At 35.6% G+C, this 237,204-nt stretch overlaps 14 protein-coding genes and 1 long non-coding RNA gene across 17 annotated transcripts; 3 read left to right on the forward strand and 12 right to left on the reverse strand.

The window, feature by feature from the left end:
* Nucleotides 1–5,913: 5,913 nt before the first annotated feature.
* On the reverse strand, nt 5,914–6,669 carry LOC102810241 (uncharacterized). Its single transcript, XM_006825619.2, has one exon. It carries the CDS (start codon nt 6,667–6,669, stop codon nt 5,914–5,916), a length of 756 nt encoding a protein of 251 aa, XP_006825682.1.
* Nucleotides 6,670–7,528: 859 nt separating this feature from the next.
* On the forward strand, nt 7,529–9,849 carry LOC102810126 (GTPase IMAP family member 9-like). Its single transcript, XM_006825618.3, has 2 exons — nt 7,529–7,718; nt 7,874–9,849. The coding sequence occupies exon 2, from the start codon at nt 7,879–7,881 to the stop codon at nt 8,518–8,520; it is 642 nt and encodes a 213-aa protein (XP_006825681.3). The 5' UTR covers nt 7,529–7,718; nt 7,874–7,878; the 3' UTR covers nt 8,521–9,849.
* Nucleotides 9,850–12,688: 2,839 nt separating this feature from the next.
* LOC146747602 (uncharacterized) lies at nt 12,689–13,513 on the reverse strand. The gene is made up of 2 exons (XM_085497394.1): nt 13,459–13,513; nt 12,689–13,284 (listed from the first exon to the last, which is right to left on the reverse strand). Exons 1-2 carry the CDS (start codon nt 13,511–13,513, stop codon nt 12,689–12,691), a joined length of 651 nt encoding a protein of 216 aa, XP_085353520.1.
* Nucleotides 13,514–23,605: 10,092 nt separating this feature from the next.
* LOC100377403 (deoxyhypusine hydroxylase-like) lies at nt 23,606–27,952 on the forward strand. Of its 2 annotated transcripts, none has more exons than XM_085496961.1 (4): nt 23,606–23,935; nt 24,122–24,198; nt 24,854–25,091; nt 27,299–27,952. In XM_085496961.1, exons 1-4 carry the CDS (start codon nt 23,662–23,664, stop codon nt 27,307–27,309), a joined length of 600 nt encoding a protein of 199 aa, XP_085353087.1. In that variant the 5' UTR covers nt 23,606–23,661; the 3' UTR covers nt 27,310–27,952. The 2 variants fall into 2 exon arrangements, with proteins under 2 accessions (XP_085353087.1, XP_002742110.1); XM_002742064.3 differs by lacking the exon at nt 27,299–27,952 and adding an exon at nt 25,371–26,420.
* LOC102809796 (uncharacterized) lies at nt 27,465–35,080 on the reverse strand. Its single transcript, XM_006825616.3, has 5 exons — nt 34,939–35,080; nt 32,775–32,919; nt 32,349–32,474; nt 31,052–31,172; nt 27,465–29,153 (listed from the first exon to the last, which is right to left on the reverse strand). The coding sequence occupies exons 1-4, from the start codon at nt 34,988–34,990 to the stop codon at nt 31,088–31,090; spliced, it is 408 nt and encodes a 135-aa protein (XP_006825679.1). The 5' UTR covers nt 34,991–35,080; the 3' UTR covers nt 27,465–29,153; nt 31,052–31,087.
* Nucleotides 35,081–46,213: 11,133 nt separating this feature from the next.
* LOC102809676 (uncharacterized) lies at nt 46,214–94,421 on the reverse strand. Its single transcript, XM_085496962.1, has 4 exons — nt 94,314–94,421; nt 61,646–61,823; nt 52,147–52,283; nt 46,214–46,473 (listed from the first exon to the last, which is right to left on the reverse strand). Exons 1-4 carry the CDS (start codon nt 94,363–94,365, stop codon nt 46,283–46,285), a joined length of 558 nt encoding a protein of 185 aa, XP_085353088.1. The 5' UTR covers nt 94,366–94,421; the 3' UTR covers nt 46,214–46,282.
* Nucleotides 94,422–99,578: 5,157 nt separating this feature from the next.
* LOC100369601 (N-acetylglucosamine-6-sulfatase-like) lies at nt 99,579–122,856 on the forward strand. Of its 2 annotated transcripts, none has more exons than XM_085496963.1 (12): nt 99,579–99,729; nt 100,058–100,117; nt 102,797–103,000; nt 109,050–109,115; nt 109,755–109,853; nt 112,441–112,611; nt 113,325–113,407; nt 113,550–113,668; nt 113,856–114,058; nt 115,542–115,661; nt 117,542–117,655; nt 118,210–122,856. In XM_085496963.1, exons 1-12 carry the CDS (start codon nt 99,586–99,588, stop codon nt 118,396–118,398), a joined length of 1,572 nt encoding a protein of 523 aa, XP_085353089.1. In that variant the 5' UTR covers nt 99,579–99,585; the 3' UTR covers nt 118,399–122,856. The 2 variants fall into 2 exon arrangements, with proteins under 2 accessions (XP_085353089.1, XP_002731690.3); XM_002731644.4 differs by lacking the exon at nt 115,542–115,661 and adding an exon at nt 116,520–116,633.
* LOC100369452 (uncharacterized) lies at nt 122,466–130,370 on the reverse strand. The gene is made up of 4 exons (XM_002731643.4): nt 130,279–130,370; nt 128,025–128,223; nt 126,275–126,396; nt 122,466–124,903 (listed from the first exon to the last, which is right to left on the reverse strand). Exons 1-4 carry the CDS (start codon nt 130,334–130,336, stop codon nt 124,485–124,487), a joined length of 798 nt encoding a protein of 265 aa, XP_002731689.1. The 5' UTR covers nt 130,337–130,370; the 3' UTR covers nt 122,466–124,484.
* A 4,410-nt stretch (nt 130,371–134,780) lies between these two features.
* On the reverse strand, nt 134,781–143,464 carry LOC100369305 (uncharacterized). The gene is made up of 2 exons (XM_085496535.1): nt 143,409–143,464; nt 134,781–136,152 (listed from the first exon to the last, which is right to left on the reverse strand). Exon 2 carries the CDS (start codon nt 136,145–136,147, stop codon nt 135,302–135,304), a length of 846 nt encoding a protein of 281 aa, XP_085352661.1. The 5' UTR covers nt 136,148–136,152; nt 143,409–143,464; the 3' UTR covers nt 134,781–135,301.
* Nucleotides 143,465–144,548: 1,084 nt separating this feature from the next.
* Nucleotides 144,549–148,201, reverse strand: LOC144341876 (GTPase IMAP family member 7-like). The gene is made up of 2 exons (XM_085496536.1): nt 148,111–148,201; nt 144,549–146,586 (listed from the first exon to the last, which is right to left on the reverse strand). Exon 2 carries the CDS (start codon nt 146,579–146,581, stop codon nt 145,736–145,738), a length of 846 nt encoding a protein of 281 aa, XP_085352662.1. The 5' UTR covers nt 146,582–146,586; nt 148,111–148,201; the 3' UTR covers nt 144,549–145,735.
* A 9,437-nt stretch (nt 148,202–157,638) lies between these two features.
* LOC146747603 (uncharacterized) lies at nt 157,639–158,472 on the reverse strand. Its single transcript, XM_085497396.1, has one exon. It carries the CDS (start codon nt 158,470–158,472, stop codon nt 157,639–157,641), a length of 834 nt encoding a protein of 277 aa, XP_085353522.1.
* Nucleotides 158,473–169,883: 11,411 nt separating this feature from the next.
* Nucleotides 169,884–173,326, reverse strand: LOC100369015 (uncharacterized). The gene is made up of 2 exons (XM_006812560.2): nt 173,212–173,326; nt 169,884–171,798 (listed from the first exon to the last, which is right to left on the reverse strand). The coding sequence occupies exon 2, from the start codon at nt 171,791–171,793 to the stop codon at nt 170,948–170,950; it is 846 nt and encodes a 281-aa protein (XP_006812623.1). The 5' UTR covers nt 171,794–171,798; nt 173,212–173,326; the 3' UTR covers nt 169,884–170,947.
* Nucleotides 173,327–182,267: 8,941 nt separating this feature from the next.
* Nucleotides 182,268–183,113, reverse strand: LOC146747604 (uncharacterized). The gene has a single exon (XM_085497397.1). The coding sequence runs from the start codon at nt 183,111–183,113 to the stop codon at nt 182,268–182,270; it is 846 nt and encodes a 281-aa protein (XP_085353523.1).
* Nucleotides 183,114–195,406: 12,293 nt separating this feature from the next.
* Nucleotides 195,407–208,585, reverse strand: LOC146747605 (uncharacterized). Its single transcript, XM_085497398.1, has 23 exons — nt 208,524–208,585; nt 207,846–208,078; nt 207,587–207,700; nt 207,384–207,456; nt 207,133–207,215; nt 206,892–207,006; nt 206,230–206,417; nt 205,619–205,840; nt 205,230–205,418; nt 204,914–205,032; nt 204,404–204,575; nt 203,947–204,093; nt 203,723–203,833; nt 203,099–203,310; nt 202,607–202,714; nt 201,826–201,978; nt 200,806–200,944; nt 199,787–199,969; nt 199,465–199,667; nt 199,288–199,330; nt 198,462–198,804; nt 197,837–197,904; nt 195,407–195,601 (listed from the first exon to the last, which is right to left on the reverse strand). The coding sequence occupies exons 1-23, from the start codon at nt 208,583–208,585 to the stop codon at nt 195,585–195,587; spliced, it is 3,297 nt and encodes a 1,098-aa protein (XP_085353524.1). The 3' UTR covers nt 195,407–195,584.
* A 233-nt stretch (nt 208,586–208,818) lies between these two features.
* Nucleotides 208,819–209,643, reverse strand: LOC100368870 (uncharacterized). The gene is made up of 3 exons (XR_013418666.2): nt 209,614–209,643; nt 209,293–209,340; nt 208,819–208,922 (listed from the first exon to the last, which is right to left on the reverse strand). It is a non-coding gene; the product is annotated as an uncharacterized LOC100368870 (long non-coding RNA).
* Between the last annotated feature and the right edge of the window lie 27,561 nt (nt 209,644–237,204).

The following is a 237,204-nucleotide window of genomic DNA, read 5'->3' on the forward strand; positions in this document are numbered from 1 at the left end:
ACACCTATTCACAAGCGACTCAGCTTTAGAGCGTTTCGGTTAGCATTAGCGTCGAACGCCTAGAAATGCTCACAGCATAGAACGCGCCGCAACGACCCCTGCTGCGACGTTTCAGTAGCGGCTTTGCTGTACAGTTTTGCTTCATATAAAAATACCCTCAACATCAAAACAAAGTATCTTACCTAATATCCATTCTGGCGCGTTCACTGTCTATTTCGAATGGCTAAATTTCCTTCAAAACCGTAAAAGCATCCGCGAAAACAACAGCGGCCGGGGTAGCACCAGTGCAGCGAACGACAATTTGTTATGCGCAGTTATCGTTGCGCAGTAGTTTCAGTGACGTCATATCTACTTGGCGGGCAATTAGCCTAACGCGAGGAAGCCTAATTTACATGGAACATTTCACATCATCTTTGAATGGAATTATAGAGGGCGCTGTTAACTATGACGTTGGGTGTCTTCATCGTTAAATTTGTTCCTGTAATCTCGTATTTACGTCCAGGGAATTTGCTTGAAATCTGGCATTATCACTGGGAACCAGGTAAGTTTAGCCCTTCGAATTTTCTAAAGAATCTGTGGAGCGGTTTCAATTTTATTAATGATTCTCTGTTCGATCGAGGGTTTCGTTATCGCCACGCTAAACATTGCCACAATTGCAAGTTCAGAATTGTTACACCAAAAAACATAACTATACAAAGAAGTTGTATGATAGCGCATCGAACGGCGTTATTTTTACTGTGGCTCAACAAAGACATTTTTATATTCCTCCGGTTCATTGGGGTGACGTTTTTCAGTTCCAAGATGGCTACGCAGACCTAGTGTGGTTTCGCTGCCCAGGTTTACGCGACATTTTCTAAATGGCGAGTATAAAACACGACCGAAGCTAATAAAGTGTGTTTGATATTAACGTTCAAGGGCGAGTTATTGTGACATAAACAAATTCCGTACGTCATATATAATGAAATAACGCATCTTGTAAAATGTGCGTGTCATTTTAACATGAAATGAATTTCACTCAGCGCTAGTCCTCTTTCATTTTCTTGCGATTTTAGTGTAAATTGTAATCATTTGATCCAGTATATTAAATACAATTATCCGTATTGTCATATTAATTAAATACTGGTTACATATTGAGACTGTTGATTAAATATAATTGTAAACTTTTGTTTTTTCACAGGTGTGTGCTTTCTGGGTGACTGGCTGTTATCGTTACTAAAACATTCTCGTTATACACAATTGGTTCGCGTCTCTCTTTCCGAAACTTCGTATTCCCTGAACTGTTATTTTCTATTATTAAACCTGTACATATACCTTTTAGCTGCAATGAGTTTTCTTGTCATGGATTTATCCAGGGTCAGGTATTCCTGTTCTTTGAACATGAAAAGTTACATGTAAAACCCAAACAAGTTTTTATTCTACTAAATGCATATATCGGGAGTCGTTCTTAGCTAAACATGGATAATCTGCATAGTGCAGTTACCAGAGATGCAGATCTATTTCACATTAGTGGAAATGATCCTATCAGATGTTATTTATTGCGAGTGGACGAGACATTTTTTTGCTGGACACGGCAAGGCATTTATTGAACATGTGGCATACATGTATTCCCTACTTGAATTTTGTTTCCCGAAAGCTGCCAAGACTCTAGAAATGAGTTGATTGTTTTCCCCACACAGTTTAGATTACTGGATAAGCACATAAACAGGAGATAAGCATAGACGTTTACTGTCTCTGTACAATAAACGATCGATCGACAGTTGTTGTTGTTAAATCACAGTCAAATTAGAATACGAAGCTCCGCCCTTGCCCTTGCCCGTGGGCAAGAAAACTCGGTTTTCTTTTATTATGCTTCATTTATTTTTGGTACTAAAGAAACGCCAGGTATCATTGTCGACATTGACACAGATTTTGGTTTGATGACATTCTACTGGCTCATTGGTATCACAACAAACATAATGTAGAATGTTCAAATGTCACATACTCAGACGATTTACTCAAAACCATTAAAAACGGTACATTATGCATGTATCATGATCAGGTTGAGCTTCATAAAAATTGTTTTAAATCATCAGAAACACAATGAAATAAGATTGCGTATTTTAGAGTATTGACAAAGAAGATGAAGACTAAAAAATAACTGACGAAGATTGAATTGTGATGTTCCTTTGTTTGTTCATTTCCGATGATTGCTGTTTAAACTGAATCCTTTTTTATTCGATTGAATGATGCAGATTTTTTGGGGGAGTTATTGGCATGATAGTTTGGGTCGAATAAACCATGGAGTTGGACGGTGGCAGCAATTATATTTTTTACCGCCCGAATTTCACAGATATAGCAGGGCAACGTAGATCGAATAAATTAGTAGTTTCACGGTAACTGAAATTACATATTTTACCGACTGATTTTTACAGACAATGGCACGGCTATCGAATAGATCACGTACTTTTCGTTCGTGGGTAATTTAGCAATTCATTTGAACTAAGAAGCATTTTACCAATCAAATATGCACTGGGAAGCGGCAATATTGAAAATGATGGCATATAAATATGAGAAGGTTATGCAGGATATATTCACAACATAACGCGACACTAAAGGCTATATCGTACTAAAAAAGTTACGATGATAGGTTTGTATTTTATATTTGTTCTTTTTCTTGCAAGAATATTGAAGTCAAATGATTGCTACAAAAAAAACTTATTAATATAGTATGTTTTTTGTATAATTTTGAAATGGCGAAATAAATTTAATACATAGTAAGGGGATAGCTGATACAGGTTACAAAAAAAAAGACATTTTTCGTGTTTACGAGAAATAATGAAAGTTCCATGTACAATAAAAATGGGTTTTTACACTTTACAGATAAAGCAAATTCCTAATTTCATTTTCACAATATATTTAATAATTTTGGAAATTGCATGAGAACTAAGTCATTTAATTTGGAAAATGCTTTATACGCTTATGAAAAATAAGATCTTTGTACAAATTACGGACGAATACAATAGCTGATTACATTTTACACCTTGCCCATGTCTACGAATTTACGTTTTTTATTTAATAAATTACATTATTACGAAAATAAAATCAATTGATTACAGCTTAGGAAAATACCACTTGCCGACCCTCATAGTAATTTAATACTTTTATATCCTTGCCACAGAGTCCAGGTATGGAAAATCCTACGGTGTTCATGGGCTTGGCAGCCCGAGGTCCGTGTCATATTTATTATGAAAGTCAATCATGATATGATTTTGAATGACTTGGCTGGAATAAGGGTACATATACAGCCGATACACAAATTCGAAACCCCGGTTCAAACCATAGACCTACCTGGGTTCCCACTCTTTGTGCCCGTCAGGGTATTGACGGGAACGAGGGGGGCGTGGACACACGAAGTTCAACATTGCCACATTTGCAAGTTCAGAGTCTTAAAATTGTGTACACTAACTCGGGAGTTATGGTGGAGTGTGTGGTGAAAATAGCAACTTGGCTCATTATCTGTGACCTGTGATATTCTACTGATAATGTGAATAAAACGTGTCCTTGATGTCAGTAAACATAAAATAGAAGATCGTCAAATTACCGTTTTTAAAAAAGCCTTCATTAACAAATGGAATTTTTGTACAAAACTGCAATGTATGGTTACTAATCTCACGAAAAACCAAAGTAGTTCGAACCCTCGCGTCAGACTGGGCAATATGCCATGTAATATCCATTTTTATTCAATGTCATGTGACCGAGTCTCAACCAATCACAGCATGCGTAACATCAGTGAGGTGTGACAATTATGGTATACGCAAAATATATGTGTCAGAAGCTATTTCCAATAGCCGAACATCGCCAGGCAGTTCCGTGATTTGGTTGTAATTGAGTCTTCATAAAGTTACTGAAATGTACACAAGATTCTCCGACGAAGTTAGATGAGGAGCATTTTTCAATACAATTAAACTGAAATGAAGACATTAGTTCTCGACATTAAGTCTCCGCGTTTCGAATTTATAGGACGATTAATAACTCCCGTTTTACTTAGCATATTTTAGTCGATAAACAGCGTATTACGTCATTTGTTCGATTAGTGCAGCTCACGAATGCCGTAATATACAACACAAATCTAACTACGTTATTTTGCTCATTTTCTGATTGATTGCTGATTTTGAATTTCCCCAAGAACCACTCATCGAATCCCGATGAAACTTGGTACATAGGTGGGCTATGATCATGTGCAAAACATAATAATTACATGTACGGAACTTGGTGCAAATACTTGGTGCTCTCTGATTGTTTTCACATCTCAAGACATATTATATAGCCACCAAATTTTTGTATCTAACTATTTCAATTTAAAATATTTTCCATTTCTGTTTCGTATGCCTCTCATACCTTCAGCATACGTTGGTACTTTTGAACCTTTTTAAGTTGAATAACGTTAGTCCTACAGTACCGACAACTTCGCTGTGCCTCAGGGTATTTTATTATTTGGAGATTATCTGTCCTGTGTACATTGCCTGTGGCTTTCATAGCACCAAGATTTTCGTCATTTTATGGCTTTTTGTGCGAAATTTTGTTTTCACGAATTAAAAAGTCTCACATTTTGCAGCGATTGTCGAAGACACTAATTTCGAAAATATAGCTATGAACATTGGCATGTATAATAAGTTTTATGACAATCTAAGTTCGCGTTACAAGTATTGTGGGTTTTGGTTTGCAGTGAGCCTGCAATTTTAGCTTTCAGTATTAAAACCGGATAATATTTGTCTTCTGTAAAGCTCTGTTCATATAAACCTCAGTAATAGATATTTATTGGTGAAAAAGTGCACACAATCGACGCCAAAAATGAACTCATCTATTTTACAACTGTGTATCCCGGGCCGTGGTTGCATTTTAACTGATGCGGTCGTGGCCGCTCAACATCAATTTCCAGGAAGAATGCCTTCCCCTCCCAACAATATGAGTTGAAAGATGATTTGGCAGAATAAAACAATTGGACCCCGCAAAAAATGACAGATTTGCCGCTACCAATAGTTGAACGCTGAAGTACATGGTAATGCGTATATGCTGATTGGTTCAAGTTTATCTCATATGCACTAATTCAGCATGATACCGAAACCTTGTAAGGGTTTATTATATAGATGTTAATTATCACTGCTTTACCGAATATGTGTTAAATGATCATGAGATATGTAATAATATCTTAAAATTCGTACCAGGTTTAAAATCTATCGACTGGAACGAGATTGTAATACCATTGCATGTACATTTTGTAAACATCTACACAATCGCTGACAGAGGGCGCTACTTACAGTGATGTATGGTTTTGCCACCAATCATACACAATATTTTCACACTAACAACACAATAATAACGTATCTCCGCCCTTCATTGTATTCCTATAAAATAAGGGTGTTTTGATTTTTTCAAAAGTCCGCATTTTATCAAAAGAAATTTAATTGCTATTCAATAATCCGTGGAAAGAAGTTGCTTCTGACATTGCAGAACACACCCGAGGGAACACGCATACACAGACATATTGTGAAATTTAACTCAGCCCTGAAAAAATAAACTAAATCGTGTATTATTTTATCTATTACAAAAATTAAACATAACAACTTCTAGTAAACATGATTTGAACTAACAAACGACAATCCGCACGAAACATATTTAAAACCAATATTTTACTAGCTGGAGATTTGACTAAATCTTGAATAAGTTGGTTAATATATAAGGTGTAACTTTTATATGTCTTGATAATTGGACATGATAATATCACAGCAGTGGCACGGGTTTGGTGTTTAGGTAAACATATACTGAATTTACATTCATGTGAAGCAAATATCGAAATATCATTGGTAAGCAAAACAAAATATTTGAACTGAAATGCAGTAGTAGTATTCCAAGCAATCTCGAAGTGTTTTGTAATCATATAATAACACACTGTTGGCAACACGCAAAGCAGCCAGGGCTCAACTCATTCCGGCTACTGTACATCGCAACAACGTTCTTCCTTATATCAGTGTCGTATGGTTTATTGTTATTTTTCTTCTTCATCACGTGAATCATACTCATCAACGAACTTATCTGAGTTTGTCGAGTGTTTTTATCTTTTGTCTTGTTATCAAACGCTAATACTCTGTTACCGCACTTATAAAGCAAATTTCTTAAAAATTCAGGAGTGTCTAGCAGAAAATCTGTCAAAGAAACACCGTCGTCCGATAACTGATCTTCCCTTGTAAATAGAACGATCAAATATCGATGAATGTCCGGTCCAAAAATTAGTTCCAGATCCCTCAGACATTTCTGATGTTCTGGCGTGAGCCTATCATTGATGTTGAACGTCAGAATAATGGCATCCAGTCCACCACCTTCCATGTTGGCGATTTCGGTACACTTGCTGATTTCTAGAGCCACAGACTTCGGAGTTGGACCACCCTTCCCTCTATTAGTGCTGCCATCGCGTAGAAGTATAGGCGGGGTGTCGATGACGATCAAGTTATTTTCACCGATGTTTGTTCCCCAATCTGTTTCTTGCGTGATAGACACCAATGAACGCCGACTTCGGAATCTTTCCACGCCGAGTATGTTGTTGCCAGTTGAACTTTTACCGCTTCCTATCATACCGACCAACACCATAGATACGGTGTCTTTCCTCAATGGACTTCTGCTATCGATACTCATGGCTATTATGTAAACCCAGTGGAATTTTTCTAATAGTATACAAAGTCCTAATCAGGCAATGTGTTTACTTGCGACGAGCGTTGGTGAGTTTAAAGGATAATACGTCGTGTACGCAACAACATTATCACGATACTGTCAGTTATACCTCGTGACCACGACTATACGCAAGCGCATTGGCCTATGCCATATCAAACAGCAAAAAGCAAATTATTAACCTTTAAGCGTAACATGCAAGTCGTATCCAACAACTCCAATTTATTGGCAGGACACTGTCATTTAATAGTAAGTTCAAAGACGTTGATGGCACTATAGAATGTTGGTGTGTATATGATTACCTAAAACATTTACTTATGATTATACTCGATTGCTGGCGAAACCGAAAATAAGGCATCTGCTCTTTACTCAACTAAAATTCTAGTTTATTCATGACGCACATCTACGGAGAACTAATTAACATGTGAACGCTAGCAGACAATCTCGTACCACGCATGACATCATCCTTTATTCAGAATCTAGTACTTAGTCTTTGTTTATTTCAAAACATGTTTCAATATACGCAGGACAGATTGACCTTTCGCCTATACTATAAATCGACTTCCTGTCAGTTTACCCAGGCTAGGTACGTGAAAACAACCCGAAGTTGGAGCAAAGTAACTTAAACACACGATCATCGAATTAGATTAAATATTAACAACTATATTGGTTATGAATTATGGAAGAATTTGTGTTTGGCACAGGTATATTAAATTGCGAAGAGTAAGGCGAAGGTCGTATCTAAAACAGTCAATCCACGACACGGTGTCTGTGGGCCAAGGGCGCCAAAACAGTCAATACATGACATGATGTTTGTAAGTCACTGGCGCCAAAACACTCGTAATTAAATTCTACCAACTTCCTGTAAATATAACCTAAACGCGTGTGTGTCGTTTTGTCCACCTAGTCTGGGTAACTTATAACACACATTATTCGCTGAGGGCGATAAGCGGCTACGTCTTGCCATACTCATGCAAACCGTCTCTGTGATGTACAACTTGTGTTTTACACTATAGGTAAGTTACAAATCGGTTTGTAAGTGTCAGTAACGACATAAATGGTTGGATAAGTGGCGTTTTATTTTTTGTATTACGCTCCATAATTTTCGAGTCCCAGATAAAAAAACTAATGTCAGTTAGCTATGATACTAATACATTCTATATATTTTTAGAAAACATGGCTAGCAAAGATGGTGGGTGTGAAACCGTTATTCTGGTTATAGTTGGTCCAACAGGTGCTGGTAAGAGTTCCACTGGTAACACCATCTTAGGAAGACGTGAGTTTGAGTCGACATTGTCATCTGTGTCAAAGACAAGATATATTAAATGGGGTAAACGTGCTATTGGAGATCGAGACGTTGTGGTGATCGACACCCCCGGCTTGTTCGATACTCACGAGGAAATGACTCCAGAAATGCTAGCCACTGAAATATCGAAATGTATCGGTATTGCTATGAGTCAAGGTGTCGGCCTTGATGCAATTATTTTAACAATGAGTGCTGATCAGCGCATGACAAAGGAACACATGCATACAATTTTGTATCTCCGAAAACTGTTTGGTGAAGAGATGATGAAATACGTAGTGTTACTTTTTACCAGAAAAGATCGACTTGACGAGGATGATACGTCATTGGATGAGTATTTGTCCGACGTCCCACAGTTTCTTGCTGATCTATTGGACGAGTGTGATTGTCGTGCCATAGCGTTCAACAACAAGACTAAAGATGTTGAAGTCAAAGAGCGTCAAACTGCTGAACTGTTGCAAATTATTGAGAAGCTGAAAACGGTAAACGGTGATAAGCCTTCACTAGCAACTTAACAGATCGCGTGAAGCGAGTAATCGAGGAAGACCGGAAAAAGAATTACAGCGGACCAGGCGGTAGTAACAAACAAAGTGAAGAAATTGCAAATGGGTTAAACGCTACAGTCATTGAAAGTATCACTTCCATCTTCATAGAATTTGGAAAGAAAGCGTTCGTATTTGTTAAAATGATATTTGAGAAATAGTTCTAACATTGTTGATAAAACTATTTTGCATAAGATTTTTTAAATGTCTGATTTAAATGTTCTGATTTTTAAGTTGTTCGTTTTTACTTTCAGATAGCTACAGCATTTATTAGAATTCAACAAAAATCGGAGACTATGTATATACCACATCGAATGATTGCCCTCTGAGTAGTGAATGTTTTGATTGACCATTTTGATGTCGATAACGGAATAATGATGTTGTTGCATTGGTTATTTAAATGGTCATGAAACCTTCAATGACCAATGCTTTGGTATCCATTAAAATGTAGATGCCCGTTACGTATCTTAAGCTTTAAAATTATTTTATACTTGACAGTGTGATTGATTAATTATTATACATTTCTAAGAATGTACAAAACTGGTTATCATAACAATATGGTTTGTCAATGTTGACCCCCTTAAGTACGCTTCATTTCTCGTTCAGAATAATTAGATATAGCTATGTGTTCTATAGAATACGTAACGTACGCTTTGATCAATATGTACAAAAACTCTACTACAACGTTTAATGATGTTGAGATTGATAGGAAGAATCAAACGTTCAAACTATTACTATAAATAGAATAATACAGTTGGTACCTGGATAAAACAGTCATTAAAACAAAATTAGTATTTATTATTTCATCCATACATCCATATTTTCAGTTTGCTCAAACTACGTTTGTATGTATTGAAAATATTCATTGCTTACATTACAATACAAAAATCTATCCAGTTAATTTTCATTAATAATATATTGTTTTAGTATTCAAGAATGAACAGCTTTTCCAGTTACACACTTTGTACGGAAGTATCTAAGAAAAGCAGTGTTTTTGCATTTTAAATCTGTCATTGATTTGAAATTCTTATAGTGTTTAATAATAAAACAGTAACTACTTTTCCAGTATTCCTGCATTGCATGGTGTACCGTACGTCATTAAGTGTTCTGCTTAATCGCAATGTTGATGTATCATAGTGTACGCGCGTGCATCAGACGTCTTAGATATGCTTAATACCAAAGTATAATTTTCAACAAAACATGTAGGAACGTCGATTTGTAATGGGATTCTATGCTATTTGACTAGCTGACATTTGTGTCGCACAAAAACAGAAAAATAAACATATATACTAATATATTTTACTATGTCGCCGTCTCGCGAGGATTTGTCTCAACACCTGTCATTTTATATGATCAACTCGATCAAACATGACTTCGCCAATTTCGATTAACACGTTACACATCACAAACATTGCATTGGAAATAATTTCTTCGCAATTTGAATCATTCCAAACAAAAAAATGAATGCAGTATATTAAAATCAAAAAAAATATATTGGTGATATTCATTTTGTCATGCTGAGTACTGATTATATTAAATTATGGCTCAGCTTATGGTTCAGACTCATAGCCACAGGTAGTATAATGGAACATCACTATTCTACGTGTACACATTAATTATATATAATGACACTTTCAATGACAAAGTGCGTTTTATTCTGACGGTATCATGTTGTCCTTATATAGTAACAGCTATTTGAATCACACAAACATAATTTGAATAATTTTACTTGACAGCAACAAATAAGCAAATTTTCTATATACATTTTTTGTTACCCGTCATTATCAACTTTGCGTTTCTCTTTCCCAGTTGTCATGTAAATATGTACACTCTTAAATTGAATAGTTATTTTTACATTATAAAACATAATAATCGTCTGTCTTACTGGTGGACAGGCTGACCTCAAGCACTTACGGTTTGGGTGTGTTTTGGTATATGTGTAGATTTCCTAATAACTACAAAGAGACGATTTCTTCGAAGCTACACAATGGAGCGTTTAGTTTTAGTTTCGACTGTTTTTCTTCCATCAGACACATTCCTCGTAAATCTACTATGTACAATCATACATGAGACTTGATTGAATGCATCAGATAGTTATAATAAGTTATGTCTTTGCTGCATGCTGATGGTCGGTGAGAATCGCTTCCACTATGTCAACTACACATATTTCTATGGCAAACCACGACACAGGTCTATTATTTACGTTGTCCACTGTTTTGTTTGGAAATTAACATGGTAACGACTGCAAAGCGATGAAAACACCTTTCTTCCTATTTGTTACTTATATTCGGAGGTGAATGCACCTCATTTAAAGCACGTTTCGGTATTTACATGTACGGGATATTCAACACGAGCATGCTTCTTTCAAACAGGCGACCCAACACTCGAAATAGTGAGACAATGTTCTGTACGATATGATATTAACTATTTGTCATGGTCATTAGTGTTCTTAAAATGATCATGCCATATCACAGCCATTTAGTTAATTGCTGCCATGACAATTACAAGTGTTATTCTCTTGTTACAAATATCATTGAGGTCAACCCATGGTTTATCAAAAGTGACAGAATATTTCCCCAAATATTGAGAATTAAAGATACCGTCACTGATAGCAGTTGTATAAAAATGAGATTTAAATTCAACTTAATAAGCTAATATTATTTCGAATTGTTGGATACTGAATCATTATTATTTGTCTATCAAATACTGTTTATTTAAAACCATTAACGTAAATCATTCGTCTGTGAGAACACATTTGTACTGCTGGACAAGTTGACCTTGCACGTAAGCTCTCTTTCTTAGTAACTAAGAATGAATGAATTCTCCGAAGGTGAACTATTGAATGTTTATTTTTTGTTTTGTCAGCTGTTCATTCTGTCGCATGCTTTGGAGTTCTGTTCATGACATGTAATCATGCGTGTACACAAATATTAATCATTCTGACAGAGCAATCGTTGTGCAGCACATATATTGTCATTCTTAGTAATTATAAATGAATTCTTCGAAGCTATAGAATGGGTAATTGCAACTTTGTCAGCTATTCATTGTGGTTCATCGTGGTACTGAATCTTATCTATGTTGACGAGCATTGTGAGAAATAGCTTTAAAATATTCATCCAATGGTCGTGCGGAATAGATTCATCCAGCACTTATAGCCGCACTGTAGTGTTTGTAGATTTTTGTCATAGCCACACAATGCAATACATTTGCGCTTAGCCTAGTAAAAATGTTGTCGTACCACTGTTTTATTATCGTTTAACATGATGTGAATCAGTTCTCTGATTTGATATTGGACTGGATTTTACAACATTCAAAAGGAAATCACCAAGGCTGATTGAAATAAATATATCATATTCCTATGCATGTCAAGTATCTATGGAATGTAGCTTGCACAGAAAGACGATATAAACTTGTTCTAAAATGGAGAGTCCTTAAGAAGAAAAAAACAGATAGTCAAATATGGCGATGAAGTATAGTTTAAAAACAGATTATACAAAGAATATATAATATAATTTTACTGTGGTACACATCAAACTATGGATGTGAATTGAAGTTATGAATTCAAGTTTTTGTTGTACATTACGCACTGGATTGCTGCTAGTGATGAAATTTGGCATTAAATACAGAACGGTTACTGAGCGTTATGAATGCTTGTTACAACAATATTTTTTTTCTAGAAAATTTGCCATTTGAATCTTAACTGGGTAATTGCAATGCATATATCTCTAGTCACATGAATTGAATTTGTAATTGCGTGGACAGAACATTTGTATGTATTACAAATATACTGATATATAAGTACATATCTATGTATATAGGTAGTTGACATCGGTAATTGCAAACTAATTTTATGACGGAAGTATTTTGCACTATACCTCAACAGTTAATGTGTTTTTATTTTTGCTATGTCGGCAGATATGTGCCTAATTTTTCATTCCTGGGTTTCAAATTAGATTATTACCGTTACTGAGAAGGTAAGTGTGCACAAAACATTACAGAACTTGGTAAATGTTAAAGATATAGCACTAAAAATTAATATGGTGTTTTATGAATTCATTCTACCTAAGACAGCTTTTACTTCGGTGGAATTAAACTTTGTAATGTAAAAAAGTGAGCGGGCGATATAACGAGAACACATAGGTTATGCCAAGTACTTTTTTTTTAGCCAACTGTACAGACCAAAAGTTATTATGTCTAAAATCATCTCAGCAATCACGCCTATTAGAGAAGATATTCCCTTTGCAATACTGTCACATTGCATGTCAGCTGCCACACCCGGAAGTAGTCCTTTGTAATTCTTTTCTCTATCTCTTTCAACTGCTTCGGTGATTACTCCAGTGACTTCATCGCTGAATGGCTCGACGTTCTTTTGCATCATCATCATCAATTTTTGAATCAATTCATCACGTTGAGAATCCTTTTCATTTTCATCTTTTGTTTTGTTGTTGATCCCAACCACACGATTATCACACTGCTGTAGCAGATGTTGGAGTTTACTCGGACAGTCCTTAAGAAAATCAGTGAGCGTTTGGTCTTCATCGAGTTGGTCTTTTCTTGTAAAAACTATGGTAACATACTTCAGAAACCTTTCTTTAAATATTTCTTTGAATATTTCCACAGACTCAACAAGTTCGTCCGTGAATCGATCTTCGATGCTGAGAACCAATACAAATGCATCGATGCCTGGACCATGAGTTAGTGCTATGGTTGTACACTTGGCTATTTCCCTAGCAATTACTGTGTTAGAGACTCCATCACGTGTGTCAAAAACGCCAGGAGAATCAACTACGACGATTTCTCTTCATTTATATGAGCATTTCCCCCAGGCGGCTTCCGTGGTGGTTGACGACAAACTACGCTTAGATATAAAAAGATTAAGCCCAAGAATGGTGTTCCCAGTTGCGCTCTTACCAGACCCCGTTCTTCCAAGCAACAGCAAATTTATTTTCCCGTTGCCTGTTGCCATAATGACAATATCTGTAAGAAAAGCATTTAGTTCACGTTATCGATTTTGACCTCACATATGCAAGTCCAACCATTACATTCTGTGAAAACAGATACGGAAAAAGCTTAAAAAATTGGACAAACTACCAGTCTAAAATCTCTGAACAATCTGAACAAGACAATAGTGTGTTGTAAATGTCTGTCGCGATCTGCGTCATTTTAACCATTTGTTGTATGCCCAACTGGGTATGGGGCATTAGTGAGTACGAGCAATGAAGAGGAAATTATGTTTTATGTGGGAATGCATGGACATAACAGCTAGAGATGAACAAATTGCACGGAATTTTGCAATCACCACATTGATATTCTACTGACGCGCACACACTTACCGTGAGATGTCAGTTGTTCAGCCTGTACTGCAAAGATTTGAGTGGCTACATACCATAGTAGATTAAGGTACTAGGTACCCCTGAACCAATAGCTGTTATTTGTGGCCTTTTTCCCGAAATAGTTTTCTCAGAATGTCCGCCTCAGAGATGTTCAAGTATCATGTTTGCCAAGATGCACTGCACTATAAAACCATACCCCAGACCATTCGTCCCGGTGTTATCGCCACACGAGACTCCAGCTTGTCTCCTATACAATTTTCCTTCCGCCCACTTAATTTTAATATTCATATGACCTTTGCACTGACATCGATAGCCAATCGCATTCGACCGCGGACGTCACTCTAAATAAGCAACTGAATAAATTAATATACCATATTTGGAAGATAGCGGGTAAATTCAACGTTGTTGGTGTGTTCCTTCGGGTTCCGAAGTCGCATGAAACGAGTTCATGTTCCGTTATCTTTCGCAAGTAAAACAGGTCGATATGTATTAAACATGGCATTTGTTTTCTTGTTTTAACCCCCTTATTACGCAAGCTTCCGTCGAAGTGGTGTTTTTTTTCGACGATTTGTGGCATGTTGCAAAACGAACGAAACATTGCGGCATTCTTAGCGGTGGATAAGGGATCGATTATGTCGTCACATTTATGTCTCGTTTGAAAGAGAATAAACAACCGCTCAGAAAAATATGTTGCTAATATTTAAGTGCGGTGCCTTGAAATCGCCTGCCCGACGTCCAAATTTCAAAAGGATGTTCGATTTGCAATGACGACCGTTCATATGTACTAGGCGACGTTACTAATTACTACTAGGGTCGGTGTTTGCATTAAGAATTATAGAACAAAAGATCAGCAAAGCGGTGCTTTTGTCGGCGATTTTGTCAAAGGGAATATTGATAAAATGTTGCAAAACAGAATCGCGAATTGGGTGAAAAATTGCGCCGGCGGCATTCTCAGCGATGGCGACACCCGAGAAACACCGTGTCACGGTGCATTCGTGCATCAGTACACCGAAGAAATACATACATATTGTTGCGGACGACTATTGTAGACTGTGTTCGTGTAGTCTTCGAGTTTGTGGACAGTTAAAGTCGTGTGTGAATTTATTCAAGCCAGGAAAAGCAGGAGGGATAACTTATGGAAATCGTCTTTCCAATTTGATCCAGTGCGACGTTGTGAAAGGAGCGACTCTGTCGTCTCATCTATGTCTAGTTTGTAAGAGAAAGATTGATAGCGCAGAAAAATCTGCCAATAATGTAAAACAGTGGCGTGAAATTGTCAGTCATTCTAATATCTCCCAACCTGTGAACGAAAGGGTTAAGCGTGCTGCCTTGAAATCGCCTGCCCGACCACGTTCAAGTTCAAAACGACGTTCCATAACTTTCTCACATTCAATTTGCAATGATGACCGCAGTTCAAATGTACTTAGCGACAATTTCCTTAGAAATCATTTTGATTTGATTTATGGATGGCGAGCACCGACACTCTGATCCGATGAACTAATCAAAACTAAAATGGCGCGTGTCACGTGACTTTGTTTACTAAAGATAGCGTGGACGTTTGATTGACACTCAACTCATTAGTATTCCACCAATCACAGCTACATCTACTTTCTGGATGTGCGCAGTCAAATTGTATAGAGACAAGCTGGAGTCTCGTGTGGCGATAGCGATAACACCGGGACGAATGGTCTGGGGTATATAAAACCACTACATATATGTAAACTAGAACAACCGGAAAAGTGGCCCAACACTGTCTTCAATGAAACAGAATAACCCATGTCAGTAAATGTCATTCATCGAGTCGAGGGTTCGAGTAAAGCATTCAATGCTTTGATAATTAAACTCTTCCGTGACATTGACAGTTTCACAATAGATAGACAACATTAGCATTTAGTTTTACTAGCAAGAAACTTTTTCGAAATCATCGTGTTTCATGTTTCTGTGTTCATATATGTAATTTCGATTATTTACACGTAGGTGTTTTCACTGCATGGTGGACATAAATGTTCACAAGAAAATTTCTAATAACTCGTGCTGATCATTATTTGTGAGTGGATTATATTTTACATGTTGTTTGTGATGTCGCAGTTTCGAATTGCGCATGTCCAAATAGTCTGCTTACAATGGCGAAATGCGTTTGCCGCGAGCTCGAATCTCGGGTTTCACGTTTATGTTCGTATAAGTGACATCAATCTCTATTATTTCACTCCGGCGGGTATATTGGTACCCAAGGATCTTCGTAGGCCGTTCTGACCATCGAGTTGAATTTATTTCAGGGGTTTGGGACTTGAAATTCCCATGTAATTGTAAAAAGTATATTCACTATGCCCTATATTAAGTTCCATTTTTAGTGCAATGCAATGTGGCGTAACGTGTCTGCTTTGAGTGGCTATGTGAGGTTCTTAGTGAGATCGTGTCAAGCATCAGAAAGCAAATTATTAACTTTTAAGCGTAACATGCAAGTCGTATACAACAACTCTAATTTATTGGCAAGGGTGCATGCAGGACATTGACATTAAATAGTAAGTTCAAATTCGATCTCGAGTTTATCCATGACGAACATCTATAGAGAACTAATTTACATATGAACGCTATGGTTTCAAACGACAGCACCAGACGTAATCTCGTACCACGCATGACATCATCCTTTATTCAGAATCTAGTACTTAGTCCTTGTTTATTTCAAAACATGTTTCAATATATGCAGGACAGATTGACCTTTCGCCTATACTATAAATAGACTTCAGTTTACCCAGGCTAGGTACGTGAAATCAACTAGTAGTTAGAGCAAAGTAACTTAAACACACGATCATCGAATTAAATTAAATATTAACAACTATATTTGTTTAGCTCAGCTATATTATATTGTGAGAAGTAAAGCGAATCGAAGGTCTGTAGGTCAATTGCGCCAAAATAGTCAATACATGAAATTGTGTATGTAGATCACTTGCGCGAAAACACTCGTAATAAATTTCATCCAACGTTACGCAAATATAACTTAAAAACGCGTGTGTGTCGTTTGTCGCGTGTGTCTGGGTAACTTGTAACACACATTGTTCACCAAGGGCATACTTATACAAAATAAACAAATAAATAATTTTCTCATCGTTGATGATGAAACATTCAGCTGGTAGCAGAGTCGTCTAAATTAATCACCATTGCAATTATTTCAACAATTCTGCGACTGAATTGATTTGCAGACGAGGTGTCCTAATTTTAATATGATGAAGGTCTTGAAATAATACACCAAAATGACTAATTTGCACTGCGGGACAAGTTGGCTTAGCACTTAAATCTGTTTCTTAGCAACTAAGAATAGATGAATTCTCCGAAGGTGGACTATTGAAGGTTTACTTTTGGTTTGTTAAGCTATTCATTCTGTCACACGCCCTTGAGTACTTTTTATAATATTGAATGTTCATGACATGCAGTCATGCATGGACAGGTTGTTGTTATTAACACATATATTAATCACTCGTCTTTGACAGGGCAATCGTTGTGCAGCACTTAATTTTGCTTGTCATGCTTAGTAAATAGAGATGGATTTTACGTAGCTACACAATAGGAAATTGTAACTTTGGGTTTGTCAGGAATTCATACTGGGTCATCGTGGTCACTTTTTTTTCAAATATTAAACTTCATTAAAATATATAACTAATCTGTCTGTATATACATTTTTTACTCGTGGTCGACGTTTTACATAATGAGAACTAGGTCTCTGATTTGACCTCGGATAGGATTTTACAACATTTAAAAAAAATTGTAGAAATCCCTAAAAGACTAAATGTGATACATATACGCTATCAGTATATTTATCAAGTATCCAAGCATTCTTACTTTTACAGAAAGATGAGATGAGAATATTATAAAATGAATAGGTCTAAGACTTTGGAAACATAGTATGAAATATAACCTGACAACTTTTGTGATGCATTGAGAACTGTTTCTCCAGGGTAATTCAAACAAATGAACATCAACAATAAATAACATTGTAAATAACTCAAATGACACATTAATTGTACTGATTATAAACAAAGAATTATTGTAGTGGTGTGAATTGAGATTATGATTTCTAATCTTGGTAATTATGGCAATATATAATAGATTGTCGACAAAATGGTGTTATTGTGTAATGTAATTATTTTAATAAGTGTAATTTAATTGAAGGATATTTATTAATATCATTTTTTCTCGCTGATAGATTATTCTCTCGCCAACTAAGTGCGATAAGATTTGTTTTCATTAACAGCAGTGATAATAGATTTACAAAATAACATCTTTCACGTATACTGCTCACATTCCCAGACTGTGGTGAAAATCCCAAACTACGACTGAATGTTAAAGGTTAAAGATTAGGGTTAAAGGTTATGCGTGGATTTATTGAGGGTACTTGAAGAAAAAAAAATTGACTTAAATTCCAATTTCTATCAGTCATCGTATATTTGCGCTTAATATCTTACTCCACTATTGCGTCGAACTTCGTGAAATTTATTTGCATATTATGACTATAGTTTCAAACAACGGAGCACATTCTGTAATAAAAATCACGTACTGAGGCAGAGAATTCGTTTTGATATTTTATACATGCATTGTTTATGAACAAACACAGTGTAGCAGACGTGAAACGCTGTGACACCTACATGTTAGGGGGGACGAAATTGTTTAATTAATTATTTTTATGGGTAATCTCCGTCTGTGCGTCTGGAGCCATTTCTCAAACACTCATTGCCTTGTCACATACAAACTTAACACACAGACTATATATGGTGACTTAGATATAGACATATGTTCATTTCTGTTTCCGACGACCATACATATTAAGTTGCAGGTGCACGTCATGTTTTTCTAGAGATTTAAACAAAAATGGTCGACTGGTGGTCACACGTATTTAGAGTAATTGTTCTTGACAGCAACGAATATGCAAATTTTCTGTTGGCATGTTGTGTCAACCTTTACCCTTTTTGAGTTACTCGTTCACAGTTGTATACAGGCTGACGTCAAGCACCTACGGGTGGTGTGGTATATACGTGGAATGACTACAATCGACATTTTTTTTTTTATTTCGACTGATTTCTATTCATCAGATAAATTCCTCGTTAATATAATATGTACATGAGACTCGACTGAATGCATGAGATAATTATAGAAAGATTTATTTTTCACTCAATGACTATTAAATGCAACAATCTACACCAACTAACTATAACTAAACGAAATTATTAACTATAAAAAATGTTTAAAAAGAACTGAAAATAGGGGAGGGGGTCACATCACTTTTTGTCTTTGTCCGGGGGGGGGGGGGTAACTATAATTTTCATTGTTGATTTTGTTTCTTCATTTACAAAAAATTGCCGGCCCAGCCCCGGCCATAAAAACTGATCGGTCCCTAAGTATCTATTATTATTATAATTAAATATATATTAGAGCGCTCCAATTGTCCATTATTCGTATGTGACAAGTTTTTCTGGGGAACAGGACAATCCAGCAAGTACCGACTAGACGCGGTGGGATATGTGTATATGATATGAAGCTTATAACACAAAATATAGCGAGTAATGTGTTACTCAACGCCACTTACCGTGAGATGTTAGTGGACCAGACGATATGCGTGTGATAGACGTGTGTGTAAATGCCACAAGTGTATGCGTACGGGTGAACTCAATGTAATATATTCTACTTTGGTCAAAGTTTACAAGCCACAGCTATGAGACCTAATTTATGTTGACGTTGGTGTACTTCCCAAGATGCATTGCATTATATAACCTTTCCAAACGTCAGCATTCGTGACCGGTGGCTGAACCCATGAATAGATGATGCAGCGTACAGTCCAGGGTGTACTTGTGTTTTTACAAGAACCATTGTCGGCGGGCACTGCCCTATGAAAGCGGCATCATTCAAGACGTGGGTGTTATATACTGATAATATATGTGTCTGGCGTCTGTGAACAATGACTGTGTGGTTTGGCAAGTGCGAGCGTTGACGGGTGCTTATACAACAGTTTGCCACACAAAAACAAATGAATATGCCGTGTGTTTCGCCTACCCAACTAGGTTGAGCATGATCTTGTTGTCATAGTGACATTGACTACCTGACGCATACCTAGAATACATTCCATTTAACACCGCACAAGCTGGAATACGAGTCTGTAACACCCGCTCTCCTCTGATGTATATTTATAAACACCATTATCTCTGAAAATGTATGATGATACCTAATTTGCTTTCTATTTTGGAACAACCATATACTTTTGATTGATTGGTGGGTTTCTGTCTTAGCGAAACAACATGCATTTAATTGGTTATTGGCAAATAATGCAAATTTATGCAACTATCGAATAATCAAATTATGAGTTTTACGTCAACTCCCCGTATACCCGCCAAACAATGGGAGTGTGTTCTATGCTACTCAATTCAAAATATAGATTATATTACATTACATTGCTCAAATTTAATGACTATAACGTTTGTTAAGATTTATTAAACACAGTTCATGACTATAGTTGTTAATGAACATACATTCTAATTGCAACCATAATATATCATACTTGACTGTGATGTGATCGCATAACAATTACATATTATACAGTGTATATTTCATATGCCCAGCTCTGGCGTTATTTTATTTCATTTTGATTTATTAATGCCGTACAACTTGTACAATGTAAGTACAATTCTTTACAGTGAGTTCTTACAAATGCTGCACGGTGAAACTGACTACGAATGACACAGCTGTTTAAAAGTAATAATAGTATATAGTTAGAAAGTCTTTCTCGGTCACCATGGTTCAACAAAACACTCATTCACACTCTGTACCCTATTCCCCTTGACGAGGAAACGCATATATGAGGCGATTTCAGAAATTGATAATAATTTGCAAAGAAAAATTATGGAACACAAATTATGCAGAGATAATTATGCAAGAATAAACTATATTCAGATATTGTGAAGAAAATTTACAGCAAATTCATCAAGCAAACGAAATGTAGCATGTAGCAAAAAACTAAGTGAATAAAATAAATATTATGCACAGATTTGTTTGTCATTGCCCAAACCCAGATGTTCTAATCATCTACGCCTAATTGTATTTTAACAAATCTTCTAGCGACCATATCTAGTATAGTCTAACACATAGTGATACAATCGATACAGCCCTGAGCTTAAATATTGGACAAGACCGCTGCTAGGCTCATTCACACTCCGGCGACATCGTCTTTCCATTTGTAACACGTTTTCCTCATTTCCTCCCATGTACAAGAGAGGGTCTATATTTTCTTTTCTCATTCTATTAACCATAAATAAGAGCTCTGAAACTTGGGTTTGTCTGACATCGTTGTCACGAGAATTGTTAGCGAACGCTACCACGCGGTTGTCTATTCTCTTCAGTAACCCACGTACAGAGGGTGGCGTCTCCAATAAGAAATCTTTGACTGATAGGTTGTCTTCGTCCAACTGATCTTTTCTAGTGACTAATACGATACCGTATTTCGACAAATTGTCATCGCCGAAGTAATGGCGAAGCCACTCAACACTGGCATCATGTTCTTTTGTAAGTCGGTCGTTGGCGTTGAGTGTAAAAATAATGGCATCAATGCCGCGACTCTCGGCATTCGCGATGGATTTTCCTTTTCCGATCTCTTGTAATACGTGTTCAGCTGTCATCTCATCACTGGGATCGAGAATAGGAGGTGTGTCAATGACCACGATTTCTCGCTCAACACCGCATGTTCCATACTCTGTAACTTTGGTTGTGCAGATATAAGATCAGCCACATCGAAATTTGTGTTCACCCGGGATGCTGTTACCAGTTGCGCTTTTACCGCTCTTGGTAAGGCCAAGTAGAAGAAGTACCTGTTTCTGTCGACGATTCGACAACTCCATTTTCTCTGCAAACAGATTTAGGATAATTAGTAACAGGTTTTGCTTCACATTGCAACGTGTAATGTTTATACGTCATAATAATTCGATGCTAAGGTGGATTTATAGTAAATGATTGGGTAACACAAAACAATGCCACAAAAAAACACATACATTAGCTCGGTAGTTAGCTTAACGAGATGAATGATTATAAACAGCTTCAAACGTATTTCACGGTAACACAGCGAAACCTGCAACAAAAGATGACTTAGTGTGGGTGTACAGTCGTGTCTGTAAATGGTGGCGCTGTGCTGAATAAACTAGTATGTGACGGATGACAGATAGATAGTCTTGCTGGAAGCCGGAGTAGAGAGTAGTAAAATCCATCTTCCAAAGATTAGAATCCACCGATTCATTTGTCAATATTACGTTGGTGGCGCTGTTTGTTAGATCGCAGCGTTGGCTCAAAATAATACTCTCGGAAAGACGCAACAAATGCTTTGTAGCAAGGCGTTTTCGGACAATGTCCGGCAGCTGACTATTTATAAAATTCACGACTGGAAGATCAATAAATAAATTGCGTCTACGAAGATATTAATAATTTTGTAAAAAGAAGTTGTCCGGTATAAAAGCTCTTGATACAAAGAGACCATATGCTAAACTTGAACCTTTAGATTACACCATGATCTGTTTATAATATTCCGCATATTTGGCTAAAAAAAATCTGAGGTGATTCACCGGCATAAGAAAATGTCTGCTACAAACAGCGTCCGTGTGTTATTCATTCAAATCATTGGCATTGTGTATAATAAGTGAATCACTTATACAGCGTTGATTGGTGTCCTACTCGTGTTTCCGAGGCGAGTCGTGACAATGCACTTTTACACCAACCGTAAGACGAAGAGTGTCGATTATTATGTCGTGTTATGTGAATTGTATGTCGTGTTATGTTGATTAATATGTCGTGTTATGACAATATGTCGTGTTATGACAATTAATGTGTCGTGTTATGACAATCAATATGTCGTGTTATGACAATTATTATGTCGTGTTATGTCGCTGTTATGTGAATTACTATGTCGTGTTATATTAAGGATTATTATGTCGTATTATGCCTAATATTATGTCGTGTTGTATGCATTACTATGTCTTGTTATGTCGATTATTATGTCGTGTTATGTTGCTTGTTATGTCGTATCACATCGATTATTCTGTCGTGTTATGTTGCTTGTTATGTTGTATTATGCCTATTATTATGTCGTGTTGTGTGAATTACTATGTCGTGTTATGTAGATTATTATGTCGTGTTATGTTGCTTGTTATGTCGTATTATGTTGATTATTATGTCATGGTATGCCGATTATTATGTCGTGTGATGTGAATTACTATTTCGAGTGGTGTCGATTATGTCGTGTTGAGGTTATTACGAGGATACCTCAAAGTATGCGCAGCGGAGTTCGATGCGAGCGCGTTCTGTTTGGGTGCAAATTTTTGAGGTTTTTTCGTAATAACCTTGTTATTATACATCTTTTTCATCCAAGCATACATCATGGGCATGCCAAAAGTCAAAAAGCCATCATGTTTGTTTTTATTATTAGAGGACGATTATGGGCGTAATCATTCCATATTTGGAATTCACATTTCCTAATATGGTAGGACGAAAATATCCCTCATAATAAGTCTTGTTATGTCGACTATTATATGTCATGTTATGTTAATTATTATGGTCGATTATTATATTTCTTTTTGCCCACAGTCTCTTAACAATAAAATGTATTTCATTCAACACATAACAATCTCTCGATTACCGTCGAATAAAGCCGTACCAGTATTGGATCCCACGCATTCTATATATACATCAATGATACACAAACGTCTCAATACAAACTACCCCCATGTAATGTGTTATTCACAATACTGACTCCACGATGACTGATAATATCTCTGTCGAAAATATGCAACAGATGCTTTGCAACAAGGAGCTGTCTATGACAGAGCGTTTTCGGGGAATGTTCACCCTGCGTGATCTAGGCGGCAAGAAAGCTGTAGACAGTTTGCTCATCTGCCTAGACGACCCATCAGCACTGCTAAAACACGAGGCAGTATTTTGTATTGGACAGATACAAGACCCATACGCCATACCATATCTTATCAAAATATTGGAAGACACAAGTCATGAACCAATAGTGCGACATGAAGCAGGTAAGAATTATTACTAATCGCTCCCGTTTCTGACCTTCTTTTAAACAATACAAGACTTCAAAGTAAAATTATGATAATTTATTTTTCAATGATATAATAACTATTAGTGCTCAATAACAATGCTTATTTTAAACTAAATCTATTTTATATCAACTTACAAATAAAATATATTTTTGTTTACTACAGCTGAAGCACTTGGTGCTATTGGTTCGAACGCAGTGCTTAATATACTTGAAAAGTATAGATTTGATCCAGTGATAGAGGCGAGTTTTCCGTAATATGTATATGGTTCGTCACAGGGTTGGAAAAAAAATGGCCGTCATGATATTATGTTAAGTCGGCTCAGATTGGCATTGCTGTAGTAGTACCAGTAATTGTACAGTATTTGAATGTATAATGTATATCTCATTTGAACAATTCTGCTACCCCTGACAATGTGGCTAGTATAGTGTGGTTTTTGATAAGGAGATTTTTTTTACATCCCTTGCACATACAACTTCTAGGGTAGTTTGATTATCTGTCTGAAAAAACTGTAAAATATTGACCTGGCCATTAATTTCCGAGACTTGACAAGTAGAATTTCATGGGGTTTGACATTTTTTGAATAATGTTCAAAATAATACTAAAAGACAGAAGAAAAACTAAAGATATCCTAGTGTAACCTAAAAGCTTGAATGTGCGGCAGTCAGACGCATATTAAAATATATTATTTGTTAATTAAATAAGTAAGCCGAATAAATGTTTGAAGCGAATCAACTGATTGAACATACAGACTCAATTAGAAAAAAATAACGAAATAACAGCTACTAATATTCTATTGCGGGAAGCACATGTTAATTCGTCTACAATCTACTTTGATCACAGTCTCACACGTTTGCCACTAAAATCGTTTACGCATAACATTTTACTGAATCTTAGATTGCTGAGACCTGTCAATTGGCACTGGCAAGAATCAACTGGTTGAATAGTAATAAACATATTCAAGTCGAGAATCCATACAAAAGTGTTGATCCTGCTCCAGCATCAGATGACGACAATGTTGAGTCATTGAAAAGCACATTGCTGGATGAGTCGTTACCATTGTTTGATCGATATAGAGCTATGTTTGCATTAAGGAATAAGACAAGCGAAGAATCAGTCCTTGCACTTGCCGAAGGTACGTATTTGTTTTTATAGATATTATTTGTAATGCACCACAGCACAACAACCTTTTCTGGATTTTGTATTGTTACACAAATAAAACAGTTATTTGTCAGTATATATTTAAGAGACTAGTTACTATGGAAATGCTGACAACGAACGAGACTGATTTTGTACTCGGACACGCATATCTCGTGAAAATAAAAATGGTCTACTTTTATATTATATAACAGTACGTTTACTGTACAAAAACCCAAACAATATTGATAGCCCGTTTATCATATCTATCCGCTAGGCATGAAAGCCAGTAGCATACTGCTGCGACACGAATTGGCATTTATACTTGGGCAAATGAGAAACAAGGCTGGCAACGCACTTGGAAAAAATGCTGATAACACGATAGTTACAGTGTTGACTGACGCGTTGAAAAATTCTAACGAGAGTCCAATCGTTCGCCACGAATGTGCGACTGCTCTGGGAGCAATGGATAAAAAGGATTGTATGCAGGTCTTGAAAGAATATTTGCATGACGAAGAGGCTGTTGTCAGTGAAAGCTGTCAGCTTTCATTAGATGTGTATGCTCACTCATTACTTAGCAAGTGATAGAAATGAATCCAATGCAACATATATAATTAAGAACCACTAAACATCCCCATGCATAGGAAAACTCACACTCGCCCTTATAGATAAGATAGATAGTCAACTGGATTATTTTTGTTTCAGTCCATATAATGGATAACATGGTTTATTGATCGTTAGTTATTAACGCTTACCTAATAATTAACACACATAGTATAATTGATAAGGTAAATGAAATTGGGTATAATGGTTGAACAGTCTTATTCAATTGTGAAGAAGTGAACAGTTGAATTAACCGAAAGTTAGTATGTATACAGTATTGCAAGGTATAGTTTTCTGTCAATTTCAAAAACAATGGTGTTTCTTATATATTTTTGTAGATCATAATATCTAATTGTTGTTCATTGAGTTTTGCATATAACATTGAATAGCTCTCATCATCAATAATATTTTGCACACAGTTTGAATCTAACTTTAGTTTTTAGCATAACAAATTCCAGGTTCCCATTACAATGTACATGTTTCAAATTGTAAAATAGAAGTAGTAGTGTTTTTTCTCAACACATAAAGTATTTTCTGTTTCTTCCATTATTAGTATACTTTTAAATCAGTGGTTTTGAAAGGCAGGCTATTATGTAAAATCCTGAACTGACATTCAAGAAGTTTATTTATGATTGTTATTTTTGAAAAGCAGGGAATGAACGGATAACCAACAGTCAATATATGTAATTAATAAAGTTGTGAATAAAGTTTCTAAATTCGGGAATTGAAGTAGTCATTATTTATGGACATTTGGGATGTTGCAAATTATTAAGTATAATTGTAGCAACATGTATTTGCTGTAAATGCACTTCAAAATCATCCGTAACATCTTTTTTTTTATTCTGTCGTACGCGTGTTTTTCTTTCGCCTGTGTCAATTTACCAATAATAAATTAGTTTGCATTGTGTTCCAATATATATATATATATATATATATATATATATATATATATATATATATATATATATATATATATATATATATATATATATATATATATATATATATATATATATATATATATATATATATATATATATATATATATATTTGACAAAGAGTGTGTGAGTTTCAGGAATAAGATCAAAATGCCCAAATTGTTTATAAGAGTCACTTGATAAGCCCGATGTGCTGTAAAATAGAAACTCTTCAAGAAGCGCTCTCTAAGTTTCATCCTCTCTTCTCCTTAAACATTTTGGCTTATTATTCGTCCAGTTTAGGGATGCCAATGGAAATGGTTTCACTTTTTCATGGCATGCCTCGAAATTTGAATATCCCTAGACAGTTTAAATGTTCATATACGAATATGATTCTTATATTTCTTTGTTAATTTGTTCAGTATGACATCTGTGTCATTCATTATTTTTATTGAGCTAATGTTTTCTATTGGTCTTTTCTTATTGCAATTTTCACAATAGTCAAATTATTAACATTTTTATCGTATATTCATAGTTTTCATTAAATGAACAATATAATGGCTCTCCAATCACTCAACTTGTATTTTGAGAACTGATTAGTATTTTAGACAGCATGATGCTATATTTGCATTTTGTAATCAATCACCGGTCATACAATAGTCTAATTAACCTTTTATAATTTCAGGTATTTTTTAGAAAAATTACTGATTTCCTAAAATCCAAAGTCTTCATGAATGATTTGAACATTACATTATATGATTCTCCAAACTCTGTCGTGTTGTTCTGGCATAATTGAGAGTGGGACTTGACTTTAAGCTGAATGGTGGATAGAAGTGGTCTAAGACATGGGATAATTACAATTGCATTTTATTTCAAAACATATTACATCGATATCATCTGTGATCATTTCTGTGATATTGAGAAAATTGACAAAACATATAAGAACATGCATGATATACATGCTAGTAATTCGATACTAGGGCACATGTCTTGCATAACGATACAATAAAACATTAAAACTAAATAATCTGGTTACTTGTTATTAAATTTATATTGCCTCTCGTACACAGGTATATCTTACTTTTTGTACTTTACAGTTACAATATTCGCAAGTATCACAGCAATTACAAAAAATCATTTGTATTTCTCAGGCATCATAGTGCATAGTTAATATGGGAGTGTATAAACGGTGAAAGCCGAGTTGCCACGAAATAAACAAGGTAATTTATATCGCGGAAACCCGGCTTTTGCGATTTACATACTTCCATTATATTTTATTTCTGAATCATTCAAGAAACAATAAACAAGATAATGTATGCAAGTCTAACAGAGACCAACATTATTGTCTGTTCGTCAATGTTTATACACGGTGTATGCAAGTAATGATGCATGTCGGAGGCGGACAAGTAGGCAAACATACAATGAAATACAGTGACGTTTGAACATATATGCATGTATCACATACCGGTATTTTCTATAATTTTATTGAGTGTATAATACGACGATCTGGCCTGCCAGTTTAGTTCTTGTATGGCGACTTTATTGTTGCTAGACTACCATGGATTAGACTAGACTGTCTCACATCATATCCTATTCTAATAACTAGATTGCCTCAGAGTATCCAGTGGTATTATGGTAGCTAGGCTGATCCACGACCAAAATAGTATGACAGCCAGACAGTATGCCCCAGACCATGGTATTGTAATAGGCAGACTGCCCCAGGCCATCTTATTAGACTAGCTTCACTGTCCCAGACCATCGTATTTCAGTCGCTGTATGTAGGCCAATACTCGCATACGTCTTGCATAATCATTGGTTGACAGGCAATAATTTTGGCCCCTATGTTTGCTACGTCTCCCCCATAAACAACCGATGTAGAATGCTATTTATTGCAAAAAATACAGAATGTAAATAATGTAAAAATGACCAATGAGTTCACAGACGAACACGTGAATGTTGAGACGTGAATGCAGAATGCCTTAGAACAACAGTTCTAACAACCGGGGTCGTTGGACAAAATTGTTTGTTGCAGGATAATAGTGGATACCATAATAGAAGAGAATGAAGCACTTTTTCAGTCTATTAACTGTTTGTGGGTTTCGTGGGTCAACTAATCAAGGGTAATGATTTTAGCCAAACTTACATTGTCCTGAATTGTAAGATAGGAGATTGATGTGTAAGAATTCCACGCGGTGGGTTTATGGGTGTTCAAAAATGCCAGACCACAGAAAATGAGTGGTAAAATTATCCAGAAGCTGACACGGAAACTTGAGAAAAGCGTAACTATTGCAATCCTGATGTCAAGGTTACATAACACCAGTGTGCAGACAATACATTCTTACAAATAAAAAAATACAGATAAATGGTATCAATATCATAATATGTGTTAGTATTTTGGTTTCTAACCGCCCTTTACATATGGTGGAGGGTCAGTAGTAACTCTAGGTATATAAACAACTCATTGGGTAACTAGCGGCAGCATACTATGGTTGAGTGCCATATTGTTGCATAGCATTAAGGTATGACGTCAGCTGCAGATCCTACAATGAAATATACAACCACATTTACTCACTGCTCATTAATTGAGTAATGATTAAAACACTCTCCCTATAAAGGTGTTGTTTTACATGCCAAGAAAGAATAGTCCCGTCGTTGACAAATGCATGATGGCTAGATTAACAAGCCATGCATGGCACAGTCCACGTTAGTTATCAAATTTAAGATATATAGTTTTGTTTATAGTAATATAGCTGGAATATAACCATGTCAGAAATATGATTAAGATTGTTTAACATTAAAATGACATTTGTATCTGATCGTCAAACAAGTACTTGCCCATATTAGGAGATATCGCTCTGGAACAGCATTAATTAAAACAAAATCAGCCATTTTGAATACATGTATATATCTATAACATGATGTATAACGAATATATAAAATTTGAACATAATCAGGCAAAGCATGTCAGAGATATGGCTCTAGAAGCCAATTCATTAAAACAAAATGGCCGCCAATCAGCCATTTTGAATCCGATCTGAAAAATAAAATGACGTGCATCAGAAACCCGTAATGTCTAATGTATGTACCAAGTTTGAACGACATTCGTCCAGAAATGCTTGATATTGGATGATTTTTTAGCACAAAAATGGCCACCATTCGGCCATTTTGAATAGGATTGTCAAAGCAATATATCTGTCTATCTATGACATTATGTATAATGAATATTAACAATTTGAACATAATCAGTCAAAGCAAGTCAGAGATATGGGTCTAGAAGCCCATTCATTAAAACAAAATGGCCGCCAGTCAGCCATTTTGAATCCGATCTGAAAAATAAAATTGTTCGCATTAAGGTCCCATAATGTCTAATGTATATACCACGTTTGAACAAAATCCATCTGTAAACAGCCGAGAAATGCTTGATTATGATGATTTTTTAGCACAAAAATGGCCGCCATTCGGCCATATTGATTCAGATCGTGAAACAAATTGACGTGCATGTGTATAATATCATGTATGATGTATGTATGAAGTTTGATTATGATTCGTCCAGGCAGTTCTAAGATACAGGTCCGGACGCACGCACAAGGGTCAAAACATAAGTCCCCGTTTTCGGACTGCGTCCGAACGGGGACTAATAAACGCAATTGTATTCACATCAGACCCGATTTAATGAATTCAGGATAAATGTACCATAATACGTTTGTTTTAAAGTATCTGCTGATTTTTAAATAAAATATTAAATTATAGCAGCTGACCCTTCACCCATTCTTGTTTATTTCAATTTGTGTGCCAGTATTTGTTTATTTGCTTCCTATTTTTGGCAATTATTCCTGTTATAGTCAGAAAGCGAGGAAATTTACTTAAACTCGTCTGAATGTATGTGTGAATGTATGTAAGTGTGTGGTAAATGCAATTGCAATGTGTTGCATGCGCAACGTGGAACACAAATAACTTTATATTACATTACAATAACCGAATGGCGGACAATTTAGTGCTGACAATTCACCAACACCAAGATATTTTGTAATTCCGGATTTCGTTGACTGTCTTGGCCGAAATGCAGTCGGAAAGTACATTGGCCAATTGCGAATTCAATGCATGTCCTTTTGTTTTGCATATCGGATTCAAAATAGCTGACTGGTGGCCATTAATGAATTCGAAGCCATATCTCTGACATGCCTTGACCTATCATGCTAAAATTTCACCCATGCTCCATATATTGCATGTGGACGTGTATTTATTTCACGTGGTGATTTGTATGTCTGCTTTCTACATATTTCATCAAAACGCTATTAGCTTTGACATCGAACAGCACCAGGGGCTCACTTTGACAAGTGAAAAAATTTTGGAATACAATCTGTATTTGGTCTATTGTGAATTCTCATATACATATATTCATAATTATTGCATGTTATTTGCAAGCAAGCACACTTACCAAAGCTAGGATGCTGGACATATTTTGTGCCAGTGATCACTGCATGTACAGCAGCAGCACAAACACGAGACAATACATAGTCCAAGTATACCATCCACGCCAATAATAATCCGCTGCACCACTGCAAATAAACATATATAACATATTTACATTCATATCCTTAAATATACAGGGCACTAGTACATGTAAGTGTAACTATGCACGATTGATTGAAATATTATTAAATATTTATTAAATTAATTGATGTCCAGGACCTTCAATTAATATTACATGAAGTGTATTAACCTCAGGGTCCCCAAACAATATAATGACAGACGTTTATGTCTACTAGACAAAATGACAGAAGAAATACTGTGCAGGAAAAAGATGTATATTGAGCAAATATATACAATTAGTTGGCTCAGATAAGTACGGTGATGGTTGCCGAGAATGACACTTTCTGGCACATTTAAATAATGAGTATACACAGATTTCAGTTTTATATAGCAGTGGGAGAGTATATGATTGATATCAATGCAGTTAATGGTGGCAAAAATTATAACGAATTATAAATATGGTGAACAAAATATGGTTGCAAAAGTCGCAACCTTGTGGAAAAGACGTTTTAAGTCAAACTTTGAATGTCTTATTATGTTGATGTTTCATTCCAATTTGGCCAAAGAACATCACGAGAAGACGATTTAGTCCTTATGTACCCGTAAAAGTATTAAGCACTTCCAGTTTTATGTAAATCTATTTTTTGTAAAATCAAAATGACGACCAGACCCCGTGACTGATCAACATTACTGATCATGATACACATGAAACTGTGACCACGAAAACTGCATACAAGAAAAGTTTGCATTTTGGGTCCGTTGTGCCGAAAATTCAAGAAGGCGATGTGACCAAATAAAATTATTCATGAGAAACAAATGCCCAAAACTGATTTTTTCCACTGTCCGAATAAGTTCAGTGGAGAAATGCGGCGAGACAAATTTCAAATCATAGAAAAAATGTAGCATTAGTATAAAACAATTGTTTAAAAGAAATCCAAGATGGCAGCCAAAGAAATAATGGAGCAGAACAAACTTTATAATAATGAGTTTTAAAGAACATATCGACCAATATAACAATATAAACACACGAATCGTCCCATACTAGACACGTTCATGATATTGAGGTATATAGTGACAATATATAGTAATAATTAATTTCGAAAAATGGTCGAATAATACTTGAGTATAACAACGAGAACGGACATTTCCCCCCTCATAAATCTTTTTCATCTAATTTATATGATGGCCAATGTAATACGTACGAATTATAGCAGCAATACTTGTCTATTAAGGTACCACAGCACCTGTCTCCACCATCAAGTAAACCGTTGCATTCAAAACTGTCATGCCAGTTACCACTCGAATCAAGGTAAGCGGCACAGGTGTCACTATTGTAACAAGATATAAAGGTGAACTGTATGACCTTGCTTTACTAGCGATATTAATACATACGTAAATACTAAACATGCCAATCTATAAGAGTATACAATATAGTATGTAATATACACGAGAACATGTAATTGTTAATATATTATGTTATTGGTCATTTTCACTGTACGAATATTGTTGTGTGTGTTGTAAATGCAATATTTCATTTTACTACAATCTAACAACATATATTATTATACACAATTATTTAAAATTGTATATTTTCGTCTGTATTGTATCTTTAAATTTGTACTACGAACCTCGCATAGCAGCAATACTTGTCTATTAAGGTACCACAACACGTGTCTCCACCATCAAGTATACCATTGCAATCAAAACTGCCATGCCAATTACCACTCGAATCAAAGTAAGCCACACAGGTGTCATCACAGGTTATTAAAGAAGCTGTGAAATGAAATTTGCGTGAAAATATGTAAAATAATCTCCAGCGTTATGTGAATGGAACCACCAGCATTAGTATAGCCTAACATGTAGGCGTACGTGGCGCCCTCACCGGCCGAACGACATCAGACTACACTAACGCCTGACAGAATAGTGTACGTCTCGTTGGCGAGATAAATACTAGTACTACGAATTCGTCGCCTACAATGAGTTAAAATAAATAATCATTTTGGTGTTCATGGTAACACAGTCAATCACAGCAGTGTTTGCATTGTCGGCAAAAATCACAGACTGTTTTCAACAAGATGATAAACATTGGGCGGAAATTTGCTATCACTTATCACACATTATGTAAACAAACAATTAACCTCTGCCGTGAATGGTTACTCTTTGATGGCTGTCAGTATCTGACGTTCCTGCAATTTGATTGGTACCGACAAAAAATCGTCGGGGCAAGTGAAAAACTACATCCTTCTGTCATGCGTGTGCTGGATTTGGAACACCACGGAGGGCGTAACTTACACGACCTTGTCAGGCGAGCATGAGCATTATGTATCACACAAGCAGTCTGTAGAATCTGCACAATACCTCGCAGCTGATACATGTTTAAATGTACCTACAATTAGGTAAATAAAATAACCAGCGCCAGGCATTGTAATAAATAAGGCCCGTAAAGCCTGGTCAATGAACTTTCGCGCCTTAGCCTTATACTCTAATATGTATTATATATTTCTAAACTCATTTCCGTTTCATAATTCTGTGAGTCCAATTTACCGTTCGGCGCACATTGATCTTTTTGGCAACAACCCTATAATCATATCACGTGACTTATAAGTCGTAGATTTTTCGAAAATGTTTCAATAATATGTCACAGAGTGTATGACACACTTATTCAAGGAATTGAAGAGAAGTCACAGTTCCCCTGAAAAAGACGGTCATAGATGGGTTTAGAACGAACACGTACAACCTGTGAAAGTGCAAATAGATTGTCGTTTGGATACTCAGACAGTACAGTAGCCGACTATACTAAATACGCTTGAATAGTCAAGTAACGGATGTCGATAAAGCAAGAATCATATTGATATCCAGAGAACAATTTTACTATTTGAACTATCGCCAGTCGGCTGTGATAGCTCCGCTGTTAGCAATGCACATTTCAATTAACTGCAGATATCATCAGAAAATGAACAATATGTATAGTATCAAAGCAATCAGACTTGCTGTTTTCAACAAGAATGTGAAAATATCACTTTTTACCAAAAATGACAAAAATATTCATCAAAATTAGATAATTGAAGATATCATCACGAAATGAACAAATCTGAGAGGTCTGCCTGTAGTACCTATGTATGTAATATCAAAGCAATCGGACTTTTTCAATCGCAGTTTTCAACAATAAGTTGAAAATATCACTTTTTACCAAAAATAACAAACATGTTCACCAAAATCAAAGAATTCAGGCTTGTAGTTTTCAAGAAGAAGTCGAAAAAGTAAAAAGTTGACACGTACGACGACGAACGCCGTACGACGACGGACGCCGACGGACAATCACCCAAGTGATAAGCTCCGCTCAACAAAGTCGACAACGGAGCTAAAAAGCATCAAATTTTTGGCGGGAAAATGATAACGCTGAAATGGTTAAATAATCCACAAGTTATAAATCTCAAAAACTGGTCTCAGAATACGTATCACAGTAGATTTAACACTAACTGCTAGTACCAGATTCTTTGAAAACATGACGCACTGTTGTATTGTAATAAGGATGACCTTCGTACACCTATATTGCTTTATATAGAGTGTATGACACATATGTTCAAGGAATTGCAGGGTAGTGGGAGTTCTACCGAAAAAGACGGTCATAGGCAGGGGTAAAACAAACACATACAACCTGTAAAGTGAAAATAGTTAACAAGATCGTCGTTTGGGTACCCAGACAGTACAGTAGTCACCAATACGCTGTCCAATACCAAACACTTTTGAACAGTTGATATCAGACTCATATTTTTGGTAATTATATATTACCTGAAGCAAATAAAACTGCCACAAAAACTCCGACTGAATGTAGAGCTGCCATGTTGCGTCGTCTTGGTAAAAGAGCAACAGTATGACGTCATTGGTGCGGAGTTCGTCAAGCTACACAAACCAGTATTGTTCGCAATTACTTTTGGAGGCGTGGCTGCCATGGCCACTGGAGGGCTGGCTATTGTGTAACTGTAGAGGCTGCTGTTTCTTATGTTAACGGATTTGTACACGCAACATTTTGAAGAGATACTATAAATAACAAATAACAACCATTTGTCATTGCGATGTTTTTGGCAGTCAGTGTAATTCTGAATAAGTATCAAGAGATGCGTTAATCCAAATTCAAACTAAGTTGATACGATATGCAAAAATGAAATCACAGCTACATTTCGATTCTGTTTGTAACCTAAGTTCCTTCAGATTATAAAAAGCAATGTTATTTCAAAATAGTAAATTAAAATTCTCCTTTCATTCTTATTCCAGTATATGCTGGTATATTATTCTATACGTATCGTGGAAAAAATCTTTTGAAACATATTTCCATCCTGTACTAAAATACGATTTTTGTATCCATCGCCTACAGTTATTATTATATCAACAAACCTGTGTTGCCAAGAGGGTGGAAAATTCACATTTTTAAAATCAGCGGTAAGACTAGAGCATCTACATTTTCCAGATAATTTATAGTATGGTGCAACGCCACTGTATGTGCACACGGACTCCAAATTAAAGATGATCTCCTTGTATGACTTTTGTTAACAGGGTTATCTATGGTTGATTATGTTATTTCCACTTTTTCATGATTTATGCCTTTTGTATAAATTAAAATGCATACCTAGCTGGCTGGCTAAACACATCAACTGGTAAGCTGCTTGCTGAAAGTGGTTCAACTCGCCCTTGAAACCTTCTGTAATAAATCAAGGAAAAAGCCGTAATAGTAAGTGTGACAATACCACAACTACCACTCACCTCAACATGGAGGGGTCATAAAGGACTGGACAGAAAGTACAGGAGGGGTTACAGGTTGGTGTTTTTGGGGGTCACTGATTTTCGTGCAAGTGTTGAGGGGAGGGTTACAGTAATCTGTACAGGCATAAAGATGGGGGTCACATTTTTGTGTGCAACGCAAGCCTCATGACACCACATTAAAAGTAGCCGAGATGTTATGCAGTCTGATTGACTGTGTTGCCTAAGCAAACACCTATTCTTATTATTCATTCAGCAGTTATATTTACATTGAATCACATGTAAAAAAAAAAAAAAACTGTTCTAATAATGAATCATCAGACAGTGGAAATGAAAGATTCCAGCCGGTACTATACACCGGTTGCACACCTATATTCCGACATCCCTATATTCCGACATTCCTATGTTCCGACATCCCTATATCCCGACACCCCTATATTCCGACACCCCTATGTTCCGCATCTCCTATGTTCCGACATCCCTATATTCCGACATCCCTATATTCCGACATTCCTATGTTCCGACATTCCTATATTCCGACATTCCTATGTTCCGACATCCCTATATTCCGATATTTCTATGTTCCGACATCCCTATATTCCGACATCCCTATGTTCCGACATCCCTATGTTCCGACATTCCTATAATCCGACATTCCTATGTTCCGACATCCCTATATTCCGACATTCCTATGTTCCGACATCCCTATATCCCGACACCCCTATATTCCGACACCCCTATGTTCCGACACTCCTATGTTCCAACATTCCTATATTCCGACATTCCTATGTTCCGACATCCCTATATTCCGACATTCCTATGTTTCGACATCCCTATGTTCTGACATTCCTATATTCCGACATTTCTATGTTCCGACATCCCTATATTCCGACATCCCTATGTTCCGACATCCCTATATTCCGACATTCCTATGTTCCGACATTCCTATGTTCCGACATTCCTATGTTCCGACATCCCTATATTCCGACATTCCTATGTTCCAACATCCTTATGTTCCGAAATTCCTATTTTCCGACATCCCTATATTCCGACATCCCTATATTCCGACATTCCTATGTTCCGACATCCCTATATTCCGATATTCCTATGTTCCGACATCCCTATGGTCCGACATTCCTATATTCCGACATTCCTATGGTCCGACATCCCTATATTCCGACATTCCTATGTTCCGACATCCCTATGTTCCGACATTTCTATGTTCCGACATCCCTATGTTCCGACATCCCTATATTCCGACATTCCTATGTTTCGACATACCTATGTTCCGACATTCCTATATTCTGACATTCCTATGTTCCGACATTCCTATATTCCGACATTCCTATGTTCCGACATCCCTATATTCCGACATTTCTATGTTCCGACATCCCTATATTCCGACATCCCTATGTTCCGACATCCCTATGTTCCGACATTCCTATAATCCGACATTCCTATGTTCCGACATCCCTATATTCCGACATTCCTATGTTCCGACATCCCTATATTCCGACATTTCTATGTTCCGACATCCCTATATTCCGACATCCCTATGTTCCCACATTCCTATGTTCCGACATTCCTATGTTCCGACATCCCTATATTCCGACATTCCTATGTTCCAACATCCTTATGTTCCGAAATTCCTATTTTCCGACATCCCTATATTCCGACATCCCTATATTCCGACATTCCTATGTTCCGACATCCCTATATTCCGATATTCCTATGTTCCGACATCCCTATGTTCCGACATTCCTATATTCCGACATTCCTATGGTCCGACATCCCTATATTCCGACATTCCTATGTTCCGACATCCCTATGTTCCGACATTCCTATGTTCCGACATCCCTATGTTCCGACATCCCTATATTCCGACATTCCTATGTTTCGACATCCCTATGTTCCGACATTCCTATATTCTGACATTCCTATGTTCCGACATCCCTATATTCCGACATTCCTATGTTCCGACATCCCTATATTCCGACATTCCTATGTTCCGACATCCCTATGTTCCGACATCCCTATATTCCGACATTTCTATGTTCCGACATCACTATATTCCGACATCCCTATGTTCCGACATCTCTATATTCCGACATTCCTATGTTCCGACATCCCTATGTTTCGACATTCCTATGTTCCGACATCCCTATGTTCCGACATCCCTGTATTCCGACATTCCTATGTTCCGACATCCCTATATTCCGACACCCCTATGTTCCGACATTCCTATGTTCCGACACCCCTATGTTCCGACATTCCTATGTTCCGACCCCTATGTTCCGACATCCCTATATTCCGACACCCCTATGTTCCGACATCCCTATATTCCGACACCCTTATGTTCCGACACCCCTATATTCCGACACCCCTATGTTCCGACATCCCTATATTCCGACAGCCCTATGTTCCGACATCCCTATATTCCGACAGCTCTATGTTACGACATCTCTATGTTCTGACAACCCTATGTTTAGATTATAATAGGTTCTGACACCTACAAAATTTTAGAAACGTTTTTAACATTTCACTGCATTTTTATCTCTTTACTGTAAGAAAAAATCATTATTCTCTTCAAATATTATCCTACGCTCACCTTTTGTAAAACAATGTTACATTTCTTTACACTTAAAAAACATAGTTGAATTCTGGTGACCTTGCCCTTTATATAATATTTCTCTTTATGATAGTTTGTTTTAATATGAGTATGGATTGTCATAATTAATTTTGAATACAAACAAGTTTTGGGGTTGAAACAACAGTTGGAAAGCAGTCTACTGAATGTCATTGATAGATGTAAATATCATACAAAAACATTGGTGCCTAATTTGTTATATTATTTTAAGGGACATCATTTTCAGCTTTATTCAAAGTCAATTCAGATACTTTAGTATAAAAACAAATGTCTCATCTCATGTCAGAAAAAAGTGCTGCATTTAGACGTGAATAGATTCATAAAACATGCAAGATAACAGAAAATCTTAGTTGGCTTATGCCCAAGTATTTTGTACAGGTGTCTGTCAAAAATTAATGATTCACCGAGACAAATATGAACTGCCTCATTGTGCGACTACTGTATTATATGAAAAGTAAAAAATAGGGAGGGAGAAGTCAACAGTACTGTTGCCTCCTAAGAATCTACATCTTCAAACACTGCAATCTTTGTTTTTGAATTAGTATTATAAAAGCTCTATCATTCGGCTCTAGTAGCTGAAACAGAATGAACTGTTTGGCAAATACAGAATACATATTTTTTAATACAATTTTCTCTCCAAAATGTGAATGCAACATTTTGCTTTTCATGTATTTTTACCTTGCCAGAATCATAAATGAGAATGGTAAGGTATAGGAGGGGGAAGTTTTTGTCCGCGGCATCTGTCATCGGTTGATAACCGTGGCTTGTGCAATAAGTCAAAAAATATTTATTCAACTGTTCTCAATTTACTATATATTCTGCTTTAATATAAATACTTGGCCAAGTTCAAAGTTTGTGTGTCTAGCTCAAATATTGTTTGAGATATTCATAAAAAGGTAGTTCTGCATTGGTTATACAAGGAATCTGGCAGACCTGAGTTCAAAGCCAGGACTCTGCTTCATTTTTCCCCTCATTATTTCTGTTTTCCACTGTTTGTATTCAATTATTTTGCACAAGCAACTGCATGGTAGCTTGCCAACCTAGGAGAATATTTGAATTTTTTTCAACTATTTTTTTAATTATACTATATGTAGATTTCTAAAAAAATGTTTGGCCAAGTTCAAAGTTGCTGTGTCAATGTTCTAAATATTTGGAGACATCTGTGGAAATGCCTAAATGTAGCTTAACATGTACATGTCTACATTACTTTAACATAGGAACAAGCTGGCAGCTTTTCAACTCTCTCCATCAACTCTTTGCTCTACAATTTTCCTAGATTTATTTTCATTTTAATGCTTTGCATAAATCAAGGTCAAAAAGTCATTTCAGTGAGTAAGTTCAGTAGGTAAGTCAAGGTTAAAACTTAACTCTAGATCCTAAAAATAAATTGGGTCTCGGTGAAACATCTATGTAACTCCTCTGTGCCTAGCAAAGTTTCAAAATAGTGAGAAATGTTTTCCAGTTTTCATTTTCTGCTTGTATTCAATTCTGCTGGTTTTTTAAAACAAATGTTTAATATGACTGCAGGGCCATGTTCAAAGCAGTGCTTGAATGACTAGACATGTGATCGAAAATATAATGTTGGTTAAATGGTGGGGGTATTTATACTCATTAGAAAGACAGACTTGTCTTAGTTTTATTATTATTGAACTTATTAGTATTAGTAAAAAAATTACCACATTACATTTTTCTTTATTATTTCATTATTATTATTATTATACTTGGTTATACTTTTATTGCTACTGTACTGATAGAAATGCAATAAATATTATCATTATTATTTATTTATTAACACATACTCACTCCCCGGAGGGAATAGTTACATATAATAGTAAAAGTATGCAGTATTAATACACTAAAAAAGAAGGAATAAAAATAAACTAGAGTTTAGTATAGTACTCCATAACTGGACAGTACAGGCATTTCGCACTGAATTTAGTACCCAAACATGCATCTACTGTATGCATGACCAGAAAAAGTACCATATGCGAGTACCAAGTGCGAATAGCACTTCCCGTGATCACGGTTCTATGCAAACTATTGAATAAACTGTTTGATATACCCACTTAAATAAATAATAAAAAAGCCTTCCTAACGCACACCATTTTTTTACCATAGAAATATTTTATTTTACGTCAGTGAAAGCATGGAGGTAATAAGAATTCTCATTACCTCCATGGTGAAACTATGTGATGACGCTTTAAAAAGGAATTCCTGTGTCACGCGCCGCCGATTACGCGAAAACAATAGAACTTAGAAGGCTTCAAAAGTTGTCACACCTCACAGAGGTGTTGAATTTGCCACAATGGACACGAAAACTACAATGGTTGTTACTGATGTAGTTCGGTAACAGAGTTATTTAGCACACATTTCCGATAGAAACCATAAACACGAATTCATAGAATATGTGGAGAAATAAAGTACATGTTTTGTCACAAGTTCCTCTATCCCTGTCGTGGACAAGAAGTTTGTTTAACCGCAACCCAGATTGAAAAAAAAAAACTGTCTGGCGTTGGCGTTGCTTGACCGGGATAGAGGGGCTGTGTATTGGGTCTGAGGTTTAGGGGTAAATAGAAGTACGAGCCCGAGCACTTCAACATAACCATTTTAGCTTGTATATTTAAAATTAGAGATGGACACGAAATATAAACCAGTAGTAATATGTTTCGTTAAAATGAGAATGGGCATATCAGCGTTGAAATAATCACAGAAGTGTAGTTATCATCGGTAAAAACACGTTGACTCGCTTAACAGGAACTCGTGCGACCCAACGTTCAACAAACGTAATCTCGTTCCTTGCTCATTGGCGCCAAGAACTAGATACAGCTAATAGTCCAGGAGCTGAGACCACTTTATTTATGTTTTGGAGTGCATTTGTCTACTGTGGGTTTTTAGGGGTAAAAATACCCAGGGAATCCAAATCTGGTTGTCTTACTCGTCACAAATGGTGCGTTTTTGAGAGATATGGCTGTTTTTAATAGTTCTTAACCCCAAAAATTTCAAACTGAATTATGGGGGAGATGTAACTTAAAATACAGTGCCTTGGTGAATATTTGTCACAAAGAAGTAAATTACCACCTCAAAATAATTATGGTCAAATACACATTCCCTCGAGTCAGTTTTTATTCATATTCGAATAATAAATAGGTCGCCGGAGGTCAAAGTTCACATAAATCGAGGATCACTGAAAATCCTATATCATTCTAGAACAAATCTGTCAAAAATAGGCAGTTTCTATTTTCACACATTGAACATCTTTATCTATCGGAGAAGACACCCATAAACGTATTTAAATGTATGAAACATATTGGAATACAGTTTTATATAAAAAATATTAACACAATTGTAAGCAGTTTGTCTTCACTATTGGTATATGAATAAACATTTTGAAAGTTTAAATTTTCAATAGTCTTCTGTCTGTCATACCTGTCACATTCCTTTGATGGTTATTTAACATTCTGTATTGTAGGCCTACATACAATATTTAAAACACATTCTTTAGTCTTTAGTTGGTCCCAAACTTGCTTTCTTAATAATCAAACGGAATCTAGATATGGAATCTCACCCTGGACTTCTACATCCAGACATGTTACCTGGTTGCCAGAACGCCGCCTTTTTGGGGCACCGCCAACCAATGGTAGCTGCGGTTTCACGCATCTCTGTTGATACTTAGTACTAACGCAAATCGCGGAACTTTTCTCTAAATTATGACGTACTCCCACTCACCCATGGAGCTAAACATTTTTTTTTAGCTCCATGACTCGCCCCAACCTAGCATTGACAAATAAAGAAACACTTGCAACTCAAATACGATCGTTATCGATGGACACAGTTCATTGTTACTACCCGTTAACTGGCTAATTGGGTGAATTTTGCGCCTGTTTTTCTGGATGATATCGGGTTTGTTAACGATTACGTCAATTGCTACAAACAATTAACACAGTTACTAAATATTCCCAGCTTCATATTTCAGAATACACTAAATCATAATACAGTCTTGTATGTCGTCAAACTATTCTCCAGATGAGATATTCATGTTGTTGTCACGTTTTCTTTTCTCTTTTTTTAGCGTTTTAATTTTCTCGTACGCTAACAAATCTATCAACAATTTTTCCGTTCCTAAATTCATGGTGAAAAGAGTAGAATACAATTTCTGATGTCAGATGGTTGTCCAATCAGACTGCGCGAATTGACGGTCTCTAAAGCTGGTCTCAGACACGGTCTCATTTCCGGTCTGCGGGGCATCCGCGAGTCTCTAAAGCTGGTCTCAGACACGGTCTCATTCCCGGTCTATGTGGCATCCGAGAGTCTCTAAATCGGTCTCAAACACGGTCTCAGATGGCATCTTCCTCTGTGGGAGAGTCTCAAAACTGGTCTCAAATGCCTTCTAGAGTGTACCGTACATACCTCTGATTTGATAACTTTGGACTCAATAGATTTTCTATTAGCTTCAGATCTTGATCAAATGTTGGCACCCAATTCATGGGAATGTTTATATTGATTTTCTTACATCTTGTTACCAAACGCTTCAGCGTGGTATTAAGAGTTTGTTTTCAGGGGTGGGTGATACCAAGGTGGGAAATAGATGCACATAAGGGGTTAATTCCTTGAATTGCAATATAGAGGGTTCAGGCCGAAATACAATATATAGTGTTTTCATGTTTCGTCTGATATTTCTGTGGTATTCTGCTGCTGTAAGTAATGCACGATTTGTTCCGAAATTCAGTATTTTGTGTGCATTCCAGGGTTATTCGTTTTTTGCTGAAAACACCCATATTTTTTAATGGCAGAGTCGAATAGTTTCACTCCCACTGGGAAATCTGCATTGTTGCTTGAATGAGAGCTAATTAAACACATTTCCCAGACCGGCGAAAGAGTATGCAACAGCCAATCTAACAGCCTGTCACATGATTTTAGTCTGAATGTCAACAGGAAAAGAGGCTAGTCCATTATACGCAGGAGTAATTGGGAGTAGAATATGTGAGGGATAGTATTAACAGAGATGTGTATACTGGAAAGTAATAACTGTCATACTTTTGCACTCTGAGCATTCCTGTTTTAGTATATTGGTTTGAAAATGTTGAACTTGCATGATTTGCAATGTGTTTTTTTTACTGAAACTCCCCTATTGATCGAATTCCGGGTTTGAACGAGAACGACACACCACGTGATTCATTTGAATACAATGCTGAAGGCACGCATGCCGTACTACTGTGGTACTCCACTGACGGGATGACTTACTAGTACTGCATGCTACAACTTCGCTTCTGATGTTGCTTGCTAGCCGTGGATTGAATGAATCTTGATTACCGGTTAAAATGTTGCTCATTTAGCGTTGGTAATCTTTATTTGGAACTGGGTAACGCCGCAACGTCGCCAACAGAAACCTCCTGGTACTTCGTACTATGATAAAACTCAGTCAACATACACCAGTGATCTCTTACCATAGTTGGAGGCGTGGCCTGTTCAGCATTTGTCAACAACCAATCACAAGACTGGTTACGAACCACATCGAGGTCACGACTCGGTTAGCCTTGCTCAACTGGTTCGTAACCAGTCTTGTGATTGGTTGTTGACAAATGCTGAACAGGCCACGCCTCCAACGGTGTCGTGCGTTCGGACTAACCGTTAGGAATTCCTAAATGGAGTAAATTTGTGTAGTTTTCTTGATTTATTCTGCAGATATCGGTAAAATGTAGGTAAGGCTTTGGCGAAATTCAAAGGAGCAACTAATATTATAAGTAACATAATATTGGGAAAAAAATATTCATACATATAGCAAACCATGACTAATATCATGTTCCATTATATCCCAACAATGCCTGTATCCAAGTATCATAGTATACCTAGATCAATGAGTGCAATTTTAGGGGCATAAACTAGATTATGTGGTATGTTCTGTCACTCTCAATGAGATCTCAGCAGACTTCACATTACACTATGTAGAGACACATATCAGTCATTGAAGTGAGCCTTCCAACATTGTGTTTTAAACGTAAAACACCAAAATGGTGAAAATTAGTTAAAAAGTGTAATGCACTCTGGTTGTTATACATGTTTGTTTGGGCTCTTCATTAATACTGAGACTATTAAAAGTGACATGAATATAATGCACAAGTTTACAATCACAGGATATTATGTCTTAGTCAAACACATAACTGCAAGCTGCCTAACAAACTATTTGCAGTGCCTGCATGCATTTAACTGCTATGAGTTTCATAATAATAATAAAAATATTACCTAAATAACAGTAGTCATAACAAAGCTTTTACAATGCATTTGCTATAGGTCAAAACAAATACTGTATGTACCATATTTGCTCTTTTAGCTATAAATGATAGGTGTCAATTTTAATGATCCCGTAACAATACATACAACTGTTGGTTAGAACGTGGGGGCAAATATGGTATAGTGTATTGTACACACCTTATAACAACAGATTTACTTTTTGTATATTTGAATTGTACTTCCTTCTACTTCCCCCCATGAGTTCATCTACCGGTAGTTTAGATACAACTACAGAACCTATATATTCCGCTTTAGTCAAACTAGCACAAGTGGAAATATTTTATGAACAAAACAATAAAAACAAGAACATGAATTAATTAAGATAGATTGCATAGATTTTATTATCTTGTAATCTCATAACCACTTTCAAATTACAATTATTGTACATGGCATATATGATTGATTTCTATGTCGCATATATTATTAATTGCCCCATATTGGTTTTATATGATTTGAGATACCAGATACGCAATTATTAGTAGATATGGTAAATGCATGTATAGAGAAATTAAAATGTTATAAGCATATTATTTCAAAAAAAAAAAAAAAAAAGAGTCACCCTATGCATTATTTAGTTGCTTCATGAACTGTTCTTGATTTCTCTAATTTGTTCCTGACCATTAATTTGCTGCTTCTCAAACTGTTCCTGATTTTGCAAACTGTTTTTGATTTTAATTTGGTTTTTTTGCAAACTTCTCCTGACTATTAATTTGTTGCTTTTAAAATTTCACGATTATCAATTTGTTGCTTTTCAAACTGTTCCTGATTATTAATTTATCACTTCTAATACTGTTTCTGATTCTTAATTTGCAGGTGTATGAAATAAAACTTTAACTTACAGTACATGAGTAATAAATAGTATTCGCAAGACATCAGTGATAGATTGAAAATCTTTCATGGAGAGTTTTCAAATTCATCTTTGTAATTTTGGATGGGGTTAATTATTCACTGGGTTTTAATTTTGCTTATTTCGCTGACTGGAAAATGCGCTAAATTAAAACCCAGTGAATATGTAAAATTTATCATAGAACACATTATCTAAATGATATAATCATGAATTTAAAACCCACTGAATATGCCTGAAATGGTAAATCAGCGAAATTTAAACCCAGTGAAAATTAGTCATTTTACAGTATTCAATTCTAGTATGAATTTGAAAATCCAAACATGCATTGTTTTTATTGACAGAATACCGGCTCAAACTCTTAAATGTCATTGTCCTGACGAGAAATACTAAAATTGTTGAGTAACAAAAACTAACTATATTTGTCAAAATCTAGCATTGCTAAGTTGTGAACAATGTAAGCATTCAATATGGTTTTGGTGTAAGTTAGATATCTTGTATGTAAAAGACAGCATCAACAAAAAGCAAAATTAAAACAATACAACATTCTTGCCCATATATATTAAACAATTTATATGGCATCCACATTGTATCAGGTTTCAGTACTTTGGATCTACCATGCCTCCTTGTGCATATGGTGGTGGGTATTCAGCCATGGGGTTTGAAGCAGCTGTAGGTGTATAACCAAATCCAGGGGTTACTGATGGTGCCATCTGTATACCAGAAGCATGATATGGTTCAGCAACAGACTGTTGTTGTGAACTCTGAGACACAACCACAGTGGGAGATCCTAACAAAAAATAATCAAATGTATTACTGCATAAATATAAATGTAATCAGTATGTATTATTTGCTAATTTAACAAGTGTATATATTTTTCTGATTTCTTAAGGTAGCGAGACTATTATTTGTGTTGAAAATTATGATTTTCACATTTATTTATTAATTGATGAAATGCACCATAAACTTTCATCTGATAAAGTCAATATAACATAGAATGTCATGTAAGTTGGTTAAAATATAGATTTTCTGAAGGGAAGCAAGGCAGCCTCAGTAGTGTTTTCCAAAATCAACAACACAGGTTTAATCTGTGTGCCTATAAGTTTCAAAGATAAACTCAAGACAAAGCAATGTTAGGATGTGTTATCAGTAGCTATCTGACACACAATGAGTGTTTCCAAACATTTGAGTGGTTTGTCTCCGCCCCTGTTTGTTTCACAGATTAGTCATTTGCATATGAATGTGTCAGACACAAGGTCACACAGCCACTGAAAAAAAATCATTGATTTTGGTGTTTTCATATGCCGAATTTATCCAATTATAGCTATCCCATTCCTTTATTTTTTTGGTTTCCAATAGCCTTACACATTTGGATGTCCCTACACATGGTAAAACAGACCTTGATGGGAAAACAAATTGATTGTGCCGATAAACAAGCTTGAAAATCTTTGCTGTTACTTCATGGACGTTTTCTAGGAGTTTATGTTTTTCAAAATACAAGGTCTTTAACAAAAAATAACGTATACTTATTGTCGTCGGATTAACACCAAATTTTCACAGCTTTAAGGTGACAATGAGAGGAACTTGAATGTGTCCAGACAAACTATTTCATCGATTATTTACCAACGAGTTGTGGTTTGAGTTGGGGACAATGCGACTAAAACAGTAATTGAAATTCAAGACACTATTTTTTAAAACGCGTTGCTTGAATAAAACTAACCAGACACATTCAATTTACCAGACTATTGAACAACTAGGAAAAGTGAAAAAAATACTTCTTATCGCCAGCATAAATGCGTAATTATTTTTTTTACAGAAAAAGTAATTTTTCTCCTTTGATTGAGTAACGCGTCGTAGATTGCAGATACGGGCATGCAACATACACTTGTGAAAAGCTTGAAGTCTGGCGATTCTAAAAATATATACTTTCCCGGGTCTATTTGTAGTCATATAGTCACAATTAGAAGATGAAAACAAGTATGCAAATAATAGTCCCGCTACCTTAAATGCATAATAGTCAGGCAGTATATAGTATACCTTTTGTTTTGTTCTTATTATTATAGGGTTTCTGACATTCTGCAATTAGTCTTTTGTTTCATTATTATTATTATTATTATTATTATTATTATTATTATTGGGAGTTTCTGTTCATTCCACAATGATTTTTTTGTTTCATTCTTATTATTAGATGTTTCTGGTCATTCCACAATAAGTCTTTTGTTTAATTCTTATTATTAGGAGTTTCTGGTCATTCCACAATAAATCTTTTGTTTAATTCTTATTATTAGGAGTTTCTGGTCATTCCACAATAAGTCTTTTGTTTAATTCTTATTATTAGGAGTTTCTGGTCATTCCACAATATGTCTTTTGTTTCATTCTTATTATTAGGAGTTTATGGTCATTCCACAATAAGTCTTTTGTTTAATTCTTATTATTAGGAGTTTCTGGTCATTCCACAATAAGTCTTTTGTTTAATTCTTATTATTAGGAGTTTCTGGTCATTCCACAATATGTCTTTTGTTTAATTCTTATTATTAGGAGTTTCTGGTCATTCCACAATATGTCTTTTGTTTAATTCTTATTATTAGGAGTTTCTGGTCATTCCACAATAAGTCTTTTGTTTAATTCTTATTATTAGGAGTTTCTGGTCATTCCACAATATGTCTTTTGTTTAATTCTTATTATTAGGAGTTTCTGGTCATTCCACAATATGTCTTTTGTTTAATTCTTATTATTAGGAGTTTCTGGTCATTTCACAATAAGTCTTTTGTTTAATTCTTATTATTAGGAGTTTCTGGTCATTCCACAATAAGTCTTTTGTTTCATTCTTATTATTAGGAGTTTCTGGTCATTCCACAATAAGTCTTTTGTTTAATTCTTATTATTAGGAGTTTCTGGTCATTCCACAATAAATCTTTTGTTTAATTCTTATTATTAGGAGTTTCTGGTCATTCTACAATAAGTCTTTTGTTTAATTCTTATTATTAGGAGTTTCTGGTCATTCCACAATAAATCTTTTGTTTAATTCTTATTATTAGGAGTTTCTGGTCATTCCACAATAAGTTTTTTGTTTAATTCTTATTATTAGGAGTTTCTGGTCATTCCACAATAAGTCTTTTGTTTCATTATTATTATTAGGAGTTTCTGGTCATTCCACAATAAATCTTTTGTTTAATTCTTATTATTAGGAGTTTCTGGTCATTCCACAATAAGTCTTTTGTTTAATTCTTATTATTAGGAGTTTCTGGTCATTCCACAATAAATCTTTTGTTTAATTCTTATTATTAGGAGTTTCTGGTCATTCCACAATAAGTCTTTTGTTTAATTCTTATTATTAGGAGTTTCTGGTCATTCCACAATAAGTCTTTTGTTTAATTCTTATTATTAGGAGCTTCTGGTCATTCCACAATAATTCTTTTGTTTAATTCTTATTATTAGGAGTTTCTGGTCATTCCACAATATGTCTTTTGTTTAATTCTTATTATTAGGAGTTTCTGGTCATTCCACAATAAGTCTTTTGTTTAATTCTTATTATTAGGAGTTTCTGGTCATTCCACAATATGTCTTTTGTTTAATTCTTATTATTAGGAGTTTCTGGTCATTCCACAATATGTCTTTTGTTTAATTCTTATTATTAGGAGTTTCTGGTCATTCCACAATAAGTTTTTTGTTTAATTCTTATTATTAGGAGTTTCTGGTCATTCTACAATAAATCTTTTGTTTAATTCTTATTATTAGGAGTTTCTGGTCATTCTACAACAAGTCTTTTTTTAATTCTTATTATTAGGAGTTTCTGGTCATTCCACAATAAATCTTTTGTTTAATTCATATTATTAGGAGTTTCTGGTCATTCCACAATAAATCTTTTGTTTAATTCTTATTATTAGGAGTTTCTGGTCATTCCACAATAAGTCTTTTGTTTAATTCTTATTATTAGGAGTTTCTGGTCATTCCACAATAAGTCTTTTGTTTAATTCTTATTATTAGGAGTTTCTGGTCATTCCACAATAAGTCTTTTGTTTAATTCTTATTATTAGGAGTTTCTGGTCATTCCACAATAAGTCTTTTGTTTAATTCTTATTATTAGGAGTTTCTGGTCATTCCACAATAAATCTTTTGTTTAATTCTTATTATTAGGAGTTTCTGGTCATTCCACAATAAGTCTTTTGTTTAATTCTTATTATTAGGAGTTTCTGGTCATTCCACAATAAATCTTTTGTTTAATTCTTATTATTAGGAGTTTCTGGTCATTCCACAATAAGTCTTTTGTTTAATTCTTATTATTAGGAGTTTCTGGTCATTCCACAATAAGTCTTTTGTTTAATTCTTATTATTAGGAGTTTCTGGTCATTCCACAATAAATCTTTTGTTTAATTCTTATTATTAGGAGTTTCTGGTCATTCCACAATAAGTCTTTTGTTTAATTCTTATTATTAGGAGTTTCTGGTCATTCCACAATAAGTCTTTTGTTTAATTCTTATTATTAGGAGCTTCTGGTCATTCCACAATAATTCTTTTGTTTAATTCTTATTATTAGGAGTTTCTGGTCATTCCACAATATGTCTTTTGTTTAATTCTTATTATTAGGAGTTTCTGGTCATTCCACAATAAGTCTTTTGTTTAATTCTTATTATTAGGAGTTTCTGGTCATTCCACAATATGTCTTTTGTTTAATTCTTATTATTAGGAGTTTCTGGTCATTCCACAATATGTCTTTTGTTTAATTCTTATTATTAGGAGTTTCTGGTCATTCCACAATAAGTTTTTTGTTTAATTCTTATTATTAGGAGTTTCTGGTCATTCCACAATAAATCTTTTGTTTAATTCTTATTATTAGGAGTTTCTGGCCATTCCACAATATGTCTTTTGTTTAATTCTTATTATTAGGAGTTTCTGGTCATTCCACAATAAGTCTTTTGTTTAATTCTTATTATTAGGAGTTTCTGGTCATTCCACAATACATCTTTTGTGTCATTCTTATTATTAGGAGTTTCTGGTCATTCCACAATAAATCTTTTGTTTAATTCTTATTATTAGGAGTTTCTGGTCATTCCACAATAAGTCTTTTGTTTAATTCTTATTATTAGGAGTTTCTGGTCATTCCACAATAAGTCTTTTGTTTAATTCTTATTATTAGGAGTTTCTGGTCATTCCACAATAAATCTTTTGTTTCATTCTTATTATTAGGAGTTTCTGGTCATTACACAATAAGTCTTTTGTTTAATTCTTATTATTAGAAGTTTCTGGTCATTACACAATAAATCTTTTGTTTAATTCTTATTATTAGGAGTTTCTGGTCATTCCACAATAAGTCTTTTGTTTAATTCTTATTATTAGGAGTTTCTGGTCATTCCACAATAAGTCTTTTGTTTAATTCTTATTATTAGGAGTTTCTGGTCATTCCACAATAAATCTTTTGTTTAATTCTTATTATTAGGAGTTTCTGGTCATTCCACAATAAGTCTTTTGTTTAATTCTTATTATTAGGAGTTTCTGGTCATTCCACAATAAGTCTTTTGTTTAATTCTTATTATTAGGAATTTCTGGTCATTCCACAATAAATCTTTTGTTTAATTCTTATTATTAGGAGTTTCTGGTCATTCCACAATAAGTCTTTTGTGTCATTCTCATTATTAGGGGTTAATTTCTGTTCATTTGGCAATTATTAAATATTTTGTTTTATTCAAATTATTAGGGGTTTCTGGCCATTTCTCAATATGTTTTTTTTCCATTTTTCTTTAGGGGTTTCTGTTCATTTCGCATTAAGAAATTTTTTTCATTCTTATTGCTAGGAGATTCTAGTCATTCCGCTATAAGCACTTTGCTTGGTCTTGTTGTTGGGGTTCTTGGCCATTCTGAAGTAAGCACTTTGAGTTGAATCAATTGTTATTTTAATATGGTCTTATTAAATATGCAGGAACCTTAAATATCACTTAGGAATTTGGGAAAGACTTTACATTTATGCACAACAATCAAAATCATTCAAAAACTATGATAATTAAGAAGATTCTGACTTCCATACACACTCAAATAAATATTACATAAAAAATTCTGATGGTACATAAATAATATTGCAATAAAATGTTCGTGATATTTTTTTCGTGGTTAATAGTGAAAGTATTGTAGAAATCAATGACAAGCTAGATGCTAAAACGACCAAATATGATGTTAGAAAATAGGCTTTACACTCTGTGCATATTTATACCTACTTTTAATATATTTTATGATAAATAGCGAATATTCAGTTTCCTCTTTTCATCACAAATAGTCCCATCCATTGTCTGCACTTTCCTTCAAAAGTGTGGGACAAAAATATTCATATTGTTGAGCAAAAAACCGAAAATGTATTTAAATTTTGTCTTGGCTCCAAAATTAGGATTCATGTTCATAAATATTGAAAAATATCAGAAAAAAAGTGTGCTGGTGAAAAGGTTAAGCATGTAAGATCATATTGTTCACTTACCACTAGTTTGCTGGACACAATGTGTTGTAGTTGTGGTAGAACGACATGCATTGCAACAACACACACATACTGCAATACATACTCCAATTACAACAACCACCACTGACCCAACAACCAACAGTGCAATGATCCCAGCACTGAAAAATAATTTAGTTACTCATTTTTAATCATTTCTGCACCAGTCAAAATTGTAAAATTCTGTACAGGGTCCTTCAAATGTCAGCAACTTCCATGAAATTGTGTCTTCAGAATTGCCATAAAATCTTTAAATCACAAAAATTAGTAGTAGTAAAAATTACAGTATTCAAATACATAAAGGAATTATACATAATAAACAAACAGCATCTAGATACTGGATGGAGAGTTGATTAAATGCAATGGATTTTAATGTGATACACTGACACACACAATCATGAACAAATGTTGATACCTGCTTATTAATTTTAGTTAATTTAAAAGAATCTATTTAGTAATTAATTCCACTTGTCATGAATTGACATTTTTCATGTGAGCATACATACATTGATGTATTTCACTTTTTGTGTGGGAATACATGAATAGACATGCTTCATGAAAGCACACACAGAATGACATGTTTCATGTGAACATACATGAATAAACACATGTCATGTATGCTTACATTGAATGATAAATTCATGGCAAACATGAATTGACATTTTTCATGTGAGATTACACAGAATGACATGTGTCATGCAAGCATACATGAATAAACACATGTCATGCAAGCTTACATTGAATGATAAATTCATGGAAACAAACATGAATTGACATTTTTCATGTAAGATTACACAGAATGACATTAATCATGCAAGAATGCATGAATTGACATGTTTCATGTGAACAGACATGAATATACATGTGTCATGCATACATTGATGTATTTCACTTGGGCATGTTTTGTGTGGGAATACATGAATAGACATGCTTCATGAAAGCACACACAGAATGACATGTTGATGTGAACATACATGAATAAACACATGTCATGCAAGCTTACATTGAATGATAAATTCATGGAACCAAACATGAATTGATATTTTTCATGTGAGATTACACAGAATGACATGTTCATGTGAACAGACATGAATAGACATGTATGTCATGCAAGCATATATGAATAGACATGTGTCATGAAAGCATACATGAATAGACATGTGTCATGAAAGCACACACAGAATGACATGTTCATGTGAACAGACATGAATAAACATGTATGTCATGCAAGCATACATGAATAGACATGTGTCATGGAAGCATACATGAATAGACATGCTTCATGACAGCACACACAGAATGACATGTCCATGTGAACAGACATGAATAGACACATGTCATGCAAGCTTACATTGAATGATAAATTCATGGCAAACATGAATTGACATTTTTCATGTGAGATTACACAGAATGACATTATTCATGCAAAAATGCATGAATTGACATGTTTCATGTGAACAGACATGAATAGACATGTATGTCATGCAAGCATACATGAATAGATATGTGTCATGCAAGCATACATGAATAGACATGCTTCATGAAAGCACACACAGAATGACATTATTCATGCAAGAATGCATGAATTGACATGTTTCATGTGAACAGACATGAATATACATGTGTCATGCAAGCATAAATAAATAGACATGTGTCATGCAAGCATACATGTGATAAGTTCATGTAAACAAACATGAATTGACATATTTTATGTGTGATTACATGGATAGACAATTGTTTCATGTGAGAATACATGAGTTCTTGTGTGGTGGCCATGTGGGAACACATAGACTGCCCATAAACACAAGCAAGCACACATAAAAAAAACATGTTTCATGTGTGAATACATGAAATGTTTTATGTGAGCTAACATACACGAATTGCATGTATGTAAATGTTTCGAAATGGGCGTAGTGTGAGTGGTTAGTGCTAGTAGCACTAATCCGAAAAAGTACTAGATCTAGTGCTAAAATGGCACTAGATCTAGCGCTAAAATGGCACTAGATCTAGTGCTAAAATGGCACTAGATCTAGTGCTAAAATGTTCACAGTGCGAGTGGCATTGTTATCGCATTGTCAACGACGTTAAATAATAGGAGGGGCATCAACAACCACTTTCATATGCAAACTACAAACAGTATAAAACATTGACAATATACGCGAGATGTCCATAATAATACTTTCTTTATATTCTGTCGTAAATTAGCCATCCGAATATCGCCCTGGGGATTTCACGGCTGGTGGGCACTTATTTTGGGCTCAGAATTTCAAAAAATAATCATCAAATATTTTTTGGGGACTTCCATTTTCATCATTGAAGTATCTAACTACACAGACTTTCAACACCGTCAGTTGAGCCACGTACCCAAGACGAAAGAAACTATCGCAGAATTAACAATAATAATTAATAATTCTTATTGAATTAAAAAGTAGAGCGCCTGCAATTTCATTACAATATCGCCCAGTGTCATTTTTCAAATACACATTTGTTTTTATTTTATTGGTAACGAAAGTATATTCTCAACGAAGTTTCAAATAAAAACGAACACAACTGCATTGCGTAGTAGCAAATGATTATGGTTGTGCAATCCGGTCATGCTGCGTTTCACAATTGTTGAATATTATTCAGAGGTGATTATAATAATGCACAAAAAATAAATTTGTTGAATTGTTATGAAATTCAAATAAAATTCAACCTAGTTTCATCGTAAGCAAATGATTCCGATCGCATATAAACGCTCGATGCTGTAGGGTATCCGCCATGTTTCTTTTGCATGAGTTGAGCTAATAGGTCAAATCGCTAATTAACCAATCAAAATGCTGAAGGATGTCCATGTGTTCAAATCACCATAGCTCATTTAAATAGGTTGAACGCAACGCGGAAGAGATTTGCCGATGTTGTAGTATGATATTTTGGCTTTGATTTTGATGGGGAAATGGCATGATTTTTTTTTTCAAGTCAAAAAATAGTTGTTTCAAAAGATGAACTGAGCATTAGAAGAATAATTTAATATTGTTTACAGTGGTAGCAGCTCTTTGTCCAAACGAAGCTTACCCATTCACGCTTGTAACAATAAACACGCTCTTGAATAAAAATTAAATCACCGTCCGTGTTGAGGGACGGTGCTTAAATAGACTATTTTAGGCGTCCGGAAAGATTGAAATGTCTAAAAACTTACGCCAAAATATTTAAAAAAAAAAAAAAACTTTAAAAACTGTCGAAAAATCGCCGCATTACAAAACTACGGTTATCACGTATGCGCACTGGGTTTGTTTAGCTGTTAAAATACGCATTTCACAAGCGGAAATTCAACAGACTAACTTGTAACTTCACAGATTTCACATGTTTTAATTATTAGCAACTGTAATAAGAACAAAATTTCGAGAGTCTAGAACAAATAATAGGACTCCTAAAAATACTATTGCTGAGAAAGTGTCTAGACATATATGGTCATGTTAAAAAATCGGCGAGGTTATATCATATTCTGCTAACTGGTTACTAGTGTATGCAATCGCAAACTATCATTGGCATCAAAGATGAGCTAGACAGTGTCCTTATCAGGATTAACTTGGGTTGAAACAAAAGCAATTAAGCCAGTTAAGAGGCCTAAATGGCCACTTGAGAGGCGTTGTCGCTTCTTCCATGGAAGGTACTAACGTTAGTACCTTCCATGCTCCTTCCTAGTACCTCCTTGCATAGACATTCTAAGGTCTATGCTCCTTGGTACAATGTAACAACAGGATTGCGTGAATCCACTTTTATCATTGGTTGATTATGTCCGCAAAGGTCAATGTCATGACAACCAGACAACGGTTCATTTTCTGTCTGGTTCCCAGTGGTACTGAGCAACATGCCCATTCACAGGTCGTCGTACAAACAAAATCCACCGAGCTTTACAGGAACCCGGGACTTAGACTACGAGTATACAAATTTTTTATTTAGTTCATAAATGGCATCATAATTTCATTGAAGATCTATTTTCATTAAATGTGGCGCCGACTAGAAATAAAACGGCACGTCAGCGATTTAAAAAAATCAACGCTGAATCCCACCATTTACATACAAGTTACAAGTTTATATTCACCGAAGCTGAAAACACAAACTTCCACACAATACGATTTCATACAGTGTATCTATTCACAATTTGTAAAAATTGCGATGTTTGAACTGCAGTTTCACTGTCCGTGAAGCTAGTTTCCCGGCCGATCGCGTTGTTTCAAAGGTCTCTTTTAGTAACCGTGATTACGACAAACATGGACAATGACATTCATGTACATCCTCAATTTTCCCACTGCAGCACATTTCCAATGAATGAAAGACACAACAATTTACATAAATATTAATTAATTTTCGGACAATTACGGGATGTCTCGACGTCGTTGACATTGCGATATCAATGCCACTCGCACTAAGTACATTTTAGCACTAGATCTATAGTGCCATTTTAGCACTAGATCTAGTGCCATTTTAGCACTAGATCTAATACTATTTCGGATTAGTGCTACTAGCACTAACCACTCGCACTACGCCCATTTCGACACATTTACATACCTCTGAATTGACATGTTCATGTGAGCATACACAGAATGATGTGTTGCATGTGGGAATAAATGAATTAACATATTTTCCCTTACAAAAGTTTCTTATAGGATTTTCAAAATCTTTTAGGATTTTAAAAAATCCTATATGACTTTTCATGAAATCCTATTGGACATGTATAGTTCTATAGGATTTTATGTAAATTCCTATAGGAATCAACAAGTCCTATAAGACTTTACACTGCCAGTCCTATAGGACGGGTGCATGAGATCATAAGTCCTATAGGACTATACAATTCCTATAGGACTTCACACTGCCAGTCCTATAGGACTGGTGTGTGAGATCATAAGTCCTATAGGACTATACAATTCCTATAGGACTTTACACTGCCAGTCCTATAGGATAGGCGTGTGAGATCATAAGTCCTATAGGACAATACAATTCCTATAGGACTTTACACTGCCAGTCCTATAGGACTGGATATTTCTACATGTAGAGTAAGTTACCTAGATTCATATCACTCCCCTACAAAAATATTACATACTATCATAAGATGTCAACATTTTTTCAAATTGAACTTTAGTCAATCTCATTACAATCAGTTGTATTGTGCGGCATGTTTTTTATTGTATTTATATTTGTTTTCATCCATCTTGCATCTTCGAAAAACTCCCAGTAAATGATTAATATATTAAGATAAAATTTTACTTAAAAAAAAAAATTAGTAAAAAAATCAGATTGATATACGTTATTTCTATAGACTTTTAAAAGTCAGGACATTTTGAAAAAAATATAAACAAATACTGATGAAAAATCATTCGTAAAAATTTAAAATATCCATGTTTAGTTTAATTTTTCTTTCAACTTTCCAAATGTCTATATTTTTATCACACAAAAACAGAAAGTCTCTAGTTTTTACTGAATTGTTAAAACTTCATACAAAGATTTGAGTAATTTTAGAACAAATAACCATGATTTTGATATTCTTGGGATCAGCTTTATTTTAATTCATAATTGGCAGATTAGAAGAAAAACATAACTAAAGCGTTTTGAGAAATTTTATAACTTTTAAATTATTGGGAGATAAGTTACTGAACACGGGGCCTGAACTTCCTGTGACCACAGATGGTGTACTTCCATCAGCCTCCTTCTGAGTGTTTTACCCATCATGCACTACAAGTCACACATTGTTTGTGCCAGGGACTGTGGACCATGCTGTCACAATGACCTTGTAATATGGTGAAACTGATGTCATTTTACCTAATTTTTGGACCAAGAAGACCATAAACTTGTAGAGAACATGTGAGTAACATAATTATGGTATACCTTGCTATTTTTAATGTGTTTTTAGCTTCAGAAAACACAAACACAAAAAGGTACTGTGACTGTGTACTTAAGGATAAGTGACACTGAATTAATTAACTAGCTGACTACCATTTACCGTAGTATACCATTTATCCTTTAAATTTAAAGACAGGTGTGATATTGATGGGGATGTACATAACCATTTGCACTTACAAATATATAAAGATTGCTGATCATTTTTCATAATTTAACTTTTGTTGTTTCAAAATAGTTATCTATGTGTGCATGTGGTGATGGGGGGGGGGGGTGTATTTGCATATATAATTATATGCATGGCTTTTTCTGGGGGGAAATTCACTCATAACAGCAGTGAATTTCAATAGTATATCCTAATATTTACCCTGTTGAACCAATTTTGATTTCTCTAACAACTTTTAATTTTAGGAAATTATAATTAAATGCTAATTTAATTCAAGTAATTTTACATTTAGAAAGTAACACTGTTTTCATATTACTAGTAATTTTTTTCATTCAATTCGTGAAAGCCAAATTTAGAGGAATGCATTTAATAAAATCAATGAAGTTCATGTAGTATTTAAAAACATTACACACATATGTACCTTCAAATTTTACTGTTTTAGCATATTTGCTCCATTAAGTAATGAATTTGCTTATAAAATATACAGAGTTTTTTTCTATGGCAAAAAAAAAGTAAATTTTAATATACAGCCAATGCAATGTTGGGTTTATATGCACTTCTATTGGGAATAAGCATCTAATAGTGCATATGCAGTAAATGGTAGTTTTTTATCTACTGTAAAATACTTTATTTTAGCTGAAATTAATTTTAGCTGAAAGGGCTTTTTGGGTATTTTGTGAGGAAATTATTTTCACTGATTTTTGATGAGTGAGTTTGAAATATAGAAAACAAGTCATTGTCAATGACACATCCCCGTTCCGTTCATATTTGAGTGACATATACATCCAAAGCAGATCATGACCGAAATGCACCTGCATATGTACAACACATTGTACTAAATCTGGACAAAATCCATCCATGCATGACTGAGATCTGGTTCCGGAATTGTGAAAATATGTGATTTTAATGCATTTTCGGTCTTAAAATGGCCATCATTCAGCTATTGTTAAGCGGATCATGAAACAAATGCACATATCTATTTGTGACATGATGCACCATGTGTGTGTGAAGTTTGAACTTGATCAATCCAGACATGTCTTGGATACGGATCCAGAACTGAATTCTTTAAGAAAATGGCCGCCAGTCGGCCATTTCGAACTTGATCCGAAAAAAAAAAAAAGGACGTGCATCAAGGTCCTATTATGTTTAATGTAAGTACCGAATTTGAACAAAATCCGTCCATGCATAACTGAGATCCGGGTTCGGAATGGTGAAAATGTGCGATTTCAATGCATTTTCGGCCTTAAAGCGGCCGCCATTTGGCTATCGTTAATGGGATCATGAAACAAATGCACATACATATTTGTGACATGATGTACCTTGTGTGTGTGAAGTTTGAACTTGATCAATCCAGACATGTCTCAGATACGGATCCAGAACTGAATTCTTTAAGAAAATGGCCGCCAGTCGGCCATTTCGAACTTGATCTGAAAAAAAAAATGACGTGCATCAAGGTCCTATTATGTTTAATGTATGTACCAAATTTGAATGAAATCTGTCCATGCATAACTGAGATCTGGGTTCGGAATGGTGAAAATATGCGATTTCAATGCATTTTCGGCCTTAAAGCGGCCGCCATTTGGCTATCGTTAATGGGATCATGAAACAAATGCACATACATATTTGTGACATGATGTACCTTGTGTGTGTGTGAAGTTTGAACTTGATCAATCCAGACATGTCTCAGATACGGATCCAGAACTGAATTCTTTAAAACAAAATGGCCGCCAGTCGGCCATTTCGAACTTGATCCGAAAAAAAAAATGACGTGCATCAAGGTCCTATTATGTTTAATGTATGTACCAAATTTGAACGAAATCCGTCCATGCATAACTGAGATCCGGGTCCGGAATGGTGAAAATGTGCCATTTTGATGCATTTTCGGCCTTAAAATGGCCGCTATTCGGCTATCGTTAATCGGATCATGAAAAAAATGCATGTGCATATGTCCCATATAATGTGTGATGTATGAGTGAAGTTTGAACATAATCGGTCCATGCATATTCGAGATACAGGTGATCACGGACGCACGGACGGACGGACGCACACAGGGCAAAACATAAGTCCCCGTTTTCGGACTCCGTCCGAACGGGGACTAAAAAGTTATATTCGCTAGACTTTTTTTTCACTGAGTTATCCCTTCAGCGAAAATAGCAAAAAATAATTGCAAGTGAAAATAAAATATTTTACAGTATTTGGAATATTTTAATTAATATTTTAATGAAACATTTGAAACAAATTCTTTTTTGTATTACAGGTCCAATACTCAAATCCTATGAATGACATATCTCACAGAAGACTGCATTGACAATATTTTATTTTGTATTTCTTTATCACAAATTGAACCTTCTGACCCAAAATGGGGACTCTCTCTCATACTAGTACTGTAAAATCTGTATTAGAAGCCGCATCCCTAATAGAAGTCGCACCCATTTTTTTTGAATAATTGAGAACCAAAAATTCATCATTTCTCATATGTGTAGATGCTCTATTAGAAGCCGCATCCCCTCTGTTGCATTGTACCATTTTAATAGAAGCCGCGGTTTCTAATACAGATTTTACAGTATTAGAAATCAATGAATTTGAATTGAGGGTTCTATGCTTTTTTTTAGAAACACAATATGCATACCAGTATTTTTGTAATTGTACTTTTTATACGTTTATTTTTTAAATTGTCTGGATACTGTGTATCACACAATGTACATCATTTTATTCCAAGGCAGTAAACTTTTATTTTATTTCAGTGTACATTTCTTGATTGACTGAAAAGTTTGTAATTGCTGGTTGAGATTGTTTACTGTTTTGTATTTTAGAATTACTCGGTAATATAAAATAATTTTTATGAAAAAAATCTAGTACTTAGAAACAATGACAGAGTGGAGGGAATTACATTTATTATTCAATTTGTCATCAATTTTATATTTTCATTGCATTTCAAGAAATGTTGTGCAATATATTTATGGTAATAGTTTTATCTTTTATTTTTCTTACAATTGTATTAAATTTATGTCTGGTACATGTTAAGCAATAAAATACTCTTGTTTAACTAATTTTAGTTTATGATGTTATTTATGTGAGTTATTGATGGGCTCTTTCCCCAAAAGTGCTGGGACCTCCAGGAAAAATATCCAGGATTCCTAGAGGACAAATTCATGTAGGATTCCTGTAATATTTTGACACGGATTCCTATAGGACAAATTCTAATAGGATTCCTATAATATTTTGACACAAAATCCTATAGGATTCCTATAATATTTTGACACAAAATCCTATAGGATTCCTATAGGAAAACACGTGTCAAAATATTATAGGAATCCTACAAGAATTTGTTCAATAGGATTCTTATAGGAATCCTACAGGAAACTTTTGTAAGGGTTATGTGAGCATACATGAATTAACACCTACCAAAGGATGTAAATATACTGGTAACACATTACAAACCTCATAGCGTCATCCTCATCAACATCAACTATCACATCTTCATAGCAACAATACTTATCAAATAAAGTACCACAGCAAGTGTCTCCATTGTCAAATATCCCCTCACAATCAAAACTGCTATGATAAGTTCCATCCGAATCAATGTAGCCTAAACAGTGTTCACAAGCTATAAAGGAAACTGCAAAATAGAAGAAATCACAGAAAAGGTTTAGTAAGAGTTTGATGACAGCAAGTATTTTCAAACTCCATACTAACTGGGCCTACATGCAAAATTTGTACTATATAATAGTAATTTGCATCTACAATCTAATGGACAGGATGGGATGGAATTGAATGGGATGGGGTGAATGAATGAATCCTTTATTATTATCTCCCATCAAATATGCTAATTTTCCCCAGAGAGGTCTTACATCCACTACCCAATACTGAGCACTTGACGTTTATAACCTCTAAATATTTCATTTTCCCAGGCTCACAAAATTTGAAAATAATTATGCATACTATTGAGGTCACATGATCATATACATTCATCTGATACATTGGTCATATCTATTGTCTGATGTCTTCATTATAGCACTGATTACATGTCACTATCTGCAGCAGTGAATACAGTTATGTATATTAACATCTCACTTATAGCACTGGTTACATGTCACTATCTGCAGCAGTGAATACAGTTACATGTATATTAACGTCTCACTTATAGCACTGGTTACATATCGCTATCTGCAGCAGTGAATACAGTTATGTATATTAACGTCTCACTTATAGCACTGGTTACATGTCACTATCTGCAGCAGTGAATACAGTTATGTATATTAACATCTCACTTATAGCACTGGTTACATGTCACTATCTGCAGCAGTGAATACAGTTATGTATATTAACATCTCACTTATAGCACTGGTTATATGTCACTATCTGCAGCAGTGAATACAGTTATGTATATTAACATCTCACTTATAGCACTGGTTACATGTCACTATCTGCAGCAGTGAATACAGTTATGTATATTAACATCTCACTTATAGCACTGGTTACATGTCACTATCTGCAGCAGTGAATACAGTTATGTATATTAACATCTCACTTATAGCACTGGTTACATGTCACTATCTGCAGCAGTGAATACAGTTATGTATATTAACATCTCACTTATAGCACTGGTTACATGTCACTATCTGCAGCAGTGAATACAGTTATGTATATTAACATCTCACTTATAGCACTGGTTACATGTCACTATCTGCAGCAGTGAATACAGTTATGTATATTAACGTCTCACTTATAGCACTGGTTACATGTCACTATCTGCAGCAGTGAATACAGTTATGTATATTAACATCTCACTTATAGCACTGGTTACATGACACTATCTGCAGCAGTGAATACAGTTATGTATATTAACATCTCACTTATAGCACTGGTTACATTTCACTATCTGCAGCAGTCAATACAGTTATGTATATTAACATCTCACTTATAGCACTGGTTACATTTCACTATCTGCAGCAGTCAATACAGTTATGTATATTAACGTCTCACTAATAGCACTGGTTACATGTCACTATCTGCAGATGTGAATACAGTTATGTATATTAACATCTCACTTATAGCACTGGTTACATGTCATTATCTGCAGCAGTGAATACAGTTATGTATATTAACATCTCACTTATAGCACTGGTTACATGTCACTATCTGCAGCAGTGAATACAGTTATGTATATTAACATCTCACTTATAGCACTGGTTACATGTCATTATCTGCAGCAGTGAATACAGTTATGTATATTAACATCTCACTTATAGCACTGGTTACATGTCACTATCTGCAGCAGTGAATACAGTTATGTATATTAACATCTCACTTATAGCACTGGTTACATGTCACTATCTGCAGCAGTGAATACAGTGATGTATATTAACATCTCACTTATAGCACTGGTTACATGTCACTATCTGCAGCAGTGAATACAGTTATGTATATTAACATCTCACTTATAGCACTGGTTACATGTCACTATCTGCAGCAGTGAATACAGTGATGTATATTAACATCTCACTTATAGCACTGGTTACATGTCACTATCTGCGGCAGTGAATACAGTTATGTATATTAACATCTCACTTATAGCACTGGTTACATGTCACTATCTGCAGCAGTGAATACAGTGATGTATATTAACATCTCACTTATAGCACTGGTTACATGTCACTATCTGCAGCAGTGAATACAGTTATGTATATTAACGTCTCACTTATAGCACTGGTTACATGTCACTATCTGCAGCAGTGAATACAGTTATGTATATTAACATCTCACTTATAGCACTGGTTACATGTCACTATCTGCAGCAGTGAATACAGTTATGTATATTAACATCTCACTTATAGCACTGGTTACATGTCACTATCTGCAGCAGTGAATACAGTTATGTATATTAACATCTCACTTATAGCACTGGTTACATGTCACTATCTGCAGCAGTGAATACAGTTATGTATATTAACATCTCACTTATAGCACTGGTTACATGTCACTATCTGCAGCAGTGAATACAGTTATGTATATTAACATCTCACTTATAGCACTGGTTACATGTCACTATCTGCAGCAGTGAATACAGTTATGTATATTAACATCTCACTTATAGCACTGGTTACATGTCACTATCTGCAGCAGTGACTACAGTTACATGTATATTAACGTCTCACTTATAGCACTGGTTACATGTCACTATCTGCAGCAGTGAATACAGTTATGTATATTAACGTCTCACTTATAGCACTGGTTACATGTCACTACCTGCAGCAGTGAATACAGTTATGTATATTAACGTCTCACTTATAGCACTGGTTACATGTCACTATCTGCAGCAGTGAATACAGTTATGTATATTAACATCTCACTTATAGCACTGGTTACATGTCACTATCTGCAGCAGTGAATACAGTTATGTATATTAACATCTCACTTATAGCACTGGTTACATGTCACTATCTGCAGCAGTGAATACAGTTACATGTATATTAACATCTCACTTATAGCACTGGTTACACGTCACTATCTGCAGCAGTGAATACAGTTATGTATATTAACATCTCACTTATAGCACTGGTTACATGTCACTATCTGCAGCAGTGAATACAGTTATGTATATTAACATCTCACTTATAGCACTGGTTACATGTCACTATCTGCAGCAGTGAATACAGTTACATGTATATTAACATCTCACTTATAGCACTGGTTACATGTCACTATCTGCAGCAGTTAATACAGTTATGTATATTAACATCTCACTTATAGCACTGGTTACATGTCACTATCTGCAGCAGTGAATACAGTTACATGTATATTAACATCTCACTTATAGCACTGGTTACATGTCACTATCTGCAGCAGTGAATACAGTTATGTATATTAACGTCTCACTTATAGCACTGGTTACATGTCACTATCTGCAGCAGTGAATACAGTTATGTATATTAACATCTCACTTATAGCACTGGTTACATGTCACTATCTGCAGCAGTGAATACAGTTATGTATATTAACATCTCACTTATAGCACTGGTTACATGTCACTATCTGCAGCAGTGAATACAGTTATGTATATTAACATCTCACTTATAGCACTGGTTACATGTCACTATCTGCAGCAGTGAATACAGTTATGTATATTAACATTTCACTTATAGCACTGGTTACATGTCACTATCTGCAGCAGTGAATACAGTTATGTATATTAACATCTCCCTTATAGCACTGGTTACATGTCACTATCTGCAGAAGTGAATACAGTTATGTATATTAACATCTCACTTACATGTATAGCACTGGTTACATGTCACTATCCGCAGCAGTGAATATAGTTATGTATATTAACATCTCACTTATAGCACTGGTTACATGTCACTATCTGCAGCAGTGAATACAGTTATGTATATTAACATCTCACTTATAGCACTGGTTACATGTCACTATCTGCAGCAGTGAATACAGTTATGTATATTAACATCTCACTTATAGCACTGATTACATGTCACTATCTGCAGCAGTGAATACAGTTATGTATATTAACATCTCACTTATAGCACTGGTTACATGTCACTATCTGCAGCAGTGAATACAGTTACATGTATATTAACGTCTCACTTATAGCACTGGTTACATATCGCTATCTGCAGCAGTGAATACAGTTATGTATATTAACGTCTCACTTATAGCACTGGTTACATGTCACTATCTGCAGCAGTGAATACAGTTATGTATATTAACATCTCACTTATAGCACTGGTTACATGTCACTATCTGCAGCAGTGAATACAGTTATGTATATTAACATCTCACTTATAGCACTGGTTATATGTCACTATCTGCAGCAGTGAATACAGTTATGTATATTAACATCTCACTTATAGCACTGGTTACATGTCACTATCTGCAGCAGTGAATACAGTTATGTATATTAACATCTCACTTATAGCACTGGTTACATGTCACTATCTGCAGCAGTGAATACAGTTATGTATATTAACATCTCACTTATAGCACTGGTTACATGTCACTATCTGCAGCAGTGAATACAGTTATGTATATTAACATCTCACTTATAGCACTGGTTACATGTCACTATCTGCAGCAGTGAATACAGTTATGTATATTAACATCTCACTTATAGCACTGGTTACATGTCACTATCTGCAGCAGTGAATACAGTTATGTATATTAACATCTCACTTATAGCACTGGTTACATGTCACTATCTGCAGCAGTGAATACAGTTATGTATATTAACATCTCACTTATAGCACTGGTTACATGACACTATCTGCAGCAGTGAATACAGTTATGTATATTAACATCTCACTTATAGCACTGGTTACATTTCACTATCTGCAGCAGTCAATACAGTTATGTATATTAACATCTCACTTATAGCACTGGTTACATGTCACTATCTGCAGCAGTGAATACAGTTATGTATATTAACATCTCACTTATAGCACTGGTTGCATGTCACTATCTGCAGCAGTGAATACAGTTATGTATATTAACATCTCACTTATAGCACTGGTTACATGTCACTATCTGCAGCAGTGAATACAGTTATGTATATTAACATCTCACTTATAGCACTGGTTACATGTCACTATCTGCAGCAGTGAATACAGTTATGTATATTAACATCTCACTTATAGCACTGGTTACATGTCACTATCTGCAGCAGTGAATACAGTTATGTATATTAACATCTCACTTATAGCACTGGTTACATGTCACTATCTGCAGCAGTGAATACAGTTACATGTATATTAACGTCTCACTTATAGCACTGGTTACATGTCACTATCTGCAGCAGTGAATACAGTTATGTATATTAACATCTCACTTATAGCACTGGTTACATGTCACTATCTGCAGCAGTGAATACAGTTATGTATATTAACGTTTCACTTATAGCACTGGTTACATGTCACTATCTGCAGCAGTGAATACAGTTATGTATATTAACATCTCACTTATAGCACTGGTTACATGTCACTATCTGCAGCAGTGAATACAGTTATGTATATTAACGTCTCACTTATAGCACTGGTTACATGTCACTATCTGCAGCAGTGAATACAGTTATGTATATTAACATCTCACTTATAGCACTGGTTACATGTCACTATCTGCAGCAGTGAATACAGTTATGTATATTAACATCTCACTTATAGCACTGGTTACATGTCACTATCTGCAGCAGTGAATACAGTTATGTATATTAACATCTCACTTATAGCACTGGTTACATGTCATTATCTGCAGCAGTGAATACAGTTACATGTATATTAACATCTCACTTATAGCACTGGTTACATGTCACTATCTGCAGCAGTGAATACAGTTATGTATATTAACATCTCACTTATAGCACTGGTTACATGTCACTATCTGCAGCAGTGAATACAGTTATGTATATTAACATCTCACTTATAGCACTGGTTACATGTCACTATCTGCAGCAGTGAATACAGTGATGTATATTAACATCTCACTTATAGCACTGGTCACATGTCACTATCTGCAGCAGTGAATACAGTTATGTATATTAACATCTCACTTATAGCACTGGTTACATGTCACTATCTGCAGCAGTGAATACAGTTATGTATATTAACATCTCACTTATAGCACTGGTTACATGTCACTATCTGCAGCAGTGAATACAGTTATGTATATTAACATCTCACTTATAGCACTGGTTACATGTCACTATCTGCAGCAGTGAATACAGTTACATGTATATTAACGTCTCACTTATAGCACTGGTTACATGTCGCTATCTGCAGCAGTGAATACAGTTATGTATATTAACATCTCACTTATAGCACTGGTTACATGTCACTATCTGCAGCAGTGAATACAGTTATGTATATTAACATCTCACTTATAGCACTGGTTACATGTCACTATCTGCAGCAGTGAATACAGTTATGTATATTAACATCTCACTTATAGCACTGGTTACATGTCACTATCTGCAGCAGTGAATACAGTTATGTATATTAACATCTCACTTATAGCACTGGTTACATGTCACTATCTGCAGCAGTGAATACAGTTATGTATATTAACATCTCACTTATAGCACTGGTTACATGTCACTATCTGCAGCAGTGAATACAGTTACATGTATATTAACATCTCACTTATAGCACTGGTTACATGTTGCTATCTGCAGCAGTGAATACAGTTATGTATATTAACGTCTCACTTATAGCACTGGTTACATGTCACTATCTGCAGCAGTGAATACAGTTATGTATATTAACATCTCACTTATAGCACTGGTTACATGTCACTATCTGCAGCAGTGAATACAGTTATGTATATTAACATCTCACTTATAGCACTGGTTACATGTCACTATCTGCAGCAGTGAATACAGTGATGTATATTAACATCTCACTTATAGCACTGGTCACATGTCACTATCTGCAGCAGTGAATACAGTCATGTATATTAACATCTCACTTATAGCACTGGTTACATGTCACTATCTGCAGCAGTGAATACAGTTATCTATATTAACATCTCACTTATAGCACTGGTTACATGTCACTATCTGCAGCAGTGAATACAGTTATGTATATTAACATCTCACTTATAGCACTGGTTGCATGTCACTATCTGCAGCAGTGAATACAGTTATGTATATTAACATCTCACTTATAGCACTGGTTACATGTCACTATCTGCAGCAGTGAATACAGTTATGTATATTAACATCTCACTTATAGCACTGGTTACATGTCACTATCTGCAGCAGTGAATACAGTTATGTATATTAACATCTCACTTATAGCACTGGTTACATGTCACTATCTGCAGCAGTGAATACAGTTATGTATATTAACATCTCACTTATAGCACTGGTTACATGTCACTATCTGCAGCAGTGAATACAGTTACATGTATATTAACGTCTCACTTATAGCACTGGTTACATGTCACTATCTGCAGCAGTGAATACAGTTATGTATATTAACATCTCACTTATAGCACTGGTTACATGTCACTATCTGCAGCAGTGAATACAGTTACATGTATATTAACGTCTCACTTATAGCACTGGTTACATATCGCTATCTGCAGCAGTGAATACAGTTATGTATATTAACATCTCACTTATAGCACTGGTTACATGTCACTATCTGCAGCAGTGAATACAGTTATGTATATTAACATCTCACTTATAGCACTGGTTATATGTCACTATCTGCAGCAGTGAATACAGTTATGTATATTAACATCTCACTTATAGCACTGGTTACATGTCACTATCTGCAGCAGTGAATACAGTTATGTATATTAACATCTCACTTATAGCACTGGTTACATGTCACTATCTGCAGCAGTGAATACAGTTATGTATATTAACATCTCACTTATAGCACTGGTTACATGTCACTATCTGCAGCAGTGAATACAGTTATGTATATTAACATCTCACTTATAGCACTGGTTACATGTCACTATCTGCAGCAGTGAATACAGTTATGTATATTAACATCTCACTTATAGCACTGGTTACATGTCACTATCTGCAGCAGTGAATACAGTTATGTATATTAACATCTCACTTATAGCACTGGTTACATGTCACTATCTGCAGCAGTGAATACAGTTATGTATATTAACATCTCACTTATAGCACTGGTTACATGACACTATCTGCAGCAGTGAATACAGTTATGTATATTAACATCTCACTTATAGCACTGGTTACATTTCACTATCTGCAGCAGTCAATACAGTTATGTATATTAACGTCTCACTAATAGCACTGGTTACATGTCACTATCTGCAGATGTGAATACAGTTATGTATATTAACGTCTCACTTATAGCACTGGTTACATGTCACTATCTGCAGCAGTGAATACAGTTACATGTATATTAACGTCTCACTTATAGCACTGGTTACATGTCACTATCTGCAGCAGTGAATACAGTTATGTATATTAACGTCTCACTTATAGCACTGGTTACATGTCACTACATGTATCTGCAGCAGTGAATACAGTTAAGTATATTAACGTCTCACTTATAGCACTGGTTGCATGTCACTATCTGCAGCAGTGAATACAGTTATGTATATTAACATCTCACTTATAGCACTGGTTACATGTCACTATCTGCAGCAGTGAATACAGTTATGTACATGTATATTAACGTCTCACTTATAGCACTAGTTACATGTCACTATCTGCAGCAGTGAATACAGTTATGTATATTAACGTTTCACTTATAGCACTGGTTACATGTCACTATCTGCAGCAGTGAATACAGTTATGTATATTAACATCTCACTTATAGCACTGGTTACATGTCACTATCTGCAGCAGTGAATACAGTTATGTATATTAACGTCTCACTTATAGCACTGGTTACATGTCACTATCTGCAGCAGTGAATACAGTTATGTATATTAACATCTCACTTATAGCACTGGTTACATGTCACTATCTGCAGCAGTGAATACAGTTATGTATATTAACATCTCACTTATAGCACTGGTTACATGTCACTATCTGCAGCAGTGAATACAGTTATGTATATTAACATCTCACTTATAGCACTGGTTACATGTCATTATCTGCAGCAGTGAATACAGTTACATGTATATTAACATCTCACTTATAGCACTGGTTACATGTCACTATCTGCAGCAGTGAATACAGTTATGTATATTAACATCTCACTTATAGCACTGGTTACATGTCACTATCTGCAGCAGTGAATACAGTTATGTATATTAACATCTCACTTATAGCACTGGTTACATGTCACTATCTGCAGCAGTGAATACAGTGATGTATATTAACATCTCACTTATAGCACTGGTCACATGTCACTATCTGCAGCAGTGAATACAGTTATGTATATTAACATCTCACTTATAGCACTGGTTACATGTCACTATCTGCAGCAGTGAATACAGTTATGTATATTAACATCTCACTTATAGCACTGGTTACATGTCACTATCTGCAGCAGTGAATACAGTGATGTATATTAACGTCTCACTTATAGCACTGGTTACATGTCACTATCTGCAGCAGTGAATACAGTTATGTATATTAACATCTCACTTATAGCACTGGTTACATGTCACTATCTGCAGCAGTGAATACAGTTACATGTATATTAACGTCTCACTTATAGCACTGGTTACATGTCGCTATCTGCAGCAGTGAATACAGTTATGTATATTAACATCTCACTTATAGCACTGGTTACATGTCACTATCTGCAGCAGTGAATACAGTTATGTATATTAACATCTCACTTATAGCACTGGTTACATGTCATTATCTGCAGCAGTGAATACAGTTATGTATATTAACATCTCACTTATAGCACTGGTTACATGTCACTATCTGCAGCAGTGAATACAGTTATGTATATTAACATCTCACTTATAGCACTGGTTACATGTCACTATCTGCAGCAGTGAATACAGTTATGTATATTAACATCTCACTTATAGCACTGGTTACATGTCACTATCTGCAGCAGTGAATACAGTTACATGTATATTAACATCTCACTTATAGCACTGGTTACATGTTGCTATCTGCAGCAGTGAATACAGTTATGTATATTAACGTCTCACTTATAGCACTGGTTACATGTCACTATCTGCAGCAGTGAATACAGTTATGTATATTAACATCTCACTTATAGCACTGGTTACATGTCACTATCTGCAGCAGTGAATACAGTTATGTATATTAACATCTCACTTATAGCACTGGTTACATGTCACTATCTGCAGCAGTGAATACAGTGATGTATATTAACATCTCACTTATAGCACTGGTCACATGTCACTATCTGCAGCAGTGAATACAGTCATGTATATTAACATCTCACTTATAGCACTGGTTACATGTCACTATCTGCAGCAGTGAATACAGTTATCTATATTAACATCTCACTTATAGCACTGGTTACATGTCACTATCTGCAGCAGTGAATACAGTTATGTATATTAACATCTCACTTATAGCACTGGTTGCATGTCACTATCTGCAGCAGTGAATACAGTTATGTATATTAACATCTCACTTATAGCACTGGTTACATGTCACTATCTGCAGCAGTGAATACAGTTATGTATATTAACATCTCACTTATAGCACTGGTTACATGTCACTATCTGCAGCAGTGAATACAGTTATGTATATTAACATCTCACTTATAGCACTGGTTACATGTCACTATCTGCAGCAGTGAATACAGTTATGTATATTAACATCTCACTTATAGCACTGGTTACATGTCACTATCTGCAGCAGTGAATACAGTTACATGTATATTAACGTCTCACTTATAGCACTGGTTACATGTCACTATCTGCAGCAGTGAATACAGTTATGTATATTAACGTCTCACTTATAGCACTGGTTACATGTCACTACCTGCAGCAGTGAATACAGTTATGTATATTAACATCTCACTTATAGCACTGGTTACATGTCACTATCTGCAGCAGTGAATACAGTTATGTATATTAACATCTCACTTATAGCACTGGTTACATGTCACTATCTGCAGCAGTGAATACAGTTATGTATATTAACATCTCACTTATAGCACTGGTTACATGACACTATCTGCAGCAGTGAATACAGTTATGTATATTAACATCTCACTTATAGCACTGGTTACATTTCACTATCTGCAGCAGTCAATACAGTTATGTATATTAACGTCTCACTAATAGCACTGGTTACATGTCACTATCTGCAGATGTGAATACAGTTATGTATATTAACGTCTCACTTATAGCACTGGTTACATGTCACTATCTGCAGCAGTGAATACAGTTACATGTATATTAACGTCTCACTTATAGCACTGGTTACATGTCACTATCTGCAGCAGTGAATACAGTTATGTATATTAACGTCTCACTTATAGCACTGGTTACATGTCACTACATGTATCTGCAGCAGTGAATACAGTTATGTATATTAACGTCTCACTTATAGCACTGGTTGCATGTCACTATCTGCAGCAGTGAATACAGTTATGTATATTAACATCTCACTTATAGCACTGGTTACATGTCACTATCTGCAGCAGTGAATACAGTTATGTATATTAACATCTCACTTATAGCACTGGTTACATGTCACTATCTGCAGCAGTGAATACAGTGATGTATATTAACATCTCACTTATAGCACTGGTCACATGTCACTATCTGCAGCAGTGAATACAGTTATGTATATTAACATCTCACTTATAGCACTGGTTACATGTCACTATCTGCAGCAGTGAATACAGTTATGTATATTAACATCTCACTTATAGCACTGGTTACATGTCACTATCTGCAGCAGTGAATACAGTGATGTATATTAACGTCTCACTTATAGCACTGGTTACATGTCACTATCTGCAGCAGTGAATACAGTTATGTATATTAACATCTCACTTATAGCACTGGTTACATGTCACTATCTGCAGCAGTGAATACAGTTACATGTATATTAACGTCTCACTTATAGCACTGGTTACATGTCGCTATCTGCAGCAGTGAATACAGTTATGTATATTAACATCTCACTTATAGCACTGGTTACATGTCACTATCTGCAGCAGTGAATACAGTTATGTATATTAACATCTCACTTATAGCACTGGTTACATGTCACTATCTGCAGCAGTGAATACAGTTATGTATATTAACATCTCACTTATAGCACTGGTTACATGTCACTATCTGCAGCAGTGAATACAGTTATGTATATTAACATCTCACTTATAGCACTGGTTACATGTCACTATCTGCAGCAGTGAATACAGTTATGTATATTAACATCTCACTTATAGCACTGGTTACATGTCACTATCTGCAGCAGTGAATACAGTTACATGTATATTAACATCTCACTTATAGCACTGGTTACATGTTGCTATCTGCAGCAGTGAATACAGTTATGTATATTAACGTCTCACTTATAGCACTGGTTACATGTCACTATCTGCAGCAGTGAATACAGTTATGTATATTAACATCTCACTTATAGCACTGGTTACATGTCACTATCTACAGCAGTGAATACAGTTATGTATATTAACATCTCACTTATAGCACTGGTTACATGTCACTATCTGCAGCAGTGAATACAGTGATGTATATTAACATCTCACTTATAGCACTGGTCACATGTCACTATCTGCAGCAGTGAATACAGTCATGTATATTAACATCTCACTTATAGCACTGGTTACATGTCACTATCTGCAGCAGTGAATACAGTTATCTATATTAACATCTCACTTATAGCACTGGTTACATGTCACTATCTGCAGCAGTGAATACAGTTATGTATATTAACATCTCACTTATAGCACTGGTTGCATGTCACTATCTGCAGCAGTGAATACAGTTATGTATATTAACATCTCACTTATAGCACTGGTTACATGTCACTATCTGCAGCAGTGAATACAGTTATGTATATTAACATCTCACTTATAGCACTGGTTACATGTCACTATCTGCAGCAGTGAATACAGTTATGTATATTAACATCTCACTTATAGCACTGGTTACATGTCACTATCTGCAGCAGTGAATACAGTTATGTATATTAACATCTCACTTATAGCACTGGTTACATGTCACTATCTGCAGCAGTGAATACAGTTACATGTATATTAACGTCTCACTTATAGCACTGGTTACATGTCACTATCTGCAGCAGTGAATACAGTTATGTATATTAACGTCTCACTTATAGCACTGGTTACATGTCACTACCTGCAGCAGTGAATACAGTTATGTATATTAACATCTCACTTATAGCACTGGTTACATGTCACTATCTGCAGCAGTGAATACAGTTATGTATATTAACATCTCACTTATAGCACTGGTTACATGTCACTATCTGCAGCAGTGAATACAGTTATGTATATTAACATCTCACTTATAGCACTGGTTACATGACACTATCTGCAGCAGTGAATACAGTTATGTATATTAACATCTCACTTATAGCACTGGTTACATTTCACTATCTGCAGCAGTCAATACAGTTATGTATATTAACGTCTCACTAATAGCACTGGTTACATGTCACTATCTGCAGATGTGAATACAGTTATGTATATTAACGTCTCACTTATAGCACTGGTTACATGTCACTATCTGCAGCAGTGAATACAGTTACATGTATATTAACGTCTCACTTATAGCACTGGTTACATGTCACTATCTGCAGCAGTGAATACAGTTATGTATATTAACGTCTCACTTATAGCACTGGTTACATGTCACTACATGTATCTGCAGCAGTGAATACAGTTATGTATATTAACGTCTCACTTATAGCACTGGTTGCATGTCACTATCTGCAGCAGTGAATACAGTTATGTATATTAACATCTCACTTATAGCACTGGTTACATGTCACTATCTGCAGCAGTGAATACAGTTATGTACATGTATATTAACGTCTCACTTATAGCACTAGTTACATGTCACTATCTGCAGCAGTGAATACAGTTATGTATATTAACGTTTCACTTATAGCACTGGTTACATGTCACTATCTGCAGCAGTGAATACAGTTATGTATATTAACATCTCACTTATAGCACTGGTTACATGTCACTATCTGCAGCAGTGAATACAGTTATGTATATTAACGTCTCACTTATAGCACTGGTTACATGTCACTATCTGCAGCAGTGAATACAGTTATGTATATTAACATCTCACTTATAGCACTGGTTACATGTCACTATCTGCAGCAGTGAATACAGTTATGTATATTAACATCTCACTTATAGCACTGGTTACATGTCACTATCTGCAGCAGTGAATACAGTTATGTATATTAACATCTCACTTATAGCACTGGTTACATGTCATTATCTGCAGCAGTGAATACAGTTACATGTATATTAACATCTCACTTATAGCACTGGTTACATGTCACTATCTGCAGCAGTGAATACAGTTATGTATATTAACATCTCACTTATAGCACTGGTTACATGTCACTATCTGCAGCAGTGAATACAGTTATGTATATTAACATCTCACTTATAGCACTGGTTACATGTCACTATCTGCAGCAGTGAATACAGTGATGTATATTAACATCTCACTTATAGCACTGGTCACATGTCACTATCTGCAGCAGTGAATACAGTTATGTATATTAACATCTCACTTATAGCACTGGTTACATGTCACTATCTGCAGCAGTGAATACAGTTATGTATATTAACATCTCACTTATAGCACTGGTTACATGTCACTATCTGCAGTAGTGAATACAGTGATGTATATTAACGTCTCACTTATAGCACTGGTTACATGTCACTATCTGCAGCAGTGAATACAGTTATGTATATTAACATCTCACTTATAGCACTGGTTACATGTCACTATCTGCAGCAGTGAATACAGTTACATGTATATTAACGTCTCACTTATAGCACTGGTTACATGTCGCTATCTGCAGCAGTGAATACAGTTATGTATATTAACATCTCACTTATAGCACTGGTTACATGTCACTATCTGCAGCAGTGAATACAGTTATGTATATTAACATCTCACTTATAGCACTGGTTACATGTCACTATCTGCAGCAGTGAATACAGTTATGTATATTAACATCTCACTTATAGCACTGGTTACATGTCACTATCTGCAGCAGTGAATACAGTTATGTATATTAACATCTCACTTATAGCACTGGTTACATGTCACTATCTGCAGCAGTGAATACAGTTATGTATATTAACATCTCACTTATAGCACTGGTTACATGTCACTATCTGCAGCAGTGAATACAGTTACATGTATATTAACATCTCACTTATAGCACTGGTTACATGTTGCTATCTGCAGCAGTGAATACAGTTATGTATATTAACGTCTCACTTATAGCACTGGTTACATGTCACTATCTGCAGCAGTGAATACAGTTATGTATATTAACATCTCACTTATAGCACTGGTTACATGTCACTATCTGCAGCAGTGAATACAGTTATGTATATTAACATCTCACTTATAGCACTGGTTACATGTCACTATCTGCAGCAGTGAATACAGTGATGTATATTAACATCTCACTTATAGCACTGGTCACATGTCACTATCTGCAGCAGTGAATACAGTCATGTATATTAACATCTCACTTATAGCACTGGTTACATGTCACTATCTGCAGCAGTGAATACAGTTATCTATATTAACATCTCACTTATAGCACTGGTTACATGTCACTATCTGCAGCAGTGAATACAGTTATGTATATTAACATCTCACTTATAGCACTGGTTGCATGTCACTATCTGCAGCAGTGAATACAGTTATGTATATTAACATCTCACTTATAGCACTGGTTACATGTCACTATCTGCAGCAGTGAATACAGTTATGTATATTAACATCTCACTTATAGCACTGGTTACATGTCACTATCTGCAGCAGTGAATACAGTTATGTATATTAACATCTCACTTATAGCACTGGTTACATGTCACTATCTGCAGCAGTGAATACAGTTATGTATATTAACATCTCACTTATAGCACTGGTTACATGTCACTATCTGCAGCAGTGAATACAGTTACATGTATATTAACGTCTCACTTATAGCACTGGTTACATGTCACTATCTGCAGCAGTGAATACAGTTATGTATATTAACGTCTCACTTATAGCACTGGTTACATGTCACTACCTGCAGCAGTGAATACAGTTATGTATATTAACGTCTCACTTATAGCACTGGTTACATGTCACTATCTGCAGCAGTGAATACAGTTACATGTATATTAACGTCTCACTTATAGCACTGGTTACATGTCACTATCTGCAGCAGTGAATACAGTTATGTATATTAACATCTCACTTATAGCACTGGTTACATGTCACTATCTGCAGCAGTGAATACAGTTATGTATATTAACATCTCACTTATAGCACTGGTTACATGTCACTATCTGCAGCAGTGAATACAGTTACATGTATATTAACATCTCACTTATAGCACTGGTTACATGTCACTATCTGCAGCAGTGAATACAGTTATGTATATTAACGTCTCACTTATAGCACTGGTTACATGTCACTATCTGCAGCAGTGAATACAGTTATGTATATTAACATCTCACTTATAGCACTGGTTACATGTCACTATCTGCAGCAGTGAATACAGTTATGTATATTAACATCTCATTTATAGCACTGGTTACATGTCACTATCTGCAGCAGTGAATACAGTTATGTATATTAACATCTCACTTATAGCACTGGTTACATGTTGCTATCTGCAGCAGTGAATACAGTTATGTATATTAACGTCTCACTTATAGCACTGGTTACATGTCACTATCTGCAGCAGTGAATACAGTTATGTATATTAACATCTCACTTATAGCACTGGTTACATGTCACTATCTGCAGCAGTGAATACAGTTATGTATATTAACATCTCACTTATAGCACTGGTTACATGTCACTATCTGCAGCAGTGAATACAGTGATGTATATTAACATCTCACTTATAGCACTGGTCACATGTCACTATCTGCAGCAGTGAATACAGTCATGTATATTAACATCTCACTTATAGCACTGGTTACATGTCACTATCTGCAGCAGTGAATACAGTTATCTATATTAACATCTCACTTATAGCACTGGTTACATGTCACTATCTGCAGCAGTGAATACAGTTATGTATATTAACATCTCACTTATAGCACTGGTTGCATGTCACTATCTGCAGCAGTGAATACAGTTATGTATATTAACATCTCACTTATAGCACTGGTTACATGTCACTATCTGCAGCAGTGAATACAGTTATGTATATTAACATCTCACTTATAGCACTGGTTACATGTCACTATCTGCAGCAGTGAATACAGTTATGTATATTAACATCTCACTTATAGCACTGGTTACATGTCACTATCTGCAGCAGTGAATACAGTTATGTATATTAACATCTCACTTATAGCACTGGTTACATGTCACTATCTGCAGCAGTGAATACAGTTACATGTATATTAACGTCTCACTTATAGCACTGGTTACATGTCACTATCTGCAGCAGTGAATACAGTTATGTATATTAACGTCTCACTTATAGCACTGGTTACATGTCACTACCTGCAGCAGTGAATACAGTTATGTATATTAACGTCTCACTTATAGCACTGGTTACATGTCACTATCTGCAGCAGTGAATACAGTTACATGTATATTAACGTCTCACTTATAGCACTGGTTACATGTCACTATCTGCAGCAGTGAATACAGTTATGTATATTAACATCTCACTTATAGCACTGGTTACATGTCACTATCTGCAGCAGTGAATACAGTTATGTATATTAACATCTCACTTATAGCACTGGTTACATGTCACTATCTGCAGCAGTGAATACAGTTACATGTATATTAACGTCTCACTTATAGCACTGGTTACATGTCACTATCTGCAGCAGTGAATACAGTTATGTATATTAACGTCTCACTTATAGCACTGGTTACATGTCACTATCTGCAGCAGTGAATACAGTTATGTATATTAACATCTCACTTATAGCACTGGTTACATGTCACTATCTGCAGCAGTGAATACAGTTATGTATATTAACATCTCATTTATAGCACTGGTTACATGTCACTATCTGCAGCAGTGAATACAGTTATGTATATTAACATCTCACTTATAGCACTGGTTGCATGTCACTATCTGCAGCAGTGAATACAGTTATGTATATTAACGTCTCACTTATAGCACTGGTTGCATGTCACTATCTGCAGCAGTGAATACAGTTATGTATATTAACATCTCACTTATAGCACTGGTTACATGTCACTATCTGCAGCAGTGAATACAGTTATGTATATTAACATCTCACTTATAGCACTGGTTGCATGTCACTATCTGCAGCAGTGAATACAGTTATGTATATTAACGTCTCACTTATAGCACTGGTTACATGTCACTATCTGCAGCAGTGAATACAGTTATGTATATTAACGTCTCACTTATAGCACTGGTTACATGTCACTATCTGCAGCAGTGAATACAGTTATGTATATTAACATCTCACATATAGCACTGGTTACATGTCACTATCTGCAGCAGTGAATACAGTTATGTATATTAACATCTCACTTATAGCACTGGTTACATGTCACTATCTGCAGCAGTGAATACAGTTATGTATATTAACATCTCACTTATAGCACTGGTTACATGTCACTATCTGCAGCAGTGAATACAGTTATGTATATTAACATCTCACTTATAGCACTGGTTACATGTCACTATCTGCAGCAGTGAATACAGTTATCTATATTAACATCTCACTTATAGCACTGGTTACATGTCACTACCTGCAGCAGTGAATACAGTTATGTATATTAACGTCTCACTTATAGTACTGGTTACATGTCACTATCTGCAGCAGTGAATAAAGTTATGTATATTAACATCTCACTTATAGCACTGGTTACATGTCACTATCTGCAGCAGTGAATACAGTTACATGTATATTAACGTCTCACTTATAGCACTGGTTACATGTCACTATCTGCAGCAGTGAATACAGTTATGTATATTAACGTCTCACTTATAGCACTGGTTACATGTCACTACCTGCAGCAGTGAATACAGTTATGTATATTAACGTCTCACTTATAGCACTGGTTACATGTCACTATCTGCAGCAGTGAATACAGTTACATGTATATTAACGTCTCACTTATAGCACTGGTTACATGTCACTATCTGCAGCAGTGAATACAGTTATGTATATTAACGTCTCACTTATAGCACTGGTTACATGTCACTATCTGCAGCAGTGAATACAGTTATGTATATTAACGTCTCACTTATAGCACTGGTTACATGTCACTATCTGCAGCAGTGAATACAGTTATGTATATTAACATCTCACTTATAGCACTGGTTACATGTCACTATCTGCAGCAGTGAATACAGTTATGTATATTAACATCTCATTTATAGCACTGGTTACATGTCACTATCTGCAGCAGTGAATACAGTTATGTATATTAACATCTCACTTATAGCACTGGTTGCATGTCACTATCTGCAGCAGTGAATACAGTTATGTATATTAACGTCTCACTTATAGCACTGGTTGCATGTCACTATCTGCAGCAGTGAATACAGTTATGTATATTAACATCTCACTTATAGCACTGGTTACATGTCACTATCTGCAGCAGTGAATACAGTTATGTATATTAACATCTCACTTATAGCACTGGTTGCATGTCACTATCTGCAGCAGTGAATACAGTTATGTATATTAACGTCTCACTTATAGCACTGGTTACATGTCACTATCTGCAGCAGTGAATACAGTTATGTATATTAACATCTCACTTTTAGCACTGGTTGCATGTCACTATCTGCAGCAGTGAATACAGTTATGTATATTAACATCTCACTTATAGCACTGGTTACATGTCACTATCTGCAGCAGTGAATACAGTTATGTATATTAACATCTCACTTATAGCACTGGTTACATGTCACTATCTGCGGCAGTGAATACAGTTATGTATATTAACATCTCACTTATAGCACTGGTTACATGTCACTATCTGCAGCAGTGAATACAGTTATGTATATTAACATCTCACTTATAGCACTGGTTACATGTCACTATCTGCAGCAGTGAATACAGTTATGTATATTAACGTCTCACTTACGGCACTGGTTACATGTCACTATCTGCAGCAGTGAATACAGTTATGTATATTAACATCTCACTTATAGCACTGGTTACATGTCACTATCTGCAGCAGTGAATACAGTGATGTATATTAACATCTCACTTATAGCACTGGTCACATGTCACTATCTGCAGCAGTGAATACAGTTATGTATATTAACATCTCACTTATAGCACTGGTTACATGTCACTATCTGCAGCAGTGAATACAGTTATGTATATTAACATCTCACTTATAGCACTGGTTACATGTCACTATCTGCAGCAGTGAATACAGTTATGTATATTAACATCTCACTTATAGCACTGGTTACATGTCACTATCTGCAGCAGTGAATACAGTTACATGTATATTAACGTCTCACTTATAGCACTGGTTACATGTCACTATCTGCAGCAGTGAATACAGTTATGTATATTAACGTCTCACTTATAGCACTGGTTACATGTCACTACCTGCAGCAGTGAATACAGTTATGTATATTAACGTCTCACTTATAGCACTGGTTACATGTCACTATCTGCAGCAGTGAATACAGTTACATGTATATTAACGTCTCACTTATAGCACTGGTTACATGTCACTATCTGCAGCAGTGAATACAGTTATGTATATTAACGTCTCACTTAAAGCACTGGTTACATGTCACTACCTGCAGCAGTGAATACAGTTATGTATATTAACGTCTCACTTATAGCACTGGTTACATGTCACTATCTGCAGCAGTGAATACAGTTATGTATATTAACATCTCACTTATAGCACTGGTTACATGTCACTATCTGCAGCAGTGAATACAGTTATGTATATTAACATCTCACTTATAGCACTGGTTACATGTAACTATCTGCAGCAGTGAATACAGTTATGTATATTAACATCTCACTTATAGCACTGGTTGCATGTCACTATCTGCAGCAGTGAATACAGTTATGTATATTAACATCTCACTTATAGCACTGGTTACATGTCACTATCTGCAGCAGTGAATACAGTTATGTATATTAACATCTCACTTATAGCACTGGTTACATGTCACTATCTGCAGCAGTGAATACAGTTATGTATATTAACATCTCACTTATAGCACTGGTTACATGTCACTATCTGCAGCAGTGAATACAGTTATGTATATTAACATCTCACTTATAGCACTGGTTACATGTCACTATCTGCAGCAGTGACTACAGTTACATGTATATTAACGTCTCACTTATAGCACTGGTTACATGTCACTATCTGCAGCAGTGAATACAGTTATGTATATTAACGTCTCACTTATAGCACTGGTTACATGTCACTACCTGCAGCAGTGAATACAGTTATGTATATTAACGTCTCACTTATAGCACTGGTTACATGTCACTATCTGCAGCAGTGAATACAGTTACATGTATATTAACGTCTCACTTATAGCACTGGTTACATGTCACTATCTGCAGCAGTGAATACAGTTATGTATATTAACATCTCACTTATAGCACTGGTTACATGTCACTATCTGCAGCAGTGAATACAGTTACATGTATATTAACGTCTCACTTATAGCACTGGTTACATGTCACTATCTGCAGCAGTGAATACAGTTATGTATATTAACGTCTCACTTATAGCACTGGTTACATGTCACTATCTGCAGCAGTGAATACAGTTATGTATATTAACATCTCACATATAGCACTGGTTACATGTCACTATCTGCAGCAGTGAATACAGTTATGTATATTAACATCTCACTTATAGCACTGGTTACATGTCACTATCTGCAGCAGTGAATACAGTTATGTATATTAACATCTCACTTATAGCACTGGTTACATGTCACTATCTGCAGCAGTGAATACAGTTACATGTATATTAACATCTCACTTATAGCACTGGTTACATGTCACTATCTGCAGCAGTGAATACAGTTATGTATATTAACATCTCACTTATAGCACTGGTTACATGTCACTATCTGCAGCAGTGAATACAGTTACATGTATATTAACAGCTCACTTATAGCACTGGTTACATGTCACTATCTGCAGCAGTGAATACAGTTACATGTATATTAACGTCTCACTTATAGCACTGGTTACATGTCACTATCTGCAGCAGTGAATACAGTTATGTATATTAACGTCTCACTTATAGCACTGGTTACATGTCACTATCTGCAGCAGTGAATACAGTTATGTATATTAACATCTCACTTATAGCACTGGTTACATGTCACTATCTGCAGCAGTGAATACAGTTATGTATATTAACATCTCACTTATAGCACTGGTTACATGTCACTATCTGCAGCAGTGAATACAGTTACATGTATATTAACGTCTCACTTATAGCACTGGTTACATGTCACTATCTGCAGCAGTGAATACAGTTATGTATATTAACGTCTCACTTATAGCACTGGTTACATGTCACTATCTGCAGCAGTGAATACAGTTATGTATAATAACATCTCACTTATAGCACTGGTTACATGTCACTATCTGCAGCAGTGAATACAGTTATGTATATTAACATCTCACTTATAGCACTGGTTACATGTCACTATCTGCAGCAGTGAATACAGTTATGTATATTAACATCTCACTTATAGCACTGGTTACATGTCACTATCTGCAGCAGTGACTACAGTTACATGTATATTAACGTCTCACTTATAGCACTGGTTACATGTCACTATCTGCAGCAGTGAATACAGTTATGTATATTAACGTCTCACTTATAGCACTGGTTACATGTCACTACCTGCAGCAGTGAATACAGTTATGTATATTAACGTCTCACTTATAGCACTGGTTACATGTCACTATCTGCAGCAGTGAATACAGTTATGTATATTAACATCTCACTTATAGCACTGGTTACATGTCACTATCTGCAGCAGTGAATACAGTTATGTATATTAACAGCTCACTTATAGCACTGGTTACATGTCACTATCTGCAGCAGTGAATACAGTTACATGTATATTAACGTCTCACTTATAGCACTGGTTACATGTCACTATCTGCAGCAGTGAATACAGTTATGTATATTAACATCTCACTTATAGCACTGGTTACATGTCACTATCTGCAGCAGTGAATACAGTTATGTATATTAACATCTCACTTATAGCACTGGTTACATGTCACTATCTGCAGCAGTGAATACAGTTATGTATATTAACATCTCACTTATAGCACTGGTTACATGTCACTATCTGCAGCAGTGACTACAGTTACATGTATATTAACGTCTCACTTATAGCACTGGTTACATGTCACTATCTGCAGCAGTGACTACAGTTACATGTATATTAACGTCTCACTTATAGCACTGGTTACATGTCACTATCTGCAGCAGTGACTACAGTTACATGTATATTAACATCTCACTTATAGCACTGGTTACATGTCACTATCTGCAGCAGTGACTACAGTTACATGTATATTAACGTCTCACTTATAGCACTGGTTACATGTCACTATCTGCAGCAGTGAATACAGTTATGTATATTAACGTCTCACTTATAGCACTGGTTACATGTCACTACCTGCAGCAGTGAATACAGTTATGTATATTAACGTCTCACTTATAGCACTGGTTACATGTCACTATCTGCAGCAGTGAATTCAGTTATGTATATTAACATCTCACTTATAGCACTGGTTACATGTCACTATCTGCAGCAGTGAATACAGTTACATGTATATTAACGTCTCACTTATAGCACTGGTTACATGTCACTATCTGCAGCAGTGAATACAGTTATGTATATTAACATCTCACTTATAGCACTGGTTACATGTCACTATCTGCAGCAGTGAATACAGTTATGTATATTAACGTCTCACTTATAGCACTGGTTACATGTCACTATCTGCAGCAGTGAATACAGTTATGTATATTAACATCTCACTTATAGCACTGGTTACATGTCACTATCTGCAACAGTGAATACAGTTATGTATATTAACATCTCACTTATAGCACTGGTTACATGTCACTATCTGCAGCAGTGAATACAGTTATGTATATTAACGTCTCACTTATAGCACTAGTTACATGTCACTATCTGCAGCAGTGAATACAGTTATGTATATTAACATCTCACTTATAGCACTGGTTACATGTCATTATCTGCAGCAGTGAATACAGTTATGTATATTAACATCTCACTTATAGCACTGGTTACATGTCACTATCTGCAGCAGTGAATACAGTTACATGTATATTAACGTCTCACTTATAGCACTGGTTACATGTCACTATCTGCAGCAGTGAATACAGTTATGTATATTAACATCTCACTTATAGCACTGGTTACATGTCACTATCTGCAGCAGTGAATACAGTTATCTATATTAACATCTCACTTATAGCACTGGTTACATGTCACTATCTGCAGCAGTGAATACAGTTATGTATATTAACATCTCACTTATAGCACTGGTTACATGTCACTATCTGCAGCAGTGAATACAGTTATGTATATTAACGTCTCACTTACGGCACTGGTTACATGTCACTATCTGCAGCAGTAAATACAGTTATGTACATGTATATTAACGTCTCACTTATAGCACTGGTTACATGTCACTATCTGCAGCAGTGAATACAGTTATGTATATTAACATCTCACTTATAGCACTGGTTACATGTCACTATCTGTAGCAGTGAATACAGTTATGTATATTAACATCTCACTTATAGCACTGGTTACATGTCACTATCTGCAGCAGTGAATACAGTTACATGTATATTAACGTCTCACTTATAGCACTGGTTACATGTTGCTATCTGCAGCAGTGAATACAGTTATGTATATTAACGTCTCACTTATAGCACTGGTTACATGTCACTATCTGCAGCAGTGAATACAGTTATGTATATTAACATCTCACTTATAGCACTGGTTACATGTCACTATCTGCAGCAGTGAATACAGTTATGTATATTAACATCTCACTTATAGCATTGGTTACATGTCACTATCTGCAGCAGTGAATACAGTGATGTATATTAACATCTCACTTATAGCACTGGTCACATGTCACTATCTGCAGCAGTGAATACAGTTATGTATATTAACATCTCACTTATAGCACTGGTTACATGTCACTATCTGCAGCAGTGAATACAGTTATGTATATTAACATCTCACTTATAGCACTGGTTACATGTCACTATCTGCAGCAGTGAATACAGTTATGTATATTAACATCTCACTTATAGCACTGGTTGCATGTCACTATCTGCAGCAGTGAATACAGTTATGTATATTAACATCTCACTTATAGCACTGGTTACATGTCACTATCTGCAGCAGGGAATACAGTTATGTATATTAACATCTCACTTATAGCACTGGTTACATGTCACTATCTGCAGCAGTGAATACAGTTATGTATATTAACATCTCACTTATAGTACTGGTTACATGTCACTATCTGCAGCAGTGAATAAAGTTATGTATATTAACGTCTCACTTATAGCACTGGTTACATGTCACTATCTGCAGCAGTGAATACAGTTATGTATATTAACGTCTCACTTATAGCACTGGTTACATGTCACTACCTGCAGCAGTGAATACAGTTATGTATATTAACGTCTCACTTATAGCACTGGTTACATGTCACTATCTGCAGCAGTGAATACAGTTACATGTATATTAACGTCTCACTTATAGCACTGGTTACATGTCACTATCTGCAGCAGTGAATACAGTTATGTATATTAACATCTCACTTATAGCACTGGTTACATGTCACTATCTGCAGCAGTGAATACAGTTATGTATATTAACGTCTCACTTATAGCACTGGTTACATGTCACTATCTGCAGCAGTGAATACAGTTATGTATATTAACGTCTCACTTATAGCACTGGTTACATGTCACTATCTGCAGCAGTGAATACAGTTATGTATATTAACATCTCACTTATAGCACTGGTTACATGTCACTATCTGCAGCAGTTAATACAGTTATGTATATTAACGTCTCACTTATAGCACTGGTTACATGTCACTATCTGCAGCAGTGAATACAGTTATGTATATTAACGTCTCACTTATAGCACTGGTTACATGTCACTATCTGCAGCAGTGAATACAGTTATGTATATTAACATCTCACTTATAGCACTGGTTACATGTCACTACATGTATCTGCAGCAGTGAATACAGTTATGTATATTAACGTCTCACTTATAGCACTGGTTGCATGTCACTATCTGCAGCAGTGAATACAGTTATGTATATTAACATCTCACTTATAGCACTGGTTACATGTCACTATCTGCAGCAGTGAATACAGTTATGTATATTAACATCTCACTTATAGCACTGGTTACATGTAACTATCTGCAGCAGTGAATACAGTTATGTATATTAACGTCTCACTTATAGCACTGGTTACATGTCACTATCTGCAGCAGTGAATACAGTTATGTATATTAACATCTCACTTATAGCACTGGTTACATGTCACTATCTGCAGCAGTGAATACAGTTATGTATATTAACATCTCACTTATAGCACTGGTTACATGTAACTATCTGCAGCAGTGAATACAGTTATGTATATTAACATCTCACTTATAGCACTGGTTGCATGTCACTATCTGCAGCAGTGAATACAGTTATGTATATTAACATCTCACTTATAGCACTGGTTACATGTCACTATCTGCAGCAGTGAATACAGTTATGTATATTAACATCTCACTTATAGCACTGGTTACATGTCACTATCTGCAGCAGTGAATACAGTTATGTATATTAACATCTCACTTATAGCACTGGTTACATGTCACTATCTGCAGCAGTGAATACAGTTATGTATATTAACGTCTCACTTATAGCACTGGTTACATGTCACTATCTGCAGCAGTGAATACAGTTACATGTATATTAACGTCTCACTTATAGCACTGGTTACATGTCACTATCTGCAGCAGTGAATACAGTTATGTATATTAACATCTCACTTATAGCACTGGTTACATGTCACTATCTGCAGCAGTGAATACAGTTATGTATATTAACGTCTCACTTATAGCACTGGTTACATGTCACTATCTGCAGCAGTGAATACAGTTATGTATATTAACGTCTCACTTATAGCACTGGTTACATGTCACTATCTGCAGCAGTGAATACAGTTATGTATATTAACATCTCACTTATAGCACTGGTTACATGTCACTATCTGCAGCAGTTAATACAGTTATGTATATTAACGTCTCACTTATAGCACTGGTTACATGTCACTATCTGCAGCAGTGAATACAGTTATGTATATTAACGTCTCACTTATAGCACTGGTTACATGTCACTATCTGCAGCAGTGAATACAGTTATGTATATTAACATCTCACTTATAGCACTGGTTACATGTCACTACATGTATCTGCAGCAGTGAATACAGTTATGTATATTAACGTCTCACTTATAGCACTGGTTGCATGTCACTATCTGCAGCAGTGAATACAGTTATGTATATTAACATCTCACTTATAGCACTGGTTACATGTAACTATCTGCAGCAGTGAATACAGTTATGTATATTAACGTCTCACTTATAGCACTGGTTACATGTCACTATCTGCAGCAGTGAATACAGTTATGTATATTAACATCTCACTTATAGCACTGGTTACATGTCACTATCTGCAGCAGTGAATACAGTTATGTATATTAACATCTCACTTATAGCACTGGTTACATGTAACTATCTGCAGCAGTGAATACAGTTATGTATATTAACATCTCACTTATAGCACTGGTTGCATGTCACTATCTGCAGCAGTGAATACAGTTATGTATATTAACATCTCACTTATAGCACTGGTTACATGTCACTATCTGCAGCAGTGAATACAGTTATGTATATTAACATCTCACTTATAGCACTGGTTACATGTCACTATCTGCAGCAGTGAATACAGTTATGTATATTAACATCTCACTTATAGCACTGGTTACATGTCACTATCTGCAGCAGTGAATACAGTTATGTATATTAACATCTCACTTATAGCACTGGTTACATGTCACTATCTGCAGCAGTGACTACAGTTACATGTATATTAACGTCTCACTTATAGCACTGGTTACATGTCACTATCTGCAGCAGTGAATACAGTTATGTATATTAACGTCTCACTTATAGCACTGGTTACATGTCACTACCTGCAGCAGTGAATACAGTTATGTATATTAACGTCTCACTTATAGCACTGGTTACATGTCACTATCTGCAGCAGTGAATACAGTTACATGTATATTAACGTCTCACTTATAGCACTGGTTACATGTCACTATCTGCAGCAGTGAATACAGTTATGTATATTAACATCTCACTTATAGCACTGGTTACATGTCACTATCTGCAGCAGTGAATACAGTTATGTATATTAACATCACACTTATAGCACTGGTTACATGTCACTATCTGCAGCAGTGAATACAGTTATGTATATTAACATCTCACTTATAGCACTGGTTACATGTCACTATCTGCAGCAGTGAATACAGTTATGTATATTAACGTCTCACTTATAGCACTGGTTACATGTCACTATCTGCAGCAGTGAATACAGTTATGTATATTAACGTCTCACTTATAGCACTGGTTACATGTAACTATCTGCAGCAGTGAATACAGTTATGTATATTAACGTCTCACTTATAGCACTGGTTACATGTCACTATCTGCAGCAGTGAATACAGTTATGTATATTAACATCTCACTTATAGCACTGGTTACATGTCACTATCTGCAGCAGTGAATACAGTGATGTATATTAACATCTCACTTATAGCACTGGTTACATGTCACTATCTGCAGCAGTGAATACAGTTATGTATATTAACATCTCACTTATAGCACTGGTTACATGTCACTATCTGCAGCAGTGAATACAGTTATGTATATTAACATCTCACTTATAGCACTGGTTGCATGTCACTATCTGCAGCAGTGAATACAGTTATGTATATTAACATCTCACTTATAGCACTGGTTACATGTCACTATCTGCAGCAGTGAATACAGTTATGTATATTAACATCTCACTTATAGCACTGGTTGCATGTCACTATCTGCAGCAGTGAATACAGTTATGTATATTAACGTCTCACTTATAGCACTGGTTACATGTCACTATCTGCAGCAGTGAATACAGTGATGTATATTAACATCTCACTTATAGCACTGGTTGCATGTCACTATCTGCAGCAGTGAATACAGTTATGTATATTAACGTCTCACTTATAGCACTGGTTACATGTCACTATCTGCAGCAGTAAATACAGTTATGTATATTAACATCTCACTTATAGCACTGGTTACATGTCACTATCTGCAGCAGTGAATACAGTTATGTATATTAACGTCTCACTTATAGCACTGGTTACATGTCACTATCTGCAGCAGTGAATACAGTTGTGTATATTAACGTCTCATTTATAGCACTAGTTGCATTTATTGTCTGCAGCAGTGCTTGCGATATTACACTTATGCATAATTAATGAGGTCACATGAACCCATTTATATAAGGTAAGTAATCAATAAACATGGATTTCAACCCTGAAGTAATCAGATCTGTGATTATCTTCAAAAGTACATATGTGCCAAATTTCATTGAAATTTGATGAGATGTTATACTCCAGATATCTGTGGAACACATATAAACTGGTTAATTTATGCAAACCCAAAAGTAATGAGGTCTGCACATTATCCCGGAGCATGCATTATTTCATTGAAATCTGTTGAATGGTTTTTTAGAAACAAATGAAAATTCCTAAAATTGGTTACTACTGATAAGACTTGATCAGAGCAAAACAACCACTCGTCATGTCACCAATTGTTAATTAATATGCAAATTAGGCAATTAATATGCACAGATTGTAATAAGAAACTAATCAGGTCTGCACATCCCTGAGCAAAACAACCATGCATAATTACCAATGACAGTTACATTGAGTCTAATGTTTGCAATGCTTACAGCAGAGCACCAATGTTTCTGTTCATATGACAAACTTGTGTTTCAACTCAACCATTATTGGTGCCCCATTATCTGCAGCTGTGCAAACCAAAACCCAATCATGGATTTGTGGGTGTATTAGTTTGAGAGAGAATATCATTCTGTGAAGACATGTCAGTGCAAACCTTGCTTCTCTTATTATTAACTAAATACAGGTATGCGAGGCACTATACTTTCGGTGAAAATCACAGTTCAGGTGATCAAATTCAATCACCTCCTGAAACAAATACATGTAGAACAAAGCTACAACAACACATACTTATACATATATTATAGTTCATTGTATACTGTGGAATACTTTATTTTCGCTGGATTTAATTTTTGCTGAAAAGGATTTTTGGGCGTTTTGCTTGGAAATTATTTTCACTGATTTTTGATGAGTTTAATATGAAATATAGGAAAAAAAGTATATTCGCTGGATTTTATTTTCACGGAATCATCCCTTCAGAGAAAATAGTGAAAATAAATTCCAAGCAAAAATAAAGTATTCTACAGTATATAATTTGACACGTAGAATAATTAGAGCTTGCTGAATTTCAACCACATTTGAAAATCTTGGGGTTATACAAACATGCACTTAGTTTATTTTTGGTGTTCTTATTTGGCAAACTAATTAGCTAAAGTACCCGCAAATTAGAAAACTACTTATTGCATTTCAAACAGTTGTGGGTGCCATGAAGTTGTTGGGGCTAGTTATATGCTCTGTAATTTAATTTCTGTTGGATTGTGACTATAACTTTTAATTGTGAAAACTTAGTAAAATTTAGTAACTCGAATTTTAACTAACTGTTAACATAAAACGTAAAAGAAAATAACAAATCTATGTTGCTCGTAACTCAACATTCGGTTGACTGTTTAAAGTTTGAGTAACTAAACATTCGGTTGACTGTTTAAAGTTTGAGTAACTAAACATTCGGTTGACTGTTTAAAGTTTGAGTAACTAAACATTTGGTTGACTGTTTAAAGTTTGAGTAACTAAACATTCGGTTGACTGTTTAAAGTTTGAGTAACTAAACATTCGGTTGACTGTTTAAAGTTTGAGTAACTAAACATTCGGTTGACTGTTTAAAGTTTGAGTAACTAAACATGTACTGTATATTCAATGAAAACAAAAATGCATTTCACTCGTAAATCAAAATTCGTCTTGGTAATTTTTGTAACTCGATGCTATCGTAACTCAATGTCCGTAACAATTCAGCATATCAGAAAATAGATTATTTGTATAAACAAAATTCGCACATGCACAACGCGACCGCCACAGACCTCCAGAGGGGGTACTCCAAGTCAGACCTGGTACCCATGCTGAAGTATAGCTTTTCAGAGAAGCCTCTAAACACATACTTATTTTTGTGAAATTATACTCCTTAAAATAGATACCCTATATACATACTAAAATCATAACGTTTCCAAGTTGAGGAAACATGAATTCATGAGATTCCCTTTTTCACACTTTATTACTATATTCTAAGTTACATCTGGTACATTCAAGTATATATTTTTAAATATTCAACCCTAAACACAGTATATGCGTCAAATAACTAAATAACACCCCTTTTACATGTTTTCTTTACTTTAGCTTGTGTATCATATTTTATTCAGAGAACCCCCCCCCCCCCCCCATGTGCTCCCTGGGCAGACCATGCCAAGTTATTGGAAGGAAATAAAATTGTTTCGTTGAGGGCGCACTATTACAAAAAATTAGATTGAAGCGCTAGTTCCCATGCTATTCCAACAATAGAGGCCGCACCCGGGGGCGCTAATGATGAATTGGGGTCACCAAGCGGCTAAAACAAACATTATTTTAAATTTGGTTAAATCTTCTTCTGTTGACCTTCTGTCTTGGCTGCCTTTCAGGCAAAATGATCGGGTAACATGATACAGAATTGAGAACAGGAAGGTAGAAAGTTCTACTTCCGGGCTCCTCCCACGTTCTAATGAATTTTCGTAACTAGAATTAGTAGTTTTCAGGAAAATAATGTAGTGTTTATTTTCAACTACATTATTTACAGTAAATAAGCTTTTTATGACAATGGGACATACCTAAAACAAACCTAAACAAATGAAACGATTGAGTATCGACCTTTTTTTTTAAGTCATCAAACTACTAGTGGTCGGTCGGTCCGTCTTGTCTCGTCTCGGTCCGGTTTCCCATTCTGTCCCTAGGCACTGGGCCTTCACTGCGCAACAAGTAGTGTCTGCTGTATCATATCTAATCCTCCAAAGTCAAAATTGTGTCGTGGCTCTGTGAGAACTTGGACACGTTGACGTTGAACAAATGTGACTGATAAATTATATAATTACCTGTTGCAATCACAACTACCATGAATAGTGCAAGTGAGCGAGAAGCTGCCATTTTGTTTTGTAGTGAATCGTCGTTCGTGGTGAAAATTATACCAGTGACGTCACTGCTGTAGAGCTCGTTACGCGTCAGCAATTCCTAGAAAGTGACAACATTAGACCAGGAGGACAATGGGGTGTATCGTCTGGTGTGAACATTTCGAATACTGATTACGAAAATATATTATATACAGGCGTTTATAGTGCCTGTGAAGTTTTGGAGGGGCGACACCCCCGCACATTTTCCCGAGGGGGCGCCCCCCCCCCCCCCCCACACACACACACACTGTCACACTGTAAAATCTTAGTCTCAAAACTCAATCTTAGTCGGGTCCCCTGTCCCAATTCCAACGCTGTAGGCGGTTAAAAACTGTTGCAAACTTGGCTGAAGAGCTGAAATCATTGGCCATCATTATTAAAGTCTAAAAATCACATTATAGTTATAATCACACTAGTATTCTTGTTGTTTTAACATATGGTACCTTATTATTATCATTATAATAAAATACACTATACAATTATCCCAGCATGAAATTGGAGCAGGGGACCATACTAACTCAATCTGCGCCAATTTTATTTTTATGTATTTTAAAACGAGGCTTTCATTTGCATACCCAAATACCCCTTGTGGCGTATAATAAAGGGGAACTTGCTGGTCAGTGTCCATTGCCGATAATGAGGGTCGGCAAGGGGTATTTTCGTAAGCTGTAATCTGTTCAATTGTTTTTATTTTCGTAATAAAGTAATTTAAATGAATAAAAAACTTAAATTCGAAGACATAGGCAATGTGTAAAATGCAATCAGCTTTTATTCGTTCGTAATTTGTACAATTTACTACAAAGATCTTATTTTTTGTAAGCGTATAAAGCATTTTCCACATTAAATGTCGTAATTTGCACGCAATTTCCAATTTTGATTCTCAAACACAAATTGTGCGCATGGGCACGCGACTGGAGTCGGTTGTTCGTAGAAACCCGGAATAGAGAACTCGAGAAGACAAGTTTGCCGTACGATACAATAACTCAACTGTTTATTCGCTTCACTCGATTATAATTAAACAACAAACAAACTACTAACATTAACACCGGGATGTGATTGGTTGAAAGAACTGTGGGTGTGGCAACAACAGTGGGCGTCTAATTAGGTCAGACTAACAGTCTCCACACAATTATCACATATGTTATAAAAATGTAATTAGAAATTTGCTTTATCTATAAAGTGGAGAAAAAAACCAATTGTTTACTGTAAATGTAACTTTCATATTATTTCCTGTTAAAACGTAAAATGTCTTTCATTTCCTGTAACCTATACCAGGAAATTCACCCCCCCCCCCCGATAATGTACAGGGCTACATTCTGAATTTAATATTCTCACAAATGAATTTAATAGTCTCACAAATGAATTTAATATTCTCGCAAATGAATTTAATATTCTCACAAATGCTAAAATACCAAAGCAGAAAATTAAATTCAAAATGTAGCCTTTTGGTTCAATGTGCATTCAAGTCAGAAAGCAAACTAAATGGCAACACATCGACAACATTTGTGTACAAATTACAAGAAATATCAAATGTACATGATAATGCAGAATTCAATAGTATACAAACAAAAATGAAATTACAGAAAACCTATATTGATAACAAGTGGTTGCCAGCCTTCCAAAAAATAGAAAATAATAAATTACGCATTTACAAGACATTTAAATCAAAATATGAATTTGAGCCATATCTAGAACTTGTAGAACTTGTAGAACAAGTATAACCACATTTAGAATCTCTGCTCATACACTGCCAATTGAAAGGCTAACTTACAAAGGCATGCCCCCAGAGGAAAGAATTTGTTATTTGTGTGAAGACAAGGCTATTGGTGATGAAATACATGCATTATTGGTTTGTAAGAACCAAAGGTTAATAACTAGTCGTACACAATTGTTTAATACTTTGTCATTGTATAATGATAGTCTACTAACATTATCAGAACAAAACATTTTCAAACAAATTTTAAGTTCAAATGATGGTTTGATTACCAACAGCCTGGAAAAATTCGTCAATGATATTTTAACAGAAAACAAAAATTAAACTTCTAATATTTAACATTTTTTCTAATATTTATTTTATATTTTTACAGTGTTTGTTTATTTGTTATTTGTTTGTTCGTTTATAAAGTAATGTATATTGGCCATAGATGATGTATTTTCCATGCACTATTTTGTGTCAAATAAAATATACTATACTATACTATATTATAAGGCACATTCTTATTCAATTTTTTCGCCTTTGACTAAATTGCCACTCATGTACTTGTTTCTCGAGGAAGACTGCACCACAAAGATACGAAATACATCCCTTCTTGTGTAGCTGGTCGCCACGATCATCTATGTACTGCAAATCAGAGTCGTTTGTATTGTGGTCGATGAAGTCGGTTGAAGTGCCGACATCCATTGCCACGGAATTCTACGCGATCTCAATGTCTATTTCGAGGTTTGTCAAAGTCGAGTTTGACACCTGGTTTGTAGTATTTGTCAGGTCACTGCGTATGTTCATACTGACGTATTTCATCGATCGTCTGAGTGAAAAAAAAAAACAGATTCAAAATTAAAATAAAAACATTGAAGTATAGCGATCAATGAAATAGAGAAATAATAACAAATTATATAATGAGTCGATGACAGAGGCGGCGACACGAAATGTTGAATTGAAGGGGTGAAATCTGCTCACCATCCTTACTACTCGGGCATGCTCCCCCGGAGTAATTTTGAAACGCCATGTCCTGCATTTGAGGGGCAAATTTTGCTGACATACATAGCGGCGGTTAAAGTTAAAAATCATACACAAATGCTTTCAGCTTGGTTTGGGAGGGGCGACGCCCCAACGGGCGGGCGGGAATCGTAAATCACAGATAACCGCGTGCAAGTGAATTGACTTCCTAGGCTGTTGAAATAGATGAACATGTCGGATCACGGCAGGGAAAAGTGCGTGAATGGCGGCGTTTGATTGGATAATAAAACTAATTGAGAGCGAAAAGCTGTAACTCCTCTTGCAAAACGATCTCGTTTTCGCTTCTTCACTTTTCTCCTGTTTTCTTTTCTTAACCAAGTCAGTGTTTTATCAAGATCTGCCATGAACTCAGTAGATTGACTGCAGTTCACTCACCATGCTGTCATTGTAAGCCGTCTGTTCAATAGCCCACTGTTTTAGGCGTCTTCCATAACTGGTAAATAAGTCAGAGTAACTTTCCCCAACCAGTGACAAACAGTGAGAGGCCGTACCACTTCTTAAGCGTGCATGAGACCCCATGTGTGAATAGTAATAGTGAAAGAAGACAGCCAGATGATTGGCAGCCGCGTTTCAACATCACGCAGAATTTCAAAAATGGGCTTTTATCTTTGGAGAATACTGAGAACATCAAAGAATTTTCCTCTAAGTATGCAGTGGAAGAGCAATATGTCATAGACTATTTACAACACCTTACCACACTAAAGCAAATGAAAACCATTAGGGGAAAAGGTAGAAAGAAACAACAACAAAAGAAGCAGGAAAAAAGTCATAGTGATTATGACTGGATTTCTTTGGTGTTGAATGGGACACTAAAAACATTGACAGTAGCTGAGTTGGATAAGTACCTGGACCATAATAAGCTACCAAAAAAAGGGAACAAACAAGACAAAATAAAAGCAATTACCAGTGATGTAATCAGAAAATCATATACAGATCAAGCAAAAACACATAAAATCACTGAACATTTACAAACTGTAAACACCAGAATGTACAACACTGACGAAACTGACTCAGAGGACTCTGATGGTGATGATCTCGTTGACAGTGCAGAGGAAATAGAGACTGATGACTTAATAGTTCCTTAAACTGTAGTGACGAGGTCAGGCAGAAGAGCTGGAACCTGGAAGCATGCAACGATTCATTAATGTAAATCTTTATTGTTTAAAAAAAAATCATGGGGGGGGGGGGCTATCATATTTTGTCTTTTTCTAAGGGGGGACAGCCCAATTTTTAATATACACCTAGGGGGACTTGTGATTATTTAACAATAACATGTGAAATTCACCGGCACCCCCTCGGTCAAATTAACTGGTGATTCCCTTAGAACCTTTAGTCAGTTTAAAGGGCTCTTTGGTGTGGAAAAATACGTCCCTGTTGCTACAATAAAACTACATAGAACTCCTTTTAACTCAATTGAGAATCGGTGCACACAATCTTAACAGATACAGGCTGATAAATTGGTCAGAAGTTGGAAATCAGAAAATCAAATCGAGAATGAATGCTATTTCCTGTTAAATTGTAGTCTCAACAATGATAATCATAGTCTAATGAGTCTCAGTAAATATATATTCAAGTGCTAAACTTTAAGAAGTTAAAAAAACTTACCAGCTGCCTAAATTTTCTGCTTCAATTTTTAAATTACCCTTTTTATGTACGACTTTATTGTATTTTTATCTTTGTGCAAATGAGGATATGACGACAACGGCCGTGACAATGGGTTATCCATGGGCACTCTAATCCTGGGTTATGATCAATTTAGGGTATTCTCGGGGGCGGACATCCGGGCAATTTCTACCGCCTGGCAACCCTCGCGGTGAAAACCAAGACCAAAAACTCGCAGAAAACGGTACTTTGGGGTGTTTGTTGAGACTCCCCTGAACAGTATAACAAGATTAGCCCTACGTGTGTATCATATATAAATCTGGTTGTTCAGGATTACTTCAAAGTTGAGTTTGAATGTGAGTGAAAGCTGATATATATATACATAATTTGTTATGAGTACATTTGTAAACTAAGGAACGGGTTTCTGTCCTTCACTGTATACAACACCCCAGAACCAACAAATACATTGCAATTTATAGCAATAGTTCAAGCGAACAATTTAAATTTGGCAGTCAAGAAAGTAATTGTTTAAGTTTTTGCTCAGACCACTGAGGTTTTTGTATTGATCGATTTAACATTATTTGCATACAATTGAATTTTGCGCACACATTGACATATGCTACTACCGGTAGTAGTAATAGTTTGTTTACAACATTTCGCGTTCACTCGAAATTCGAACGAGCACTGCAGACGACATTTTTTCACAATTCCATGTATTTTCGGTAAATTCATAAAATATAACATTCCAAAAATTGAAAATAATTTGGGGAATTTCAGCTTCAATGAAAACTGACCCCCGTACAGTTCATGACCTGGGTTGGTGATGTCACATGACTGATGTTGTCACATGACACAGCAATGGTAGACACATCAGGCATCATGAACATGTCGAGGCTCCTCGCTGTGTTGTTCCTATTATATTGTAGTTGTTGTGCAACACCAAAAAAGCCTAACATTGTATTTATTCTCACCGATGACCAAGATGTTGTACTCGGTGGCATGGTAGGTGAAAATTTGCGTCTGCCCGTCTTATAATGTCGACCTTCTGTCTGAGTGACTCGATCAGGGTTAAGTATGAATGGAAGTTATTAGTGAACTTTCTGTTGCTATACACTGGTGTTTTTTTTTAAATCTGTATATGATCTACACCTATCTAATCCACAGGTTGTGTACATTAATGCTTTTTTTCCCAGGAAATCTTTGAAGTCGTCATTTAATATGATACTCTTCGTCGATCGTTCCACCGGGATCACGTAGTCAAGGGGAAGGGGGGGGGGCGTATCTGTAGTGCAAGTTTTAATTAAATTTCTATTGCTTTTTAATTTCACAGACTCCAATGACAAAAGTAAAGAAGTTAATTGGTAGTGCAGGGATAACTTTCACCAACATGGTAAGTATAATACAGAAAATACAGTTAATATCTTGAAACGTTGGCATGGTCGTACAAAATGTAGTTCCTACTATGCTAGCAGCCACTGTTTTATACTTATTTCTCAGTCACCTTCAAGCCTGTATCAAGTGCGAAATGTATTCATCACACTATCAAAAGAAAATAGGTTGAAATTCCTTGCAGCTTTATTTATTTATGTGCCACAGATGGACATACTTTCTGATTTTTGTGCTTTCTAGTAATGACAGTTACATGGACCGAAGACGAGTGCTTTCAAATATTTGCAAATGTGAGCGTTTGCTTCTCATGAGATCTTCATCATGTATAACCACGGTTACTAGAAGTAATATCTAGTAACCGTGATATAACAGTATATGGTTATGAAAGCTAATGGTACATACCCTTATTCCTATAAATCTGTGATATTAGTAAACACTTTGTGTTATGATGATTCATAGTGTGGCTGACTTGTGTACCATAAGTGACAATGTATCCTTGGATAAACACAATAACATGTAGTGACAGCTGTGACTCAAAAATTGATGCATTATTTGTTATGTGCTCAGATTCTGTCCAGGGGTGAATAAATCAGTATAGACCTTGGTTTGTCCTTACTGTAAACCGTTTAATATTTAATGCTTGGAATTTCTGCAATTTGATGTTTTTATGGCAATGCATGAAGATTTCATAATGAAAAATTTCCCTATTCTTTGAGCACTCCGTCACATACATTAGTGAGGCGTTTGTATGATTGCAGATGCTTATGAGCTGGTCAAAATAGATTATTTTAATGTCACAAACAATAGATTTACACACAGGTGGTAGTGAGTACCTGTGTTCCAGTCAATGCTTGACTATGACTTGCATGCACACTAATAAACTAATTAGAGTTGTCAAGCAGTCATGAAGGTGTTGTACGGTAAATAGACTTGAAAAATTATATTTTCAACTTCTTATTGAAAACTACCTGCATACATGTAATTCATTTAATATTTTATTTGTAGGTACATGTACATTTGGCAGAATTTTGTACATTGTACACAACTTGGGCATCCATATGATCCCATTATTATGAATGATTCTAGACAAACGGTTTGGTAATTGAATTAAGGTGGGAGTGTCAACGAGTCAACGCTGACCGCAATGTCTTTATGTTGTTTGAAGAATGTTATGACTAGTGGCGAAGTCAGTGACTCCTGGCTTATTTATATTTAGTTTCAAATCAGGTTATACCAAATTTACTGGATCAAAGTGTTAGAAGGTCATGTTTTCAGTTTCACAATCTTTAAGTTGATCACAACAATTGTGCATCTAATATGGCATTGATAGATATCAGATATCTTGAATTGTTATGCAATAGAAAGTTGACACAGATAATAACTGACTTGATTGTAGTGTAAAACATTAAGATCCATTGATTTACATTACCTGATAGTTCTCTCCCCAATGTTTACCAGAATGTATGATGAACGCTGTTTCTTGGGGCATGCTATTTATTTTAGGGGATGACAGGGACCTTACTAGATTTTTTTGTATCACATTTTCTACCTCTCTTACGTAAAATACATTCTACGTATATGTAGGAATCATAAAAAAAATTTGTTTGCGTGTCTGCTCTCCTCATTTCGTCTGTTTCAGAATCCTGCACCCCTTCATAAAAATTAATTTGTACCAGACACTATCACCACTGTACTGTTATTGCAAGACACGGCTACAGTCCTTAGCATAACAAACAGAATGTTTTATTCCAAAGCTTAAGTGTTGCGCTGATGTTTGTCTAACATACATGTCTGCGCATGTACAGATCTTACAAGATTACGTCATGCTCATAAGTATACAAGGTTAAAGGTCACGACACTACAACGACTGTCAAAATCTTACCACAAAAATTATTAATATTGAATTCAAAAGATCAGCCAAATCTACTGTGCTACATTTGGTGATGGATTTGACATTGAGGAGTGCCAACTTCAATTTTATTCAACTTTATTAGTTTGTACATAGATCGATGGTAGTGAAGTACTTGTTGTCTCTGTGCTGAGTTTAAATAATAGTTGTCTGAGGCTTAATTCATATACTTGAGATCACCCAAAGCTTAGTTTTTGAAGTGCTTGGTTGATGGTATATCACTGTTAACCACTTTGAGTTAGAGAGAAACAAACTTTCACAAATTTTGTAAGTGAAAATTGGACACATTGAAATTTGTCTGGAGTCTTACAATATGGAAAGTCAGTGACTTTTTCAAATTGTTATCTTCTTATGAATGCCAGCAAATTCCTTGAAAATTAAGCGTTTACAATATACAACATGTGTTGCATGTGTTTATACTAGCCAGAAATCTTTGAGTCACAGTTTTACAAAATTGAATGCCGCGAGTGTGGTTCATGTTATCTAGTGCATTTTTAAACTAACATATAAGTAGACGGCATGAAGCCCAGTCACTGAGTCTCAAATGTAGAATACAGTTTCAAAAGTTGAAATTTCATGGTGAATGTTCATATTACAGTAACTACCATTTCATATTCTCTATTTTCGATGTTGTTGTGTAACTAAATAATTACACCAGTGGTGATGAGCTCATTGTTTTATTTATACACAGTGGTTTTCGTGTTCGGCTTGTAACAAGTTGTGAATTGAAGCTCTAAATCTGAACTACGATTTGTTTCCACTTTGTTTCAGTTCACCACCAATCCATTATGCTGTCCAAGCCGATCCAGTATACTTACTGGTAACTATGTACACAACCATGGAGCTCTCAATAACTCCATATCTGGTAACTGCAGCAGTCCACTCTGGCAAAATGGTGCGGAGAAAAGTGCGTTCATCACTTATGTAAAACAAATGGGCTATAACACCTTTTTTGCTGGTAAATATTTGAATCAGGTAAGAAAAGAAATATAAAAAAAATATTCCCAAGAATCTTATCAGTATTTTAATCATATTCTCAATATGCATTTGTAAAGTGAATTTCATGAATGCTTTTTTTTGAAGAAATTTATAAATATTTAACCTTGAAAAACGCTTCATTCAAATCCATAAAATTCATTGGCTATAGAATCCATTTTGCAATGCCTATTTATCTGTGAGTCTTTGCAGGCTTCCTTATTCATTGACTGATTTACCCTGCATCTGTTAATGCATTGTGATTGGTTGTTTTCAACTGCATTAGAAATTTATATCTAAACTTTTTTGTATTAAAATCATACATGATTTTATGAAATTTTATTTTATCATTAGAAAAAATTAATTACAGAAAACAAAATATTCTGTTGATTGTGATGGACATGAAACTTGTAGATTTGGTGGTGTCAAGTTTATCTCCTTTAAACTTTGCTTTTATAAATAGGTATATTTAATGTAGTTTTGTTTTGTTTTCAAATAAGAAGAAAAATTGAAGTATAGATGGTCTCAACAAATCACTAACCACTAATAAAACTAATTTATTCAATGTTCCTATAGGTGGTCATTTTGACCAACTGATCATTGGGTTATCAAGCTTAGATTTTAAAACTATTAGATAAATCTGAATTGATTTTGGAATCGATAAATAATAAGTTCACTCTGCTACAGCTGGTTATCTCTTTTTGAAAGCTTGATAACATTTAAGGTAGCAGGATAGTTTTTTTGCATGAAAAATGTAAACACCTATAATCGGAATAAATTTTACAAGAAACCATACAATCTATATATGTTTAGAAAGCTCTTGACTTGTATTTTCCTACTATTAATATTTTGTGAACATTTTGTTTGTTTTAGCGTCACGTGATTCTGAAAATCAGCGGGGCTGATAATTTAACTAACGTGAATAAAATTTTAATTGTCATCTCTACAGTCATTCATGCGATCAAAAACTTTACACTGTTTTGAAGCAAAGGTCATGAAGTTTAAATCCGTATTTCTATTTTTTGCATTAAGTTTTTTTTTCTTTCTGAAAATCACAAATTTCAAGCACGTTTTTTGGTGTTAAAGGGGAACTAAATAGAGCCTATTTTGGTGTTTGTATTTATCAAGTTATGTATATTGATAATAAATTTTAAAAAAAAATTTAAAAAAATGATTATCTTCAGAGTTATGATGATTTAAATATGAGAAATCATAAACCTGCGAAGGACTTCCGTTTGCGCCATCTTGCCATAAAAAAACGCCCTCATGAGGAATAAACAGGTAAGGTAACAAAGCATGATGACGAAATAGTATCTGATTAAATATAAGCAACTTAGGGAGCCATAGCTGGCTGGACTGGTGAATTGACTTCTAGTTTAGGTTGTTTCGACTTTTACGTTAATGTTATTTACAAGCGTATCAACATACAAACATTATGGATGTGCCATTGATCGAGACAGGCATTTTGTTTTGTTTTTTGTCTATCTAATAAATGCTGTTTCCAGTACTGCACTGTGCGGCGTGCAAATTATTCAAAGTCTGGATGCTGGAGTTTGCTATCTTGAGTTCGTAGGGTGGTGGTGGAAACATTTTCGTCCATGTATTCACGGGGCTGCACTGGCAAATCATGGGACAAGTGTCACAGGAACACCAAGCAGATTGTTCACAGACTTCCGTGTAATTTGAAATAAAACTTTCATCCGAACAAGGGGCATCGTCGACGATATACTCTCATCACTCACACTGGACTGATCTGAATCGTCACAGTATACCGTACTTCCCTGATCATAAGCCCGGAGGCATGAACACGTAAAGGAAAAGTAAGGGATGAGCTTGTACTCGAAGACCAACTCAGAAAAAATGATTTTCTTTTTGGGGTTAAACACTGTAACCATCTTGCAAACAACGAAAAATTATCCAAAAAAAATATTCGTTCACCACGCCGGGCTCGGGAAAATAATACTTATTTTTGAAAAAAAATGCGTCATTGATTTGAACGATACTTACAATGAAGAAACAAACATGTTCATAAAAAACACACACATTTTATTACAATATGATTTACATACCGTCTGAATTTACGGTGAAATAATGGGTGGGTCTGTGAGGAAACGGTGGACGAAGGCGTTTATCATTATCTTCGTTTTGGTATGTTTTCGATCGTACGCAAACTCTCAACGCAAAACAATTTTCCACCATGAGGTTTTTCAGCACGATTTGACCTGGAACAACTTCCTTTGACATAACAGGTCATGTCTTTCATTAACCAATCAAAATGATGTGTCGTAATGATGAAATTTTCCGATTATTGACGATGATTTTTTTAGCGCAATGCGGAAGTGAATTACCGCAATGTTAAAATGCGATCTGTAGCACTGATTGCAACGAAAAAACGATGATTTTTTTCCCTAAAAACTGGCAATTCGCAATTTCCGAAATATAAACGACGGTTAATAGTAACCGTGGGTAAACTGAGTGTGGAGGAAGAATTTAAACACCTTTCTCGGTCGCCAACATGTCTCATCGTTCAAACCCTAGGCCTTTCATGATAGTCTCAAAGTAAACCATGCCCAATATCCAGGTACACGCCTTGACGATCACATTTTTGGCTTTTCGAAGGCTACTACTCAAAGAAATATGGATTACTCCAGAATTGCAACATTGATGTTCATCCTGAGTAAATGACAGAATAGAAACGATGCGAATCACGTTGTGTATGTTCGCCATGCACTCTGAACTTGAAATTAATGCGAGTTTTCTCATAAAACTAAAAGCATGAACCAAACTAACATGCCAATCACAATTATTATGAAATGAAACACACCTTTTACACGCATATTTTAAAGAATATCGTCGACGCCCAGTAAAAACACTCTGGGCTTATAATCGTGAATGCCCTCAACTCGATAAATACCAAGTAAAAACATAGGGATGAGCTTCATACTCGGGAGGGGCTTACGATCGGGGAAGTACGGTACTTTAACGCAATTGGGCTTTCACTCTCAGAATACTGTGGTTCAAACGCATAAGGCTCTAACCCAAGTTTTAAAAAGCACATTGTGCATATAAAAGTTGAGTTTATACTAATAGTACACAATGCTTGGCAGCGTGAACGGCTATGTACAATGGCGTATACGAATGCGATCAGATACTAAAACGTCATAGCTTTGAAAAGTACCCGGATGTTAAATATGTTCGTTCGTTAATTATTCCCCTCCATGAATGGCCTCCATGGCAAGCACTTCAAATGCTTATCCAAGCTACAGTTATAATTAAAACAAAATTAAACCACTGCAATATTATTTCGAATACAGTTTAGAATATACACAACTATAAATTAAGGCCGCATTTAGGTTCGCTTTAAAGTTAGAGTATACCGGTGGTTTGCACGAGGTTTATGAAAAAACGTAATAGAATTTTGCAAATATGCAAATACGGATATGAAGCCAACATATCCAAGAGTAAGAAAAATTAAACGGCGACATCGTAGTGCTATTCACTGAAACGCCATTTAAAATTAGGTCAACGGTAATTGCCAAAAACCGAACACCGAGAAATCTGCACTTTTATGATTTCAAACTTCAATCAACGTTAACTCCCGTTTTAGGGGCAAAATTTACATGGACTAATTGTAAATGAAATTCTTTGAAAGTTGTTTTCGGGAAAAATCATGAACCGACATTTATATCTGTGAAAAACTTTGTTTTTTGGCCGTTTTCTTTCACGCTATGGACGTCATTCATTAAAGCTTGGATTATGCAAAGTGGACGGTTCTGTTTGCGAGTAACAAACAATACAGACACTACACTTGGCAGTTGAAGTGTTTGCAAATACAGTGTATTTATTTTTGGGCCGTTGTGTTTGTAAACTTATTAGTTCAAGCATGATGCCACGAGTTTCGAAGTCTCCTGGAGGCAGCTTGTACATACTGGCGAAAGGGTGTACCCGTTACTGGTTGAGGTAACCCCTAATAGCTTGACAGTTTCACCAGAGCACGCCGTCCCTTTCCAGTCGCTCGCATTCCAATGGCAGCCTTTCTATTTATTTCGAAAACTGACCCCTTCTTTCGGGATGACGGGAAGCTTGGCTGGCTCAGTTGCGATCGAATACAATCTCCTTGCGTGCAAAGAAATTCAAACTGACTGCCTAGACCGTGACGCCTGCGCTCCACTATTGAGATATTGCCTACTTTGCAAAATTGACAAATCTCTTTTTCTAGGGCGCCATTCAACAGTGACATGTCAACGAGTCGAATCTCGCCGTCTTCAAACGATCGGCCGTGACATTCACTCTCACTTTCTTCTTCTACGTCGGAAGGTAACAATATTTTCCTGCGAGATACAGACATCTCTCGAACGTTTTGAACAGGACTCTCAGTGTCACGGTAAAACTTTCTTCGCCCACTTCATGGCTGACACTGGTTTCGACGGGGAAATCCGTTCTGTACGAACCCAGCATCGTCTCTTTCAACATATTTTTTGACAGGAGTGATCATTCTTTTGACGTTTTTCTTCTTTCTTCCTTGCTTTCTTTTTCTTGGAAATTTTCGCGTGCTTACTATCTCGTCCATAATTAGTGAATGACAACTAAACTAAAGAATTACTGACAACCCTCTCCTTCTTTGCATATTTTGCACATTAATGAAGGAAGCTGCCCTGTTTTTTAATTGGTGTGAATAGAATAATTGTAAAATGTGACCCAGTGATGTATGCCGGCATGTAGCATTTCCTGTGCTATTAAAAATCAAATCCCGCAAAACAGAGTTTTACCGTCGCAGTAACCTCCGGTCTTATACTTGTAGATGAATATCTTCAAACTTTAATAAAAAAACTACCTAGATTTTAGATGATACTTTTATTTTTTACCGAAGTCGTACGAAAAAGTCAACCCTTGCCTTGCGTGAAACACTGGCCCACTATCCGATGTCAAGACTCGGGGGGGGGGGGGGGGGGGGGGGGGGGGGTCACGCTACTATTTCGTTGCCGTGCATTTTGTTCGCATGAGCACATTAGATAAAACAACCAAGTATTTATCAGACAGATTTATTACATGTAACATAATTTACGAATTTAGAAAAACCTAAGCATGCAAGTATGCCTACTTGGTGAAAACTCCTCTGAAAAATGGATTATATAAACCAGGTCCAAGCATATTCTTATCATTGATCAACCTTTACATGTAGTTTGTGGCCTGTTACCAGAATTTTCATGCAATGCATAGCCACCACAGATGACCGTATTTTATTGTTTGCAACCATATTTTGTAAAAGGGAGCCCCCTCCTCCAATGTAACTGCATTACTTCTGGACTAGGAAAGTATCCCCGTGGTTATACACCTTTCAATGACAAAGCCAAGAAAAAATATTACAGAAATTTATTGCAAGTTTTTATTCTGTTAACATATAATTACATTGAAGTGGTACATTCATGTACTTTTTTGTTTATTCAAAATTTGTTGTTCAAAAGCGATTGTTTTGTCTTTGCTGTACTTCCTGTCTAGAAAGGCAGCAGTGATCACATCTAATCAGCTGTGTGTAAACTACAAACATATATCTTATCAGTTGTTTGTAAATAGCAAATAAAGAAAGTGGCTCAACTTAAAACTATTTACCCTCAGTTCAGTTATGTTTGTAAACCATGCATATTAATGAGATGCACTAGTTGGGTGTACACTGGATAAACAAAAACTTGGCCATTTGTTTGCACACAAGAAAAAAATCAGTTTACTTGTACAAGATATTTTTTTTTCAATAAAATAAAACCACCAATGTATGTAGCATGCCTTAGGGAGCTATTCGTGTGATTTTCAAAAAAAAATGTGAAAAGTGCCCAAAAAACTATTCTGCTACCTTAATTCAATTCATTGTTTCACCTTAAAAAATAAGGCTTCATCACGAACTTATGGTGACATGATGAATAGTCATTATGGAATGAATTGATTTTGATTTATTAAAGATTTATAGTTGTCAATATCTCTCATACTTTTTGTTAATCATAATTTAATGGATTATTCAGAATGACAGAGCATGTTTCATTTTGTATATTTTCAGTATGGTGATAAAGATGCTGGTGGTGTTGAGCATATACCTCCCGGCTGGGATTGGTGGAATGGATTAGTAAGTTGCAATTTTAAAATATATTTTTTTGGTTTTGCTTACCTGATGTCCTAAATGTCTCTCTACTTTATACAATGTAAAAGGAGAAATATTCGTCATGTTTAAATTTGGATTTGATTTTACAGCAAGTGTAAAAAGAATCAACGGAAAGTTAGCAAACTCTTGAAAAAAGTTCCTCTGATCATTGCAGTATAGCAATGGACTTTATTAGTCCCTGTTTGTACGAAGTTGTATGATTACCTTACATATTGGGTTACAGTGCAACCCATATTTCTTTTGGAGATACTTGAACAAAAATACCCGACTGACTGTGTTTTTCTTTAATGCTATTTCCTCTGAAAGATATAGTCCAATTCAGTTTAAAGTTTCCACGTAGGTAGAATACTGACAGTAACACAATCTATAATCTGTGTTAGTGTTAAAAAAACATTGACCTTTCATTTCTACACGTTACTTGTACTGAACATTTACATCGACCACAGCTAATACTAAACAGGGACTATGCATTATCAATGCTTGTTACTATTACATTATTATTGCTATCAAATGATCTGATGTTATTAAAATAATTTGCTACAGGTTACAGAGCTACAACAGTGTATGCATATATTATAATAATAATAATGTTACTTTCTTTAGGTGCATAACTCTGTGTATTATAATTACAAGTTATCAGTAAATGGTACAGCTGAAACACATGGCCATGACTACAAAAAAGACTATTTAACAGACTTAATAGTGAGTATACAAAGTACAGAATGAGATGAAAGAGAGAGGTATATGAACAGGAACTGTCTGTCCCAATTACTGTAAAATGACTAATTTTCACTGGGTTTAAATTTCACTGATTTACCATTTCAGGCACATTCAATGGGTTTTAAAATTCACGGTTTCGTCATTTAGATAATGTGTTCTATTCTACATTTTACATATTCACTGGGTTTTATTAATTTAGCGCATTTTCCAGTCAGCGAAATGAGCTAAATTAAAACCCAGTGAATAATTACCCCCTTTACAGTATTGTTGTGACTGTCTACATCATAATTTTCCCTGAAGTTACACTCAAAACAATTCCTATCTGATAATGATATAGTTACTTCTCCTCTGCCAACATGGCATTTGAGCATGGTTCGTTTGGCTATTAACTGTTGATGAGTCATGGCAATTCAGATTATTATTAATTTCAAATTGTGCAACATTTGCATACATGCTATACAATGTAAAGTATGATAATTATTTAAGTCATTTAAATTGAAATATTATCTTGTCATGTACTAAAAAATTAAATATTAAGTATATAGGTGGTTTCATTTGGAAATAAGGCAGACCTTAATAGGCTTACCCAAATTATAGGCTTGACTAAATTTTGTGTGTAAATACAAACATAAATATTCAGGCCAGCCTTAGATTCATGAGTTTTGTTGCATAGTTTCAAGAGCTCTTCACAAGAGGAAAAAATGACAAACACCACCAGACTTTCTCACTCAAATTTTATGTGCAATTTTTTTTTTCTTACAGTCTTCAATATATTTTTGGAAATGAATCCTAATTTTGGAACCAACAAAATTTGAGTCAATTTTCAGTTGTTACTCAAAAAATTTGGCTATTTTTGTCCTAATCTTTGAAAGGAATGTGCAGACTATAAACAGGACTATTTTGTGAATTTGTGATGAAAAGAGGGAACTGGTGGTGAAAAGGTTATATATAATATATAATATATAATATATATAATAAAGAATTCCCAATGGTACTTCCAAAGACAGCATTACACACAAAAAGATTGCAATCCAGGGAATATTTAAAAGGAGAGAATGACAGCACAAGTAAAAGGAAAGTTGAAACAACTGTTACAATAATAGTGTCAGAAAGAAAGTCTTGCAATTTTTTTTTCATGTCCCCAAAACTATTTGTGTCCACAAAATGTCTTGTTACTGTGGCCAGGTATTGTTCAACATGACAAAAGTTTAAAACAATCCAAATTCAAATTGAACCAATCATTTGTGTCCCTTTTGCCGCCATTCGCGATTCAAATTAGTTGGGAGAACTAAAAAACGACTTAAGACATTGCTATTGTGATGATGGAAACTACTACAAACAACACTTTGAGGTTTGCCATGTTGGACACTGATATAACAAATCTGCATTCCAAAGAGACAGGTAACAAACAATTAAATAGTGGCTTGCCTTAGGCATGCTAAATGTGAAACAGGCTTAAGATCTCCTTTTCTCCTTCATATTGTTTAATAATAGTTTTAAACAAATTAAAAAAAAAAATTAGTTTATAATAGTTTCAAATGTTAACTTCATAAACCTATGACCCCATTTTTAGCTCCGCTGTCGACTTTGTCGAGCGGAGCTTATCATATGAGTGATTGTCCGTCGTCGTCCGGCGTCCGTGTCAATGTTTTACTTTTTCGACTTCTTCTTGAAAAGTGTAAGCCTGAATGCTTTGATACTTGGTGTATATGTACCTTGGGTAGACTTCTCTTAGATTTGTTCATTTCATGATGATATCTTTAATTCTCTAATTTTGGTGAATATTTTTGTCATTTTTGGTAAAAAGTGATATTTTCGACTTCTTGTTGAAAACCGCAAGTCCAATTGCTTTGATATTACATATAGAGGTATTACATGTGGTCCTCTATCAGATTTGTTCATTTCATGATGATATCTTTAATTCTCTAATTTTAGTGAATGATTTTTAAATTTTTGGTAAAAAGTGATATTTTTGAATTCTTGTTGAAAACAGCAAGTCCTGTGGCTTTGATAATATACATATTGTTCATTTTCTAATGATATCTTCTGTTCTTTAATTGAAATGTGCATTGCTAACAGTGGAGCTGTCTCAGCCGACAGGCTGCTTGTTTTGATGTCCCCAAAACTATTTGTGTCTACCAAATGCCTTGTTCTAGTATCCAGGTTTTGCTACATTTAAAACAATCCAAATTCAAATTGAACGAATCATTTGTGCCCCTTTTCCCACCATTCCCAATTCAAATTAGTTAGGAGATTTAAGACACTAATATTACAATGAGGTGACATATGGTAAAAATAAAAAGATATATTAATGTCTTACACGTATTAAAATATTGCCAATATTTTGAATCGATTATTACTGTTTTCTCAAGAAACAGATTGACAGTAATTTTCATGTTTCATTATTTTTGTAAAGATGTATTTGCTGACTTAATATAATGTTTTACAAATGTGCAATATTAGGTTACGGTAGTTATATTTCTACAACCTTAACTATAACTATATCATTGTGACTCAACAAAACACCATGCATTTACCGATATAATACGAAAAATTTGTCTTTTCCTAGAACAACAGGGCACAGGATTTTCTGACAATACAGCATGAGAATTCCAAGCCATTCTTCATGATGTTATCCACCCCTGCCTGCCATGCACCTTTTGACTCGGCCCCTCAGTTCATGAAGAACTACACTAATAAACGAGCACCAAGGACTGCAAGTTACAACAAACACGGCAGTGTAAGTCTTCTGTTTAATGATTTTATTCATACAGTGTAATGACTCATTTTTCAAATTATGTTTTTAGTTTTATTTCCCCGGGCCAATTACTCACCATGCATGCACATATACACATGCAGCTGTGTCATAATCCAATTCAATGTGGCCAAATGTTGACCATTATTTGACTTGGTTTGTCCAATGAACAATATAGGTTCGTGCATGATGCACATCAAACTCTGTTCCAAGGCAATTTTTCGGAAATGCCTTGACTAATGACATTCTATACAAATAAACTGGCTCCATGCAGTTTGTATCATACAAGTGTCAGTCATAATATATAATAAGACATGAATGTCTAGTACATGTATTTGATATTATACCATATACCAACAAGAAACGTACATCATTTACCTGATGTAATCTACCATTATACATGTACTTATCACACAAACATCAATTGATACATTTAAATAGGTTATTGCTGTCATAAGCAAATACACAGAGTTGTTAACTTTCACACATTTTTCACACACCCTTCGAAATGTCTTTAGCTCATAAAGTAATCACTTCGAAAAAATACCAGCAGGGAGTGTCATACTATATGCTTCACGTGTAACATGTCTATTGTTTCCAGTGACACGTCTATTGTTACCAGTGACACGTCTATTGTTACCAGTGACACGTCTATTGTTACCTGTGATATGGCTAACAGTTACGTTTTACTTTTGTAGGATAAACATTGGTTGGTAAGACATCAAGTTACACCCATGAAAAATGACTCTGTAGAAAACACTGATGACATATTCAGAAAACGGTATGTATAATTTTAACAACTACTACATCTTGTATATGTTATTGTATTTCTGTGTATGGATCAGATTATGTATATTTTCTTATCATGTTCATTTGTGGATGACATCACCTTTATTTGATAATAATGTGTGTATGTTTTCCAGGTGGAGAACACTGTTGTCCGTAGATGACATGGTGGAGAATGTGATCAACACGCTGTCCAAAAAGAAATTATTGAACAACACATACATAATATACTCGTCTGACAATGGATACCATTTAGGTGAGAAACTGCCTATACACAAAACAAACATGACATACTAATTACACACTTATATGTACCACATCTCATATTTTTCGTAACTTGGTTATATACATTGATTGATAATAAATAATTTCATAACGATTTTGAAAATGTTGAATAAGTTTTGTGTACACCTAACCAGTTTTTCTGTTATCTCCTTAACCAGGTCAGTTTTCCATGCCACGTGACAAAAGGCATCTATACGAGTTTGATATCCGGGTTCCATTGCTAATAAGAGGTCCAGGAATACCAGCAGGCAAAGTCATCGATGAACCAGTATTAAATATTGACCTGGCTCCAACGTTTATCGAACTTTCTGGTCATGAAGTACCCTCTGATGTTGATGGTATGTCTTTGATTACATTGTTGGTGAGTCTGATTTAAATATAATTTATATACTCAGATTTTATTAGTAATTTAACCTTTTCAGCACCAAATCCCTCTTTTCATCGCAAATTCACAAAATAGTCTAGTTTATAGTCTGCACTTTCCTTCAGAAGATTGAGACATGAATGGCCAAATTTTTACGGTGATGGTATTTCTTCACCCATTGTTTCTCACAGTTTTGTTCAGCGTATACAAAATACTTGATATTCATAGAATCCTAATGTTTCAATTGATTACCGGTATATTGGGAACCTCAGTTATCACATTTTAGTGAAAATTTTAGATATCTTTGATGTACTTCTATCTAATTTGTGCATTTTTTGGCAAACCTCGATGGTTCAGTATGATTCATAAACAGTGGACTATATCAGCCCACAGGCTACTTGTTCTTTTTTGCCAGCCTTGTAGAACACTAAACAATTGCAATGAATGCCTTGAGTGAGGGAATGCCACATATCAGTGAATCCAGTCATATAGGGACTATTGTAACTGTTCCTCATGAAGTCACTGCAGTATAAATAAATTGTGATAATGAAAATTATATTTATATAAATATAAAATGATTTTGCACTATTATATAATACCGGTATATATAATTTAATAAGAAGTCAAAGCAGCTCTGGTGGTAGCTAATGTGAATGCTAATGTGTCAGCCTGAATATATAGAATTGAAAGAACATTTTGAAAAAAATAACCATTGATCCTGAATTTATATTGCTATACTACCTTTAAAAAACATTGTACATTGTGGTACTCCCATGATGCATCTCACTTTATTGACATTAAAGGGTTGTGTCTCATTCCAACATGGGAGTACCATCATTTCAGTTCTTATTTTATTTCTTATATATTCAGAATGCAATGCCATGCACACAATAAGCTTACACAATGTTGACTTTCACTTTAAAATTAAATAAATATCTGCACAATAGCATGACTGTTTAAATGTAACATGGCACCAATCTGCAACTATACCACTCTCTATCCCACTACTATATGCAAGCTATAAGTTGATTATTATTATTTAACTTGTTATTTCGTAGTTTACTCTATAAACTGAATTTTCAAACAAAATGATCCATTGCACTATTCCACACATATGTGGCATTTATTAACAGTTTCGCTGAAGTCCACGTTTCTCATTTTTTTAAAACCCAACATTTTTTTTTCAGATTTTAATCAAACATTTAAAATTTATATTCATTAAAATAAAAATGCATAAAAATGTGCACAATAATGTATCAAAATTCTCGTGCGAAAAGTTAATATTTTCAAATGGTTAAAATTGCCAGCCATACTCTGTGACACTGCTCTACAATTAGCAGAAGATATCTTAAGACAAATTTGAAAGAGTCTCAAACAAGCCGACACCAACCTTTACCTGGAAATGTCACAGTGGTAATAACCAAATGATAGCTTGCATATTGTTGATCCCAGACCTCATTTGCATTTCATTTCTTGTTAGCATTCTTCTAATATGGGTATAAAAAGTTCTAGATGGAGGCAAGATTTCCTTGTTGAACACACCGGTGAGCATGAGGCACAAGGTTTCTTTCCTAGCTGCAAAAACACACAAGATCTTGGCGTGAGTTTGTTTGTTTTACTTTACTGCGTTTGTGAACTTGACTGCCAGGCACTGTATTTTAATCCGTTGAATGGCATAAATAGTCCAGTCAAAATTCTGCATTTTACAAATTTTGTTTTTGTTTTTTTCTCTGAAAAAGATGTGATTTCCAAAAGTGTTGACAAGGGAAACTTTTGTCAATATGGGTTACAGATCCTGATCAGTCAATTTTGCAAACTTTACGGTGCAGGCAATACACAACGGTCAACTTTCCACTATGTGCAATAATACACTATGGTGGGTCATTGTTCATTCGGTTGTAATGTTTCAGTTTGGCATACATAATGACTAGCGGTTTTTATTTTGTGGCACATCTGAACCTTGTATATTTACCATCTTTTTACAGTCAAAAACACTGAGATTTTGTTATTGAGATTGCCCTGGATTGAACTTATTACCTACGCTGTTTTCCAAATATTTTAAAATACTGCAGACTTTTGACTAAAGTCTAGACGTATTTTATTATTTCCATGTGTAATATATTGGTAGACAAAGTCTGCTGGTACTCAACAATATTTTGGAACAAAGTAGGTATCAGTTGTAATCTTATAACATCCAGAGCAATCTTGATGAATAAATCTTGGTTGTTTTTACTTGTAAACATATCATCTGAGTTTGGTGTTACTTCAGTAATTTGTATCTGGTATTAATTCACAATCTGATACCAAAATATGAGCAAAAGAAATTATATTATTAATGTCACTACTGTATAACAGTACATATGTGAAAAGATTGATCATTGGTTGTATAAAGCCTGCAGCATTGCTGTGATATCAGCTACTTATATTGTATTGTATCCATATACATGTATGTGTGCAGCATAGCAACTTACCTGCTAGCAGTCGATGGAGACAAGACTTTCTAGTTGAACATAATGGAGAACATGCCCCTGATGGCAAATACCCGCCTTGTAAAAACACAGGTGGTCTGCAAGTGAGTTGATTACCTTCTCAATAAGAAACTCACTGACATTTCTGTAATCGCGTCTTTGAGGGGAGGTGGGTTTTGAAAATATTTTTTTTTATTTTATTGTTGCTTCTGTAAGTTAGCTGTCACTCATAAAAAGGAGATTATGTGAAATTTATAGATTTGAGAATCCAGTTGTAGAAGATAAAGAGCTGTACTGCCAGGTCAGGCTCTATGAGAGGAAAAAATAAAACATGACCCTTTCAAGTATTAAGAACATTGTCATTTTTTGGAAACTCTGGTTAATAGTGAGACTTGTAAAGAATGTTATCTACAAATTAACCTTTTTAAAATGGTATTCAAGTTATAATAGTTTGCGTCACACTAATTATGTATATTAAAACCCTCTTTCGCGCGGTCACTTGGAAGAGTTCTTGAAGTAGCAACTGTAACAACCTTACTTTAATATGACAAGTATATTCAAACAATTTTCTGAAAAAAAACGTAGTTACTTCTAATTGACTTTGTGCCCACCTTTGTACGAGCTTATATTTGAACTAGCAGGGATTGTGCACAGATCATGAAAAGAAAACTGTATTGAACATACTTAAATTTCTATTATTCACCCTGGATCTGTTTTAGACATTTACCCTTCTTTCCCAGATAATACAAAATTAGGGTAAAACTGTATTGGCAATGTGGAGATGTGTTGGCTTCTAGATCTAGTATTGATTGAATATGATTGATTGATTGAAATATATTGATTGGTTGATTTATATTGGTAGACTTATATTGATTGATTGAGATTGAATGAATGATTGATGTAAATTGATTGGTTGATTTATATTAGTAGACTTGTATTGATTGATTGGGATTGATATTGATTGATTGATTGATTATATATTAATTTAGGAATCATATGTATCTTAATCTAGGCATGTTCTCCCATAGACTGTTCATGTGAAGATGCTATAAACAACACATACATATGTCGTCGAACACTGAATGATACTGTAAATATGATGTATTGTGAGTTTAGTGACAGTGAGGTGAGTATATAGTCAAAGATGTATAACACCACTTATGACTACTTCATTTCTTTTTATTATCTTATGTGCATCACATCTTTTGAATATTGGGATTTAGTTATAATAAGTAGTATGAATAAATTATAGTTTGTAAAGTTAGTTTGATGTACTCTCAGCACAACAAACCTGTTTCCTTCATCTTTATAAATATTTATAAATTTTTATAGCAGTTGAATCCAACCAGCCAATCCAATCAACGAGAGCAGTGCACAACAACATCAGTTTAAAACGTTCCAGTGTAATTCAATCAGCCAATTGATTGCAAAGAGTACTTTTCGCTGTTGATAATTTTGCAAGAGACAATTGCAAAAGAAAAATCATTTTATGAAACTCTGCAATCAGCATCATTTTTATGGTAATAAAAAGCTAAATTGATTACTAAGATTGGCAGTTTTTGACTTTATATTATTATTGTGGATTTATTAAACGAATGTAGTGTTATGGCGAAGGGCACAATGTGTTCTTCAATGCAGTTTGTACATATGAACAATGTATTACTACATTTTGTTTTTCAGAGTTTTGTTGAAATGTACAATATATCCAAGGATCCTGACCAGCTTGTCAATATCATCCATCAAGTGGATCCCCATATCATCGAAGAACAAAACGAGCGATTGGAAATGCTGATGATCTGCCAGGGAGCATCGTGTCGGGAAGTTGGACCCATTCCTAACTTCCAACCACTGCACTCAGATGTAGAGTGAGCTAGGACTTATAACAACAAAATTTTGTTATCTAAATGTACAAACAAAATTAGTATGATTTACATTCATTTCTTAATTGATACTAATAACATGCAGTCATGGGATTGAGGTGAAAATAAGCAATTTGTTCAATCTGAATTAAATGTGGGGTTAATAACTACTTGCCTGAGGAGCCTCAGCCTCATGCATTTGGCAGACCCCCTAGGACTGCCTACATTCTAAAAAAAAACTATTGTCAGATCATAGTTCTGGTGAATAGTTCACCACTTTCAATATTTACAAACTAGAAGGATGTGCAGGTTGGATGACTTTAAAGTTTCATATTTTCATTCATTAGTTTGAAAAACTAGGGATGTTTTTTATTCTATGATTATTTCATCCTATCCCATGATATTGCTGTGTGATAATAATTTTGTAATATATTATGGAGGATACTTAACAGCTATACTGTATTTGTTCTATTAGTAGCGCATGAACTTAATAAATTACATGCGTTATCCATGGTCAAAATAATTAATGATCCTTCATACAATAAATGCAAGTTTTCGTTTATGCATGCTTTTTTTGAAGATACATTTCTAATAGAGCAAATACAGTAATTGTTGGAATCCTTGAATATACAGCAATTAACACCTGTTGCTATATCATCTATATATATCTCATTATAAGCATTGTATTCAAATTCATATCAAGTACTGTAGAATACTTTATTTTCACTTGGAGTTAATTTTTGCTATGTTTGCTGAAGGAATGATTCAGTGAAAATAAAATCCAGCGAATATACCCTTGTTGCTATATTTTACATTCAACTTGTCAAAAATCAGTGAAAATAAATTCCATACAAAACACCCAATAAGTCTTTTCAGTGAAAATTAATTCCATCTAAAATAAAGTATTTTACAGTATACAGCAATTAGCAGCTGTTGCTATATCACCTATATATATATCTCATTATAAGCATTGTATTCAAATTTATATCAAGTATTTACATCTGTTATATTTGTTACACACTGATGAATAGATGAACAGCAAAACAAAAATTCAAATTGTCTGATTTTTGTGTGTAATACTATGTTTTTGGACTGTATTATGTGCCATACTTGATGCATAAAGACAGGAAAAGCCACTGGTGGCGCTGTATACAATCAAAACCTATTTAGGCTTTCCAACGCTCGCACCAGGTACAGTATAAATAACACAGAGACTTGATAGAGTGTACAGTCTAACCACAATAGACTGTTCCTGTCTCTATACGTCAAGTTTACAGTCCAGAAAATAATTTTACACAAAATATGCAGTTATACAATTTTGGTTTCCCAATAACTCTGGATGATACGAGCGTGTGCAAATTGAAGGACTATATTTCCTAAATTTTCAGCATAACTGAATGTTTCAGCTCCCAACCAATATTTTGTTTTTCAATTTCATAGTAGTAACATTGCTGCTTTTATTGTCTTGTGGCATATCAATGGAAGAATGTACAGATGAATGTATTTGTTCAATCAAGTTGGACATTTGTGTTTCTCCATCATTGAAGTGGTCATTTCTTATTATTATGCCAATCTCCCTCATTTTAAAATCAAGACCCGAACTGAAGAGCTGCATATGTAAAATGCAGTTACTTTAGACTGCAATGAACATTTAATTTAATACAATGAAACATATTGTTTGCAAATTTTGATTGTGCTTGCCAAACATTTTTGTAACAGGCTATCAACATACAAAATCTGGGGGGGGGGGGGGGGATAGCATTCAGCAGAATGCGAGTTGCAGGAAATTTGAATGGAAAATTACAGGACTGTAGAAGTGTTAAATGTGAATACCAGTACAATAACTTTGTTAATTATGTTTTTGTTAACAACATATAAGGTGTTGAATTATATATTAGTTTTCTACCAAATAATCTGTTATGTGTTTGAATGGTTGTTAGGTAGTTATTTATTGTATTAAACAGCAAAATAAAATTCATACGAACTTAAGGATGCAAATGTAATTGGGTGGGGGTGAGACTTGTAACCAATAGAAAAATTATGATCTGTTTGATTCTAGGATAGCAAGAATAATGTATTGAAAGTTCTGTAAAAATGTGCAAAATATTACATAATTTTTGTTATGGTGTTTAAAGGTTTAATAATGATTTAATGTGGTCATGCTTGCAGGTATTGTTGTATTTTTTCTTATTTTAGCATCCATATTTTTAATCATGGTGTAGCAATGATATACTGTGATTTATTGCTATACAATTATTTTTCATTCAGAATTTATTAATTTACACTTTTTGTTCATTTTTGTAGTTCATTTTTAAGCAATCAAATATAATACAAGAATTCATTTCTGCTTAAATTTGACTATTACCGGTAGGCCATTAAAAATAAAATTCATGTTTTTGTTCACTGTGAATCAGTTGAAAATGTCAGATTTTTGAAAAAAAACATAAATAAAAATGCAGTTTTCATAAATAGGACAATTTCACAATAAAACAAAAACAAATTGATCAGAAACATTTTTGTAAAAGTCTTGTTTATTGATTGTTTTGAAGTACAGAAATCATTGCATTTTCACTCATTTCTGCTGATTCACGCCCTAAATGTTTTTTAGATATTTTTACTTTTGTATATACTTGTATGAACAGAAGTGTATATTTATGGTGCAAAATTATACCCAATCAAATCCAGTCTGGATATTAACTTATTGAATATCGTGTTGCAGCAAGGATGTGCCGACATTCTGAAGTGCGCCCTCAAGTATTTTTACTGTCCATGTATACTTAATGCTCTCTTTATTATAGAGAGTTTGTGTGGGTATCATGTGTTTGTATCAATTGAAATAATTGTAAACCAAACATCACATTTTCCCATGTTACTGTGATCCAAAATGTATATTCTATATCACATCCCCTGTTTTTGACTGGTGCACAGTCCCTAAGGAACTGTGACTGGTGGAATTTTGAAATGAATAGAGTTTTGTTGCAATGCACATGTCACTCCATGTGGGCTTATTTGGTATCAGAAAGATCATAATGGCTCAGTTACATTGATTAAAGAACATGCAGCTTTAATATGATCTTTTAAACTAATCCAAAATTTCAATCTAAGGGATATTGTTAAGGTGTATATTTTTATCAATTTCAATAATAAATGGAATGTCTACTTATTACAGTGGGTAGATGTATGTTCATAAATCAGACGCGTGTTAAAATAATGAATGCAATAATTTTCTTTACACAGTTTAATGCTTTATAGTTCCATAAAAGCATTCTCTGAACAATTGCATTGAAATAGATTGCAGTTAGGTTAACAGTCTGTGGTACATACAAGGCAGAATTTGATATTTTAGAAACAAACTGCTCTCTGATTGATCTGACCGTTAGCCAATCGGTCACAATCTTATAAGTAGTTTCGCATATTGACTCGTAGTTTACGCTACACCAGTGTAATATCTAAGTATTGCCCAGCTGTGTCTACTGGTAAATACAAAGTCCTGACCGGAGGACCCTCTAAACCTACATGAAGCGTTGATGACAAAACTAGTTGTGCCAATTCACTGTGGCGTCATTGATGTAATAAAAAAACAAGATTTCATTTTGACTGTAAATTCCTAAAAACTCAGTCATTATATAAAACACACTGGTCCTAACATTGTCAATGCTATCAAGTCAGTCGTGTAATCTTTATAGATAATGGCAAGTTTAAAACTTGTACTATACTTTATGTTATGCCTCTTAACTCGGCATTCCAATATTTTTGTCCTTTGATTTACCAGAAATATTACTGGTAGTACTCGCATCTTGTTACAAGTATATAAAGGCTCCATGTTTAACACATCTGTTGATGCCATATACCATTCATATCAGCTATCTGAATACTTTCAGTATATGTGCAACCAAAAATTTGAAATTCACGACACAATTTAGCAGATTGGCAAGTTTAATAAGCCACACAATGTACACTTCTGACATTGAACTTCACTCAAGCCGCTCTTGGGTTCAAATACAATTACTGTAATACGTACACAGCCCCTTCTTGCCTCCGCAGTCCGATTTACACACGGAGCCAAACTTAATGACATACGAGGGAAAAAAAACATTTATTACTCAGTAAAAATGAATGTACATATTATACAAGTACTACAAAATTGAGAGTATAAATATAAAGTGTTTTTGCAATAATGTCCACTATTCAGTTTTGTCAATCTTCAACATATGGATCGTCCATTTTAAGAATCATGGTGCCAAATAGACAATTTCAAAGTTTGTCTTCGTAAGAGGGTTGATTTTCGCTGCATACATTTTGAATAGCTCTTCAGAACACCAGGAACCCACAAATAGATTGTGCAAATAAGATATCTACCCCCCCCCCCCCACACACACACACACAACTAACGGGGCTACATGTACAACTCATATCTTCCACAATACATAGCAATTTGAATATTCTAAAGATTACAATAAAGTAAAAATTTCTGAAAAAAAAACACACGAACGTAAATGCATATATTATGAAATGTTATTTCCAAATACAAATGAAATATTGAAGTAATTGCTTAGATATATTTAGTAAAAATCTTGCCAAAGTGCTAAGAGAAGTCCACAATTGTACATTATGGAATTGCCTATCATCTCTTAATTCCATAATTGCTCTCACAATCCAAAATCTTAACTTGCATTAAAACTTTTATGAATATGCATTTTGATAGTTTACAAATTGTTTTATAGCACAACTTTTACTTATGAAATATGTTAGGGTTGCAGAACAATTAATATGGTACAGTGTTGCTTTGCATCAACATTTTGCTTGAATTGTTTTCTTTTAAATTGTTACGTTTTCAATTCCCTCAACACTAGTGATAACAATTATTACTGTGGTAACCACACATCTGTATATTAGTGTAAAAGTTACACGTACAAATGTATTAGAACAGTATTGGCATATGCATCTTACAATTCCCGCACATGTGTGACTTGGATTCTTTTTGTAAATGATACATTGTCAAGAAAATGCAAGTTTTTGTAAATAAATAAAGGTAATTATAACTACATAAAATGAAAAGCAGAGTCATCAATGATAAAATTGTCATTTGCATTACATTAATACACAACATACAGGGATAATGAGAACAAGTTTTGGATACTTTGGCAACTATGTGCACATGTTGTTCTTGTACCAAATATGTTGATTTTGTTTTCAAGTTTCCTTTGAAAATACTCATTAAATACAAAAAAAAACATTTTGATTTATTTATAAAGAAGCTTATTGTAAAAGTGATCATTGGGTAATTCTTCACCACTGGTATTTTTTCCCCAAGAGGAACTGAATGACAATTTGACCACTCCTTGAATGGTTAAAGCGAGAGGGTCATCACCTGCGCACACACTGGAGAGTTGAGTCCCAAGCGATGATAACAACACATGCTAAAAACGCAAAGGCTCATGGGTAGATGCTTGTTTGTAAACAATGACACCCTATGGCCACCTGAAGCATGCGTAGGTGACGACTCCCCCACTTTAAAGTTACTTTATATAGAGCATGACTGATGGTTCTGTTTTCACTAAAACTAATAAAACTAAGTAGAACATCACAGCAACATCAAAATAATCTACAAATAACACATCAACTCAAAATAACGTCACCTTGCAAGGTTCTACACGTTTTTGTATTGGGAGTTTTTGACGAGACAGCCAACAACCTTTGACTGGTTGATAAATTGACTGCATGTTCATATGTAATCTATGGATACAAGTGTTTCTATAGGCATGGCTGAAATGTTATGTACAGAAGTGCATTCATTAATAACTAATTAATAATAAGGAAATTGACCCCATTTTGAATCGAGATAAGAAAAAAATGTTTTCAACAAATCAGCCTAAGCTAAGCTTAAAGATAAAAAAATGGCAGGCAGTCAGCATATCTGATTGGATGTCAAAACCTGTAGGCCTCGTAAGTGGGACAATAATACTGCATGAAATGAAGTTAGTATCTACAATTTCAGGGCCTGATAACAGGGCAGCCTCTATAGTCACATGCAAAACTTTTCAGCCTTGTCTATTTAATAATTTACTGCAAGTCAAGCATAGGATAAAAAAAATACTAGTATTTTGTTGGGTATGGAGGAGCATTCGATGTTGGCGCATATGGTGGGGCATCCGATGGAGGAGGGTAGGAAGGGACATCCGACGGGGGAGGGTAGGGAGGAGCATCTGATGGGGGAGGATAGGGAGGGGCATCTGATGGAGGAGGGTAGGAAGGGGCTGGTGGGTAACCTGGTGCAGTACTTGGGGGGTATGCAGGGTAATTTGATGGATCATAATTCGGTGCAGCTGGGTACGGTGCAGCTCCAGCAGTAGCTGATGGATAGGATGGTGGAGGGGCTGAGTATGGCTGAGCTGGATAGGGTTGTGCTGGATATGGCTGACATTGGGGCTGTGCTGGATAAGGTTGTGGTCCCATCGGATAGTTGGTATTTGTGACAGTGGTCATCTGAGTTGCTGGCCGGGTCACGGTTGTTGCTGAAGAGAAAAAAAAATATTCAAAGTTTAAACATGAATAATATGATTTATATTTTACTATTTGACATTACTTTAACTAGGAGCATCAGATTACAGTGAGAGCTTTGCTTATGATCATTCAATTACAATCTATCGGTATCATATATGGTTTTCGTATTTACCATCATATAAAAATATTCAACTTCACACAAAGCATGGGTAAATGTACATTTCTAGTACAGTGTTGTTAGACAGTGCAAAACATGTAAATTTTGAAAACTTTGTAAAATACCAGTTTAGGGTTATGAACAAGAAGCTGATACATTGGTTACAATATCTATACATGAGAATAATAAGAACACTACATAGTCTGACATGATAAATGATTTAGCTCCTGGAAAATATTTCTAAAAACACAATGGTTGCCAGTAAGTTGGTGATATAAAAATGCTCCATGATTTTCTACAAAAAAATTTATGTACCATAAAAAATACATCCATGTATAAACAGGATCTGGTTAGAAATACTTCATTTTTTCAACTAAAATGGGCACCTGTCGGCCATCCTTAACCAAATCATGAAACATACAACACCATATTTTATAAAAGATTTTAAACTCTTTGCTGCTATGTCTAAATATTATGTTTTACCATTTAGGACAGCAACTGACACAAAATCAAGAGAATTTCAATTTAAGTTACTACATAAAATCTTGTTCACTAATTATGATCTTTTTAAAATGAAATCATCAAAAGTCAGTAGTCCCAATTGTTCGTTCTGTCATCAGGAAACGGAAACTACTTACCATCTTTTTTCTTATTGTAAATATACAAAGAAATTTTGGTTTGCCCTTAGTGATGTATTTAAAAATATCTTTGGTCTAGATGCTCTTTCCCTCAGACAGATAATTTCAGGCTGTATTGACTTTTCAGTGTTGGCGAATTATTTGGTACTTTTAGGGAAGCAATACATTTATAATTTTAAAATGAGTAAGAGTATACCGAGTGATGTATATTTTCGTAAGGTGGTAACTGAAGCATGCGAGATTGAAAAGCATATAGCTATATCTAAAAACAAATTGGAATTACATTTACGGAAGTGGTCTATTATTTCTGATAGTGTGTAAACTTTTTTCATTTCAGTGCATTAGCAATTACCCTTTTTTGTTTTGTTTTATTTCTGTTACTTTTGTTTGCTTGTCTTTGTCGCTTTGTATCATGTAATTAATGTTTACTGCAATAAATGTAATGAAATAAAATTTTGTAAAGAGTGAAAAAAAAAAAATACAGGTGCATACCATATATGAATATAAAGTGGTAATAGTATTAAGCAAGTATGACCACAGTACTGCAAGGCACAACTGTTGAATAAACATTGAATACTGGTACTTACTTGTACGAGTGGCTCTTCGCTGCTGGTTTAAGATACAACAGCTACACATAAAGCAGCTCACAACAATAATTACTATAATGACGAATATGACTGACACCACTACACCTACAATCACACTCCACCTACAGCAACAACACATGAGAAGCAACATTTTAGTTATAAGTAACTACTGTAAAATACGCTTGGAATTAATTTTCGCTATTTTCGCTGAAGGAATGATTCAGTGAAAATAAAATCTAGCGAATATACTTTTTTTCCTATATTTTACATTAAACTCGTCAAAAATCAGTGAAAATAAAATCCACACAAAACACCCAAAAAAGTCTTTTCAGCGAAAATTAATTCCAGCTAAAATAAAGTATTTCACAGTATTTATTTCCATTCTCTGTAGACAAAGATTATTTAGATATACATGAATGCTATATGAATGGCACTATTTTAGTCATAGTAAACTAAAAAGTAGTGAAGCGGTCAAAAAATGTGCTATGATGATTTGTTACAAGATGCATGAGTGGAGATTGTATGTACATGTATTTTCCAAACCAGCAGCATTTGATTATAAACAGATCACATGAAACATCAATCATTTATAATCAGCCAGTAGTTGACAGGCAAAAATTGTTTTCGAATATAAACTGTATTTGGGGAAAAGACGCCCCTGAGAATGAAGTAAAGGACGACGTCAAAAGATCGATGTCGGATAAAAAAATTAATTCCTTTAGTTTTTTTCCACCCCCCCCCCCCACTGAAACTTAATTCAAATATTGGTCATGGTGTCAGACTACATTCACCATTAAATACAAATTGATAATCGGACAGTAGTATTGCGTAGCAGTTGGCTGTTGGGTGGGTGTAAAAAGACTTTACAAATGCACCTCATTTGGTGCACATATTTACACTCGAACTAAACCATTTTCTCGTCTTGGATGTTTTTCTTTTTCTTTTTGGTTATTTCTGTCCATGATTGGATAGAAAAAAAAAATGATCTACAATTACTCCAAGATTTTTTTGACTTCATTAAAAAGTAAAATCGTTTTTGTAGGATGGAAAGTTTTTTGATATCAACCCCACCACCCGCAAACTAAAGCAAATAAGTTTTTTATCCGACATCCCACTTTTGACGTCGTCCCTAAATGCATGCATGTGGTATCAAAGAAAAACTGGGAAATGGTCATTGAATACAACCTGAACTGCTAAACTTATCAATAACCAATGAATGTGTTTTCAATACTGAAAGCATACGAGCAATACAATGTAATGATTATGATACAATTTTGTTTCTCCCATCAAACCCCACCAAAGCATAACATAACTTTGGAAGAAATCCCCATGGAAAGAAGGATTACATTGTCTGTAATACAAGGTCAAACTAAGATCAACTGCTGAAATATTGTTAAAATTGCTGACGTTGTTACCAAAGATCACATGTATATTGCTGCCATATGATGAAGTCAACATTAGAGATACATGTGCCCAGTAGGTTACTGGCTGACCAATCAAAACTACAATAATCAATTACACTGATTATTATCAAACAAGTTCACAAGATAGCAAGTCCAACAAGTCTTGATTATAAACTTGGCAATGAGTTCAACACAATAAACTCAATTGCTACAAATTGTTATTAGAAAGTTATACAAGTTGTTTCGATCTATTAGTCCACCTCTAAGCATGCCCATTTTAAAATATGGCTGGTGATGTAGCTTTAATCAAATAGTAATAAAAATAAAAATATTCACGCTACACTTACGCAGTATGAAAGCTACCGCTGACGTCATCCCAGTCATCGTCATCGTCAAACCCAAATATATCATCACAGCAGTACTTGTAAGTTGACGATCCACAACAATACCTGTCATCAGAGTCATCAAACCAGCTCTTGGGACAGTCAAAACCACTTTGCCAGTCATTAAATGAATCATAGTACCCAACACAGTAATCGGCAGTCACTGAGTAATACATGGAATCAAAGATTCATAAAATGAGAGTATACTAGAGGTGTGATATGATCTCATGTGAATTGAACAAGTCATGCAAATTGAAAGATGTTGATAAAATCACAAGAGAAATGTACATTAGTACTAGAAATCTTATATCACTCATAATAATTTATTTAACACTAAGATAAGTAGCCCCTTGGCTGAGATAGCTCTATAATTAAGAATTGAAGATATCATCACACAATGAACAATGAGAGAGAGGTTCACCTAAGCAGAGTTCTCCCCCGCATTCTCCCCAGGACATTATAGAGTATAGGTTCCTAACAATTTACTTTTGGATAAACAATAGACCCAATTTAGTATAACAATGAATACAATAGAGGTGATTAAAATATTATACTGTTAGGTAAAGGTACCTATATGTATAATACCAAAGCAATCAAACTTGCAGTTTTCAACATGAAGTCAAAAATATCACTTCTCACCATTTTCATTTAAAATAGACAATTGAAGACATCAATCGTTACGAAATGAACAAATCTAAGAGAGGTCTGCCCAAGGTATAAAAACACAAAGTATCAAAACAATCAGACTTGTAGTTTTCAAGAAGAAGTCAAACCAGTTGGCTGAGATAGCTCCGCTGCTGCAATGCACATTTCAATTAAAGAACAGAAGATATCATTAGAAAATGAACAATATGTATAGTATCATTGAAAGCAATGAGACTTGTTGTTTTCAACAAGAATTCAAAAATATCACTTTTCACCAAAAATGACAAAAACAATCATCAAAATTAGATAACTGAAGATATCACCATGAAATTAACAAATCTGAAAGAGGTCCACATGTAGTACCTATATATGTAATATCAAAGCAATTGCACTTGTAGTTTTTAACATGAAGTCGAAAATATCACTTTTTACCAAAAATGACAAAAATATTCATCAAAATTAGAGAATTGAAGATATCATTACAAAATGAACAAATCTGAGAGAGGTCTACCTAAGGTACATATATTACACCAAATATCAAAGCATTCAGGCTTGTAGTTTTCAAGAAGAAGTCGAAAATGTAAAACATTGACAAGGACGACAAACAATCACTGATATGATAAGCTCCGCTCGACAAAGTCAACAGCGGAGCTAAAAAGAAATATAGTTGATGACAATGCTGACGGACAATCACTATTATGATAATCTCCACTCAACAAAGTCTACAGCAACAGTAATCAGAAATAAAAACAAGTAACAGAAAAGTTAGAAAAAGAATTATTCAGTGGAGTTTGCAATTTTTACAAAATCCTCTCTGAATTGAATTTAGGTCACATTACAGTTATTTCAAAAGTGATTTTTGCCAATAACTTAATTTCTATATTTATGAATTTCGTTTTAAATTAGCGAATAAATGATCTTGCTGAACTTGATAAATACTTGATTCTACGACGAAAGTGTATTCACAGGTTTTGCATGCCGACGGAAAATTTTGTTTGTGTCTCCATGTTTCAGTCATGCAGCAGCTAGTGGTTGGAAATTCAACAACTACATACAAATTGTTCATGTTTGCAGATACTCTCTTCTAGGGTCTATGGTTTATTATAGATTTGATTTTGATAATTTAATTTAAGATAGAATGCATTCCTGTGTGAGAGCGTGTACATTACTGAAATCATGCATATGACACACGTGACTGCGGTTTTGCAAAATGTATGTATCGCCTATATAGAAAACGGGGTCAACGAACTTTGCATGTACCGTACACACACTCCAACCCAAAATGTAATCACCCGCTGTTTTTGTTTTGGGTAGTGTTGGCTTTGTCATATTTCGGGCCACGACATGGACAACACAATTACTGTATTTGCATCTGATTTGCATAACAATATTACCCTTACTAACACCACGGACGTATACGTCCATGCCAACACTCACACTGCGTCAAGACATGGAATGTTTTTTTAGTTTAGAGATTCAGAAGTGTTTAGTCAAATTAAAACTGATAGATGACTGTGGCACGATAAATAGCAGTTTAACCACTCTAACTATGCCTATTCTCAACCGCACTTACCCGTAGACATGAGAAATAGTAGAAGCGAAAGTGACTTCACACCCATCGAAATCGCCATTTTGTTTATGAATCACTGTGACTCCCTAGAACAATATAATTGCAGTAAAAAGACCCACTAGCTAGGTATTCACAGTAAGCGTGCATGGGAGTAAATTAAATACACGTTTTCAACCCTCACTGCGTTACTTTGCTGTGATTTTCGGTGATTTGTTGTTAATCTTAATCTCTATTGTAAGGAAACAAAAACTGTGTACAAACCAATCATCAATATTATTTTTTTTCCCATTAATATTCTGTTTTTGTAGATTAGTTTATTTTTTTTTATTACTTCCTTATTAGTGTATTGGTGCTGTATTCTTTTACTATTATCTGTAACCATGGAAGGTACTAGTACCTTCCATGCTGTAACCTTGCGACTTTCTCCGGGGAGTGAGTAAGTGTTAATAAATAAATAAATAAATTACAGCGTTTCCATTCAATATTAAAATCAGGGATGTGAGTCTTATCCATCATTTATAAAGGACGCATCACTGACGGTACCCCCAATAGACCATTTTCCGTACACTGCGAGAATCACGCGTTATGCGTGAAATCGAACGTAAAAACAGGACAAACAAAGGTCATAGCGTCGAAGTGGCGTCAAACATCGCGTGGGATTCGACAAACGCGAAAGTATTTTGGGGGCATTTCCATGCTTAATAATGTGCTGTCCACATTTGATGATAGCCAATTTCGATTAAGTAAGGGTATTCGGAAGCAATATTCCTTTGTCGAAGATCGGCCGGTCGGTGTGAGCTACGAAATAAGGAAATTCGAGTTCAAAATCAAATCGTTCGATTTTTGCGGCAGATGTTCGACGCGCGTCTTTCATGCATCTCGCGAGATCTCGCAATTGTGCGGAAAATCACCTATTCGGTAAGGGGGTGCTCATATTGACGTGGGGTGGGCGCCTCCCCCTAAATCTGCTCGTGCGCATCACTATATATTTTTGTGTGTATCGTGTTTTTACTTTCGTGTTACTGGATGCCATTCTACTGTACTTTTCTGCGTATTGAGTTACGTACGAATTGATAGTCGACCTTGTTTCGTCACTTAATCTTGTAATATCACTACAAACAGTTTTTGGTCCTGATCAAATGTGAGCAATACACCGCAACAATTGATTTTTAAAAATGGTGCCTCACCAGTCTAATTTGCGTTAAAATGATGGTTGAATTTTTAATGGATAGTGACTACTAGTATGTTGTCAGTGTTATAACGCTTTTACCATAGGTTCCTATGGCAAATTATTATGTCATATCTCAAATTGTAACTGAAAAAATCATATATTGTGGCTACTTTTTGTTGTCCTGAAATATTTAATGAAATCTGGGCTTTAAAAACTGTTAACAATGCAATTTTTTGGTACAGTATTAAATTAGGACAAGTTTTTCAAAATACATCATTGTAACACACAAAAGTATGAGATTCCACGGTGACATGGGACAATAATAATAATACATAATAAACCAATGGACATTGATATGTGACCTGACAATATATAAATTGTATTCTATTCGTTCGTGGAACTGTGTTCTTAACATACATACACATATATCGGCAGATTAAAAACGCAGCAGGTTCCAGATTAAGGTTGGAAATTCGAGTTCAAGTTACTAGTAATGCACAAGTAAATGCATGTATTTATCATCATTAAGCGCAAGTAATACAGGCCAATATAATACAATTAATATAATCGAACGAGCAGTATAAATGTATAATTATTATATGTAAATGCTATGTAACAAAGATCATACAAATGTTATGGAAACTTATAAAAAAAAGCAATATTAGAATACATTAAATTAATAATAAACACAGTTTAACGACAGGTACAATAGGTATGAATATGGTCATGTATTTTGGAAAATATGATTACGCCATAAGTTAACTATGGAGCTAGAGTCTGGTTGTTTATAGTACAGGGAATAAAAAGAAAGTATAACGGCATTGCTCAGACCACAGAATAATAGTTGGATTACGAGTTTCTATACACTTAGTGAAGAAAATGAAATGAAGCGTTTTGGTGAAACTATTACAAAAATTATGTAAAGAAATGAAATCCTTTGAGCACTATGGCGCGATTAAATGACATTGAATCAATCAGAGATGATCTTCAGAGATGATTTGTCATATTGCTTCACCAGTTATGATATCTGCTATAGAAAACAAACCTTGACTTAGCAGCTTCGAAGAGAGAGAGGGAGAGAAAGAGGAGTTTATTACATTTCCCAAAGTCATCATATCCAGTACAAGCTCTAGCATATCGAACGAGCTGAGAAATGTATGCACAATATGCAGGAGAAAGAGGGATATTACTAGAAAGATGGAGAAAATTGATGATCATGTCAAAATCAATATTATCTCGTTTGTCGTACAGTATAGTAGAAAGGTTATCCTTAGATTGGCATTCATTCAAAGAAGACATCTAGATATAAGGAAGAGAAACTTGATTGTGTGGTTTCTTTGATTTCAAGTTCAGGTGAAGATATCATAGAAAGAACCATTTATTTATTTATTTTTTGAAAAAAAATTGATGGATGATTTTTTGTTATAACCTGTCACAGAAAATTACACAGACGATTAAAGTGAATGTAATACAGAATACTCCATCGTAAACTATTCTTGACACGCCAGCTGGGTTGCCCAGGATTGACAGTTGTTCTGATCACATTCTGACATTTTTGGTAGGTAATACGCTGCAAATAGTGAAATGATGTGAATCTAAAATTTATATACAAGATATATAAAATGTAGACCTTCTTACTAGTAATTATATGTATTTATGAATCACTCAAAGGAAATATATCTAATGTTTCCACGATGTCCACTGTGTTATATTTAAAATGAATATATTATTTATTTATTTATTCAGAAATGTATTCCGAAATATTAAAATTTGGATAAAATCATATTTAAAAAAAAAAATTAAAATTAAATAGAAATTATAGAGTAGAATATGTTTTTAGATAGATATGATGTAATAATGGATAATTTGAGATAGTTATTATCTAATTAAATTACTGCATTTATTGTGGCTTGGGCATTATTTCGGCTTTTCATACAACTATCACGACTTTTCAGTCAACTCATATTAATTGCTGACCAACTCTTAGTATATTTCTCTCCCACCGTCTGACATTTCTGTTTTTCAACCTAACTTTTCTTAATATCACAACTGCATGTGAATTGTAAATTATAGTTTTTTTGATTTGGTGTATTCTTCATTCACTCATGAAACTTTAGATTCCAGTATGAACAAGTTTGACCATCACATTATGGAATAAAATATTAATAAAACACGAAAAACTAATGAAATTTGTTTATCTTGACCACAAATATTGTAATTAGCTGTGTTTTGATGATGTTCATAACTACTGCGATTTTTTTGATTTGCTAAACATTATGATTTGTGTTATTAGAATTCCAATAATTCAAAAACTCAGGGACCAATTATGTAAATTAGGGGAAAACATCCCATCGTGCGTACTGACACCCCCTCCCCCGAACACACCTACAATGTTATAACACAGTTTTAAAAAATTGCTAAACTGCTGGTTTGTTGTTCCAACAATGAAATAAAAAGGAATAATATTTTCGGCAAAGGAAGTAACTTTTTGCCGCCCTTCATCTCAAATTGAAAATCTGCCAGGAGCTTTTGCAAATGCTAGGGAATTTTTTTGAAAACGTAGGATTAACGAGGGGGAAATGAAGCTGTCTAGCAAGATAAATGGGAATTTGTGCGGGAAAACTGTTCGGGGTTAAATGACCCATTTTCTCATGAAAATATTAGGTATATATTCTCCCATAAACCAATAGAAAATAAAAAATATTAACAAGGCTATGGACAATTTGAAATGTGCATTAAAATCACGGAAAATGGAGAATTATCACTATTTTATCACTGGCCAAATTATCCCAATTTATCTATATCGTGAGCAATACCGCAATACAAAAGGTGACAAACAAGTATGTACGAAATTTTATCGGAAGGAGAGACAAGGTCTCACGAAAAGCAATGACGTGGGCCAAGGGGAAATAGGGATGCCAGACCTTCATATCGTAAAACAAAAGTTTCTCGTGCTTGAGCATGCAGCAAATACATAGTTATACCAATCTTTTTCTGGGTATATCTTAAGGACTCCCATAGGTAACTGTGAGGGCTTCCGATTTACGAAGATGTCACTGGCCACATCACATAGCTCATAAAGAGTTCGTTCGTGCATAATCACAATCGGTTATTTGATGGAAAAAAATACTTTTCAAAATTTGCTTAAATTTTTTTTTTCGAAATTTCTGTAAAAAAATGGAAGTTATATACAATATATTGCCACATGTTTTAGTGTCCCAAAATACACGTGACCAGTTACACGTAATCTTCACTGAAAGAAATATGATCGTAGTAGCAATAAACTACTGTGGGATAGTATAACTGTGTGTTGTAAATAAACAATAACGATAAGCTGAATAACTACGGAAGTTTATTTTAGGCTTGAAGTATAAAACTATGATTAATGGTCTAAACACAAACACACAGTGTAAATAGTTCAATGTCGAATTTCAGTATAATATCATATGTGATATATAACTGAATATTGTTACAATGCATACATACTGTTAAACTGAATTGTACAACAATACCAATGTGTTATACAAGTGAATTTGACTACAATGGCTTATAGGTACTGTGTCAATAACTCCAGCGCAATATAACACTGACAAGCTTAATGTGAGGTTATGAGTTTAAAATCTGACTCATGATGTTCACATCAAGAGTACATATAACTTTACTCGTAATATTGCGAGACATGAAATTACTAACTTGCACTAAGAAACTCTAGTTTTTTTTAATGGGAGAATATAATAACAAAAAAGTCTTAGAATCATTAATGTTAATATTAAATTCTGAAAATGTAATGCATCATGTTAAGGTACATCACGTGTACAAATGCAAATGAACACAGAAGTTGCATTTGTCAAACAGTCATTTCCTGGATTGCATAAATAACTGTGCCACTGTTAACGCCACGGGTATTAGTGCAGTAAGAAATTCTAGTATTTTGTCGATGACTTCACTGTTATTCCCCGATGCGATATCATCTGCTTGTCTGTCAGCCCCTACCATGCCAGTATACCTGCACAGTCTATCATCTTCAACGGCTTCCTTCACGCGTCTCGTAATATCATTTGTAAACGGTTTATTTCCGTTGGAAGCTCTGGTTTTGTCGACCAATCGCACAAGCTCGGCAGTCTGTTGCTCCTTGACATTTGCGTCATTGGTTCTGTTGTCGAAAGCTAGCACCCTGTTATTGCAGTCTATTAGCAGATGTTTCATATACGAGGGAACCTCCTCCAAGAAATCGGCTAAACTGACTTTATCGAGATCAAGTTGATCCTTCCGTGTAAACAGTATTGTAACATATTTCATCATGTCGTCACCGAATAAAGCACGTAGTAACTTTATACTCTTGATGTGTTCTTCGGTTAGTCGTTCATCGGCATTCAGTGTCAATATAATAGCGTCTAGACCATTGCCCTGTGTCATTGCAATGCCAACACATTTTGCAATTTCTTTAGCCATATCTTCATTGGTCAGTTCAACACTGGTGTCGAAGAATCCAGGTGTGTCGATTACCACAAGTTTTCTTCCTTGTTCACGTCGACCCCATGCTATGCTTCTTGTTTTTGATGACATCGAGCGCACCGACATGAAATGTGGTTTACCTAATATGGTGTTTCCAGTTGCACTTTTACCGGAACCTGTTCGGCCTACAAGAACAAGAGTTAATTGGTCTCCTTTTGGAATCCTTCCTGCTGATGAATACGCCATGGTAACTGCAATGAAATCAAAACTTAAAATCAAATGTTTGCGAATCTAGATCTTGATTTTAACTGATTGAAAGGTCAAACTGTTTCAACTGCTTGTTTATTTGATCAATAATCTTAAAGTAGTATATTTAAGTTAACACCCCCATATTCATATTGCAAATAGTTATAGAACCAATTGTTTTCATTTGAAATTCTTCTTATTCAAACAATCAAACATACATACATACAGTGAGTAACTGTCGTTTAAGTTTATTTTATAATTATGTAGGTTCATTAATATACATCATACATACATTTGTTGATTTCAGTGTATACGCAGATTAAATATATATGACGATTGGTGTGTCTTTTAACCATCGAGTGGTGATTGTTTGATTTATACCATCATTTCCATGTGTGATTTCTATGTTTTACAATGATTTTATGTAGGAAAGACGTGCTCGAAGAAATCACTGTGCATGGGATTACCAAATTTGATTGTCCCTACTGTAGCGGCGTCTGCTTAGAAATATAATAATTCTTCAACAAAGCACATTTCTAAGCATATTAAGTCTAAGAAACTTAGTTTTAGCACTTTAAATAATGAGAAAGTAGAGAGGAGGTTTCTCGAGTTGACTTAAGTGACTTTGGTAAAGTTGTCAAATGCTATATCAGTGTTGTACCGATAGGGCATTAGTGCATGCACCAAACCAGCAATATCACACAGACTGTATCAGTGAAACAGGAGTCTCATAAGCAGAATTCAAATCATGGGCTAAATGTGAATATGATTCAAATATCTTTTTTTTTTGTATTTAGGATTCCCATCATGTACAAATATTCGTGGACCCTGTGTTTACCATGCCACCTGTAGAGGGATATAGTTAACTCTACTCCATGTATTACGATTTGAAAAGAGCTGACGATATTATTAGGACAGGTACGAAGAAAAGTTTGTCTACATTCCGCAAGTGAAATCACCCGTGCCATTTTTAAGGACGTTAATCTTTGTATGCATGCACAACGCGAATTCGCCATTTTTACAGACAAAATAAAAGACGACCACAATTCCCCAGAACCAAATTAGTTGTCTATGGATTTCAGGGAAATATTTTTATTCATTTTGGTAGTAGACGCGACACTTGATCTGTGTATTCAATATGGCAATCAATTATAGAACGAAGCCAATGTGAATTGTTCACTTTGTGGCAACCATTGCTTTCAGATCGAGTGTGACACCAATGGTCCGCCATAAGTGGCAAATATTTTCAATTGTTAGACACTAGTGATCGAAGTACTTTGTACGACAGAGTAACTGCAACAGAAACAGATTAAAACATCCTCCAACTCACCTAGTAATAATGTCAATGTGTAGTAAGACCAAAATATAATCGGAACAGCGCGTATGAGCTATCAAAATGTCGACCCGTTCGCTGCAGAACTGTTTTTCAATATCGCAGGGTCACGCTAGTTGAAAAGAGGTCAATCATAATGAATGGCGATTATGTATGGGGTTCCGCGTATAGTGAGGTGAGTTTAACTTTCGAAACAACACTTCGCGGAACTAGCAGAGGGTTTGTGGGTATCGTGTGATCATAAATTATTTTTATTGCTTTGCCACATATTGGGGCTTTACGCTCTTTACAATTAGGATTATATATTAATAAAAATGAACGCTATACAAATATCAAAACACCAAGTGTACACATTAAGTTTTATCTGTCTTTCGATTCTTCGGTTGATTAAGGATTTTTCAACTGATAAAAGTAATACGGGACTGGTCATATTCTTTTGCCGGGGTGGGGATGCTGGGGAATCTGATGTCACAAAAGTATGAAAAGAATTCCCCTCAAGGAAAAAAAAAACAGGGTGACCCCCTTCATATCATTTGAAAATCCAGTGATCCCCCAAAGAACTTTTGATTTATGTTACGTAGCTTCTTAGTGTGTAGCTTTTGCAGTGAGTAGGATTTTGCGATCCTTTCACGGGAGTTGAGAATTAATAAGATATGTCTTAATAACAACTGGTGTTAATCTGGGAATACCATCCTTAGGAGCTCCTAATTTGTCCTTATGTTTTTGTGCAGTTGCTCTGGCAGGAGTTCCAAAATAAGACCCATGCTCTGATATTATCACCTGGTTTCTTACTTCGACCAAAGAACATTTAGACATTTATAGAAAGGGCTTTGCATCATGCATTCGTGTTACATTGCTTTAGTGACATACTGCAAGTAATAGTGTTTTATTCACTCTGGTGTGGGAAATAGCGAGGATAATTAAAATGACGACACAGGTGAAAATTACTAATTACTATTTCACCACTAGTTTTGTTTGTGAATTAATAGCGATGACTACGGAAATAGCGACTAAATCAATATCGGTAAGATTCCAGGGACCTTACCTGGAATAACGCACTCATGGTAATAAATATGAGCGAAGGACCACGTTTATATTATAAATATGAGCGAAGGACCACGTTTATATTATAAATAATAGAGAAGGACCATGATTAGATGATAAATATGAGAGAAGGACCATAAGTACGTTATAAATATGAGAGAAGGACCACGTTTATACTATAAATATGAGCGAAGCACCACGTTTATATTATAAATATGAGCGAAGGACCACGATTATATTATAAATAATAGCGAAGGACCATGATTACGTGATAAAAATGAGCGAAGGACCACGTTTATATTATAAATATGAGCGAAGGACCACGATTATATTATAAATATGAGAGAAGGACCACGTTTATATTATAAATGTGAGCGAAAGACTACGTTTATATTATAAATAAGAGCGAAGGACCACGATTATGTGATAAATATGAGCGAAGGACCACGTTTATATTATAAATATGAGCGAAGGACCATGATTACGTGATAAAAATGAGCGAAGGGCCACGTTTATATTATAAATAAGAGCGAAGGACCACAATTACGTGATAAATATGAGCGAAGGACCACGTTTATATTATAAATATGAGCGAAGGACCACGTTTTTATTAAAAATATGAGCGAAGGACCACGTTTTTATTAAAAATATGAGCGAAGGACCACGATTATATTATAAATATGAGCGAAGGACCGTTATTACGTGGCTAATATGACCGAAGGACCACGTTTTTATTGTAAATATGAGCGAATGACCGTTATTACGTGGCTAATATGACCGAAGGACCACGATTATATTATAAATATGAGCGAAGGACCGTGATTACGTGACAAATATGAGCGAATGGCCACGTTTATATTATAAATATGGGCGAAGGACCATGATTAGGTGATAAATATGAGCGAAGGACCACGTTTATATTATAAATATGAGCGAAGGACCACGTTTATATTATAAATATGAGCGAAGGACCACGTTTTTATTAAAAATATGAGCGAAGGACCACGATTATATTATAAATATGAGCGAAGGACCATGATTACGTGATAAAAATGAGCGAAGGACCACGTTTTTATTGTAAATATGAGCGAATGACCATTATTACGTGGCTAATATGAGTAAAGGGCCACGATTATATTATAAATATGAGCAAAGGAACGTGATTACGTGACAAATATGAGCGAAGGACCACGTTTATATTATAAATAGGAGCGAATGACCACGATTATATTATAAATATGAGCGAAGGACCACGTTTATATTATAAATATGAGCGAAGGACCACGTTTATATTATAAATAAGAGCGAAGGACGACGATTACGTGATAAATATGAGCGAAGGACCACGTTTATATTATAAATATGAGCGAAGGACCATGATTACGTGATAAAAATGAGCGAAGGACCACGTTTATATTATAAATAAGAGCGAAGGACCACAATTACGTGATAAATATGAGCGAAGGACCACGTTTATATTATAAATATGAGCGAAGGACCACGTTTTTAATAAAAATATGAGCGAAGGACCACGTTTTTATTAAAAATATGAGCGAAAGACCACGATTATATTATAAATATGAGCGAAGGACCATGATTACTTGATAAAAATGAGCGAAGGACCACGTTTTTATTGTAAATATGAGCGAATGACCGTTATTACGTGGCTAATATGACCGAAGGACCACGATTATATTATAAATATGAGCGAAGGACCACGTTCATCTTATAAATATGAGCGAAGGACCACGTTTATATTATAAATATGGGCGAAGGACCATGATTAGGTGATAAATATGAGCGAAGGACCACGTTTATATTATAAATATGAGCGAAGGACCACGTTTATATTATAAATATGAGCGAAGGACCACGTTTATATTATAAATATGAGCGAAGGACCACGTTTTTATTAAAATATGAGCGAAGGACCACGATTATATTATAAATATGAGCGAAGGACCATGATTACGTGGCTAATATGAACAAAGGACCACGATTATATTATAAAATATGAGCGAAGGACCGTGATTACGTGGCAAATATGAGCGAAGACCACGTGTATATTATAAATACGAGCGAAGGACCACGTTTTTATTATAAACATGAGCGAAGGACCACGATTATATTATAAATATGAGCGAAGGACCACGATTACGTGATAAAAATGAGAGAAGGACCACGTTTTTATTGTAAATATGAGCGAATGACCGTTATTACGTGACAAATATGAGCGAAGGACCACGTTTATATTATACATATGAGCGAAGGATCACGTTTATATTATAAATATGAGCGAAGGACCACGATTATATTATAAATAAGAGCGAAGTACCATGAGTAAGTGATAAATATGAGCGAATGACCACGAGTACGTGATAAATACGAGCGAAGGACCATGATTACGTGATAAATATGAGCGAAAGACCACGTTTATATTATAAATAGGAGTGAAGGACCATGAGTACGTTATAAATATGAGCGAAGGACAACGTTTATATTATAAATATGAGCGAAGGACCACGATTATTTTATAAATATGAGCGAAAGACCACGATTATATTATAAGTATGAGCGAAGGACCACGTTTATATTATAAATATGAGCGAAGAACCACGTTCATATTATAAATATGAGCGAAGGACCACGTTCATAAAACATCACAAGGTCGGCACTCAGCTGGAACCCACATGGCAAAAGGAAACGGGGCCGTCCAAGAAATACCCGGCGACGGGACCTAGAGGCTGATGTCCGGAGGTTGGGCTATACCTGGAGGGAAGTGAAGCGTCTGGCCCAGGACCGGCCTGGTTGGAGAATCTTGTTGATGTCCCAAGAGGGACGATAGGCATTAATAATAATTAATAATCTATCAATTTGTTTATACTTAGCTTTACAATTCATTAATTAACATTGCATTGGATACTAGCCGTACGTTTTTCGCTCAGGATTTTAAAATGTACATGTCAATTGTTTTTTAATTCATACACAATATTTTGTATAAGAAAAATACTACTATTATATGATGTTGGCAAATGTTTAGCTCCGGGTATGTTGAAAATATATCTTCTTAACAAGTAATATAACTTTAATATTAATAAAGTGTTTGTGTTTGAAAATGGGAAAAAATGATTAATAATATAAAAGACTATTCATACAAAACTTTGGTAATTTTGAATACAAATTATAATATAGTCGTAGCAAATTATATTTCAGATTATTTTTAAATAGAGTTTCTACGTGTATTGGGTATTGTGGTTTGTGCGTGGTTTCGATATTACTTTCATCTGTATTTTGTGACAATATGAGTATTACTACATTTTCTAATGGAAGCAGGTGTTTTCCCACGCGTGGGTGATAGATTGTTGACTCGCATATCTATTGTTTCTACGCCTATATAGGCAATATTGCAACAAAATGTACGAGGTTAAATAAGTTCTCTTTTCAGGAACTACATGTTGATAAATGCGTGATAAAAATATACGACCTACTGTCAAACTGTTCATAATACCCGTCAGGGGAAGAGTCTATAAAGTGAGTTTCAAAAAGCTCTAAAACTATTATTTAGTTCTGTTTCATTTGTAAGCATTATTTTTGTATAAAATGTGTTATTCTTCATCTCTATTCCCACGTCCACTAAAAAAATGCAAATTATCACGATACACTAACTCGTTTTTATCTTAGCAAGCAATTTAATTTACCACTGAATGTTTTGCGCAAAATACGTATGTGCGAACACAACAAGTAACCCGAAAAGTCAACTAGTGGTCGAAATTTGTTCATTGCTATTGCTTGTAGATAATAATCAGTCAATAAGCACTAACGGACTAAGATGTCATTTCAAACCTTACTGTTACGCGTAGAGAATCCGTGGAACTGTCAGTCTGGTAAAACCAGGCTACAACCAATTGACCGCCCGTGTCTGGCAAACCATTTAGTTGCTTACATCTCAACATAAAGCAATCCGATGTTGTTGTATATTGGGTATGGGATGAACACGTATGGTGACAATGACCATTCCAGTCCAAAATATTCACATTAGCCCAATACACTTTAATGTTCACAATATAGAGTACGACTATTATTACATGTTATACTACTTTTTGTCTCGTCCCCATTGTTCTAACTACGTTTCTTACTTTCGTTAGCGGACAGTTTCAACCTAATTAATTATGCATTCTTGTTAACGGTACTGTTTTATCAATAGATTAACAAGCCGGGACTGTTATTAATGAATGGGTTAATTTAAATATTCATGAGCATAACAGGAGTGAAAAGCTGATTAACATAACAGGTGGCCACTGAATGAAAACAAAGAACAAGGTGGAATTTTCATTTAATTATTTAAATTTCAAGTTTCATATTTCCTTTTACAAAATTCACGGACACTTGGGAAGAATCGGTTATGACAGTGGTATTAGATTTGTCCTCGTCTGTTGGGGTGGTAGATATCTCATGCGTTTTCGCTTCTTTCGCAGTTTTCGGTTTGGGTGGCTGCAATGCGTCTGACACCGCTTTCGTCTGCTCGTCGCTCGTCCGCTTGTAGCTTCTACTAAGTGTCGAACGTAGATCAAATTAGTGGCCATTTTGCAAGACAAAATAAAAGACGAGCTCAATTCCCCAGGACAAAAAGAGATGACTATGGATTTCAGGGAAATAATTTTATCCATGCCGGTTGTAGAAGCCACACTATGTAGGCAATACACCTAACAAGTGTAGAACGAAACCAATGTGAATTATTCACTTTGTGGCAACCATTGATTGCAGATTAGGTCCAGCGTAACAGGAAAGATCCGCCATCATTTCAACTATTGGATAATATGTATTGAAATAATGTATACAACTGAGCAACTTCAACATAAGAGAGTAAAACATCCTCCAACTCACCTGATACTAACGTCAATGTGCAGAAACACCAAAATATAATAGGGACAGCGTGTATGAGCTACTAAAATGTCGACTCGTTTGCAGCAGAGGTGTTTTTTTCAATATCACAGGTCACGCTTGTTGACAAGAGGTCAAACATGATAGATGGCGATTAAGTGTTGGGCCCCGCCTATGTGAGGTGGAGTGAGTTTAAGTTTAGGATGTGGGTGGCATGTGAGTTCGTGAGTATTCTGTGATCATAAATTATGTTTTTGCTTTGCTATATATTAGGGCAGTCTAAGCTTCTTGCTCTTTCCATTTAGGAAAATATTTATATATTCATAAAATATCACTTTTTGCTATATTACTTTATAATACCATACTATTATTATTATTACTATTATATGGAAGTCAATATAGAAGAGCAAGGAAAAATAAGGAGGGGCCTAAGTTGGTTCCATGGAAACGATGAATTTAAATTTTCCATAATGTTTAACCCTATCCTATAGTGGTCACTGTGAATTGAAATTGGAGCCTTCCCCCAAAGTCAATCAAACATTAAAGCACCACAATCTTAAATACTCTACAATACAACTCCGGAATTCACTCCCAGAATCTTGGAAACTAATAACTAACAGAGGCAAATTAAAAACGCTATTAACTGATCATCTTTTTAACACCTAATTCAGTGTATGTTTGCGTTATTTATTTATTTATTTGCTAGGTGTGGGATAACTAACAATAATTTAACTTAGCATCGAACGCTTTTTTCACATATGCATAGACAGTGTGAATCACAAGCTCTATTATTGCAATTGCAATTCATTCATCCCTTCTTTATATATATAACGAATGATAATCTGTTTTATTAGATTAACTGTGTTATTAATCAGCGGAAGGAAGGGAGGAAGGAAGGAAACCCTTGATGTTGATGATTCTCTGTCGCATAACATATCCATTCACTTGATATCCATCCAATGTCACTGCTGTTTTCAACGACATTTTTACTATTACAGCAAAAATACACCATTCATTTGATTCGTCGAGCCTAACAAACTAATTACATAAATCGTTTCAGTACATATCAATTAATACATAACAGAATGTATAGCAGATCATTTCGTATTTATATAAACATTTCATTGACACTGAACAAAAGCCTAATGTGCGTACATGCAATGTTTTATTTATGCAATTATGTACAACATTTCCATACATTTACAGACTAACTACTTCCCTCATGCAAAAATGACAAAAATAATTATCAAAATTAGATAATTGAAGATATCATCACGAAATGAACAAATCTAAGAGAGGTTCACATGTAGTACCTATATATGTAATATCGAAGCAATCGGACTTGCGTTTTCAACAAGAAGTCGAAAATATCACTTTTCACCAAAAATGACAAAAATAATCACCAAAATTAGATAATTGAAGATATAACCACGAAAGTAACAAATCTGAAAAAGATCCACATGTAGTACCTATATATGTAATATAAAAGCAATCGGACTTGTGGGTTTTTAACAAGAATTCAAAAATATCACTTTTCACCCAAAATGACAAAAATAATCATCAAAATTAGATAATTGAAGATATCATCACGAAATGAACAAATCTAAGAGAAGTCTACCTCCTATATATGTAATATCAAAGCAATTGGACTTGCAGTTTTCAACAAAAAGTCGAAAATGATATTCACCAACATTATAAAATTAAAGATATCATTATAAAATGAACAAGTCTGAGAGAGGATCACATGTAGTATCTAAATATATAATATCAAAGCAATTGGACAATTGGGCGTTTTTTAACAAGAAGTCGAAAATATCACTTTTTACCAAAAATGACAAAAATAATCATCAAAATTAGATAATTGAAGATATCACCACGAAAGTAACAAATCTGAAAAAGGTCTACATGTAGTACCTATATATGTAATATAAAAGCAATCGAACGAAACTCAAAAATATCACTTTTCACCAAAAATGACAAAACTAATCATCAAAATTAGATAATATAACAAAAATATTCACCAAAATTATAGAATTAAAGATATCATTACAAAATGAACAAATCCGAGAGAGGTTCACATGTAGTACCTATATATGTAATATTAAAGCAATTGGACTTGCGTTTTTTAACAAGAAGTCGAAAATAGTACTTTTTACCAAAAATGACAAAAATATTCACCAAAATTAGAGAATTGAAGATATCATCATGAAATGAACAAATCTGAGAGAGGTCTACCCAAGGTACATATACACCAAGTATCAACGCATTCAGGCTTATGCTAAAGTACTTTACGCGTACAAATGAAAAAAGCACTTGCTTTTGTCAAACAGTCATTTTCTAAATTGTATAATTATCTTTGCCACCGTTATCGCCACGGGAATTAGTGCAACAAGAAAGCCTACTATTTTTTCGATGACTTCACTGTTGACGCCCGATGCGATATCATCTGCTTGTCTGACAGCCCCATCCATGCCAGTATACTTGCACAGTCTATCTTCTTCAACGGCTTCCTTCACGCGTCTCGTAATATCATTTGTAAACGGTTTATTTCCGTTGGAAGCTCTGGTTTTGTCGATCAATCGAACAAGCTCGGCAGTTTGTTGTTCCTTGACATTCGCGTCATTTGTTCTGTTGTCAAAAGCAAGTACCCTGTTATTGCAGTCTATTAGCAGATGTTTCAGATACGAGAAAACCTCCTCCAAGAAATCGGCTAAACTGACTTTATCGAGATCAAGTTGATCCTTTCGTGTAAACAGTATTGTAACATATTTCATCATGTCGTCACCGAATAAAGCACGTAGTAACTTTATACTGTTGATATGTTCTTCGGTTAGTCGGTCATCGGCATTCAGTGTCAATATAATAGCGTCCAGACCATTGCCCTGTGTCATTGCAATGCCAACACATTTTGCAATATCTTTAGCTAAATTTTCATTTGTCAGTTCACTTCTGGTATCGTAGATTCCGGGTGTGTCGATTACCACAAGTTGTCTTCCTTGTTCACGTCGAGCCCATGCTATGTTTCTTGTTTTTGATGACATCGAGCGCACTGACATGAAATGTGGTTTACCTAATATGGTGTTTCCAGTTGCACTTTTACCGGAACCTGTTCGGCCTACAAGAACAATAGTTAATTGGTCTCCTTTTGGGATCCTTCCTGCTGATGAATACGCCATGGTAACTGCAATGAAATCAAACTTGAAGTCAAATGTTTGCGAATCTGAATCTTCAGAAGAGTCTTGATTTTAATTGATTGAATGGCCAAACTCTTTCAACTGCTTGTTTATTTAATCAATAATCGTAAAGTGGTATATTTAAGTTAATACCCCCATATATAATAATATAATAATTCTTTAACAAAGCACATTTCTAAGCCTACTAAGTCTAAGAACAGAGTTCTAACAATTTAGATACTAAGAAACTAGAGAGGAAGGTTCTTATGTTGACTCAAGTGACTTTCAAAAAGTTGTCAAAGGCTATATCAGGATTGTACCGATGGTGCTTTGGTGCATGCACCAAACTAGCAATGTCAGTGAAACAGGAGTCTCATAAGCAGAGGGCAAAAACCCTCACACTAAGAGATGCAATTTATAGCAAGAATCCAGTCACTGAACAATTGCATGCTCAGATGCTCTCCCGCAATTGCCATCTAAGAAAGTAGTTTCTAGTCGAGTGTCAAACAACATTACCACATAGACGTTGTTTATTCTTTTACATTTAAATCATGGGCTAAGTGTGAATATGACTAATTATAATTTGTTATTGTATAGAGGGTCCTCATCATGTACACATATTCGTGGACCCTGTGTGTACCATGCCACCTGTAGCAGGGGCGGATACACGATTTTTTATGGGGGCGTCCAAACTTTAAAATCGCCAGACTAATTTAATGATTATTTTATTTTATACAAAGACAAATTGAATAAATTTTTATACGGGGGGGGGGGGGGTCCGGACCCCAAGAAAAGCTCCGCCACTGTGTAGAGAGATGTAGTTAACACCTCTCCATGTATTACGATTTGAAAAGAGCTGATAACATTATTAGGACAGGTACGAAAAACAGTTTTTCTACATTCCGCGAGGGAAATCAACGTGCCATTTTTAAGAGTTAATCTTTGTATGCATGCACAACGCCAGTTCGCCATTTTTGCAGACAAAATAAAAGACGGACGACCACAATTGCAATATTTTTTGTTCGTACAACGTTAATTGAAAAAATAAATTCCGAAATTCTGTAATCACAGGCTAGACGTACAACGTAATCAATTTTCGTACACTGTAAAAATGTGTCATCCAAATAAAAAATGTCAATAAGAATAATCCAGGAAAATTACATTTTTGAAACTGTAAAACGACTCGATGCACAATTCACTGCAAAATTCAATTCTCACTGTAAATTGTAAAAACGTATTTTTTTCCCTTGTAAATTGTAAAAAGCCCTTTTTATTTCTCGTAAAACTGTACGACCTACCCCCTTGCCCCAGACACGACACTTGATCTGTGTATTCAATATGCCAAACAAATATAGAACAAAACCAATGTGAATTGTTCACTTTGTGGCAACCATTGCTTTCAGGTTGAGTGTGACACCAATGGTCCGCCATAAGTGGCAAATATTTTCAATCGTTGGATACTAGTGATCGAAGTACTTTGTACGACAGGGTAACTGCAACAGAATTACAGATTAGAACATCCTCCAACTCACCTAGTAATAACGTCAATGTGTAGTAAGACCAACATATAATAGGAACAGCGTACGTGTATGAGCTACCAAAATGTCGACTCTGCAGAGCTGTTTTTCAATATCGCAGGTCACGCTAGTTAAAAAGAGGTCAATCCTAATGAATGGCGATTATGTATGGGTTCCGCGTATTGTGAGGTGAGTTTAAGTTTCGAAACAACACTTCGCGGAACTAGCAGAGGGTTTGTGGTTGGTTTGTGGTTTGTGCTCATAATTTGTTTTTGCTTTGCCACATATTGGGGCAGTCTATGCTTCACGTTCTTTACAATCATGTATTATATATTAATAAAAACGAATGCTATACAAATATAAGAACACCAAGTGTACACATTGAGTTTTATCTGTATTTCGATTCTTCGGTTGATTAAGGAATTTCCAACTGATAACAGTAATACGGGACTGGTCATTTTCTTTTGCCGGGGAGGGGGTGCTGGGGAATCGTATGTCGCAAAAGTATGAAAAGAATCCCCCCCCCCCAAAAAAAACAGGGTGACCCCTTCACATTATTTGAAAATCCAGTGACCCCCCCAAAGAACTTTTGATTTATGTTACGTAGCTTCTTAGTGAGTAGAACTTTGTCAGATTGATCCTTTCATCGGAGTTGAGAACTAATTAGTTATGTCTCATTAACAACTGCTGTTAATTTGTCCTTATGTTTTTGTGCAGTTCCTCTGGCAGGAGTTTCTAAATAAGACCCATGCTCTGATATTATCACCTAGTTTCTTACTTCGACCAAAGAACATTTACAAATTTATAGAATGGCCTTTGCATCATGCATTCGTATTACACTGCTTCAGTGACATACTGCAATTATTGGTGTTCCAGTTTTATTCACTCTGGTGTGGGAAATAGCGAGGATAATTAAAAACTACGACAAAGGTGAAAATTACTAATTACTATTTCACCACTAGTTTTGTATGTGAATTAATAGCGATGGCTACAGAAATGGCGACTAAATCGATATCGGCAAGATTCCAGGGACGACAGGGGAAAACCGTGGTTATGTTATCAGAAATTGAAGACCTCGAACATACTTTTGCGCAAAGTAATTGTTTTGATTCCTCAGCGCATTTAGCTCTATGTACTGCAAGTTAGAAAGCACATACTAGTTAGTACCTGTGTACGAACGAACTGTCCGTTTTTACACAATCTTAGACTTGCTTGCGGTCTGTTGCGATTCCGATAAAAAATTCTTGAAAAATAAGAATAAATTGCGTAAACGAGGAGTGAACGTGAAAGTCGTGTGACTGCAAAATCCCAACAGACTTGCCACCAGCGTAAGCGTGCTCACATAACCGGCCACACAGCTGCAGATGTGTGTTTTTTCAATATCGCAGGTCACGTTTGTTGGCATTCTAATGATGGCGATTACGTATGAGATTCCGCGTATAGTAAGGCGAGTTTAAGTTTCGAGACACTTAGTGGAACTAGCAGAGGGTTTTCAGGGTATTGTGTGATCATAATTTGTGCTTTGCTACATATTGGGACAGTCTAGGCTTCACGCTCCTTACATTTAGGAATTATATATTAAAACGCTATACCAATATCAAAACACTAAGTGTACACATTAAGTTTTATCTGTCACAGTGTAAGGCCTACGTATTGCTATTGAGAGAGGCACCAACAGATCTCACACTAGACAAGAGGTTATTCACTGCAAGTGGTAGACAAAACAGTAGTACTGGAAATGAAATACACATATACCAATATATCAAATTTAAACTCCTGACTTTAAAACCTCTCAAAATAATCACGAAAAACAAAGCACAGGAAAATACAATGAATAAATTCACTAAAATAGGGGATTGCCTAGGGAAGTGTGCATTGGTGATAACTCATACTTCCAGGATGTAGAAATGGATGGCAGTCAATGGCTTCTGCAATACAATGAAGAAGAAATACAGGAGTCGTGCTTGCAGAGGAACACTGGTACTCTGGAGGGCACCGCTGATAGCAGGAGATCGCAGAGCAGTTCATACTTGTTTCACAATAAGTCAGCAGCAACACACAGGGTACTCAGTTGAAATGATGAATCCCAACTATCCTCAGTCTAGCCTACTAGTATTTATAGGCACAAATGGCCCAGATTCAGGAACACCACCTGGGTTTCAACATGAGCCAATCATAATTTGGTCTTGCTCAGCTTCTCAGATAGGCAACTCAGTAGATCGTAAATATCCTTTGTTATGTAAATCACAAGCACAAGTAGATTCCAATTGCCCTTCCACAGTTGCTGACAATCTGTATTACGATTATTCGGTTTATTAAGTATTTTCCAAATGAAATCAGTAATAAATAGAATCTTTAGCTCATTATATTTGAACTGTCAAAACAATATATACAGTGTAAATCCGAGATGCAATATGGATGTTATTGTCTGCGCAGAATACTAGCTTAGTGTTTCATGATGGTAACGTATCGATCGCCAACGATCTTCAATAAGTTGTCATGTAGTGACATCTTGAACAGACCTGTATTTCAATAGATGGCGCCCTCTGGAGATCTTGACGCAACCCGACGGTCATTTATTTTCGTTTGAAAGTGTTTTAATGTACAATGTCGGCACATAGCGTATATGTTATGCTTTCAGTGCCCACATTTCGGTCATGAACGTTATAAATGCACTAGAAACACGCGAAAGGTATTATTAAAAGTGAAAACAAAAACAGAGAAAAAAAATATTGATAGTTGCAGCTTTTGCCGGGTTCATTATGAACAAACTGATTTTGAAATTTACTGATACAATTTTGTTTTAAAATAATAAAGTTAGACCACTAAAGATACAAAGAAAAAATATATACACAAGACATTATTTGTATTTATTACATGTGGTCATATTTAAAAAAAATCAGTAAACACTAGCAAATTACTTTTCATTTGTTTGTTTTTTGTACATCCATGTGAGCTGCTTCTTATTTAATACTTCATTGTGTATAGTGGTGGTCATACATATGTCTTTTTTCGGCGATCATTTTATTAGGTCTGAGACGGCGTGCTTATAACCATTTCAAACACTTGGAATGTTAGAACACCTCAGTATTGTGCTGTGTTATGTGTCGAATCCATTTCTGTGTTTCGTCTGGTTTGTGTGATACGTCATTCAATTCACTACGATGTCCAAGTGAAGATGGTACTAATTTAATTTGATAAACAATGCAGCAATGAAGTTGGTTCGTGTATGTTACTTGTTGTGTTAGTGCATCATAGGTAGGTACTATTAGTTGAAATGTAAATAATATACAGTGCAATTGTAAGAGCGTCTTAAAGACCTTCGTTTAGTAAACCACAAAATCTACTGTATAACCTAATAGGGCAAGATAATATGACTTTTAATGGATACACGTATTATTCAAGTTACTCTCTTTATAAATTAGAAACGTTATTATACTGTATGTAGCTTTAAAATCCACCTTGAATTATTTCAATCCAAGAAAATGATATGACACACTAATAATAGTAACATATTATCATGGAATTTGAATACTATTTCTTATATTGGTAGTTTTCATTGGTTAATGTGACATGAATGTCCCCGGCACTTGTTTCCTTATCCCACATTAAGAAGTGGGATGAAATGATGCCCACACTAAATGTTAAGATCTTGATGGCTACCTAGCCGTTCTGGACTGTCAGGTCAGTATGTTTTCTGTTTAGTTTATGGTCATTGAAACGTTACTGTGTACACATTCTCTTACCATTGATAGTTCGAAGGTATTCCAAATGTTGACTCGATAGAAAACGTCACAAGCATGGACCCCTAGTTTCGAACAACCATATCATCTATTTCATGGATAAATGTGATTGTAACTAATTTGGCTTGACAATGCATGAACAATTCAATGGTAACTATATAAAATATTAAGCAAATGTTTGGTAACAATGGCGACTCCTAATTTTAAACTGTTTCGTTTTGTTGTCAGGACGAGTCATTGGGACTGGTTTACATGACCTGTCAATTGATAGCCAACCATTGTGGGTTGGCCCCTGCATGCGTTATGAGAGTAATAAAGTGTATCCATGGACGACCACAGACGACAATGTTGATGACAGGGATTGTGTTGTTGCTTAGGAAAACCACAGTGGCATTTCTGAGTGGCGGTACGATAACTGTGAATTATTGGTTCAGGCAACAATTTATTAAGTTATCCCTATGCTAATCAAATATGAGAATTTGAAACCAGTAAATTACAGCTCAAAGCTTGAAGCAAATCTTTCTTACTAGTAATAAATTTAACGAGTATGCAATAAGGCGGTGTTCTATATCTGAAATAACTGCTTTGAAATAAATGTACTTGGAGCCAAAACTCTGCTAAGATATTTGTGCCAAGCTAACGACTCTGGAATTAAAATTAAGACTCAAATGTTAATGTATGTTCTTTTCAAATTTGTATTATTCTACCAAAACAATTTCTCATATCACTATATTGTCTACTATTAGCTGGAATAAATATTTATTGTTGTTGATACATGGGTACGAGCATCTTTGTCCCAAATGACTGCAAAATAACAACCGTGGGTGGCGCTATTATTCGAAAGTCTACAATCGCTTTATCGAACACATGTGTAATGAATTATATCTCAATAAGTATTTTAAACATTAACAATTCTTTTTATCTTGTTCAAAAGCTGATGTTGATTTTCACTAGTCCACCCTTCGTGGTTGATAACAAAATCATACTAAAATAAGTTATGTTATTTGGTACCCCTACAACAGTATGTTTGCTTCATATGGGTTGGTTTTTATTTCCAAATGTTCAGTCTGGATATTGAAAAAGGAAGGAAAGGAAAAATAAAGGCTAAAGTAGAAAGAATAGCTGAGGCGGAAACACTGTGCGCTATGATAACTACAGATAACCTACATTTCAGTAGATGTGATCCATAGTCTGGCAGTGATGATGTACACAAAATAAAGCGTTTGTGATGACAATGCATTACATGCTGTTTTTTTATTGGAGGATGGGGTATAGCACATGTAGATAATAATTCAACTCCAGTCGTCATATCCGGTTCAATCTCTAGCATATCGAGTAAGCTGAAAAATGTATAAACCATAAGCAGGAGAAAGAACGATATTACTACAAAGTTGAGGAAAATTGATGATTGTAACCATGATGTCATTACTTTTGTCATACAGCATAGCAAAAAGGTTATCCGTAGAGTGAAATTCAAGGGGGACATCAAGATATTAGGAAGGGAAACTTGATTCTGTCGTTTCTTTAAATTCAAGTTCAAGTTTCATAGAAAGATAATTACTGATTATTGATTATTTATTGAAAATATTTTGATGGATAATGTCTTTCATTAACAATATACAGGAACATGACGTAAATGTAATACTGATACTTCATCGTAAACTATTTATGACACGCCAGCTGGTTTGCTCGTGATTGAAAGATTTTTAAGATCACATTCTGACATTTTGTGCAAATGGTTAAACAGAAATATTAACTAGTAATTACTTTTACATCTTATCCCATGCATACATCATTCTATAAGTCACGCCTAGATGTGTTACCGCGACGTCAATTTTAGAAAATGTGTGAATGCTACCACAACAAAGTACTTCAAAATCATATAGATTATATGTACAAGAAGTTTAGTCTTTTTAAAATTACCCAATGTCAGTTGGTACAGTGATGAATTTGATTGGAATACAGTTTTTAGACGTATTGATCTCAAAGCAGAAATTGTTCTGTTACGACACGTTTACCAGCATTATTAGACAGGAAGATAAGATCGAGGACGCTAGGGGAAATTGGACTACTTCGGCCAAGTACTGAGATTTGTAGAAAGAATTTCTATTATTAGGAACGGAAGTTGAGGAAACGAGCTAAAAGAAAATCTGTTAGTTTAATTATATCGACTATGCGACCAACTTGCACAACTTTCAATGAACTTGTATTACTTGCCGTCCAACTTTTACGATTTTCCCCCTAACATTACTGTCTTTTCAACCGAACTTTTCAACCTTCTAGCTCTCTTTAAAGATCTTTGAAAATTGTCTTAACATTCCAACAGTATGGGAATTGTAAATCATCTATTTTTATTTAGCGTAATCGTCATTATCTCGTGTAACTTTCAATTGCAGTATAAAACATTTTTGAAAACTGACGACCCTGACAATATGGAATAAAATATTACATTGAGTATTGAGAGTGCCAACTAGTTAGAGTGTCATATATCTTAACAACAAATATCGTAATTTTAATTCAGTATAAAATTATACTTTTTTGACGTAGTAACTCAATAATTCAGATGATGTTCAGAACTACTGAAAAAATTCACAATTTGAGTTATTAAGATTCAAATAATTAAAAAACGGGACCAACCCGGGTTATATATAAAAATAAATTTAGATCAAATTATGTAAACTAGAGGAAAAACAACCTATCGCACGTACCGCCCCCCCCCCCCCCCCACCGAACACACATACAATGTTATCGAACAGTGCGAGAAAATGAGCAAACTGCTTTGTTCAAAATATGAAATAGAAAGGAGCAAGCTTTTGTCTTGTTTCATCTCAAATTTTAAATCTTCCAATGAGATAATTATCACTATTATCAAATTATCCCAATTCACCTATATTATGAGCAATACCACACTACAAAAGGCTCAAAAAGTATGTACGAATTCTTATTGGAACTCCCTTTCATAGTCACACGAAACACTATGGCGTGGACCAAGGGGGAATTAAAATGGCAGACGTTCATATCATGAGAACTGATTAAAAGATTTAAACATATTAAAAAGAAACAAGAACTTGTTCGTACCTTTTGAAGAGAAGTTTCCAATGCTTGGACTTACAGCCTGAGTTCATTTGAAAGGCTTTCCCACATGGAACTGTGAGGGCTTTCGATTTATGTGACGTCACTGTACACGTCACATGTATTGTAAGTATTGAGTTAGTACATAATCACAATCATATCAGATTTTTAAAAGTTTGCTTAATTTTTTTTCAAAATTCCAACAAACATGGGAGTTATATACAATATATTGCCGCATTTGTTATAGTGGCCCAAAATATACGTGATGAATTTTTGAAATCTATACTGAAAGTCATGTTGTCGAAGCAGTAAGCAACTGTAAACTAGTATAGCTGTTAGTTGGAAATAAACAGGAACGATAAGCTGAATAATTACGAAAGTTTATTTTATGCTCGAAATATAACAGACACACAATGTAAATCGTTCCTTATCAAACATATAAAAAGTACAATATTTTCTTTTTCTTTCTGTAAATGTATTGCCATGGTATTTATAGATGTGTTTGTCTCTAATATTTTACCCTAAGTTTATTCGACCTGGGTTGTTTATGTTTAAACAATATAAGGTGATAAATCAGCAAATAGACGGCCTTTCCGTCCATTTCATTATCGAAATTTAGATTACCAGTATAAAGTATCTCCTTATCTGACGATATTGCAGAAAGACGCTTGTTAATCCCGGCCGGGATATTCTTTGTGATGGCGGGTGGGTGATTACTCTCCTTGTGTACATATACCAAGTTGGCATTAGGCTTTACGAAGGGACTGTACGAACATTCAATGAGGTTTAGCGTGACATCAAGGAAGTTTACGATTTCCTTGTTTGCTTCGATCGTGATCTTTAGGCCGTTGTTTTTAAACACGCGACAGATAGCTTTTTTGATTTTTTCAGTCTCTTTGGATGAGGCGTCTAAGGCGACTAAGCTATCATCTCGGTATAGACCGATGTGAACTTTCTTTTTTAACTGTACTTTGAGCTGTAAAAGCAGGAAGTAGCCCAAAAGTTCACAGGTCTCTGCACCGTCGAAACTTCCCATTGTGACATCAAACGTGTTGGAGCCCCTCTTTTGCCACGGCGATTGATTGTGGATCAACAATGTTTGTTTGGCGTGAGTGATTATGTTTATTTCTTCATCCGGGATATTATCATAAGCCGAGGCAAAACAAATAAAGTTATAGCGTGGCTTATTGTCGATGTTGTCGAACCATTTTATCACGGAGGACGTATTTTTCCACTGGTGGATATCAGTAGCTTTGATGATTTTCTTGTTAATTCTATCCAGGATTTGTTTGCTTATCTTCCCTATTTCAGATTTGCTTGGGTTGATTAGTCTGCACGATGGGTTATTTGCGAAGTTCGGTTTGTGATCTGTTAATGTTATGTAAGCCTCCTTCTTCGCGCTGACGTCCATTCGGTCGTCAATTTCCAATGACTGGGCGATTTGCTTATCAATTTGCGTGATGTTAGCAGCGGTAGCGTTGGTAGATATTTTGTACGATTTAGTCACGTTCTTTTCTAGGAGTTTACGATAAGCGGACGTTTCCATTTTATAAAAGTTCGTGGTTTTATCAGCTGGAATTAACAGTTTGTTTTCATTTGAAATAGCATCAACATCATTGTTGAGTTTTTTGAGGAAAACACTACTCACGGGTTTAAACTTAGTGGATGTTATGATGCTTAGCATTCCATCTTCGAATTCTTTTAACTCTTCTATATGCGGCGGGTTTTTTGTTGAATTAAAACCATAGGTCTGTTTACTGGACGAGGATCGAGTCGGGTTCAGAAAGAAGTGAGCTTTCCATCGCATTCTACGTAGGAAGTGTTCCGTTTTCTCGATTAGACGATGTAGGTAGTCTCTTTGCGAAGAAAAAAAAAACATGTCCACTAGACGGGAAGTGTTTGCAGTCCGGCGTCGTATACCAAGCGGACGTTACGCGTTTAGACAAGCACACCAGTGAAACGTACGTCGGACTTACTGGTAATGAGTTCAAAACAAGATACAGAAACCACACGGCCTCATTTCGCAATCAGGCCTCCAGAAATGCGACAGAACTAAGTAAACACGTCTGGTCACTCAAAGAAAAAGATATTGAATATAAAATACAATGGGAAATTCTTGCTCGCGGTAGCCCGTATAATAGCTCCAGCAAACGATGTATTTTATGTTTGAAAGAAAAATTCATCATAATTTTTAGACCCCACCACTTCACATTAAACAAAAGAAATGAACTCGTGTCATCATGCCGACACAGATCAAAAGCTCTAATATGTAACAATTAAACTTTCTATTTAATTTTAATCAATATGTTAATTTGCGAAGCTTATAATGTATGCTCTTTGGTGCAGTGAATGATTAAACATAAAGCTCCTGATGAGTGAGGTACCTTACGAAACAGTGCTGTCGAGTTTCAATATTCATGTAGTTGTGTATTAACTCCTCTATCACCGTATTCACCCGCTCTACATATAATTTGTATTGAGCACTTTTGTTTTGGAATAATCGACTATTGTATCTACACTATATATATATAAATGCTAATCTATGGTAAGGTATGCTAATGTTTGAGTTGGTTGAAAAAGTAAGCTGTTATAAGGGTTAAAGTGTTTGGACAACATGACGAGTTCTGCCTGCTGACGAGCTTCAAATAATCACATACATTATTAAGCGTTAATTGTAATATAAAAAAGTCTAAACTCAGATAATACAAATACAAATGAAAACATAACATTAAATAAATAACAGCGCCACTTTTAACGCCACGGGTATCAGTTCAGTAAGAAAGCCTAGTACTTTTTCGATGACACTACTGTTACCCCCCGATGCGATATCATCTGCTTGTCTGTCAGCCCCGCCCATGCCAGTATACTTGCACAGTCTATCATCTTCAACGGCTTCCTTCACGCGTCTCGTAATATCATTTGTAAACGGTTTATTTGCATTGGAAGCTCTGGTTTTGTCGATTAATCGCACAAGCTCGGCAGTCTGTCGTTCCTTGACATTCACGTCATTTGTTCTGTTGTCGAAAGCTATCACCCTGTTATTGCAGTCTATTAGCAGATGTTTCAGATACGAGGGAATCTCCTCCAAGAAATCGGCTAAACTGACTTCATCGAGATCAAGTTGATCCTTCCGTGTAAACAGTATTGTAACGTATTTCATCATGTCTTCGCCGAATAAAGCACGCAGTAACTTTATACTGTTGATGTGTTCCTCGGTTAGTCGTTCATCGGCATTTAGTGTCAATATAATAGCGTCTAGACCACTGCCCTGCGTCATTGCAATGCCAACACATTTTGCAATTTCTTTAGCCATATCTTCATTGGTCAGTTCACCACTGGTGTCGAAGAATCCAGGTGTGTCGATTACCACAAGTTTTCTTCCTTGTTCGCGCCGACCCCATGCTATGTTTCTTGTTTTTGATGACATTGAGCGCACTGACATGAAATGTGGTTTACCTAATATGGTGTTTCCAGTTGCACTTTTACCGGAACCTGTTCGGCCTACAAGAACAAGCATTAACTGTACCCCTTCTGGGATTCTTCCCGCGGATGCATACGCCATGGTATCTGCAATAAAATTAAAACTCGAGGTTAAATTTTTTCGATTTCAGGACCTTCAGAAAAGTCATTATTTTAATTGATTGAACATTTAAACTGTTTAAAAACTGTTTGTTTATTGAACCAATAAACTGAAAGAAGTATTGTTATGTCAACAAACCCATATTTATATTTATCATTCAATTATATCATATAGATTCAATCTCAGTTTATAAATATTTAGCTTTATTTATCATGTATAGCATACATGCATTTGTTGACTTCAGTGTATAAGTTTATTAAATACAAATGGTATATTTCTTAACGATTGAAAACTTTCACGTTCGACATAATATACCTAATATTAGTCTGGTTCCCTGCCCATGAAGGTAGCTATCGTCTATGTATCTCAACAATAAAAACCAAGGTGCCAGGGGCCGGGACTGTCGCAAAATGTGTGTTATATTTGTCGGTTTGGATAAGATGATCAAATGCCTGGCCTTATGTAGTTATTACGACTTTAGTGTTATGTAACATCCTTCTAGCTGGCAATTTCTGCAGTATTTAGTTACTTGGGTCTCGTAATTAAATCAGTGGCTGCGTTGTGTTCTAACTAAACCCATCTCGCCTTAGTCTCCTCTCTACTCCACAATCCGAACCTGTTTCGACATTTGGTGCCGAGACCAGGTTCGTGAGTCACCCAAACTAAAATATTTTGGTCGAGCAACAGACAGAAAGCCAAACAAAAGCCAAATGACCGAGCAATTCAACAATGCTGAAGAAGATTGAGAAAGAACTTCTTGCATCCGACAAAAAACGTAATGGCAATTCAAGACATTAAGAAAGATATAGAAATCATCCAGGAATGTCATGAAACAATACTTCAAGAAATGAAAAAGACGACACATGACACTTTGAAGAAGCGGATGATTATGCAATATTGTGAATGATATTAACTATTAGTTTGCGAACACTTCCGAGGAAGATACAGTGAACAAATGCTTCAACAGCGAAACCACGGACAACATCGGACACCTCTATGACTACAAGAGGACATCGATAATTTACATCGGTGGTATATAGCGACACAAGCTCAGAAGATGGAAGAACTCCAGAATCTGACTTCACAACCAAACTGATGAAGCTGCAAGAATAGTGGAGAGACTGCAACTAACCAACGCAAATTACTTAGAAGCACAAGCTCTATTGAAACAGCGATATGGCCAGCCCCACAAAATCATTTCCAATTACATGAAATCACTCTAGGAAATCTCGCCAAATAGTACTCTATCGAGTATAACCAGCTCCTATGACAAGCTAGAAACGTACATCCGTGGACTTTGATCACTTGAAAAAAAATGGAAAATTCCTATGGCGACCTGCTAGTACCAATCGAGAAGCTTCCCGCAACTATCAGTAAGTATGTAGGACTCAAAGATCTTTTTTTTGTAATTAGGGTTCTCATCCATGTACCAACTCTACTATTTGTATCAACATTATGAACAGACTTGGTGACATTATTAGGACAAGTATGAAGAATAGTAAAATCAACTGTGTCATTTTTAGAGACGTTAATCTTTGTATGCATAACAACAATTCGAATTGGTGGCCATTTTGGCAGAAAATAAAAGACGACCACAATTCTGAGGACCAAAATAGTTTATAGATTTCCGGGAAATAATGTTATTCATGTTGGTAGTAGAAGCCACACTTGAACTGTGTAGGCAATACACCAAACAAAAATTGAACGAAACCAATGTGAATTGTTCACTTTGTGGCAACAATTGCTTGCAGATTAGGGCCAGTGTAACAGGAAAGGTGCGCCATAAGTGGCAAATCTTTTCAATTATTGAATAAGAGTAAACGAAGTATTTTGTACGACAGAGTAACTGAGACAGAGACAGATTAAAACATCCTCAAACTCACCTAGTAATAACGTCAATGAGTAGTAAGACCAAAATATAATAGGAACAGCGTGTATGAGCTACCAAAAATGTCTACCCGTTCACTACAGAGCTGTTTTTCAATATCGCAGGTCACGCTTATTGACAAGTGGTCAAACATGATAGGTGGCGATTACGTGTTGGGTCTCGCGTATGTGAGATGATGTTCAAAACGATAAGGTAACGGTAACGTGTGTCGATAACGATATGCTGAATAACTACGGAAGTTTATTCTAGGCTTGAAGCATAACACTATGATTAATGGTATAAAAACAAACACACACAGTGTAAATCGCTCATTGCTGAATTTCAGTAAAATGCCATATATGATATATAACTTAATATTGTAACAATGTTTATATACTATTAAACTAACTATAATACCAATGATATTTATAACTTAATATTGTAACAATGCATATGTACTACTAAACTGACTATGGTATCAATGTGATTCATAACTGTATATTGTTACAATGCCTATGTACTATTAAACTGATGTTGACTACAATGTTGTCAATGGCTGTGTCAATAACCCCAGTGCAATATAACACTGACAAGCTTAATGTGGCGTTATGAGTTTAAAATCTGACTCATAATGTTAATGTTCAAATCAAGATTACATATAACTTAACATATAATGGAACTATTGCGAGACATGAAATTACTAACTCGCACTAATAAACTCTATTTTTTTTAATAGAAGTATAACATTGTCAGGTACTAATAAAAAATCTAAACCCACAATCACTGGAGTTAATGTTTAATTCTGAAAATTCAATGCATTATTTTAAAGTACTTCACGTGTACAAATGCAAATGAAAACAGCAGTTGCCTTTTTCAAATAGTCATTTTCCAAGTCGTGTAATTAACTGCGTCACTGATAACGCTACGGGAATTAGTGCAACAAGAAAGTCTAGTATTTTTTCGATGACTTCACTGTTGACGCCCGATGCGATATCATCTGCTTGTCTGTCAGCACCACCCATGCCAGTATACTTGCACAGTCTATCATCTTCAACGGCTTCCTTCACGCGTCTCGTAATATCATTTGTAAATGATTAATTTCCGTTGGAAGCTCTGGTTTTGTCGATCATTTGCGTCATTTGTTCTGTTGTCAAAAACAAGTACCCTGTTATTGCAGTCTATTAGCAGATGTTTCAGATACGAGGGAACCTCCTTCAAGAAATCGGCTAAACTTACTTCATCGAGTTCAAGTTGATCCTTCTGTGTAAACAGTATTGTAACATATTTCATCATGTCGTCGCCGAATAAAGCATGCAGTAACTTTATACTGTTGATGTGTTCTTCGGTTAGTCGTTCATCGGCATCGACCACTGCCCTGCGTCATTGCAATGCCAACACATTTTGCAATCACCTTAGCCATATCTTCATTGGTCAGTTCACCACTGGTGTCGAAGAATCCAGGTGTGTCGATTACCACAAGTTTTCTTCCTTGTTCGATCCGACCCCATGCTATGTTTCTTGTTTTTGATGACATTGAGCGCACTGACATGAAATGAGGTTTACCTAATATGGTGTTTCCAGTTGCACTTTTACCGGAACCTGTTATGCCTACAAGAACAATGGTTAACTGTTCCCCTTCTTTGATCTTTACTGCGGATGCATACGCCATTCTCTCTGCAATGAAATCAAAACTCCAGGTCAAATTTTTGTCTTGATTTTAATTGATTAAAATGCTAAACTGTTTAACTTGGTTGTTTATTGAATCAATAATCTGAAATTAGTACATTGAAATCAACACAGCCATATTTATACTTTATTTATAAAGTTTTCATTTGAAATTTGTCTCGTTCAAATTCAGTGACACCACAGACTACTAAAAAACAAACTAGCAACGCGACTTTTTTTGGTCACATGCGTGCCACTTTTGTTTTCGGACTTAACTTTTAAATCCAATAAACAACCGATCGATAACGCAAGTTAGTTATTTTTTCTTGGTTAAACAATCATCACAGATGCGACAAAACATATAGAAATTTATTCTCCATGTTTTTGTAATTATAAAAAAACAAAGATAATTAAAATTTACTGAACGTTAAATGCCTTCAATTGCGTGAGCATATCAAGTCTTCAAACGCATTGTCCGAAAAAAACTACCAAGCGTCTACTCAATACTGTCGACGCCAACACCGCCATTTGATCTATATAGAAAAATCACAAATTCTGGGAAAAACCAAAATAATATATAAATTTACTCATTATGTATTCATAAATATCGTAGACGAACGTTGGAATTATTACAATTGCTATAAATCATCCGACAATTGGCCGGTTTGAAAAGAAACAACGACGATCGAAAGGTAAAAACACAAAGATTGTATTTCTGGTTAGAACTGATAGTATGCGCTTCGGTACTAGCTAGAATGACATTACGAAAACAACCGAAGCAGGTAAATGCGAGTGCGTTCGTAAATATTTGGGTTAACCTGTGTCAATAAACATCCTGTAACATCCTGTAGCCTTCAATTGATGCAGTATTTAGCTACTTAGTGTTCATGATTAAATCAGTTACTGCTTTGTGTTCAAAGTAAACTCAACTGGTCTTAGTCTCCTCTCTGCGTCACGATTCTAACCTTTTCCTGCATTTGGTGCCGAGACCAGAATCGTGAGTCCTCCAGTCAAGACTAAGATATTTTCGACATTCCTACCGATATTGTTTGACAGCCAAAACGCTAACAAGAAACGGAAGGGTAAAAAAAAAGCCAAATAAACAAGCAACTCAACAAGGCTGAAAAAAATACGAGAATAAAAGAACTCTCTTGCGTCAGACAAAAACCGTAATGGCGACAACAATTTGATCACTTGAAAAAACGGGCGGTTCCTATGGCCGCCGCATATGGCTTACCGCAGCTATAAGATGTCATATTTTGCGCGACAAACCTGGTTTACTTTAAAGTTGCATTATAACATATTTGGCGAGACAATATGTAGAGCGGCAGTTATTGTTGTTCTATAAAATGTGGCCAATATTATAAAGAAGATGGCCCTCATATACCACTAAACTAAGTGTCAATGCAGATCGTTGTTATTTACTTGTTCAGTCATACCATAATCCAATTTCAACCTCCAGGTTAAACTCAATTGGCTAATCGTACGAGTTAGGACGCAGTTCAGTCATACCATAATCTAATTTCAACCCTCGGGTTAGGTTAAACACATTGGCCAATCTCTTTCGTGTGCCAATGAAATCAGTCACCTAAAATGCCCGCGATCCAGTTCATTTTTTTTATTAACATATTGGGGCAGTCTAGGCTTCACGCTCTTAACATTTAGGAGAATTAAAACAAACGCTATACAAATATCAAAACACTAAGTGTACACATTAAGTGTTTTCTGTATTTCGATTCTTCGGTTGACTAAAGGTTTTCTAACTGATATCAGTAATACATTTCTGCCAGAGTCTTTAGTTTGTTATATTTGAATTATCAAAACAATATATACAATGTGAAGCCGAGATGCAATATAGATGTCATTGTCTGCGCGGAATATTATATACGAATACTGTCTGAGTCAGGCTGCCCGAAACGAGTTTTATTGATGAAATAGGTCAGGGGTGACCGGCATTTTGTTCTTAATGTTTACTTATGCATTGTACTTTGAACTGACGCCCAGTTAAGGACTGGAGTCATAATAGATCATATGATTGAACTACATGTACTCTATAATCGGAGAAATCCAAATGAATAGTATTTGTGGAATATGGAGTTGATGTAGGGAGATAAAAACACCTAGTTTGTCTGCAACTCGATTTTTGAAAGTACCCGCAGGACGCAAGATAGCATATGGAAGGCGAAAGAGCCATTCAATGCGGGAGATAATATTACTTTTGAAAATGATAACAATTGAGTTGAATTTCGTTTTTAGAATTTATTGATAAGATGATAACTAATAATTGCCCAGACATATACTCCAACGTATTAACAAAAATGCTTATTATATTTAAATTGGCCTAAACGATAATAACATAAGCAAAACGTAATAATGAAATTGTATGTGAGACTCAAGGAGACAGAGATTTGAATGTAATAAAACAATGATTACAATGTGTTATCACAGGCAAGATTGGCAATAATATTATTATTGTTAGCATCCTTTATTCTATGTTTTTGTCATATTACCTCAAACCCTGCAAATAGAAGTGTGCATGAAATCATGTGAAGAAACGGTGCGCATTGCCGTGTGATAATTTACAGGTCATACTTGTTCACAACACTAGAAGGACAATTGGAATTTACAAGGTGTGCTTGTGATTTCCATAACAAAAGATGTTTACAGCTCTGAAAAGACAATTGGAATCTACCAGGTGTGCTTGTAATTTACAAAACAAAGGATGTTTACGATGCCCACGTGAGAAAACTGCTAGCAAGACATTATGATTGGCTCATGTGGAAACCCAGGTAGTGTCCCTGAATCTGGACTATTTATGCCTATAAATAGGCTAGCTTGAGGACAGTTGGGTTCAATCATTTCAAATAAGTACCCTGTATATAGCTGCTGTGCTATTGTGAGACAAATGAAAAAGGATACAATCACCATTCTGTGAGACTTGTAAGAACTGCTCTGCGATCTCTGGCTATCAGCGGTGCCTCCAGAATAACAGCGTTCCTCTGCAAGCAAGACCCCTGTATTTCTTCGTCGTTGTGTTGCAGAAGCCATTGACTATCGTCCATTTCTACATCCTGGAACTATGAGTTATCACCATTGCACACTTCCATAGACTTCCCTAATTTAGTGAATGTATTCATTGTATGTTTCTGAGTTTTAATTCTTGTTTTGAGAGGTATTAAAGCCAGGAGCTTTAACTTGGTATTTTGGTGTGTGGGTATTTCATTTCCAGTACTATTGTCTTGTCTACCCTATTCAATTGCAATAAGCAGGCCTTACACTGTGACAATTATCATAAATATATGTATATATATATACATTTGCAGGTTAACAGCATCCGATATTGATATCGGCTTGAGGTGTTATGATGATTATTTTACAGGGTCATAAACAGTATCTATGTTAGCATATGTCATTACAGATCTTGAGTAAGTTACAATGTGTAAGGGTATATCCTAATGACACGTACATCCCAGTGACATGTGTGCTATCAATAATGTCAACGGAATTATCCATGATTGGTTAAATGCGAAAATTAGTATGGGTTATTGCCATGTTATTGGCTAGTGCAACGTTAGAGGGCGTGGTTTATGTTATAATCTTACAGTGTATTACATGCAATCAATTGAGTTATGTATAGCTACTAAGATGAACGAATTGGAAAATAGAAAATCCGTTCCAGCAACCGAATTCCACAATCACATCTTTAGTAAAATGTTTGACGTTATATTGAGAATATTGGCCTACGTTTTATATAACAGATTTTATACATTTGTGTTCCAGATTTTATTGTTCCTGTCAAATTCTACAGTCGCCATCCATTGCATGGAAATATGGATTATTGCGCCATTAATAAGAAAATACACAACTTCAATCATTTTTTTTGTCAAATAAACTTCAATATCAATCAAATATATGGTACCTTCATATCATATATTTTAGTTATGTGTGTGAACATTACTTACGTTGATATAGTTATGTTAGTGATATGTAATGAACATCCTCCTCGAAATCAGCATCTCACGTTTGTGGTGTCAGATCGAACACCTACCAAGACAACCGTTATGGGGTGAAATAAAATCTTATCATTATAGAAGATGTATAATGACTTAGGTTCATATTAGTTGTGTTCGTCATCACGAGGAACTAGGAAGTATTATTCAGTGGAAATGTATGCATTGACATTGATGGTTTAAAAATGTATAAACTAATCCGAACTTTAACCCGGAAAATACTACCAGACATATGGGGTTCGTACATACCAGGTACTTATATTATTGTACAAAGATATGCGATTTACGTAATGAATAACTAGCGCTCATTTACACACTCTTCAAATTAACACAACATGGTGACATGGAAACTATAAATGAATTTACTCCAGGTGAAATCATATAAAATGTCTTTGTTTGATAGTTCAAAATTTTCTCTTTGTTATTGTTGCTATGATTTTGCATCCATGAAAAATGCTTAGTGCCAAACTGTGAAAGATAACATTATACGATGTAGTATATATTTGAAATGCGTTAGTAAAAATTTAAGTGCTCGTATTTCTCTGATAACAATCAATGTTTCTCATAGGTGGGTAACATAAATTGTTGTGGCACACGCAAAACAAATAATGACATATTTATCTTGGCAGTTTGAATATTAATCAGCAAAATTAAAGTTGCATTTTGGTAATCCTACTCGTGTTTGGTATTACCAACCACGTTGCCAAGTTATGAAGTAATAGAAAATAAAGTATTGTTAATATACTTGAACATTTGCCAGGGTATTTTTTACTTCGTCAGAAAGCGCCTATGTCACCAAGTCCCATAAATATTTACACCCTCTTATTGGATTAAGTGCTTTAGACTGTTACTCGTTACAACCATGTATTGTCAAAAGTTGAATCACGAGATTAGAAAGGTTTTAGATATCCCTGTCCTCGTATTTTACTAATAATAATCACCATTTTGTCACTTTATTCAGTTGTTATTATTTAGAAATTGCAAAACAAGTATATGAAATAGAAAGAACAAACATAATTTACTTCACGTCGTTTAATAAACCTCTATTTAGGTATGACTCAATTTGTGGTTGAAACCTTAGTTTCAACATTCAATTAATGAGAGAGAACGGAAGCTGACTACTTTCTGATGAGTCAACAGAAATTGAATTGGATAGTTTCAAACAGCAATAGAACACTTTAACTGTCATGTATTATAACAATTAACTAAACCTTAACACGTGAATTCGAATTAAGAGAACAATACTGGTCTTATAACTGGTCGTTCAATGTGATTAATACCAATGCAAATTCGTTATTAAAAATGAAGCATGAATTATGTTAAATACAATCAATGAATAAAATTGCTAACTAATGATAAATGCTATGTTGTATGTTGTGAACTTGGTGAACATTTTGCTTGCAAGTCTCACTCTCTCTCATCGTTTTATTTATCGTTTTCAATTCAATTCGTTTTCTTTGAACTTTCAAATAACCAGTTACGGTGCATACATTTCAAAACATTCCATACAATTATTGTGTCAACAGTTTTTAAAATTAATCACAAGATTATGGTTTATCTTTTGTTTCTGTGAAAATTGACATGGTCCACGTAGCTATAATACAAACAATTTCTATTACGAGAATAACATTTGAAGCGGCGATAGCTTGGATTTTGAAATGACGTAGCCGCCATTTTGTTAAAATCGGTCACGTGACGCGGACCGTAGATTTTTATAATGCACGACGCAAACTATTATGGAGAAATGGCACATAAAATCATCAGTTAGAAACCGCCAAAAAACGGCCTAGCCTTTCATTTTGGTGACGTATTTGATATTTCTTCCACAACCCTAAATAAGTTGTAGAACTATCCTGAACATACCTGGATTTCAATAGAACTGGATGCAACCCAACGGTCATTTATTTTCGCTTTGTGAAAGGGTCATGTTTAGTTATCCAACACCGAAAATTGGAATAGAATGATGCCCACACTAAATGGTAAGAACTTGGTGGCAATCTGGCTAGACTGTCAGTATATTTTTTGCTTAGTTTATGGTCAGTGAAATGTCCGTGAACTCCTATTAACGTCAGTGTGTACAGTTAGTATCATTGGTCGTTCGAAGGTATTTACAATATTCACTCGATAGGAAACGTCACAAGCATTGACCTAGTTTGGTACAATCATACAGTCTTTATTTACAGCTTGGCAATGTATGAGCATTTGTATAAAACTGTTTTGTTTTATTTCAGGGGCGAGATTGGTTTACATGACCTGGCATTTGAGAGCCGTGCATGCACAGACGTCAATGTTGACGATAGAAATGCTATTGCTGAAGGAAATCATGTTTGAGTAGCGGTATGGATACTGTGTTATTGCCTCAGGTAACAATTCATTTCCTTCTTCCTAATCTAACTAGAGGAATAGAGTACGAGAATTTGAAACCAGTAAAAATAACTGAAAGCTTGAAGCAAATCTTTCCCACCAATACTAAAATGAACCAGTATGACGGCGTCCTATCATTGGAATGACTGCAATTCTCGTTTCCTGTACTTGGAGCTAAAACTCTGCTACAAAATTGGTGACTCAGTCGTAATAATTATTGATTCACCCATTACTATAATATATGTTTCTATGTTTTTTTTTCAAATTTGTATTATTCTACCAATATAATTTCTGATAATAATAACTTTTTATATTGTCTAAAATTGGCTGGAATAAATATTTATCAATCAAATGTTGTTGATACAAAGGTACGAGCATCTTTGTCTCAAATGACAATACTGCAAATACACATGGTTTAAACGACTTCAACCAAGAAACGAAAGTAGCTATTAGCCCACTCTTTCATCCAGAACCAGAACAGACAGACGACGGAGACGATGGTATTTCTGACAAAGAAAACATTCACCCAAACAACCAATGAAAACATACAACCAATGCACAATAAAATGTATTGAGGGGGTTTGCAACAGATTATAAACTGCAATGGGTACGAACATATCTAGTCTGCATACTAATATTACTTCTATTAAAGTGTGTTTCTTCAACAGAAATGACACATTTTTTCAACTGCACAATTGTCTTAATATACTGCAATACGTTTTAGATACGTATTAGACAAAGTCGTCATATCCAGCCTGGACATGTTGGAGTACAACAATAATGCCATCGCAAACGCCGAGAAGTGTCCTAGACAGATTCAAAACTAGTGAGGGAATGGTTTCCAAGAGCTAGCAGGGGTGATAGGAAGAATGGAAGTGATTGAATACAAACACAAAGAATTGTAAAATCATGTAATGGTGTATATATCATGTGATTTTATAATCATTCTAGATGTGATGTGTTTAACTATTTGGTGTTGAATGCCATTTTTCCCGCCAAGATGCAAATTCATTCTACTTTTGTTTTGTACATACACTATAGTTTTTTGTTCAGGAGCTGTCACGAAAACTACATGGTGACAAATGTTTGGTGGTTTTGTGGGTTTTGATATTTCTTGGTATTCATCAATTGTAATGCTTGGATTTTTGTATGAGGTTGAGAGGACACTCATTTTGGGTTTTCTTGTTATTTTTTTTTTTTCATTTTTTATAGAAATTTGTTTGTACATTCTAAATAAATTGTTGTGATATCAACTGTTGTCATTGAATTCAAGCGGCAAAGGAAATACGATAAACGTAAGCAGTTGTTCGTGTTCACCTGCCAGCGAATATTGTAGACTCAAGACTTAAATGTTAATAGTTCATATGACAAAAGGGCCTACCATGCACACCATAAACCCAGACCTAAAATGTTAGCTTCGGAGGTTCGACGTACTCATATTTTCTTATACAATATCCAATATACAGAAACAAATATCATATGATATATCAAATGAAAAAATATATATATTTTAATAATCAATATCATTTCTATATAAAATCATAAATTGGATTGAGAGTTTCTGATTTTTTATGAATTACTCAAACGGGAAAAATATATAATATATCCACGATATCCTTGGCACCACTATGTTATATTTCAAATAAATGTACCATTAATTCAGAAATTTATTCCAAAATATTTTAATTTCGATGGTTTGTTGTGAAAGCCATGTAATGTAAAAATGTTTCTTTTTAAATATAAATTATACAGTAGAGCAAGTTTTTAGATAGTTATGAGTTAATAATGTTTAATTTGAAACTGCTACTGCATGTGTGCAGTATGACTTACACATTATAGTGAACTGTGTTGCCAATAATGGGATATGTGTGAATGACACCATAACAATGTACATGATTATACAAAGTTCGACATAAATTGCAAATAACGATATACGACTCACTGTCAATGAAAACAAATGAAGCAAAAATATTGGTTGTCATTTCTTATAACAAGCTAAGCGTGCGGAATCATATAGATTGTATGTATGTATGTATGTATGTATGTATGTATGTATATGTAAGGAGCCTGGTCTTTCTAAAAGTAATTGCCACACTTACTGCAAATATTTTTGAGTTATTATTGCTGCATGGTTTTATCTCATATATGGGATTATATGCGACATTGGCGTTTAGCAGCGTATTCTTAAATTACAAAAATGTAAGTTGGCCAAGAAATGTTTCAAGTATTTAAATGGATTACAGTTTTCAGACGTATTGATCTCAAAGTATATGTTCTGGTCTCCAAATATTTGCGACATGTTTACCAGCATTATTAGAAAGATGAGGTATATGATCTAGTCAACATTTGTTGAAAGAATCCCCAGTATTAGGAACGGAAGTATAAGTTTGCTCGTACTAATGCGAGACTTGAAATCCCTAACTTGTACTAAGAGACTCTACAACTTTTTGTCAGGCACTAATTGTAATAAAACAGTCTAAACTCAGACTCGATGATATTAAATTCTGAACACTCAATACGCAAATACAAATGAAAACACAAGTTGCATTTGTTATTTTCTACTTTGTATAATTAATTCCGCAACTTTTAACGCAGCGGGAATTAGTGCAGTAAGAAAATCTAGTATTTTTACGATGACATCACTGTTACCGCCCGATGCGATATCATCTGCTTGTCTGTCAGCACCACCCATGCCAGTATACTTGCACAGTCTATCATCTTCAACGGCTTCCTTCACGCGTCTCGTAATATCATTTGTAAACGGTTTATTTCCGTTGGAAGCTCTGGTTTTGTCGACCAATCGCACAAGCTCGGCAGTCTGTTGTTCTTTGACATTTGCGTCATTTGTTCTGTTGTCGAAAGCTAGCACCCTGTTATTGCAGTCTATTAGCAGATGTTTCAGATACGAGGGAATCTCCTTCAGGAAATCGGCTAAACTGACTTTATCGAGGTCAAGTTGATCCTTCCGTGTAAACAGTATTGTAACGTATTTCATCATGTCTTCGCCGAATAAAGCACGCAGTAACTTTATACTGTTGATGTGTTCTTCGGTTAGTCGTTCATCGGCATTTAGTGTCAATATAATAGCGTCTAGACCACTGCCCTGCGTCATTGCAATGCCAACACATTTTGCAATTTCTTTAGCCATATCTTCATTGGTCAGTTCACCACTGGTGTCGAAGAATCCAGGTGTGTCGATCACCACAAGTTTTCTTTTTTGTTCACGTCGAGCCCATGCTATGTTTCTTGTTTTTGATGACATTGAGCGCACCGACATGAAATGTGGTTTACCTAATATGGTGTTTCCAGTTGCACTTTTACCGGAACCTGTTCGGCCTACAAGAACAAGAGTTAATTGGTCTCCTTTTGGGATCCTTCCTGCTGATGAATATGCCATGGTAACTGCAATGGAATCAAAACTTGAAGTCAAATGTTTGCGAATCTGCATCTTCTGAAAATTGTTCAACTGCTTGGTTATTTAATCAATAATCTTAAAGTAGTATATTTAAGTTAATACCCTATATTCATATTTAGAAATAGTTATAAAACCAACTGTTTTCATTTGAAATTCTTTTTATTCAAATTCAATCAATCATACATACATACATACATACATACATACAGCGAGTTTATTTTAGAATTATGTAGGTTTTCTAATATATATCATACATACATTTGTTGATTTCAGTGCATACGCAGATTAAATATATAGACGATTGATGTGTCTTTTAATCGTCCAGTGGTGATTGTTTGATTTATACCATCATTTCCATGTGTGATTTCTATGTTTTACAATGATTTTATGTAGGAAAGGCGTGCTCGAAGAAATCACTGTGCATGGTATCACCAAATTTGATTGCCCCTACTGTAGCGGCGTCTGCTTGGAAATCTAATTCTTCTTCAACAATGCAGATTTTAACCTAGCACTTTAGATACTGAGAAAGTATAGAAGAAGGTTCTCAAGTTGACTTAAGTGACCTTCAAACATTTTTTAAAGGCTATACCAGGGTTGTACCGATAGTGCATTAGTGCATGCACCAAACCAGCAATGTCACAAAGATTGTATCAGTGAAACAGGAGTCCCATAAGCAGAAATCCGTCACACTAACGGATGCAATATAGCAAGAGGCCCATCACTGAACAATTGCATACTTAGATGCTCTCCAGCAATTGCCAGCTAAGAAAGTAGTTTCTAATTGAGTGCCAAACATTGCCACACAGAATTTGTTTATTTTTTGCATTTAAATCACGGGCTAAGTGTGAATATGATTCAAAGATAATATGTTTGTATTGAGGGTTCCCATCATGTACAAATAATCGTGGACTCTGAGTTTACAATGCCACCTGTAGAGGGATATAGTTAACTCTACTCCATGTATTACGATTTGAAAAGAGCTGATGACATTATTAGGACAGGTACGAAGAACAGTTTGTCTACATTCCGCAAGTAAAATCACCCGTTCCATTTTTAAGGGCGTTAATGTATGCACAACGCGAATTCGTCATTTTTACAGACAAAATAAAAGACGACCACAACTCCCCAGGACCAAATTAGTTGTCTATGGATTTCAGGGAAATAATTTTATCCGTGTTGGTAGTAGACGCGATCTGTGTATTCAATATACCAAACAAATATAGAACGAAGCCAATGTGAACTGTTCACTTTGTGGCAACCATTGCTTTCACATCGAGTGTGACAACAATGGCCCGCCATAAGTGGCAAATATTTTCAATTGTTGGATACTAGTGATCGAAGTACTTTGTACGACAGAGTAACTGAACCAGAATTACAGATTAGAAAATCCTCCAACTCACCTAGTAATAACTTCAATGTGTAGTAAGACCAAAATATAATAGGAACAGCGTGTATGAGCTACCAAAATGTCGACCCGTTCGCTGCAGAACTGTTTTTTCAATATCGCAGGTCACGCTTGTTGAAAAGAGGTCGATCCTAATGAATGGCGATTATGTATGGGGTTCCGCGTATAGTGAGGTGAGCTTCAGTTTCGAAGCAACACTTCGCGGAACTAGCAGAGGGTTTGTGGGTATCGTGTGATCATAAATTATTTTTTTTTTGCTTTGCCACAAATTGGGACAGTCTAGGATTCACTCTCTTTACATTTAGGAATTATATATTAAAACGAATGCTATACAAATATCAAAACACTAAGTGTACACATTAAGTTTTATCTGTATTTCGATTCTTCGGTTGATTAAGGATTTCCCAACTGGTACCAGTAATAAGGGACTGCTCATTTTCTTTGGCCAGGAGGGGGTGCTGGGGAATCTGATGTCGCAAAAGTATGAAAACAATTCCCCCCAAGCCAAAAAAAACAAAAACAGGGTGACCACTTCACATCATTTCAAAATCCAGTGATCCCCAAAAGAACTTTTGATTTATGTTACGTAGCTTCTTAGTGAGTAGCTTTCGCAGTGAGTAGGACTTTTTCACAGTGATTCTTTCATCGGAGTTGAGAATTAATAAGTTATGTCTCATTTACAACTGGTGTTAATCTAGGAATATCATAATTAGGAGCTGTTAATTTGTCCTTATGTTTTGTGCAGTTGCTCTGGCAGGAGTTACTAAATAAGACCCATGCTCTGATATTATCACCTCGTTTCTTACTTCGACCAAAGGACATTTAGACATTTATAGAAAGGGCTTTGCATCATGCATTCGTATTACACTGCTTTTAATGACATACTGCAAGTATTGGTGTTCCAGTTTTATTCACTCTGGTGTGGGAAATAGCAAGGATAATTAAAAATGACGACAAAGGTGAAAATTACTAATTATTATTTCACCACGAGTTTTGTTTGTGAATTAATAGCGATGGCTACGGAAATTGCGATTAAATCTATATCGGTAAGATTCCAGGAACGGCAGGGGAAACCCGTGTTTATGTTATCAGAAATTGAACACCTCGAACATACTTTTGTGCAAAGTAATTGTTTTGTTTGCTCAGCGCATTTAGCTCTATGTATTACACAATCTTAGACTTGCTTGCGGTCTGTTGCGATTCTGATGAAAAATTCTTGAAAAATAAGAATAAATTGCGTAAACAAGGAGTGAACGTGAAAGTCGTATGACCGCGAAATCCCAACAGACTTGCCACCAGTGTATTAAGCGCCCTCACATAACCGCCCACACAGAAATTGGATCTGTGAATATGTAGAACTCGTTTTTTTGTATTGAGGATTTCCATCCATGTACCAATATTCAATGTCCATGAACCTTGCCTTTACCATGTCACCTGTAATATATATAACTGTACATGTATTACGATTTGAAAGGAGTTGGTGACATTAGGACAGGCATGAAAAACAGTTTGTCTACATTCCGCAAGCGAAATCAACCGTGCTATTTTTAAAGATGTTAATCTTTCTATACACAACGCAAATTTGAATTGGTGGCCATTTTTGCAGGAAAATAAAAGACGAGGTCAATTCCCTAGGACCAAAATAGTTGTCTATGGATTTCAGAGAAATAATTTTATTCATGTTGGTAGTAGACGCAACACTTGAACTGTGTATTCAATATGCCAAACAAATATAGAACAAAACCAATGTGAATTGTTCACTTTGTGGCAACCATTGCTTTCACATCGAGTGTGACAACAATGGCCCGCCAAAATTGGTAAGTCTGTTCAAAGATACGAGTGATTTTGTACGACACAATAACTGCAATGAAGTGACAGATTAAAGAATCCTCCAAGTCACCTAGTAATAACGTCAATGTGCAGAAAAACCAAAATATAATAGGGATAGCGTGTATGAGCTATCAAAATGTCGACTCGTTCGCTGCAGGTGTTTTTTTTTCAATATCGCAGGTCACGCTTGTTGACATCCGAATGAATGGCGATTACGTACGAGGTTGCGCGTATAGTGAGGTGAGTTTAAGTTTCGAAACAACACTTCGTGGAACTAGCAGAGGCTTTTCAGGCTATTGTGTGATCATAATATTTGCTTTGCTACATATTGAGACAGTCTAGGCTTCACGCTCCTTACATTTAGGAATTATATATTAAAACGCTATACCAATATCAAAACACTAAGTGTACACATTAAGTTTTATCTGTCACAGTGTAAGGCCTACGTATTGCTATTGAGAGAGGCACCCATAGAACTCACACTAGGCAGGAGGTTATTTCACTGCTAGCGGTAGACAAGACAATAGTACTGGAAATGAAATATCAAATTTAAACTCCTGACTTTAAAACCTCTCAAAATAATCGCAAAAAACAAAGCACAGGAAAATACAATGAATAAATTCACTAAATAGGGGATATACTAGAGAAGTGTGCACTGGTGATAACTCATACTTCCAGGATGTAGAAATGGATGGCAGTCAATGGCTTCTGCACCATAACGAAGAAGAAATACAGGAGTCTTGCTTGCAGAGGAACGCTATCAACTCAGTAAATCGTAAACATCCTTTGTTATGTAAATCACAAGCACACCTAGTAGATTCCAATTGTCCTTCCACAGTTGCTGACAATCTATATTTCGATTATTCGGTTTATTAAGTATTTTCCAAATGATATCAGTAATAAATAGCTACTAGAATCTTAAGTTCATTATATTTGAACTGTCAAATAGTATATACAGTGTAAAGCCGAGATGCAATATGGATGTTATTGTCTGCGCGGAATACTAGCTTAGTGTTTCATGATGGTAACGTATCGATCGCCAACGATCTTCAATAAGTTGTCATGTAGTGACATCACGAACAGACCTGTATTTCAATAGATGGGGCCCTCTGGAGATCTGGACGCAACCCGACGGTCATTTATTTTCGTTTGAAAGTGTTTTAATGTCAACGTCGGCACATAGCGTATATGTTATGCTTTCAGTGCCCACATTTCGGCGATGACAGTTACAAATGCACTAAAAACACGCGAAAGGTATTATTAAAAGTGATAACAAACCAGAGAAAAATATTGATCGTTGCAGCTATTGCCAGGTTTATTAAGAACAAACTGATTTTGAAAATTACTGATACAATGTTGTATTAAAATAATAAAGTTAGACCACTAAAGATACAAAGAAAAAATATTTACACAAGACATTATTTGTATTTATTACATGTGGTCATATTTAAAAAAAAATTAGTAAGCACTAACAAATTACTTTTCATTTGTTGGTTTTTTGTACATAAGCTGCTTCTTATTTAATACTATGTCTTTTTTTCGGCGATCATTTTATTAGGTCTGAGACGGCGTGCTCATAACGATTTCAAACACTTGGAACGTTAGAACACCTCAGTATTGTGCTGTATTATGTGTCGGATCCATTTCTGTGTTTCGTCTGGTTTGTGTGATACGTCATTCAATTTACTACGATGTCCAAGTGAAGATGGTACTAATTTAATTTGATAAACAATGCAGCAATGAAGTTGGTTCGTGTATGTTACTTGTTGTGTTAGTGCATTATAGGTAGGTACTATTAGTTGAAATGTAAATAATATACAGTGCAATTGTAAGAGCGTCTTGAAGACCTTCGTTTAGTAAACCACAAAATCTACTGTATAACCTAATAGGGCAAGATAATATGACTTTAAATGGATACACGTATTATTCAAGTTACTCTCTTTATAAATTAGAAACGTTATTATACTGTATGTAGCTTTAAAATCCACCTTGAATTATTTCAATCCAAGAAAATGATATGACACACTAATAATAGTAACATATTATCATGGAATTTTAATACTATTTCTTATATTAGTAGTTTTCATTGGTTAATGTGATATGAATGTCCCCGGCACTTGCTTCTTTATCCCACATTAAGAAGTGGGATGAAATGATGACCACACTAAATGTTAATATCTTGGTGGCTACTTAGCCGTTTTGGACTGTCAGGTTAGTATATTTGTTGTTTAGTTTATGGTCATTGGAACGTTACTGTGTACACATTCTTTTACCATTGATTGTTCGAAGGTATTCCAAATGTTGACTCGATAGAAAACGTCACAAGCATGGACCTAGTTTCGAACAACCATATCATATTTTTCATAGATGAATGTGATTGTAACTAATTTGGCTTGACAATGCATGAACAATTCAATATTAACTATATCAAATATTAACCAAATGTTTGGTAACAATGGCGATCATTCATTTTAAACTGTTTAGTTTTGTTGTCAGGGCGAGTCTTTGGAACTGGTTTACATGGCACATGTAGACAATAATTCAACTAGAGTCATCGTATCCAGTACAATCTCTAGCATATCGAACAAGCTGAAAAGTGTATAAACCATATGCAGGAGAAAGAACGATATTACTACAAAGTTGAGGAACATTGATGATTGTAACCATGATGTCATTGCTTTTGTCATACAGCATAGTAGAAAGGTTACCCGTAGAGTGAAATTCAAGGGGGGCATCAAGATACTAGGAAGGGAAACATGATTTTGTCGTTTCTTTGAAATCAAGTTCAAGTTTCATAGAAAGATATTTTTTGTTTATTCGTGGTGAACCATTTATTTATTCAAAAATAATATGATGGATAATATCTTTCATAATCTGAAACAATATACAGGAGCATGACGTAAATGTAATACAGATACTCCATTGTAAACTATTTATGACACGCCAGCTGGTTTGCTCGTGATTGGAAGATTATTAAGATCACATACTGACATTTTCGGTGGGTAATAACTGCAAATGGTGAAAATGATTCAGAAAATGTTCAAATCTCGTTATTGTATTGATCCTACAGTCACCCGTCAATACAATCAATCACAGTTGAAGTTATTGTAATTTGATGTTTTCATCAAGGTTTTCAAATAAAGATCGATCATTAAGGCACACGCGCAATGTTTGAGGAGAAAACTGAGCGTCGACTTCCAGAATGTTTTGATTTTTCTGCGAGAAATATGACCAATCCAGAGACGTAAATTACAAATAGTCCAGTGTCGAGGTTCCAGAATGGCTGGTAGCATCCCTCCAAAAAAGGAAGAACAGATTAAATTCACTACGTTCGCGCATCAAGTAGACGACTACAGCAGGCATCCTGGACATGCTGGAGGTCAACAATAATGCCATCGCAAACGCCGAGAATTGTCCGAGACAGATTCAAAGATTTTGCTGCTTTGAAAACTAGTGAGATGGATGGTTTCTAAGAGCTAGCAGGGGTGATAGGAAGAATGGAAGTGATTGAATACAAACACAAAGAATTGTAAAATCATGTAATGGTGTATATATCATCTGATTTTATAATCATTCTAGATGTGATGTGTTTAACTGTTTGGCGTTGAATGGAATTTTTCCCGCCAAGATGCAAATTCATTCCACTTTTATTTTGTACATACACTATAGCCTTTTGTTCAGGAGCTGTCATCGAAACAAGCAGAATTTGAACACTACATTGTTATGGTGACAAATGTTTGGTGGATGATAGGTTATTTTGAGGGGTTTGATATTTCTTGGTATACATCAATTGTACTTGTTGTATGAGGTTGAGAGAGTACTCATTTTTTCATTTTCCATTGAAAGGTGTTTGTACATTCTAAATGAATTGTTGTGATATCAACTGTTGTCATTGAATTCAAACGGTAAAGAAAATGCAATAAACGTACGCAAGTGTTCGGCTGGCTGCATAGTCAGAATTGTAATATAATAATGGTGCAAGAAGCATCTTCATCACATCATCATCATCACAGCTCTCCCCAAAATGAAAAGTATTGGAACGGTTAGCTCAGAAGCCATATGGTTTGTTGTCATGGCTCAAATGCAAGTAGGTGGGTACTCACAATTTAAAATATACATATACTGACTATGTTATTCATAATATAATCAATAACCCTGGTGGAAGGTTTTCCATTATTGATGTAATACTGCGTGGCAAGCATTTTTGTTGAATAATTCTTATGCCCCGACTGAAGAACACAAATATGCCTCATTTTTACACAAACTGCTGTCAAAAATCAAAGAAAACATTTCAGATCCTGAAACTAACATTGTATGGAGTAGAGATAAAACATGGTCCTATACTTTGATCTTGACCGTCAAGGAGGCAAACCACACTGGGAAACACTCATCTCTGACACTTGATGAATGCATGGAGGACCTAGATATTGGTGATACACCCAACACAAAAAATGTTTTACTTAGAAACTTTTTAACTCTAGCATTGTTCAGTAGGATTGACTATTTTCTAATTAATCAATGCGCCACTGTCAATTTTGGTTCAAGGTACCTCAATTATTCGATACATATTGTTTTACCACTCTGCAATTACTTTGTATCTACAGTATGCAGGAACAGCAAGGCGCCCTGCCTATTGGAAGTTAAACAACAGTTTATTGAATAATAATGACTATATGAAACACCAATTGAAAAGCCATTTCTGTTTAAACCCTACAATTCTACAATTTTTGTTCGAGCTTTATCCAATGTGTCAAGCTAATCCATAATGATATATTAAGTTGTGTTATGAATAGAGAAATTAATACAACATACTTTCTATTTAGGCAGCTGCGTACATTTTCTCAATTCCATGTGTTCTGATTCAAAAATTGGAGAGATCTCATGTGTATGTGCTGAGGCTGACTAATACTCCAATGAGTAATTGTAAGAAATAAATTTCAAATGTCATTTGGGGCGATCTAGTTCAGGAAAGGAAAAGAAAGCAGTCATGGTGAATGTTGGACAAGGTATACTGAAAGTACTAGAATATCAAATATCAAAATTGCAGGCAAAGTATTTTTATGAGCAGGCAGGTCTGCTGTGTGTGGGTCATCATTTTAACAATAATGGGAAACTACTAGAATGAAAAGAATTAGCCAATAGAAACGTACCGTACAGTGCCTTCCTTAATTGATGTGGCATATTATCACCATTACCATCAGCATCAAAAGTTGATATTGAAGAACAGGATTTGATTATTAGTATTCGATTTAACAATTCTGATTTTCATTTTGAAGCATTGTACACCTGCTATCATTAATAGATGTTTTGTTCCCCACGCTCAGAGGTTAAATTCACATAAATGTTGAGAAAACTGCCTTTTGTTGTAACCATATGCATCAACACTAAATAAAGGAAAGTTGAGAGCTTCAATGAAAGTTGAGTCATAACATCTTAATGACAAATGTTAAGCTACACAAAATTATATCGCGTGTAGTTCAATCCAGCAGCTGTACATTTTGTGATTTAGAAGAGGAAATATTGACTTGTGCAGTGTCCTGTTATTGACATTTTCAGGAATGAATTTTCTGAGCGGTGGAGAAAACACATTGGTTTGAAAAGACAGAAGCAGCAGACAAAATTCTGCTAGGTGACCTTTCAATTGCAAAATTAATGAATTTCCTCGGATTGTCTACAAAAAGGGCTATTTACACACCTAGATGCAAGAAGCAAGATCAAAATGTTGTGAATCTGAATTTTATATAACAAACTATCTAATATTTAGAATTCCCAATGCAAAATCGGAATTAGGAATGCATCTAAATAAATTTATTACTGGTCAAGTTGTATTTGTGAGACATTTCAATGAATGTTTCATTTGCATTTTCAGTGACTACTTGAGTTGTATTTTTAATGTTCAAAGTGCTACGACCAGACAATGAATAATATCTTTATTATATTTACACTGTAAATGTTACAATGTAATGTCATTAAAGTCGTCTTTCCTAATCCTGGCACTTTGTCCGAGAAGTAACATGCTGACTTCATCAGAGTTCTCACACATTTCAAGACAATCAATGGCATATTCAAATATCACGTGCTTCATTTATATGTATTGTTATTATTAGTCAGAACATATATAGTGTCTTGTTCACCTGTCAGCGGATATTGTAGACACAAGACTTAACTGATAATAGTCCATAGGCCAGAAAGGCCTACTATGCACCCCACAACCCACTCTTCCCACGCCTAAAATGTTAAGTTCGGGGGTACGACATATAATATTTTCTTATTATTTATAATATTCAATATACAGAAATAAACATCATATGATGATATATCAAATGAAAAAAATAGTTTAATAAAGAATATCATTTCTATATAAAATCATAGATTGGAAAATAAGTTATAACAAATTTGAGATTTTCTGATTTTTATGAATTACTCAAATTGAAAAATCTATAATATATCCACGGTATCCTAGGCACCACTATGTTATATTTCATATAAATGTACCATTAATTCAGAAATTTATTCCAAAATATTTAACTTTCGATGGTTTGTTGTGATATATTAAATGAAAGCCATGTAATGTTAAATTGTGCTTTTTTAAATGTAAATTATACAGTAGAACAAGATTTTAGATAGTTATGTGGTAATAATGTATAATTTGAGATAGTTATTAGCTATTTAGAAACTTCTACTGCATGTGCGCAGTATGATTTAGATATTATAGTGAACTATGTTGCCAATAATGGGATGTGTGTGAATGCTACTATAATGAAGTACATGATTATACGAAGTTCAACAAAAATTGCAAATAACGATATACGACTCACTGTCAATGGAAACAAATGAACAGAGTCTCTGAAGCAAAAATATGTCATTTCTTATGACAAGCTAAACTTGGTATTTTTTAAAGTTGTTGCCTCACTTACTGCATGGTTTTATCTCATATATGAGATTATTGCGACATTGTTCCTTAGCAGCGTAAAATGTGATACAAAATTGTAAGTAGGCCAACGAGATGTTCAAGAAATTTAAATGGATTACAGTTTCACAGACGTATTGACCTCAAAGTATATGTTCTGGTCTCCAAATATATTTGCGACATGTTTACCAGCATTATTAGATGGAGGAAGGTGAGGTCTACGATGCGAGTCGACATTGTACTCTCGCAACCAAATATTAAATTCTGTACACTCAATACGCAAATACAAATGAAAACACAAGTTGCATTTGTTATTTTCTACTTTGTATAATTAATTCCGCAACTTTTAACGCAGCGGGTATCAGTTCAGTAAGAAAGCCTAGTACTTTTTCGATGACACTACTGTTACGGCCCGATGCGATATCATCTGCTTGTCTGTCAGCACCACCCATGCCAGTATACTTGCACAGTCTATCATCTTCAACGGCTTCCTTCACGCGTCTCGTAATATCATTTGTAAACGGTTTATTTGCATTGGAAGCTCTGGTTTTGTCGATTAATCGCACAAGCTCGGCAGTCTGTTGTTCCTTGACATTCACGTCATTTGTTCTGTTGTCGAAAGCTATCACCCTGTTATTGCAGTCTATTAGCAGATGTTTCAGATACGAGGGAACCTCCTTCAAGAAATCGGCTAAACTGACTTCATCGAGATCAAGTTGATCCTTCCGTGTAAACAGTATTGTAACGTATTTCATCATGTCGTCGCCGAATAAAGCACGCAGTAACTTTATACTGTTGATGTGTTCCTCGGTTAGTCGTTCATCGGCATTTAGTGTCAATATAATAGCGTCTAGACCACTGCCCTGCGTCATTGCAATGCCAACACATTTTGCAATTTCTTTAGCCATATCTTCATTGGTCAGTTCACCACTGGTGTCGAAGAATCCAGGTGTGTCGATTACCACAAGTTTTCTTCCTTGTTCGCGCCGACCCCATGCTATGTTTCTTGTTTTTGATGACATTGAGCGCGCCGACATGAAATGTGGTTTACCTAATATGGTGTTTCCAGTTGCACTTTTACCGGAACCTGTTCGGCCTACAAGAACAAGCATTAACTGTTCCCCTTCTGGGATTCTTCCCGCGGATGCATATGCCATGGTATCTGCAATAAAATTAAAACTCGAGATTAAATGTTTTCGATTTCAGGACCTTCAGAAAAGTCATTATTTTAATTGATTGAACATTTAAACTGTTTAAAAACTGTTTGAACCAATAAACTGAAAGAAGTATTGTTATGTCAACAAACCCATATTTATATTTATCATTCAATTATATCATATAGATTCAATCTCAGTTTATAAATATTTAGCTTTATTTATCATGTATAGCATACATTCATTTGTTGACTTCAGTGTATAAGTTTATTAAATACAAATGGTATATTTCTTAACGATTGAAAACTTTCACGTTTGACATAATATACCTAATATTAGTCTGGTTCCCGGCCCATGAAGGTAGCTATCGTCTATGTATCTCAACAATAAAAACCAAGGTGCCAGGGGCCGGGACTGTCGCAAAATGTGTGTTATATTTGTCGGTTTGGATAAGATGATCAAATGCCTGGCCTTATGTAGTTATTACGACTTTAGTGTTATGTAACATCCTTCTAGCTGGCAATTTCTGCAGTATTTAGTTACTTGGGTCTCGTAATTAAATCAGTGGCTGCGTTGTGTTCTAACTAAACCCATCTCGCCTTAGTCTCCTCTCTACTCCACAATCCGAATCTGTTTCGACATTTGGTGCCGAGACCTGGTTCGTGAGTCACCCAAACTAAAATATCTTTGAGATACCTATCGATATTGGTCGAGCAACAGACAGAAAGCCAAACAAAAGCCAAATGACCGAGCAATTCAACAATGCTGAAGAATAATGAGAAAGAACTTCTTGCATCCGACAAAAAACGTAATGGCAATTCAAGACATTACGAAAGATATAGAAATCATCCAGGAATGTCGTGAAACAAAACTTCAAGAAATGGAAAAAGACGACACATGACACTTTGAAGAAGCGGATGATTATGCAATATTGTGAATGGTATTAACTATTAGTTTGCGAACACTTCCGAGGAAGATACAGTGAACAAATGCTTCAACAGCGAAACCACGGACAACATCGGTCACCTCTATGACTACAAGAGGACGAATATTCAACCTACCGAAGCTACAGTTACCGTGATTAAAATGAACTACCTCCATAGATAATTTACATCGGTGGATATAACGACACAAGCTCAGAAGATGGACAAACTCCAGTATCTGACTTCACAACCAAACTGGTGAAGAACAGTAGAGGGACTGTACTAGCCAACGCAAATTACTCAGAAGCACAAGCTCTATTGAAACAGCGATATGGTAAGCCCCACAAAATCATTTCCAATTACATGAAATCACTCTGAGAAATCTCACCACATAGTATTCTATCGGGTATATCCAACTTCTACGACAAGCTAGAAACATACATCCGTGGACTTTGATCACTTGAAAAAAATCGAAAATTCCTATGGCGACCTACTAGTACCAGTCATTTTCGAGAAGCTTCCCGCAACTATCAGAATTCAAATTTCTTGCGACCAACCTGGTTTACTTTAAAGTTGTATAACATATTTGGCCAGACAATATCTAATGTAGTAGTTATTGTTTTTTACTTTAAACTATAAATTGTGTCCTATACTATATGTCACGAATGTCAAACATTAAATCATGTTTATGTTGCATGTCGTGATTATAGTGTATTGTGTTGTTTTTGGTGATAGATAATTGTTAAATATAGAGTGGCAAGATGTTTCTTTTAGTCAGTACTGGAGAAGCGGACTTTGATAGAACCCGATCTGAACGTTCATATGTGACCAAATGTGGATGTCCCATCTTCAAGTTGAAGGTACCACAGTAAGCCATTAAATAATATTGCATCATGGGAGTTTGTGATCTATTCTGGAGGACGTCGTTCGCCGTAGTTGGCAGACTGTCAATTATTCCAATTTTCACGTGTTCACTAATCACGCGTTTGCCAGTAACGTTAGAACAATGCACTGTGTATTGTCATAAAATTAATGTATTGTGATTTACAGAATGTGCATCATAAAGATAATTCTATTGGCCAATTCCGGCCTACTGCAGTTAACGAGTGGGGAAACATGCCGGTGAATGACATTCCCGATTTTGGTTTTGAACATCCACATTTTGGATGTGTACTGTGGACCACTCTCCTTCTATAAGTTACAAATATTGGACAGATAAACTCTTAAATTGATTGGTATCGTGCTCGACTGGGTGTGCAGCGTGTATTCTACGACTACAGTGCTTCTGACTGCGTTCTGTAATTACCGTCGTCGCCACCGTTAGCTGAGACTCGTTGGAAAATACACCGTTATCACGCAACGACCTGCTTTCATCTAGTTTGAAGAAACTGTATGTAGGTAGGGCCGTGTCCGATCGCCAGTATATTATTTGTCTGTTATGTATGTTTGTCTCTTAGTTTTATGCATGCATGCAAGATTCTATGTTAGACAACTATTTACATTATCGATTTAGGCATTTCCTCGTAATAGTATAACGTAATCCACTACCTCTGTATAGAGGGTTTGGCATTTCTTGACCACCCTTTTCCCGTGTGGAAATATTACAATATTATTACTGAATTATATTTCTAGTGTTATATTTTTGTGTCATAACAACGTGTATCCTGCCCACCCTTTAGGTGTATGGAATGAAGTGCGTTGTTTAAACCTTACTCGTGTAGCGTGTACTTGTTGTTTATGTCGCATATCTATTATACAAATGCCTTAAGTTTCAAATTATTAAAGAACCCAGTTCACAGGGGTGTTATGGTTGTTTGTTTGGGACATTTTGAAGTTTTAGCTCACCCCAACTAGCACCCTGTGACACTATATAATGAAGGTGACCGCCATAGAGCATTAAACTAAGTGTCGAATGTAGATCTTTGAAATTTAATATAAGCCAATTTTAATCATCAACTCAATTGGCTAATCGTCCGAGTTAGGACGTAGTTCTGAAAATAGCGCCCACATGTGCCAATAACATCAGTAAAATGCCCGTGCCCGAGTTCAGTTTTAGTAACTATCCAAGAAATTAGTACTGTTCGATCAAAGGCTGAAAAAAAAGTTTTAAAGTTGAGATGTTGAATCAGAATGCTTCTCACCTGTCGCAGAGGAAAGGATTTTTTGTCTAATTATCTCCTTTATTTTAACATTTGTCTAAAAGTTTTGTCGGCTCCACGTGCTTGGGCCCGCCATTTTGAGTGGTGATTACTTTGATTAATGTGTGATTTCTATGTAGTATTTGGGTAGAGGAAAGATGTGTTGCAGTGCTTGTATGGATGGTATGCACATTGTGTGCCTCTTACATTGTACGTGCTGGATAAACAGTTTTGATCGTCTCTAATGTAGCGGCGTCTACTCGGACATCTAATAATAGTGCATTTTAAGTCTACTACGTGAAACAGGAATGTCATAAGCAGGGGGCAAAGTCCTTCACACTAAGCCAGCTTGTGGAGAATATGCTGTCTTGATGCAGTGAGAACAGAATATAGTTAGAAGCCCGTCATATAGCGTGGTCCGACACTGTACAATTGCATATTCTCCAGCAATTTACAGCTAAGAACGTAGTTTCTAGACGAGTGCCCAAACAACATTGCCACATTGAATTTGTTTATTCTTTTGCATTTAAATCATGGGTTAATATGTGCGAGTATGTAGGACTCAAAGGTCATTTTATTTATGTATTAATGGTTCCATCCATGTACAAACTGATTTGAACAGACCTTGTGACATTTTTAGGACTAGTATGAAGAATAGCGTAACCAACCGTGCCATTTTAGAGACGTTAATCGTTGTATGCACGAAAAAAAATCGAATTAATGGTCATTTTGCCAGACAAAATAAAAGACGAGCTCAATTCCTCAGGGCCAAAATAGATTACCATGGATTTCAGGGAAATAATTTTATTCAGGCTGGTTGTAGAAGCCATACTTGAACTGTGTATGCAATACACCAAATGTAGAACTAAACCAATGTGAATTGTTCACATTGTGGCAACCATTGCTTGCAGATTAGGTCCAGTGTAACAGGAAAGGTCCGCCATAAGTCCGCCATCTTTTCAACCATTGGATAATATTTATTGAAATATTTTATACGACTGAGCAACTTCAACATGATAAGAGATTAAAACATCCTCCAACTCACCTGGTAGTAACGCCAATTTGCAGAAAAACCAAAATATAATAGGGACAGTGTGTCTGAGCTACCAAAATGTTGACTCGTTCGCTGCAGAGGTGTTTTTTCAATATCGCAGGTCACGCTTGCTGACAAGAGGTCAAACATTATAGTTGGCGATTACGTGTTGGGTTCCGCGTATGTGAGGTGAAGTGAGTTTAAGTTTCGAATGTGGGTTTGTGAGTACTCTATGACCATTTATTATTATTATTATTATTATTATTATTATTATTATTATTATTATTATTATTATTATTATTATTATTATTATTATGTGAATATTTTGCTTATATGGTAATGTTAATTATATATTATGATCTACGATAATAAAACACTGAAGAACTTCCTCATACACACAATTTCAGCCATGACTCTAGCAGCATTGGATTCTCACTTTGTACCTCAATATACAAAATCAAACAATTTGCCAGTTTACTCTGTAATGAAATTTGACACGTGTGTGAAAGTCGTATCTCATAAAGGCAAGGAATATTTTCTTCGAAATATATTACACGAAAAATGGGTCATCGAAAGTCATCATCCCAGTGTTAATTAAAATTGGACTCACAAAAATGAACGTCTATCAAATATTCTCATCAAAACAATAAAGAAATTATTGATATTTGATTACCTAACTAATAAATAAATGTAACATTGTGTGTATTTAGAAAATTGTGTTGTGCTCGCCTGTTGAGTAATGTAATTTGACATTGCTTTGCAATTTATCAGTGATATTTCGCTTTTTCCCTCTGTTCTTTTCTAAACATTTATCTGTATTCTCAAGTAAACGGCCAACTAATAAAAATTAGGAGTATTTAAAAGCACTATAAATATTTGATATTTAGATGAAAGTTAATATATAAGAGCAAGGAAAGATAAGGAGGGGGCCTAACTTATTTCCATAGAAACGATGAATTTAGATTTTCCGTAGTGTTTAACCCTATCCTATAGTGGTCACTGTGAAATTATAAAACGTATTGGTTACGTATTTGATATTTCGACCAGGATTCCCGATATGCTATCTTGACCTGGGTTCCTGTGGATAGCGCCCTTTGAAGACCTGGACGCAACCCCAGTAAAGTGATTTAATGTAAAATGTCGGATTGGACACTCCTACAAAAGACATGAAAGACGTTAAAAACATAAACAGCGGATTCAGAAAAAATAGAACACAAGAATACTACCCCACATGGAAGCCAGCCGAAGTCGTCGAAGAACGAACACAGTCGAAGAACGAACACAGTTGACAGCTGTAGGTCACGTGCAACAACAGACACGAGGAGCAAGGCTGCTCTCCAAATGGGTCCCTTCTTTTGTATTGACCCCCTAAGGATTGCTAATCCCCCTTTCTAACTCTTCCCCCCAAAATAATATATCGCCCCTTTTAAAATGTATTGAAACACAAATTAATGAATATTCATGAGCACAGAAACTGCTACGTCATGAATAAATTACCATAATTTAACAAAAATTTGCATAAAGTTTAGGTACTCCTTCTGGAGCTCTGCCCAGGGGTGTTATGGTTGTTTGTTTGGGACATTTTGAAGTTTTAGCTCACCCCAACTAGCACCCTGTGACACTATATAATGACGGTGACCGCCATAGAGCATTAAACTAAGTGTCGAATGTAGATCTTTGTAATTTAATATAAGCCAATTTTAATCATCAACTCAATTGGCTAATCGTCAGAGTTAGGACGTAGTTCTGAAAATAATGCCCACAGGTGCCAATAACATCAGTAAAATGCCCGTGCCCGAGTTCAGTTTTAGTAACTATCCAAGAAATTAGTACTGTTCGATCAAAGGCTGAAAAAACAGTTTTAAAGTTGAGATGTCAAATCAGAATGCTTCTCACCTGTCGCAGAGGAAAGGATTTTTTGTCTAATTATCTCCTTTATTTTAACATTTGTCTAAAAGTTTTGTCGGCTCCACGTGCTTGGGCCCGCCATTTTGAGTGGTGATTACTTTGATTAATGTGTGATTTCTATGTAGTATTTGGGTAGAGGAAAGATGTGTTGCAGTGCTTGTATGGATGGTATGCACATTGTGTGCCTCTTACATTGTACGTGCTGGATAAACAGTTTTGATCGTCTCTAATGTAGCGGCGTCTACTCGGACATCTAATAATAGTGCATTTTAAGTCTACTACGTGAAACAGGAATGTCATAAGCAGGGGGCAAAGTCCTTCACACTAAGCCAGCTTGTGGAGAATATGCTGTCTTGATGCAGTGAGAACAGAATATAGTTAGACGCCCGTCATATAGCGTGGTCCGACACTGTACAATTGCATATTCTCCAGCAATTTACAGCTAAGAAAGTAGTTTCTAGACGAGTGCCCAAACAACATTGCCACATAGAATTTGTTTATTCTTTTGTATTTAAATCATGGGTCAATATGTGCGAGTATGTAGGACTCAAAGATCATTTTATTTATGTATTAATGGTTCCATCCATGTACCGACTGATTTGAACAGACCTTGTGACATTTTTAGGACTAGTATGAAGAATAGCGTAACCAACCGTGCCATTTTAGAGACGTTAATCGTTGTATGCACGAAAAAAAATCGAATTAGTGGTCATTTTGCCAGACAAAATAAAAGACGAGCTCAATTCCTCAGGGCCAAAATAGATTACTATGGATTTCAGGGAAATAATTTTATTCAGGCTGGTTGTAGAAGCCATACTTGAACTGTGTAGGCAATACACCAAATGTAGAACTAAACCAATGTGAATTGTTCACATTGTGGCAACCATTGCTTGCAGATTAGGTCCAGTGTAACAGGAAAGGTCCGCCATAAGTCCGCCATCTTTTCAACCATTGGATAATATTTATTGAAATATTTTATACGACTGAGTAACTTCAACATGATAAGAGATTAAAACATCCTCCAACTCACCTGGTAGTAACGCCAATTTGCAGAAACACCAAAATATAATAGGGACAGTGTGTCTGAGCTACCAAAATGTTGACTCGTTCGCTGCAGAAGTGTTTTTTTCAATATCGCAGGTCACGCTTGCTGACAAGAGGTCAAACATTATAGGTGGCGATTACGTGTTGGGTTCCGTGTATGTGAGGTGAAGTGAGTTAAAGTTTCGAATGTGGGTTTGTGAGTACTCTATGACCATTTATTATTATTATTATTATTATTATTATTATTATTATTATTATTATTATTATTATTATTATTATTATTATTATTATTATTATGTGAATATTTTGCTTATATGGTAATGTTAATTATATATTATGATCTACGATAATAAAACACTGAAGAACTTCCTCATACACACAATTTCAGCCATGACTCTAGCAGCATTGGATTCTCACTTTGTACCTCGTAATACAAAATCAAACAATTTGCCAGTTTACTCTGTAATGAAATTTGACACGTGTGTGAAAGTCGTATCTCATAAAGGCAAGGAATATTTTCTTCGAAATATATTACACGAAAAATGGGTCATCGAAAGTCATCATCCCAGTGTTAATTAAAATTGGACTCACAAAAATGAACGTCTATCAAATATTCTCATCAAAACAATAAAGAAATTATTGATATTTGATTACCTAACTAATAAATAAATGTAACATTGTGTGTATTTAGAAAATTGTGTTGTGCTCGCCTGTTGAGTAATGTAATTTGACATTGCTTTGCAATTTATCAGTGATATTTCGCTTTTTCCCTCTGTTCTTTTCTAAACATTTATCTGTATTCTCAAGTAAACGGCCAACTAATAAAAATTAGGAGTATTTAAAAGCACTATAAATATTTGATATTTAGATGAAAGTTAATATATAAGAGCAAGGAAAGATAAGGAGGGGGCCTAACTTATTTCCATAGAAACGATGAATTTAGATTTTCCGTAGTGTTTAACCCTATCCTATAGTGGTCACTGTGAAATTATAAAACGTATTGGTTACGTATTTGATATTTCGACCAGGATTCCCGATATGCTATCTTGACCTGGGTTCCTGTGGATAGCGCCCTTTGAAGACCTGGACGCAACCCCAGTAAAGTGATTTAATGTAAAATGTCGGATTGGACACTCCTACAAAAGACATGAAAGACGTTAAAAACATAAACAGCGGATTCAGAAAAAATAGAACACAAGAATACTACCCCACATGGAAGCCAGTCGAAGTCGTCGAAGAACGAACACAGTCGAAGAACGAACACAGTTGACAGCTGTAGGTCACGTGCAACAACAGACACGAGGAGCAAGGCTGCTCTCCAAATGGGTCCCTTCTTTTGTATTGACCCCCTAAGGATTGCTAATCCCCCTTTCTAACTCTTCCCCCCAAAATAATATATCGCCCCTTTTAAAATGTGTTGAAACACAAATTAATGAATATTCATGAGCACAGAAACTGCTACGTCATGAATAAATTAGCATAATTTAACAAAAATTTGCATAAAGTTTAGGTACTCCTTCTGGAGCTCTGCCCAGGGGTGTTATGGTTGTTTGTTTGGGACATTTTGAAGTTTTAGCTCACCCCAACTAGCACCCTGTGACACTATATAATGACGGTGACCGCCATAGAGCATTAAACTAAGTGTCGAATGTAGATCTTTGTAATTTAATATAAGCCAATTTTAATCATCAACTCAATTGGCTAATCGTCAGAGTTAGGACGTAGTTCTGAAAATAACGCCCACAGGTGCCAATAACATCAGTAAAATGCCCGTGCCCGAGTTCAGTTTTAGTAACTATCCAAGAAATTAGTACTGTTCGATCAAAGGCTGAAAAAACAGTTTTAAAGTTGAGATGTCAAATCAGAATGCTTCTCACCTGTCGCAGAGGAAAGGATTTTTTGTCTAATTATCTCCTTTATTTTAACATTTGTCTAAAAGTTTTGTCGGCTCCACGTGCTTGGGCCCGCCATTTTGAGTGGTGATTACTTTGATTAATGTGTGATTTCTAAGTAGTATTTGGGTAGAGGAAAGATGTGTTGCAGTGCTTGTATGGATGGTATGCACATTGTGTGCCTCTTACATTGTACGTGCTGGATAAACAGTTTTGATCGTCTCTAATGTAGCGGCGTCTACTCGGACATCTAATAATAGTGCATTTTAAGTCTACTACGTGAAACAGGAATGTCATAAGCAGGGGCAAAGTCCTTCACACTAAGCCAGCTTGTGGAGACTATGCTGTCTTGATGCAGTGAGAACAGAATATAGTTAGAAGCCCGTCATATAGCGTGGTCCGACACTGTACAATTGCATATTCTCCAGCAATTAACAGCTAAGAAAGTAGTTTCTAGACGAGTGCCCAAACAACATTGCCACATAGAATTTGTTTATTCTTTTGTATTTAAATCATGGGTCAATAAGTGCGAGTATGTAGGACTCAAAGATCATTTTATTTATGTATTAATGGTTCCATCCATGTACAAACTGATTTGAACAGACCTTGTGACATTTTTAGGACTAGTATGAAGAATAGCGTAACCAACCGTGCCATTTTAGAGACGTTAATCGTTGTATGCACGAAAAAAAAATCGAATTAGTGGTCATTTTGCCAGACAAAATAAAAGACGAGCTCAATTCCTCAGGGCCAAAATAGATTACTATGGATTTCAGGGAAATAATTTTATTCAGGCTGGTTGTAGAAGCCATACTTGAACTGTGTAGGCAATACACCAAATGTAAAACTAAACCAATGTGAATTGTTCACATTGTGGCAACCATTGGTTGCAGATTAGGTTCAGTGTAACAGGAAAGGTCCGCCATAAGTCCGCCATCTTTTCAACCATTGGATAATATTTATTGAAATATTTTATACGACTGAGTAACTTCAACATGATAAGAGATTAAAACATCCTCCAACTCACCTGGTAGTAACGCCAATGTGCAGAAACACCAAAATATAATAGGACAGTGTGTCTGAGCTACCAAAATGTTGACTCGTTCGCTGCAGAGGTGTTTTTTCAATATCACAGGTCACGCTTGCTGACAAGAGGTCAAACATTATAGGTGGCGATTACGTGTTGGGTTCCGCGTATGTGAGGTGAAGTGAGTTTAAGTTTCGAATGTGGGTTCGTGAGTACTCTATGACCATTTATTATTATTATTATTATTATTATTATTATTATTATTATTATTATTATTATTATTATTATTATTATTATTATTATTATTATTATTATTATTATTATTATTATTATAAAAATGTATGTGAATATTTTGCTTATATGGTAATGTTAATTATATATTATGATCTACGATAATAGAATACTGAAGAACTTCCTCATACACACAATTTCAGCCATGACTCTAGCAGCATTGGATTCTCACTTTGTACCTCGTAATACAAAATCAAACAATTTGCCAGTTTACTCTGTAATGAAATTTGACACGTGTGTGAAAGTCGTATCTCATAAAGGCAAGGAATATTTTCTTCGAAATATATTACACGAAAAATGGGTCATCGAAAGTCATCATCCCAGTGTTAATTAAAATTGGACTCACAAAAATGAACGTCTATCAAATATTCTCATCAAAACAATAAAGAAATTATTGATATTTGATTACCTAACTAATAAATAAATGTAACATTGTGTGTATTTAGAAAATTGTGTTGTGCTCGCCTGTTGAGTAATGTAATTTGACATTGCTTTGCAATTTATCAGTGATATTTCGCTTTTTCTCTCTGTTCTTTTCTAAACATTTATCTGTATTCTCAAGTAAACGGCCAACTAATGAAAATTAGGAATATTTAAAAGCACTATAAATATTTGATATTTAGATGAAAGTTAATATATAAGAGCAAGGAAAGATAAGGAGGGGGCCTAACTTAATTCCATAGAAACAATGAATTTAGATTTTCCGTAGTGTTTAACCCTATCCTATAGTGGTCACTGTGAAATTATAAAACGTATTGGTTACGTATTTGATATTTCGACCAGAATTCCCGATATGCTATCTTGACCTGGGTTCCTATGGATAGCGCCCTTTGAAGACCTGGACGCAACCCCAGTAAAGTGATTTAATGTAAAATGTCGGTATTTAGCGTATTTGGAATGCTTTCAATGTACATATTTCGGCGATGGCGTTACAAATTGACACTATTGACCTAGGGAATGTGTTACTATAAATTTGACAAAAAATGACGAAGAAAAATATTGCCGCTTAAATTTTGGTCACATTGATTTTAAAGATTTATTGATAAATATTAAAATATTACAGTTAGGGCACTAAACTACAAGAAAATGTGTACACGAGACATTCATGATATTTTTACTTGTATATGCAATGTTCCTGTCAAAATCCAGTAAATGCTAGTCCATGGTGCTACACTTTAAAAAAAAATCTTTTGATCTGTAAAAACACGATTATCTTGAAGCGATACCCCATACATATGTAAGACGTCTTGTAGGTAGTGTAGGCTTCCCCCTAAAGTCAATCTTACATTAAAGTACCACAATCTGAAATACTCTGCAATACAACTCTGGAATTCACTCCCAGAATCGTGGAAACTAATAACTAACAGACGCAAATTAAAAACGCAATTAACTGATCATCAGTGTATGTTTGCGTTATTTATTTATTTATTGCTAGGCGTGGGATAACTAACAATAATTCAATAATTTAACTTGGCATCGAACGCATTTTTTACATATGCATTGAGAGTGTGAATCACAAACGCTATTTCTATCAGATATTGCGATTTCAATTCATTCACTCCTTCATTCAATCCATGATGTAGGTACTCTACATCATATCTATAACGAATGATTCTCTGTTTTATCGGTTTAACTGTGTTATTAATCAGCATTCTAGCATGGCTCGATTATTAACGCCAGATCGCTGTGTTGTATTAGATATGTTTACATGCTACAATAGGAGGGTTTTTTTTTTAAATAAACTCAATAGAAAATGAAAATAAAAAGGAAGGAAGGACTAGGTAGGTTCTGGCAGAACCTTGTTGAGACGACCATTGTCATTACAGCAAACACATACCATTCATTTAATTCGTCGAGCCTAACAAACTAATTACATAAATCGTTTCAGTACATGTCAATTAATACATAACAGAATGTACAGCAGATCATTTCGTATTTATATAAATATTTCCTATAGTTCAGCGATTGTATTGTCTTTTATCTGCGATATATAAATCAAATGTCTCCTCTTCCATACTTCGCTGACACTGAACAAAAGTCTAATGTGCGTACATGCAATGTTTTATTTATGCAATTATATACAACATTTCCATACATTTACAGACTAACTACTACCCTCATGCAAATATATTAGTATCTAATAAAAAAACAGCTGCCTGCGGTTAAGTTAGAAGTCTCCGTGTTGATTGGTCAAACCAGATGCGGTAATAACAAATTCCTAATGACACATTGTAGCTGGAAGAAATATAGAACAATCGCATATGAGTAAAATTTAGACTTGATGTTTAAGTAAGGCTACACCGATTTAATTTTATGGATGACATCCGCGCGCGCATTAGTTTTCGCCTGTTCTCAAAAAAAAAAAAAAATTCTCCGACGACGAGTCTCCACAGATCGGTTTTCTGTCCGGAACTTGCCGACTCATATTGTCGCAAAACGCCGACTTGTTGTAAAACTCGTTTTGGCTACCTCAAAACCAAACTCCGCACAGTTAGATGCGCGTTACGTAAAGCGCAAAAACCCATGGGAAAGAGATTGCCTCAAAACATGCAAATTTTGCCATAAATGATCCAACATGGCGACCACACCACCAAAATACGTGAGCATAAAAGCAGAGGTGAAACAGAGGATTGTTGTAGACTGGTACGCAATTGACGTTGGCCAGGGAGACGTTTACACTATATACGAGAAGTCGGTAGCGGCAAGCGAGTTTCGCCCAGACAACTTTGAGAACATATTGTCCAGAGTGGCTGTCCCGTGTTTCTTCTGCAATGATGAGAGAAATGGGAGAGGAGTGGAGGTGTATGGTGGGCTAAAAGTCGGTCAGGCGACAAATCAGTTCGGTTGCTTTGTCCGCATTGAAGTCGACAAAACTGCAACGAAAGCAGCAGAAGCTCCTTGGCCGAAGTCCCCTTACGGGGTGACGTTGGTGGGGTTTTTTCAATATCGACCCTAATTTGTTACATAGTTGAAGTAGTTCTAGAGCATTTGTGTCAACACTTAGTCTATCTGAAGTGTCACTTTAAAAGCTGTAGTTTGAATGTCAAAGAAGTTAATTTCCAGGTTGCTGTTGACAAACTTATTGTTCATTTTTAATTTTTTTTTTTCAATACAACACAGTAAGTTTTTCTTTATTATTGAGTTGATGTATATGCCTTTGGCAAAGCTAACATCTGCCTTATCCTCTTGCCTTTTCAAAATCAAAGGTGATGATACCTGTGACAGTAATACAGTACGAGATGTGTACATCAACATGTGCCTCCTACAAATAAAGACTTGTTGTTTTTTTGATACACTGTGGTTAAATTCGTAATAATAGCTCCGTAATCCTGTGGTTTTAGCAGCATTTTTGGGGGGGCCCGATTTTTTTTTTCGCCCTCTCGCATTAGTTTTGGGGTCTTCAGAGGATGTCATCCATAAAATTAAATCAGTGTGGCCTAATGCTAGATTTAAAGCAGTATTTATATAACTGTCAAAAAAAAAGTTTATTTAACGAATAGTGACCTGCATTCCTGTGCAATACGTGAAATCGTGAGCATGAGAATGGTGTAAGATGTGTCATACATTCTACAATGGTCACACCATGTAGAACGTTAGCTTTCCCACCAAATCTATCAGTTATAGAATGATTCCATAATAACAATTTAAAGCTGAAATCAGCATCCAACGGGTCAGATGTGTATGGCAACGGTTACAAGGGATTATATACTGCAATAAACCTCAAAGCGGGGGGGGGGGGTCTTCACCTGCGCATGCGTCAGATGGTCATAGCGTGTCATTGTTTACAAGCAAGCGTCTACCAATTAGCCTTTGCGTTTTAAGCGTGTGTTGTTATCGTCGCTTGTCAAATATGAGTGCATTTAGGCTACAAACAGATCAAAAGGTTGTTCACTTTGTGTGACATAGATTTTATTCCAGTTTCCATTAATTCGATGCGACAACTCTAAATGGCCAATCATAATGAGGGTGTCAAAGTTGAACGAAGTTAGTTCATATGTCACATCAATGTGATTATTGGCTCTAAAAAAAAATACACATTATTTGTAAATTCAATGAGATTTAAAGTCATGTGTATGCTGACTTTTTTGCTCAAAAGTGAAAGAAATAGACTTTCTGTTTTATTTATTTTTTGAAACATGGCTGCCATATCACGTGACCCATTGTAGTGAGTTTATCAGCATATGACATAATTTTAAATCATCTGATTCATAAGTATCTAGTAATTTTAGTATTATTAGCGTGATCCAAATGTGACTAATTATAATGAGATTTCAAGTACAAACGTTTCTAAAGCAATAGTAAATATTACATAGTATTCAATTGAAAATGCAGTAACGTAATGTGACGGCATAACACAACTATCAGATTGCATAGACACTCAGAAAAAGTTCAAAATTGCCACTTTTCGCTGACAAGCTCACGGAAAAGAAAACTACGGACAAGTATCTAAACAATTAAAATATCACTCACTGTATTCGCAGATGTATCCCATCTCATAACTGCAGTAAGCATCACCCCATTTTAACGATTTCGATTTGCTGTTGAGTATCAATATAAATTAGTATGTACAAACGTGAAATGTACAAGTGGTGGAGAGTTAATTTGTTTTGTTTCCATAAACTTACCTTTAAGAAGCAACATGGACGAGAACATGTAATTTATAATATTGTTGTTTAATGACGTGTGCAAAAGTTACATTTAACCATGAGTTATAATGTCGTTAATTTATAAAATTTATAAATGTCAATGGAAGTTGAATCCAACCAGACAATCAAGAAACACGGTGCGCAACGACGCCACGTTCCACCTTTATTCAATCGGCCAGTAGAAACCTCTAGTTTCAGTTTGAAAGATAAACTTTATAAAGACGATGGAAATGTCGTAATCAAATTAAAAACATAACGATTTGACTGTCTGGACAAACATTACTCTTTATTGTGTGAAGCATAAATTAGAGCACTTAAGAACAGTCTGAACGCACGCATACCGTTTCTTTATGAAAAGTTTATAACGTACCCGCCTTTACCTGGCGGCAGTGTATACTGAATTATATTTTTTTGTATTCAATAATTCAAATTAGAAACTTGCTGCTTACTTCATAAGTCCACAATCCTGACCATTTGGGTCTTTTTTGGTACTATTATTTGGCTGTCGTTTTGCCCATCTTACGAAGTTTCCCTGTAAAAGTCGTGTGCCATCAGACCACATATATGTCCCTTCGTTGTCAATGTCGTCAAGCCCGAACCAAAAACCATTTCGAACTTTGTCTGCGAGATTATTGGCAAATATATATTGGCGGATGTTGTCGAATATTTCTTGTGTGTCTATCTTAGCCAGCCTTCCTCCATCACTTTCACAGTTGGATTTTGCAGCCTCCCACGTCACCTCGTCTGTGATTACCTCAAAATGGCGACAACCAACACACACAGTACCGGGAACTGGGTATCAGAATGTAAGTAGTCACGATTTACTATTTTAGCAGTAATGCCAGTGTGATATGCAGCCGGGACAACATAGCATGGCCTTTGTACGCACACTGCGTGTCTGGGGGCGTGTATAATAAACAAGTTAAGAATGTGTTTTGTCATTTCCCGTAACGTCTCATCTCGGTAGCGGCGTTTTCGTCACTCTCTTCATAAAACTGACTACACAAGGCGTCAACTACAATTTACATAGACGATGCAGCGCCCACAATGGCATGTGTAGGTAAATCGCACCTACAGTTAACGCGTGCAAGTCACGATCACGCTATTATGTATTGTATATGTTTATTATGCAAATGTGCGTTTGTATATTTGATCAAATAGACCGAAAGCTCTTACGATGAACTAGAACCACTCAGACCATAATATATATATATATATATATCATCATCACTAATCATGTATGTCGTGTAAGAAAACAACATGACAATGTCTTACTTTTACAATCACACGTCTTTCCATTGGCCTGTTCTTCACCAAACTTAAAGAAAATAAAGTACCAATTTTATGACATTCAGAACAAATACAAGATGTGGTGGCGTAATAACGATAGTGCGACTCGAGAATGCTCTGACAATTCTAATAATATCATGAATATGACGGATTGGTTCATACCTTATACAACAATCCCAGATAGTAGCAGCCACAGCGCAATTGGTCAATGCATTGCCCACCTTCAGTGACGACTTTACCAGGTTCGCAGAAACAACCCTCAATACATTGCTGAGTGCATGAACCGACTGGGTTTGGATTCGCACATGTTGCAGGACATGTTGGTCCACATGAACTATAAGCAGAACCAACCGGGCACGGTATTTCTAAATCGGAGCAAAAAAATATTAATATTATATAATTGCCAAAGTAGTTGTAACCATGATGGTTGACTTAAGAATTATGTATATTACTGTCAATGGACAGAACCTGTCATCTTTCATACCGCATTCATTTCCAGTTCTCCAATCACCGACCACGATACCGACGTCTTGACATTGCATAACGTAAGCTGAAACTACTGCACATCCACCAGATGGGTCTCCTGGTAGAGTTGCTGATAAATCCATGATACAGGCACCTAGAAACACAGCGGGGTCGACCAGGCCCTTGCAAGCCGGTATATTACCTACGAAAAATACGGATAAGAGGATACGTATGATTCATGTTACAATCGATAATCTTGGGCACTAGCACAACGTACAACTGTCATGAATTTGTTTTCGCGTATCTGTTAACCGACTTAATTAGTTGATTATTAGCGAATTGCTGTGTTATGTCTGTCATCGTGTAGGCCTATTTGAAGTTTTGGACGGAACTTGGCTCAGTGATTTGGAACTAATTACGAGATATCCGTCGCGATTCTGACAGTTGGTATTCCATAGTTATTAATGTAGTGAACGATTAATCAAAAGATATGACGTATTCAGTACTTAGTGTGATTGGCTTTATGATTGAAGGTTACGCCCTAGAGTCTTTTTACTGCTTTGTAATTGGTTAGAGTATTGAAAATGAATAAAGAGAGTTTGAGTTGGTCTTAAAGAGTACTCTACGATAGACGCAGTCTGAGAGTAGAGAGAGGGCAGTCTGAGAGTCGAGAGTCCAGTCCAGGGGCGAGCCTTGAGGTAGTCCAGTCTTGGGCGAGTCTTGGTTCAGCCTTGTGAGAGTCTTGGGGATTTTTTCCCCAGGGCGCTGTGTCTGATAGAGTGCTCGAAAGATCGACTAAGACGAGAGCTGAAACGTATTTCGTTGTGTGTGCCTTAATTGACTGTAAAGTTAAAGTGACATTCCCGATCCCGTACCTCAAGGGGACGAGATATAGAGACGAGACGAGTTTCCCCCCTGGCAAGTGTGGAGACCCCGTGGAAGAGAATTTCCCCCTGATACAACACGCACACATGCAATGTAATCCAACACAAGTCTCATCAACTCCATCCACATATCAATACTTAAAAATCTATTTACCAGCGGTGAATAGATGGTTACAAATTTGCTCTGCCGTGGCTGTGTCCCGTGGAACCTCGTCGTAGACTGAACGATGGGCCGTGGTACAATCTGATCCTGTTACCTGCCAACTGTCCCCAAATTCGTTATTTGTAGTTGCCTGTTGAAAGATTAGATTAGGGAAGCCCAAGGTGCTGACGCTGTTCGTGTCAGGCTAGGACCATGGAAAATTAAAACGAAGAGGTGTACGTTTTATTTGCAGACACAGGCTATTTTAAATAACAACATGTAATTTCAAATTTAGGAAATATATAAAGTTTTTACATAAACAGACAGAGAATATCAGGCTCCAAAACTGCATCCACTAAAAAAATACCACCAGAAAAACGGGTCCAATGTTTGAACCAAGTTTGAACGAAACATTCATACTTGACCGAAATCCGGTCCTGATATTTCTACCAAGTTTGAACAAATCCGTTCATACACGCCGGATATCTGGTTTCGGAATTTTCATCATTTCAATTTCCACTATTCCGCCATTTTAAATCTGATCATCGAATAATTATCTGTGTGAAATTATGTATGAACATGATTGGCCAAGGCATGACAGAGATATGTCCCTGGAAGCATTCATTAAAACGATATGACCACCGGTCGGCCATTTTCGATCTGATCTGAAAAAACATAATGACGTACATCAACGCCATATAATGTCCAAAATCCGTCCATACACCAACTGCTTGAATTTGAAGAATATTTAGCACAAAAATGTCCGCCATTCGCCCATCTTGAGTCAGATAACCCAAGATATGTGATGTATTTGTGAAGTTTGAATGTGATTGGAACAGGCACGTCCGAGATATAGGTGGAGACTCGGACGCACGCCCACCCACCCGCGCTTGTGGGCGTCAACATTTATGTTACCGTTTTCGGACTGCGGAACTAAATTTATATAATAAACAATATGCAAAGCATCCTACACTGTTTACATTTATACCACACGCTGACAAATTACACTGAGACACTGTTATAAATATTTACCAAAATCCCATTTGACATAGTCCAATCGTCCGATGGATTACTATTAAAATTGCCACAGAGACCGCACACACCTTGGTGAGAGTTTGACATAACGACAATAACAGTTGACACACCATTCCAGTACACTTTCATTCCGTGACCTGTGTTTACAATCTGTAGATACAGTATATATTATTGCTGGGGTATATATATATATATATTTGATAATGTGAGGTTATTAAGAGGATACCTTAAAGTATGCGCGCCGTACTGTCTGAGTGCATACTTTAAGGTATTCTCGTAATAACCTTATTATTATACATCTTTTTCTTCCAAGGATACATCATGGAAATGCCGAAATCCAAAACCTCTATGTGTGGAGTCCGGTAAAACCCTGGTGGCAGCCATGTTTGTTTATATTATTAGAGGACGCTTACGCGCGTAATCATTTCATAGTTGGAATTCGCATTTCCTTGTATGGTAGGATGAAAATACCCCGTTAAAATATCGCAAAATTATGGCACGCTGTAACTTATGGCATTACGGTGACAGCGTATAATACTATAATATATTGGGGCGTTTGGTGGATTACTTTATTTAATGCGTCATAATACATACTTGTAAAATGGTGCTATAATTTCTCCGCCCCCACCGTGACCTTAGTGTATAGATACGTAAAAAGGAGGGCGGTTTGCGTAGCTCAAAATGACGAATAAACAATATATCAATTGTGAAAGCACCCCGGTTTATTTGATGTTTCATACATTTCCCGAATCAACACATCATAGTCGAAAATAATTACCACCCAGAATCCAGCTAACTCGATGTTCAAATACGTGGATAGTTGAACCGGTGGTAAAACAGTATTGCCGTCAATCTTCACTGCTTTTGACGGTAACAAGTGTATCACCTGTAATTGTAAATACAGTAACACTAGTTTTCGTGATAAAATCCACCTACTTTAAATAAATAAAATTACATTGAAGATGGAATGTGCATGTAATAACACTAATTTTTATTTTTTTGTTTCGATTATGATTTCACAAATAACGGTATCCATGCAACACATAACTCTGAAATTGTTTGATGAAACAGTGAAATTCTCTAATGTGCATGTGCGTTGACTGTTTTGATGCGTACGATATAATCATTGCACATGAGTATAACCGTTTTTTTTAAACAACGAACGAATATTGTACAGTATGCTCACGAATAATCACGAATACAATGTTGTTATTTATGAGACTATTCAGAGGTGTCTTAAGGAGTCAACTAGTTTAGGTGATGTACATACCATGTCGTAAATGTTTAATGTCACGTCCGTGGTCCAAGACAAGGCATATGACGGGTACAAAATCTTGTTATTGACAATTACAGATATATGGTACAAGCTATTTGGACACTCCGTATTAATCAGAACATAATCACAGCCACCCTGGTAGTTATAAAACTTATTGTCGAATGTCCAATAATGTGGACCACCGAAGGAGAAACAGAAGTCCGAATCTGAATAAAAAAGAAACAATAATATGTAGTTCGTAATACACTGCGTGGTGTTCACCGCGTTATTTTGTTCGTACGTGGAACTAAATTTAGCAACGGTCGTGTTACTAACGAATGCATATTTCAAAATTAATTATTCAAGCTGCTTGTGCAGTGTAACCAATTTTTATACATACATAGAATAAATACATCTCACGTACGATTGGCTTATTGTCCAATAAGACATCGGGAACCTCAATAGTCAATGTAAATATTGACTGTGTATTGTGTTGTGATGTGTATGGTATGGTGTGTAGTATGTGTTTGGTCGAAAGATATATGACCGCAATTTCGTTGCATTAATGTTTGAACGTATATCACATTAACTGTTTTTAGATAGCATACTAATGTATTATATAGGGTAGTAATAACATACCTGAGCAGTCGTCGGTGTACTCTGGACAACAGTCACCATACTCAACACACAGAGCATCGCAATAACATTCACGCTCGGAAATGTAGGCTCCACAATTGTCACGACACTGTCCTTTAAAACAAGTGCGCGGTATGCATTATGTTGTACTATTGCTTACGTTTTACATAGTAATTACAGCATTTGTGGTGAAATTACATAATGTAAAATAAAATCACACTACTTACTAATTGGACAGCATATTGACACTGTAGCTGTGGTTGTCCCTCCTACTGTTTGGCAGTCTCCTAAGCAACTGTTTACTGTGTATGGGGTTAGTGTTAACGGTAAAGAGCAGAACCCAGTAGGCTGTGAGTCGACTGAACATAACCATTCTGCCGAAGGAAGAATTAACACATAATAAAGCCGTTTTTCCATTCCAAAAATGTAGTAATTCAGTGAATAGTTTATTATACTGGCAATTTTAATTACGAACGGTCAATATTACCATTATAGGAGTGCCATGGTTAACTGATTATATACACACATTGCGTAACTTGAAGCTAAAAGTATCGAATAGTAAAATAATGTGGGTGATATTCTTATTGGAAATCATTCGTGAATAAAAATTACTACAAAATGTTCGATTCTCATGCATTTCGCCTTTGAAATATTAATAAAATAATACTCTTAAAATTAGTTTACCTATAATCTCGTACACGTCAATAGAATTTGTAGTTCCAAAACCTGTAACGCATTCCGTGGATGCGCCCTGGGATCGGTACAGACCTTCATCCGATGTACCAAAACATTTTCCACTATCAAGCCGATGAGCAAAGTACTGGAATCCTGCGTGGACCGCGGCCCTAGCACATTTCTTTGTAAAAACAAAACCAAAAAATCGACGTTCAACAACATATTATCGCGCTTTGCACAGTGCCATTTTGAATATTAAAACTCTAAAATTAATCATCTTTTTAAATTGAAGAGAATAACAAGAAGATTTAGATAACTTCTTATTCGGACGTACATTAAATAAATCTGATGCAAACATTGATTTTGGACGCCGGCATACTCGTTATTTGTGGAACTCTGCCTACTAGATCGTTGCATCTACGAGCATCAACGGAACACCTATTGAAGGAAGTTGTAATAACGGTATCGGTTTTACCTGTTTCTTTTTTCACCGCATTGGCGCAACTTGTATAAACTTACCCTGGTTTTGTCTGTCCTTGATGCATAGTGGCCATCTAAATACGGATTGTTGGTATTTTCCAATGAGGTTAACAACGGTGGCATATTTTGGTCTAACCAACAGCTTCTGTGTTCATAATCTACACAAGGACAAAGACAGAATAGTTATACCTGGAGGCAACACCATAGGTGAAAACTGTTTTGCCTCGCACCAACACATGGAATGCACCTACCAATCCCCCCCCAAAAAAAACACTGCGCTATACGCTGTACCTGACAACTCGGATCATTTTGTAATACACTAACATTTAGATGACATCTACGGACGTTCACTTACCAATCTCCAACGGACAATCAATCGTCATACATGATCGCGTTTCGGTGTCAGCGCCGGCACATGGAGCACCTGGTGAGGCTACCGATGGCGCTGGGCTATTACAATCTCGATTTCTTGTCTGAGTTGATCCACCGCATGTAACAGAACAATCCGTCCAGGCACTCCAAGGAGACCAGTTTCCATTTATCACTGTTTGTTTTTAAAAGAAAAAAATATAGTAGTTGTATTCGTTATTTTTATTTTTTTAAATTGATTGAGCTTAATCCAGTATCAACATTCATGCGTAGTTTAATGTCAAAATATTAAGAATAACTAACAAATCAGAAGTAATAATTATGTTTAATTAAACTGTGCATTACAATGCAACTGTTTACTCAATAACGCCTTACCTTCACATTTGTAGAGCCCATTGATTTCAATTAAGTCCAAAACACTCGGACCATTTTTGTGGCCAACTTCTATACCCGGGTCGACGTGGGGGATAATCACTTTAACAGAAGGGTCAAGGGCAAACGCATATAGACTATAATGCAATAGTGAGCCGAAATCGTAGTTGGTGTTCTGTAAGGTCATTGTCGAAGGCGAGACCTTGTCGAAGTTGTTCTGAAAATCTGCAGAATAAAATATCGTGATAAGATTAATAGATTTTTAAATGGTAAACTAATCAATTCCCATCTAGAGGGCGTTTATATATTTCAAGATGAACATGGCTTTGCTGAGCGGAAAGAGTGTAGATTTCGAATAAAGAGGTGACATAGTCCAGTATTAACTTAAAGCGCGGCGGTCGTCGCGCAGCGCGTGTTCGAATTTCATGTAAATAAGCGATGTATTTTACACACGTTGTATACGTCGCTATGAGTCCAATATCAAACAGGACGCGGCACGACGACTGCCGCCCTTTAAGGATAGATTTATGTATTAGGATAAGGAGATTGAGTTTAACATACATTTCATTTCTCATTGTTTTCCATTATTTAGCAGTATATTAAAACAGACTTACTCGGCAGAATGTTGGCCCAGTTAATCGTTACATAGTCATCACGGTCGTATCTGGCTTGTTCATGCAAGAATGAAAGAGCGTGCATGATTTCGTGCTGAATTACTCCTTCTGAGATGCACGACCCTTGTGAATTGTCTTGAAGTGATACAGGCTGTGCTCCACCCTGTCTACCAATATACGACCAGCATCTGAGTGCGATACGACACATGCTTTATGTTATGTTTATAACTTTTAATATCATCTATAAAAAGATATATAGCTTTAAAGCGGGGGAGTCGTCACCTACGCATGCGTCAGGTGGCCATAATAGCGTGTCATTGTTTGCAAACAAGCGTCTACCCACGAGCCTTTGCGTTCTAAGTGTAAGTTGTTATCATCGCTTGGGACTCAATTCCCGCGCGTGCGCAGGTGACGACCCCCCCCCCCCCGCTTTAATGTTACGTAACCCGAATAACGCAATAAACAATCACCATAACGCGATAAACACCGTATGTAACGAAAAGAAAAGTCTGACGTCATAAATTAGTTCTGCGCAATAGTTGAAATGAAGTGTTGCTTATCGTCACTAGTTGTACAGTTAGTCTTACTATACCATATGATTGCATGTTAACACAGTCTACATCACAGTTTATAGAGTTCGGGTATGTATCCTCCGTACTTACCCATTGGAATTGATGATATTTAAATAATCTGTTGCAAAACCTTCAATGAATGTTAAGCACGTCATCTCTTCGAGGGCAAACAAGGCATTCCGTACAACTTGCTTTTTTGCTTCAGCTATTCAACATAAAATGACAACCATCATGTTTAAGGTTTAACGAGAACAGAAAACTTGATTACTTATATATTAATAACACCAATTCTCGCATGTGGAATGCCAAACGTATACGTAAGTATACTTACTTAATGGCATGTTGTCATCAAAAACATAGTGGACTGTTCGGTCAGGCCAAAGATATTGCGCTTCCGCTGCAGCACCACGTTTTCTGGGCAGAATAATAGAGGATGATTTGTAATTGCATAATTACTCTATGTTATAGGCAGAAGCGTCAATTATTACATCGACAATAACGGCGAGTTTAAAGTAATGAATGAAAGTCTCCCACCAAATACGATCTGTAATAACTGCCCTCAATTAGTGAACAATGACTTACTCGTAAATTGGGAGTCCCATATCTCGTCTCAGTATTTCTTCTTCATTTAGTTTTATGTCGCCTTCATGCAGGTCTGACAATTGTAATGACGAAGGTTACGATATGTAATATATTGTTTTTGACTGACGGTGGTCAGTTTATAAAAGCACAGTGAAAAATTAAATAGTTTCGGTGTCACCACTTACATAGGAAATATTACCTACCGAGATATTGGTTTATTTTTGCTATTTTAGAGCTTGGTTTTTCATGCTCGGTCAGTCTAGCTACTTCGATTCTCAGTTTGTCTTCGTTAATCCTTTCCATATCAGCTTGGTCGTCTGTAAATAGATCCAACCCATGAATTATTAGTGCATACAACAAGTTTCAGTTTCAGCGATGTAAGTTTCATTCAACTAGTTGCAAGTTACGAAGTAATATATTTTTCTCTATTACATGTGAATAAATTTCGAAAATTTGCTTTACCTGAACCGATAATTTCACAAAGAAATTCACGTGGACTTTCGCAGTTGTTATACTGCCACTCGAAGGCGCCATTTTGGTTTTCCGAAGCTAAAACACAATCTCTGTCCGGAGTGTTGTTGTCTGAGGCCGCCCATGGGTAAACTTTACTGCTATTGTAATACATGCCCGGATCAACCCAGAATGGCTGGCCGTCAATTGCTAGGTCGTGTAATCCAATCCACAATGACTTGCCTCTGAAATAAAGGAAAACAAGATTACCCTGGTATATGCTATGTAATAAATGATTGCTTCTTGTCAATTAGTCCAAAGTTGAGAATTGTTCAGATAATATGAATTCATCAACAACGCCCACTATTTTAGTTTCACTGCTCGATTCGTTGATGTGATTGCGAACTTGGTGCCGTAATGGGAATCTATATTTCCAGCAGGCTAGATTTGTTTAGGAATACTGATACTTCAATATAGGTAAAAAATGCTTCAAAACATCATAATGCACAGGTCAATGTAAACCCCGACCCCTCCTACCCGGACGTTATGAAGCAAGTATGGAGAACATACTCCCAGGATATTGATAATCAAAGAAACCACAGACGCTCGGGATAATTCGGTTCAAAAATACTATCGAACATAACACCAGGATCACACATCGGGAAATGTCAGGATAGTGCCTCGATTCACCCATGCGCGCTGATGTTTCCAGAACAAGAAGAAAGATTAGAAGACAATGAAGGAATTGTCATGGTAGTAAGTCATTTGTAATTTCAACTGGTGGTCTATTTTTGTACAGATTGGCGCGTAATTGCCGTCCATCGTAGTTTAGAAATCTTTATCCGGAGATTCGTTTGCAATTTGCATAAAACCAGGCATAACGCACAATACACTATGCCAGATATATTACTCACCCAACAGCAAGTGCATTTACAGCTTCCTGTACGTTGATCTTGTCTAGAACGGCAAGGTCACCGCCAAGATCTTGACATTTAGAGCGGGCATCATTCCATCTCAGTTCTTGATGTTGGATAATAAAACAAGTGCCGGATACATTGACGTCACAGTCGTTAGGGTCAATAGCAACAACTATAAAAATAACATGTAATATTATAAGTTAATGTCAATCGTGTATTATTATTTAATTTTCATATATCACAGAGACAAGACAGAGCAGGAGTAAATATATCAACATCCTTTGGTTGAAAACATACACAAATTTATGAAGTGTACTGTAAGAATATCTCACGCATAATAACGTTTTATAATATTAAGTGTAGTAATTTAAAAAAAAAACATAAACTTTTCAATTAAATCACTATTGTGTTGAAGACAGCTCAGTACCATACAGTGGTCGTTCACGACCCACTCACAATTCCTCAGTAGAACCACAGTCCCTCTATGGGACTGTGGTAGAACTAATTGATGCCATTCTACATGTCATACTAGTACTACCTACCGAGTAAGGCACACGACAATAAGAAATAGACTTGCAACAATTCCATTACTGTGGTTTAAACAAGAAACATTCAGTAAATGTACGTGATAATGTAGTTGTGTCGAATGTATGTTATCTAATGTAGACCACACATGGCAATCAAACATGTGAAAACTGACAAGCACTAATCAGTATCGGGGAAAACAAACGTATATATATAAAATGATCTATATCCAGAAGTAAATGGCTATGATTCATAAATGCAAATTAAGTGTATCATAATAACAAATTTGCGTGTATGCGATACAGAAAACATGAAACTAAAACTGAATTCCTACTTACCTATTCAGCGTGTATGGGTGATGTGATTTTGCTATGGCTCTATGTCAGTGGCTTTTATAGTATTTTGACAAAGATAACCAGAATATTAATTAAGTATACCACTGTGAACTGAGTTTTTTTTTCTCATTTCGTCTTATCTGTCCAAACTTATGTTTGTAAACAAATATCATATGTGTGCTTCTGTAATTGTTAATATACACGTTATTAATATTTTTAGATCTATTGTAAATTCTGAATTTCATTATATTTATACAAATAAAATTCTATTTAATTTCAATTGAATTCCTCTATTCAAACTCCTGTCAACATATACATATTGTTTGCGTTGTTTAGTAAAATGTGTACACGTAAGCACGTGTATGTGTTTATGATGATTAACGACATCGCGTAATTAATCACTGACGCATTATATATTGTGAATTACATTATTTTTATATTATGATGTTATCACCTGTTCATGTGCATGTTATGGAGAACCGCTGAACAGGTCGAAGCGATGCCAGAGCGTGCTACTACTATTTGTCTTTATAACAAACTTCGCCCCAAAGAGTATATCTTACATTACCGTATTGGCAGAGCGGAATGGTTACAATGACGTTTCCGAATACAGTCATAACTTTCATTTAGCGTGTTTTGGGGGAAGCCTGGATATATCCAGGCATTTTCACCGCTTGGCAACCATCTCCGGTGAAAACTAATGCCACTGTAGAAAACTGTATTTTGGGCTAGCTATGTACAGCATATATAAAGTTCGTTGCTCAGAATTACTTCAATTACTTGAGATTGTGTTGTTTCCTAAATTTTAGCTGTTTTCGCTGGCTTTCGACCGGTATTCAACATGAGCTCACACAGAGCCCATATACAAATACATGGTACAGTGGTGCGCGTTTTAGCAATAGTTTTGTGTTACGTAATTACATTCTGTATAGACTTTTGAGTTGTCTCACTCATTATAAAATCAGTTTGTTTGCAAAAGTTTCTGAAATATTGGAGTACTGAAGCTAGCTTGTACTGAAGATCGTGGTGTCCACTCATATAATCAAATGTACTTCTCATTGTTGTATTTACTCAAGACCATGTACTCTTCTTTATTTTCTAAAATAAACTTCAGGATTCTGTTGGATAAGATTTATATGACTTGTACAAAATCCCAAGACCTTGTGGTGTTTAGAGTCAGAGATTTTCTACATGGAATGCAGCTTTTAGTAGATTTCACCGCGGGGGGGGGGGGGTAGTGACGTTTTCACATTCGTTATTCAAGATACAGACTAGTAAACAAATTATTGTTGTAAACAGAACAGAATGCCTGACAACAAGTTATCAAAAGAATGGTGTAACAAATTAAGCCTACCGTCAAACAGTTGTAGTTGTAACACAATGTTGGCAGAAACCATATGCAAAGATCTATTTCTGGTCCAAAGTTTTTTTTTTACTTAAAGGGGCACTTCCAGTTAAGCCTAATCTCACAACAAATTTACTTTCCGGATTAAAATAACAATCGACAACAAAAGATAGATTAACTTTGTAAACAACATAAACAATAGTGTCCCATGATTCTTTGGTGCAATCCCTGGGATTGAGCAGTTCCCCTTTAAAGAACGATGCAGAGATGCGATTTGTGTTTGCTTTATTTTTTGGATGGAACATCAAGAAAGCCGTTCCGCGCGTGCGCAAACAAGATATCGTGTCACCAACGGCAGGCACCCCGCGATGTAATCCGTTTACAGTTGAAAAATAATTTCAGTACATATAAGGCCAATGATAAACCGAATGCAATACAATGCAATGCAAGCAGACATGACGTCACATTCGAGAAATTATGTAGTTTTTAAACCCAAGTATTTATGTTTTAGCAATTATTTGGGTACGATGGTGGCTTATCTCCTGGAATATAACCTGTGTTTTTTCCATGCATGTATATCATAAGTGTGGTTCATTAAAATAGTCAGTGTATACGTTATTACATGTGTACTGTATGTGTATTGTATGTGTCATTGTGATCCAGTAATTAGTGCTCTCTGGCATTATATCATTGGTTTACTAAAATGTATATTTCATTCTGTATAATTTCACTCTATTTATTCTAACTCCTCTTTGTCTGTGTACTAATACCATATGTGTGATTCTGTACGATAACAAACAAACATCGTGTTTAGTTGTCATTCTACAGATAAAAACATGTGTTCCTTTATCTTCAGCAATATGATAAAATAATTCACTGACGTACTGTAGGTTCTATTCAACTATCGATGAACTAAAATGTAATTTACATGCGCATTTTGAATTTTTCATTAACAACATTTTACGATAAGATACAAAATTATTTTTAAAAACTGTCATCACATTCATCAACTAGAATATTTCATTTAGAAAATCAGGTTATTTTTTATAACTACCAGGACTTACACTGACATATTTCCACTATAATTACATATAGTTAAGCCACCAAATTTGACTTACGAAATGGGTACGAATGGGCACATTAGTGAATATGTTGAATACAAAACAATGCCCTCGTAAAGTCACATTAAAACTATAAGGGACTAGAAAACCATGTCTGCGCAAGACACCTCCCCCTCCCTGTTCCGCGGACCATTATGTGTGGGAGTCGCAAGCAATTTCAAAAAATATATCAATATTCCAGTGATTCAATACTTGGTGGGGCCTGTCATTTCGTACGAAAACCACATTGTCTAAGTCACTTCGTATCAAGTCACTGCGTACCAGACATTCTCTTAGTTTTACGTGATCGCTTTGCACTACGTCGATATTTTGTACCACCAGGCCACTTGCACTACATGGTCGCTTCTCACACGCTTCGCAGCCGCTTTGCTAGTCCCTAGTGCTCGCACTATATTAGAGGATTCGCCGATAGTTGACAAGCTCTGTGTTTTGTACCAGGTGGTCACTTCGTGTCACAAAGTCGATTCCTACCAGACGGTTCAACAAAAAACGCAATTACAAGTTATTTGACTATGCGTTCATAATTTACTTTGGTGGTTACACTGTTATCAGTGCGTTTTAAAGTCTAATACAGACCTAATTCACGACCCACTTTGTTTATTATTAGTAATATCTTACATATAACGTACCTCTGGTAATATATATATGTTTACAATCAGCAAAAGCGAACAACGCCATTATTTTATTTTCTCTTTTATTACCTCATCACTTGTATTGAAATGCTATACTAGTAATTGGTTACACGGCTCGTCGCGCTAGTTTACGTCTTGCGCGCATGCGCTGTGACTGGTTATCAAGCACCGGTTGTTCGCGCCCGAAAGGAAAAAAAGGCGTTGTTCGTTGATGTTGTTAAGAAAAAACTAATTGAATCTTTAAACTCGAATGTTTTCTTTTTTCCATGAACTCAATACACGTTAAATATTGTCCTACTAGTATTTGATTCTACCACATCATTCGACCGTTTCAACACCGAAGATAAAATGACAAAACCATTCATTCACGTAATTCTAACTAAATGTTCATACAGCGATAATGCTAAGATTGTTCACTGCTCAGACATGTCACTCGTATGATGGCGCTGTTTTTGATTGTATCAGCTGATGTGCAAAGTTTGTTAATATTATCAGGGGGAGTATTCTTTTCCTCTGGTTCTCCACACATGCCAGAAGGAATATCGTCTCTGTCTCTATATCTCTTCCCCTTGAGGTACGGGATCGGGAAAGTCACTTAAGCTTTACAGTCAAATAAGACACACACAACGAAATACGTTTCAACTCTCGTCTTAGTCGATCAGTCGAGCACTCTATAAGACACAGCGCCCTGGGGCAAAGTCCCCAAGACTATCGCAAGGCTGATCCAAGACTGCCTCTAGACTGCGTCAAGACTCGCCCCAAGACTCTCCAGGACTCTCCAGGACTCGACTGCGTCTGTCGTGGTGTATTCGCCAAGACCAACTAAAAACAACTTTATTCACTTTCAAAACCTTAACCAATTACAAAGCAGTAAAAAGACTCTAGGGCGTAACCTTCAATCACACAGCCAATCACACTAAGTACTGAATACGTCATATCTTTTGATTAATTGTTCACTACATTAATAACTACGGATACCAACTGTCAGAACAGCGACGGTTATCTCGTAATTAGTTCCAAATCACTGAGCCAAGTTCCATCCAGAACCTCAAATGGGCCGAAACGATGACAGACATAACACAGCCATTCACTCGTAATCAACTAATTAAGTCGATTAACAGATACGCAAAAACAAATTCATCACAATATTGAAAGTAACTTCATCTTCATGGCCGCCTTAGTCACGGTTTGTACAATTATTATTGCTATAATCGGTGGGGTCAGGAACGATTTATTAAATATAACTAATTGTATCTGAATTATTTATTGAGTTGATCTGTTGTATGTATATGTATTGGGCAACTCATGGTCAGGTGGTGGTTACGGCAGAGTTGTCGGTATCCTCGATCTCGTATGGTAGACCATGCCAGAATCCGTTTAAGGCATATAACCGTGTACATTTCAAAACGATCATTGGCCAATTCAAAACAGTCATAATACACAGTTTAATGTCATGGACAAAGCAGATTATGCTAACCTGTTTATATCGAAGAATAGACAGGCAAAGTCGGGACTTCCTTTTTGTTTTACAAAAAGAAATAATTAATTGTTTTTAGTTCTTTTAGCGTGATCGCGAAAACTAACCTGACCGCTAATGAAATCCTTTCGCAGTCACGCTAGTTTTCGCGATCACGTTAAAAAGGCTAAATTGACAATTAATTATATATTTTTTTGTAAAACAAAAAAGGAGTCCCGACTTTTCCAGTCTAATCGAAGAACTACTTCCGAGTTACCGGGGCGCGTCATTTCAGCGCCGCAGCGCCGACAACGCGCGCGTTCGATTTAGGTTATAGCGCCCTCACTCGACATATATAACAATCGCGTATCCCCGGGGCGGACATCCGGGCATTTTCACCGCTTAGCAACCCTCGCGGTGAAAACAAAGGCCAAAAACTCACAGAAAACGACGCTTTGTGATGGTTGTTGAGACTCCCCTGAAGAGTGTAACAAGATTAGCCCTACGCGTGTAACATATATAAATTTGGTTGTTCAGGATTACTTCAAAGTTTAGTTTGTGTTGTTTTCTCGAATTTTCACCGGCTCGACCGGCGTTCCACAGCAGCGCGCACAGAGCCCATAGAAATGCATGTACAGTGGTGCGCGTCTTAGCAACGTGGAACGTCTTGTGACGTAGCTCCGCCCCCAAGTATTGATGACAGTGCATTGTTGACACGTATTGCAGTGGACACACTTGCCGTACAAGTTCATTGCTCTTGGATATAATGCCGTAACCACGAGGGAAGTCGTGTACTTTCCCTCGGAAATGTCTGGAAATATCGTATTTCTGTGAAAATTATGAAGAAGTCTAAGCGCGTAAGTATTTACTTGTGTCACAGTCCCTCAACACCTGTGTTGAGGGACTGTGCTTGTGTATAGTTGCGACAACGACCGTGACAACGCGAATTGACCACTTTCCCGGAAGTAGCAAAACTGGGGTGCAAAAATACTCCTGCTTTGTCACGGCGGAAAATACAAACATGTTAGTTTGCTGATAGTCGATAGAAGGGAATTTTTGTGACGTCGATTGGTACATCCAGAAGCACAATATCACGCGTACAAAACGGAATGCTCGCGCATGCGAAACGCCATATCTTCGACTTCCGCGAAAGTAGTCTATGCAGATATATAATCTGTGTGAGTCTTCCCAGTCTTCATCACTGTAGCAGTTTGTTAAGCGATATATATTCACGACGTTCATGGCAATATTTAGATATATTGTTCCCGGCATTTATGTTGTGATTTGTGTTTTTGATTACAGAGTAACACCTCGAAGCAAAGTTCCAGCAAGACTGGCTGCTTCGGGAAACTATTTGTTCGTTCCTCTCGAAGCGATGATCAACAGGTTAGTGTAGCTATTTGTATTGTTACTATGTACTATTATATATAATAGATATCATTTAAAACGCAAATGCAGTCGTAGAATATTTGAATGTCGACAGATTCAGTTCAGTTCATCAAAGCGTAATATCTCCAAACATTGGTTTCGTGTTAACCAACACACTATACTCATATTTAACAAGATGTACTTAGTACATGTTGCATCGTGTGTTTACGTTAACACATTCTACGGGTATTTAATTTATTCTACGCACCTGTGCGGATGTCGCCAGTATAACGAAACCAATACGTGTCTTATTAAGGGATTGGTCAGCTACTTCGGCCTAGGGGGGGTCGGAGGATCAGTAGGGGGGTTACCCTGTTTTTGATTGTGCGAATAGGGGGGTCACCTTGTTTTTGATATCATGTTTTCCAGAATTCACACAGGCTCATGCTCATGCATATATTTTTTTAAATTTTATTTCAGAACAAATGATAACAAAATTAATCGTACAAATGTGTTCTTAATAATAACTATTACCTATAAATTTGTTGATGCAAAAAATGTTATAGGCTAAATATTTTGAGGTTAAAGTTGCCAAATAACTAACAGATTATGCAATGCGGCTAGAACCCCAATTATACAGTTAAGTTTTAAACACATCCCAAGTCCATGTGCTGCTGATATCAGATTATTTTATTTAAAGTCTGAAGTCACTATTGTATAAGATATTTACTGGAGTTATCCAATTATAACAGGAGACGGAAAGACAACACAGCAATTAGTACAAAGAGCAGTGACAGTTTTTGTTTAGCAAATCAAAACAGTTAAATTTGTGAAAATGCTGATATATAAATTAAAATATATGATGAAAAAATAAATAAATAGTTTTTTTGTTTTTTTTTTAACTTTTAAATATGCATATTTTGCTCTGTAAAATACCAAAATCCAACACAAATTTAAGCAAAATCAAAGTTTCCTTTGTTTTCATAAGCACTTAATAATATAATGTTGGGGGGTCACTCACTTTCTATTATTTGATAGGGGGTGGGTCGACTGAGATTTAGAGCTGGCAAAATGGAATCTGCCCTCCCCCCAGGCCGAAGTAACTGACCAATCCCCAAACCCGTAAGATCCCAGAGCACTCGAAGGATACTACTCTAGTTACACGACCATTACTACATGTGTTGCTTAAAAAACGTGTTAGTTCTTAATTACCCATGCGGGATAATACGTTCCCTTGTTCGAATCAGGATAAACAAGTAATGTTTGTTTGTTTCTTTGTTTTTAACATTGTGTCTAATCGTATAACATGAAATACTGTGAAATACTTTATTTTAGCTGGAATTAATTTTCGCTGAAAACACTTTTTGGGTGTTTTGTATGGAATTTATTTTCACTGATTCTTGATGATTTAAGTGTAAAATATAGGAAAAATGTATATTCACTGGATTTTTTTTCACTGAATTATCCCTTCAGCGATAATAAGCAAAAATAAATTCCAAGCGAAAATAAAGTAATTTACAGTTGGTCTTATAAATGAACCCTAAAAGTTACACCTGGCATTTTCAGGAGTTTTTTGTCTATACCAGCAATAGTTTCTAATATTGTACCTCAATTGCACCTCAACGTTTAACTGTTAAAACTCGATGACAGAAACGTTCCATTTTCTTGGCAACACGATTGAGAAATTTACATTAATACTGAAATTGCAGCTTCCAAAAGTAGCTGAATGCACGGGACGTGCATGAGACTGTGACCTGTTACGAATTTTCTAGGACATACGTATATTTTATATTGTATTATTTGTTATTTTTTTTTATTTTGAAAATATTATTTCTAATTGTCCTCACTCACTTATTATATGTAGCGATTTCTGCATTTAAACTGACTGACATGTGCATACGTCACATAACATCACTTTTACGTCTACCCAATACAATAAAAAAAACGTGCGCGTCGCTTTTGTAGAGACGCCATGAACACAGACACACACTTGTTAAATATCTATAAAAGTTTAAACGAATTTACTTTATTCGCAGGAGGATTCTAGTGATTCCGATCTCTCTTATACCGATGACGTCATAGGTGGAAATCACTACGCCAGGAAAAACAAAAATGCGTCTTATGTAAGCAATATCTAACTTGCGACTACGTATTCATCTTTTATCACTACGCTCGTAAACCACCCCCCCCCCCCCCCGACGAGAAAACTACTGCAGATTGTCGCAGGGAATCGTAAAGTCGACAAAGTTACGATACAGATGGGTGTGATTTCGGCAATGTAAAATTTATTCAGTTTATAACAATTATCGTATTGATATCCAACAGAAAACAAGAGATATGCAAAGTGGTAAGAAGTCAACTGATAAAGTTGTGAAATCCCAACAAGGTAAATGTCATCAATCAATCATATGTCGCATATGTTGTCAATTTCACTGTCACTCGTGACACGCCTGGGTGACCCCATAATGCATAATTATGTCACTTGATCATATTAATATCTAATTTATATGTATAATTCTTTTTAGCTTCTGAAAAACGTGATTGCTTCGGTCGTTTGAGTGTTTATGATAGCATTGACACGAAATCAGATATAAATGAAGTCATCAAACAATATGGAAGAAGCGGCAATTCGGAAAATTCTGATAAACCAACAGGAGAAACCTCAAGGGAAGTGAGTGAAACGTAGTTTTGAAAATATTATACTCAATGCTATGTAAGGTGTTCATGACTAAGCACGGTGACGTTTCTGCTTGTTGTTAAGGTAGAAGCCTACTCATATTTGTTGAGAAATTTGGTCATAAATCACATGACAATGTTTATTGGTTTATTATGTAAAATCATGAAGCTATTGTCCCATGGCACCATAAAATAGCATTCTATTGTGTGTTACAGTGACGTATTTTGAGAAACTTGTACTACATTTTTTCAAAAATAGCTATTTTTAGAACAATTCCATAGAGCGCAATGTTAAACAAAAATTGCATTTTTCAACACTTTTTAAAACCCAGATTTTTTAAAAAAATCAGGAAAACAAAAAGTAGGCCATCATTAACAATATATTATTTTTTCAGCCTATGTCACCAGCCTACAATTTGAGATATGGCATAATATCTCTGCCATAGGAACCTATGGTAAAAGCACTATAATACTGCCAAAATGGCCGCCATCCACTAAAATACAACCATGATTTTCTCGAAAATTAACCTTGTGACCCCCATTTTTTTCAAAGTCAATATTCTTATATTGCCTGGAAGTACAATATATTAAAAAATTAAGAAATTCTGGGTTTTTGAAATCATGAGTTAAGTAGTTTCAGCACGGTTGCGTGTTAAGACAGTCAATGAATTCACATTGGCGCAGCGTACATCTAGCGGTTAAATGCGACGTCATCATCTTCGGGTCTGTACCAGGTACTGTTGAGAAGCAGTTGTAGAACACGTCACGTGACATATTATTTTCAAAGCGTCACCGTTGTCACGCAGAGCGTCGCATGGAACCCTTATTGCGGCGTATCGCGTAGATCGGACGTCTCGTTATCGCAACATTCCATGAAATACTGCGTATGCATACTAATAATTTTTGTCAGCTATTTTTAGTTAATTTATTCAGTCATATACCTCATACTAAGATTGTAGCCCCGATATACTAAACGAATGTTACTATCCGCTTCGAAAACGTTTGCTATAATTTATTACACCCCCCCCCCCCCCCATGAAATGGGACTAATGTCATAGTGTCTGTGTAGACATCGTGTGTGGGTGTTTTAACTCAAAATGTATTGTGTCGATTAAGTTTTGTGTAATTTTGTGTTGAATAATAATAATACGTAATCAATAAAATGTTTGTTTTTTCTTTAAATACGAATATGTACTGTAAAACATGTTGAAAAAGCGACATGCAATTTTAGCGAGTTGTGGTAAAATGACGTAATAGCGAAATGTTGATTTATCGAATCTCTCTTGTCATTGTTGATTTCTTTATCTGGCGGCCAATTTTGAATTGAAAATAAAGTCATTAGCGACATCTTGAATTAGCAAATCAGTTCTCTCGCTAAATTCGCGAAAAAGACATGCTCGCGAAAAAGACATGTTTTACAGTATTTAAATGTATAAGTCGGAGATGTTGAAATGTCTATTTGATTTCAGTGAAAGGTATTTTTTTCTTTTAAAGTATTATTTGTCAATTGTTCGCGCCCATTTATCTGACACATTAAACCAATTTTGTTTTGTTTGTTTTTTAAATAAGCGAATTTTGGATATATGTAGCATACGTGTGCATACGTTACGTTATATAGGGTGAATCAGTATTGGTCAACCATATCTTGCATTCTTTCGCTTCTACCCAATACACTGAGAAAAAAACGTGTGCATCGCTTTCGTCGAGAATATTTATAAAAGTTAAAATCATCCTACTTTATTCGCAGGAGGATACGGCGATTCCAAGTGATTCAAATCTGTCTCGTAGCGATGACGTCATTGGTGGAAATCACAGAAAAGACAGAAATGAGCCTAATGTAAGCATATCTAACGTGATTACGTTTTCGTCTTTTATCGCCATGCAGATAGCTTCAGAGAATCGGAAATTTGACTATAAATTAAAAGTTTCGGTACAGATGGCGTATGATTCAGGCAATGTAGGATTTATTTACTCTATAAAAATTATCATATCCAACAGAAAACAAGAGATATGCAAAGTGAAACGAAGTCAACGGATAAAGTTGTCATGGTGAAATCTCAACAAGGTAAGTTTTGTGCATTACAACTCATGAAACAAACACGTGGTTTCGGGAGAATTGTAAACCGAACGTGAAATGGATATAAACGACTATCAAAATGTCATCAATCAATCATATGTCGCATATGTTGTCAATTTCACTGTCACTCGTGACACTTGTTGTCACTTAATCATATCTAATTTACATGTCTATATATCTTTTTAGCTTCTGGAAAACGTGATTGCTTCGGTCGTTTGAGTATTTATGATAGCATAGACACGACAGCAGATATGAAGGAAGTCGTTAAACAATATGGAATAAGCGGCAATATCGAAGATAAACCAACAAAGGAAGTGAGTGGGGCGTAGTTTTAAAAATGTTATAATTACTGCTATACGCGAAAGACCTTTAGGTATTCATGACTAAGCATGGTAACGTTTTTGCCTTGATTTCAACGCGGTTGCGTGTTAAAAGGCTGTTAATGAACGTGACTTATTAATTAGTTTTAAAGCATCAACACTTCGTACTAAAATTAAATACTTTTTCAGCAATTTCAAGTTCATTCACAAAAGATTGTCACCCTGATATGTTAAATATATGTTACTGTTTATTTCCAGGTGTCTATCGTTAGAAATCAATTACCTGAAACAGGGGAAAGCAATCTTGATAATGTATCTGGGAAGTCTCAACCGGTTAGTAAGAAAAACAAGAAAAAGGAATTCAAACGGATCAAGAAGATTTCGAAAAAGAAAAAGAAGAGCGCCAAACGTCGACAGGTTAGTTTCAATCAAAAGAATGACTATTAATGATTAATGCATCGGTCGATCACGATGAAGAGTACAACATGACTACATTATAAAACATTGTCGATAGTTCGCTATAATTTATTTATTTACTTACTTTATCCCGTGAAAGCGAACTAATGTCATTGCGTGTGTGTGTAGACTCACTATGTACTATCTTGTTTGTGTAATGAAAGTTTTACAGAATACTGCTGTGTATGGGTGAATCTTGAAATGATTGTGATTTTGCGGGAATAATAATGACGTGTGTGTACAAACACGTACAGTTAAAATCCAAGATGTGGAAATGTTCATAAAATGACTACAAAACAGTCCGCGATATTTCCAGATATTTAATATTATTTTTTTTTTAAATGTTCTTAAAGGGCGGCAGTCGTCGTGCTGCGTCCTGTTCGATACGGGACTCATAGCGACGTATATAACGCGTGTAAAATACATTGTTTATTTAGATGAAATTCGAACACGCGCTGCGCGACGACCACAGCGCTTTAAGTTATCGCGACATGTCATTGGAACACGTTGTGAAATGAATGGAATGCCTGTAATGAACGCGTATTGTACTTTTGTGAAAATGGAATACGGAGAACGCGCGCTCGACAAACGCATCTTCGCTAGCCAAGGTCTAAGTTTTTTCGGCCAAGCCTCTAAACAGAGTAGAGGCCTATAGGTCGAAGACACGGGACCGTGCGATTCGGACGATGGACAAAAGCGTGACGAAATCGGTCGTGTGTAACGTCAAAATTTCAAAAGTACGCCTGTACTTGTTTTTATTTGTCAACAAATATAATTTTCAGAAACTTCGAGTATAGCGATAACATATCACATATAACATATATAATCACAAACATGAGTCCCATCCTTAAATGTCAGCTAGTTTAACCTTTTCAACATCAACATTTTCTGCACTTTCTTTTTAGTATTTCTGGAAATGAACTCTAATTTTGGAGCCAATAGAGACAATTTGAGTCAATTTTTAGTTTTCACTTAAAAAATATTTCTATTTTTGTTCCAAATCTTCTGAAGGAAAGTCCACAGGAGTATTTTGTGGATTTTTGATAAAAACGGGGAACCGGTGGTGAATATGAAGGTTAATATGAATCAAAATGTACACAACTGAATAAGATCACAATTATTCATGTATACAAATGTGACGCAGATTTCGGGACGTGACTGCGTTGTGTGATTTTTTTGTGTTAAAGACTTCTGCGATCACATAAAATAAACAAATAACAGAGACGGGGCTTCAATGCTCTGGAGGTAGTGGTCACTTGTCACTTGCGACATCATCAATGGCAATTCCTGCATAGAATGACGCCATATTGGGATGAAAAAGTAAAAATACGGAAGAATACATTAATACAGAATTCTCACTTGACAGGTTGTTGGCAATATGCACTGCAAATATGCACATATCGAATAGTCACAAAAGTTTCTCAAAATCATAGTTTCAGAATACACAGCATGCATCCCAATGTATTTCTTAGCTACCTGGCATCAATAGGCCAGCTGATCACTGACAACAAAGTCCGAAAATGTCTAAATAAATATATGACAATTTTGGTTGTCAAGGACAACGGTACGCTATACATTGGAATACAAACCTCATAAAAACATATATCAACAAATGTAAATAACTGGGAAAATATGAGACATCCCATCCTCCATCTGAGTGTTATCTAAACTCTGGCAGTAACAGATTGATCAGATTCAGCAATGGATGGCAAAGTTGTACAGTAAATATATTCAGATTAAGGTAGCGAGAAGGGAAATTTTCACTTTTTTCTTGATTTTTCAAAAATTGATAAAACGGTTACTTTAGACCTTGATACATCACCCCAGGTTTACAAAAGATCGAAATTGCGAAATAACGTTGCTCAAATTAGTGTTTTAAAACACTAGCAGAAAAGACTACAACTGCCGTTTCGTGGATATTTGCATAGTGTTTATCTTTGGAAGGAATTAAATGATAACATCTTATCTGTATACTCTGTTGTTGACGATTCTGATATAACGGGTGATAAGCTTCCAGTTGCAAACAATGCGTGTTTATCTAACGTCCATTGTCAGCATTATTGTCAGTCGAGACTTCGTCGGAGAAACATGGTCATACAGTACTCATTTCGCCCAACCTTCCGCTTTTACATCGACCGCTTATCGCTTAATTTCCGACCACGCGGTCTTGTCCGACCGGAAACCGACCGCATTTTAATCGCGTTTTTTTTTTCGCTCGCTCGCTCATTGAAAACATTGACCGCTCGCCCAAACACTGAAAACTGACACATGGGTGGTCGACATTGTGGTTTTGATAGTAAAGTGTGAACATACAACTAGTATTAACTATTATTACATTCTGAACGACACTTCAAATCTAATAGCTGTATTACACTTGTATCGTGAAAGCAACTGAACTGGGACTTCTTGTTACGTGTTTTGGGTGCTTGTTCTAGATGTAATATTTTTATTTTAATGAGACAGTTACGTGAAAAAAAGCCTAGGTAACTCCTTTTGACAGAGCAGAGAAACGAGGAAATGTTAGTGATTAATTCCAAAAATAACGATATCGAATCCACATCGGTCCACGTCTGGTAAAATTTGACATTCCATTTTTAAAATTAAGTCACGATCATTGAATGAGCTCGGTCTATATCGTATACGTACCGCAAAAGTGCTCCCACAAAAAAATATTTTCGACTAAAAACGGCCACATGCCCTGAAAAAATCGAACAGAGCTTGACATGTATGAATAATTTATTGGGCTTAAATGAAAAACGTGTCAAATTTAGTTATAGCCATAACTATTTGGTGGCCAGTCGATGAACAATTCAAAGTCCTTCAGGGCTGAAAATCATCGACGCTACTCTGGTTTACTTTATTTCACAACTTGCAGAGAAAACTGATTCGCGTGAGCTCTAATGTATCTTAGCCTAGTATTTTCTTTTTGAACTAAGGTCAAATTCCATCAGTTTGTCAAAATATATGTTTTTCAGCGAATAATTTTGAAGCCTGTCACAGCACAAACAACTATGTGAATCGACGCCGGTGATTGGATTGTACGACGACCCTTCAATTAGCGTCAAATATGCTTTGTTACAACATCATTGATTGGCTGAGAGTCGCCTGATCGGAGCACGAACTGGGTCACAGAACCATATTTGTCCGTATTATCAACAGGACTTTGCAAAATAACCACACCCACATTTTCAATCATTTTTAGCGCGGAAGTTGCCAACAAATGTAAAAAAAATCGTGAATTTCATGGATTCGAATAAAATAAAGCAAGTGATTGATAAGGATGATTATTAATATTTTCCCCGATGCTCTTCGAATTTTTATTTTTTTTATTTCAAGGTAAGTAATGCGTAGCTGAAGTTGCATCGTCTTCAATGCGGTTGTTTCACCGCGAACAACTCTAGCTCTGTTTTGGGCATGGTTTAGTTTTGCGATGTAAAATAAAATATATATTAAAATAATAATACTTGATTAATTATTTTGGGTTTCAGCCCACAAATTACGGACATGATCTCCATGAAATAAGGTCAATGTTTGTCTTCTCTCGGCTGATTGTCACGGTGTTGATCGACGCCCTTCCTAAACTCAGTATGGAGAAACCAACGGGGATCGACATTCCAAACAAACAATCGAAATTATCAACGAAAAACGAGATTTTTCTAGATATTTACAAACATACTGTCATGACAAACATATGTAAAATTAACAAATACACAAAGAGGTGTAATATTAGGTTTTATTTTAGGCTTAGAAATATTATCTTTCACTCAGCCCATGCATGTAACTGCCATTTAGCTTTACGGTCCTTCAGCATCGGGGGAAAACAACAATAATTATACAAAACACATTGCAAAGACTCAACAATCAGGAAAGAAACCCCAGACAACCCTGTCGTACTTGTGTTGAAATACATTTTGTATTTCACGTCAGAATATTGTTTAAAATAAAATATTCAGTCCAAGCCAAATCGAGGTCAAAGGGTCAGGTTGCGTGCATATAATTATATATAGTTAAAACAAAAAGTATTTGAACTTTTGTCAGCTGTTCAACATCTATAAAAACCAGAAAAACAATTATAAGACAATGTGAACCTCGGAAATTATTCTGTTAGTCCGAATTTTAAATGCGCGCGAGCGAGCAGGTGGGCGGTGATATTTCGGGGTTTGCGCGGTCGAAAATAAAGCGGAAATTGTCCGGTCGAATTCAACAAGCGGTCGCAAAAGCGAGAGAAAAAGGTGATTGGAAAGCGGAAGCGGGCGGGAGGTTGTGCGAAAGGAGTACTGTAACTTTGCACAACTTTCTTTTAAATCGTTTTATTTTCCAAGTCAATATTCTATTTTACTAATACATTTTTTTTCTAACGCAATGGCGAAGAAAAGAAAGAAAGCGTTGACAGACGAGGCAAAGAAAAATCTGCCACTCAGTGTCGCACTCTGACACAGCAATTTTTTTTTCAAACATCGGCCATTTTGTTTCACCATGGAAACCGTTTTATTAGATGTCTTATCTGAGACACTTGAAGGATTAGCTTGTTTGTAAACTGTCAGCGTGTACAGTGGGACAGTAATGTTTGTCAGAGGATTATCCCTCGTTGTTCGTTTGCATAACAATGGAAAACCCGAACGTTCCTGGAGTACGGACTCAAATGCCAGCAGTTTTCTTCATTTTTCGCGCTCGAGCTTGAAATTATTCTTTATCTGACACTCTTTATGAGTTCTATGATATCAGTGGTTAATATGTTTGGCCATTTTTAGTGTATATTTATAATAATGCAGCAAATCTACAGTGTTTTATTAACCAAAACTGTTTTTCGCGTTTTTCTCGAGTTGAAGTTTTGATCGAGAACGACTCATTGGGACCGCCGCCAAATCAAGTGCGTTCGGACTAGGACATTCAAACTCGCAGTTATCGATCAAAAGATAATGATGGTGCGAAATATGTCTGGGTTTTTAAAGAAAATGCTTTGTCACAGAATAATAGTCTGTTAAAGGTGCCAAGTATGAAATAATTTGGGGACAAAAAAACAAACCTGCATAGAAATCGGAATAATAGGTCTTTTGATTATCGGAGACGCATTTCAATGGACTTGATTACGGACAATGCATAACTTAAATTTCACCAGGAAATTCCGCAGTGTGCTCTCGCAATCGCGTACTTAGTCATTTTTACAAGGTTCGCCATTTTTGATGTCACGTGATAATTATGTAAACAATGTCTGTCCAGTTTGTGCGAACTTGCACCTCTATACTTAGTCTTTTGATATATACAACCTAAATTACTGTTCTGAACGAGACAACAGACAGAGAACGTTTTATTTAAAAACGTCACAAAACCTTCTCGCTACCTTAAATCTGCATATGAAAACAACACTGACCTGCATAGAATGACGCCATATTGGGATGAAGCCTGTACAGGGTTCACCACTTGAGGGCGCTTTCCCAATATCTGCTCATATCTAATGCATTGAGTCAGATACTTTATAATGGGTTAGCATACATTAAACTTTGTTTAAAAAAAAGCAAGATTGTTACATAAAAAATAAATAAAAGGAATAAATAATAAGTTCATGGTCACACAAACAATTAAAATAGTTTAAGTATTTATTTCCATTATAACTAGGAACTATGTTTTTCCCTACCTTGTAGTCTAAAAACGGAATATGGTTTCTGTGACCAAATGTATTATATGTATAACAATCAGGTTTACTTGCAATTTATACAATTCATGAGAAACAACTTACAACGACTGTAAACAAACAAAACAAAAAAATATGTGTGTATGTTTTAAATGTTGGTTGACTTTGCATGTGTTTTCACCCGACACCAATGTCACGCCATTCTTACAGGATATGGAAATACGACGTAGCTCACATGTTGATCTTAATCAAAGCAGCGGTGAAGACGAGCAGTCCATTCAAGAGAGGAAAAAAAGTAAATCACGCCAAAGTAAAAAGGTTAGTTAGCTGTTTACATATTCATGCTTCCTCCGTAGCCTCTCTTTTCCTCCCTCAGCTTCACCTCCTCCCCTCCCTCGCAGCACAGCAGCCCCACACTTCTCTATCTCTCCTTCCCTCGCTTCCTCTCCAAACAACAATTCAACGTCCTTTCCTCCCCTACCTACAACATCACCATAACTTTGATGCTTTTTGTTTTATTTCAGCAGAATTCTAAGGATATGCATGATGAAACAAAGTTACCTATTAATGCAAGGAAATCCCAGCCTGGTAAGATTTGAACATTGTTGGAATTCAGAACACATCAACAAATCATGTATTATCTAATATTTAAAATAGTTGTAGGCATAATTGTTTTAGAGATATCCCATCTTTCACTTTAAATCATTACTGAATTATCTACTTTACATTTATATATCTATATACTTCATACCCCAGCTTTTGAAAAACGCGATAGCTTCGGTCATTTGAGTATTTATGATAGAATTGACGCAAGAACAGATATAAATGAAGTCCTGAATCGATTTGGAAATTCTGATAACCCAACCGAGGCTGAACTCCAAGAAACATTCAAAAGAGTGAGTGAAACGCTGCTTAGAAACATCTTGGACCAGTACGAGAAAGACCAGGAGGTGTTCATGAATAAAGGAAGAGATGAAGCTATGGCTACTATCATGGCAACTGACCACAATGGAGCAGCATGTAACATTATGTGAGTGTATTTTCCTCAGATTGTGTGCTTTCGGTAAATTATAGTATGGGATAGTTGAAATTTCGTTTACTTGATAAATCTGTCTGCTGAACTTAAATCATAGACCTGGTGCTTTACATGATTATTTTTGCAATAGTATTTTTTATTCACAAATTGTAATTATATTTGCATTATATAGATTTTAATAATTCTAATAAAATTGCTTGCAAACAGTTCCAAAAACCGTGATTCAAGCTTAGGGACTATGAGTGAAAATCTGCTGAGGAACGTTTTAGCTTCATGTTTTGTGGAAGAGGAGGCTAAAGCTGTTACAAAGACGAAGTCTATAGAACCACGATCTGAAGAATATTCTAAACCACGACTCGCTCTGCTAAATAAACTCCCCAACGGATCAAAGCTTACGGAAACCTATTTAGGACTTGTGGGTGAGACATTGCTGAGAAATATTTTGGAAACTTGCTTTGAAAAAGGAGACGATAGTATCAAATATGTTGTTCGTATGAAAAGAGACAAATCAAGAAGAGGTTATGTAGAGCAACCAACAAGCAGACCCTTATCTCCAGTTAGGTTAGTTTGATAACTTGTTAATTTTCATACAGTAGGAGACAAACTAAATGACCAAAAACTAAATGAAAAATCGTGTTCTCCAACATCGTCTTTGCATCGTTATCAAGTTGCGTGTGTGTACTTTTTCAGCAATTCTACAGTAGACAAAACAGGTAAAAAGAACAATAGCGTAGATAGGGCAATTACTGGAGGAATTATAACAGACTCCTCTAGATATCCTGATGGTAACATAATGACTAAAACAGGAGAACAATCGCCAACTACTGGCAGATGTTTGTTCTCATTTAGGTTAGTCAGATATGAAACAATTCATTTTTGGGTCATTACGTCTTGATTGCTGGAAGGAATCATATTTACAAAAGGTGTTTGTTAAAGTTATATGTCTTTTATTTGAAACTGACACTTCAATTTGCTTTGTGATAACATTTAGACTCACTGTGCCGGGTAAAGGTGGAAGTGAACAGAAACCTGGTACAGAAAAGCCAGTTGGAATGGAAACAGTCAATATTGTGGCACATGATATGGAGGAGAATACAAATTCCATCCAACGTAGATCTGTGAGTGCAATGCTGCTAAACAATATTCTTGCAGCATGCCATGATCAAGATGATGAACATCCAATGGAGGTATTACTGAGGGATGTTGTTATCAGAGATGATGATTATGGACCATCAGCCAGATCAGAACAAACTGCAACGGAAAGGTGAGTTGCTATTTCACTTGACTAGCAGATATCATTACTATCAATGTGGTCAAATTCGGTGCATTTAATATTAATTAATAAGTGTATATATCTATTGTTAGTAGTTGTGCTACACCTGGAAAGTATGGTAATAGTAAGAATGTAGTTAATGCAAAAGAACTGATTGCTAGACAAACCAACACTTCATCGCAAGCTACTAGTGACAATACCATGCCTCACGATTCCAGACTTGGGTCTGTAAGTGGCACATTACTGAACGACATAATAGCAGCATGCTTTGAAGAAGAAGAAAAATCGTATTGTGCTGAGGATGAAGTGGCATCATCTGATGAAAGAAGAGTTGTCATTGATGCTGATAGTACCAGAAACAGTGGCTCAACAAGAGAGATACAACCAACAACTCATGGTTCGACAACCCCAGTTAGGTTAGTTCACTTGTATATGTGTGTAGTAATGCAGGCCTCTAGACATTTTTTATTGTTCAATGTGTCTAGTATTATATATCAAATAATAATTTTTGTCTTGTAAAAAGAGAAATTGATAAATGCATATATTGATGAGAAACAAATCTTGTCACAATGCAAAAGTAATGTCATTCCATAAAGAATATGTGAGGATGTGTCATAATCGTTCGCCATTCTTATATTTCGGTAGTGTATGTGTAGTTAGACCAACCAAGATGATCAAACAAGATAAAAGTACTATTACTAAATCTACTGAACGATCTTCACCAGTTGGGTAAGCTTGGTCTTCTCATATATATATATTATTGCTTGATTTTTGTACTGCCGATATTTTTGACTGAGATTCCAGTGAATATGTGCTTCTAACATAATAATTTTCATCATAATTATTTTAGAGTACTTCTGTCCACTGATGGCAGCAAGATGTCTTATTCCGATACACCAGCAATGAGCCAAACTAGTAAACCGGTGGCGACCATACCAAATGTCAAGGGTTGTGATATACAAACAAGATCAGTCAGTGCAACATTACTGAGAAATATTATTACTGCTTGTTATGAAGACGAACTTCAAAGAAACAATGAGGCCAGGGATCGGATGAAACACACAATTGTGTAAGTATGATTTTATCCTCCTATGGTTCTCCCATTCTGGTACTTTATCAGTAGGAAGTATTCTGCCAATATCAAATCCAAGGTATTCAGAGATGAACCGTGAATTATGAATAAGTTCCCCTGCAACACCAGCAGTACGAAAACAATAATGATATTATTTTTTTTATATTTTTCAGCGTGAAAAATCTTCGTGATATTGACAACACACTGTACATGACAGCAAGTGATATTTCAGTTTTAATGGAGAATACTTCAGTGCCTCTCATGGGTAATTTATCTCCTCGGACAAACAGCAAGGTTCACATTATCTTCTAATTAATACACGACTCTTGTCAGTATATGTAACAATACATGAAGTCCACAAAGATGTTATATATTATCAGTTGTGTAAATAAATGAATCGTGTGAATTGCAAACGTTCAAATGTCCAATTCAAACTTATCACCTATACTACATACACACATGTTCTTACTCACTGCAAACCTATTGCGGTGACCTACCATTATATGTACATTAAAGTTTACTTGATTTGTAATTAAAATCGTAAAACATTGCCTAACAGTTTCGTTTTGTTTTTTATTTCAATAATGTGAATAAAATTTAGTGAATTTTTAATTATTATTATTATTATTATTATTTATTTATTTATTTATTTCCATTTCTCTAAAGAAATATACCCCACTAACCTGGGGGAACAGGTTACAATGCGAAAGTTACAGGCGTGACTTTAATCGCCTCAATAAAATAAAGTATTATATACAAATACACACACATATACAACTCACCTATTGGAGAACTCACACTAACAAATTATATCTAATCTGAAAAGCTGTGTATATAAATCTTGCAATAATTTGGATGATTTCATGGTTATCCTGAGAAAAAATATATGTAAGTTTACGGATAGGCGAAAGGAACTCGAATTGTGGTTCAATGCGGTTAATTCGATCAAAAAGCGGTTTTCGAATATGGTTATATGCTGGACAAACTACCAGAAAATGAGTTTCATCTTCAACAGCATCTATACATATTTGGCAGGTTCTATTTTTCACTGGAGTTCCATAATATCTACCGGTCTCAATGTGTAACTTATGATTAGAGCACCGGAGTTTAGTTAAAGCTTGTCTGTACAGGGGAACACGAACGATATCCAAATAATTCTCATAAAAATATTTGTTTTAAATCCCTTGCATACGAACACCTAATTACGCGAAGAACCGGGAACACTAAGCCGGGGTATTTGAAACCGAAATTGTCATCTAAGCGTTAGGCCGTCGCTGATTGGCTGCTGGAATGCCAATTTTTAGTTTTAAATACCCCAGGAAAGTGTTCTCGGTTCTTCGCGTAATTAGGTGTTTGTATGCAAGGGATTTTTCCACATAAAAACGACGAATTAGGCCGAATTTTGTTATCGGTTGGCTTAATATAACCCCAACGGACCGTATTTTTGTGAAAGATTGGTATTTTTGTCCTGATTTGTAGGAATCTGAAAAACGCGTTTCACAACTTGTCTCTTATTTAGTTTTATGCGTCATTCAAGATGGCGGCTCTCATATAGTAAATATCGTATTTATTTTATTATCACGTGTGCGCCAGCTGACTGTGCCTGTGATATACATGTTCTACTATTATCAGGGAAAATGAGAAATTATTTGATCGATATACTATACACGGGACTATACACAGGCCCGTTTATACCCCCTCCCAATCACCAATCACCAAGATTTAAAGAGGGAAATCACCAATCACCAGGAATTCCAATTACCTATTCACCAATCACCAGGAATTGTTGTTGAATATAAAAGCATTTATTGAAGATATTTGACATTAACTTTGATTGCTGGTAAGACCTAGTAATTAGACATACATTTCTAAACTGATCTTTCTGTTTGAAACTATCTATCTCCTCCGTTTCTAAACTGCTGTTCTCGTCAACAGTTTCCCTAGTTGCTTTCTGTTCAAGAGCCAACCTATCTTGCACACACTGCTTCTCTTTGTTCAGCAATTCATAAAATTCACTTCTTTCGTGTTATCTACTTCCTCAGTTTCTGAATCACTAGTTTTCATCACTACTATATTCTTCTCGCTGCTCCCCAGTTTTCTCAGATGTGTCCTTCTCAACAGCTGAACCATCTGACAAAGCATGTCTCTCTCTATGCAATGTTTCACCAATTGGTATCTCCTTCTCGTATAGATTCAGTGGCCTTATACTTTGTGTTTTCTTGTCGGATTGATCTTTGTCTAACAACTTTCCCATTGTCAATAGCCCAATTTCTCATTTTCTCTTGATCCTCTTTTCTCATGGTACAACTGGTAATGGTAGGAGCATTGGACTGTCTCAAAATGAAACTTGGTTTGTAAGGTGGTGGATAAAACGATGACGGACTGGTGAAGTAATAGACTGACCAATTATATGATCTTTTCAAACTTTCTTTAATTGTGTTCCCAAATGATTTGACATACTGATACAAAATAAACAACTAAATTAAGTAAAGATGGCGAAAAATAGTTTGTCAAATAAATATAATATCAAAGAAAGCTTAGAAAAACCCTTGTGTGCTGAGTAATGGAGACACATTAAAAATTTATTCAAAATTACTTGTACTTGAGATATTGATGGAAAAGCTTGAAACTAATTATGCAAAACAGATAATTAATATGAACAGATTTCAGTGTAAAACTAATAAGATCTGTGCAGTGTAACAGACCATCCATGTAGCAAGTCTCATTTAAATGAGATTAAAACCCAAATAAAATATTATGCTTATCAGGAAATTAATATCAACAGATTTTAACCTAAAACTAATCAGGTTTGTAAATTTCATATATAGCCAAATAATGACTTTAACTTAAATTTAGAAATTAGTAAATATGAGGGGAAGGGGGTTCATAAGTATGAAAATAATTTGCACATTAAAAATTGTTCTCAAATGAATAATTCAAAATTAATTCTAATAATATACGTCCCTGTAGAACAGAGGAAAAACGCTTTGACATTTTTTCCTTATCTACTATACATTATTACAAGTTGTGAAGCTTTTAATATTCCATTGGAAAACTATGACGTAATAAGAATTCAATAAACAATAGGACAATTTAGAAGAAAACTATAATTTATTATGTAATAAAGCGTGTTAGCATTAATGACGTACATGAAACCTTAAGTATTTCCTAGACACACCAGCAAACCACAGGCGCTCGGAACGTTTTTTGGATAATAAAAAGTGACCTAAAGTAGGGTCGGCATAGTTAGTCAGTCGCCGGTACATTCGCCTACCACTCATATAATAACAAGACGGCGCCAGCGAAATTCGAAAGCCAACTGTTTAGTCAAAACCCAGGCAGTTAGCCAATTCGCTAGCGAGTTTGCAAATTGGCTGCCCCAATACTTCGGAGACTTGCTGTAATCATTATAGAACAGTAGATTTGATTGGCAAAAGATCACCATACACTTCGAAGAATTGACCAATGAGAAGAACTCTCTCATACTACAAGTACATGAGTGTACTAGTATAAAAAACACTCAGGTGTACCGATTTTAAACTATTGGTGGCGCAATTCAGCGTACAATACAGAAAACGGGAAAGTCAAAGAACGCATAACGCGAAATTAAAAGTTGCGAGAACGTATCACCGGAAATTCATTACACCCAATATCGAAGAACGAGAAATTAGCTGAGAACGAATCACCATGAATTAAAAATCCCGAGAACCCATCACCAGCAATTAAAAAGCCCTCATAACGGATAACGAAAAAAGTATAAAGGGGCCTGTATACACCGAAAAGAGAAATATATATCGCAAGCTGTGTTGCATGTCCGATAATATAACTGCCCTGTCAGAGGTCACCCCCAAAATTGAGACCACCAATAATATTGTTCAAGAACATTTGTAAGATCTGACAAACAATCCAAGACAAACTTGCGCTGGCAACATACGTAATTTTTCCAACTATAAAGCAACTGACCTTCTGAACGCTTCCTTTCAGAACATAGTCTTAATTTCTGCTCGTCTTCGCCGGAAGGATTTTTTTACTAAGTAACATAAACTTGTCAACATTCACAATCCGGACACACCGTGCGGATTTCCCCGTACAGAATCGTTAAAGCGGGGGAGTCGTCAGCTGCGTGCGCAGGTGTCGACCCTTCCGCTTTAAGAATTGGTGGTCTACGCGCCACGCATGCGCGGGATATGACTTTGATTGTTGTGCTGACCGACAAATACAAACTGAGACGTTACCAATCTTTAACTAGTTTTATTTGTTGGTGATTGGAAGGTATCGAAAGAGTCAACAGCGTAATTATGACACGTCGCGCCAGGTCAAAACTCGTACCCGTGATTTCCATTAGAAGAGCGAATTGAACTGTGGGAAAATCAACGTTTATCAACGCACATGCGCGGCAAGACGACCACTGGCCTTTGCTGAGCTGTCAATTATACAATTATTGTTTCGCTTTTCATCATCTGTCAGCCAGTCAGTCATTAGTAGATTGTAGATGAAGTAGATTGTAGCTAGGAAAACTTAGTCAAAAATGTGCTGCTATTTACTGTGTCCTTTGATTTTGCTGACTGATACGATCACTGCTACTAGTCTATCCTCAGGCGCGGACATCCGGGCATTTTCACCGCCTGGCAACCCTGGCGGTGAAAACAAAGGCCAAAAACTCGCAGAAAACGGTGCTTTGGGATGATTGTTGAAACTTCTCTGAACAGTGTAACTAGATTAGCCCTACGTAGGGTGTGTAACATATATAAATTTGGTTGTTCAGGATTACTTCAAAGTTGAGTTTGTGTTGTTTTCTTGAATTTTCACCGGCTCGACCGGCGTTCCACAGCAGCGCGCACAGAGCCCATAGAAATGCATGGTACAGTGGTGCGCATCTTAGCAACGTGGAACGTCTTATGACGTAGCTCCGCCCCCGAGGATAATGTGTCAAGATTTACCCATTTGCGAATAAAAAAAATATATATTTCAGGGAAGTCGTAAGTGAGGGCGCTGATTAACTAAGTTAAACAGGCACTCGCCGTTCCTGGTCATCTTGAAATTTCAAAGTACGAGTAAATCGTCCCAGTCACGTCAAGTTCCTGATTTTTGCACTATTCTGTTATTTAATAAAACAATGTTTTGCGCTATACTAAGTTGAGTTGCTGGTAAATTGTGGTAGTGAACCGATGAGGTAGAGGCTGTTTGCTGACGTTAATATATTCATATGACCATACGTCGAGATTCACTCTGAAATATACAATGTAATGTCAATTACTATTGATCTTCTATATGAACCTTTGGTTAAAGCACTATAATACACCCATCTCGAAAACTAAGGTGACGCACATCAAATTATTTGAAAATGAATAAATTCTGGGTATTTTAAATCATGGACAGGCTTCTTCCTTAAACAACACCAATACGATAGAATAAGTAATCAAAAATAGCCGCTGCATGGATAACATTAATTATGACATTATTTAATCAGGCATTTCCCAGCATTCCTTTTTTTTTCATTATACTGTAAAGGGGTTAATTATTCACTGGGTTTTAATTTAGCTTATTTCGCTGACTGGAAAATGCGCTAAATTAAAACCCAGTGAATATGTAAAATTTAGCATAGAACACATTATCTAAATGATAAAACCGTGAATTTAAAACCCACTGAATATACCTGAAATGGTAAATCAGCGAAACTATAATCTGCCTGAGTTACTGCGCCCTCGCCGATGGTTGTGTGTCACAGTGAATCCGTCGGAGAGGACGCTGTAAGTCATTCGGAAAGATGAGGTTTCTGCAAATGTAACTCGGGCAAAAATGTGCGTTACTACAAAATGTGTTATGTTCTAAATAGGTCCCGTGAAGCCCAATGATATGAAAGACGACCGATCTGTTCTTTCATTATATTTCACCTATTGTTAAGGTGCACAAAATAAATCATTTTGTATGTCTGACTATTTAATATTCGAGAATAATGACAAACACTGACTATCTGTTGTTCGCGGACAATGTATCGCAATTTGTTGTATCAAATGTGTTACGTAATTAGACATTTGGACACATCTGACACATGTCATCAAATGTTTGTTATGTTGTTTTTTTCCTATACGAAATATTGTATTTGAGAAAAACTGACTGAAAAATGCAAAAATAAAATCTTTTGGAACAAGTTCAATTGGAATCAATATCATAATTAAATCCTAAATTCACAAAAGATAAATAGCGTTTATCACAATTTTCTTGTACTTGGCGAAATAACCTCTATGAGGATTTTGTGAACAATATGATCATGAAAGAAACATACTTTGTAAAAGGGCTCTCTGATTTATTGGTTTGCTAACTCTGTGTCGCGGGAGGTAACAGTGTTTGATTACAGAGCGTGAAATGACAAAGTGTCAAAGGACAACCAATCCCAAACTTTAGTATATGACAGGTTAATGAGGTAGAAACCCGAAACAGGGACATGCTCTTAAATTCTCGTTAACTTGATATTGATAAACGGAATTCCATTCTGAATGTTCAATATTCTAACACATGGCATTGATTGATGTGGTATACGTGTCTCCTTGACAACATAGCACGTACTATGTGATCAAAGCGAGATTTGAAACTGAAATCAAAAGTGAGCCGTAACATCTAAATCCATAACGTGGGATGTTTTTAAGTAATTGACTATTCCGCTAATATTGATATTGTATGACATACGTTGGTGATAAAAATATGGCAATATTTCAAAATTTATTGAGTTTCCAGATTTTGCATTATTTTAAAAAACGATTAATATATATTCCTGTAAATCAACAGTCCTCAGTGTAATAATGGCGATATTGATTCATACGCCCTGGCGATGTCAATGTGAATACAAATCATTGAATTATTGATGAAACATGTCCCCTGTCAACTTAGACGTCCTAAAATAGATCACGGAGGAACATATGATGATTTGCTGGCGTCAACGACTCACTGTGTTCTGTTCTGTTCTGTTCACTGTATTAATTGTTCGTGTATTGCTCATTCATGCTCAATGAGTAACCTCGCGCACGCGGCGCTATGCTGAAACTTGGTGACCGTGGCCAGCATAAATAAACGTATAATAAGCTAGCAAACCTGGGAGACAATTGTAGTGATTACACTCATTAAGATATACG

The sequence above is a fragment of the Saccoglossus kowalevskii genome, chromosome 3 (genome assembly GCF_978046115.1).
Source record: "Saccoglossus kowalevskii chromosome 3, keSacKowa6.1, whole genome shotgun sequence".
Taxonomy (NCBI): Eukaryota; Metazoa; Hemichordata; class Enteropneusta; family Harrimaniidae; genus Saccoglossus; species Saccoglossus kowalevskii.

Bases quoted from the DNA above. Each gene is read 5' to 3' on its own strand.
- LOC102810241 (XM_006825619.2), bottom strand. From the start codon at position 6,669: ATGAGTATCGATAGCAGAAGTCCATTGAGGAAAGACACCGTATCTATG.
- LOC102810126 (XM_006825618.3), top strand. From the start codon at position 7,879: ATGGCTAGCAAAGATGGTGGGTGTGAAACCGTTATTCTGGTTATAGTT.
- LOC146747602 (XM_085497394.1), bottom strand. From the start codon at position 13,513: ATGGCAACAGGCAACGGGAAAATAAATTTGCTGTTGCTTGGAAGAACG. The intron at 13,285-13,458 runs GTAAGAGCGCAA...TCTCTAACACAG, and splicing joins GCTTGGAAGAACGGGGTCTG to TAATTGCTAGGGAAATAGCC.
- LOC100377403 (XM_002742064.3), top strand. From the start codon at position 23,662: ATGACTGATAATATCTCTGTCGAAAATATGCAACAGATGCTTTGCAAC. The intron at 24,199-24,853 runs GCGAGTTTTCCG...ACTGAATCTTAG, and splicing joins GATTTGATCCAGTGATAGAG to ATTGCTGAGACCTGTCAATT. The intron at 25,092-25,370 runs GTACGTATTTGT...TCTATCCGCTAG, and splicing joins AGTCCTTGCACTTGCCGAAG to GCATGAAAGCCAGTAGCATA.
- LOC102809796 (XM_006825616.3), bottom strand. From the start codon at position 34,990: ATGGCAGCTCTACATTCAGTCGGAGTTTTTGTGGCAGTTTTATTTGCT. The intron at 32,475-32,774 runs GTTCGTAGTACA...TTGTTACAATAG, and splicing joins AAGTATTGCTGCTATGCGAG to TGACACCTGTGCCGCTTACC. The intron at 31,173-32,348 runs GTACGTATTACA...GTTTATTTGCAG, and splicing joins AAGTATTGCTGCTATAATTC to TGGTGCAGCGGATTATTATT.
- LOC102809676 (XM_085496962.1), bottom strand. From the start codon at position 94,365: ATGGCAGCTTCTCGCTCACTTGCACTATTCATGGTAGTTGTGATTGCA. The intron at 61,824-94,313 runs GTAATTATATAA...TCTATTTTGCAG, and splicing joins GGTAGTTGTGATTGCAACAG to TTTCCTTTATAGCTTGTGAA. The intron at 46,474-52,146 runs GTAAGTGAACAA...ATTTTTTGTTAG, and splicing joins TTGTGTCCAGCAAACTAGTG to GATCTCCCACTGTGGTTGTG.
- LOC100369601 (XM_085496963.1), top strand. From the start codon at position 99,586: ATGGTAGACACATCAGGCATCATGAACATGTCGAGGCTCCTCGCTGTG. The intron at 113,408-113,549 runs GTATGTATAATT...TATGTTTTCCAG, and splicing joins GATGACATATTCAGAAAACG to GTGGAGAACACTGTTGTCCG. The intron at 114,059-115,541 runs GTGAGTCTGATT...ATTTCTTGTTAG, and splicing joins TGTCTTTGATTACATTGTTG to CATTCTTCTAATATGGGTAT.
- LOC100369452 (XM_002731643.4), bottom strand. From the start codon at position 130,336: ATGGCGATTTCGATGGGTGTGAAGTCACTTTCGCTTCTACTATTTCTC. The intron at 128,224-130,278 runs GTAAGTGCGGTT...TGTATTACTCAG, and splicing joins ACTATTTCTCATGTCTACGG to TGACTGCCGATTACTGTGTT. The intron at 126,397-128,024 runs GTAAGTGTAGCG...TTGTTGCTGTAG, and splicing joins AGCGGTAGCTTTCATACTGC to GTGGAGTGTGATTGTAGGTG.
- LOC100369305 (XM_085496535.1), bottom strand. From the start codon at position 136,147: ATGGCGTATTCATCAGCAGGAAGGATTCCAAAAGGAGACCAATTAACT.
- LOC144341876 (XM_085496536.1), bottom strand. From the start codon at position 146,581: ATGGCGTATTCATCAGCAGGAAGGATCCCAAAAGGAGACCAATTAACT.
- LOC146747603 (XM_085497396.1), bottom strand. From the start codon at position 158,472: ATGGCGTATGCATCCGCGGGAAGAATCCCAGAAGGGGTACAGTTAATG.
- LOC100369015 (XM_006812560.2), bottom strand. From the start codon at position 171,793: ATGGCATATTCATCAGCAGGAAGGATCCCAAAAGGAGACCAATTAACT.
- LOC146747604 (XM_085497397.1), bottom strand. From the start codon at position 183,113: ATGGCATATGCATCCGCGGGAAGAATCCCAGAAGGGGAACAGTTAATG.
- LOC146747605 (XM_085497398.1), bottom strand. From the start codon at position 208,585: ATGACAATTCCTTCATTGTCTTCTAATCTTTCTTCTTGTTCTGGAAAC. The intron at 205,841-206,229 runs GTAAGTCTGTTT...TTTATTCTGCAG, and splicing joins CTGGGCCAACATTCTGCCGA to ATTTTCAGAACAACTTCGAC. The intron at 205,419-205,618 runs GTAAGGCGTTAT...AAAAACAAACAG, and splicing joins TGGGCTCTACAAATGTGAAG to TGATAAATGGAAACTGGTCT.